Raw genomic sequence first — 288358 nt, forward strand, 5'->3', positions numbered from 1 at the left:
ATAACTTTTTAGAGGTTTTCATCATGTTGATTCCTTCAAAAATCTTCCAGCCAGACCTGTGGCCACGTAAGAGCAAAGTAATTAAAAGAAAGCCTCTGGAAACTGCTCAAAAGTATCTGTCAGGATACCAACTTGAAATGAAAGGCATATTTCCTCAAACTGCATCTAAATTCTCATGCTTTGCATCTTAATCTTATGATGTGTCTGGCAGCATGAAACTCATATTTTGTAATGGGTCTGAGTAAGACATTTGTAATGAGGACATTGTATAGAGGTGAATAAGCTGCATTGCAACTCTGCACAGCCTTCCCCTCACAGCGGCTTTTAAATTTCCTCAAGAAAATTGACTTATGGGACATAAATTATAGCACTGGCAAAAATGTGTCCTAACCCATAGGAACTGGAAAACATGTTAATTTTGAATTGTTTCCACTTTTTATCATCAGACATTTGCAGAAATTTTTGTGTGATTTATTCTTTTATTTTTAGTGAATTGTGAATAACATGTATGAAAGTGTATTAAATCTTCCCCTCTGCCATTAATCTGAAACTGGGGGACTCAGGGGGGTTAAGTGGCCTCTTTAGCACATTGCTCTGTGAAACTGCTGATTCTAGCAATGCCAGGCGAGAAATACATACTAATTTAAGAAACCCTGGCTGTAAGCAGCAAGTTCCTTGCTTTTGTAGAAAAGACTAACTGCTTTATTTTAACAAGGCTCTGAACGCCCCCAGACAACAGCAGGCATTGAGGGAATGGAACTGGGAGAACTCCATGGACTAGAAGCATCTTAACCCAACATTCCTCCCAAACACCAAACCCACGTATAGGCGGTCCCAGGCTGTCCTAATCCAGCCAAAGAGAGTCGCCTGCCATGTGCAAAGCACACACCACAGCATGAGCTTTTTAAGCTGTTCTGAATAAGCTCTCTGAAGTTCAATCCAAGCCTAAGTTCTAATATGACAGTGTTGTGGAAAAGACTAGGTTTCTGTTATGGCTTCAGTCAAGATTGTTTCTATCAGACGTATATGTGGGTCATTAGTTTAAAAAAAAATACTGCACAATACCAAATGAAATAAAGGGCTTCTTTAAAAAAAATTAATTGGATGAAAGCCACTGACCTTATTTTTGTGTGTGTGATGAGGGAAATGACCTAATAAGGAGTTCTTAGAGCAGGAACATTTCTGAGCCTCGTTGCACACAGAGCAAGATGGGAAAAGAGCCTGTGAATGCCTGTGCCTGTTCTCTCTCCCTCACTCCCTCCTGTGGTGGCCTGGCCTCCTAGGGACCTACCGACAACTTGTAATTAACTTCTCTGAGGCAGCATCCTTCCTGTACTTTTCTACCCTCCATTCACAGCTATTGGCAAGAATCTTTGTACCCAACACAATAACCTTTATTGCCACCATTTCTGATTGGTGTATTAACATTGATCAAATTACCAGAGGGGATTAGATCAATTATGATCTATCCGCCAATGGGATATTAGATAGCCATGACAATTCATGTTTGCGAAATATATCTAACTAGTGGCCCAGTGCATGAAATTCATGCACAGGAGGAGTGTCCCTCAGCCCGGCCTGCACTCTTTCCAATCTGGGAACCCTTGGGGGATGTCTGACTGCCGGTTTAGGCCCGATCCCACAGGCATCGGGCTTAAACCGGCAGTTGGACATCCCTCTCACAATCCGGGACCACTGGCTCCTAACTGCTCACTTGCCTGCCTGCCTGATTGCCCCTAACCGCTTCTGCCTGCCAACCTGATTGCCCCTAACTGCTCCCTTGCTGGCTTGATCACCCCTAACGACCTCTGCTTTGGCCCCACACCCGGGACCCAGGATTCCCTCCTCCAGACAGCCACAATTACCCAAGACCTGGGCTTTCCTCCTTCTGGCCAGCCACAGGCACCAGGACCCGGGCCGGCTTCACCTGGGTCAGCTGCAGCTGCAGAGGACGATGGGCAGGTGGCTTTGCCCAGGACCATGGGGCGGGCAGCTTCTCCGTCTCCCGGGCCTCAGCCAGCCGCAGGCGCTAGTGCCTGGGACCGATGGCAGGTGGCTTTGCCTGGACCCAGCTTTGTCAGGAAGGATGTGAGGATGGTCATAAGACATCTGGTCTAATTAGCATATTACCCATTTATTAGTATAGATAGCACAGGAAAATGCCAATTATACATAGTTGGGGGAAAACTGTATGTACCATTAAAATATGTATCTATTGCCGAAACCGGTTTGGCTCAGTGGATAGAGCGTCAGCCTGCGGACTGAGGGGTCCCGGGTTCGATTCCAGTCAAGGGCATGTACCTTGGTTGCGGGCACGTCCCCAGTGGGGGATGTGCAGGAGGCAGCTGATCGATGTTTCTCTCTCATCGATGTTTCTAACTCTCTGTCCCTCTCCCTTCCTCTCTGTAAAAAAATCAATAAAATATATAAAAAAATAAAATAAAAATATGTATCTATTTATAAAAGTTAACAGAGGTCATTTTTGGGTGGTTTTCCATAATAATTATTTAGGGAGAAAAAAAGCAGTTAAATCTGTTTTTTAAATAATGGATTACAAATTTATTCCCATCATTTCCATTAACTAACAGTGTGTCCCCAGGAGGAAGGATTTTCTCTCCTCTCTGTCTTAGAGGACTTAGCATGTGACTCTACTTAGGAGACACTAACAAATATTTATTTTAAAGTATTCATCTCATTTTCTGAGCATGAGAGCATAAGACACTACAACCAGTGGTGGTTTCTTATTTTCAAAAACGATAAAGATTTTCAGCACCATAGAGTCTGGCCTTCTCTCCCCATCAATCCACCGAAACCACTCTCAATAAAGCACCAGTTACCATCTTGTTGCCGATTCCAGCATACACGGTTGCAGACACTATTAGTCACTGATCAGTTGCAGAGAACAAAATCCACTCTAGCTAGTTTAAGTAGAAACAAATTTATTGCACCATATTAATGGGCTTACAGAGAACTAGCAAGGCTGAAGGAACAAATTCCCGGGTAAGCTTTCAGGAATCATTTCCCAAGCTACCTTACATAACCAGGCTACAGAGGAAGCTGCTGCTGCTCCATACAGGAAGCCACACAACAAGGCATACGTCAGGAGCCACTTGCCACAATCAGGAAGCCACCTTTGGTGCCACCAACCCCAAAGCTAGTGCTCCACCCCAGAAACTAGCAACGTTTGGTACATCTGCCAAAATGACTACAGGACAGCCAAGCATTCCTTTAGTCACTCCTGCCGGAATAACAGGGTGGTGTAGCTGCTGCCTCAATTCTATTTCCCAAATGGTATGGTCTAACTTAAATTATGCCCAGTACACTGATGGCAAGGGGATTCTGGGAGAGGTAGTCTTTATCTTTCTAGGTGCTCAATTCAGATTACACTCTTCAAGGATGGAGGGTTTGGTACAGCACGCCAACACGCCATATACATCAGAGACCTTGTCTTGCTGAAGAAGCTCTCGACTGCCTTTCACTGTGGACCATTCCCTCCTGCATGGAATTCTTTTCTCTTGATTTCTATGATAACACTCTTTCCTAGTCCTCATCCAGACCAACTACACTTTATCAACCTCCCTCCTGTGTTCAACTTTTTTTGGCCTGCCCCTTAAGTGATAGTTTTTCTAGGAGAATTATTGGTATTTTCTATTTTCGTTGCATGTATTTTCTTCTAGGGACCATTTATAGGCTAGATGGTTTCCAAGTTTACATCTCTAGACTAGACTTCTTTCTAAGTTGCAAACTTTATGCTCAATAATCTATCAGACATCTCCATCAGAAGTCCCAACTCAAGTTCAATATATCTAAGTATTGCCTTCAAAAATCTTCCGGCCAAACCTATAGCAAGGTAAGAACACTCAGGCCCCTACATTTGTTCTTCCTTTAGTTTATCATGGTGACAGTTACCAAACGCACCTAGTTGGGCATCATTCCACACACATCCTTCCCATTAATCCTATGTCAGTTTGATCGAACTTACCTCCTTAGCATCCTTATGTCACTCCCTTTTCTCCATCCTTTTGAATATCCCCTAGTTTAGGCCTTTATTATCTCTGGCTCAGACTGCTCTAGAACTCCACATTATGGTAAGAATAACCTCTCTAACCTATAGCTATGGCCTATTAGTTATCGTGTTGCACTTCTCAAAGGTTTCACTATCACCTAAATGTAAAATCAAGTTCCTTGTCATGGCATGTGCTCCTTTAAAATCTAGTCTAAGTCTGTATCTCCAGAGTTTGGACTCCGGGGACAGAAAGACCTGATCCTTCTCTCAGATATTCCATGTACTCACTGTATGACCTTAGGCAACTGCTGTTTTCTCATCTGCTAAATGGGGCAACCATTAAGTTATTCAGAGCATTGAATGGGCTAATGCAAAAAATAAATGAATAAACTTAGTCTTGTGTTTGACACTCAATAAGTGCCAAATAAATGTTACATTGTAATAATAGAAGATGAACTAAATAAATGGAGAAATAGTCCATGTTCTTGGATAAGAAGACTTATTATTGTCAAGGTGTCAGTTAGTCCTAACTTGTTCCACAGACTCAATGCAATCCCAGTCAAAATCCCAGCAAGTTATATTGTGGATCTATTCTAGACAAACTAATTGTAAAGTTTATGTGAAGAGGAAAAAGACCCAGAATAGCCAACACTATTGATAGAGAAGAACCATATTGGAGGACTGACACTACCCAACACAAGACTTCTATTAAGCTGCAATAATCAAGACTGTGTGCTGTTGGTGAAAGAATAGACAAAGAAATCAACGAAACAGAGTAGAGAATCCAGAAATAGACCCACATAAATATTACCAACTGATCTTTGACAAGGGAGCCAAGGCCACACAATAGAGCAAGGATAGTCTTTTCAACAAATGGTGCTGGAACAACTGGATATCCACATGCAAAAAAATAAAAAACAAAATTAATGTACACAAAGACCTATACCTTCCACAAAAGCAACTCAAAATGGATCACAGATCTCAATGTTGCCTGTGACTAACATCCTTTTCTTTGTAGTGTCTGTTTCTTCCTTAACCAAAATCTTGACATTCCCAGAAAAAAAACAGTGCTTTTTTTTTAAGCCTCCTTGTTGTTGCACTTTTTGTTCCTACTACTTAGAATGCTTTTTCCTGCTACTACTACACCCTTCTCTCCTAAAAACCTCCTCCTCGTTCATATTGAAGGCTTAGAGGAGGCTTCAGCACCCAGAGGAAGCTGTCTTCAACTCTCCCAGGTGGGCTCTGGTGTCTGGTCCTTCAGACCCCCGCTGCCTCCTTCCTCCAACTGACACACTAGCGGTAATCTCACTGTACCATAATCGTTCGCAGGCCTGTCTCCTCTGCATTGAAAGCAACGAGGAGAGCCAGCCTCTGCTCCTCACTTTGAACACAGTGCCTCGCGTGGCATTAGGATGCAGTAGGTGCTCAGTAATTCCTAATTGAATGATTGCCTTAAAGATGTTGTGATTTTAATAGAGAAGCACATTAAACATATACACAATTGATGAAGAACAATAATTTTTTGAAGTAAAGAATGGCATCCATCTTTTGAAGCCTAGCCCAGTGGTCGGCAAACTCATTAGTCAACAGAGCCAAATATCAACAGTACAACGATTGAAATTTCTTTTGAGAGCCGAAAACCGACTTCTGCGCATGGGCCACGAAGTTTCAATCGCACTGTACATGCGCACCCGCACGTGGTATTTTGTGGAAGAGCCACACTCAAGGGGCCAAAGAGCCACATGTGGCTCGCAAGCCGTTATTTGCCGACCACTGGCCTAGCCCACGTTCTGCTACTTTCATGATTTTTTTCCTAACATCTTCAGGTGTCATCTGTGCTACTTTTAGTAACATTCTGAATGGGCCTGGATTTTACAGGGGCCTACAGCATCCTTTAATTATTTCACTTCTGATGCTTGTTTTCCCAAAAAGATTGAAAGTTCCTTCAGGGTATGGATCATCCTGTGCTTTATAGGATCTAGTACGCTGGTAGCTCACCAGATGCCTGGGGAGTGGTGTGTGTGTGTGTGTGTGTGTTTGGGGGAGGAGGGGGTGACGCCTCCTGGAGACACCAGAATGCTGACAGTCATCATCAGGCCGGCCTGTTCTAGATATCTTTGCTCAAAGTATCAACTGGGAAGTTTGTGGCCCCAAGAAAAAGATTAGTTGTAAATGTCTACAGCCACACTAGGGATACATAAGCATAATCTTTTCCAACAATCACAATTAATCATCTCTAACATAGTTTTTGTATTTATGCTAATTCTTCCTCCATTAAAAAAAAATAGGTTGAAAACAAAAGAAACCTTAGTTGGGAGTGGCTGGCGACAACACTTCTATCCTTTGCTGCTTTTTCTGTGCCATTTACTTATCTCCTGTCTGTCCCACACCATCCTTGCCTCTGGCCTTTGTTAGAAAGGTCCAAGTTAAGCCCTCTCTCTGCAGTTCTTGTAAGTCCTAGGGAGCTCGCTGGGCTGGTGTCCCCTCAGATAAGTCCAGCCACTCCTGTTCCAGGTGTTGGTGAACTATGTAGTGGTTTTGTAGGATCCACTCTGAAGGGCCTCCTGTAATAAATCAACACCAGGAATATGTCTTTCCTTCTCTACATGAGTGTCTACATTTGCTTTGCTACACCTCCCCAACAAACCCTCCCTACACACATGGCCCCCACTGGGACGCTGGTTTTATAGAGAGCTAGGACATTGGATAGGAAGAAAATAACTTCCAGGTGCAGTACTACCTAGAAAAATTTCTCCTACTGACCTGGACACTGCCACTTCCTGTGTTTCATAGAAAACTCTCCCTTCCCCCCAAAATAACAGTCTAGGTCTTTATTTACCCCTTTCATGACCATTATGTGAGGGCGACCCAGCACAAGGGCAAGCACATGATTGGCCCACAAAGCCACATGAACAAGTGAGGAATTGGCCACTTAACAAGTACTTTTAGATTTTTTTTAATTAATATTTTTAGATAGAAAGAGAGAGAGAGAAACATCAATGTGAAAGTGAAACCGATAGGGCGGGAATCGAACTGGCAGCCTTTAGGTGCACAGGAAGACGGCCAATCAACTGAGCCACACTGGCCAGGGCAACAAGTACTTTGAAATCCCTGTAAGTGTCCATCCTGTTTTGAGTTAGCATAGTAGGTACAGAAGGACTATATAGAAAGTCTTTAGATTCATGGAAGCAACACACTTTATTGAGAAACTACTGGGACAGTTACTGCCCGTCAGAGTTTCAGAGGCTGAAGAGAGGTGAACACAGGAATACATGGGAAAGGAGGAAAAACAATAAAGACCAGCACTAGCTAGAAAACAGGCCATCGCCTCTCTTTGATTGCTCATAAGGGAGGGGACTAAGTGAGAGGGAAGAGGGCTTCATGGAAGCCGTGGAGTACACAGCTGGCTGTCACCAACACCTGCTGGTAGAGAAGGGTGTCATTGACAAGGTGCTTTGGAAAATACAGTCCTTGTCACAGCCAATAAGAGCCGAAGGAGACATGATGACTACATGTAATATGGGATCCTGGAACAGAAAAAGGCATTAGGTAGAATCTGAACAAGCTGTGGGCTGTAGTTAACGATAATGTATCAATACTGATTCATCAATTGTATTTTAATCTGACGCGTTAGTAACAGGGAAACTGGGTCTATGGGAACTCTCTGTACTACTCAATTTTTTTGGACATCTAAAGCTGTTATAAAAATGAAAGCCTGGTTTTCTTTTTTGCTTTTTAAAGTGTTCTTACAGCCTACAGGTTACCCCTGGCACAGTGACAGGAAGGAGTCAGCTCGACAATGACCCTTTTGGGAAGAAGTGGCTTTGTGGTTAAATGCTGTGCTTGTGGCGTGATCGTCAGTTCGCACAGTGACACTGAGCCCCTGCTGCTTTCCCAGGGTGGATTTTGGCAGGCGGCGGCAGCATTTGTGCACTGATTATAATTTTGAGATGCATTGTCAGTAACCGGGGTGTATAATGGATCTTCATCTCTAATTACTCTTCTCTCCACAGGTGTCTGGAAAGGGTCCAGATGGGACTGCGCACAACCTCCGCTTTGAAGGGATGGAGAGGCAGTACGCATCCTTACCCAGGTACCTCCCCGGCGGGTCTCTGTGACCCACTCCCCCACAAGTAAAGTCTGCATTTCAATCTGCACGAGCTAGAAGTCTGGCTCTGAGATAGGGAATATGTTGTAATTTTGCCTCGCTGCCATTTGCTGCAACCGCAGTGCCATCCTCACAACTGTGCTAATAATTGAAACACTTGTGGGTTACTTTTTAGGGGAAGAAAATAGTATATCATTGCAATGGAACATGTCAGCAAGAATATTGGATGCGGAATGGAAATCCTAAGCCATTGCTATAAAAATGGTATTGAACATCCTACACCAAGCTTAGAGACAATAAAATAGTAAATCCCCTGTGCTCGCAGGTACCCACAAGGAAGGGCAGGCCGACCTTCACCTCGGAGCTCCATGTGGGTGTTCAAAAGCAGGGGAGAAATGTGAACCTGGGAAGGCGCCCTTTGCTTGAGTTAGAATCTGACTGTGTCCTTTAGGCAATAAGCAAATACCTGTGAGAGGCAGGGGCACAGTGCGGGAATGGGAGCAAGAACTGCGTGGGAAAAGTTCGTCCAGCCACTCTGCCCTAACGCGATCCACTGATGCTGTAACTGGACACCCTGAAAATGAGATACAGTTCGCGAAGGTCGGTGCTCTTATCTGTGAGATGAGGAATAATTTTAGTCTGCTCTCGGCGCACATGACAAAGAGGAAACCTTTCCAAAGGTGCATCATAGTGCAGCCACTCTGGGAGTTCAGTGAGTCGAGCGTGTGAGAATGAGTGAGCTGGGGGCGGGGGGGGGGGGGGGGCGGGGAGGGGCGCCAGGAAAGGTCAGGGACAGCCAGAAAACTGACATGCTACAAAGTGTCTCCTGTAGCAAAGGACGGGAGGACCAGGTGGAACTGACCATCGGAGCCGAGCTGTGAAAGCGCTAACTCAGAACTGGAGGTGCCGTTTTGTTGCGCGTTGGTTAGACGTCCGTGTATAAATTCATAACGACTCATAACAAAAATAACCTCCTAAAAATTATACGAGGCATCTGCTCTTATACATAGTATGTTGATTGTCAAACGTAATAAAATCTCAAGTCATGCAGAGAACCAATTTTTAACACGGATTAGGCAGGATACCCCAAATACAAGATCTTAGAAGCTCCTGTACCACTAGATTTTTTTACTCCCTGCTTTGCTTTCCTTATATTTTGTCTCACAGTTTTTCCCATCCTTGGTTTCCTTCCTCTCCCTACTTTTCCCTGGCCACGTATCTTGTTTTCATTTAAAAACGATGGAAGTCGTCTCCAAAAGTTGTTTTAAATATAAAATTTCTGGCTTTCAGTGTTGAAGTGTATGGAAATTGTGGTGAAGGCAGATGGAAAGTAGTATGTTCTTGTGAGAGGGAAGAAAAAAGGGGAAAGTGGAAGCAGTTTAACATCTTCCTGGCCAACCTGAACTCAGACGGAGGCAGTGGAGTTTTGGTACAAATCAAAAACCGAAAGAACATTGAAAATTCTGTAAATTTTCAGTCACGCTTTCATTTCCCCTCTACCTGTAGCTCATCTATTCGGTATCAGCCCTGAGACTATGCAGACTGGAGACTCAGTGAGTCCATCCTCAGGACACTCCAGCCTAGGGCAGGAAGCAGCAAATCTCTTTTCATGACGGTGCTACCAATGCCTACGTTTCTCATGATGAACATGAAGTCCTCTGAATTTCCAACTTCTGTCTATTGTCACTAATAAGCCCTGAAGTACTCCATCATGGCTGAATCGACACACGTCTATTTCAGGATGGAACACTGCGGAGGGCGTTTTCTGACGAAGGCGATGCGTTCATGCTGTGTGTGGCTCTGGAGCCATCACACACGTAGGAATTGAGAAAGTCCCGCCAGCCCCGAGAGTATCACTGTGGCTGGACGCAAGCATCATAGGCGGCAAACAAATGGGGCCAACGGTCCACTCGCACACAAACTCCAGGGTGGGGCGATTAGCTGTCCGTGCAAGCAGACCTCTGTAGCTACCTGGCAACCAGGTTGCCACGATGGAGAATGAATACGGCTCAGACAAACGCACGAGATCCCTCTCACTGGTTTCTAAATGGGAGGAGGGCTCAAACTCAAGATTCTATCTCAATATGTAAAAGGAAGATGCTCTAATCCTTGGGGCCGGGGTGGAGGGGGGCTCCTTATTTACCCACAAACAGCAGAATGCAGAGGCAGTGGCTGCCCTGCCAGCTTCTGAGAAGGTGGAGATTCTGCTGAGTGCCCGCGACATTTCCCCTAGTTTCCTGGTCTCCTGGGCCCTGGAGATGTCACTGTCCACGTAATGGGGTCCCACCAGCCCCACTGCTCTCCCTTCTTCTGGCAGAGTTTGGAGAGCATCTCCTTGTAGCACCGGATCCCCTCTTTGTCACAGCAGCAGGAAGCTTTGACATATTTATGGAGTTAAATCTTTAAATAAAAGTAGGAATGATTCTATCAGTAGGAAGGCAGTGGCCAACCTTATAGGGGACTTAATATGCTACTGCTGAGTTTGGCTGCTGTGTTGTTTGTGGATGGTTTCCATGGGAGCTTTGAAGATAAACTCCATAATGTTGATTTATATGTCAAACGTGGAGCCACTGACACAGAGACAATGCTTCCCAGTGGACATGGCGAGGGTGGGGAGCCCAGGTGAAGGGGCGCCCCACTATGCTTCCATGGAGCTCTGACGTGTTAAAGGAGGCCCGTGCGGCCGCTGCCAGGCTAAATGGCACTTCACAAAAATTAAGCCAGAGCCCTAGCCAGTCCAGGAAAAAGACGATTCCTCGCATAGTAGTTATGAGGTTGCCTGAGGCGAAGGGCTAAGCGATGTTAAGTGTTATTGTTAAGCAATGTTAAGCCTTCTGCCTCGGAAGAAAAATGGCTTTATTTCTTTTCTCCTGCGGGTGTTGCTTTGGAAAGCAGAGCATGGTTGTAACACAGCCTCGTTAGCAAACGGGCTTTTACCAGGGCCCGTGTTTTACCATCCAGTCCACGCTCAGTTTCTGATGGAAGTAAACAGAATGAAGAAAGCATTCCCTTATCCTTGCCTGACACAAAGTATTACTCAGCGGGGTGAGTAGGGAAGGGCTGTTTCCCAGACTGCAATAGCAGGCGGGCATTAATATATGTATTTTTGCAAACAGCTTCTTCTTCATGGCAGCCTCCCAGCCCCTCTCAGATCTCCTGGCCCCATTCTGATTGCACAGGCTTCCTTGTGGCCAGTCCCTCGGCAGGGAACTCTACTCTCCCATCCCAAGCCTCCGTCATTCCCACCTGGCCCATCTCCGGCCCCACGGGACCCCATTATCCCTCCTCTGCAGGTGGCCCAGCGCATCAGCACGTGACACTGCACTTCTGGGCTTGTCATCGAGTGCTGAGCCCTAAGGAGTGAGCCAAAAGGCACCACATCTCTTCTGCGGTCCTATGCGCATGGGCGGTGAAAGGTTGCCGGAGAAACTCATAAAACTGTGTTCATGGACTTCACTACAAAATCCACATTCCCCAGCCCCAGCTGGGCCCCTGCTGCCGGCCAGGGCCTTTGAGCCGTGCTGTCGACTCCCCTGACTGTCCCACAGTGGCCGCTCCAACCCTTTTCTACTCCCGTTAACTCCTGTGGAGATGGCCAAGGCCCCCAAGCCCAATCTCTAGAGATGACCTCACTTCCTTTTCTTTATGACCTTGAGATAATGTTTCTGAGTCAACATTAGCTTCTCAACTGCTGCTTCCTGCACTGCAGATTCCCTGTGTCTTCATTAACACACAGGTCCCGACCGGAGACGATGACAACAGGACTTGGAGTCAGGCCATAATTACAGCCCCAGCCATCACTCTCACCTGTGTGACCTTGGCTCATGATCTAACTGCTCCAGGCTCAGTTATTCCATCTGTGAATTGGGGATGACATTAGGGCCTCTGTATAGTGCTGGTGTGAGTATTAGGTACAATAATGTAAGCAAAACTCTCAGTGAAGAGCCTGCCTGACATATTTTAAGGACTTGCTTTAATATTGTTAGCTCTCTTTAATTTTATCTCTGGGGAAAATGTGTTCCTTTCTTTAATGAGTCAAACCCATACAGCAGCGCTCATTCTCACTGGCTTCTCGGGGACCCTGTACCAACAACTGCCCCTCTTGCCTACATCTTCAAGCCCCTTGGACATTGCTTTACTTCCCCTGCCTACTACTGTGCATGCAGAGCCTCAGCCACACAGTTTGCTGAGAATCCCACCGCATGGAGAAGGAGAGAGCTAATAGCTGTGCGAGGTATAACTTAGGCTGAAGGATTAGCCAACTCTGAGAAAGGACCAGTAGTCCAGGTGGTCAGGGGCATGAGGACATGGCAAGCTGAGATGATCTGAACAAGCTGTGCTATGGACATGCTAGGAGACAGGACTTCTTTTAGATGAAAGTTCCTGTAATGGGTACAGGATGCTGACTCAGGTCTAGGCAAGATCCATGGCCTGTCCAACAAGACTTAGTTCAGGCTTAGAATGTCCCTGGTGTGGAGACCATATCCAGTGGGAGTTAGCCAGGAGGGCTGAACGGGACGTGCTAGTTCTCAGGACACATATGGTGTGGGAGCAGCACTCTGTTTACTGGTGGGAGGAAGTGCGGAGACACTTCTAAGATCCTCTTGTCGGCTCAGGAACGGGCAGCACCGAGCATGCTGTTCTAACGGCTCATAGCCACGCAGGGCTCAGGTGGCAGACTCACCCCATGAACTTGACTCTAGTCCCTCAGAGAACACCAAGACCCTCCCTCAACCTCACTTTCTCCTTCATCCCCACGTTTCCTCCTTTAGGAAAACGTGGTCTGTGCCTGTCGGCTCTATTTCCTCACTACCCACGGACACTCTATCCCTTGCCCCAGGCTTTTGACTGCCAGTGATGCGTCCTGCTGATCCTGCCTCCGGCCCTTTCCTTTACGTAGACTCTTTCCGAGCAGCCTCCTCCATTCCTACAGATTCCATTCTCATCACTATGACGCTGCAAAATGAACCTGGCTAACCTCTGTCTCACTCTTCTTGTGACTCCAGCTACAACTGTCTGCTTGGCCTATCCATCTCTCTCCTTCCAAGATACTTCAACGCCCCCATGCCAAAGCTGAGCCCCCCTTAGCTCTGCTTCATTTTAACTTCCATAGTATCTGTTGGCACCTTTCCTGTGTCACTGAAAATACCCTGAATTAGATTGTGATTCTTCACTGTCCCTTTCCACCCCGATTGGATTATAAATCCCCGGAAATAAGGATTGTCTTTTGTACCCATCATTTTTTACACCCAGCACCAGGACCTAAACTAGGACCATGGACATAATACCAATAGGTTTTTAATACATTGGTATACAGATGAGGATAGATTTGTCTTTATATAAGTAAGTTATAGGAAAGAATTCCTCCCAAGCTTTTTTGACTATTTCAGGGCACTGGTTTTCAATATTAGTATTGATTTTTCATGAGAAACATATTTTTCCCCTAGGATCAATAAAAGTTTTAGTGAGCACTCATTATATACCAGGCGCTGTTCTAAATGCTTTATGTCTACTGACTGACCTTATGCTCATAGAAACACTATGACTCAATAGCAACCCTATTATTATCCCCATTTCATATGCAAGAACACAGGCATAGGGAAAGGAAGTAAAATTGCTCAAGTTCAACAGCTAGAAGCAGCAGAGCTGGGATTTGAACCCAAGCAGTCTGGCTGCAGGTTTGTACATTTAACCTCTGAGACTAAGGTTATCCGGCTCTGAGTCAGATCCAAACTCTGCGATTATCACACTCCCTTCATTTCTTACTCCTCCTCTGTCTTTCTCACTAAACTGTAAGTGCTTTTGAGGACAGGGGCTGTGTCTTATTCATCTTTGTATATGACACAGACATTACTAATATACAGGTTAGGTAATGCCTTTCAGCCGTCTCTGTAATGCTGTCATAAAATCAATTCTTTCCCATTCCCTCGAGTCCTTCCCTTGAAATATGAACAGTTTAATGTGTAATTGCTAGATGAACATTAAGCAATATACTTTGCCTACCAAAAAGAGACTCCTGTTTTGTTAGAACACTCCCGAGAGATGAAAAAGCAGTATCTGCAAATTGGTACTTTGGTTCTTTAAGATTAGGAATAATCTCTACCAAGAAGAAATAAAGTGATGATAAATTTTCTGGTGGAAACCTTCATGACACCCCTGGGGTGAGAGACTCTCTCTCCCGAGATTGATGTGAGACGAAGACTGTGTAGCTTCCAGTCCTGACGTCGCTCTCACCCGTGTTCCGTAGTTGCATGAACTTCTGACGCAGCTTTAACTTGGCTGTATCATGAGAAACGGCATCCCAGAACTGAATTCTGGTAGAAAGAGCAACTTTAGAAGGAGCAGACAGCTTATGCTTGCTGCCTAAGAACCTAAAATACACTTGCTTTCTAAGTGTGTTCCCAGTGTTGTGATATTGGGTGGGATGGTGTTCAGACCCGAGGAACAAGCCGTAAGAACATGCTTCTGCTGCAACATTTCAGTTGGTTCGTGTTGTCGGTTTCAGCTTTCTTCCCTACATATGCTATTGCCCAGCCCCAGGAGGACTCCAGGCCCACGTGTGTGGCTGACTTTGAAGTTGGCAGCATGCACAGCACCTCCTCCTTGAGAACATCTTGTCTGGGCCCCCTCTGCATCTTTGGTTGTCATTACCCTGCTGCTCCAAGACACTCGCCCTCTCTCATTCATCACATTCTTTTCTCCATTTTGCCTCCACTCTGCTCATGGCTATTGCGTTTTCCATGGCCAACTTTGCATTGTTTTTATAACACTTGCTAAGCAGGTGGCAGTGACATTTGAGTTCTGCAAAGAAATCCACCAGTGCCCAGGACTGGTCTTGGCTGAAGCGAACCTAGACAGTGATAAAATGAGTTCAATGAGAACTTGAGCAGTCAGCACACTGGGCGTCTATGTGTGTGTCAGATGTGGGCGGGGGTTTGGCCATCTGGGCCTGGAGAAGCTGACAAAGTCCCCGCACTGCCTAATTGAGTGCTTCTCTCTGCCACAAGGCCAGTGTGACAAGTAAGGTGCTTCATGAGAACATGCGTACCGCTCCTTGCCGTCAAGGCTGGATTGGAGGTCATTGCAGCTAAAAGTAGTCCTTGTCCCAAAGTCTCCAGACAGGGGCCTGTCACCCTTCATCTGATACGGCGAATTGTGGCCAGTCTCTCTGACACCTTCCGGGTGGCACAACTTTATCTGAACGGCCCTTTCTTGCTGTGAAAAGCCACCTTTCAGAGCTCAGGGCTGCGGCTGCTGCTCTGACTTTGCAGGAACGTGAAGGCAGCTGAAGAGCTTGTCTAGATTGCATCTCCCGCATCCGCATGTGACAGAGTTTAATGCCTCTTGAAGTTCAATGACGCTCTTCACCCACCAGAGCCAGCTTCTCCTCCTTCCTCCTCGGGCTCCCGTTTTGGAAAGTTCGTCCCTGCTTCCCTGCCCTATGAAGTCAGCTGCCTGCACTGGCCCCTCCGACACCACCACCCTCTTAATGCGGAGGACACGCTGATGAATTAGCAGTGATTGAATTCTTTGTGAGATTAAGATGTCTCCATTGTCAACTCAAACTTCCTGAAAAATGCAAAAGCCCTCGCGTGTAATGGTGCCTTCAGATGCCAAACAGCTGAGATCAGGGGGTTAATGCTGCTGCCATATCGTTTTTATGTCACTTAGTTCCTCTGATAAAAGTCCATTTTAATAACACTTTTCATCATTTCCTTCTAGGCAATATATCCTTCATGCCAGTTAGAATATTTGATATTAATTATTCAATCGAAGGCCTCCATTATGAGTTTGGCTAGAATATTAGTGATTTAAAGCATGTTAAGACCCATTACAGGACTGATGTCCCCAAAATAATTTTAACTGAACTTTGATGGACCACATATGTTAAATTCCATACATTCTTAATTTTCCCTGATTTTCCATAGAAAATTCTAAACTGCTACATGTTTGCTTGTTAAGTACTCTTTTAGAGGAAGAGTGTGTGCCTGCTATTTTAAGAATGCCAGATCTGACACTACCTTGGACTTGAAACGTGTTACACTCGGTAGGCTGACTTCCATGCTTTCTCTCCTGCACACATTTCAGGAGCTTTAGCATTTATTTCCCACTTCTCCGGCCAAGAGGAAAGGCTGCTTTGTGCCTAGGCAACTGCTCAGGTTTGAGGGTTGCTCTGCACCTAATTTCTCCAGCTCTGTGGCTGTTCTAGAAGTATTCCTGGTGTATCCTCCTCCTGTCCTCTGCCTCCAAAAGCTCGTGCACGAGGGTCATTGCGGTGAGTTTCTGGAGGGGCTGCACTGTCTACACGGTCCACCCCTCTCACTGCACCCGCCTCCTCTGTCTCCACCTCCCCAGCCCTTTGTGCCTGTCCCGTGACCCACGTTCCTGGATTTGCTGTCCCCAGGTTTGTCCTAAGGCCAGCCAACTGCAGGCAAGGATGCTGAATAAACCGAGTGTGTTAGCTCATGATACTCTCTGGTGTGTATGTGTATATGAGGCCAGTGTTGTATGATTATTTAAAATGGCATTTCATCACTAAAACAGACAGGCATCTTGGATGAAAAGCGAGTGCACCCCCAAGTGCATGCACACACGCTGTTATTCAACAGGAGCATTGAAGAGTAAAATCACTGGGTTGGGTTTCCGTTTTTATGAACCCAAATCTGCATATAGATGGTTTCAAAGGCGTCATGTTTACTCCTAAACTGTCCAATTATATTTGAAGAGAAAATCAAGCTAAGAACATATAGGGCAAAGGAAGTAAGAGGAGTGTTGTAAATGCACTGAGTCGCTACCATGGGCTAGGTATTTTACATGCATCGCCTCATTATCCTCACCCTCTAACTGTGTAGTGGTCATTATGATGGCTGTCACTTCACAAAAGAAAAATATCCATCCTCAAAGTGGCATCCAAACAAGAATTCAAACTCAGTTCTCTAGGAGTTTTATTTCAGTGTGTGGTGCCACGAACACAGACAGTTTAGGGGGAGGTTGGATACATCAGCTTTTTCTCGAGTAGCATGAGTTCATGGGAAGAAAGACAGCTTAGACCATGTTAAAAACACATCGGTGTTCATTGTCTTTTAGAGCTCAAAGAACATAAAAAATGTTCCAACCTAGAGGTGGTGAAAAAGTAATAAAATACAGTGAGAAGAACAGTAGGGAGTTTATGGAGGAAAAGAAAAATACTTTTGAAGTATGCCATTTTTATTCTTATATCACTATGAGATGCTTTCCCTAAGTAAAAACAAGATGACCACATTTTCCTTATGACTCTCCTGTCCCTACCGGGAATGTAAAGAAGATGTACATGGCTCTGCCTAGGGCTTTGCAGGCATAACAGGTACACCCCCAAGTGCATGGCCCGGGTCCCCAGTCCCCAGGCTGCACTCCGCACTATCCTTCCACAGAAACACTTGCAATGGGGCATGCAGGTAACTACTAATACTTGTTTGGTGTCTAATTATGTTCCAAGAACTCCAGTGGGTCCTTTAAATATGTCACCTCATTTATTTCTAGTAACAATCTTGGGATATTATTATCCATATGTTATGGATGAAGAAACTGAGGCTGAGAGATGCAAAGTGGTATGGCCAAGGCCACACACAGAGTAATAAGGGGCGCTTTGAATACAGTCCAGCTCTTCCCAACCTGGAAACCTCCAGAATCTCCATGAATCAGGTTGGCTTGTGCTAGATTGGCTGTAATCAGGTAGAAGTACTCAGTGACCATCCTGTACTGAGGCAGCTCTCGCTATGTCCACCCCCTCCCCAACATGCGCGTGTATGCGTGCCCCTAACAGGCATTCAAAATTACTAAGAACCACAGAGCTCCCCTGAACACATGTATTACTAAACAGCCACTTCCTTCCAGCCGAAATATCTTTTAAACAGTGCTCTTTTTTAAAGACTGCCTCTTTGTTATGCTGGTGTTTAAAAAATATATAGCTGTCGGTTCCACTTCAGCAATTTTTGTAGCCAGGAAAGTATTGTTGCTCCGTTCACCATATAGTCCTGGCAGATCCTCGGGGGACGTGGCTGGGATGTACGTGCCAGAAAACTGTGGAGGGATGGCTTTTATAGACTCTGTTGCTTCAAGTCCAGAGAAGAGAGCTTTGGCAGTTAGTGACCATGGAGGTGCCACATGAGCCCATCTGTGCCCTGGATTTCATGTGACACGGGCCCCATGACCTCCGTCATTGTGCCAGGAAACACCTTGGTCCAGCTCCATTATTTCTCGCAAAGGCAAACATTTGTGGTACAAATGTGGGAAGGGGTGGGACAAATAGAGCCGAATCCAGAATGTGTTCCTGCTTATATTCCAAGTCTTCAATTAAGCCTGGATAGAAGTGGTTGGGTTTGTCCCAACAGAGGGTTGTGCCACTCCACAATTAGCAAGACTGACCCTCATGGCTGGACATGGAATGGCATGTTAAATAGGTGGGAACCTGGCAATTCTCATTGGCCACTCTCCACCAACAATACGCTGTGGGGCATCATTAGCAGCCTTTGAACTTGGCCATTGCTTGAAAGTGAAGACAGGGCGTTGACTGCTCAGATAAGGTTTCTGCCCACTAATTGCTTGCGTGTAGCCGAGGCAAATGCAGACCCATTTTCAGAAATGATAGTGTCTGGCAGCCTGGTTTGTACAGGGTACTGGGAAGAGCTTAATTGTTGCAGCAGAGGCTTAAGATGGAAAATAAGCACGCGGAGCTATTTTGAGAAGGAACTCGCCTCAATGAACTTTTCCTGCTGGAAACAGTCCTACAAAATCAGGATTAGAATTTGTGCTTGGCCACTTTCTACTGCTCTGTTGGTGCCTTTGACAATTTATACTAGATGGCCTACAATGTGCAATACCCTTTTACAGTTTTTCCCAACATAAAAATCAGGTGTCTATACAAGACAGAGCTTCTAGAGGATGTTTTGTGTGAGTAATTTCCAGATGCATTCATGTGTAATGTGGCCATGATAATGTGATGGCTGCCTTCTGCGGGTTACGTGTAGACAGGTCACTTATGTTATCACCTTATCAGTAGCTTGAATTCCTCAGTTTGTCCTTTTTCTGGTCAGTCCTTTCATATCTGATTTTTTTTTTTTAAATTCAGGTCAGTCCTGAATGGTTCCAAGTAAATTGTGTAACTTTATTAGCCTAAACAGATGAGCTAGAAAAGCCACATATCTTTTCTTCTTTCTTCATTCAGCAACTCTTCACTGACTGCCTACCAAGTTCAATGTACTCTGTAGGCCTTGAGGATATAATTATAAGCCCAGAAGACAGAACTCTCTACTGTGGATCTTATATGTAGTGGAAGATGTAGTCATTGTACAATCACAAAGTAAACATAAAATTGCAGCTCTGCCCATTATGAAAAAGGAGAGACATGTCATTCAAGAAAATATGGGAAATTGAACTAAATCAAGGCAGGGAGTGAGACTTGAGCTATGGTCTAAAGGAGGTTAGAATGAAGAAATAATTAATATTCCAAACAGAGAGAACACATGCACGGCCCTGTGGTGGCGAGAGCCTGGTGAACAGGGAGACTGAGAGAAGGCCGTGTGGCTGGGACAGAGACCGTGAGGGTAGAGCAAGGAGAGGGAGGTGGAAGGCAGATCATGGGTAGGAAAGTGAAGGATGTTTATATATATTCCAACACTAACTAGAAACCATATGGCTTTTAAGCAGAATAATGTCATGGTCAGATTTGTGTTTCAGTTATTTTTTCTAGCTGCCGGGTGGAGAATAGATTGGAGGGAGGCCGGAGTGGGTGCAAACCAGTGCAGAGATCATTGCTGTCGTTCTGGTGAGAGATGTTGGTAGGGTGTACAAGGGTGTCGGTGATGATAGTAGAGATGAAAAAGATGGTGGAGAGAACTGACAGACCATGATGATGGGTTGCATGTGGAGGTGTAGGGGATAAGTAAAGCCAGGTGTCAAGAATGAATGCACACACAACAGCTGGGTGGTGGTACCGTTCCCCAAGGAAGGCAATGCTGGCAGAGGACTAGGTTCGGAGAGAGGATCGTGAGTATGGTTTGAGAGGTGTTAGATTTGAGGTGCCCTTCAGACTTCCAGAAGGAGCCCTGAAAATGTGGAGTCTCTTACTCCAAAAGTATAGGAGGCAGGTGATCAGTGCAAATCGCACCAAAGACCTATCTGCCAGTCTGTGGTTGTGACATGTCTTCACTGCTTATGTGGACAGCAAAGTCTTATCTATCACTGTCTGTGTAATTTCATTCTGGAAATTACATTTTTCTTATGTAGGAAGAATTGGCGACTTAATGCCATCTGGCAGTCTGTGACTAAGCACAGCTGACCCCATGAAGCGTAAGCACTAGGGTGAGAAGAAATCATCTGAGGAACTCTGTTGTGCTTATAAAACAGAATATCCTTATTCTTCAGAAATATGCATGGAAATATTTAGAGGTAAATAGGTATAAATCTCCTAATTCTTTTCAAATGGTTCAGAAAATAATAATATGGATGTATATTAATATGTGTTTGTGTGTTCATGTTGCATATGGAGAGAAGGAGGGGTGGGGAAGGGAAGAAATTGGAGGGGGGTGAAGAGAATCAGTGATAAAGTAAATGGAGCATAGCATAAGGATTTGGTGTACCTGGCTAATGGATATATTGAGTTCCTTGTATTGTTGTGGCAATATCAACAACAACAAAAAACAAGGAACAGTGGAAGCTCTCATAATTTTCTAGTACAAACTCAAAAGTAAAAAAAAAAAAAAAAAAAATGCCCTCATTCTGGAGTCTTGGGCTAGGTTTGCCCCCAAAGCAGACCCTGAGATAAAGACTTCGGAGCAAGTGATTTTATTTGGGAAGCGTTCCAGGAAGCATTGGAAGCAGAGTGAGGGAGGAAGGCAAGAAAGCCGGTATGGAGCGCATTGGTAAGCAGGTCACCGCTGCAAGCAATGGGATCAGTTCTGCTGGGGCCCTCTGGACCTGGTGTGGTGGACTCACACGCTGCCCCTCGGAGGGGCGAGGATATTGCACTTGTGTCTTCCAAGTCCTATTCCCCATTGGCTAATAGTAGTTCCTAAAGGAGCCAACTCCCCAACTTCTACCCACCCAGTGCACTGGCGAGAGGAAGCTTCAGCCATGAAGCACAAATACTTGGAGTAGGTCCTCTAGTGGACCAGAAGCTATGGCAAGATGTGAGTGAGGCACGGCAGCAAGACTCCACTAGTGCGTGTGAAGTCTCAGGGGGCAGGTGGATCAGTCCTGGTTGCCTTTGCTGAGAGAAAATTAAGTAATTATTCGGTAGCCCCAGGCAGTCTTGATGCCTGCATTTTATTTTTGTGGAGGAGTTCTGTTAATTGGTTGTCTCATGTGGTACTCAATGAACAACTATAGCATGGACAGAGCAGCCCAAGAACATCACCCCAGAAGAAGAGACTCCTGGTTTCTCTTTGTTTCACTCAAATGTACAGTCCATCCGAATGCTGTAAAGTCGTTGACAAGTTCATTTTCTGCTGAGCCCATGCTCAGAATGTCACTGCAGTACAGTAGCACCTCTGGGAACACTCCTGGGATTGTGGAAAGCCTCAGCAAATGAAATCTGGCACTGAGGTGCCTAATGCCTGCATGCAATGAATGACTGACTTAGGATCGTGCTGTAAACACATACCAGGTCAAGTTCTGCATGGATTTCAACATGACACCTGTGCTCAAATTAAGAATAACAGAAATTTGCCCAAATGCAGGGATAGTCCTATAGGTCTGGTCATGCCACACCTGTGGTCTCTATAATCTCACCTTAGTGATGGACTTCATGCTAAGATACTAGTGTTGAATGTAGGAAACCTGTAAGACTGGATCAGTCACATCCAGTTTAATAAAGATGCTTAAGCTCATCTTCCTGAAAACAAAAAGTACTTGTCATAAGACACACAGACAATAGGATAAATTCCTAACGTGTGAATATTTTAAAACTTCTTGATATGTATTGCCTGACCAACCTCTATAAAAGCTATACCAAGTTGCACCCTCACCAGCATTATCAATTTAATAGGTTAAAAATAATAATTAGGACCACAAACTTTTTTTTCAATCCTCACCTGAGAAGTGAGGATATTTTTTCCATTGATTTTTAGAGAGAGTGGAAGAGAGGAAGGGGGGGAGGTAGGGGGGAGAGAGAGAGAGAGAGAGAGAGAGAGAGAGAGACATTGGCGTGAAAGAGACACTTCGATTGGTTGCCTCTTGCTGGTGCCACAACGGGGGACTGGGATGGAACTTGCAACCGAGATACATGCCCTTGACTGGAAATTGAACCAGAGACCCTTCAGTCCACTGGCCAACACTCTAACCACTGAGCTAAACCAGCCAGGGTGACCACAAACAGTTTCAATTTGTAGTTTCTTTACTCTTAGTAAGTTTGAACGTTTTTCATGTGTTTATTGGAATTTGCATTTTTTTTCACTCTGTTGTAATTTATTTGTATTCAGCTTTTACTTCTTGACTTACTGGATCTAGTCAGATAGTATTAAGGACATTCACATGTTGTCATATATTAACATTATCTTAACTTTAAATTTATAGTTCATAGGAATTGTCATTTTTATAAGTTAAATCTTTGATCTTTTGCCTTTTGGCTTATTCTTCTGCTTTTATTTACAAAACATTGTCTCCCATCATGAGGCCAGGTATTTGCCCATATTTTCTTCCAGTTATTTATTATCTTATTTATTTTTCATTTATTTGTTCTACTGTGGGAAATCTTTGGACACACATGTCATCCTAAGCAGCAATGTACTTTCATCACATAGGTTCAGGCAATAGCTTCTGAGATGTTGTTGTAATCATAAAAAATGCATGGCGGTCTAGGCGTGCGTGTCAGATAGCTTTGTACAAACATTGGGAAGATATCCATGCAGCCTATCCTCTCACAGCAGCCAGAGTCCATTTATACCTTGCTCTCACAGGCATGAGGCCCTGTGTCAGGACTCAGGAGCCCCCTGAGGCATCTGACGTGGACCCTCGCAATCTGACCTGACACCAGGTCTTCAGGGTCCTGGGGTAATTAGGACCAGGGCCACCCCGATGCGCTTCTTACTGGCACTTCCTCTTGCAAACATGAGCTCCTCTCCTTGAGCCTCTACCGTCTGTGACCCTCTGCAGTGCGAGCACGGTCACCTGTTGAACTGACACGTATGCTCCGCGTCTCCTAATCATGTGCCCTCGGTGTGCTCCGCAAGGAGAGTGTATTGTTGGAAGTTGCTCTTTTAACTTCTGTGACAAGAGATGCTGTTTTCCTGGAAGGAGACTCACTTTGAGATAGTCTGTGCGTCCTTCTGGCTCGTATATGTGCCCAGATCCCAGACAAACTGGGAGACAGGGAGAGGTCTGAACCCGGATCTTCATCTGGCAGATCTACACTGTCCTCTGATTGACATCAGAGGACCCTCGACATCCCCGTGATTACATGCCAAGTTTTCTATGAATGCTAATTTGTACACATTTCTGAAGGAAGGTGTGAGTGAGAAAATTTTGTGACTCAGTAAGATTTATGGAATTAGAAGAATTGACTGTAAACTCTTAAAGGGGTCGTTTATAAAAATCCTCATATTATGATTCCTATGTGGCTAGCAAGTGTTGGGTGTTTTTTTTTTTTTTGTTTTTTTTTCAATAAGATGATAATGGATTCACAGAGAAGATTTCATTTATAAAATTTATGAGAAAATACCCAAACACTAACTTACTGTGCTGACGTACCTTCAATATCAGAGTGGATGTGAGAGTTTTAGCGAGAAGCCTCATGTGGCATCCCATCTCTCAGTCCCACACATCATAGTATGCGTATGTCCTTCTGTTCCACACCTTGCCTCCCTGCCTGCTTCTAGAGAGAACAAAACCTTCCCAGCATATCAGTCCCAGAAAGCAAACTCCTGCCTCTGTGCCCTCACTTCCCTCCCCTCATCACATCCACCCGTGCTGGCCTACTTGAGTGTCAGAGGCCACTCTTGTGTGTTCACCACGGCTGCCTTCCCTGCATTTGAAACTAATATTCTGTTCCCACCCCCCAGAAAGTAAAGAGTGGGGGGAAGCTCTCAGGAGACTGAGTAGACCGCAACCTTTTTTGGAACAAAAAGGACTATGTCGATCCCACTTTAAATTATAGCAGCATAAAACCACAGGAAACCCGAAAAGAGTACAATATTAACAGTAAGCCATAGCCACCCTTGCCATATATAACTTATGTATGTAGGGTATGGTAATATAGCTGTTCACGTGCCCCTGGCAACAGTTGATATTTAAAAAGAATAGAGACATTAGCTGCTGGTAGATGGCAAATGTATTTTACTCAGTCTTCTTCTTAAAAGCTAAATGTCCTCAAGTACTGGTCAAGGGCTAAAAATTTAAGGACTGCTATATCTTTGTCTCATAATATGGATTTGTGGCTTCATCTAGCCTTTTCTTGACCTTTTTGCCTAATGACGGAATATTAATAAGAGAAAGATGGTTTCATAAAACATCCTCTAAATGTGAATTTTTTTTTACATAAGAATAATTTCAAGTGGCTAAAGATGGAATGAGCTAACCTGGAACTAACAAACTGCTCACTGTCTCAGCCAAATTAAGCTAAATGCTGAAAGGCATCCTTAAGATGTCAAGAAGGTGGGGGGTCAAGCCATCAGGCCATGGAGTACAGCTGTCGGACCACCTTTTGCAGTCTCCAAGGGACCGACCAAAGAAAATTCAGCAGAGAAAATATTTCAAGGAATCAACAGGGAGAGTAAAGCAAAAATAACCAGATGTCCCCGAAGACTCTCTTGGTATTAAGAAGAAGGCTAGCATAGACTAACAGGGTTTGGCTTTTATCAACCCTACTAATAAAAGTCACTTGGCTCTTCGTTGAGAAGCACAGTTGGTACAATATGGAAAGGTTTTAAAGACCATTAATTTCTTGAAATGAAACAGCTGGCCTTATTGGCTATTAAATAATGAGCCAGATTCTCCCCAGTGCCTAAGTGTCTCTCTAGTAGTAAATTAGTCATTTAGGGAGGCACATTAAGTCTTGAAGAAGATGAGAGTTTGACTTAGTACGCTTTATGTGTGGGAGGAAAGTGGTAGGGAATCTGGCTGAAGCTGAGCCCAGAAAAGATGGAGACAGACTGGCATCTGATAGAAGGAAGTAAACCTGTGACTTGTGTTTGTGTGACAGCTGAGAGGAGCATAGAAAACTTGAGAAGTTGGATTGTGAGGGACATTTAATCTAGTGTTGTATCATTGGATAAGATCATGATGGTATCGAGAGTTGACACTTTGTTGATTGATTCATTCATCCATTCAGTAAACTTTTAGTTGGACAGTCCTGTGTAGCTGTCACTGAGCTAGGCGATGAGAAAATATTCCTTACTGAAACACCGCCTTTGTCTCCACAGCTTTACAGTCTAGGCTGGTGGCTGGGGTAAGGAGTGAAAGAGATACAAATCAATAGAGATTGCAATACAGAATATCAAGTGCTAACATTTTATATGCACATGTTGAATTTGAGGTGAGGAAGAGGCAAGACATGTAGCTATGAAGCACCTGATGCAGCATGCCAAGAAGTTTGACTACTCAATAGCTCTCGGCCACTGGAGGTGTTTAAAACCAGGGGATGGTTTGATCAGGCTGGCATTCTGAAAAAAGCCCCCTGATAATTTTATGGAGAATAAGTTGTAAGGACGAGGCTGGAATCAGGAAAGACAATGGGAAGCTGTTGATGTAATTCCTGTGGAAAAGACTGAGGCCTGGCCTGAGGCTGTAACAGTGGGGAACGCCAGGAAGGGAAGAAAGGCGTGACTGTTAAGAAGATTCGCCTTGACATGTCTTGATGGCTGGTTAGATGTGTGGTCCATGAGGGAAAAAGTAATACGAATAAGTCTGGAGTCCAGAGCTTGGGCAACTGGGTGGATGTAGGTGTCCTTCTCTTTGATAGGTGATGAAGGAGGGGATGCAAGGTTTGATGGAAGGACCTGAGAAGCATGTTGGGAGGGCACATAGAGAACTAGAGTCACCCATGTGAATCACCTAATGAGAGCTGAGAAGTTTACACCAAGAGAAAACAGGTTTATGAAGCTGCCTAATTCCAAAAGTACAAATTGAATTCCTAAACAGTATTTTGTTTTGCTTAGCTTTTCTGCAGAGGAGGGGATTTCAAAGATACAGATGTCTCCAAACTGAGACTATATTATTGCTCACTATTACCAGTATTCAGGTGATGAGAAAGTATCAAATAAGAAAAAATCATCTGTGGGAAAGCCACTTCTTTTATCATCCAGCACATCAACAGTTAATAAAACATCAATATGACTATCAGGAAATTTACACTCTATGTAAGAAGTAGAAAATTGCACAGGTTGCAGACTAGGCAAATTAACAGTTCTTTCTCTGTCAGCACTTAAAATCTATACTGTGGTTTCTCTCTGTAGTATGGGGTGAAATGTGCCAACAAATTGGCTTAGATGATGTAAGTATCTGAAAATATGGAAGAAATTATATATTGGGGGAGAAAGAAGAAATTCTCATATATTAGAAGGTGTTGACAACTTCACCACAGAATAGCAAAAATGTCCTTAAAGATAAAATGCTTATTATTTCAGAATTTCAGAAACCACAGTTGCGATGTTATACTATGTGCATAAAAGTCATTTTTAGAAAGAAAATTGACATCAAAGTTTACTAAACCAGTAACCCTTGTGGCAACTGCATGATGAGAACCACATACTTCAGGAATGTGAAAAGCATCAAATTAAAAGGATGGAGAGTTCATGGGTTGCCTGAAGAGAACTTAGCAACGGCAGACAACAAACAGGACTAAACATGTCACTCAATGTTTTTTGCAAGGCAAGGTGTCATTGTGGTGCCAGTTGTGTTTTGGTTCCAGGAAGAGGCTTTCAGGTGGATGGCCATGAGGTATCCCAAAGTTCCATGTGAGTCTTGTCATTGTTAGTCACATGTTCCACTCCAGTAGACAGTTGTTCCTCTAGAATAATTCCAAAAACACCTACAGAAACAGTCATCTGTTCTTCTCAGAGAGACACGCTAGTCATTCTGGGTAGTAAAGACCCCACTTTCCAGTATAGACTGGAGTCAATACAGACTCATTGACTTAATGCTCTAACTTGGGGCCATGTCACATCAGTTTAACATGTTGCCTGAAACTTGAACAGGACACAAAGCCCTTCCTGTCACAATTACATTAATGAGTTTAAATATGGGAATTCCTGGGCTAAGGTGCATGGGATAATATCTTATTCTTTTCTGTGTGGACAAGGAGAGGGAGCTAGAAGCTAGGGAAGCATTGGGATCCAAAGGAGCTGTCAGTGGACAGAAACCACTGAGGAGTAAAACGCCGAGATGGCATACCAGAGTTAGCATTCACAGACTTAAAAATAGAGCTGTGGCTTCGTCTGTCCAAAAAGAAGGGCACATCTGTCTTTTGTCCGTGGCCCATATTATGGGAGAAGGGAAAGCCACAGGCTGCCTCTTTAACTGTTCGCAGGCTCTAAAGAGAGCAAGGCATGCTCTACATCAGGATACATGTTTGAGTGGCCTGTTTGCAAATGTCAGTCAAAGCCAAGAAAAATGATTCTTTGAAGAAAATGTTTTTCTGACTTTTAGGCTTGAGATGGGGCAAAGAAATAGGAAAAGAATGTAAGTAGGTACTAATTCAGAGGATTTAACGTAGTGTGGGTGATAGATAAATTTTTTAAGAACAAAGCAAACGTACCTGGATTTTATATTTTAATCCCATTGGGGCCAAATTGGAGAGAGAGAGAGAGAGAGAGAGAGAGAGAGAGAGAGAGAGAGAGAGAGAGAGAGAGAGAGAAAGAGAAAGAGAGAAAGGAAGGAAGGAAGGAAGGAAGGAAGGAAGGAAGGAAGGAAGGAAGAAAGAAAGAAAGAAAGAAAGAAAGAAAGAAAGAAAGAAAGAAAGAAAGAAAGAAAGAAAGAAAGAAAGAAAAAAGAAAGAAAAAGTATGAGGGAGAACAAAGTAAAGCAGGTAGCTTATATTTGAATATTTGACGAGGATAGCTTTAAGATAATGTTTGTGAAGGCTTTTGCTGCTGCTGTTGTTCCCCTGAGACCACAAACACAATGGAAATTAATATTCTTTTTCTAGGATCTTTACTATGTTAGCAGCATCTCCGAGTGCTCAGACTTCTCTATGCCGGGCAAATGCTTTAATGCACTTGGCTTTGCAGGTACCCAGGTAACTTCCTGGGTATCTGACCTATCTTGTGGGTTGGTTCAGAGCCACCATTGCTTTGGAAAAAAAAAAAAGAAAGATGATTATTTTTATGGGCTCTTCTTTGACATTCATTCTTAAACATTGATTAGAATAATTCTGATGGAAGCAGTCGGGCTGCAGGCAGATATCTAACCTTTCAGCTTTGATGGTGCGAATTCAGGGGCCGCCTCACTGGATTGTTCTTCCTCAATGACCACGTACTCACATGTTAGAGTTTCATTAGTACCATGTCATTCAAAGCAAGAGTTTTAACTTCCTTGTTGACTTGATAACAGTCTGCATTCCAAGAGCAAGATCCCCCCAAAAGCAAGACCATTCTCTTGCATGAGTTTGTGACATCCAAAAAATTAGGACAGGCACATCTACAATCTTTTATTCACCCTGGCACCTGTGCAGAAAGCTGCAGTTCAATTATTGGCAAAGTACATCCGCGGATGAAGATATGTCTACTATAAAACATAAGGCATATACCCCTGTAAGACAGACTGAATAATATAAACCAGAATCCCCGGAATGGATGATAAAAGCAGAATCACAAGAAAAACAGTATGACATGGTGGTGTCAAATGGAGTGGCCCAGAGTCCCAGAGCCCACCTTTCAAGGGGCCATGTTAACGCCCAGATTGTATTGTTATATAACAATTCAGTGATTTAACTTTGTAGTAAGTCCAAATCTGTATCATTTTTGCATGGATTCTTGCATTGACAAAGCCTCTCAAATTATTATTTGGGGGAGCGTTTTTAGCTCATCTGCCCAACTAGGAAGAATTAGCTTCTTGAAGATAAGGACTATGTCTTGAACTTTGCTGTATCCCCTACAGTAGCAGCTAGAGCATAGGTACTTGGTAAATACATGGTGGGGCAAACATAGGTTTACGGTTCTTCATATGGAAACGAATACAATAATTAATAAATAATAATGCAAGAATAAACTCTGTTTCACATACTCACAACTATAAGCCTACATTTGCCCCACTTGGTATTTGCGGTTTTCTTTTTCAAATTGATTATAATGAGCTATGTTATAATCATGTTTATCTGCTGTAAGTAACATGATCAACTAAATAAAATGTAAAACTGTAAATATTTCCACAAAACACTGAGATTTTTGAAGCTATAAGAAAATATAATCTCTTCCTAGCATTCTGATCATTTATTCTTGCAGGTCCTGAATTCTCTTTTCAAAACAGAAATGGAATTTGTTATTCTTATATCCAGTTGTTCAGAAACTACATTGGCGGGAGCGGGGGAGGGGGAGTGGTGGAGGAATGGGGAGGCAGAGAAAACGTTAAAGTGACCCATGTCAAAAAGTTGGTGGTCCATAGTTTTTCCTGGTACCTCTTGTCCCCTCCCCTCAGAGCAAGTCTCCCTGGTAACCCAAGGAACTTCCATGAGCAGTTGGAGAATTCTAGAAACAAGTGGAAGGGGCAGAGTCCCTAAAGGGGTGTCCTGGTGCCACAGGGAAGGCAGCCATGGTTGGGAACCAGCACACACCAGAGGCTGCCAAGTTGTCGGGGACTTTGTGTGGATGGATGACAGGTTTACCTTCACTCCCCAGCAGAGGTGGTACCTAGCCAGCACCACTTCAAGCCAATTTCACAGATCACGTTTTGTGGTGGAAAATTGGTTTACTGCGCCTAGCCCCTTGTGGAGGCCAACCTTCCCCGGTTTAGGTCGGTGCCTTTGCTGTGGGAGGACAGCTAAGGAATGATTCCTTTTCCTGTAATTGAAATGACAGCATATTCTTCCACAGATTAATTTCAAATTACCCATGTTTACATCCTTTCATCAAGATGATGACAACAGCACAGATAATTTTCTGCCCTGTTCTTTTGGGTTTTGGTTTTTGTGTGTGTTTTTAGACTATTAATAGCTGATGGGCTCTTGACATGTGTTGCCTCACATAGCAGAAGTTTTACTTAACATAAAACTTAGACTGTTTACCAATTGTATTCTTAATTATTTTTAACCTTGATTTGGTCTCATGATAAAATAAGTGGGGAATAAGATTTAAATTGTGGATTCCTCCTGTGAACTTGAAGATAACGCTTTCGTAAAGAGATGTGTCCCCTAGATTATAGCTCATCCTGAAATAAAGGCCTTCTTACTGGGAGAAATAGTCCTTAAACATGAGTACTTGCAAGACGTGTTCATCTGTGAACTTTTACCAATTAGAATTGGCTCCATACTTAAAAGTCTTTCATAATGTCTGTTAAGCAGCATTTTAGCTCATTTTTATAACATAGTTGGGTTTGGTGATTTATCTTCAACATTAAACGTAATAAACTTAGATCTTTTTTTCAAGTAGGAGGCGCAGCATCTCTGAATCACCCGTTTTATTGTAGCGCCCTGGAAGGCTCTGTCTCTCACTGTCACTCACGGCCGTAATAAAACAGGCTGCTCCCCTCTTTTCCTTGACGTCTGAGATAATGGGAAGGACACTGTTGCAGAGGGCGTGCTGATATTTGTTCCTGGCGGGGACTTCAGGTCTGTGACCAGAGGGTGGGCTGAGAACATGCATCAATGACTTCCGTCTCAGATTTGGTACCCAAAGCTATGCTAATGCCTATGTTTTAATTATCCATAAATTCAAGGAATACATTTCGGTGTCTAAAAAAGGGGACTTTAACTGTCTCACTCTACATGATCAGAGTTGGTGAAAGAATTAATCACAAAGAATGGAACTTAGAAGCATAAATGGTTCTACTAATGATGGTCATGTAAGAAAGATTAAAAACCTTCCTATTTTTCAACCATTCCAGATAGCTGCTTCATTCTTCATTTGTTGAATCGTGGGAAGGCAGAGGACAGTAAAATCTCTTGGGGGAAAAAAGTTACTCGGATTCAACAATAATTATAGTAGCCTTCTTTAGAATTATAAGTTCAACTCTATTCTATTTCATACTGAAAGTTACTTATAAGTAACTGATTGCAATCTATATATATAAAAGGCTAATATGCTAAGTGTCCCTCCACCCGTCCGACTGGTCGCTATGACTCACACTGACTACCAGGGGGCAGACGCTCAGTGCAGGAGCTGCGGAGCTACAGTGACTTGGCAGCAGTGGTTCTCGGGTGACGCACCCCAAAACCAGAGAGGAGGGAGCCCAATTCCTTGCAGGGCTGCACGATTCCACCTTCAGCCATGGGTTATGTTGTTGCTGGGGCACTGTGGGCCCCAGATCTGGTTTATTGCACACTTGCGTTTGTGTTCTATGCCCTGTACAATAGCAACTTTGCAGAGTGCCCTCTTGCACTCCGGATCCCCTCAGGGGATGTCAGAGAGCCAGTTTCGACCTGATCCCTGCAGGCCAGCCAAGGGACCCCACCTGCTGGAGGGACCCCCGCTCACTCCGCAGACATTGGGGAGGGACTTCAGGAGGTTGGCTCCAGAGCATGTCCAGCATGTGTCACCCAGTCTTGCCCTGCCGGCCACCTTCTAATTCATTTCCTTTCAATGTGCATGAATCCATGCACCAGGTCACTAGTCTGAGTATGAAATACCTGGATACTTTTGGAAATATGTATGTTAAATTGAGAAAATACTCATATTGCAAGCATTTGCACAGGGTTGAGAATTAACTAATACTTTCTATTAAAGACACTTGAACAGTCTAAAAATTTGATTTTTGTAGAATGAAAAGATGGTGGAAGAAGTCATAATTCCCTCTATCAGGCACATAAAAATTATCTATTGTGGACTGGGCTTGGAGCTTATCTACAGCCTGGCTGTGTCCCAGTCCCCAGATGTGGAACCTAGTCCTGCTGTCTTCATTTCTGGTTTCCACTTGGAAACAACTAAAGATGAAGACACGGGTGAACCCGCCCAAGTCCATCCCTCATACAGCCAGGCCCCAGTCTCAAGCAAGCTGTGTCCTGGAACCTGGAGTGCATTTCTCATACAAAGGATGTTCTGCCCCATGAGCAGGTTGCCAGGCTAGCAACTTCAAAGCCTGCTTATCCCATTACACAACTGAAGTGCCGTCCACATGAAAACTGTTTTTAAATATTGCTGCTATAGGGCATTTGACACATTCTCTGCTAACTCACACTACCTTGCCTTCTGGAGTAGCTAGCACACTGGAGTCTGAGCACAAAAATGAGAAGTCCTGGAGGAGAACAGAATAAAGAAACATTGCTTTGAAGAATACCATTACAGTGCTGGTAATTAAAGCAGAAACATATAAAATTGAATAAGAAGTCCTGTGTTGTCTATGTTAATAATTGTGCTTGAGAAAAAGCAGGTTCAATCAGAGGAAGATGAGGGCATAGCTGGAAGCTGTTGTTGAGGTTCTGAGAGAGGCAGCTGGTCTCTTTCCAGGTAGATGGCTTTGCTTCCTTTGGTATATTTTTTTGTCCTAAAAAATTCTGTAGAGTAGTCTAGATTAGTGCCTTTTCCTCAAGTATTTTTGGCAATGGAACAAAGAGAAAATACAGCTAAAAGAAACAAAGTCTGTTTTTCTTGAGGTGTCTAGGGAGGTGTGGGAGGGAGGAGGAAGAGGTAGGGGTCTATTAAAGAAAGTGGTGATGGCGTTGCCTCTGATGGAATTAACCGGGATGTTTAGTATTGACACCCAGAGGAACACTGAGCATGCTCAGTTCTCTTGCTGACTGACACAGGATAAAACAAAAGAGAAGGCCGGAGGAAGAAATATTGTAGCCAGCAGTTTCTTGTGACAACTGGTGCGGGAGGCACAGACCCAGGACAGCTGGATTGTCGAACTGACTATTTTCAGAGTAGTCAGGAAAGGAATAAAAAGTGGGCCACTGTTTATGGGGGCCAGGGGGTGGGCCGTGAGTGTAGGTGTGAAATATATAACCTAACTGTATAAAAATATACTTGTTACATAAAAGTGTGCGTGATTGGCTGTTCTTGATTCGGACAAAGGGCACGCTCCATGTTCTCCATGGATTCTTTCTGTGACATGACAGGTAGAGCATTACAACTGGCTTTGAGCCTTTGTTTAACCAGTTCTCAGGTAATGCCTGTGTCATGAGTTGGAAGTCTACTGGGAATGTTGGGGGAATCAGATATTCACATGAGATGGCTGCACTCAGAGAACTTCTCTGAGTGCATAGCAATGATGACGAAGGAATTAGGAGACATTGGAAACCATATGCAAAGAAGTTAGTCCTCTCCCTCCTCCAAAGCACTATGTGTATATATGTGTATGTATATATGTACATACATATGTACACACAAGTTTATGTATATGATAGATGCATACTATTCTGGCATGATTTGAAAATAAATATCATGATAAAAGTCATGATGATGGTGGGAGTGAGAAAGAGGATGGTAGCAACTGACATGCATTGACTGCTTGTTATGTGCTAGGCACTGTTCTAAGTGTTTTACATGCATTAACTCCATTTAATCCTCACCATAAGTGTATCACCTCGGCACTATTGTTTCTCTACTTTATAGTGAAATAAAAATAACTCATTGAATATCTTGCCAAATTTTAATTCAGTGATTCCCATATACAACCAAGATGAGTCATACTTTCTGTTAAAATTATCTTAAAGCCACAGTCATCTGGAATGAACACAGAGGTCTGCCACCATATTGCATCCACTCCCTTTTCCTGCCCTCATTGCCCCATTTCCACCTCCCCTCCAATGCTACCTACCCCTCTTCTAGCCCTGTCTATACACCTTGTGCCTGTCACTCCCAAACCTAGCCCAACACGCTCCTCATACACCATAACACAGAGTTAGGGGCAGATTTTCAACATTTTCTTTACTTCATTGGCAATTCTTATTATGAAGAATCGTGTTAACTGATAGCAACCCTGGGACACTAAATGGCATTTTTATATGTTTTTCTTTGAAATCTGATTTTGCAAATATTCAGGAAAGTGCTTAAAGGTTAGAAATTTCAGTAGAACCACAATGGAAAGCAATTCTTTATTGACCTATACTTTCCAATATGGTAGCTCCTACCACATGGTATTGTCAATCACTTAAAAAGTGACTGGCCCGAATGAGAATGTGCTTTAAGTGTAAAATACACAGTGGGCTTCAAAGACCTCTGAAAATGTAAAAAATCTCATTAGTTATTTTTATATTGCTAACATGTTAAACAGATATTTTATATATATATTAGATTAAATAATATAAATTATGTCTAGCCGGTGTTGCTCAGTGGTTGAGCATTGACCTATGAACCAAGATTCACTGGTTCGATTCCTGATCAGGTCACTTGCCCAGGTTGTGGGCTCAATCTCCAGTAGGGGGTGTGCAGGAGGCAGCTGGTCAATGATTCTCTCTTATCACTGATGTTTCTCTCCCTCTCCCTTCCTCTCTGAAATCAATGAGAACATATTTTAAAATAAATAAATAATGTAAGTTGTTAAATTCAGTTTCACCTATTCCATTTTACTTCTTAATGTGGCTACCAGAACAATTGCGATGAAATCGGTGACTTTCATTATTTTCTGAAATGAAGAGGCTGCACACACAGAGTGGTGGAAGCTTCTGCGGCACCACCCTGGTTAAGTCAAGGGCCTCGCGCTCAACCTGAGCCTTCTTTTTTGGAAAACGCTCTCTTTTTGTTGCCCCTTAAATTGTGCATAATACCAGGCACACCTGGATTTCTGGATAATTGCACCCACAAGTGGCTACATGCAGGCACAATTAGGTGCTTGCAACTTGTTTGAAGGCACAGGTGTCTAATTGCACCCACAAATGGCCATTTGGCAGGCACTACTCATTGTGCACACAGCTGATTATGGGCAGAAAATGGCAACAACCAAAAAGGAGGCCTGGAGAGCAGCGGCATGAAAATAGATCCCAGGTAAGCCCGCTGCCTTGGTGTGATCACGCCTTTCTTTCAGTCTCTTTGTGGAATGCCCACGTAGGTGTTTATGGCGAGAGGCATAGTTGGAATGCACAGGCTGGGAGATGAAAATGTGCGTGCCCCATTGCACACAGTGAATGCTGTCTTGGGCCTTTAAGTAAATTGGGGCTAACAAAACCCACATTGTCAACCTGAGTAGCCTTAAAGTGGATTCCGCCCTGCTGGGACCGCCAGTTTATAATGGCTAAAAATGATGGAGTGTGTGAGAATCCCCAGGGACCATTTGGTAAATAGTAGTGTTTAAAGGGTTAATCCAACCTAATGAATCATTTAGTGGGGATGCCAAGGCCAGAGTGGTAGCCTCAGGAAGACTCCCCAGGCATTTATTGAAATGGGGGGCAGGTGGGGGGGGAGCGAGGCCAGCCTCGAAGCCTGGAGCTGTCTGGCGGGTCAGCATCTGCAGGCGGGGAGTAATTGATAGCCCAGTTCTCCCAACAGCTGCAACAACAAGGCCGGACATGGAAACACGTTCCCTTACACAGATTCCAGTGTCCAAAAGAAAAGTGGGGAGACACGGGGGCCCTGCCTCTTCAACCTTTAGGGCAAGTGCCAGGAGTGAGAAGTCTGTGCTCTCCCTCCCCTGGTGTTTCAGGGGCGGCTCCGTACTAGGTATTCAGTAGTGTGGTGGTCTCTTGCAGAAAGCCAGCCTAATCAGCGCTGTTGATCAGAAGTATCAGCCTGCAGGCCACAGCAGAGTTGGCGCTCAAGGAAATCCATACCGTTTCTTCTTCATCAGAGGCCCATGTGGGTAAACAGAGGGCCCGGCCTTGGTTTCCGAGCTCTAGGAAGGCTCCTTGGACAAGGTGGGGGAATTCAAACTATAGAAGCAGGACTCAGTCTTTCCGGGACAGGAAGAAGGGTTCTCTCCAAACGAGTGATTGCTTTCGTAGTGTGTATTTATTTGCAATATAAGTGAGTTCATGATTTACCCACCTTGACAAATCCTCTGTCTTGGATCTTCACATCCCTTTGTGTCTACTCTTTATTTACGACGATAGCTGCCTATTCTTGAATGGCAATGCTATTGTAATAAATCTCCACAAAGAGCCAATTCCCAGTTCAAGTTACTGCAGCTGAACACGGGGAAGACGGTTGAAAAACACACATTGATTGTCCTCTTTTATAACCTCAGTGACGGGCTCAGCTCTGAGCTTCTTCCATCTTGACTAGACTGCAGCTCACCCTAATGTCAACTTACTAGAGTTCCTTTATGTAGAAGGCTATTATCATTATGCTTTTCTCTGCTGGTGCCTAATAGCCCAGGAGGGTTGATGAGAGATTACTGAAGAATTTTCTTCACCTATATAGTTCAGCTCATATGATTCCTCTTTCTTTCTTTCTTTCTTTCTTTCTTTCTTTCTTTCTTTCTTTCTTTCTTCTTGTTAAAGGCACAGTGGAAAATATTCTGTTTCCTATTATTAACCTTTATACATAGATTTGAGATAGTCATGAAAATATATTTCTTTAGGTGTTTGGTGTAAGGATATAAAATGATTTAGATTTTTACAATTTTATAAATTTTAAGTCAAAATTTCCCTCTCCTTGCCTCCTTGCCTGATGCTGGCTACCTGGCGTGGGAGTTTTCTGCTGTGTGGAGGGATTTGCAGGGTCTCAGTCTGGGCCAGGTGTAGCTGCACTTGATTTCTTTTTTAAATGTTTTTCACAAGTTGTGAACTTTGACACCAAATACATGGCAGAACTGAAACCGGTTTGGCTCAGTGGATAGAGCGTAGGCCTGCAGACTGAAGGGTCCCGGGTTCGATTCCGGTCAAGGGCATGTACCTTGGTTGCGGGCACATCCCCAGTGGGAGGTGTGCAGGAGGCAGCTGATCGATGTTTCTAGCTCTCTATCCCTCTCCCTTCCTCTCTGTAAAATATCAATAAAATATATTAAAAAAAACAAACAAACAAACAAAAACAAATACATGGCGGAGATTTCCAGTTTTCCATTGTGCATGGAAGGAGCTAACAAGTGAAATGCTGAACAGACGGAAAATCAGCAAGTCTTCTTGGTCCCATAGAGAGGTGAGGACACAGCAAGCCGCTGACCCCGAGACAGGAGAGCTGGTCACGGGGTCACCCGAGTAGAGACTATGGCAGAACCCCTGTGGGAACCCGCTCTAGTGGAGGAGACCCTGCGTGTAATCGATGGATTGCTGGAGGCTCAGTGGGGACAAAGCTGAGTTAAAGCTAGGAACTGAGTCATGGGCACTCCCACAGTCTTACGAGATTGACCTCCAGGAGCTCAAACAGATTCTCACAGTAAATACTGAGAAAATGCCTTAGAGCTTCCAGCGCTCGGGGTCGGGGGACCATCTTGACCTTGAACCAGAGCACTGTTCTTAGCAAGGCCTGCCCTCGGGGGAACTAGTTAACCAGCCTAACCTGCTGGGGGCTTTATCAGGGCCTAAATGGCCTGGGGAAGGGAAACACCAATTCCAGCTGGCTCTGGCCTTCCACACGGGAGAGGGAAGTACCAGACTCTAGCCCATTCTGCCATCCTGTCCCCTCTACATGGGGAGAGAAAACTGAGAAACACTGTGCGGCTCACATTTCAGAGGCATGGGCTCCCTGAAAGACTGAGACCTAGTCACAGGACTGTGCAATGCTTCCCCATCACGCCCCCCCAACACACACACACACACACACACACACACACACACACACACACACACACACCATGATCAAACGTCTATTTATAGCAGTTATTTACCCAGTACATTATGCCCACCTATCAAGAAAAAAACAAGAAAGCATATTAAAAGAAAAAAATTGGAAAGATAGAGCAAACATTAGAACCATGCAAGGCAGAGATGTTGGAATTATCAGACCAGGAATTTAAACAACTGTGATAGTATGCTAAGGGCTTCAGTGGATAAAGGAGAGAGTACACAAGAACAGATGGTCAATGTAAGCAGAGAGACGGAAATCCTAAGTAAGAACCAAGTACATGGTACCCGTTGTAAGGCTAAGCTCTTTGTCTATTTCAAATTTCTGAGTATGATCTGCATTGTAAATTTCTTAAGCCTTTCTTCCAAGAAGCCCAGAGCAGTGAGCTTCTATACCAACACATCTACTTCCATCCTGTGGTCTCAAGAAGGAAGTCCTACATTCACAACCACAGTTGACCATATTAGTATCTTGTGGGGTGGGATCTAAGATGCTAATATAGAAATCAGAGGTCTCTAAGAGTCAGTGGTGGTTTTTAAATGAGCCACTGCATCATGAAAAATCATAGAAGTCACTTGTCAAGAAGTAAATGTTTATTCTTTCTAATTGCTTTCATTTCTTTATAAACCACAGTTATATCTAGGGTATAGACTTTGTTTTATTTAGTGTTTTCATGAAAAAGGTATTGAAAAGAATTCACAATCAGCACTCGAATAGATCCGACTTATATTTGGTGGTGGACTATCACACTGTCTATATTTAGTCCAGTGTTCTGAATAATAAGACCACGGCCATCAGAAGTAGTTTATCTTCTTCTCCAAATTTCTGACATGTAAGAAATGGGAGCTCCTGGCACCTCCTTGTATTGGCATTGACTTTAATTTCTCTCTGTGGGTTTCTCTTTTTCTAATGTACTGTTGAGTGCCCCTTAACGATGGGGATACATGCTAGGCAATTAGGAATTTTGTCATTGTGCGAACATCGTAGAGTGCACTTACAGCAACCTAGATGGTGTACCCTACTATACGCCTAGGCTATGTGGTATAGTCTATTGCTCCTAGGCTACAAGCCTGTACAGCATGTTACTGCACAAAACAACACAAGATTCAATCAAGCACAAGAAAAAATTATGCTGTCCAGAGATGCAGTAACCAGGAGATGTATGAGGCTGCTGCCAGCATCCTATTTTATAACAAACATTTTTTTATATAAGTAGAAAGAACACACTCTGAAATTTTGATGAAAAGAATAGTATAGTAAATGCATAAGCCATAGTCATTTATTACCATTATCAAGTATTCTGTACTGTCCATAATTGTATGTGCTATACTTTTATAGGACTGGTAACACAGTAGGTTTGTTTATACCAACATTGTCACAGCACATGAATAATGTGTGTGCTACGGCATTGCAGTGGCTACAGTGTCACTAGGAGATAGGAATTTTTCAGCTGCATTCTAATCGTATGGGACCACTGTAGTATATATGTGATCTGCCGTTGACCGAACTGTCATTATATGGTTGGTGCATGGCTGTAGATGGAGCTGCTGAGGGAAACCTGTTTTAGATGAGCACTCAGGACTGGGCTATTCCTATTGGCTTTTTGTTTTTCATGGATTTGGATTGTTAGAATCTTTTTCTACCATAGACCCTGGCTAGGACAAATGGTGGGAAAATAAACAGAATTGCTAGTCTTCATCAAATGGGAAATATTTACTAACACTGTGCTATGTTTCTTTGCCCTGTTTCTGTTCCTCTCTCTCTTTTCCAGCTTCCCACTTCTAGCCATACTTTGCAAAGAGCAACAGACCCACTAGGAGTGGGATGAGAATGGAAGTGAACTTAAGAGATGGAAAGCAAAGGCCATAGGCTCCTTAAGAAGCAGGGTCTTGTCTTGCCACCACTGTATCCTTAGCCTTACATAGTACCTGGCACATAGTAGGCATTCAACTAAATTTTAAGGTGGAAAAAAAAGGAAGGCAAAATCCAGGAAGGAATATGCAGCTGAGGAAAGTGCAGACATTTCACGGTGCAGGTGCAGGAAGGACAGTTTTCTACACTCAATCAGATGGAGTTTGAGTGGAAATTTTTCATGTTAAATTTTGTTGGTTTTCCAATTAAATTGTGAGAATTCTTTCATTGAAAGCAAATTCTTTTTTGGTTCTATTCTTTTTTAGTTGTATTTCTATCATTTGAAAAAGGGATTTCTTTAACAGAAATGCATAAAGCATTTCTCAATGCACAATCGTTGAGATGACTTGGTATGTTTTTCCAAGTTTCAGTTTTGAATAGTTTGTCTATCTCGCCCAGAGAATTATTTCCAAAACTCAAATTTTTCATTTTTGTTATCCATCCAGACCTTATTTTTTAGATGCATTCAGCATTTTTTTTTCAAACATTAGTGATTGGAGTTCTTCCAGACAAGTAATGCATTTTGTAAGTGTGGGTTTTCTTTTGTGTCTTCTGTAAAGCCATGGAATGCTCAGTTTAAGAGCTGGTAAAGAAAAAGGAGAGTGGAACAAAGTAAAAAGAGTCATCCATAGCCTTGATTCTGGTGGTGGCTCAGATGTGTACATTTGTAAAACCTCATGGAACTAAGTACTTCCAATGGACACATTTCATGCATGTAAATTATGCCTTAGTAAATTTTGAATAAAGAGGAGGAGGAGGAAGAAAAGGAGGAAGAGGAGGAACAGAAGGAGGAAGGGTAGGGGGAGGGGGAAGAGGAGGAGGAGGAGCCTATTTTTATCTGGGCTTTACTTCCAGGCCATGTCCTGGCAGAGCTTTAATGCTCGAGAAATCTTCAATCCCTTCCTGGTCCCTGGTGAACTCCCACTCCCTGAGAGCCCTAGGATGCTCTGGCTCATGCTCACCACACTTTCAGAAGCGCAGGGGAGAACCCAAGCAAGTCTGGTGCCTTGTGCTGCTCCCGGAAAAACAGGTTTCCATGATCTTAGGCAATGGAATAGTCTGTTTGCCATTCAAATAAACATCATGAGCCTCATTACTCTTTTTATGAAATCAGTATGCCACAGGATGAGGTTACAGTCTCATAAAAGGCAGGCTCTCCAGACCTCCTTTCTCAAAGCAGCTCCAGACCCAGTCCCATCTCCACTGCGGTATGTGAACAGACACACAGGCAGAGATGAGGATAATAGAGGCTGCATGTGTCTGTGGCTGGAAGGGAGAGGCGGAGACTGAAAGAGACAGGAAGTCACTGGTGTCTTCTCTTTGATTTACGCCCTTGAGGTCTAAGCAGGCAGGAACTTTCCTGGCAGGCTTTATAGTTATACAACTAATTACTAATAATTGGCAAACTCTCATTGTTGTCACCTGTTGGATAATTGCTAGAGGACCAGGGTGTGGAATTATTCACTTTTTTGGAAATAGATTAACATAATTGCATATGTAGTTATGAAAGAGTTGTTGGCACAGGCAACTAGGCCTAAAGGAAGTTTCTCAAGGACTAAAAATCCATTGGGTACCCTCCCATGCTCCATGCCTCTTCTCTTTCCCCACCCAATGCCCTCCTATCTTGGTTCAAAGAGGGAATTATTCTTGGCCTTTTGCCTTTCACCTTCTCCGACCTGGAGATGTTGGAAACTGGGCCAAGCTGTGGCGACGTGAGCTGCCATGAAGCTCCTCTCTGCCCAGGTGGTTTCTAAAGTGGATGGCCATCTGTCCTTTCTGAGAATGTTATCCTATAGAACTTGTGTTTATACCATTAGGTTTGCTGCTCCACACACTAACAATAGGTAAGCATAATTGGTCTCCCTCTACATTATTCAGTTAGTGAATTATAGCCAAAACTGGGCAAAAATCTCCAGGCAAACATAACTGAAAAAAAGTCCCAAGGTAGACTTATCTTCAGGTTCAGCTACCTAGCAACGCCGAGAAGCCATCAGGAGTTGGCTCCCTTCTCCCCATCTCTTGACTCTGCTGTATTGGCTCCATTCTCAGGCGAACTCTCCCGCCCTGGGGTTGAGATGGGTGCCCACAGCACCAGGCCTTTCTCCTATCTTTTTAGCCCCTTGAGCAAAAGAGGCATTCTCGCATTTCCATGGGTCCAACAAAAGTCCTCGAATTGTCTCAGGTCACTGTGATTGGCTTGTGTACTTAGCCATAAGTAATCACTGTGCCTGGGGCGGGGGAGGTGGAAGGTTCTGAGGGGTAGGTCTGGGTCACATTCCACCTCTAGAGTCATGGGTAGAGTCACTTCAGCTGAACGACATGAACTGAGAGTGGAATAATTCCAACATGAAATGATTCCCCAAAGAATAGGATACTACACCAGGGAAAGGTGGGGCAAATGCTATGCAGAAAAAGCACCTTTCCCCTGTCCCAGCCCTGATGACAAGGCAAGAAGGAAAAAGATAGAATCAGGGATGAAGGGGAAAGTGAAGCTCTTGTTGAACACTCATGAAAAGCAGAATGAGTGCCAAACCCCTAAAAACTGATCTGTCAGACGATCAGACAAATGCAGCCAAACCCCTAAAAAATGATTCGTCAGACGAATGCTCCAAAACTGTTTTCTATTTCTGGGTCTGATTGTCATCTGACCCACAGGCTTCAAGAATGCTTCCTCCAGTAAATGCAGTGCAGTGCTTGATTCATCCAGATAGTTCCACATAAAAGGAAAAGACTAGAGATGGGGATAATATGTCTCTTTTGAGATCATCCTTCATGGTCTCTTGGCTGCTCCCCAACTTCCTATGGGTTTGGATGTATGCATCACGCTCCCTTCATAGCTGCACACACAGTTGTGTTTGTCTTTCTCTGAGAACGTGAGCAATCCTCCAGTGATTCCTCCACAATTCCCAGGAGGTGGCATCACAGTGGACATACTAATAAATAGCAATTAGTCTTAAAGAATGTAACTGAGACTGCACCAAAAACAGAGTGCACATTTTAGTATATTTTGTATATGTTTTTTTTAATAAACAAAGTCTATGAATATTGGGAAGTGGTGATATTTTGCCTCATACCCATCTGGAGGAAGCAGACTTTTAGAATAGAAAAGGGCCTCTGGACATACTTGAATATTTGTAAGATTGAGAAAAGCATGTAAGACATTATGGAATCAGGAATAAGCAATAAAAGTTTGGAGCAGGAAGAAAAACAATAACAATAATGATAGCCAATCTTTATCAAACACTTATCATCACCAGGCACTGGGCTAAGTTACAGATATACTAATTTAATCCAAACTACTCAGTGAGGCAGGTAACCATTACTATCCCAATTTTACAGATGAGGAAACTGAGTCTATATTATAGAGGACAGCAGCTTTCCCAAGTCACAGGTCCATTAAATGGAAGCCAAGAACGATTTGCGCCTAATTCCGCCGCTATTCCATCTCACTTCTTAATGTTTGTAGTGGGGTCTGTACTGATGGTTAAGATTGCTGCTCCGCTCAAAGTTGGCTGAGACCTAAACACAGGCACACCCAGAAGTAGAAAAGGGGAGCAGGAGAGGCCCCCGCAGAAACAGATAAGAGAAGAGGTCTGATGTTGAGGCCTTCAGAGACAAAAAAGTCCATCCAGTTTGAACAAAAACCCAGGATCCTAACAGGCAGAGAGGAACACAGCCTCTTATCAAAGACTAAAGACAAAGAGGTTCTATTAGCACCAGGAAGGTCCGGCAGCAAATGAAGACACCCAGCCTTGGGTATGAAGATTCAGGACTAGGACTTCATTTCCTTGAAGGAGTTTAATGGGTGGGGCAGAGCGCAGGCCTGGAGAAAGTGGAGGGTAATGCTAATACTACCTTATAACAGAGGAAGGTTTTGTCAGTTACCCAGTGCTTTTCCGCACAATCTTCTCCCAACAACCCTATGAGCTTGGCATGATACTCCCCACATTTGAGTGAAGAAAGTGAACGTGAAAATTTCTTACTCAAAGCCAATGGCAAAGCCAGAACTTAAACCCAGAAGTTTTGACCCTAAGCCTAGGACTCCTGTTTACCATAGTGCAGCTGAGCCAACCCTCACAACAGAAACTCATCTACTGGAGCTGGTGTCTGAGATGGGAGTGTGGTCACTAGGCAACAAGAAAGATGCCAGTTGGTGGGGGAGAAAGGTCCGTGGCTGAAGCTCAAATGAGAAGTTGCGTGTGTTTTTCTCAGTTGACAAGCGTAAGTCCCACTCAGTTTAAAGAAAAGAGGACTCGTGTTCCCACCAGGGGTCTAGCATTCATTTCATAAGTATGATTTCAAGTGCCTCCCATGTGCCAAGCCCTGGAAAGTCAGCAGTGAAGCAGTAACAGTCCTTCCATTATGAAGCTCATAGTTGATTGGGGGACACATAAGAAAACAGACAATTAAAGACAGTGGTCAGCAATTCCTCAGAGGCAGAGCTTGTCCCTAAGCAAGTATAAAGTCTGCACTGCATGAAAGATTTTCCATGATCTTACATAATTTTACATATAAATTTAAACCAATTATGACTTAATCTTCAAACGTTACTGACATTGCTCAATAGGTTCATAAGAGGGGCATCTGACTCAGAAATGGGCATCAGGAAGAATCTTTTCTCGGCCTCTGAGCTTTTCTACCCAGTACCCTGCAGTTTTTCAACTGCCTCATGTATAGGGTCATCATCTCTCACCGTCCCCTTCTCTCTGCTTGCCCATATCCAACTCTTCCTTCAACACTTCCTTACTGACCCCTCATCCAAACCCTTACCTCGAGCAGGAATCCATGGCACTTAGCATTGAGCATATGTGCCCTGGCTTGTTTTGCATCGCCTGTTTTGTCTACCAGGCTAGGTGGTAAGTCTTTGGGGTAGACATTGAGGTGCCTACCTTTTCCTAAGTGCTTAATATTCCGGGGATCACTTAGCACAGGCACCAACCAAGGGGTGAGATGGCCCTCTAGGCTAGGTTAACATTAGGAGTTGCATTCATCCAGATTTACCTGGTAAGCTACAGTACAGAGGAAAGATAAGAGGATTATTTTTAAGTAAGCATTTAGCTTCTTAAAGCAGTTCTGATTACCGATCCCCAACAAATGAATGGTTCCCTGAAGCCATTCCTTTCTACTGGAAACAGCACCCAGAGAACAAGTGCATCTAACTGTAGTTATGTTCCCCATCTTGATTCTCCTTGTTATTATTTTTCTAAGTGGTGGGGATAAAAAGTAATTAATTTAATCCATTTTTGTTGTTGTCACTTTTTGTAAACCTCAGCTCAGTGTATTGCACACTTACAAATGACTCTAAGATTGCTAAAACTCCAAGGAGTATTTTTCAGCTTCTGGTTTTGCCAAATTGTGCTTCACTAAACTTCACTTAATCAACTAACTAGAGAATTCCCCAATGGGATGTTAGGGGAGGATAAGTATGTTGTAAATAAAACGATTAAGGGGCTAGTTCACACCTCATCAAATTGCTTAACCACCTGATAACAGTTAACTACATACATTCCTCATAAAATGCTTGGGGCAAGGAGGCAAATTAGGATCCAGTTTTTCTGAAGTGGGACACATGTAGCCTTGAACTGAGGTCTGGCATTACTCTGCCACGGGCTGGATTAAACTTGTACAGTATCACCTTGTTGGTCAGGAAAATATCTACATAATGCCTCTCAGTGGGGAGAGCAAGGTCTGATCCAGAAATCCCATTAGGGAAGGCAAGTTTCTCTTCATAATTGCAACCTTGAGTCACGGGAGTAATATAAGATCTTAGGATCTTTTTACCCCAATTTTCCTCCAGTGCACTTTCACCCATATCATGGCCTTCTCTCTTATGAGAAGAAAAGCACATATTACTTTACAGATGGAGAAACCAAGGCACAGATAAGTAAAGAAGTCCAGCCAGGTGACCTTGCAGAGGTCAGGCTGAAATGCAGCAGTGTGACCTGAGGTCCATGCAGAACAGAGCCTGTGTGGTTTCCTGGACGTGAAATCGTAACCCTCACCCCAGTGACTCATTGGGGCAACCTATTCATTTTCCAGGGTTGAAGATAAGGCCTGAGACAGTGAAATGATTTGTCTGAAACCCCCTAGGATGGGGTCCCTTCTCCATTCTGCAACTCTCCCTAACACAGAGCCATTTATAGGGACTTCATTTTTTTAAGATGTAAAGGTGATCAGGGATGGTGATAGACATTTTAGTCTACTTCCCAGGGCACTTTCCCTCTTCAAAGTGAGCAGTTTGGATAGCATGCACCTAAATGTAGAGGATGTAAACGGAGTACAAGGATGCAGAAATCTAGAGGGTGACATTTATTCCCATGGGGCAGGGGCTGCACACCTAAGTGGCTATGGGGACAGGTGGGGACTGTCAGGAGAGAAGCAGGCAGAAGGACAACGTAAGGAGGGCTATGTCCCTGCCTCCAGCGGGGTGGGGGAGGGCAGCTCCCACTGTTACCACCTTAAAGGAAGGTAAGGCCTGCGTTTAAAGGAAAACAGGAAAGCTGCATTTTTATGTGAAAGCCCTCCATGTTTAAATGTCAGCAACTACCTGAAAAAAAATGTTAAACACCATGTAAGCCTGTATACTGTGACTCTATGTGTGTATATACAGATGGGTCTACACATTGCAACCTCTGTTGGAGGATGTGGAGTGTGACCCATACATAGGGTCCATGGCTCTCAGTCATAAATTTGGATTTGTTTAAAGATTTGTTTACTTGCTCATTCTAGGTCTTTGGACAATCACCTTAAACTCCATATAAAAGATACAGTATTATTTTTTTAAGTGATTGCGACTTCAAATTCAACAAGTATTGAGGACTTTGGTGTAGTTGGTCTTTTTGTTTGTTTATTGCTGTTTCTTAGTCAGTTCTCATCACAACCCTGCAAGGGGAGAAAAGGCAGGAGTAATATCCCAATTTTACAAATGAGGTTGCTGAGGCTCAGAAAGAGTTAGGTGTCCTGGACCATATGTCTATGAAGTGCCTTGCTCAGTTCAAGCCCAGTCTAGTGCCTATGAGCCCCACACTGCCCCCACTACGCAGAGGTGTACCCTGAGATCCCTCAGGACCGGAAACCCTAGAACACCTTGAGGTCCTCAGGGAGATCCTAGGCTGCATCTCTCCTGAAGTTCAAAGGCATGCTGGCATGGAGCAAATGGTAAATACATTTTATTTGGTAACTATGGGCCCAGTGCACAAATTTGTGCACTTTGAAAGGAACTGTGGGCCACAAGACTGCAGTGGGCACAGGGGCAGGTCTCGGCCCATCCTCCGCGGCCCCACCTGGCCCCTCCCACCATGGCCCCTGGTCCCTTGTCTGCCAGCAGCCCAGCTCTTGCTGCCACTGCTCCCAGGTGCTGACAGCGCCAGCCCCACTCCCACCGCTGATGTCGTGGAGCCAGCACCAGCAGTGAGTACAAGCTACAGCTGCTGCCCCGATCGCCCCTCAGGAGGAGGGAGGTGGAGAAGCCCTCAGGGGCGATCAGGGCCGACAGCCACCACTTGGATCCACTGATAGTGCCGAGCAATCAGAGCCAGCACCAGGCACTGGCAGTGGGTGCAAGCGGCTCCAGCGTCAGCAGCAGGTGCAAGCGCCAGGTGGGATTGCGGCATACGGGAGCAAAGAATTTTCAGTAACCACCAGAGGCTCACCCCAATGACAGCGACCAGCGCCCTGCCTTGGTCTGGTGTCCCTGCTCACCTGCTTCACCATCCTGCCACGGCCAATGCCCGCTGCTGCCAATGCCCACCATGTTCCATGCCTGCCCCCTGGTGGTCAGCACATGTCATAGCTACCGGTTGTTTGGTTGTTCAGTTCTGCTGTTCAGTCTATTTGCATATTAGGGTTTTATATATAAAGATGGCTCCTTCGTTTTAAATCACTTCAGCATTTACTTTTAATTAATTCCTTTAAATTAGATGCCTCCTGCTTATAAATATTTGCTTTTCTGTGATAAGCTTTTATTTAAATTATTAAAGCTTCAGCTACGTGACTGATTTTAAGAATCAAGATTCCGCCGTGCTGATAGTGGAATGCATGAATAAAACGGGAAAACCATCTCATTATTGGTACACATGCCAGCACCAAATACGACCAAGAGCAAGGCAATACTCCGAAGCAGAAGCAAGGGTGGCTGTGCAGTGTTCTTTGGATTGCTCAAGGAATAAATCAATAAATCAGTGAATTAGAGAAAAAATGGAGGATGGAATAACATCTGAAGGAGCTCACTCATAACAAAAGCTTGTCTTGCTCCATCTTTTTTAAAAGCACTTATCAGTGGCTCCGTACCCACACATTCGTTTGCTAAAGGGAGGGGAGATGGGGGCATAGGAGGGGGTAACTGTACAAGAACATTGGAGACAAAGAGAAGAAGAAGTAATGATGAGAGGCATTTCATAGTGCCAATCATTTTGAGCTATGACAAGCCTTGATTTGCTGACTGCTCAATTTTACCAGCATCAAAGGCAAGATGGAACCCGGGGAAGCTGGGCTGACAGTCAGGCTATATATTACAACAGAAGGAGAAAGGACAAAGAATTCTCTAGTTCCATAAAAGGAGATTGGAGAGTAACAGGTTTGTAATGATGTTAATAACCAGCCTTTGCCAGCTGTGTAATGAGCAGCCACAGGATGAAGAGACCAAGGCAGGACCGGGCAGCTCAGTACCCAAGACGCTCTTAATAACTTTTATTATTTGTTGAAAACCACTTTCACAATACAGTTCCGTCGCCTTAGTGCTATAACCCCATTTCATCTGCAGAGAATGAAAGCTGAATAGAAGGTGATGGTTTATAGAGTCAGTCTTGCTGATGCTGTCTCCAAAGGGTTCTGCCAAATAATGAGAGGGATTCTGGGTAGAAGGGCTGAGTGGGGCCAACAGCTGAGTCTCGTGTGCCCACCAGTGCCATCCTGGGCCTTTGGGACCTGCTTAGCACAGACAGGAGACGCGGTCCCAGAATTACTCTCCAGACTTCGGTGAACATTATCATGAGGTGCTTCAGTTCCACATCAAAAGTGATACAGAGCCCAGCCGGTGCGACTCAGTGGTTGAGCATCGACCTATGAACCAGGAGGTCACAGTTAGATTCCTGGTCAGGGCACATGCCTGAGTTGTGGGCTTGATCGCCAGTGTGGGACGTGCAGGATGCAGCCAATCAATGATTCTCCCTCATCATTGATGTTTCTCTCTCTCTCCCTCTCCCTTCTTGTATTATGTGGTGGAAATGGAGACTGAACCCATTGCCTTGGCGCTGGATATCAGGGAGGTTGTTAGAATAGAGACCTCCAAAATACACCCAACATGAGTGTGGCTGAATCAACTATCAGCAGACACTGTGTTGCCTTCCATGTGCCCCTCCCATTGAGGGCGGGACAAGGAAGCTCATGCCACTATTGAGAGAAGGATGAGGAAGGTTCTTTCCATAGCAAACCTGTGTGGAGATTAAATCAAGTCAGTATCTGAGGAGCTGGTGTCAAAACCCTTCCCACCCAAAAGTCTGGAAACCCAGCACCCATTTTCACATTGGTCCCCGTCCATTTGTCTCTTGGCCCCCTTATAAATGAAACACTAATACATGCTCACTTCTTAAGGCAGAAAGTAAACCCAGAGGTTTATGAAGTATGTTATTTTAATCTCACCTAGTCTTATAAGTTTGGGAGAAAAGGTTACCTGACGTTAATAAAAATAAAAAGGTTTATGGCAGATCTCATATTCAGACACAAGCAAAAAAACTTGCCAGTTGTCAGGATTTACATTCGAGAGTATCATATCAAAAAAAAAAAAAAAAGTAAATGCTCACACAGTCCCCAGAAGAAAACTGAGCTCACCTGGCTGTAAAACTGCACCACGTTTTCATTTGAGTGTGAGTGCAATGCGCTTGAAACTGCTTCTGAGTTGGCGGCCACGGCCTTGAAGGTTATAGAACTCAACTGCCTTCAGTCTCGCGTGCGCCTGCCTCTGGGTTGTTGAGTTGCTGTCTTGTGAAGCTGGCCCACCGCACTGCCTGCCTGTCCGCTAGCCCTGGTCTGCTATTGCCTGTCCAGTTGAAGAGGGATGTGAGGGCAGTCAGGCCACGGCAGTGAGGGTGGACAGCCAAGAATATTTAAGAGAGTGTTTTCTGGAACCCAGTTTCTGGCTGGAGTGGGGATGACAGAGGGAGCCTAGGTTGCTGGCCTGGCTGGCTGATGTGGAGTGTGTCATTCTGGAGGGGCAGCAGCTCTGGGGAGAGATGATGGTTTCATCTTGTTCCTGTGAGGTTTCAGGTGCTTGCAGAATCTCCGTGTGGAGCCATCCCCCCATGGAGGTCATTCACATCACTTTCTTGCTCCAGATCCTACTGCGCAAAAACCACACTCCTTACTCTCCTGCCAACAGTCACATTGCGAGCAGGTGACAAGCAAGAGAGATCAGAGGCTGCATGGCTAGCTTAGTGGCCATGCATGTGACCTCCCAATCGGTCGGCCTGGGCTTGATTCTGGGCCCTGCTACTTCCTGAGTGACCTTGGTCAACTTACTTCATCTCCCCGTCTTTCTAACCTGCAAACCTAGGCTGATCACAGTACCTATCCTGTACCGCTGTTGTGAGGACCAAGCATGTTAGCATGTTAGCATGGAGAAAATGCTTAGGATGGAACTGGCTGCTGTGGGCACTCGGGAAAGAGCCAGTGTGTGTGGCAGCCTTCGAACCTTGGCAAGTCGAAATCCAGCTTTCAATGTTTGTTCCTAAGCATGTCAGGCAGTGTAGCAGAACTCTTCCCAGCACAGATATTTCTGCTTCTGAATTACAGAGTAAGAGAATTGCCGTGGCAGCGTGCACTCGGGTCTTAATGAAATTATGGTGCAAAAGCCCTTCCCGACACACACACACACACACACACACACACACACACACACACGAAGGTGGACATATTTAAGACTCTTTCGCTGTGGTCCTTGCCCTCGGTGAAGAGGGGTTCTGATGATCTAATACTATAGGTATTTACATCAAAATCCTCCAGTTGCCCAGGCATAGAAATTAATAGCAGAGCAATGGGGGCAGGTAAAGATGTGGCAGCTCTATGATATCTGAATACCTTTGGATAAGACATAGGCATATCTTAGCCATCAATTGTATGTAGTACTCTAAAAATAAATAAAGCCTAAATTCATCAGGGAAAAACAGCCCTCACCAACAGTGTGTTTTCTCCTAGAATGTCCTGTCTGCAGGCAGTGACCTGGGGCAGGCAACTGTGCAGGGCTTCTCCTAAGGGGCAGGCAAACCGTCTTTAGAATTCAGGACTCTACGCTCTTGAACCTGTTGGTCCTCCAAGTCTGACCTTGAAGTTGAACTGTCATCTCTTGCATGACAATTTGATAAAATCTTCAACATTTAGAATTGACATTCCAGGACTGCTGGAGAGAGAGAGAGAGAGAGAGAGAGAGAGAGGGAGAGAGAGAGAGAGAGAGAGAGAGAGAGAGAGAGGATTTTCGTGGCCTAACAAATGATGATGATGTGTTACTTTGGCTGTCATTCTCTTTTTTTATTTTTGTTTTTTAATTCTCACCCGAGAGTATTTTTTCATTGATTTTTAGAGAAAGTGGAAGAGAGAGGGAAAGACAGAGAGAAATATCCATGTGAGAGAAACATCAATTGGCTGCCTCTTGCATACGCCCTGGCCAGGGTCAGGGCGGGGAGGAGCCTGCAACTGAGGTATGTGCCTTTGACCAAAATCAAACCTGGGACCCTTCAGTCCACAGCCTGACACTCTACCCACTGAGCCAAATTTGCTAGGGTGTTGCTATTCTCTTTAAATAGTCTCTTCTGAGGTTAAAGAGACCATGGGATAAGTATATGCAGGTATCACTCGATGGATTTCAGGACTTTTGAGGGGCCACTCACAGCAGTTTGAGCTTTCTAAGATTCCTTCTCTCTATACTATATTCTCATGTTACCTCTTTTAGTTGTCCTCAGCACCCACTTTAAAAATCTCACTCCCCCTCATAAAGAAAATTATTTTAGCAGGACCATTTTTAGGGAATACCTCCCACTGTCTGATAGGATGAAACATTCTTAAGGGTCATTTTCCAGATAATATCTGCTAACGGGTTATCTAGGGTCCCATACTAATTACACATGAATTCTGTTAATAATTGAATTCTTATTTGTGGTTACTGTTGTAAAACATAACAGAAGAAATTAAATGTGAGTGACCAAAATTCTAAAACTGTCTCAAACTGTTTCAGAAATGTCCTCTGAGCACTCAGTCACTCTCGTTCCTCTTTCATTTTCTTTGCAAACATTTCCTTGGTGTTAACAAGGGCCAAAGGCATCTGCTGATAAATCTCTTCCCACTCAGTTCTTAGCAAAGAGCGAGAGCCCGGTCCTCATAATGCCATGGGAAATGTGAGTGATGAAAGTGGCTTTTCTTTCTTTTCTTGAAATCATCTCTGTAACATAGGCCATCAAATGAACACTATATTTTACGATTCTGTAAAATCTGCAGAAATCATAGCTCTGTCGTGTACAGTGCGGAGGGCTCTGCTAATCCCGGCAGCCACCTTCACACCTGGTGGAGGAGGAAGGCCTGTAACTGGAAATCTGACACGGAAGGAATTTCCACACAGACTGAAAGCATCGCTGGCCACATAGCGCGGGGGACTCCAGCGCCTACACGAATACTGTGTGTGCTGATCTTTTTTTAGCTTTGCCACGTTTGTTGAAGAATCAGAGAGAAAGGCACCAACATCAGCTCCCCACTAAGTAACCTACACGTGGCGTACTTGAGAGTAACGTTGACTTTCTGCCTCTCAACACAAGGACCTCTCTTAACACCAGCAGTTTTACATCATGTTACTTCCTTTCCTTTGAACCCCAAATTTGCTCACAGTCAATTATTACCACAAAAGGAAACCCACAGAGGCTACCTTTGTTTTGCAGTGATTAGCATGGGTAGTATTTTACAGAAATTAAGAAGAACAGGATTCTGCCCTTCGGGAGCCTTTCCTCATGGCTTTCACACTTTTTACTGCGTATCTTATTTTCACACCTGCTAACCTCCGGCTCAACCCTAGATGTTTTTCCCCTGTCATTCAACTTCACCTGTCCTTCCTCCTAAAGGGAGCTCATTGGATGGATGGAGTGGCGGTTTTTAAACTCAGGCTTGATACACATACTGGTAGGTGAATTATGATCGGCTATTTATTGCAAAGATTTGTCACTTTTGATAATGTTGCCCCCACTCACTTGAATCTCCTGTGTTTTTGTTTCGTTTTGTTGCGTGGGAGGGAAGGGCATTCAGTTCCAGCAGGAGGTAGAGAAGTTTGCATAATCCTAGCCTCTGCCTCTCTTGTGGTTCATATGAAGGTCACCCATCATGTGTGTTCTGGTGGAGAAAAGGTTGGGAAGCTCTGTGACAGAGGGCAACTGGACATGACCTCTACCTCTGGAAGGTGTTTATCTATGCTCAAGCCCAGGTACTTGAAAGAGTGGTGATTGCACCTGGTTTTCACCTTTGACATTGTCTCCCTAAGACCTTTTATTTGAGATTAGAGGTCTGGTGCACGAATTCATGCACCAGTGGGGTCCCTTGGCCTGGCCTGCAGGATCAGGCTGAAACTGGCTCTCCGACATCCTCCAAGGGGTCCCGGATTGTGAGTGGGCACAGGCCAGGCAAGTTCCTATCAAGTTCCGTAGAGGGACCTCACAGGGGCTGGGGAGAGATGCAGGAGGTTGGCCAGTGGGGGAGGGACCACAGGAGGGCTCCAGGGTGTGTCCAGCCTATCTTGCTCAGTCCTGATAGGCCGGACCCCAGCAGCAAGCTAACCTACTGGTACAAGTGTCTGGCCCCTGGTGGTCAGTGCACATCATAATGAGCGGTTGAGCAGCCTTAGCATATCATTAGCATATTATGCTTTGATTGGTTGAATGGCCAACCGGTCGACTGGACACTTAGTATATTAGGCTTTTATTATATAGAATCATGAGTACTGTATTTTTTAAACTTTTACAGTAAGATGTTCCTAGATTATTATGTTCTGACAGAAATAAAGAAAATGTCTTTGCTAGACCATCATAGAAACAATCCTTAAATGATTCTTGAATCACCAATTAGTCACATTAAACTTACTGGTAAGTCAAGGCAATTAAATTCGAGTCCAAGCTTTATTAAGCACCTACTATGTTACAAGTACCATGTGAGACAACAGAGATAAGACAGTATACTTTTGTTCTTGGCAAAGAAGACAAACACAATAATCTATGCCCTGATCAAGTTCACAGTCATTCTGTGTTGGACACAATCCAACTCTTTTTTTTCAACCCACTGCCCTCCCGCCTTCATCCCTCCTTTTTGAAAAATTAGGGAGTAGTCTTACCTCAGCCATTGTAGTCGCTGGATCTCAATGGGAGTCCACTTTCTCTTTTTATTCCTCCACCCAGCTACCCACTTACAGCCCCTAAACACACCTGACCCTCTATGGTTACTGGGGATGTTAGTGGGTTTTCTCTTTATGTTAAACTCCTTTGAACACATTCAATAGACATTTATGGAACACTTACGATGTGCAAAGGCCAGTGCTAAGCTCTGAGGGAAATAATAGATGTATGAGGCTCAGTTCCTTCCTTCAGGAAGCTTGTGTTCCAGGCCAGTAGATAAACTAGCCACAAGGGAGGGGAAAGATGATGAGGTGGGAATGATTGGCTGTAGTAAGTTCCGAAGTAAGAGGTGTTCTCTGCATTTGAGGGGGGAAAGGAGGAGAAATGCAAGGAGAGATGGGACGATTCAAAATAGCTCATGCCCCTTCATCTATGCCAGTAAGTATAGTAAGTATGGCCATCTCATCCCTAACTAAAATGCTTTTCCAGTGACTCCGTTCATCCAATAATGAGCCCTTCCCCAATATAGGACTGTCTTACCAAACAGAGGAGCATACCTTCCATCCTTCCATAAATTGAAGACTGTTGGTACCCAGGGGCTGGCTCTCTGGCCCACGTAGCCTCTGATACTCAGCCCCTTCTTTGTTCAATGAAAAGTAGCGACATATCAAACTGGCAAAAGGAAGAAAACCTCATATAAAGAAAGTGATCCTTATTGTTTCTTCACATGTCTGTATCATATAGCTTTCTCACGTTTAGACTTAAAGGTCAACTTTCATTATTGCATGCATCTATGTGACTGGCAACCGTACGTCTGAGATAGTTCCTATGAGTTTTCAGAGCAAAATCTGAATCCTTTTGGCCTCAAAAATGAGCCTAATCAAAACTGAAATAAAAAAGTAAATAAATGTGAACATTTAAAAATATAGATATTTTCATGGCAACTTCCTCAAAGAGTTGTATTATAAAGAAAGCAAACATAGGCTTGTTTCTCTTCCCTTAAGTAAATATGATTCTTGGGTGATGTTTTCAGTGGGAAATGGATTTTAAGAAAAACAGTAACACCTACAGATGAAGCTCAGGAGGTCATGTGGAAAATGAGGGACCTGGAAGTTCTGATACATGTTCTGTTTGGACCCTTGTTTGCATCACCATCTTCAGAGGAAGCTGCTGCTGAGTTCCTCAGAGTCGATCAAAGCACTGGTCACTGCGATACGCGTTTCTTAGGCCTCAGAATGGATTGGTTTCTGTGCTTTCCGTCAAATGCGAAATTTCACCCAAATAAAGACACTGTGAAAAGGGAAACTCGAGGTTAACAAGGCTAAAATTTCAGCTCCCTTTTCTTCTCCCCTTTTCCTATCAAGTTCCTTAGTTAATGAGGAGGGCTTTTTTTTTCTGTTTAAAAATCATTCACACATATGCATGCATATGTGTGTGTGTGTGTGTGTGTGTGTGTGTGCACGCGCGCACACGGTGCACATGTGTGTGTGTGAACATTATTCAAAAGCACTTCTCTGTTGTTCTGGGGGAAGTCTGTAGAAAATGCTTACTTTTGAGCAAAAAGTTATTATAAACAACAGCAACTCCCCTCCCCCCCCCCAATAAAAAAAAGACAAATCTTCTGAGCACCCTTTGAACTTTAAACGGTGTTTTTATAGGCCGGTTTATTGTTTTCCTTCTCTATGAAAAATTTTAAACGATAACCATTGTGATGAGCTCTACAGAGTAAGACGATTTCCATTATTTCATTTCTTGACAAAGAACAGCTACCTTACTTGGTCTCTGCCACATGTAAGCACACTCCCAGGCATAGAGCCTCCCTCGGAGGAGCAGCATCTTGAGCTCTGCCCCTCTGCCCAGGGGGACCCCCGCCCCCACCCTGAGAGGTGGAGGAGTCGCAGGGGCGAGGTGTGTGGAAAGAGATAGCAACTGTCCCCATGGGCACTGTCCTGGTGGCTCTCGGGTGGCTTCTGCCCTGTCGCCACTTGATCTGGGTTTTCTCTCAAAAAGTAAAAAAAAAAAAAAATTAAAAAACAAGGCGTGCCTGTCTTTTATAATGTTCTGTTTTAAGAGAGAAGCCTCCAGGGAGAGAACAGGACCCTGAAAGTCCGAGGCCTGGAATTCCTCCTTTCTCTCTTTCCATTTTAAACAGGAAACATCCAGGCTAAGAGGGCCCGCAGGGAGCGCGGCTGTGTGTTCATTTTAAAGCAGATAATGTTTGTGTGTTGCAAATGTCAGTGATTTATCCCAAGGGCTTAAAATGAGTGCAGAAAAACCACATGTTTCACTTCATGCGGAGAAATATCTCCAGTAGATTTTGAGAGAAAGCACAGGTTAAGGGTGGTTTTTTTTAAGTTTTTTTTGGAAATCTCCAACATGAACCCAAGGAAATAGAAATGAGCGTGGGGAGTGGCGAGGGCCTTCAAAATATTTTATGATAAAAGATACAATGAATGCTGGAAGTTTCCTAAATCAAAAATAAAATTCTCCGGGAGAGGAGAGATGAAATCCTGATCCCTAATTTCCCCTGGCTGGGGTGACAGACGCGCATTCGTGTCCGATTTGTCACGGGCGATTTAAAATAGAGCGAAGCGCACTGCACTGAATCATAGCCGTTGACGTTATAATAACTTGTACGTAAACAATTTAATTTTTTTATCTGAAAACTCTCACGGACTAAATTACGCCGTGCTCGAAGGCCTATCTTTCATTATTATACATAGCCAAATTAAGACGCAAAGAAGTGGAGAGAGAACCCTATTGTTCATCTTTATAAATGCGCTCACGTGCTGCTTGGCACACACTCGGAGCTCGGCTCTTGTCAAACCTGCATTGATCTGAGGGGCTTACAGAGCTGTGTTCACATCAGCCTGCAGATGACAGGGTGATCCTGACCCTCATTGACGGTGTTTGATTAACCACAGACTCTGTTCTCACAGCACCACCATAGCTTTCAATGGTTCGACCAGTCTGTACACTGATGTCGGAGAGCTTTTCATTAATTATGAATGTTGCTGTTTTCCTTGATAAACATGGTAAGAGGGGGGAGGGTGAAAAGCGAGAAGGATCTGGGGCGATGGTGGTGTACATGCGCACAGAAGGTTTATGGGAGTTGAGAGCCGCAAACAGAAGGCATCTGTTCGGCCCGGGGCTGGATGAGATGTGGTCATGTGTTTGGAGACGGGTTGCTTCTGTGATGGCAAGTGAATCAGAAGAAGCTTGTTGTCTTAGCGGAGGATCCAGACAGGGTCGCTCTCTGTTAGTGTTGGTTGTCGCCCCGGACCCTCCTGGGTGCCTCCTGGTTACGCTGTGTAACCGACAGCTGGTTTGGCTTTTCCCACGCTGCTACTGGCCTGGCGCGTCTCGACTTCGCTGGAGAATTGCTTTCATCAGGGTTCGAGGGGAGCAGTTCCCAGCTCTGGGTTAGGACCTCTTCTAGGAATTGGAGAGAGGGGAGGGCACACTGGTCCCCACCGGGATGTGACAGAAGACCCAAGAGGTAGACCGAGACGGTGGCCCCTGTGAAGAGCACCAAAGACCTAGGAGAGAAGCGGTGTGAGCCACGGGAGCCTTATGGCTCCGAATAACCTGGATGTTCCTACCATCATACGTGGGACTGGCTTCAAGGAGGCGGAGAAGGAAAGGGTGGAATGTTCACAGCCTTTGAGAGCCCAGCTCTGCCTTGTTTAGGAAACTAGTTGGCTGCTAGGATAAAGGCTAGCCTAAGAGGATTTAAACGAGTAGAAGCCTATTTCTCTCTCATGTACCCATCTGAGTGTATACAGTCCTGGCTGATCTGATGGCTCCGAGGTGTCAGGGACCCAGGCCCCTGCCTTCCTCAGCCCATGGCTTTCTCCTTGTGGTCTACAGTGGCCACTCCACTGGCCACCAGGAAGAAGGCGGGGAAGAAGAAGGTTCCCTCTCTTCTGTTTAAGGGCACAGGTCACTTCTGCGCACCTCCCATTGCCACACCCACCTGTTCTCCTAAATCCTGGGCAAGTTCTCAGCCTCTCGGTGGTGACAGCGGAGGGCTGTACACAGGCTTGCCGAAAGCTTACATTCAAGGGGCTCTTAATTGCCGCTCGGCTTGGCGGGGCTTCTGTCGTACACACAATGGGGACTGTTTCTTCCGTGGGGCAGCCAGCCTAGTAACTACTGACATGTGTCTGCTTTCTCTTCCCAGGGGAGGACCCGCCGATCCCGCAGACTATCTGACAGCAGCACCCCGAGGGCTCTACAAGGAGCGGGAGCTCCCCTACTACCCAGGGCCTCATCCCATGCATCCGCCCAAAGGGAGCTACCCCCGCCCCCCGGACCTGAGGGTCGCAGATCTCCGGTATCCCCAGTACTACCCACCCCCACCCGCCCCCCAGCACAAAGGACCCTTCCGACAAGATGTCCCGCCCTCGCCCCCTCAGCACCACAGAGTGCCAGCCTACCAGGAAATGGGCAGGCCAGGGCCCCGAGGGGGCAGCCCAGACCAGTACCCCTACCGGACCCAGGACCCCCGGCAGAAGAACCCCATGACTGCAGCCGTGTAGCCAACACCACAGCCCAGAAAGGAAGACAGCTAGCATCGCCCTTCCTCGAGGCCTTCTTCCTGTTAAGACTTGTCCTGCGTACAGATTAGGTCTTTTGATTGAGAATGTAACATCCGACTGCTAATTAGAGAGAAAAAGAAGGAACAGGAGTTTTTGGAGGGGAAAAGTCAGGAGAAAGCGGAAGGATGGGCCATAAAAACAATACTGCCTGGTATTTGAAGTACTTTTAGAACGATTAACGCCCATGAGAGTTAATGGCATTTGAACAAGCAAATCACACAGGAGATACCCTCCTTGCTGCCTCCCTGCGTGCCCAGCCCACAGCGTTGGCAGCGTGGAGCAGCCGCTGCCCTGGATCGTCTTCATTCAGAAGCTAAGCTTCAACCACTGTATTAAGTCGGAGGAGTGGCTGCAAACATGGGCGTCTTAAGCGAGTAGTTTTTCAATGAGAAAGGAAACAGCAAGCTTGGCTTGTGATCTCCTTGGAACGTTTTCTACCCAGAGGAAGACTGCATCTCTTTACTTGTAGAATTTCTCAGGTTCCTGGTACCATTCATTTGGTATAAGTGTTTCACGTTTCCTCACTTTTGTATAAAAATAAGATGCGAATGCAGTATTAGTGTCCTGAGAGAATGTGCAAAGCTAGTCAGAACTTCCAGAAGGAATCTGTTCCAAGAACCACAGTGACCAGGTTGAGGGCTGAAATTGCCGTGGTCCTCACCTTCCTTCCTCCCATGTCCCAGGCACAATGGCATGGGGACACGTGGTCTCAGAGTCACCCGCAGGTCTCCTGCCTGAATTATTAGAACTGGGGCCTCTGCTTTAAGCCTCCCATTGGAGGACTAGAATGTACTTGAGAAAAAGAGGGCCCATGGACTAGGCCACAGGGGAAGCAATGCCCTGGAGGTGCCAATTCCAGACTCAGTGCCAAACAATGCCATCTGGACCCCGGGGACAGGGAGGGCTGACTGTGGCCATCAGAGATTGAGAACCAGCAGGTAGTGGATGGTGGTGGCTGACCCATGTGTGTGGATGTGTGTGCGTGTGTGTAAGTGTGTGATTAGCAGTATGGAGAATAAAAGATAAAAATGCTTTCTGGAAAATTTGATGAGGGAATAATAAAGGGAAAAAAAAAGAAAACAGAAGGGATGGGAAGGGAGAAGACACATAAAACGAGGTCAATCTGTATCTGCTAGATTTCATTCACAACAGTCAGGACAAGACCAAGGCCAGGATGGCCAATTGGGAAATGAAGATCTATGTTTTTGAAAAGCTGAACCCCACCTCCAAAACCCATCCCAATTGCTTTTGAGCTTTGCAGCTATTTTTCTTTTTTCTTTTTTTCAACAGAACATCTAAAACGTGTAACTTGACCCAAATGAGAATGCAAACAAAAGATTGAGCAACGGTCAAACCTGGGAGCAGCAGACATACTTTATGCATTTCCACATTCCTTCTTTATTCCCTCCCAAAAATAAAAATGTCTTGAGTTCAATTTAGAGGTATTTTGGTTGATATATTAGAATATCTCTGACTGATAGGATCTAATAAATTATAGTATTATTGAATATATAGAGTATCCATCTAGCCCAGTTTAGTCTTATTTTTTAAATTTAAAATAGAGATATGTTACCAAGAATGATGCGACTGCTGGTTTTAGACTTAAATTGTGTTACTGGACTTTAAGAGGTATCATTTTCTAAACTACAATTACTTATGGCCCTCTTGAGAATAGACGTTAAAAGGTTTTTTTTCACCCTCTCTTATCTCTCCTAAGCCTTTAGATCCTTTGCAATTTGTGCAAAGAGATTGAGGATCTCTAGCCCTGCTTACCTGGACTGCATGTGAGCTGTAGGGCTTCCCTGCCCACTTGCTGTATGCTGCCTTCCCCTCAATCTAAATAAACCTTCAAGAAGAAAGTGATAAGGTACAGATAATGCAACTTGGTTTGAAGCATTGAAAATCAGCTCTTCTGTATGTCCCATAGATTAACCAAATGTCTGTGGACTAAGGACATAGACCAGCCAGAAGGCTGCTTCTGGACTAAGGCCAAGGCTCACAAGAGGTGGCCCAGGGAAAGTAGTATGAAGACAAATTCTCTGTACATTGGAGGAGTAGCCCTTGTAGGAAGAAAGCCCATATTTTCACCACGTTGTCACCTTGTGAGCACAATACCCTCTGCAGGCAGGCTCAGGGTAAGTTGCTCCAAGCGTGGTTTTGTGTTGTATACACAGTAAAACAGCTGCTAATCCTGAGAGACAGCCAATGATGTGAAGGTACTATTAAGGTGGACCACAAAATGATTATAGCAGTTTTCTCTTCTTGCCTGAAGCATATCACATGCCCCATTGACCCTGCCTGAAAGAACCCAACATTATGTGTACGACAGAGGCCCCGTCAAGCCAAGCAACAATTAAGAGCAGCTTGAATGTAAGGTTTATAAATGCCTTTGTACCAACCCTCACCACCCAGAGGTTACAGAACTCTCCAGTATTTAAGAGAATAGGTTTTCAGAGTATTTAGAAGACCAGGCTATAATCAGTAGGTATCCAGTAGCAGAAAATAGTTCCCAGTTTATTTAGGGCCTTGGAAAAACTCAACCAGGTATCTCCTTGTAGCTCAGAACACTAATACCATCAAACACACACACACACACACACACACACACACACACACACACACACAGCGCTCCCGGGAATGATGTCACAGGGAGCTGCAAATCCATCGACATATACCCACCTGACTCGTGATCTGACTGCTGGGTCATTTATGCCTTGAAACGATGTTTTTGGCTTCAAGTCACTAGATATTTGAAAGGGCTCTGTTTTTGTCTCTCTTTACAGGAGTAGAGCGATGAAAGGGAGAAAACCACTGAAAAAAATTTTAGATGCAAGAGAATTTAGTCCTCTGTCAGGGAGAGAAACACAACATTTCATTAGCCTATCGTGTCATTGGCTGTGGTAGTATCACTCTTGGTACAATAATTGCTACCCCACTATATCAAATCAGTGGATGAAAGGCAAGCTCAATATTTACTTAAATCACAATTGAGTAACAAACAAAGATTGGAAAAAAAATTACTGTGAAGCTCATTATTCTTAGATTTTTTTGGTCTGTATGCATTAACCCCCCATCCCCCTCCCCCATAGGACATCATGGAGCAAAGATCCTATAATCGAGAGCATGGTGAAATCCACAGGCCCACAGTCACAACTGCCTGGTAGAAGAGATTTGAGACTTCACTGTAGCTTTATTTTTGCCACCAAACTCAATAAAATTAAAACATGGTTCATTATTTTTTCCAAAGATTCATGACCTTCTTGCAGTAAACCTATTTTTTGAAGGCAGTCTACCTAGCAACTTTTGGATTTGTCATGCCTAGGGTTCGTAGGCATAGAGATCAAGCCCTTAAGAGCATTTATCCCCCTAACCTGTAACCACCACATGTATTTTCTTCAGAGGAACATCTTAACATTTCAGGGGGATAAAGAGATCTGGAGAATTTGGTGTGGATAGGAATGTGTGTCTTTAAAATCCCTGTCAGCATTAAACTCTGAAATACACAATGAATGGCCTTCAAATTGATGCTAAATCAGGTGGACAGCTACTGCTTTCTGAATCCATGTACAACAGAAAGTCCAGATTTAGTACAATTAGGCAGGAGGGAGTTAGGTTCAGAAACAGCATACAGGACTATTTCTCTGTACTCCCAGTTCACACTGACTTAGGTAGAAATGATGCCACAATGAGACCACAAAGAGGATTCTCCATAAGATACCCCTACAAAGTCACCTTTCCGATGAAAGGAGAATAAAAGTTAGATATCTAAAATAAGCCTAGACTCTCACATGCAGCTACGACTTCTAAGTGAAACTCTTTCTCTCTCCTGTCCTTAAATAGTAATAGAATCACTCACCGCCTGACTTACAAAGATGGGCTTAACTACAAGCCTAGTGGAGAATGAACTAACCCCAGACTGTCCTGACTCAGCTCTTTGAGAGAGTTCTGTTCCATCTATGCTGACTGCAGTGCTGTTTACTACTGGAACATAAAAACAAAACCTGCTGTTGATGCAGTCACTTTTTCTAGTGTTTTCCTGTGCTTCTGTGATACCAAGTCTGTTCTGAATATAAAATATGTGAATCATATTTTGGCATATGGGGGTGGAGAATAAATTCTTTACAGACTTTTTAAAATGAATTCATTTGTACCACAGAAAAAAATTTTGGATGTTGTTATATATGAATATACAAAATTTTCTTGTTTTATTTTGCATTAAAATAAAGCTTTATTCAGTCAGTAAGATGTTAGAGTCTTGGTTTTCACCCATCACCGGTTTGTTTTAGGCTCTGATGAATGAATGGGTTGGTCTGCTTACCATTGAACAGCAATGTCATAGGGCAGAAGACACAAGGAGTAAGGTTCTGTCACATGCTGGGCTCCCCGAGAAACAGATGCTGAAATGAAGGTGAGTCAGCAGGATGTCTATTTGGGAGCACACTTAGGTTCAGTGTCTACAGAAGGCAGGGGAAGGAAGCTGGATGGGACAGAGGGAGAAGCTGAACTGCAATGCACTCCAACTTGGGTCTCAGGCAACTCCACAGGGAAATTTGGAGCTACGGTGGCCCTGCAGAGTTGTCCCAAGTGGGACAGAGAAGCTAGGCCTTTATCCCACTGTGTTGGTCAGTGGATACGGGCCACCCCTGGAAGGAGGAGAGACCCAGGACCAGATAGTGTTCTTCAGGTGAGGGAGTCCCCAAAGAGGGCCGACAGCAGGAGGTCATCTTTGAGAGGTATTCACAGCAATTGGTAGAATAGTAGTTTATTGCTGAAATGGGGTCAGGGAGTGCATCAAAGCATCCACGACAACGCCCAGCACTGTTGAACTCCCATGCTGGACACACTCATTCCTTGTCTACAGAAACATAATTCTGAGTTGATTCTCCTTGAGACCATCCCTTTATTGGCTTATTCTCAGACCTCCCCGCACTGTCTCTTGCATGTTCATCTATAGCCAAGGCTTCCACTACCATCTCTAGATTGATTTGGTCACCATCGCCAACTCAGGCCTGTCTCCTGAGCACATAGGTTTCCCCCTTCCTATTGGACATCCCCATCTGGACTTTCCACAGGCCCTTGAACTCAACATGCCCGCACTGGAACATAAGTTTGTAATGAAAACTGTGCCTTATGACCCTGTCCTGGCCATAAGCACCACCCTGTTCACAGTTACAAACCAGACCTGGAAATTATCCTTGCCTTCCATTTATAACTCTGCCCCTTCCCCCAGCCCCTCCTCTCTGATGTGATGCAAGGCGAGCAATTGCGTCCTGCAGCTCTGCCCAATGTGTCCATGCTTCCTGACACCTTACCACACTTGGCTCAGCCTCATCACCTCTCACTTAGCCTCTTCAGTGACCTTTATTTGGCTCCTCCCTCTGACTGTGCTTCCTTCCAACCCATCTCTATACTATACAGTCTTGTTGAAAGGACACCAGCTTTGAGAACTGGCAGACCTGGACCTAAAACAAGGTCCCACCATTAATTAGTTGCATAACCTAGGGTAAAATACTTATCTCTCTAGGCCTCAGTTTTACCATTTGTAAAATGGAACTATACATCTTATGGAACTATTTTGAGAATGTATCCTGTCACAAAAACAGGAGCTCTGGATCCAGTTTGAACCAGCTCCCAAGAACCTGCTGTCAATATCTCTTCCCAACCCCATGTTCAGTGATGTCACATTGGTAGCTTGAAAGAGACCATCCCTGTGTTGGAAGCACTTACAACACAGAAATTGGCATATGCTACAAATCAGGACTTCTTCCCTCTGGAGAGCCCAGTTGTTAAACATTTACCAACACACCACTGTATATAATCTCTCTCTCTCTCTCTCTCTCTCTCTCTCTCTCTCTCTCTCTCTCTCTCTCTCTCTCTCTCTCTCTCTTTTCCACACACACACATATACACCCACTCCTTTAAACCTTTCTGGATGTCCCTACTACTTTCAGCTTAAAGCCTAAAATCCAAAGTCCTGATAAATCAGTCCACTGTGACTCTCCCTCCTCATGTCTTGTTGCTCCTAGTTTTATATCTTGTGCTACTGTTATTTCAAATTACTTCTATTTCTTTGAACCGGGCATGCATTTCACAGCTCCATACCATGACAACACACAGTAGGCATAGCTGCTCCTGCTCCACTGCCCTGTGTCCTGTGGCCCCACTGCCCTGTGTCCTGTGGCCCCACTGCCCTGTGTCCTGTGGCTCCGCAATCATCCTGAAGGTCCCAGATAAAGTGGTTCTTTCCCCATGAAAGTCTTAAAGGCAGAAATGGGAGACTGGCTCCCTTGTATCCCGCCCACCCTCTTACAGCAAGAGTTACTACGGGCCAGAGGTGCTGAAGGTGGAGACCACACTTCCCAGAGTTCCTTGCAGTTTGAGTTCACCAGGCCCACCTCTACCAATCAGCCAAACACCTTGGGAGAGGGAAGTGAGGCCCAGGCGTGGCATCTGCTGGCAAACACAGTAGCCGAGGCATTTGGTTTTACTGCATAGTGTCCAGTCTCGCCTCCTGGGGATCCCTAGGCTGTGTGAGGGTTGTGTTAGCATGGATCACAGCTGAGGCAATGGATTCTGTTGCCCATAGTTGGGGCATTGGCTTCTGAGGGCCTGACTTTCTGATCTCTGAAGGGTACCAACATCAGTGAGCCGTATTGCTGTTCTGAGATTTATTCCTGGAAGCCCTGCCTAGAGCCTGCTCTTCCAGCCCTACGTTTTGCAAATGCCTAATTCACCACATTAAATCCCTCTCTGTTTAAACCAGTTAGAAAGGACTCGGTTATCTGCAACTGAACCCACCAGGACACCTTCCACAGCCCTCCTCCCGAAGCCCACGTGGTAATTCCATCCAGTATGTTACCAAGACACTTTCTGCAGGTCCTCCATAAAACTTTTATTACCTCGATTACAGTGATTAGTTCCCACGTCTGTGTGGCCTGCTCCAGAGTATCGGATTTGCAACACATTGCCTGGCTCTGACTCTGTGCTCAAGACATATTTGCTGAATTCATTTGAATGAAGAAATGAGGTGTGAGGATTCTTTTTCTGAATTGCTGCACTGCTGACGTTCCATCTCACAGCTCAAACCATAAATCTCAAAGCCCTGTTGTTAAAGATCGCCTGGTATTATTCTCGAGGTGAATGGTGTTAGCTCACGTGGGCAGGCCAGATTTCAATTTAAAACACGAAGCAGGCTGGGAGCTTGTAAATGCAATGGGTAATGCATTATTTAGAGAGTAAAGAGAGACTTAAGCAGAGAGAAAATGTATTACTTACAACCTACTAAGATGGAAATACTTTTAGTGACAGATGATTACTATTATTATTGTATAATTCCTTGGATTTGAGGCCAGTGCTTTGCAATCACTCTTATTACTTGCTCCTTTCAACAGCTGTCGGCGGTGAGCCGGTGGATGGCTCCCTGACTTTCCATAAGGAAACTGAGTCCTGCGGACGATGGTACTGAGATAAAGATTTAATGAACGCTCTTTAGGCATATCCAGAGAAAGCGGGGATGGTTTTGTAAGTGTCTTGACAATTGAGCTTTCTCTCCAGCAGCCATGTGTACCCTCACTAATCATTGTTTACAATACATGCTGACTCTTTCATGGTCCCAGCAATGCTTGATTGTCAAATAGTCAAAGAACACCAGGTTCATACTTATTTTACAGCTGAAGAAAACGAGGCACGAAGAAGCCAACCCGGTAATGCAGGGCCATCCAGCAGAAGAAAAAGCCAAACTTCCTTTATTTATTATGTATGTTTGGAGAATCTGCTATGTTCCTGGAATACTGTGCTAGCTGCCGAGAGGGCTCTCTGCAGGGTGGGTGGGCAGCTCACACTAGAAGTGCTACCCTCGGCACGTGGCCAGCATGCATCATCCCTGTACCTGCCTCGTCACTGGACTCTCAGAGGTCACCTGTCATGGTTAAGGGTGGCCACTCCCCCTGGAAGAGGTGGAGAAATGCTTCAGCTGTCAACATGTAACATTTCACTATCATCCCTTTGACTTGAACCTTCATCTGGCTGGTTGTTACTGACCCTCCCCACACAATCCCAAATACCGAGGTTGGCTGCATAAAAAACCGTATGCTTGGACCCTAACAACCCTTGACTTTGTGCTGCTTCTGCCTAGTCCAGCTAATAAGAAGTGCTAAAGTGAAATGAGATTCAGTGATAGCCCAACAGACACTTCCTGGCAGACAATGGTAAATGCTACAAAGGATCCCAAACATGGAAGAGCCTCGGATTCTGTCCTCAAACACTAGAGAGTCAAGTAGGCGTGACAAGCAAGTATACAAAGAACCAAGACTCAGTGCTGTACATGGTGAGTGCCTGGCGGTGGTGGACACTGGCCGGGAAGCCTGACTTTTGACTCTGGGTAGAGACAGGATCAGGGTAGGTCTTATGGAGGATGTGTCATCTGAAACACCCTTAAGGACGGGAAGGATGTAAGCAGGCCACACAAAGAAGGATATGGGCTTTCCAGAGAAAGAACAGAACACAAGCATCTGCACAGAGCACCTCCAAACACATGTGATCCGGGGCAGCAGCAGGGAGGACAGGATGTGTGATGGGAGAGGGAGGGTTGTGCTTAATAAGAATAACAGCTGATATTATTAAGTGCTTAGTAAGTGCCAGATACTGGCCTAAATATTTTTCATGATTTATCCCGTTGAATCCTCTAACTATGAGGAAACAGAGCTTTAAATGAACTAAGGAACTTGGCCTTGGAATTTCAGACCCGACAAGAATAAAAGTTATTTAAGCGCTCCAGGGACTGAAGTACTTGGGAGAATCACTCACACAAATGGGCATTTAAATAAATCAAGCTGGCCCAGGTGAAAGCATTGTGTGGGTTGCACTAGAAAAATTCATCAAATCATGCGCCCTTACGAAAGAGGGGAGGTCTAATATTTATTGAGTGGTCAGGAGCAATGCTAGTAGCTTCCCCCTGAATTTACCTCATTTTCTCTTCACATCACCTAAGGTGGGCATTATCCCCATTTTGCAGATGAGAAAACTGAGGCTCTAAGAAAATACAGAATAAGAACCAGCTGTAGCTATCCAGTGGCAGCTCTGTTTGGAGACCCAGCTCTGAGTCCACACTGCTGCTTACTTTATTGAAAGTAAATCTCAGTGCAATTTCTTTTAATTCTTCATAGCTTGCACTGCGATTACTATTTAGAGTGAGGGCAATGTTGAAGAAAATTTAGAACGTGTAAATGCAGATTTTGACATTTTAGACTCAAGAAGCAGGCAGCCTGTGTTAGTTGCACCATATATTACATTATAATCTATGTAGACAGCAGTTTTGAAAGGTATCCAAGCAAATAAGTTGTCCTTCTGGCTGAAGTCAGACAGGTAGATGAAACTTTGATGACTTAATTCCCCCAACTATTAAAGGTGGAAGCAGACCAGGCCCCTGAGTTGGAGAAAGGCTGCTGGAAAATTTATGAAGAGCGGTAAAGTGCAGGGTCATAATTTCAACAGGTTATCTTGCTTCTCTGCCTAATTGTTTTCCAAGGCTTCTCGGCTCAGAACCGTTCAGCATTCTTATCGCCCGGGGAATGTGTGTGCTCCCTGGAGCCGGTGCAGCCTGCAGCCACCTCTGTCCTCCAGTCACGGCTGTCGATGAGATTTAAGAGCCGCCCCAGCCCCACAACGAGTGGTCTTGCTGATCTTCAGAGAGAATGGCGATGTCGCCCTTTGATTTATGGAGAGTGCAGCTTAAACCCAGCCCTGTGCTTTATGAAAGCAGCTTTTAGTCATATTATACCTCCCCGGCCCCAGCTCCCAAGAGCTCCACCACCTAGGAGTCAGAATCCCTTTGATAAGCAGCACTCGGTGATTAGAAAGTGGGGCCTTTGCCTTGTACCCTCCGTCCGGATCCTGCCTCCTGACCCCCAGGTGGGGGTTGGGGGGACTGGGGCGGAGCCTGCTCTCCAGGTGGCCTTCCAATATCCGCTTTTCTCCTGACCCTCTCTTGACCTTCGCAGTGTGACAGGGTTGGCCTGGGGCTGTGCCTCTTCACGGTGATTTTTTCCACCCAGGCCTGAAAGGGGAAGCCTCAGAGAGGGGGGTCGGGCCCACTTTCAGAGGCCGTGCTCTCTGTGCTGTGCTCTACAAAATCAAGCAACAGGATGCAGGTGCCCTGCAGAGAATGCCGTAGAGTGATGGGCACATGGGAATCTGCAGGTGAGCTGACTGTCTTACAGGGGCCGTGTGTGTGTGTGTGTGTGTGTGTGTGTGTGTGTGTGTGTGTGTGTGTGTGAGAGAGAGAGAGAGAGAGAGAGAGAGAGAGAGAGAGAGAGAGAGAGAGAGAAATCAAGCTTTGTCCCAGAACATGAAATGTTGCCTCTACTAATGGATCACTCCACTCCCCCAACACACAAACCAGGCCTGTGCCCGTAAGGCTGGGGGTGGGCAAACTGGTGGATTCTCTGCGGTAGGTGCCAGCAGGCTCTGTTGAGAAGCAGTGAGGTCTTTCTGAGGGACCTGACATTAGGACACCTCCCTCCTTGCCTGGAGGTGTGCCCAGCTCCCTCTGGGACTTGTGCTCCACATTGCTGCTCTGCCACTGGGATCCCACCATCACCCTGCTCGAGCAAGCTCATTGGAGTGGCGGTGAGAAACAGTCATGCTGGGCCAAGGCTGAGGCCCAGTGAATGGCAGAGGCACTCTCCTCCTTCCCCCAGGTCTCCAGGAGAGTCAGGCGCTGGGTGGGTGGGTTATGAGTGGCTCTTGCACTGACAAGCTGGGTGGCTCATCTAGTTACTGACCACCTCTTAGCCTCAGCCGCCAGGCTCTAATGTGGTAATGCTCACGCTGACCTCGTGATGCTGTGAAGATTACAGGAAATGCTGTGCATGAAGCATCTATTACACCAGCTGATGGAAGCTCAGTGTCACTGACCAGTATTAGCGCTGATTTTCACAAAGCATCTCACTTTAGGTGGTACTCAGGTAGCACACAGTCACCACGAGAAAGCACTCTCTTTCCAATTCTCTGCCTCCTGCAGGGAGAAAGGCGCGGCCAGGTGCTAGTGTGTCCTCAACACACCTCCACAATTTGCTGATCTCTCACTAACAGAGAGCAGGCCTCAGGCTTCTGCAGGCACTAGCTTGAATGGAGGAACTTTGCTTTGCTTTCATTGTATTAACTGTATAATTGTCTTCTGTTTAATACAAAATGATCCTGGCTTTTTTTCATTTATGGTAGTGAAGTAAGTTATCATTAAAAATAAAAATATTTAACCCTGGCCAGTGTCACTCAGTGGTTAGAGCATCAGCCCGTGCATTGAAGGGTCATGTGTTCAATTCCCGGTCAAGGGCACATATCTGGGTTGCATGTTCCATCTTCAGTCCTGGTCTGGGTGCATACAGGAGGCAACCAATCAATGTGTCTCTCTCACATTGATGTCTCTCTCCCTCCTTCTCTCCCCGCTCCATTCTCTCTAAAAAATCAATGGAAAAAAATATCCTCAGGTGAAGATTAACAAATTCATATACATATATTTGTTATTTTAGTCACAGCACGGTAAAAAAAAAAAAAAAAAAAAAAAGTTTAGAAACACTGCACTAAGCCAGTTGGAAGGTGCCCCAGGTTGCTGGGGCCTCTGAAGGTAGGATAACTTCTGGAGGATGCACACTGTTTGGCTGAATCTTAGGACTCCACGGTAAGCTACAGAGGAATGAAATGAGGTCAGAGCATTCTGAGACAGAGATTGTGCTGACCAGGTTGGTTTTCCCCAACGGGACCTCACTTGACCCCCAGCCTCTCCTTGCTCTTGGCTGGGTCTTTTTCTCACTCTCACCTGCCCCGTCAGCAGCAATGACTGCAGGAGCACGTGGCTGATTCTCTTGCTAGAGCCAGAGACAAACCAGACTGCACCTGAGTATTAAAAGCACCAAGTAGAAGCTCTTCTTTTCCCTAAATTTTGGAATTCCATCTTTATTACAGCAGGCCTCAATCTCTCCCTCCGTGGTCACATGGAGTCTGAGCTGTGTGCCTTTGTATCCAAATTTTTCTCTTATAAAGATGCCAAGCGTTGGATTAGGGCCCACCCCCATCCTTAATGTTCTCATTTTAAATTGATTGTATCTGCAAAGACCCTATTTCCAAATAAGGTTCCGTCCACAGGTAGAGGAGTTTAGGACTTGGACATGTTTTGGGGGGAGGTACAATTCAACCCAAAACACTACCCTATGTCCAGAGGCTCTCCCCCACCTCCCACCATTCTCCCATCAAAATCTTTGCCCAGTGTGTGGCTAAGACTCACACACACTCAAGTACCAATGAATGACTGTGCATATCCTGTTAGTGCCTTCCCATGTTTCATGTTCTCCCCTTCTTTACTGACAAGGTCACCATTTTCTTGGGACTGCAGAAAAGTCAGTGAGATAGGGATGATGTATTTCTGCCCATCCAGAGTCTTCATGATATGAAAAACAAACAAATAGACAAAAAACTTGCTTTCCCAGACTCTCCTTCCACATAAGGAAGGTTATAGGTCACTGTTCTGCCAATGAAAAGCAAGCAGAAGTAGCTAGAGATTTCTGGGAAGTGTTTGACTTCCTGATACAAACAGCAAACCTGCCTCCTTCTCCCTTGCTTGTCCCTTCTCTTTCCTGCCTGGGACTTAGATGTGATCGCTAGAAGCCATTTTGTAACCGTGAGGTGATGAGCATGAAGATATGACATCAAAACCCAACATGCTAAGGATGGTGATTCAGGAATAATATTTAAAATAGCCAACAGTTATTGAGCATTTACTATGCACCAGGCATGCTTCTGGGTACATTCAATGTATTAACTCACTCCATCAACCCCATAGGCTGAGTATACTATCATCCTTACTTGCAGAGGATGAAACATGTACAAACCCACACAGCGGGCTGCAGGGCCCATGCTATTAACTGCTATAGTATTCTCCCTCTCAGAAATGACAGAGTCTGGAGGCTCTGATGGCATCACTGAGCTGCTATATAGTTCCTTTTATTGTATAAAATAAGAAAGCAGCGTTGGCTGAGCTTTATGTTACTTGCAGCTGATTGCATTCTAGGCTGACACGGATATCACCTCAGAGGGTCATCAAAGGGATTAAGTGAGAAAATACATGTCTGTGGATGGAGAAAACAATGACAATCAGTTAACGTTCCCTGAAACAGAATGCTCAATAAAGGTTCTCAATAAATAATTAGTTTTAACGCTTAACCATTCAAAGAGTTAAAATCATTGGATCAATAATGTCATAGGCAGAAGAAGGGCCTCCCAAGGACATCCTCACCTTAATCCCAGGAACCTGTGAGCATGTTATGGGACTCGGCAAAAGGGACTTTGCAGATGTGGGTAAGATGGGGCGATTATTTGGGATTATCCAGGTGGGTTCAACCCAATCACATGAGTCCTTAAAGCAGAGAACCTGAGGAAGGTTCTTCCGGAAGGCCAGAGTGGCCGTGTGCGAAGGACTCGATTCACTGCTGCTGCCCTGAAGTGCGAGTCTACATGCAAGGACCGGACAGAGGCCTCCAGGAGTGGACAGCCAGCGAGGAACCGGAGGTCTCAGTCCTGTAACCCCACGGAATTGGATGCGGCCAACACCTGAGTGAGCAAGGACACGGATTCTGCCCTAGAGCTGACGGAGGAACACAGTCTGCCAGCACCTAGATTTAGGCCTGGTAAGTCTCACTGTGGATTTCTGCTCTATGGGACTGTAAGATAAGTTTACACTATGCCATTAAATTTGTGATAATTTGTTATAGCAGCAATAGAAAACTAATACAAAACTAAGGGAATTCCAGGCAGCATCCAGAGGGTTAGCTTCAAGGCTAAAGAGAAGCTGATTGGCAGCTTCCCAGGCCAGTAAGAATGCTGCCCTGAAAAAATCACCAAAACTCAGGCTATGAAGTTCTCTGGCCTAATGATGTGATTGACTTCGTTTTCATGCAGCATGGAGGGCTACCCTGATATACAACTTGGGGTGGTACCCCTCCCATAGCCCCTGGGGAGTATAATGTAGACAGTGCCCCCTGGAGTTGTGCGGTGCAATGATCTGCTAGTGGGGGATCACAGTGAGAATGGGGTCAGAGCTTTGTGGGCCAGGGATAACGGGGCAATGTCTGTGCGAGATGCTGTGCAGCCGGCCAATCTGAAAAGCATTTGCTTGCAGTCCATGATGCTGGTATTTGATAATGAGTGCCAAATGCCACCTGGTAATGTCAAACACTCCATTTACAAAGAGAGCAGAAAGGGGCGCTTAGGGATTGCCTCATCTCCGCGCAGCCAGGTGAGCGGGTCAGTGCCGGCCTGTGTGGCCCAGTGGGCTCTCCGTCATGGCTAATGAGACACACACCTTGTTAGGAAGCCAGTCAGGTTGAAACCTGAAGGTTAAGTTGAGGACAAAGTTGACTCTCAGGTTCTCAGGGTCCGTGTTCTGAAGAAAACTCTGCTGAAGGAACTACTTAAGAGCTCGAGAAACACCTGTCGGTGTTCACCTTCTTCCTGGGCAAGGGATAGCCTCCTAATTAGAGATTCAGAAGCGCATGAGGACCCACTCCCTGCAGGGCACAGATTACAGGGCTCCCTTGTCAAACACAGTTACATCTGCTGACAAGAAACCAGCCATGTAAAGATGTGAGAAATGGAAATGCTGCACCAATTTTCCAGAACAAAATCTGCCTCTGAAAAGGTGTAACTTCATGCAAAATATGCTTCCTCATTTGAATAACAAAATAAGATATGCAAGAAAAATAAGACTGCTCAAAGCGAGTCTGCGCTCAGCTTACAGTGAGTACAGGCAATGCGATGGATAGTTCTTGTGCTATATTTAAAACGTTTTGTGAGAAAATAATGTGGCTTAGCAAAGGAGCTGAGATAATGCCAGAGATTTTGCATGAGGGACGATCAAACACGTTGCCAGGCAGGTTTTTCTGTTCCTTATGGATTCCTGGAGGTAATGGTGAAAGCTGCCATTAAAATTCATTAGATGAGAAGTAAACTGATATTGCAATTGATGACATTCTCCGGAATCCTTGGCCTGTGAGTGAGAAACCTCTTGTCTGCCAAACTCTCTCTCTGAGCAGCACTCTCGCCGTTTAATCTGAGGGATTCTCCGTCGGGGTTAAATTCCTCGCAGGAGCCACACATCACACAGGGCATCCCATGAACTATCCTGAGATGCTTCTCAGCCTTTAGCAGCAGAATGCTGAGGTTGCAAGGAAATTCTTCTCTTCCGGGCATCAAGGTTGGAAAAATTACTTAAGGATGACAGGAAGAGGTTTTATGTGCTCAGTTACCAAAGCCTGAAACAGCAATTCATTCAGCTGAGAAATATCCCCGCGAGCCTCCCCGACAGCTCGCTGAGGAGCCCTCTGCCAGGCCAGCCGGCTTCCCAGCATTCAGAGCAGCATTGGTAGGCGATGCTCCGCCCCTGCCTGCCTGCCTGATCCACAGCCCTGTTCCTTCAAAGCCAGACCCCTCCATGCCCTGTCTCCATGGGTCAGAGCAGAAAACAGGAAGCGCCCAGTCCTCATCTCACTGGGACAGTGACCCCTGTTGTAGACTGAATGTTTGTGCTCCCCCACCCTGCCCCCGCCCCCCGCCACACCACCCTCAGATTCACATGTGGAGCCCTAACGCCCAGCCTGGTGGTATTGGAGGTAAGGCCTGTGGGAGGTAATTAGGTTCAGATGAGGTCATGAAGGTAGGACCCTCATCATGGCATTAGTGTCCCTATAAGAAAGGGAAGACAGACCGGAGCTTGCTTGCTCTCACTGGCTCTCTCCGCCATGAGAGGACACGATGAGAAGGCAGCCATCTGCCAGCCAGGATGAGGGACCTCATCGGGAACCTAATCTGCCAGCACTTTGACCTTGGCTCCCAGCCTCAGAACTGTGAGGAATCAGTCTCTGTTGTCTCAGCCACCAGTCTGCGGCATTCTGTTCTAGCAGCCTGAGCTGACCAGGACGCCCCCTCACCCACAAAATGTGGCAGAATCATTTCTTCTTTGAGAAGTTACCCATCCGTGGTAACTTCTTTGAACACTTGTGCTATGGCCTTCTGCAGGATGCTTATCAAATCTGCAGAGCTCAGTTTGGTTAAAAAAAAAAAAAAAATTGCATGGGTCAAATCTGTCTCCCGAGCCCAGAGCCGGCTCACAAAGAGGCATCATCCCGCTTGGCGAGCTCCACAGTAACCTGCTTTCCTCGTGGAAAAGCCATTTTCAAGCTGCCCCGAGAGAGACAGCTGACTCGGAGCGCCTCCTGTGCTCCCCAAACCTGGCTGCACCCAGAGCTGTGGGCAGGAACATGGATCATGAAGACTCCTTTCGTTTCTCCCAGGCCTCCTGGCTTCCCCCCTCATCTCAATGGCTGGAGGGCATCCCCAGCAGCACCCACGGCTGGGGAAAGGCTGCACTTCTCGCTCGCACATGCCTGGGCTGGCACCTCTGTTCCACCACCAATTAATCGTGTGACCTCGAGTGCATTATCTAACCTCTGAGAGACACGGTGTCTGCATTTATGAGGGGGTGGTCATAACTGCTGCCTCCCAGGCTGGGGGAGACGATGAATAAGAAACCTGGGTAAACGGCGCCTAGACCTCGGCCCCTCCCTCCTGGCCTCTCTCAGAATGGACTAGCAGCTTCTAGAGATGGAGTGTCATCTCCTCCGTACTAATCCCTCACTCTCCCCCTGGCTGTGTCTGCACGGGCCTGAGTTGGAGGCTATTTTTCGAAGTTCATTGCAGACAGCATCCCTGAGGAAGAAACTAATGTGCATGGCGGGGCTTTCAAAGGGGAACTACTCGTCCCCATTGACCCGAGGAGAAAGTGGCATGAACCTATACTCTACCAGAGGGAACAAGAGTTGGTCAAACCAACTGACAACAACAAAACTCAGAAGCTCAGGTTTTTTTTTTTTCTATCTTCAAAACAAAGAAAGTCGAATATGAGTGAATCAGTCCTATAAATTAGAGCTTAAAGGTAGAACTTTGCTTTCTCCCCACTGAGGCTGTTGAGGAGAAGTTTGGGCCCTTGGTACCAACTTCATATTGGAAATGAACCTGATTTATAATCTATTCATAAGCCAGCCCCGAATCTCTTCCCCTCAGAACTTTCAGCAATAAAATAATAATAAAAAAACCAGGGAGGGAAGGGTGAAGCAATTCAACTTACTTCATTATCTTGGATTTTACACTTCTTGTTTTCTAGTTTGATAAGGGATGCTATAATCTTTTATGAGATCAACATCCTTTTTTATTGCACTAGATGTTAGGGGAATTGCCCCCAAATTAATAAAAACCATATGCTGGATTTTGATTAGAGATCACTTTGGAATAATGATTGATCTGGCTTGGGAATGAGAATAAGCTGCCCCTCCCCTTCTCTTTTTTAATCATACGTCTTTCAGAGTCCCTCTGGCCTCCTTTCCTCCCCCACCCTTGCCTTTATCTGCAAAACCAGGGTAATGAAAAGGTCTTATAAATCTCTGGTGTATATATTTGTTACCAAAAATTGCATTGTAATTTGAGTTATCCATCCATCCAATACCGACTCCATCACACTGGGAATAGTAATAACAGCATTTCATTCTTGTGTCTGAATCTGTTGGGATAACTGATATATGTGATGAGATTGGTCCTCTGAGCATGTGATATGTGGCATTGGCAGGGACCCATGCCTCCAGCCTCTAGGGAAAGTGGGAAATTCTCCTGCCTGAAGTACACACTTCCTTCATTAGCATAACCTATTCAAGCAATGGGAAGCCTCCCAACTCACTAGGAGGCCATGCTCAATATTTGACAATGCTTCTTTTCAACAACATGAATAATTGAAACCTACCAACAGCTAAGATCGTCCATCTTTGAAAGTACTTTCCTTTAGCCTAGCCGGCGTGGCTCAGTGGTTGAGCGTCAACCTATGAGCCAGGAGGTTAGGTCATGGAATGGGTTGAGGGCTTAATCCCCAGTGTGGGGCATGCAGGAGGCAGCTGGTCAATGAGTCTCTCTCCTCATTAATGTTTCTATCTCTCTCTGCCTCTCCCTTATCTCTGAAATCAATAAAAATATTTTTTTTAAAAAAGAAAAAAAAAAATAGCCCTAACCGGTTTGGCTCAGCGGATAGAGCGTCGGCCTGCGGACTCAAGGGTCCCGGGTTCGATTCCGGTCAAGGGCATGTACCTTGGTTGCGGGCACATCCCCAGTGGGGAGTGTGCAGGAGGCAGCTGATCGATGTTTCTCTCTCATCGATGTTTCTAACTCTCTATCCCTCTCCCTTCCTCTCTGTAAAAAATCAATAAAATATATTTAAAAAAAAAAAAAAAGAAGAAAAAAAATACTTTTCTTTACTCCCTCCATTAGGGTTGCTCCAACTACAGAATGCTAAAATAAATAAATAAATAAAAAGCTAAGAAATTTGTTAAAGGATCCTCGCCCTGTCTCTAAAGAAGCAGTTTCACTAGGTTTGGGGTTGGGCCCAGGGACCTGCCTTTTTAACATGTACGGAAGGTGATTCTAATATAGATGTCCACAGACTACCCTGGAAGAACCATTGCCCTTACAGGGACCTTCAAAATATCCTAGACAGAGTGTGAGTGGGGGGGAGGGGAGTGCAAATTCCACAACTCTTTCCAGGTGTATGATATTTGCATTGTGGTGGGTATAAGTCTGACTTATTGTCTTCATTTGGAGGTTAAATGTGGCTGAAGGAGATGTGCACGGGTGTCAAGTGGACAAGAAGTGGACTGTGATTGCTTTTTAATGTGTCACCTTGGCTAAGCTACAGCCCCCACTTATTTAATCAAACACCAATCCAGGTGCTGCAGTGAAGGGATTTGGCAAATATAAAGTCCCTAGTCAGTTGACCTTAAGTTAAAGAGATGATCCTAATCAGTTGGAAGGCCTTAAAAGCAGGCTGAGGAACGTCTTTAGAAAAAGTAGAGATTCCTGCCCGTGGACAACAGCTTCGGCCAGGGCCCGTGGAGTTCCAGCTGACTTGGATCTTCCCTTCCTGACAGTCTGCTCTGTAGACTTTAGACTTGGCTTAGTCATCCCCCATTCTGTAAGCCAGTCGCTTATACTAAACCTCTATATCTCTATATCTAGATACATGTATATACACACACACATACACTTCACACATCAACATGCATACATGTATATTCCATGTACATATATAATTTGTTGTCTGTCTACTAGCTACCATCCTACCTACCTGTCAGCCCCTACTGGCTTTGCTTATCTGGTGTACCTGACTGAGAAAGCTCTTTACCTGGTCCATGTTATAGAAACTGAATTCAAAGTAGAATCAAATTAAATGACTTGTAAATAGACGCTCCCCCCCACCCCCTCACCCCCGTCCGCTGCCCTATTGCAGCCAGTGTCATGTTAATGTACAACAGGAAAAATGAGAAATGTGTCTTTTGTAGAATAGAAGACAAAAGGATATTCTGTCTTTACCTTTAAAGTGGTTGGTTTGTTTTTAATGGTTTTACAGGCCAATAGCTGGGAATTCAATGATAAGTACTATAGAAATAACAATAGTGCCTTAGTTGTTGTTGTTGTTGGTAGTGGTGGTGGTGGTGTGTGTGTGTGTGTGTGTTTATCACTCTCTCACTCAAGATTCCAAAGAGATTTACACATTTTCTCTTAAGGTAACTCTGGATATATCTCATGAGTGGGACCCAGCAGAATCTGGAAAATCAATTCCCAAACTCTCACTCCTGGCTTATACCTGATTTGTAAAGGTAACCTTTAAAAAGAAAGGGAAGGAGGAAGAAAAAAATATATTTTCCTTTGTTCAGGGAAGCAATGTTGATAAAGAGATCACTTACAGACAATGGATTTTAAAGAGAGAAACCCAATAACATATCATTAAAATGTATACTGGAGAAATGTATTTGCCTGAAGAGAAGTTTCCAATATGTTATAGAGTTAAAAAAAAGTTGCCGGGCTAGCTGGTGTGGGGTAGTGGTTGAGCATCAACCCATAAACCAGGAGGTCACATTTTCGTTCTCGGTCAGGGCACATGCCGAGGTTGCAGGCTCGATCCCCGGTAGGGGGATTGTAGGAGGCAGTCAATCAATGATTATCTCTCATCATTGATGTGTCTAACTCTCTCTCTCTCTCTCTCTCTCTCTCTCTCTCTCCCTTCCTCTCTCTGGAATCAATTAAAAAATATTTAAACAAAAAAATTAAAGAATCCACAGTTCTCACAAGCTCTCAAAGTGACTCTACAGTAGGTCAGCCGATCCAGGGACAACACTTTGAGAAACCCTGTGCTATGCATTATTCCTTGTTGAGAAGAATTCTCTCCTAAGGTTACAAAATGCCCAAGGTATCAAGTATGGGTAAGTGTGGGGAAACCAAGTGCTACCTTGGCCTGCCTCCAAATAGCTAAACACATTTCTAACACTTCTGAGCAAAACTGGTCCTCATTGCTGTAGCCGCAGGCCCAACCCTTCCTCCCGTCCTCACCTCACATTTGTGCCCAGCACATTTGCTCTCCCAAGTGTGGTCCATGGCCAGCAACACCCTCGCTACCTGGAGCTTGTTAGAAATGCAGAATCTCAAACCACACTCCAGACTGACTGACTCAGAGCCTCCATTGAACAGGATTCAGAAGCACTGGACCAGAACCTACAGGCGCCAGAACAGAATGGCCCAGCCCCAGTTAGAAACTCCCCAGGCAGCCCCTTCTCAGCATCTCCTGTGGGCCAGTTCTCGGAGGGCACATCTAACACTGCTTGACCACCAGAAGGCAAGCCTGCAGGACCCTGTCCCTTGGTCTTAGATTTGGGGGCCAGGTCAAGGACATCCTTCCTGCGTTTGTTGTCTTTGTTTCAGGCCAGTTAACTTCCTCCAGGGGCCTCCCTCACCCAGCCAGCCAGGGACCCGGATCATAAGGACACTCTTCAAAGCATGGCCCTGTGACTAATCAAGAGGGAGGCTCAGACCATTCATTTCCTAAGCCCCCCTCCTTCTAGAAAAACTCAGTTTAAGTCATCCTTATCTTCATCTTAATAAATGTGACAGTGTGAGGGCAGAAACACAGGAAAAGACCAAGACAAAAAGAAAAAAACAACAACCAATACCACACACACAGACTTCAGTCTCGGCAAAGCCGGATATTTCTTTTTCTTGCCTAGCAGGATATGACATCTCCAGCATACTTCTCTCCCTCCTATTTGTGCTCTTTTCTCTTTTCCTTTTTAAATAGACACATTTCAAATGTCAGTGGGTGATAGTGGGGCCAAATCAAATTGGATTCAGAAGACCAAATAGCTCAAGGGTTTGATCTTTGCAGCTGCCTCTTCCAGGGGGGCCGCAGGAGGCTGGCCAGTGGGGGCCCGTTCCCGAAGAGCTCAAGTGGGCATTTAATGTGCTAACTCGACTCCCTCGCCGTTTAACCTTTATTTACAGACTTGAACCAAAATGGTTACGAGCTTCAAAAGAAAGTACTCTTTCCCCTTCCTCCCTCTCTCCCCTTCCCCGATCCCCAGAGGGGACAGAAAGAACAAGGAGGCAGAGGTTAAGTGAGGGGGGCAATAAAAGAAGAGCTTATCTGAAATCTGAGTGACCCACACTGAGTGGCAGGTCTGTGGCCAGTCTTTTTTTTTCCACCTTCCTCCAAAAATCCCAGGAGAGAGGCTCAGCCAAAATGGTCCCCACCTTTCCAAGCCAGCCACGTGGAATTTAGATTCCAAGCATCTCTGCCCCCAGAGGGCCCGAGGCTAACCAGGTATCCTCTCTGAGGGGCTGAGTATCCAGGGATGGCCCATATTTTAGCCAAGTAATTCAGACTTGCTTGCCTAATGCTTACTGAATCTTGTCATCATAGCAGCAAAGTAAAAATTATATCTACATGCCGTGTGGAGCCATAAATCCCGGGGCTGTATTCCCAGTCATTCCATATTTCAAGACAGAGAAGCTTATTTCTACAAGGCTGTTAATAACCAAAGCGACTGGACAAGTCAGAGGAAAGTCTGTGTCTACTATTGGCCCCTCGCAAATCCATCCTGGAGATGGGAGAGCTTGTTTTCCTGGGATTCACAGCCAGCCTGGGACTGGGCTCCATCAGCATGTCCATGAAAACAGGTCCCTGTGAAGTGTCGAATGCAAATATAAGGCACCTCTCTCTTTTCTAGCAGAGGCTGGATGGCCCTCCTGTTTGAAAACCACCCTGACGGCTAAGGAGCTTGGGGTGGAAGCAAGAGGAAGGGGGGAGGAGAGGAGAGCCAGGCTAGGGGGCTGAACACGAGACAAGGATGGAGGGAGATGTTCGGATTTGAGCGAAAGGCTGAGGCTTCTTGGGTTGAGGGGCGAGTAAGCCCAGGTGAGCCAAGCCAGACCTCTGGGCAAAAGAAATATCTGGTGTCACTCAAGCCAGCCTTCCCCAGATCCTGCCTGGAAACTAAGAGGGGCTGTCCCAAGCTGAGTCTCCCCTCCAATCCCTTTTCCCCCAGGGTTTCCCAAAGCCCAAGACTCCCAATGGCCTGATGCTAATTAAAGAGAGGGCAAGAAAGAAGAGAGGACAAAAGAATGAAATAAGGAAGGGAGGGAGGGAAAGAGAGGAGCAGAGGAGGAAAATAAAGAGAAAAAAAATCTGTTTAACCTTGCATAACCTGTGTTTTCCAGATTTATTAGACAACAAAATCATTTCCCCCAAACCCCATAGGATCTGTTATCATTGTATGGCATTGTGTGAGGTCCCAAGGAACACACTTCGGAAAATCCTGCATCACATTAACATAATTTTTTTCACATTTGTTCTAAAATTAATAATGGATTATATAGATTTTATTGTAAGGAGTGTGTACACACTTAGATGTCTACCTTTAGATTACTTAGCTCAAATTCTCACAACAGTGTGTTAAATTTTCCTATAACAACTACTCAATTAAACATCAACTGACCAGTTTACATTACAATGTGAACACGTAATTTACATTCAGGTACAAAACATATTAATTGACATTTCTTCATGCCCCATTTATTCTATGTACAGGCTATTTTCGAGGTTAATATTTAATTAAAGCCTTTGTATTAATCAGAGGTGTTCATTTTTAAAATGTTCGCTTGGCCTGGGATATAGCCCTTCGCAGCTCTGGTCTAGATTCTCCCACTCTCAAGCTGTGTGACCTTTGACAAATTCATTACCCTCTCTGGGCCTCCCTCCCTTCACTAGTAGGATGAGTGTTGAAGCAGAGAATCTCTGAGGCCTGTTCAGCATCAACATTTATATTTCAAAACCCCTGGCATAGCAAACCTCACTAGCCATTCCTAACTCTCTGTGATCTAAATATTAGACTTGTAAAATGTGAACACATTTAATTTACTAAAAGCCTCTAATCAAGACCAAAACCTTTTACTTAAACAATTAGAAAACAATTAGCTAGAGAAATAAAAACAATTTTAATTTGCTAAATGGGCTTCCTCCCTCCTAATAGATATGGACAAGACCCTGACTAATGCTTCTGACCACACGGAAACCACATGGGCATCGCTGAGTCTGTGGGCAGAGGCGTGGGCTGGCTCGATTTTCTATTAGGGAATTGAAAGGCGCTCACGTTAACCTCAGCCTTTTTGCAGTGATTCATGTTTAAACATATGCCCAATGTCTGCAATGCTTAGTGCTTCCTAGTCATTGATCTATCCTGACGCCTAAACACAGAGGGACCTCGCACAAGCCCAACGCCACGCACACCTTTGTCATTGTGCCTCTCAGACCGCCATGAATTTATGTGCCTCCCCTCAAACACATGTGAGATACCCCAAAAAAGCCTTTTTAATTAATGAAATGTGAGAGCATCTGGCCCCCAATTCTAGTCTATTCCAGCTAGCAAATGGCTTGCTTTTACATGATGCACAAAGGGATCAATAGGCATACCTTTCATTTTCGCCATTACTCAATAGAGGTATAAAGAGTACATTTAACATACTCCTCTTATTTAATAGGAAGTAATTTTTCTTTCCATTTATAACACAAAAAATGGAATAGTCTCCATTTTAGACATTCATTCAGGCTAGTTTCTCGCCTTTTTTTTTTGGTTCCCTTTTCCTTAGCCTCTTTGAGATACATATATTTTAATCTTGGGCAAGTCATTTCATCCCTCTGGGCCTTAATATTCCATTTATAAAGCCAAACAAAGATTTGCACCATCTCCATTTTAGAAGCCCTTTACATTTGTATTTTACTTTTTCTTATCCTCTCAAAATGAACACATTTTAATCTTGGGCAAGTTTCTCGCCGCTGTGGGCCTTAGCATTCTCTTTGATGAAATGAGGAGGGTGGATTCCCTTCAAGCTCTTTATAATATAGTGTGATGGAGTAATTTCTCATGCAACATTGGGAGCTGGTGCACCTGCTTATTTTTCTTTTTTCTCCCTTTTAATGACTTCTCTGCCTATCTCCAACTTTTCTTAAATTTTCCCTTCCTTTTTTCCTCCTCCATGGCCTACATCACAGATTCAGTCCTAGGGGGGGCTAAGAGGTTTGACCTTGAATCCAGACCACTCGTATCTAAAGAGCAGCTCTCTAACTGACCTGGTGTGTGACCTGGAGCAAATCTCCAAGGCCCTTTGAACAGTGTACATCTCCATAAAATGTAATAATAGAAGCATTATCTCACAGAGCTGTTGGGAGGCTTCTGTGGCTCAGTTCACATAAAGTGGTTAGAGCAGTGTCTGGTTCAATCGATGTTAGCTTTTGTTATTCAGTTTGTCTGGACAGGACAGTTGGATTGGCCATTGAAAAGTCAACTTGCTTGAATAGAGGTTCCTGAGAAATTTTGGTGGAGAGGGGAGTATTGAGGGAGCCTGGAGTGGGTGGGAAGGGAACCCTGGGATGGGGAGGACAGCCAAGTGTCCATACTAGTATTATAGCCCCTCAGTGGAATATTACAACTCCATGGAGGCCTGTAGAGTGAGAAGATGCACCAGTGATGGAATGTGAAGACACACACACACAGCTACTTTGGGGCTACACAGAGCTTGACCCAGAATGAGAGAAGAGTCTTCCTGACACTTCAGTACAGAACACAAAATTGTGCTTGCACAGTGAGGCTTAAAGAGAACCCAACTGACTTGGACATCACAAGGATGGAACTTGAGGAGCACCCTGAGAGAGCACCACCAGGACAGATACCAGCTTTCCCAGGGAGGACTCCCGCCCATGGGTGGCACTGAGAAACTATGCATGCAGGTACATCATCGGGTGGGCAGGAGCTGTATATACACGGGCCATGGGTGAGAGCGAGAGAGATGCCCCTGGAGGTCTCTCTGATTCTCAGGGAGGGGGATTTTGCCCAGGGCTAAAGTCCTCACCATACAGGAAAGGGAGCATGGGTCAGAAAAACTGGGTGACTAAATCCTGTGGCCCAAGGGTATACTCACTTCCATGAGGCCTGGGGAATCTTGGGTAGCAAGCACTTCAGGGTAAGAAGTTTGTTGATCCCAACCTAGATGCACATCAGCACATACGCTGGTACTAACTTTAGCCTTCACTATCTGAACCATAGCTCTCACCTGTTCTGAATCAAATATCAGGATACCTGATAGAAATGTCAGCTGATCACTGACAGACAATTGAAGAATGTGGCTTGAAACTGCAGTTAAGTTGGCTTGCTAACATTTAATCCCCGAATTAATCCAATGTGACCTCCTGGGGGGCAGGCAGTGATGGACAACCTCGATGGTCTTCCATAGAGAGAGCCCCCATCTCTGGATCAGAACACAGCTGTTAGAGATGTTCCTGCAGGCAGGCAAACCTGAGGCCTGCCTGGTCCTTCTCCCAAACTTGCCAAATCAGAGGAAGGAGAGAGGCCAGGAGTGTCACTCAAAACTGTCTCTACATAGAAACACCAAAGCGGGGAGATGAGGTTCTCCCTCATCAACCTCATCTGGGGCCACAAACTCAAATGCTTATGGGGTGGGTATGGGAGACACCGAAGTATGTATGGTCAAGAACAGCAGCAGGCAGGTGTAGGGTCTGGAAGAAGATGGGGTGGGGGCCGAGATCATGCCTAGGTCACAGGAGCATCCATGCCCCTTTCAAAGACTAAATAAAGCAGCCTCCATGGAGTTCCAGCCAATTGTAGGGCTAGTGCTGGAATTAGCATTGTTTTTGAACATCCTATGGTTCAGATGGTGAAGGCTACAGTTAGTACCATGTATTTTATAGAAACTATGTAATGGCCGGGGAGGGAAGGGTTTCAGGGATAATGGAAACCAAGCCCAAAGGCATTTGTCCTCTCAGGGAAGGGCAGAGGAGAGAGAGGGAGAGCTCCTCGACAATAAGAGGAGGGGCCCAGGGCCCCGGAAGTGGAAGACAGGATCTTACAGGGACCCCAAGGCCAGGGCATCTGAGAAATTGCTTGTGGCCCCAAATGGGGGTATGATAGCCCGTGGTCCGTAAATATAGGAGGATGAAAAGGCTCCCATCTAGAAAAGAGGGTGTTTCTGCCAGAATCTGCCTTGTTCTACAAGCTCACACCCTCTACTGTCCTCAGTCCATTCACATGCCCAAGGAGAGGCGAGCGGAGTGAGTCACCAGTCTGGGAGGTGTCCTTCCGTCCTTGCTTCCCCTCTGCTCTCCTCCCTCACTAATTGTTTCCAGGGCTAGCACTGGGGGCGAATGCTGTCCAAAGGCCTGCTCTGTTCCCATCTCCGCCTCCTGAACAGGCCCCCCAGGCCGCCCCGTGTGGCTAGTGCCCATTCATCCGGAACTAGCTGTTCATGGCCCCAGCTAAAGAGGCCTTTCATCCACTCATTAGCCCTCCACCAGGACCTCAATGGGGAAGAGACTTTAAAGTGCCACAGCCCAGCCTGATTTCCAGTCTGCCGCAGCGCAGCTCCCCAGAGAGGGCAGGGGAGGCAGCGAGGAAAAGGGGCGCCCCTGTCCTCAGGTTCTACCTCTGGGGCGGAGTCATCCTCTGTCCAGAGGAATGCCCATCTGCTGCAAAAGTTCCTGCTCTTTTTGGACCTTTCCATTCTTGTGTCTCCTGGAGAAACAAAGGCTTCAAAGGAAGGCTCGCTCGCTCACAGTTCTGAGCCCCCGTGCTCTGTTGAGGACCCCTGTTAGCAGCACCAGCTGAAACACTCTGTCTTGGAGCTCCCAGTGGGCTCGGTCTTGAAACCGAGAGGCCCCTGGCACAGCTCCTGGATTTCTCCCTCTAATCCTCTTCCTCTATGATTTCATTCCTGATTGGAACCATATTCCTAAAAGATTGCAAATGAGGCTCTGAGCAGCAAGCAGAATGGCAAAGTGGCCATTTCCCCATCCTGATCTTGGGAATCACGCTAAAGCCACCTGGTGCTTTTGCTTAAAATCTGGTTTTAAGTTGAGGTTGGGATAAAATTTCATAGTTTATGGACCTTTCAACTTTTGTGGTGTAGTCAGTCCTATCAGAACCCAATATGAACCAGAGTTTCTGCCTCCCTCCTCCTCACCATCTTGTTTTCCTGAGTGAGAGATGCTATCGCTGGGCAAAAACCTCTGCTTAGACCTTAGCCTGCATCTGCCTAGACCAAGAATTACTATAGTCTGGTGAAGCCTTGAGAATGACCCATACGAGCTGTCCACTGAATGACCTTAGGCCTGCTGGAATCTTAAACCACAGATTTCTAACCTGTTTGGCAAACTGAGACTTGAAGGTAGGTAGGTAATCACTAAGAGGAGTTTACCATTTGCCTCATGGGCCAACCAAAGACTGGAACACAGACTCTTGCCTTATTCCACCACCTCCCCGCTCCACCCTAAATCTAGCCCTTTCCACCTCTGCTTGGGAAAACCCACTGACTTTGAACTGAATGAGTGTCTCTCCCTTGCCTCACAACAGTGGCTACTTGCTTCTAATACAAACTAAGAAAACACCCCCAGTCCTATGGGGAGTCAGCACTATTGCTCTCTGCCCATGTCATCAACCACTGGTGGTTCTCCATCAAAGACAGCCAGTGGGTCCCCAAGAGGCCAGCCAGGCCTAAGGTAAAGGGAGGGTCCCAATGTCCCCATCTACTGCTATTGTCTCTTCCCTCACACCAGCTTGGATGATCTGACATGAGGGAACTCCAGAAGCAAGAGTAAGAACTCAGCCCTTAGCTCTAAGACTTAGATTGGCCCAGCAGGTGTGGCTCAGTGGTTGAGTGCTGACCTATGAGCCAAGAGGTCACATTCCGAGTCCCGGTAGTAGGGGGCATGCAGGAGGCAGCTGATGAATGATTCTCTCTCAGCATTAGTGTTTCTATCTCTCTCTCCCTCTCCCTTCCTCTCTGAAATCAATAAAAATGTTTTTTAATAAAACTTACATTGACAACATCACCTTGTACATTTCATGAATAGGCTTTAGGTCCCTTCCTGCTTCTCAGTGGAGTGTGTCCAAGCCAATCTAAACCATCATTTGATAAGTTTGGTGCTTAGACTTATGAGTGGGTGGGGCTAGAGTCTATGTTCCTAAATAGCTGTGGGAATTGAGTGTTCAGCTCAGAGATGGGTCTGGAGAAACTCAAAATCACCAGATACACATTGCACAATGTTCTGATCATTTTATTCAAAGATTCGTTTTATGGAAAAACAGTTCATTAACAAAGATTACTAGTTGAGAATGCAAAATGCTTCGATTATTTTTAAACTAGAACTTGAGATTTGAAAAGCATTTTCTTGTTTGAGGCAGGAGATTTAGGCAAAGTACTTGGACCTTCCCAGCCCCCCACCCCTCTACCCCCACCACCACCAGTTCAGCCATTTTGCTTTCCCCTCAAGGACAGAAGTTTTGGAAACATTGATAATCAGAATGATCACTAAAGTCTGTTCCAAACTCTTGGATTCAAAAGTACCTCCTCCCTGCTTTCCTGGAGCCCTCATTCATTATAGAGGTGAGATAAAGACATTCCATGAGGTAAAAACTACTTCTCCACATGTTCATGCTGTACCATCTAAACAAGGCCACCCTGAGGGACACTAAGAGAATGTGAATTTGAGGATACATGAAGCCATGGGTGGAGAATGCTCAAGGGGGCAGGAACCAGGGGTTCTGCTGTTCAAGATCATCTGATACCATCTCACAAGGAGCCACCACTTCCAGTTGTGTGACGTTGGGCCCTAACTTAACTTTGGATGTGTCTCCATCTCCTCATCTATAAAATGGGAATAATGCTAATAGAATGTACCTCATGGCGTTGTTAGAAGAATTGAATGACTGTTTATGAAGTGTTTAGAACAGTGCTGGCTTACATCAAATTCAATAAACGTGTTTTTGTTTGTATTGATTTCAGAGAGGAAGGGAGAGGGAGAGAGAGAAACATCAATGATGAGAGAGAATCATTGATCGGCTGCCACCTACACGCCCCCGACTGGGGATCTAGCCGCAACCCGGGCATGTGCCTTGACCTCTATGGGAATTGGAAATCGAACCTCAACCTCCTGGTTTATAGGTTGACACTCAATCACTGAGCCACACCAGCTGGGCTATAAAAGTGTTTTTGATGACTAAATAAGTTATATTTTGGATCTGCTCCTTTCTCAAAATATTTTAAAAATTTTAGTTCCAACAAAAGCCTTCCCTATCTTGCTGCCCCCACCAAAATTTTCATAGCAATTATTATATGGATAAGAGGTAGGACAAGGTTCTCACACTAGCTCACCATTGGCATTTTCCCCTTCTTACCCATGGTTGGGGGGCTAATTTGCATAATAGCTCATGTTAGTTATTCTAAGCAAGGCTGCCCATATTAGCAAGAGAAAGATGTGTTTGACTTCTAGACACTTGGGATAAGCTGAATAATGGCTCCTAAAAGTGTCCACATTCCAATCTCCAGAACCTGTGCCTGTGTTACCTTAGATGGCAGATGTGATTACATTAAGGAATTTGAGATGGAGAGATTATCCTGCTGGAACCAGGGTAATCACAAGGATCTTTATAAGAGGAGCAGGGGATCAGAAAGAGGAGAAGATGTTGCATTTCTGGTTTTGAAGATGGGGGAAGGAACCACAAGCCAAAGGAGGTAGGCAGACTTTAGGAGCTGGGAACAGATTCTCCCCTGAAATGTCTAAAAGGTATACCTGTTCATTTGAGACTTCTTACCTCCAGAACTGTAGGATAATATATATGTGTTACTTTTTTTTTTTTAAAGATATTTTATTGATATTTTTACAGAGAGGAAGCGAGAGGGATAGAAAGCTAGAAACATCGATGAGAGAGAAACATCGATCAGCTGCCTCCTGCACACCCCCCACTGGGGATGTGCCCGCAGCCAAGGTACATGCCCTTGACCGGAATCGAACCCGGGACCCTTCAGTCCGCAGGCCGACGCTCTATCCACTGAGCCAAACCGGTTTCGGCTATATGTGTTACTTTAAGCCAGCAATTTGATGCTTTGTTTTCATAACAACAGGAAAATAATACAATGCTCTGTACCAAAGACTTTCTTCAATGGAACCTGGAAAGTTCAGAGGTCTTGACCTTGCAGCAAGATGCCCACAGAGAATCATAGCACAAGTCAAAAAAAATCACAAGAAGACTATTTTTTTTTTAACAGAAATATTTGCATCATCTTCTGGACTCTGTTTCATGAGCAGCTAAGAATGAGATCACTTGCTGTCTGGTCACGAATTTTATCTGCAGGTGCTTCCAGACAGAGCAGAAAATTTATTCCTTAGAGCATATTTGAAAAGTTTCCATTTTTTCCTTTGTACCATGTCTTGCATTGTTTTTGTTGACTGTTACCCAAATCTTTTACTTACATTTTTACATAGTTGCATAATAGTACGGACAACTAACAGGAACTGTCCAAAGCATTTCATCTTCACAATAACCTTTGAAGTGTATACTACCAGGATGCCCACTCTACAGATGATGAAACTGAATCACTGAAGGATAAGTCACTTACCCAAAGTAACACAGCTAGGAAGAAGACCAGCTGGCCTTCAAACTCAGGTGGTGTGGCTCCAAAATCCATGAGCCTAATTGCTATGCTATCTTATCCCTCGTAACAACAAACTTCCTAAGAGCCAAAATGCACTCTTACTCTTGGTTTTATCCCCTCCCCCAAACTCCCACCCCTCCATGCCTAGCACTTTTACTAAGCACCTGTTATTGCTAGGGCTGTGGTAGACACTTCCACCTATATTACTTCATGCAATCTCTACTATAACCTCAAGTGCCTTGTTCAAGATCATACAAATATTAAAGTGGAGGAATCTCAACCCCATGCCCTTTCCAAACCACCATGCTGAATTACAGAAATGAGAGCATGGAGTTGGAGCCAAAAGCCCTGATTAAAGCCTTAGCTCTTCTACTTTCTACCAGCTATGCAACTTGCACCGATCTCCTCACCATTTGGACTTCTGTTACTTCACCTCTAAAATGGAGATGACAAAACCTACCCTGCAGTAATTTCTCCCCTGGTGGATGGGATTGGTGGAACACCACGATGGGGAGACGGCAAGAGCTGGCTTCCCCCAGCAGGTATCTGAGGCTGACTGTTGGAGCAGAGCTATGGGGGGCATGCTACCTTCTCCCTAAGAAGCCCAGTCCAGTCCTTTTCCTTGATCTCTCTAAGAGCCACTATCCTTGCAGGCACTGAAGATTACTTCCTTTCTGGAAGCAGCATTGATCCTGTCCCAACTACCCTCCCATTCATTAGGTGCCAACACTGTTCCTCCCTCCCTCCACCCCCAAACCATGGTCTCGTGGCCACAGGCATTGGCAGCAGCCTAGAGAACTTCACTGTCATGTGAGAACAGGGACAGGTACCAAGGTTGTACCTGGCCCTTTCCTTTGCCATAGTTCCAGACACCTATCCAGGCACTGAAGGAAATTTGAAGATCAAAGGGCTATGGGACCTTCTTGTTTGATGTGATAGAGAAAGTCTCAGTGCCTGGGAAATGGGCATACCACTGGGTTCTACTGCTTCCCCAACACAAGGATAAGGGGAACCGAAGCAGCCAGAGCAACCTCCAGACCCCATTCCAGGAAGCAGGAAATCTTCTCAGCCACCTACCAAATTATCTAGGACATAATTCAGGATTTTCCATTGTTTAGCTCTCTGGACATACTATATAACAAAGAGGTAATATGCAAATTGACCCTCACGCCCTCACATCACAAGATGGCCACCACAAGATGGCTGCTCCCACATCATCACAAGATGGCCACCCCCACGTCATTACAAGATGGCCACCTTTATATTATCACAAGATGGCCAGCAGGGGAGGGCAGTTGGGGGCAATCAGGCCTGCAGGGGAGGGCAGTTGGGGGGAACCAGGCCTGCAGGGGAGGGCAGTGGGGGCAACCAGGCCTGCAGGGAAGGGCAATTGGGGGTGATTGGGCTGGCAGTGGAGCAGTCAGGTGTCAATCATGCTGGCAGGGGAGCAATTAAGGGGCTATCAGGTTGGCAGGCAGAGTGGTTAGGGGCAATCAGGCAGCCGAATGGTTAGGAGCCAGCAGTCCCGGATTCTGAGAGGGTGCAGGCTGGGCTAAGGGACAATCCCCCCTCCCGCCCCCTTCCCGTGCACGAATTTCATGCACCAGGCCTCTAGTTATAATATGAAAGCCTATGACATTTTTGGACATTTTATTTTCAAACAAATTTTCAGTTCTCATTATATGGGAATGAAAATAGAACACTGCCTCTCCTACATCATGTCGGTGAATCTCAGCTACTCACTGACTTCTCAAGGGCAGACTACACTCCCTGGGTTACAACTGCCTCAGCAGAGGCAATGCTGTTTGGCTCGGTGTTTCTCAGTGCTGGCTGTACCTGAGAGACCCTTGGGGAGACTTAGGGGAATACCAAAGACTAGATCCCACCCTGACTAGTGAAGTCAGAATCTCTAGGGCCAGGCATAGGTATTTTTAAAAGCCCTCCTCTGGTATGAATGGGATGCCAGGACTGGGAACTCTTGGTGTCACGGGTAAGAGCCCAGCCTTTGGAATCAGCTAGTGAGTATATATAACAATGGGCAAGTCACTTGAGCATTCCTTGTCTCAATTCATTCATCTGTGGACCAATAAGTAGAGCAGCCCTCCCCAATTGTTTAATGCCATGGAGCATAGAGAAAAGTAAAATATTTGTCAAGCATCCCAGAGTAAACAAATAAGGGCAGGTGATTTCATCTTCAACAATCCCGGGGGCTGAGGAGATCAGCACCTATGCCCACTGTGTCCCTTTTAAGGCACACTGGTTGGGAGCTTTGTGGGAAGAGCAAGGGGATGTGGGGGGAGTTACCAAGTCATCCCATCATAGATTATGAGTGGTAAAGGGGGCTCTCGGAAAAATGGTCTGTTCTAATTCCTTCATTTCACAGAGAAAACAGATCCTGTGGAGGTGGGGTGACTCACTCAGAATGTGCCAGGTCCATATCTGGGTTGCTTTTGGACCAAATCAAATACCTGTCCAGGAGGTGCTTACTCTCCCTTTGATTAGATGCCTCTTGTCAGGGCATCTCCCTCCATCCCCCTGGATGGCATCTGATTCATCAGCCCCACCCTCTCCCTGCAGCCCAGGAGGCTGGCTGGAAGGCAACTGTCTAAAAGTGCGGGTGCCTGTGCGGAAGGCCAGCAAGCAAGTTCCTTTGCTCTGTTTCTTTTCCTCCTCCGTCGGGAACCCTGCAGTCAGTGACTGTGTGCAGAATGGAAGCCAGGAGTCAGGGAGCAGAGGTACAATCAGGGAGCCACTCAAGACCAAGTCAACCGCTCAGCATGTTGAAGTCATTTGTCTGGCTCGCGATTGCTTTCCCCCTTTAGGTTTATTTCAGTTGCGGGCTGGTTGGGGTTTGGGAGGCTGTTTGGGTCCTGACACTTGAGCTGCTTCTACACTGCTGATTTATACCAGACCCTTGATTCTGGAAACACTGGTCGCCCTGTCTACATGCCACTCAGAACTCCCTCCTCCACCAGCCCCTCAGCTCCATTTCCCCGTGCTGCGTGGAGATGAAAAACCAGAACGTGCAATACAAAATGCGCTAGTGACACAGAAAGGCCAGGAAGCCACCGTCGACATGGGTTTGAGAGTGGAAGCCAGGTGCATGCTCCGCAGCGTGGCTGCAGACCGTCTTTAAAACAGATGTCACCCGCTCCTCCGCCATCCTGTGCGTCAGGGCGGCGCAGGGCTCCACAGTGAGAAACAATAGGCATTAATATCCATTGGAATGACAGCTGTTTATGACTCGCTTTGCTCAGGACACATGTCCCCCCAGCAGAATGATTAGCGCTCCAGCAGAACCTGATATTCGTGGGTAATCAAAAGCGAATGGCAAATGGTTGAGACTAATGCGAAGCAGGGTAGGCATCAGCCTTTCTGGAAGTTCCCACCGAGAATAAATAATAAAGTGAGCTCCTAGCAGTACCCTCCCTCCTACTCAGAACACAGTGGGTTTGTTTAATGCATCCTGGGAAAACTTACCTGCCTCGCCAGGGTGTTATGAGGATTAATTAATGTGTGTGAAGGGCTTGGAATTCCACTGAAGAAATGTACCTTGTCGATGCAAATTATTCTCATTCTATAGTGCCTTTCGTCCCAGAATCTCCGAGTGCTTCCCTGACAATTAATTAAGCCTCGCTGCACCCCTGTGAGGGAGGAAAGCATCGCCCTGCCCTCGCTAATACAGCCAAGTTTCAACACCTGAGTCACCGGCTAATGTTCAAGTCGCCCTCCAGGAGGCAGAGAGGCCCCATTAGCGAGCATCCCTAAGTGCTTCATAATGCATGAGTTTCTAGCAATGCAGGTGCCTGATACCTATGGCCATAAGGACTTGTTTAATTTCGCTTGGCCCCTAATTACCTGGGCTGCTTGTTTTATTTTCCTTCCTCCCCTGTAATGTAATAATGTGCTTGTCAGAAAAGAGCCCAATTAGCCACTGTAAGGAGTTCGTGTTCTGACTCCGCCTTCTAGTCCTACGCCTGAGCTTCTGCAATTCCAGAAACAGGTTGCATCCCTCCGTCACCATGCACACCCCAAACTAAGTTGACTTACCTTTGGTAAACATTTTAATGGGGTTATTAGCAGGCTGGGCAGTTGGATGCCCTGTTAGCCATCTAGAAACTCCACGCTCGTCTAACATCTGAGCATCTCGAGCATGGATTGTAATTCTTTCTTCATTACAAGTGCAGTAATTCATAAGCACAAATCTCTTGTCTTGGCTCCCCTTGAAAGGAACCTGGAGATCAAGTGAGCATGTGTCGCATTCCAGTGTGTGCTGGAGACAAATCAGCCCCGCAGAGTCCTCACCAAATGCATTTTGAAACTGAACTTCTTGGCATCGGTTCTGAGCAGGTTTTAAGACAGGAATTTCCTTAGGAGGCCAGCATTCTAGTCATGAAAACCTGGAAGGAAAATCACGATTTTCTAACTTTAATCCTATCTCAGGGGTTGAGTCACTGTGTGACCTCAGAAACATTCCCGAAGCTCACACAAAGCTTCCAATTTCTCTTGTGCTCATCTGGGAGCTGGGAGGCCCGGGTTCCTAGTTGGGTTGACCACCTACCAGTCATGTTGCCTGGGACAAGCCGCTAACCTCCCTGAGACCCCATTTCCTCATCTATGAAGTGGGAATAATGACGGCTGCCCTAGTACTTTTCAAGTTGTTGGGTAGATGGGCTAAGATTGCTTCTGTGTGGGAGTGCTTGGTAAGCCATGAAAGCTACATGAGTGGAAGTGGCTGCTAATAGCAGGAGGCAAGTCATCATAAGAACCCTGCAGCTATAGGAAGACAGACTTATTCATGCCGTAAGTCATACTGAGGTAGCCACCGCTAGGTGTTATCCATGCTAAGTAGCACTAATAAGGGAAATTAAAGAGCTCTAAGACTTTGAAATTTTTAGGCCTTATCAGATGGATTGTAGCAGTTATGGTTCTGTTGCTCTAGCTTCTTTCCCACTCCCCAACCCCGTACCCCACCCCCATCTCCTAGACTCCTAAGATTTCCCTCCCCCCCACCCCACCTGTGGTCATGATGGGGCTTTCATGGATGGCATGTCATCCACATCCCCCTGTGAGGGCGGGCACATGACCAGGTTAACACCATCCTCTGGCCTAAGAGATGAGCATCAACTGAACCATGGCCTGTTGGAGTCTTCTCAGTGATTGATGTTCAGAGGTTGGGAGAGGGAAGTCCAATTTCCATTGATACTGCTAAAGCTGGGAGGATGTGGGTTCCCTGCTACTTGAACAAAGCCTGCTTGTGAATGTCACCAATCAGAGACTAACCGAGGCAAGAGAGAGAGATGACTGATCATTTGGGGCATGTGTGCACTATGGGACAATGACTTAATGACCTAACAACCTTGTTTGGGTATCTGGATCTAGCTGTGTCTAGATCCCTGATCTCCTGAGTATATGAGCCAATGAATCCCATTTTGCTTAAGCTAATTTGGGTTAAATATCTGTTCCTTGTCATGGTAAAAGGTTTGACTAATTCAGACATGAACTTACCAATGAAGAATAGACAAGATTGATCAATTCACCTTTGGGGGCAGGTGAGCCACATAAGTTCAACATCCATGATTGGAGGAAGCAGTTGCTTTGTGACTCTTTTCACAGTACCTATAAAGTAGATAGCAAAGATGATTTTAAATAACCCTGTTTTTTTAAAGAGAATAGAGTCGGCCTCCCCACCAGTCAGTTGGCTTCATTAGAAGTTTGAAGTCCATTCTCTCTGCCTGCTTCTTATAATTTAATCCATAGGGTCAACAGCAAATATTCTCCTGATATTCGTTTCTCTGTTGGGGCTTCCCCTTCTCTTCTGCCCCTACCCCATCAGAAGTCTTCATTTTCATCTCATTGCTCTGCCATTGGCATCATATTATTCTCAATAAGGTTAGATGCTATCCCATGAGTAAACTGAAATCTCTTTGGGAAAACGTTTGGAGCCCCTGAAACTTGAGCATACTGCCTGGTATATAGTGGGAGTTTGCGTTTACTAAAGTGGTATTGGCTGTGACATACTGCTCACTAGATTTAAAGGCAAAGCTAAGGCACAAAAGACTGAATTTCTTATTCTCAGATGAATCTGATTGGTTAGGCCAATCAAAACATTTATGAGAGAGAGAGAGAGAGAGAGAGAGAGAGAGAGAGAGAGAGTTTTAACTTACTTGTAGGCTTTTGTTAATTGGATCGGGATATGTTTATACTAGAGTTTATGGTTACAAGTTCCATCCCTGGTTCCAGATAGCCTTAGTTAAATCTTGACACATGTGTGACTTTGGGTTAATTATTGCATCTCTGCATCTCATTCTCCTCTGTAAAAGGGGGCAAAAAATAAACCTCTCACATTACTGTAAAAATTGCATTGATTTGTGCCAGTAGATCAGTGAGAACATTACCTGGATCATAGCAAACAATAAGTGTAAGGTAGTGTCTGAAGAGCGAGGCCTGGCCTGCAGTCTGATTCACCTGGGACGCGCCAGTTCCTCTCTACTGCACCAGGGCACTTTCGAGTTTGACTGTTTTGCTTGTGAAATCAGGCGCATGCTTCTCCACACTGGGTCACTGTCCTGCGGGGTCGGGCACAGGTGGCCTGTGCGGGAAAGGGGAAAGCCTTCAATGGCATGTCACCACCAGGGCAAGGCACAGATGGCGTCCTGAGAAAGTTATGGAAGCCAACGAGGGGGACTGAGGAAGCCCATCAAGCTTTAGTGAAAAGTCATGTAATTCGGTTAAGAATCTCCTTTTTGTGCCTGTCAGTGTTTTCTTTTTCCAGCTTGTTACCCTCACAAACAATGACTTTTCTTTATCACATCCCAGTGGTAGGTCTTCACTCTGTTCTGGGGCATAAACTTCTCCTTTCCCCCGTTTCCCTCCTCACTCGCCCTCATCTGCTCTGCATTTGCATCTCCGTGCTGGCGTGAGGAACGCAGTGGTCCCCGCCGGTCAGACAGATGAAATGATCCTCCTGCGAAGGCAAGCTCGTGAGTCCTCTGAGGCCTCCCACCAGGTACCTCCTGACCTGCCTGCGCTCTGATCACAGAGCTTTGAAATTTGTTCAACTTGCTAACAAGTTGGAGAGTCCTTGCCGAGCAGGATGAGTCAAACGGGGAACAGGAACAGATGGACAGGAGCCAGTTGTCATGCTTCAAGCGCATTTCCCATGTCGGAATGCATCAGAGCCTGGCGGTGTGCACTGCCTGCGAGTCACCCACATAGTATCACACTGATTTCACTTACTACCAAACGCTTTGTTTTGCCATTACATAATCACAAATGCGCCCCCCAAAAGCCCCCCCAGAATGCAAGCCATGGCAAGGCGCCAGCCAGCCGTGATCTCTCATCCTCTCTGGAAAACTCCTTCCACTTTCCTACAGATCCTCAGTGGCCACTCTGATCTGTGACAGGGACATACCTTGGAATACCATTACCTCTTGACTTCTCTTCTGTTTACCTCGCTGGTGAGGGTGCGGGCTTCCCAGTCAAATTCTAGAGTGGGCTGGCGACATAGAAGTCATCCCGCGAGTCAGCCATATAAGGATGGCTGGCCTGGTACTTTCGGATGCTCCGCTGCCCCATGTCCTGCCTGCTCCCTCCCTCGGAAATTGCTGCTCTGAAAGCAGAACTCAGCCCAGCCGGCGCAGGCCTGGGGAGGACAGCCCCAAGGCCTTGCTGTTCAATCTCCCACAGGCTCTGGGAGCAAATTGTCAGCCATCCACTTAGCCGGCCCTAAACACCTCCACTGCCTCTACTGGATGAGGGAAATTGCTTTCAGGGATATATGCATCTCAAGAAAGTTGGCTACAAAATGGATTTCTATAAAGAGAATTCCATTTTCTCTTGGCTTCCATTACAAAATTGGAAAATTTGTCACACTAGGGGGAAAATCCTCTCTGGAGACTCAAATGAACATTTGAGATGAAAAAGAAATTAACGTAAAGCCATAGCAATGGCACATGTCTCGTTGGAACGAGCCATGCCTGCTGGGAACCACCTAATGGTTCCCTTTTCCTTTGAATCACGTCCAGCCTTTTGTAGAAGTGTCGCAGCTCATGAACTTACACACCCTCAGTCCTTTTCCCTCCTCGCCCAAATTTATGAGACTTTTCCCTGCAACCCAAGGTTCCTTTTCTATGTTCTTCACCTCTCAGAACTTACCACGGCTCACTCCTATTAGTCTGAATACATTAGGCTGCAACATGGCATTTTATTCATCCATTCACTTATGTATACCCCACTTCATTCCTATAAATAAGTTGATGTGGCTTACAGGGATAAAGATGATAAAATTGTAGGTTTGCATTTTAGATGTAATTCTACTTGCCTGCCCTAATTAAGTCAATTTTGACATTTTAATGTCATAAATTATAGCCTTAAAATATAAATATTAATCTATTTGAGTTGAAAGAGTTTGACAGGTCATCTCATCCTACCTCCCACCCAGCACAGCTTCTACCACATCCTGTCTGGTGACATGAGAGATATTCCTACCTGGGCCCTGTAGCAGATACTAAGAAACTGCACAAACCCCTTCTCATGCAGTGGCACTTGGGAAGCCCGTGTTTATGACATGAAGCTTGGTGAGTTTCCCAGGGAGGGAAAAGAAATTTGAGTCTGCCTGGGAAGACTGTGTCACAAACAACCCAGGTCATTTCCTACTGCCTTTGTCTTATGATAGAATGTTTTCTCACAATAAGCAGTACCTGGGGCATTTCTAGCTTCCTTTTCAGTTTTTCTCCTTATTAAGGTCCCTGGAAAAGCAAGAGTCTTTGCTCTCTGAACCCAAGTTCTACCGCCTCCGACGCCCACTTCCAGATGAAAACTGCTCATCTCATTGTCACCCACACTCTGACTCAGCGGAATTTCCTGGACTCTCAGAATCTCCCTGTCCCAAACTTCCCCTTTACTGGGTCAGTTCCCCCCGTTATTTCTGCTTTGAAGACTTAGTAATTATGAATAATGCACTTGGTCTTGCTCTTGGCCCCGCTAGGGGGGCACTATAGCTCTCCTTCGGGGCTGGGAAAATGTGGGCAGTAACACTGACCTGGCAGTTTAGCTGGTCAGCTGGTTGCCAGAGATCTCTCCTGATCTCCCTACCCATGCTGTGGGTGCCAGGGACACCTTTTTCGGGCAAGGACACCTCTCCCTCAGAGCTGTAGTTTCATCCCACCTGCTCCCAGGATCACAGGGAGCATCCACCACTGTACAGTGGGTTTGCATATTCCATGTTCACTAGATTATGCTGTTGCACCCCAAGGTCTCAGGGACTCACAGTGCACATGTCTGCATCTCGCTCACGGCACCCATCAGCCTGGCTCACCTGCAGCCCGGGCCTGCTCCTGTGTCCTCTTCATGCTGGGATCCAGCTGACAGCAGCCTGGGCTGGCACATGCCATTCTCACAGCAGAGGCAATGGACAATGGCCAAACCCCATGATGGCTCTCTGAGTGGTTGCGGGCAGGTGACTTATGTCACTTCCACTCACATTCCAATGGCCAAAGCACGTTATACGGCCAAGACTGATGTCAAAGGAGTGCAGTGAATGAAGTGAAGAATTATATGATCTATTTCACTTGGTGACATGGAAGTTTGAGAAATGCTCCCACAGAGAAGCTAGCTTGTTTAGTCCAACTATAAAGTATCATGAAATTTTACTGTTTAGATTGGAGGCATCAGCTCACTGCGATTCTTCAACACTGAATGTCCTCCACGTAATTCCTTTCCCCCTTTTTACACCACACTCTTCACTCTTGACCTTCCTCTCAGCTCACACACACACACAGCCTGGGTCTTCTTTACTCTCCCGAATTCCCAGCTCCCCTTCATGCCCAGGCTGTAGTCCACCCCAAGCCTTGGCTTGTACCTGGCACACTTTACAGGTGCAAGGCACCGATGTTCTTGCCTGGTGCTATTTCCTGGGTGAGGTAAGAGGAAAGCCTCAAGTCCTTATGGTAAAAGAAGAAAAGAAATACATAGTGTGGGCTTGACTTGAGGAGTCAGCATGCTGCCATTCTCTCTCTCTCTCTCTCTCTCTCTCTCTCTCTCTCTCTCTCTCTCTCTCTCTCTCCTCCCTCTGTCTCTCTGAATTTCTTTCGTTATGGTCATATTTTAAATAAATCAGATGATTCATACTGCAAGAGTTTATCTCCTGCCCATGGCTTTCCCTGAGTTTACAGATGAGACTCGCATTCTCCCTGCCAGCAAAGCTTTTGTACTTTTTTGGGTTGAGAGGATATCTGTCTCCTTCACAACCTTTGGTTACAGACAAATTACTTTCCTGTCAACTTATCCTTGGGAGACGTAGTCGGTGCTCGCGCTTTTAACATTGCTCAGTGTGTGTGCGTGTGTGTGTTCCATTTTTTGTTTTTCTGTTCATTTGTTTTCAGTGGTGGGTGAAATCAGTCCTGCCACTCCACCAAATGGGAGCCCGCTGCGGGGTGCCACCCACACGTGTGGGACCGTGTCACCCCCACCCACCACATTGTCTCGTCTCTGCCGAAGATGCCACTGTTCCTTGATACTCTGCAGGACCCCCTCCTGCCCAGGTGCAGGTACAGATGAGCATTTTCAACGTCCTGCGTTCCACGTGTGCTCCTCCCAGCATCGCGCTGCCCTCATGATTGGCCTGTGACCTCACACCATTGCTGAAGCTCCCACATATTTTAGGGAAACAGCCTGACATTGTAGCTACACACACCAACACCTCTAAATCGTCTCCAAAACAACACACAGGTGCCAGGACTTGCCCTTTAAGTTTGCCAAATTGTCTTTCTATCATCACTTAAAGGACTGCAGCCTGAACTCTGTTTGCACCCTCCAGTCTGTGACTCCCATCATCCTCCAGTGGAGAGGGACCTTGAGGCCAGCCCAGATCACTCAGGTATGCAGTTGCCTTGGTTTCCATCCAGAAAGGCCATGACCTTTGACCCTCGTGGTGTTTGCATTCCACCCCTATGCCTAATCCCACTGCTTTGGGACAAAGGGTGCTAACCTATCAATTGCCAGGCTCTTTCTTGTCAAGTGTGGTGACCATTTGAAATCATGTAAAGCTAACCCACCTCCTGAAAAAACACACATTGAGAGAGGACTGCTGATAAAAATGGCCAGGGAGCTCCTGCTTCATAGACCCACGTAATCTTGGGGGGATCCCAGTCTATTCCAACCCCTACATTTTATAGAGGAAGAAACAGAAACCTAGCTTGTTGAGTATATCTTGCCTGCAAGGCTGGTAATGACAGAACGTAGACTTCTTATCTCTCACAGCAACGCTCTTTCTGCTTCACCATGCCCTTGGGCGAAGCAAAGTAATTTTTTCAGCAACAACAAACCAACAAGAAGATATGTGAGATATTTCTATTTCTGAGACTGTTACATGACAAGTAATGGCAACTTATCCCCATGTAGACAGGAGTGAGTTTATTTGACTCAGTTTCCATTGGAACGAGTAGAAATAGTCCTGTCTGCCTGTTCCTGGAGCTGACACACCAGCACTAGGGGGAGGGGGGTATCCCACTAGCCCTGCATGGCGTGCCTAAGCCTTTCCCTCTCTTGCTCACACACCATCTAACTCAGATGCTCTCACGGATCTGCTGAAGGAGGAGCTATCTCTTTGTGTGGTCCCAAACCGCTCCCCGGGAGCAATTAGGTGCTTAGGAAATGCTATTGTAGGGTGACATGTTTTTACTATAATGGTGATAACTGTTTTTTTTCAAGCATCAACATCTTGGTGACAGAGCTCAGTTTGGCCAGCTGATGCTGATTTGTGGTATGTTGCAAGATTTCTTTTGGAATCTCTTACCAAGTTCTTGGGTAGGCGTGTGAGTAAACAGACCATGTGGAGAGAGCTGAGGAGAGCTGGGGCTTGGAGTCCGAACATTGCCCTGTGGTGGAAGTTCAGAACTTGGTGTCAGAAGTTTAGAGTTTAATTTTCTGCTCAGCCAACAACTCTTTGGTGACACATACACTGACATCCCGGTGCCCGTAGGAGAGAGACTGTCTCCAGGACTCTGGAGCAGGGAGGTCTGCTTATTGTGCAATTAGCAGAAGGTAAAGGTGTCCTCGGAAGCATTTAGTGAGGACCCCAGGCCTGGCGCTCCTTCCATTGACTGTATGTGGTTCCCTCCTCTTTAAACAGCCCTTCCGCAACCACATTTTAGGAGAGTCTGAGAATTATTTTTTATTAAGTCATAAATACCGCAGCAGCGTTTGTTCAAATTGACTTTTTAAAATAGCTTTCACTGGATCTGGGGTTTCTCTGAACGGGTTAGCCTTGAACAGAAAAAAAAAAAAAAATCAAAATACCGAAAAGCTATTGTAACAATATTTCTGATGGAATTGCTCTGGTGAGCATTTTAAAAATAGCAGAAGGAAAGGCCTTGATTTCTTCTCATCACAATGTTGCAAAAGAGCCTAAATACAGCTTTGCATTTGTTTAACAGAAAGCTGCCATTTTTGTGACGGTCGGGTGTCATGTCTCAAAATGACGAGCACAGTTAACTTCAGCTCCCAGAAAAGAAATTATGAGTCTTAGCATATTTTCACCAGCATGTCATTGTCAAAATGATTCTATGAGATATCCTGCAAGAAGAAAATCCACAAAGACTGGAATTACTTAGAGAAATACATGGATGGGTATGCATTTGATATGACTTATATTTAGCAAAAAAAAAAATTTAAAGAAAGAAAAATGAATATATTGAATTTCTCTGACTGGGCAAATCATTAGTAAAGGCAGTGATAATAACAACCGTAACAATATAAATAGACCATAAAATGACGCAAAAGCCTTTCATGATTTTTACATATTTTACTACATTACTAAGCAGTAGTTTCAGAACTAATTCTAAGCAAATATGCTTTGGTTAGTTCCAGGTCAACCTGAACTTACTTGGCTGATCAACTCTGAGATCTTTATTTGCTTTAAAAATATGGACTTCCTTAAAACAGAGGCCCCTTTTGGATTATTTAGAATATACTTTGAATCGCAAAACTGTGATTTCCTATGTTAGAGCTTACGAGCACATTTTTGCATGAACCAAGGTGCCCCATAACAAAACACACCTGTGGCCATTGTGTTGGCCCCCACTGGGTAAGCAGTTGCAATGTGACTGGGATGCGGGGGAGCTGATGTTTCTTCTTGGTACCTACATGTGGTCTGCTCTGCTTTGGGGAAGGTAGGAGGGGATGGATACAGAAGGTTGGGCGTAGCAATCCTAACTCTGAGTCTATTTGCCTGGCCCTGGACTTTCTGGCAATTAAGGAAATGGACTTGAAAATTAACTCCTGGGCATGTGCATTAGGCCCTGAGCAGGGTCCGTTGACTCTTGCCTTTCTTAAGGATGATGTATCATTGATTCCTCAATGAGATGGCCTCGGTCTGGTACCCCCATCCCAATGGAAGTCAACAAGCGTTCCAGGCAAGGAAGGATGGAGGACTTGGGTCATCTATTTCTAATCAAATGCAAAATTTAACAGAATGATTCTGAGACTGAGAAGCCTACTTCTAAGCCATAACTAAGGAAAAAAAATATTTGTTAAAGTAAGATTATTGCTGCTTTGAAAAAAGTGACTTAACAAATGAAAACTCACAAGGCCAGTTTTTAAAAAGACAGAATTATCTGGATCCCCAAGGACAAGAAATAGAAAAATTTCCCCACTAATTCTTCCTTTTCTAAAACAGTCTAAAGGTTTATTGAGTTACTGTTATAAGTGTGAAGAAGGCAGTTTGCCCAACTTGGAAGAACATGTTAAGCTCTTTTGCTCTCTCTCTTTTTATAAATTCTGAGAAAATTTTAAGAATTCTAAGGAAAGTCAGTTCCTAGCATCATAAGGGCAATATAATTTTAAATTTGGTGTGTAAGGTTGGCGTTTGGGAAAATATAATACATTATTTTGATACTTTGGTAAGTCATTTGGCAATTTATTTAGGTGGCTCAATTTATTTTAAGACATAGTGCATAAATCTCATGTCTCCGTTAATTAAAATAACATTTATCAAGCACCAATAACGTGCCTGAAACTGGGTTAAACAGTGGGATTTTCTGATAAGCAATGCTATTATTTATTCAATAATAAGTAAATTTAAGCAAGAACCATGCTCTATTAGGCCCCTGCTATAAAAGCTTCATAGAATCTGAGAGCCTACAAATATTTTGAAGATCATCTGATCCACTGCAACCCACGGAACTATATTCTATATATGATCCAGAATATTTCTGTGTGTTTATGTGTATATAAAATACATATACATAAGTGAAAATAAATTTCATAAAGTAATATGCATTCCTTTTATTCTGTTCAACTGCATTTTTTAAAATATAGATCACAAACTTCTAAGTTGATTTAATAACCTACTAATGGATCTCCAACTGAACTTTGAAAAACACCAATGCAGCACAAACCCTTATCTTAAAGATGAGATATTGAGCCTGAGCGAGTTTACTTACTCAGTAGAGCCTTAGTTAATGGGAGAGCTAACCCAGATTTCCTATCTCCTGGTAAACTGATCTCTATCACATGATCTTATTTTGTTTTCTTCTTAAGAACTCACGATCACCGTCTGAAATGATCCTGCTCATTGTTGAGTTGGGTGTTATCTATCTCTTCCTCTAGGAAGTAAATCTTGAGAACAGCCGTTTTTACTGATGTAGGCACTATTATTCCACCCATGCAGAGCTTGGCATCTACCAGGTGCTCAACAAATATTTTTTGAATCAATAAGGGCTCTAAATGGGCCCAGCTTTATAACCAGTGTAGATTCACCTGAATCGTTTGGTAAGGCCATCGTGTTGGAATAACAATGTGCCTTTTAGGAGTGAGGAAACAGAATCAAAAAGAGATGAAAAGATTTGACACACAAGGCACACAGCGTCAAGGAAAAGGCTAGAACCAGAACCTCGGCCTCCTCACCCCGGTTGAGGGCCCTGAGTTCCCTCTGACATGTCTGTCGTCTTACATCGTTAACCTAATGACTGTTATTAGGCTGACTTAGCCCAGAACACTCTTCACCCCTACAGAGAAACTACTTGTCTATTGGAGGACCCCAGTGTTTAGGCAGCCACAGTCCATGTGACGCAGTCAACTGTTATGGCAACAGGAAGGGACACTTCCAGATGTGTTGAAATGGCAAAAATTACACTTGCTTCTTCTAAATGATGATCAAATCAAATGGGAAGTGTTTTCTCATCCTAGATCCTAGACGAATTCTAACCAACATGCTTTGTCATTTAACTCTAGGGGACTTGTTTACAGGGAAGCAAATTGCTTCTGGTCAGAGAGTTTTTTGTTTGGCCAAGTTTCCAGTATGACTTTTAAAATTTCTTAGAAACTAAATTCCAGGACTCTGAATCAAAGAAAAAGAGAACAAGAGAGAGGGAGAGAGGACTGAAGAGAACTTTTGACTTTGAGCTATAGGGAAAAGCCCAAATTCTGCAAAATGACCATTGTTTGAAATAGCTCTTATTGCAACTTACCCCAATTCCTCAAAACTCCAGTGCCCACTTGAGAAAGCCCAGCTGCATCTGATACAGGATTTAGGGGTACCCTACAGCAAGTACACCTCAACCTCTGTTTAATAACCTTACCCATCCTGGGTCTTCAGTAAATAACGAGTCTAACAACCTCAATGGGTGGCTGAGAACAAGTGCCTTTGAGCCTGAAGTGCAACTTTTCACTGGGTTTTGATGAATGACCTTGGGTACAGAGTTTGGGACAGCCTGGGCGTATTCCATCTTCTGAAACAGATTTACCGACTGATACATACAGGGTGCCCAGGCACTCCATGTTTTATCTAGTTACCTTAGACCATGGTCTCCTCAAGTTTTTGTTGTCTTTTTTAAAGTTGGGGAGGGGATGTTTGGAAGAGAAAGAGAAAAGAAGACCAAACTACAAGTGATCATATTTATCATGCCCTAGAAGCAATTTTCCATGTCCTCTTATCCAAGCGTAAATGTTGCCCCCACGTTCCATTCACAATGCCAAACATCAGGGTACAGAACTCCCAGGAGGGCTTGTTTCTGCCTAATGTACCCAGGGGGGGGAAGCCTAGAAAACATGAAAGCAGTAGCTCGGAGCTTTAATGAAGTTAACCTGCTGGAACCAGGGGAGGTTCGCCTGCACTACACCTGAAAGCACTCTGATTATGGCATCAGCTTCAAAAGAAGCCCGTTCCCTCATTGCTGAGCTCTGCTGCATTGAGAAACAGAATTGCACCTTTCTATTCAGGCTAATTTCGCCGCCTTGCTGAGGGCTGAAAGCATTCTTAAGCATGCTGAGGATGTAAGGAAGGGGGGCTGCTCCTCTCTCTCCCCACCCCCCCCCAACATACATCAAGTCCAAATGGACCTAGGACACTCTGAACCCTCAGTTTGGAACAGGTCCTCAGAATGTCAAGTCCAGCAGGATACATGCCTTCCAGTTCCGAAAAAGATAACCTCTCATCTCTGCTAACGTTGAGCCAATTGGGGTTCTACAGGTTTGCCTAAGACAAAACAAAAAGTAAAACCATCTCTGGCCTTTCTTTTGTAAATCCACCCCCCCCCCCCCTTTCTTAATAGATGCACTTCCTTTCGTTTTTTGATATTATTATTTCATTCTCTGTTTCCTCTTACTTTGTACTGCTTTGCATTTGTTTGCTTCTGCTTTCTCTTTCATTTTTCCCTTTTATTTTTCTGATCTTTGTCCTAGCATTCTTTTGATTTCCTGTGGCATCTCACCCTCTTGGATTTTAGTTCTGCATTTTCTCCTGCTGTTTCCTTTTCTGGTCCCAGCTGCCCCCTAATGGTTTTCAAGATCACTACTGCTTAGGGCGCCGAGGAGAGAGAAGGAGGGAGGGAGGGAGGGAAAGAGAGCTGGAGAGAGGGAGCTGGGGAAAACATAAAACGTATGTTTGCTTTTAACTTGAACATAGATCGTCTTGATATCTCTGGGAGGACACACCAATCCTGTATCAATGGATTAGTGACCTGGAGAGGTGAACTGGGAAACTGGGAGACAGGGTGGGAGGGAAGCATAAGTCTTCACTGAATACCTTTTATGTGTTTTTGAATTTTTTTAAACAATATCCATATACCACTTATTCTCCCTCTTTTTTAATGTAAAAAAATAAATAGAACCCGAGTCTGGAGTTGCAGAAGAAAACTGCCTCCACCCATCGTTTCGTGATCCCTGCGGAAAGCAGGCATCCTCCTGAGCCCCTCCCGGCCAGGCTCTCATCCAGATCCAGCCGGTTGATTGGCAGCTCAGTAAACTGTGGAGGAGTAAATATGAAGGGGGAGTGTGGGAACTAATGACTACGGTGGGTGTGAATTAACCCACCCTGGAGTATCCTCAATAGCAAAAGGTCAGCTCCCTGACTCTTGCCTTTCCATCACGACTTTCATGCTCAAATTAGCATCTATTGCCATCATAATGTAACAATCACTTGACATGTCGATGTCTAATTAAGGAACCATAAGTCACAAGTTACAAATTAGAAAATAGCAATAGCCAAAAAAAAAAAAAAGTCCCTTATTCCCTGATAAATCTGTGGGGCTTGCTGGGTATGTACGCATGCGAACGAAGGAAAAGCCAATGGGTCCTCGTGGATGGAAGATTCAAGTTTCCAAGAAAACTGATCTATGAGAGAAAACTGGTTTAGTGAGAGAGTGGGGATGTTCCGTTCAAAATAAGATTTTCCTGAATAGTAAATAATTCCAGACCATAATCCTAAAATTTCCAATCACATCTCCTATAAGAGCTGTGAGATTACAAATAAGTTCTTGGCCTTTGTGTGTGATTGTGAAGCGGAACATGTAAAAATTTTTGAGGGACTGGGGAAAAGCCTATGTTTGGAAATATCTCCTCTGAAAGCTCCGCCAAGATGCCTGCCATACGTTTTGAGAAAAGACACCTAATATAAATACTATGATAAGGGAACTTCCCATCCAGCCCCACCAGTGCATGAACATGCATGATTATTAATTCCAGTTACTTAGGGTAGCTATGAAATTAGGACTACATCCAGTTTTAAATTTATGAATGAGGATGGAGTCAGAAGAGACCCCAGCCAAACACACAAACCTGAAAAGGATCAGTTGTCATTCAACCAACCTCTTCCTTCTACAGGTGAGAAAGCTGGTCCCAAACTGGTTAATAGACTTTTCAAGGACCCCCAAGGGCAGTGGAGACCTAAGGTCTGTCTGTCTGCCCTGACCTCAGGTTTCGGCCACCCCAACCTGCTTCTCTCTCCTGAGGACTAAAGCTGAGGTCAAGAGTCTGGGAGCACTGTGGAGTCCCTGATTCCTGGTGAGCGCTCCGGAAAGTCATCCAAGAGCGCACAGAAGGGGCACAGGATGATGGACAATAGTATGAGCCAGCCCTTTTCTTCCGCACCAAATAGACACCAAACACTTTCAAACGATGCTTCGGCTAACATTGGCGCTCATTCTTTGGTGAATAAGTGAGGTAGCCTAAGAGACTCATAAGGGTCTGGATTTCTCTGGGCTTCTCTGGGAAATGTCATGCTCTGGTCTAGTGAGTATCGAAAGCTGAGTTGCCCAATATGGAGCTGTTAAACACATGTGGAATCTGTATATTTTTGAGAATCTAGGAAATTGTATTTTAGACAATGATAGTCAGTGACTCAGTCAGACCAGGCACATCTCAAATGCCCAATAGCCATTTAAGAATGCATATTTCTGCCCTGACAGGTTTGGCTCAGTGGATAGAGCATCGGCCTGCGGACTGAAAGGTCCCAGGTTCGATTCTGGCCAAGGGCATGTACCTAGGTTGCGGGCACATCCCCAGTAGGAGGTGTGCAGGAGGCAGCTGATCGATGTTTCTCTCTCATCGATGTTTCTAACTCTCTATTCCTCTCTCTTCCTCTCTGTAAAAAAAATCAATAAAATATATATTTAAAAAAAAAAAAGAATGTATATTTCTCCAACAGGGCAGGGAGCTGTACTGGAGAACGGGGAGGCATTGACTAGGTCCTTTCTGAAGCACCAATACCTCAAATGTATAAAAATTAGTGTGGCAGAGGGAGATGAGCTTCATGCTTACGACAAACAGAGTAGAGAGAGCAACGTGACTTGACTTTCCTTTGCAAGGATTCCAGGAATGTTTGAATGAATTTTGCACATTTCACTCCTTTTTTCCCCCTTATTTTCATTCATAAGGTTCGCTCCTACCTGGTCCAGTGTCTGTCTGAGAAAGAGATGAGACACACACACACACAGTTTAGAGTACAGGAGGTTTCCATACTTTTGGGAAATCTGTAAGAATTCTGGGAACCCACCACAGGTAATATCAGATAGAAACTACTAGGCAATGTTCAAATGTGTTGAAAAGAAAGAAAAATGTTTGCTTAAAGGGTGAGGGGGGGAAACCCCTATTGACCAGAAACCTGGACTTTAGCTTCAAACAAAAGAATACAAAATGAGGAGCTTTTACGTTTTAACTGAAGTTTCTGCCTCTGAGACAGATGCAGCTAAATATTAACTAAAGCAGTGTAGCAAATTACAGATTAAGATGCAATTAGGCTTCAGACCTCCCCCTTTCAGGGTGAGAGCTTGTCGATGTCAGGGCTGAGATAAGGGGGAGCGCCCTGTGACAGGTGCCATCTATTGTGGAAGCACGAAGCTTCTGGAGCTTTCAAATGCTGTGTTCCCAGGAGGCAAGACCCAAATGTCTTCCTCGCTCGTGTACCTCCTGCACAGTCACGCTTCCATGAGCATCTAATAAGTACATTGTGATGAACGCAGATGGAGAGCCACACCTGAAACAAACCTCTCGTAACAACCAGTGGTTGAGTGGGTTGGTGGTGAAAGGGCTGGATCCAGCTCCATAGCCCTGTCAGCAGGCACCTTGAACTTGTTCCTGCAAACCTCCCGCCCTAGAGCCAAGCTTTTCCTGTATTCAAATAGGTTCTTTGCTGTTGCTGCTAAATAAAGGTCATGAGGTAGAGCTGGTAACCTCCCCTTCCACCCTACCTGTCCCCCCTCTCCCCCCTCCCCCGGCCCGGCCCCCTGCCGGCATTTTAAGGACCATGTTTTTGGTGGCTTTCCTCAGAATCTTGAGACATGTGCCCCCATTTGAAAAGTGCCTGGAGAGGAAATGTGGAAAAAACAGGGATCCAGGTGTCCTTCAATGAAAGTGCCAATATCGAAGGCTGTGTGTAAATAAAGTACCCTCAGGACAGAGGCTGCCAATTGCTTGGCCTATTAAGCATCGCCTAAAATGTGCGTTAAAATTCAGATCTTGAGATCACCCCAGATCCAAGAAACCCAACCTGAATTGTTAACACTCACCCTAGGTCAGCGATTCTCAACCTGCTTCATCTCATGGCACACATAAACTAATTGCGAAAATTCTGTGGCACACAAAACAATATGTATTTTTTGCCAGTCTGCCAAAAAAAAAAAAATAGGTATAATTTTGATTCATTCGTACCGTGTGGCTACTGTTGTGTTAGCTGCTGTTTTTTTGTGGTTTCTCTGTGGGTTGTTTTTTTTGTTTTGTTTTGTTTTTTTGTTTTTTTTTTTGACAATTTAAGGGGAAAGAGGTCTGTGCCCCTGACTAAACAGTCAGGTACTGCATGTTTTAAACATTCGTGCGCACACATGTTGAACATCGCTGCCCTTGGTGAGTAGGATGAGCTCTCTTGGTTTGGGACTGCCGGGCTGGGAACGCCTGGGTTTCCACTGGGTGTGGCCAGGTTACAGCTTCCCTGAGCATCATTCACAAATCTTTTATGTTTCCCATATCCCTTCCTGTCAAAGGAATGGAATGTAGGGTGAGATTATCTATTATTATTTCACAATTAAGGATAATGATGTAAAACGTCCGAGGTGAGTCAGGGATGCTGCCAGTAACCTCAGCCTCTAGTCGGTTCGGTATTTCTGTTCACAAGCCCATTGTTTCTGTTGACGCAACCAGCCTTTTAGTAGGCAGGCGTCTGTCTCCACGGGTCAGGGACGTAAATTCACAAATAATGAAAAGTAAAAGTACGGTGCCTGGATCCTCGCCCCCGCACCTCTGGTGGTAACCAAACCAATTGCAGCCATCCCCCTGAGGTTCCAGTCTAGACAAAAGCTGGGGCTTGGCAGGTCTGAGCCAGCCCCAGTCTGGAGAATTCCCCTAAAGGTTCATTTTCCATTGGGCACATGTGGGATTTGTGTTTAGTTCCCAAGAGTCCTTGGAAGTCCTGGATTAAAGCAATTTTCCGTCCTCCCTGGGCCCGTGGAGTCTTGTTCAGAGAGGGCTGGAGGAGAACTGGTCTCACCCTGCCTCTCGCCTGTTCTGATAAAGGGCTTTGAGCTTCCAGAAAGAAAAGCACCAACAGAAGTGCTACCACAGGTAGTTACCAGTATTACCATTATTTATTGAGTGCTGCCCCCTAGAGGATTAAAAAAACGGAGTCCTGAGGGCTCTGAACCAGACTCACCAGACTCACCAGACCTCTACCCCACTCAGGATATCAGGCCTTCCCCTCAACCTGAGGCCCCAAGTTCAGAAGTCAGAACTGTCATTCTCATGGTTTCCCAATGGGCTTCAGCTTTTTACTTTTTTTCTCTCTGTCCTCTTTCTCCCGGCCCTGCCCCTAAACTCTGGCTACTATGTTCTCAGAAACAGGATTCCTTCAGGCTGGACACGTGTGAGAATGGTCTGGCCAGCCTGGTAAGTGGTCGGGGAGGTGGTACTAAATGACCCTCGATCACTGTAGATAGTGTTATTTGTCCCTAGGTTAGCATCTTGGCCATAGTAGAAGCCGGGATCTCTGTTTAAGATTCAAAATCCACACTGCCTCTTTACTCCATTAAATATTGGGGAGTGGCAGTCTTTCTTTATAACTGACATTTAAACAGGGAAAAAAGTAAATCTGGAGTTTTAATATTGTGGATGTGCTCTCAAGCCAAGGAAGGAAGAAGGGAAAGAAAGAAAGAAAGAAAATGGCAGGGGCGGGGGGAATGAAAGGTAGCCTTTAGTCCCCCCCCTGGAGGTATGCTTGCTGGGAAAAGCACCAGGCCTCTGCTAAATGCCCTTTCAAACCAGGCATCTAAGATCCACACTGCGATATGCAGCCTGTGGATTTACACAGCACCTTAAAACCCCTCCACGGCTTGGCTCCACTATTTGCAAATCACTTCTGATTCAATTTTGTTTTGGTTATCTCAGTGTAAATAACAGTTAAGTGGGAGTCGCAGATTTTTCAAACACTAAAAGTGATAAACAAAGCTAATGGCAAGTCCAGATAAGGAGGAAAACCACCCAGAAGAATCCACAAGTACAAGCAAAGAAATAAATGGGACAGTCAGATGTGTGTGTTTCTTGTCACCAAAACTTTATTTTTCTTAATCTGCAGAGTGGCAGGAAAGTATATGCAGGGTGTTATTTAGACTGCCCAGTGATACAAGTGCAGGGCACCACTTAATAGGTGCCCAGTGAAACAAGACCGTTTAGAATCCACAACGCCATCCTCAGAAACAAAGATAGCTTGCAGCTCCCTCTAAATAGTTTCATACCTCCATTTAAAAATAGCGAGTATAATGCAAATTTTTGCACCCCAAATTGTGGCCACATTTTCAAGGGGGGAAATGTGTATGTATATAAGTAGTTACGGCGGCATTTCGAGGAGAAACCTTCATGTACCTGTACATGTTGGGGGTGGGGAGCGCGGTTGGAGGAATCCAGTTCAATGGCCTGAACAAATTCTTTGAAGTCTTTCCTCTTCTGGCAGTTTCAAGTTAGGGGCGTAGGGAGAAGTGAATCATCACCCAGAGTGGAGAGGAGTGTGTTTGGGACACAACAAAGGATCTCAGTAGTAAACGCAGGGTGTTTGGGATTTTATTCAGCCGGGCCTGTGCGTGTGTGTGCGTGTGTGCGTGTGTGTGTGCGTGTGTGTGTGTGCGCGTGTGTCGCCGCCACGCACTGCTGCCTGTTCAAACGCATGGCTGAGCTGCCGCCTCGCTCCCTACTCCAAACACCGTGAGCCACCAACGCCATTGCGCGTGGCATTGTGTTGGGTTCTACGTGTGTGGCATCGCAGTCAGGGAATTGGGGGGAACAAGGATTTTCCCCGTTTCCCGCGGAGTCTCCCTCGGGCGGCGTCGACACGGCCAAGGACAGCACGCCCTGGAGGTGCCCGGGGGCGCTCCTTCTCCCGGGCATTGCGCACGGGCAGCTCGGCGAAGCCTGAAGCGGAGGAGCCCGGGGTGGGCGGGAGATGCCGGGTGGGAGAGGGGCGGCGGGGTGGGAGCTGCCTTAACTTTGATCCGGCCGCGGCCGGGGGGAAGCCGCCGCCACCGCCGCCCCGCCCGGGCTGGGTGCCGCGGCGCTCGCCTCTGCGCCGCGCGTTTCCGCGGCTGCCTCTTTAATCAGGAACACAGAAGGGGCGGGCCCTGAGCCGGCGCGTAATCGGATAGCTCTGCCGCGGCTCTGACATCCACATGCTGCTCTGCCTGAAAAGGCAGGGGGGAGCCCGAGGGGAAGCAGAGATCGCGAGCGAGGCAGCCGCCCGCAGCCCGCCCCCAGCACATCTTCAGACGCGCAGACACTCGGCGAGGCGCTGGGCGAGGTGGAGGTGAAGGCGGGCGCGAGCGAACTCGGAGAGGGGCTCGCTCGCTCCCAGGCGATCCTAGCCGCCTCCGCCGCACCGCCAGCAGCTACAGCAACGGCACCAGCACCGGCAGCTTCCTTCCTCAGACTCCCCTCGTGAGGCTGGCCGAGCGGGTGTAGCTGTTGGGGGAGGATCCCGCTAGGGGAACCCGGCGAGGGCTAGAGCCGGGCGGCCGCCTCCCACCCGGGCTGTCCGGCGGCGGGTGCCTCCGCCCTCTCGTGGGTCCCGGGTGCCGGGGGATGTGTGTCAGTTTACGCCTCTGAGATCACACAGCTGCCTGGGGCCGTGTGATGCCTAAGGCAAGTCTTGGCTTTTATTTTTATTACCATATTTTTTTTTTTACGTTTGGCTTTCGGGAAATATTCGTGATGTTGTAGGATAAAGGAAATGATACTTTGAGGAACTGGAGAGGACATAGATCCGTTTTGTGTTTAAGAGAGGAGAACCGTCCCCTCTTCCCGGCTGGCTCCCCCTTGGCTGATTTCAAGAGCGACCGACCCTCCTCCCGGTGAGGTGGGGATCCAGCAAGGATAAAGGTGAAGACGGGCCGCCGGGGCCCAGGAGGGAAACGCTGACCATTAGAAACCTCTGCAGAAGACACTGCGAGGAAGATCACAAGAGCGAGAAAAACACAAAGACTTAAAATTATACAAGAAACCCACACATCCAGCCCTGGAGAGAGCCTCTTTCTCCAAAATGGATATGTTTCCTCTCACCTGGGTTTTCTTAGCTCTCTACTTTTCAGGACGCGGAGTGAGAGGCCAACCAGGTAAGCCCCTGAAAGTTTTTTTTTCTCTCTCTATTCATCTCAGCACACTTTCCCTTGAAAAGTAACTGCTAAGGCGGGAAGGGGGGCACAAGGAATGGCATAGAAAGAGGCATCCTCAATACTGAATAATTTAAAGAGCCATCCCACTCGGCCCTCCCTACCTTACACCACCACCATCACTGCTAAAACCCAACTTTATTCTCCTGCGAGGAGTGTGTGTGTGTGTGTGTGTGTGTGTGTGTGTGTGTGTGTGTGTTGAAACATAGACAGAATTTGGCGGTGTTCAGATGTCACATATGGACTGAATCAAAGGTTTAAAAATACTACAAAGCCTTTCTGCATTTCAGTTTTTGGGATTTCTTCCCCTTTCTTGAAGCAGAGCACATCTCCCTGGAGTTTCTTCAACCTAGCCAGCGGAATATAAATCATGTGCATTCCCTCCACGGAGCCGCGTTGAGCAATGTTAACTGAAGGGCTTGGGAAAGGCAAGAATCGAGTTGTTTCCCAGTGCTGTGGGTTCTCTGCAGAATGTGCGGATCGGCCTCAAAATCGCAGGGCTCAGCCGATGGGGCTTTCCGCAGAGCCAGGGGCTTGGGGGTGCTGCTGGCCAACCCAGGTGGTCCATCGACCCTCCTTTCCTTCCTGCATCCACGTGTTTTCTGGGAAAGTCAATCGTGTTCTTTTAAAAAATATTATTAGATAAAACAAACTGCGTGGCCCTCCAAGGTCTCTCCTGTGAAGTGGTTAGAAACTTTTGAGTGGAATTTGTTCTCAACCACTGCCAAAAAGGGTGTGTAGACTGAGTGCAGAGATAAGCACCAAAGGCCCCGAGTGTCTGGGGCCAGTGTGTGTGTGTGTGTGTGTGTGTGTGTGTGTGTGTGTGTGGAGGGGGGGGGGCTGGGAAGGGGTACACTCCCTGAACAGGGATCTCTGGTGTCAGGGAATACGGTGGGGCTTGTTCTTCCTTCCTCACACCACCCTCCAGGGTGAGCCTCTCGCCCCGCTGAGAAGAGTGTCTGGGATCTGACTGAACTCTTGGAAGCTGCTACAGGTGATTGAGAATGAGGAAACATCTATGAGGAGAGAGGAAAAAGGAAAAGGAGGAAAAGCCTTCCTGGTGTGCCCTCACCCAGCGGCACTTCCAAGGCTGCGGCCGCAGTACCCGGCTAAGCCCTGGCAGCCTCCTGGGCACCGCCTCCCATCACCAGGGCTGGTGGGGCCAGCGGGGGCCTGCTTTGACCGGAGGCGAAGTTGGTTCTCCCCCTCCTAACACATGCACCCGCCCCACTTGAAGCTCGGGTGTATATGTGAGGGGAAGAAGATTCAGCATTGCCCTTCCTATCCAAATCCTCATGTTTGCTGCGCCTTCTCTGCCATGACTGATCTTCAGGGCAGCTGCAAACCCTATCCAAGAGATGAGTGCAGGTCCCACTTGGGGAGGTTTCCTGTGCCTCCCCATTCCTTCTTGCCTTGATTCCAAGTTCCCAGTTTGATGTGAAATGAAATTACCTCCCACAGACCTGAAGGCTGCATAAATTATGTATGTTTGTGTGATTCGCTGTGTGTGTGTGTGTGTGTGTGTGTGTGTGTGTGCGCACGCTCCCGCGTGCAGTGAGGATGCCCACGGTGTATTATGTATTCAGGCACGGTCTCTGGTAGACCCGGGTGTGCGAGTGCGCGGACACTGGTGCGCACACAGGCACACATTCACACGCGCGCGCACACACACAACTTCAGATTCCGTGTGCTGTGCAGAGCGGGAGGGGTCGTGAAGACTCAGGGGCCATCTTCTACCCCAGATGTTCACACATATGCCCCCCTCCCCCCCGAGCGCTGTGTGGATGGAGTGTGTACGTGTGTGCGACAGAGGTTGGGACCCACTCCCGCTCCGCCACCTGCCTCCGTGCTCTCCGCAGGCGCGCCCCCTCTCCCCGGCCCCTCTCCGCCCTGCGTCATTTCTAGAGAAGCCCAGAGGCGCAGAGCGCGGGCAGGTCGCCCTCCTGGTGGGTCGCGGAGCTGATCAGGATTTCCGTCCGAGCAGCCCACTGGCACCCTGGCAGCTGGCGGCGGTGGCAAAGGGCGAGGCCCAGCTAGACCTCTGACTCACCCGGTGCGCGCCGGCCTGGAGGGGACGGGTACAGCCGGCGGCGGCGGGAACCCATTCCGAGGAGTCGGTGGGAAAGGAGGGTGGAAGGTGAAAGCGGGAGGGCGATTGAGCAAATAACCCCTCGGCGGCGTGCAGCCTCGGCGCCCCCACTCCTCGGCACGCCGCTGGGCCGGATCGCAGCACCGCCGCCTTTCTGCCTCCCTTCCGCTCGGGCTTGGGGCTCAGGACCGCTCGGCGGGCCCTCCCCGAGCGCCCCCTCTGCCTCGCGCGTTCCACTATGCGCTGCATTACCCCTCTCACCCCTCACCCTCCACCCCCACCTCATCCCTGGAGAGCCGGCTTTGAGGCCGGGCCGGCGGGGCAGGGGGATCCGAGCGCGGGCCGAGCTGGGTGGCGGGAAGCCGGGGTGGGATTTCCGAGCCGAGGGCGGAGAGACGGACAGAAGCCAGCTGGACGGAGCCGCGGGAATGCGCGCCGCCGCTTGCACTGCCTCTAGCCGCGCTGCGCGCCGAGCGCTCGCCTTGCGCCAAGACAGGTGAAGAGCACGCGGCGCGGGCGCCCACGTGGTGGGGACGCCGTGGCCCCCGGCGCACCCCAACCCCCAGCGCCATCTCTCACGACGCATCGATTTGTTTGGGCTACGCAGCAGAAACAGAGCCCAGCGATCCATAAACATTCTATTAGGCAAAAATGCCCCCAGTGAAAGCAAAACCCAGGCTCAAGCCTGGGCAAAGTTGGCGGACTCCAACTCCCCCAGCCGTGCCCCTCCTCCTCCCTATTGAGGACAGCGCCGGGGAGAAGCTCCGGCTTTTCCTCCACCCTGTCCAGTGCCAGAAAGTCTCGGCTGCAGCTCCCTGCTCGGGAGAAACCTCTGCAGGGTTGGCGAGCCTCCCCGCCGCCGCCGCGCTCTTTGCTTTCCCACGTGAGAAAAAAGAAATAGTCACGGCCGATGCTTCATTTCCACTGATTGATTTCTTTTTAATATCAACACAAGTTAATGGAGGCGAGGGGAGCTGTGATTCAATGGCTGCCCCCACCCTTCGCCTGGGTCTGACTGTACCGCAGCTTTCCCCACCAGGTCTAGGGCTGGGGTGCGGGGCTGCTTGCGGCGGGGGGGGGGGGGGGGGGGGGCGCACAGGCCCGCAGAGCTAACGCCCTAGGGCTGGCGAGGGCTGGTGGCAGAAAGAACCTGGTGACCCCTGGGAATCAAGGAGGTGCTGCGGGGGTTGGGATCAGCTTTATAGGCCAAGCCTAGGGAATCCGGCTCCTCCGTGTCGCAGCTTCTGCGGCTCCGGTTGAATATGTCTGGAAGGAGAGGGAATGCGCGCTTAGTTTCTTGGCGTGTGCTCACTGCTTGCCTCCCTCCCCCCTCCACCGCCCTCCCTTCCTTCCTTTCGGTTTCAGACAGAGAGGAGAGCCCCCTGGCGCTAGCCATTCGCTGTCAGCGCCTGGCCACGAAACTCCCCTTTGCTAGAGTTAATCGTGGTCCGCAGGGGACTAGGTTACGCTCAGGAAACCATTCAGGCCCTGACAATGGGTTTCTTCAGATGGTGGCAACTCCCAGCCCCAGTGTCCACGGCGCTTCGGGCCAAAAGAACCCTCACCCTGTAATCGACTCCAAACACCCGCCTCCGCCTGGAGAGCTGTGACCGCGCTGGGGTTTTACCACCACTGCCACGGACAGGGGCAGACGCGGGCAATTCAACCTTCTGTCGGAAATGATCAGATAAGAGGTGTAAATTGGCGGTGGGGGACAGGCTTGGGTTCAAACTAATCCTGAAAGAGAAGCACTGAGGGTCTAGTCTAGGCTCTGGATAAGGGTCTGAGGAGGATTTCTCTTTTAGCCTGTCTCCCTCCAAATGCGGGATAATTATGAGCATAATAATGTGCAACAAAACGATGAACTCCTAGATTCTACACAGACAGCCTGCTCTAGGCTCCGGGGACTGGTCTCATGCCCGCATTCCATGGGTGCCCAGTAAACTTTACCCCATAAACTGCCGCTGGAGGTAGCGAAACTGCGGCCTGTTGCCAACAGGGCACACAGTGCAAAGCAGTGGGAAGAGGAGCACGGGGGGGGGGGGCGGGGGGGGGCGCTGGGCAAGCCCCTTCTTGTCCAAGATGTGCGGCACAACTGTGACTGCCCAGGCAGCACCGCAGGTTTGGACTTTCTGCCGTTCTGGGGAGCCCGCAGATTAGGCCACAGAGCTCCCAGCTGGCAAAATGGAAGGTTGGAAGGCTGGAAGGCTGGAAGGCTGCAGGGACTGGAACGCCAGGCTATGGAACAGGACTCCTGCTGTCTACCAAGTGGCTTCAGCCCCTGGTATTGAATGTAAAGCCCACACTGGGCCGGTTTCTACCTTCAGGGAATAAAAGAAGCCAGGACCCACATGCCAGTTCATATGCATTGAATTGAATGCAAATAACAGTGGGGAGGGGCCTAGGGTGGAGGTGGGGTCCTGGGGAGAGACACCTTGGACTAGATCAGGGGTCGGCAAACTGCGGCTCGCGAGCCACATGCGGCTCTTTGGCCCCTTGAGTGTGGCTCTTCCTCAAAATACCATGGCCTGGGCGAGTCTATTTTGAAGAAGTGGCATTAGAAGAAGTTTTAAATTTAAAAAATGTGGCTCTCAAAAGAAATTTCAGTCATTGTACTGTTGATGTTTGGCTCTGTTGACTAATGAGTTTGCCGACCACTGGACTAGATGACTCCTGAGTAACCTGCCTGGTGTTTTCACTCAGCGGCTCATTGAAGCAACCAAGGGAATGAGCTGACTTTGGGTAACCCAAGCGTGGGACAAGTCTGAGTTGACAGAATTCAGAGCTAGATTCATTGGTGAAGAGTTTTCAGAACGTATTCTGTGAAAGTGCAGTTTGGAAAGACTTTAGGAAATAGAGATGTGATTTTCCTTTTCTAAAAGGATGGAGCAGAAGCGTAATACCATCTTGACTTCTTACACTGACAGGAAAGGATGTGAAAAGTGACGTCTGGGAAGTAGTTTGTAATATCATTAACATACTTGATGTACTGGACCATCTGACCATCATTTGCCATTGGACCCTCTTGAAGGCACCCTCCTTGAGTAGCAGACATGTGTTTGATCCCAAAAGTTAGTCTTTGTTCTGTTTCTTCCAGGGAAGGAACTCACTTTTTAAAAAAAAAAAATTTTTTTTTAACCCATTCCTGGATGCTACTGTGGCAGCTCCTCCTGGAGAGCCTACAGCATTTTTCAGAGCCTTATCTGCCTTGATGAGAAGTGACTGAGGGGCCTTACGGTTTCCTCACTGAACAGGGTTCGTGGGTTGGATTCCTGGATACTGTGGCCTTGTAGTGTGGCTGGCCCTCCAGGAGAAGGCATCTTCTAAAGGTTTAGGAAGCTGTCAAGTTTAGATAAGGCTGAGCTCTGATCCTATGGGACCTTGGTTGTATTAATAAGGAGAAATTAATTTTTAACCACTGGGAAGGTTGCCAAATTATGTGACCTTTGGCAGACCAGCTGTGCTATAAAAATAAATCCCCCATTTCTGAAAATGCTGCTCCTATCCAGTAGAACAATAACAACGTGGCATTTAGCACAGATGAGGAGCAGGGTTGAGAAGAAAGGGGAAAGGAGGGGGGGAGTGTTGCCAACAAAAAACCTTCCGATGTTGTAATGCATAGTTTCAGGCCTGAGTATCCTACCTACTCCCCTGCCCCCCCCCCCCAACACATGCCCTGGTTTTCAGTACACAGGAAAGAGGGCCAGGAGGACAAGGAGTGGGGTGCCTGTGGGAGCAGGGAGTGGAGAAGGTGTTAAATGCTTCCAGCCCTCTCACACCCCAGTCCTGAACACATCTCCCATTGTCCACACAGACAGACTGCTGGCACAGGAAGAGAAAAAGGAGTTTCCAGGCAAAATGTTTGTCTTTCCCTTATGCCACACATGAGCTTGTCACATAGAAGTTTGGGGAAGACCTTCATTGGGCTTTTCAGCTTCTGAAGCTTTGGAGCCAGACAGCCTGGGTTTAAAATCCAGCCCAGCCCTGCAATCCAGAATCCGTAATCTCCCCGTGCCTCAGTTTCCCTCTGTGCCTCAGTTTCCTGGTCTGTCAGATGTGTTTGAGAATAATAATAGCCCACCTCATAGGTATCATTACCTGCCTATTCGGAAATCATTTCACCTTTAAAACAGCTTCAGTGGGGTTTACTGTATCACAGAAAGCACAGTGTAAACATTGTGGTCAATTTACATTATTTTATGAGCTGTTTAATAAGTAAATAATTATTCCTTCCCAGCTCTTACCCCACTAACCCTTCACCTGTGTGCTATAAGCATGGAATTATCTCTCCACACTCTGTCCTTTGGAGACAGGTATTCCCTGGTAGGTTCTCATCTTAGATATACTTCTCCGCTTTGCTTCTTTTTTTCTCCACTTCCAGTGTCCTCACCTCTACTGATTTTTTTAAATCTCTCTTTTCCTTTTCCTCTCTTCTGTCCTTCATCAGGAAAATGTGCTCTGCAGGGATCCCAGTGCTGAAGAGATCCTCCCTCCCCCCGAATGTGTAATAACTTCTACTCTGGCATCAAGGCCCCTCAGCAGCTGAACTCAAAAAAGTCATCATAAAGACAAAATAGCTTTTACCCAGCAAGACTCTTAATAATCCCATTTCCCTCTGGGTCTTCATAAAAGAGTCATGATCTAATCCAGAAGGAAAGGGAGGGGCCTGGGACACACAAAAGGAAAGCTCTCCCCGTGGTGTGCAGTGGACGAGGCTGCAGGCCAGCTTAATGCAACATCCAGTGTGACCCTCCAGAGATCCCGCGATAACCAGTGATCTGGCCAGTCTTTCAGAGAAAAAGATAAAGGGAATTGCAAATTATTGGGCTGAGTGGTAATAATAATTGTTTTGATAAAGAGGGAAAATAAAACAGATGTGCCCCAAAGGCATTTTGGGGTCTAGGGGAAGAAAGATGGGTAGAGAGAAATGAACTAAAACCCAGCAAGAGCCAATCCATTACCAGCACAGGTTTAGTGGTGAAGTAATAGTTTGCATCTTCCTGGTGCTACTGACAACAAATATCTAGAACTTGCCTTTGGGAGGGTGGGGGGCTGGAGGGAGGGGGCAAGAAAACATTCCAATAAATTCTTGTTGCCATTATTAGAATTAAAATACAAGTGTCATTTGAACGTCCTCATTATTATGTGAGGTTCCAGTGTCTTCAGAGACGTGGTTCACACTAACTCTACCTTGACTTATGACTAGGTGCTATTATCCCAAACAAATCATTTAAACACCCAGTTCACCACTAAATTTACCATTAGTATCAGCTGTGGGCTGGGAAGGAAGAGTTGGAGCTGGAGAAGCACAGCAATTTGTGATAAGGCTTTCTTAGCATCTGTAGTACCTACTGATACCTTTGGTGTTGCTATAGGCAACTAGCAATTTATTAATTTATCAAACCTCATTGACACTGACTCTTGGGAAAAGCTCTGGGTTTGATCCTATAAAGTTCTCCAAAGAGGAATCAGAAGGGGGCCATGCATACCCTCGAGTTGAAGTGGTCCAGCAGAAGGGATAAGGCTGTTCCGAGCTCTCACATACCTTAGAACAGCGATTGTCAACCACTGTGCTACAAGAATGTGTAAAACATGCAATACCTGACGTTTTAGTCAGTGGCGCTAACCTCTTTTCCCTTAGATTGTCAAATAATAAAATGACAACAGCCAACACAATAGCCATCAGTGTGAATGAATCAAAATTATACTTTTTTATTTGTCAGATGGGCAAAAACATCATATATTTTAGTAATTAGCTTATGTGCTCCGTGAGATAAAAAGGGTTGAAACTCGATGCCTTAGAAGATACTGAAGAGCTTCAGAGTCCCAGGTTTGGGTGGCCAGGGATGGGGGAGGGTGCAGCTGAGCCTGATTGAGAGAATAGATGGGATTTAGGAGTGGGAAAGGCATAAGGGAAGGGGGAGGTGGGAATAGAGAATTGGACACTGGGTTTGTTTGAGGTGACACTCAGAAGCTTCAGGGTGAAGGGAAATGATTGCAAATAAGGTTGGAAATAGTAGCTTGGGCTAAAGGCAAGGCCCGAATTGCTAGACCAAGGGGTTTAGATTTCATTTACTAACCAATGGGGAGCCATTGATGTTTCAACATAAGCCTCCAGTTAATCAAAATAAATGAAGAAAACTATTATATTACCTTGTTTTTTTCCTCCTTGGGTTTTTGGAGGGACCTCAAAATTATTCTTCTTCTATTTCCTTCCCCAAATGTCTGTTGAAATGGTCAGGAATTGTAATCCCAGATCTCTCATCAATGGCATCAAAATTACATTTGCAATGAAGGCTGGAAAAGAGTGGACATAAATATAAACTAATGCTATTATATCGGCTGCCCTATTGGAATTGCATTTGTTTATGATATAAGATGACAAATAACAAGTGGCATGATTCGAGGTCAGGGAGGTAATCACATCAAACTTACATTTTAATGATTAAACAGGGCTTCATTTTTAGAATCCAGATTGAGGGGAAGAGACTTTCCAAAGCCCTATTTCCAGACCCCGTTTCCAGTTCTCTCCATGGAACCTTTGGGGGTGTTCTAGAAGAGGGGGTTTGCCCTGTTCCCTTCCCCTCTTTCCACGCTGGCTTCCTCTCTCCCTCCTAGAGCCCCTCCCCCCTGCCTGGCCGAAGATTCTTTGATTGGGATTTTGAACTTTATCACTGCGAAAAGTTCACAGGGGTTTCCATTCCCCGTGCCTTGAGGAGTGCATCACTCACTGCCACCCGCCCCATAAATTGAATAGATTGCGTCCCTTCCCTGTTGCCTTAGGAAGTGGTCAAACAGCCGCATTCCTGGGCTGATGGATTGGCTCATTTCTTCCCCGCTTAAGCCAAGATACAGATTTTATGAGACTGTCTTGTGACAGGCTGAAGTCGCTTTGAATAAAACAAAATCCAGCCTCAGCTCACAGAAAAGAAAAACTCTTAAAAAGCAGCTTATCCAGGGTAAGCAAGCAAAATTTGGTTAAGACCTTGAGCAGAGGACTTTGGTGACTGGGGTCAGGGATTTTAAGAAACACTTTTTGGTCTTTCTTTTTATGCATCACTGTTGCCAACAGGCTCGAACACAGAACTGCATATCCATAATGTTTATAAATATGCAGCCACAGACCCAGTTAAGAAAGGAAACTCACGTCAGTAGAGCTAATGTGATTAAAAGAGACATTTGAACTCTCCATAATGCAAGACAGACATGCTCATCTGAAGGAAGAATCCTGGAGTTTTGTTTTAGGCTCACCTGGAGCAGATAACACAGGAGCAACACCTTGAATAACTAATCTGCTTATCTGGGAGGGGAGAGAACCTTTAATTCTTGGTTCCTCGGTGGGTTATAGGATCTTTCCCCCGCCTCATTGTACAGGCTTTGAATTTGAGAACTGGAACTGACCTTTAAATTCACTTCCCTTATTTTATGGAGGAGAAAACAAAGGCTCAGAGTGGTTTACTAACTTACCCAAGGTCACACAGCTTGTAAGTGGTAAGACCATACAAGACTTCTTACTGGCTAAGCGGCAAGGTGACCATGTTCTCTTTTTAAGTAGGAGAAAGAGCCTCATTGCCTTGCTACTGATAATTCAATGAAAACAATGCTGTGGAAAGAGGAACTGGACGGGATTATGCTGTGGATAAAGGGTGAATTATAAAGTAAATAAAGTGCTATTTTAATGGAAATGTGACTGAGTACTCTGAGTACTTTTCTCCACTAAGTGTCCCCAGGTGTGGAGAACAGATGTAGAAGTAGATGTATTCTCGCCTTCCTCTTTTCCGTGGCATTTAAAATAGCAAGGGCACTGCGATCTGGCTCCATGGGTCTTAAACCCTATTCCAGGAAGGCCTGATGTTCTTAACAGAGAAGGCCCCTCAGAGAAGAGGGAGGGACTTCGAGGCCTGGACACGACTCCGATTCTGCCACCCTCCATTCCCACACCTAAGAAGAGCTCCACTTTCAGCTGCTCTGCACATTGGAGCTCAGGGTAGAGTTTTGTTCAAGGGAAAAACAAACAAACACTTCTAACAAGAATTCTGAAAGCTACGCACTTAATTCAGTCCACTCATTGCAGCCCAGTTTAGGAAGCTGAGTCCGAGGCAGGTCACTGAGTTAAGAATCCAGGTGCCATGTCTTCTTGGTAATATCAGTACCACCCACCCCCCTTCCCAGTAACCTGTCCCCTTACCCCTGACCCTCCATCAATAACACCCTGACTCTCCAGTCCCACGTCCAACCCTAAATTCCCCTGTTTTTGCCAAGGACTTTTCCCCTCAGTTCAGCTAAATCGAGGGATCTGGTTGTTACTATGGGACTGTCTGCAGGCGGTTGCCTGGTGTCACCTGGTGTCACCCCCTGTGATTCTGATCATTTAAAAGTCTCACTATAGCCAGGCTTCAGCGTTGAACAACTATTATTGTCAAGTTCAGGCTCTACAGTGATCCTTTAAAACAGCTCCAGTTGAGTTCCCTTAGAAGGCAGACCAGGTTTTTAAAAAGATCTTCTTTTAGTCCTTCTTACTAAAACTCAGATCTTACTAGGAACCAGTGAGTTGTCTGAAATTGGGTTCTGTAGGAGGGTGAGTTCCCTCTGAAGCTGGCAGAGTACCTGAGAATTGTAGGTGGCCGGGTACAAGATTTCTTCACCTGATCCACGGCCTGGGAACCCCAGGGCAGCATCAGATAGTGCTTAGCCAGGGGTGGGCAAACTTTTTGACTCGAGGGCCACAATGGGTTCTTAAACTGGACCGGAGGGCCGGAACAAAAGCATGGATGGAGTGTTTGTGTGAACTAATATAAATTCAAAGTAAAGGAGCGGAGGGGAGAGCAAGAGAACCCTCCGCTCTTTCGGCTCCACGGGCCGGATAGAACAGCCAAACGGGCCGGATCCGGCCCAAGGGCCGTAGTTTGCCCACGGCTGGCTTAGGCCATCAGCAAAGCAAGGGCATGGGAGGGAGGGAGGGAGGGAGGGAGGGAGGGAGGGAGGGAGGGAGGGAGGGAGGGAGGGAGGAGGTAAGGGGAGAAAAATGTCAGAAATAATCTGACATTTTATATCAAATAAAAACACCTAAGTAGTCGTTATGGAGGGAGGGGAGTGTCAGACCTTTGGGACTTCAGAACATAGTATTCCCTTTATTTCAACTTATTTTTTAAATTAAATTTATTAGGGCACCATTGGTAAATAACATGATATAAGTTGCAGGTGTACAGTTCTATAATACATCATTTGTACATTGCACTGTGTGCCCACCACCCAAAGTCTAGTCTCCTTGTGTCACCATGTATTTGACCCCCTTTACCCTCTTCATCCTCCCCCCCCCCCCCCCCCCCCCGCCACTAATCTCCATACTGTTGCCTCGCCCTAGAGATATCACTTTAATCCTTTTATCCTGGGGCCTCTGAGGACCTGGTCCATCTCAGTTGCAGGAGAAAACTTCTCCGAGCAGATCGGGCCTGGGTTTGCCTGCTCCTCTTTGGGAAATTTGCCCCAGGTAAAAGGTAGTTACAAAATCAAGGGAGAAAGAAGTCCCTGGTCAACTCACCAAACAGGCTCAGTAGCTCAAACTTCAGTTGGGTCAACTTCTCTTCTGTATATGCATATTGGCCTAAAGGCATTTGCCCTTGAGTTCCCCTTTCTTTTGGCTGGATTGGACTCCTCTGGAGAGAGCATGTATGCTGTTCCACTTGGACACAGGAAAGGCCACCGGAGGAGTGGATAGTGTAGCTCTTCAGAAGAAAACCTGGGTCATTCCACTTGAGCTAATAAAAGAGTAATATGCAAATTGACCATCACGCCAACACACAAGATGGCTGCCCCCATGTGAACACAAGATGGCCGCCACCAGATGGCCAGCAGGGGAGGGCAGTTGTGGGCGATCAGGCCAGCAGGGGAGGTCAGTCAGGAGGGACCAGGCCTGCAAGGGAGGGCAGTTGGGGGCGATCAAGCCTGCAGGGGAGGGCAGTTAGGGGTGACTAGGCCAGCAGAGGAGGGAAGTTGGGGGCAACTGGGCCTGCAGGGAAGGGCAGTTGTGGGGGAGCCAGGCATGCAGGGGAGAGCAGTTGGGGGGTATCAGGCCTGCAGGGGAGGGCAGTTAGGGGCAAACAGGCTGGCAGGCAGAAGCGGTTAGGGGCAATCAAGAAAGCAGGAAGGCGAGCAATTGGGAGCCAGCATTCCTGGATTGTGAGAGGGATGTCTGACTGCCCGTTTAGGCCCGATCCTACCGGGATCGGGCCTAAACAGGCAATCGGACATCTCTCGAGGGGTTCCAGATTGGAGAGGGTGCAGGCTGGGCTGAGGGACACACCCCCCATGCACGAATTTCATGCATCGGGCTTCTAGTACATATAATATATATATATATATATATATATATATATATATATATATATATATATATATATATATATATTAGAAGCCCGGTGCATGAAATTCGTGCATGGGGGTGTGTGTGTGGGGGGAAATATATATATATGTGTGTGTGTGTGTGTGTGTGTGTGTGTGTGTGTGTATTTCAGAAAGGAAGGAAGAGGGAGAGAGAGATTGAAACATCAATGATGAGAATCGTTGATCGGCTGCCTCCTGCACTCCCCCTACTGTGGACCAAGCCGGCAACCCAGGCATGTGCTCTTGACAGGAATTAAACCCAGGACCCTTCAGTCCCCAAGCTGACACTCTATCCACTGAGCCAAACCAGCCAGGGCTAAAGTATCAATGTCTAACTAGAGCCCCGGTGCATGAAATTTGTGCACTCGGGGGGTGGGTTCCTCAGCCCGACCTGCGCCCTCTTGCAGTTTGGCAGCCCTCGGGGGATGTCCAACTGACGGCTTAGGCCGGGGGGAGTGGGCCTAAGCCGGCAGTCAGACAACCTTAGCGCTGCCACAGAGGCAGGAGAGGCTCCTGCCACCCCCGCTGTGCTCATCAGCTGTGAGCCCCGCTTCTGGCTGAGCAGCGCTCCCCCTGTGGGAGCGCACTGATCACTAGGGAGCAGCTCCTGCATTGAGCGTCTGTCCCCTGGTGGTCGGTGCACATCATAGTGAGCAGTTGAGCGGCCTTAGCATATCATTAGCATATTATGCTTTGATTGTTTGAACAGTCAACTGGACTACTGGACACTTAGCATATTAGGCTTTTATTATATAGGATGTGTATGTGTACCCGATGTATGTTTGGTATCCAAGTGTGTGTTTCTCAGTGTGAGTGCCATCCAGACAAGAATGTGAGCTTGTGCCCGGCCGGTGTTGCTCAGTGGTTGAGCATTGACCCATGAACCAAAGGTCCCCGGTTTGATTCCTGGTCAGGGCACACGCCTGGGTTGTGGGCTTGATCCCCAGTAGGTGGCGTTCAGGAGGCAGCCGACTCTCATCCATGTTTCTCTCTCTATCCTTCACCCTTCCTCTCTCTCTAAAATCAATAAAAACATTAAAAAATAAACATACATTTTTAAAAAAAGAATGTGAGTTTGTAAATGTTTGGATATTGCAACGGCTAACCACACAAGCAAAGCAGATGTTTCAATGAGTTCTCAAATATTTTAATGAGTGCCTCGATTTTTCCCGATAAAGAGAGGACAGAAAAAAAACAAAGAGTTACTTCTTTTCCTTTGAGTGAAGTAAGTTTTTACCAGGAGAACAGGCAGGCAGCTATGGGACATACACACGTAGTTTAACTTTTTTCTTCAGTGGGGAAGTGACGCCTCCTGGTGTGGCTCAGAAATGAAACCTTCCTCTGAGGAAGTTTCCCGTCTTTCCTGACGATCATGTGTGCCTGCTCTATTTACTCAAAGCGTAAACTGGGCGCCGTGGGGGCATTGAGGAAGTGAAGTTCTTCTTTCCATAGAAAAGTTCGTAGACAATTTCCTCTCTGAGCTGTAAGACAGCTGGTGATCTAAGTCCCCTCCCCCCTCCCCGCCCTTTCAGAGGGCCACTCGTGGTCCTATTTCACATGCATGAGCCAGGACCAAAGGGCTACAATCTGACTCGCTACAAGATGTTAGGTGCCCAGTTTGGGTGAGTGGTGTGGGCACCTGGCAAGCCTTCGGGGATCGGCTGCAGAGGAAGCGGTGGCACCAGGCCCGGCTGCTGGCTTTACCTTCATCTGGGCAGGAGGGCTGGGCCCATTGTCCTCCTGGCCTCGGGAGGGCGCAGGGTCATGAGTTAGAGGATGATGTGGTCTCTGCCAGAAGGAGGAAACGGCCTGCTTTTGTTTTCTACCCAGCAGGAAATGGAACCTGAATCCATTTGGTTCTGGGCAGTACAACAGGGCACAGTTTGAGCTCTTGGAGGCCCTGATGCCTAAAGGCCACTTGTGTGGATTTGTGTGTCCCCCACCACCACTGTGCCCATCTTTTATGCATTTGAAGCCTGCCCGCCCGGTAATCTAAAGCAGAGTTCCGGGAGACAGTCGTGCCATCAGGCGCGGGGAATAGGGAAGTGCACCTGTAGAGTTAAAAAATGCATGACCCTTTCCCTCAAAGAGTGAACGCAGGAGAGAGACCCGTCCTGGAGGGCGGCTGCTGAGCCCTAATGCATAATTCACGGGCCCACGCTGCTCCGTGCAGATGGCGATATTAAATCGTGATTGATGCTAAGAGCGGCACGGCTCTCAGGAAGGTCTCCCAGAGGCTTCTGGATATTTCCAAGTCTCATATGTCTTCTTGTCCTCTCTTCTAAGGTAGTCTTAAGCGAAACCCCCCATTTCCCAGGAACCCCTCCTGGGGATGGAAGATCTTCACTCCCAAATATGTGAGATTCTTCAAATGTCATCGCCCACCTTTTCTGCCTTTGAAGACGGCCCCATTCCCTCCTGGCACTTGTGTAGCTGTTGCCTCCAGCCGGGCACTGTGGGGAGGGCGGGGGATGCTCAGCCAGGCTCCGCCAGCCCCTTCCCGAGGGCTGCTGACCAGGGACAAAGCAGCAGCACACTCTGCTGGTGGTGACCAGGCAGGAGGGACAGTGGGCAGAAAGCTCCGGGGGGGGGGTGGGGGGGGGAGCCAGCCGTCCACTCAGCACAAAGCGCTCTTTGTCGAGACTCTGAGGTCAGAGTTGGTGGATTCTCCTATGCAGATTTTCCACTCCATGCATAATGAAATCATAAATCAAATTTGTGGTGGATGTGGAATTAAGTGTTTGGGAGTTTTGCTTTTGCTTTCTTTCAAAAAAAAAAAAAAAAAAAAAAAAAAAGCTGAAATCACCCTCCAGGGCCTGTTCTGGCCCAAAGCTGAAAACGCGTCTTCGCATCACATGTAATTGTTACCAGGCTTGTGGGTCGGCACCACAAAACCACTCTTGTCAGTTCCCGGAGCCGTTACTTCTGGCGGCCTGGGCTGGGCTGGGCTGGGCTGGGAGGCCCAAGAGCATGAAGGATTTATGAGGTAAAGATAGAGGAGAGGCTGAGCGAGCGCCGAAGAAGATGGGCCAAGGCCAGGAGACAGGAAAAGGCAGGGAGGCATGTTAACTTTGCAGCTTTCTTGTTCTTTTTTTTTTTTTTTTTTAATCCCAGAGCATGTGATTGGGAACATTGGCGACCACTTTCTGAAATATTTTCATTGGGGAGAGTGTGTGTGTGAGTGTGTGCGTGCTCAGCCGTGTGAGGAGGGGGAAGATGGGCTGAAATAACCTCTTCCACTGAATGAGTAAGTAGGTTAGCTTCCTGGACTGCCATAAAAGGTCTGTAAAACCCTTTCAGGCCACTGGTAGAGGAGAGAAACTGGGAGAGGGGGGGGGGAAATGCTGGAACATATTTGAAGTTCCTTGGGTTGTTTGCCTTCTCTTTCAGACCCACCCTGTGGCGGTCGTTTGAATTCCAAAGATGCTGGCTACATCACCTCACCAGGTTACCCCCAGGACTACCCGTCCCACCAGAACTGCGAGTGGATTGTTTACGCGCCCGAACCCAACCAGAAGATTGTCCTCAACTTCAACCCGCACTTTGAAATCGAGAAGCATGACTGCAAGTAAGCACCCTCCAGCCCACTGTGCATCCTTGAGACACTCTCCCTCCCTCCCGCCCTCCTTCCTTCCAGCCCGGCTCCGACCGCAGCGCCACCTAATGGCCACACCCGTAACACCAGGCCTGCGAAACACCTGGCCGCTAAACAGTGCCGCATCTGGGTCTCAGGGGGACCCGAGATGGCATGCTTTTTCAGGGGAAAATAAAGGCCAGTTGGTCCCATAGTATGGAGGAAAGAGCCTTCTTGAGTGCATTGTGTAAGGAATAGCATCCTATCTTCAAAAGCTGGCAGTGGGGGGAATTCCCTGTGGGGGCAGGGTGGGAGGTGGACTACAAAACAGCAGCTCTTGACTTTGGGACTTGCTACAAGATGTTAGGTCCACCTTGGAGGTCTCGCCGTTTCCACCGCTTCGACCACACGTAGGAACCCCACTGACTTCCTTGATAAAACAGTAGCCCAGTCCCCACGTGGAGACTCCCTCTCCATCCAGCCATGGACAATTGGGCTGTTGTCATGGGAAGTGGCAGCTGGTTTCCTTACAGTTAAAAATCAGAGTCTCCACGGGTAGATCTAGGATGTGCATTGCTTCTTGGTATCTGTGCTGCACAGGCTAGAGTCTCAAGGCTGGGTTTATCTAATAAGCACTCTGCTAATTGCTTTGTAAATATCAACCCACTCCACTCTCACAAGGGCCCTGGGAAATGGGGGTCCTTCCCACCTCCAGGTTGCCAATGAGAACAGCCAAAGCCCAGGGAACCTAAGTCAGTCACCTGCGGTGACTCGGCCGGTCTCACCACCTCGGTCCTGTCACTGTGGAGATGTGTGGCTCAGGAGACACCACGTGGACATGTAGACATCTGGGAGTGCTTCAGAAATGCCATGTTAACACGAAGGCCCTATAAATCAAGGTGCGGGAGCAGGCAGCATTGTCATGTCGAGAATGTGAATACAGTGTTTCCTCCCTGAAACAAAAGGGAAAGTTTTCTGTGCAGAAGGTCATGTCTGGCTCCAGAGGAGCACCTACAAGGTGCCACTGCTCCAGTGGGTGTCCAGTGCCCCCTTATGCTTGATAAATAGTCTGAGCCTGTCTTGTGACCAAGGCAATGCCAAGTAATGAAAAATTCATCAAGGGGCCAGCTGCTGGGAAAGGTACAGGACGCAGACCTGGATCCAGCCAGCGCTTCCTCATAGAGACAGGACCCTCTGTAACCAGGCAAAACGCTCTGGAAACACTGTAAGACAGAGCCCACTAGATGGTACAAAGCACATTCACATTCTTGGCATGACAATGCTGCCTGCTCCCGCACCTTGATTTATAGGGCCCTCGTCTTAACACGGCATTCACTGTGAACCCGTGCATCAATGTCATTGCTGCCCTCCGAGGACTGCTTTCCACCTACGCAATGGTTTTCTCCTAACGAGAGTTAGTCTTTGTTGAGAACCCAAGGGTTTCCTGGATAGATGCCTCATGTGACAAAGAATCATAAGGCCGAGTTTCTAATCGCAGATCGTCTCTTGACTCATTGAAGGACACAGGGTAGCTCCCCAGTTCCTCTTTGTCTAAGTTCAGGGCACGCCCTTGGACACGTTTGCACAGAATCGCAAGGCTGCCCATTCCCCGCCGGTGAACTTTACCAAGAATTTCTGTGAGAAGGGCTTCTTTATGAGGTGGTTTTGCTCTTGGAGCCTCTGGCTGGGCTGCAGGAGGTTGGCACAGGCTGAATCGTAATGCACCGAGAGCTTGGGTCTGAGCTCAGAGAAATTTGACTAAGCACCTCTCTCGACTGAGGGCCAAATTCTGTTATGCTTATGCCAGCAAATCTCCCAGGGAAATTGCTAAGAGGTCATCCTATGTATATTCATAGCGGCAGAGGGAGAAGGCACGGCTTTGGAAGGAAACACTCAGGAGCTGGTGAGCATGGCTTTAAACATGTTCTGAAGTGTGAAAGGCCAGGAAAACATGCTCCCGCCCTGTTTGGGGCTGCAGGGAGCCCCTTTCCCTTCCAAGACCCAGTTCCTGGGATGGGAGAACTCAGATTGCTGCAGCCCTTGGGGAAGAGGGCAGAGTCCTTTCATGCTGAGTTGGAGCAGGCCTGTGACAGGTTATCCTCCAGTTTATCATCTTCACTAAGTAGCTTCCTGTTTTCCTTCCCACTCCCCCATTCTATGCTGCTGGCTTGAACCAGAAAGGTCAGGAAGGTCAGAGAAAAACCTTTCTGGGGTCTCTCTCCCCCAGTGCCAAATTGTCAGAAAGGGTCTGTTGGGGTCAAGCCCCTGCTACTTAACCTTGTCCTTCATTCTCTCCCCCTCCCCCGTGTCCCCTCCACTCCCCATGTCTCTCTCACCCTGATTAATTTTTGTATTTAGAGAGACACATCCGGTCCTCTCAACCTCTCGCTCTGCAAGGTATTTTTGAGATTCTTCCCTGGCCATTTGCACTCAGAATCAATGGGCTTCTCCCCCACCGCCTCAGTTCACTTGCGAAAGGAACAATTAATCTAATTGAAGTCCTGGAAGTTCTGTCTGGTTCGTCCTCTCTTTCCCCCTCTCATTTCTGTTCCAAGGGAGCTCCTGGGTTTGGAAAGCACTTACCAGCAAAGGAACGTAGCCTCCTTTCTCCTCTGATTCCGGGTGCCTGTTTTCAAGTGGCTGTGGCTGTGGCTGTGGCTCTGGCAGCCCGTCGGGTGGGGGCTTACCAAGAGGCGCTGCCTGAACCATCCTTCTGATGAGAATGCTGCAGTGACACCTCCGAGAAAAGGGAGATGAGTAAGGAAGTCAGAAAGCAGCCAGCCCCTCCTGCTGCTCCTTCTGCTCCCCGCCCGCCCCCTCCCCCCCCCCCCTCCAGCTCCACTTCTTCCTCTGTGCAGGATGATCTGCAAAGACTGCCCCGGGACCCAGAAATGGGCCCTGATGAAGAGGCCTGGCCTGGCCTAGCAGTTGGCCCTCTGTGCCTTGAAATCAACCCAAAGGGCTAGGCCAGCAAGTTTCAACCTTTCCAGCTCCTGGCACACATAAATTAATCACTAAAAGCCTTCAGCAATCCAAAAAGTATATTTTTTGCCGATCTGACCCAAAAATATAGATATAATTTTGGTTCATTCGCCCTGGATGGCTATTGTGTTGGCTGTTGTCATTGCTTTATTTGACAGTCTAAGGGGAAAGAGGTCAGTACCCCTGCCTGAATAGTCAGGCATTGCCTGTTTTAGAAATACTGGTGGCAGCCCTGGCTGGTGCGGCACCGTTGGTTGGAGTGTCAACCCATACACCAAGATACTGAGGTTGCGATTCCCAGGTCAGGGCACATTACCCAGGTTTCGGGTTCCCAGTCGGGGTGCATGTGGAGGGCACCCAAGCAGCATTTCTCCCCCACATTGATGTTTCCCTTTCTCCCTCCCTCTCTCTCTCTCTCTCTCTCTCTCTCTCTCTCTCTCTCTTCCTCCTTCTTCTCTCTAAGATCAGTAAGAAATAAAAGTCTTGCAGCACACCAATTGAATATCACTGGTCTAAGCCCGTGGTTGGCAAACTGCGGCTCGCAAGCCACATGCGGCTCTTCGGCCCCTTGAGTGTGGCTCTTCCACAAAATACCACGGCCTGGGCGAGTCTATTTTGAAGAAGTGGCATTAGAAGAAGTTTAAGTTTAAAAAATTTGGCTCTCAAAAGAAATTTCCATCGTTGTACTGTTGATATTTGGCTCTGTTGACTAATGAGTTTGCCGACCACTGGTCTAAGCGATTACTGACTAATCTCCAGACAGAGACCTTTTCCCCTAACCTTTGCTTGTGAATTTTGTTCCGTCTGCTTGGAAACTTTCACTCACAGCCTCATCGCCTGGCCATTCTTAGGAATCCAGGCCCCCAGCACCCAAAGGCTGCTTTGGGGCCTAGTCACCGGCTGTGGGCAGCAACCAGAGGCCTTGGGGTCCTGCCAGGTTGGTGTGGCCCAGGGACAAAAGGGCAGGACTCGGGGCCACCTGAGCAAACAGGGAGAAGCCACTTCTGTGGTGAGGAGAGGCTACTGCTGGCTGCCTTCACCTGAGTCATCAGCCAACTGGCTGAACGCAAGGGTTTTAGAAGCAACAAAACTGAATCTTTCTCCGTTTCTGAAATCTAAAATCTGTGCCTTTTGAAAAACACCCACTGCATATGATACATGGCTTATTCACGAGTCGTCCCCACAGAGGCATGGCTGGCAGCCCAGCCCAGCCCAGCAGAGGCTCCACCCAATAAAACCAAATTCGAGAGCTGCGTTCTTTTAAGAATCGGTCATTTCCAGATGGGTATGGGGAGAAAACGACTTTTACAAAGTGCAGAAACCACTAAGAAGACCTGACAGAACATTTCTTCGGCCAAGAACCCACACAGAAGCCTGCACTGACGACTTTATGTGTGTGTGCAGCACGGCAGTATCTGATTCACCTTGGGGAGGGGGGGGGGCGGTATGCAGAATAGTGCTCCATCCAAGTGAAACCTCCTGAGACCTACCCCCTGCAAGTTCCAGAAGTTCTTTCTACAAAGGTTATCTGATGAAGGGCCTTCGGAGACCTGTGCCACACTTCCCTGTCTTCCGAAACAAAACAAAACCTAAGGCGAGTCAGCTTTTCCCCCTAAATGTCACTTTTTGTGACAGGCTGGCTGGGTAATGTCATATTTGGAGTTTTTGTTGACCTTTTAAAACTTCCCAGGCCTCAGTTTCCGCATCTGCAGAACTGTGATGATGATGATGATGATGACGACGACGACTACTTGTTAATGTAGATGCACAATACTAGTACATTAGCTCCTGTGTTAGCATCTTTGGGTTTGGTCACAGGGAAGTTTGGGACTTTTCTATCATTGCTCTTGCTGTCACTTCCTGTTCTGAGTAACCTGTCTCCGGAGCCTTCTTCTGACCTGTTTTGACCCTTTCCTACTGGGTATGGACTTTGCTTTAGGAGGTCTTGCTGTCTATGGCAGCGATTTTCAAGCGGTGTGCCATGGCACCCTCGTGTGCTGCATGAATGTTTAAAACATGCAATACCTGACTATTTAGGCAGGGTCACTGACCTCTTTTCCCTTAGATTGTCAAATAAAAAAGTGACTACAGCCAACACAACAACAGCCTTCTGGTATGAATGAATGGTATGAATGAATCAAAATTATACCGTGTTTTTTTGTTGTTGTTGTTTTTGTCAGATTAGCAAAAAAATATATTTTTTGGTGTGCTGCAGAATTTTAGTAATTTAGTTTATGTGATGAGATGATAAAAGTTGAAAACCCCTGCTTTCTTGGGAAGTTTTGGTCCTTAGGTCTAAGCTTTGCCCCAAGCCAGTGCAACCCCGTGCCTGCTCGTCCGCTTGCTCCAGGCAGCCAAGCTCACAGCAGAGTGAGGAAGGGAACACGGTCTCAGAGCATCAGTGCATGGAGTCCTTGGCATTGAGCTGCTCATGACCTTTCCTTCTGAAACCATCCCTCACCCCTGCCCCCACGTTCTGGATATTGGAGGTTCGGGATATTTAGCCTCTAGCTCAGTGTCCTGGATAAACAAGATGTTCCTGTGTTGATTTACAGCCAAAGGAACCCTAATCCACAAACCCAAAATGTGTCTCTTTCTCCCGAAGTAGGGAGTGATATCTTAGAAAGGTAGCAGTTGATAAATTGACTACAGTAAACAGAGGAAACAGACTAGATTTCAATAAACTGGCCCCTCCCCACCATTGATTTCCTGTGCTCAGTAAACACCCTTGATTTCACACAACCAAATGCAACCTTACGTCTGCATGAGACCCTGTGAGTGCCCAGTGTCACACTCCTCACCCTCCCCTCTGCAGGGTCCCCTGCACGCTCCCCTCTGCCTCCCCCCAGCTTGCTGGATTCCTCAAGGTCCCTCTTATGGACCCCCGACTCTGAACTCAGAGCTTTGCATATCACCTTGATTTGCTCGCATGCCTTTGGTTCATGTGTGGTCACCTTGTGTTCTGAGCATGTAAGTTCTCTAAGGGCATGGACCATATATGTATCTATCCCTGGGGCATCTAGTCCTGGAGAATGCTAAGCAGGTGGGTGCAGGTGGTTGTGTTGGTGATATTTTACATTTGAGATGCCAGGACATGCGTCAGCATGGCATGCACCTGCATTGGAAGGCTCACAGAGCTGTCTTCTGTACTTGTCCATCTTGTGATATGACAGGGTGACAGCAGGAGGATCAGACACAGGCTGTGGGTGTCTCTAAGCTCTCGGGGACTTGGTGTCTCACCCACAAAATGTCAATAGACTGCTCATGCATTCATCCAAAAATACTTAAGAACCTAGTATGTGCCAAGCATGATCATAGCATTGGGAACACGGTGATGACCACATTGTACTCTTTGCCCTCATGGAACTTAGAGTTTGGGAGGAGGAAGCAAGTAAAAACACATGGTAACTGATGATAAAGCTGCCACATGTGGAGCATCTCCAAAGCACTCTACAGACAGCATCTCGTTGATTCTTGCAACAAAAACCTGGGAGGCCAGCCCTAGCTGGTTTTGCACAGTGGATAGAGTGTCGGCCTGCAGACTGAAGGGTCCCAGGTTCGATTCTAGCCAAGGGTACATGCCCAGGTTGCTGGTTTGATCCCCAGTAGGGGGCATGCAAGAGGCAGTCCATCAATGATTCTCTCTCATCATTGATGTTTCTCTCTCTCTCTCTCTCCCTTCCTCTCTGAAATCAATCTATACTAATAATAGAGGAATATGCAAATTGGTCAGGATGCCCTCACGCAACGTTCGAACAGCAGGCTGCGTGGAGCAACCAGGCCGGCACAGGGGGCAGTGAGGGGCAACCAGGACATCAGGGGGAGCAGTTGGGGGCGATCAGGCCGGCGGCGGTGGGGGGGGGGGTTAAGTTGGGGGCAACCAGGCTGGCAGGGGGGACAGTGAGGGGCGACCAGGCTGGCAGGGGGGGCAGTTAGGGGCAATCAGGCCGGCAGGTAGAGGCAGTTAGGGGCGATCAGGCCAGCAGGTAGAGGCGGTTAGGGGCAATCAAGCCAGCAGGGGAGGCAGTTAGGGGCAACCAGGCTGGCAGGGGAGAGCAGTTATGGGCAATCAGGCCAGCAGGCAGAGGTGGTTAGGGGTGATCAGGCTGACGGGGGTGGGGCAGTTAGGGATGATCAGGCAGGCAAGCAGGTGAGCGGTTAGGAGCCAGCGGTCCCGGATTGTGAGAAGGATGTCCGACTGCCGGTTTAGGGATCGGGCCTAAACTGGCAGTTGGACATCCCCCAAGGGGTCCTGGATTGGAGAGGGTGCAGGCTGGGCTGAGGGGACACTCCCCCCTCCCCTGTGCACGAATTTTGTGCACCAGGCCTCTAGTAAAAATATATTTAAAAAACAAAACAAACAAACAAAAAACCTGGGAGGTCATTGCTACTCTTTCCATTGTGTAGATGGAGAAACGGGCTCAGAGAAGTGAAGTAACTGACCCAAGTGGCAGAGAAGGGTTTTAAAGCCAGAATACCCTACTTTGCAACCTGTGCTCTTTACTCATATATTCCACTGCCTCCCCCTACACTATGCATTCTGACTGGGGACATGTTATGTGAGCCCAGAGCACTGAGATCAGGCATAGGTTGGGGAGATCAGGGAAGACTCCCTGGAGGAGGTGAAGTCCATATTGATCCTGAATAAGTTAGCCAAGCAAAGCAGGGGAGGGGCATGTATGGCTGGTGGTCCAGGCTGAGAGCAACATGTCAAAGAAAAAGGGGAGAGAATTTAATAACTACAGGAACCACAGTAGTTAAAAGGCCATCCTTGTGACTTGATAATACAATCCCTCTTCTTGGTAAAGAGGTGCCTGCGTTTTGTTATTGAATCTTATTTCCTGGCCAGGTAACTTCCACCATCTCAGAGAGGGGCTGTGGTCAGGAAGCAGGAAAGACTAAGATTATGGAGGTTCTGTGCTTCTACCCCCACCCTCCCTGGCCAGGGTCTCTGGGTCTCATACCCTATGTCCAAGAACCCCCGTTTAATGCCTGGAAGTGGGGTTGCCTGGGAAAGTCCAGGTAACACTTTGGATTGGGTTCTGCTTGTCGGTTTCCTCCTACACAGGACCACCTCTGTCTCCTTCCCATATGAATAGATAGATGGTAGGAGGCCACACTGTCCGATTGGAGGTGTGGCTTCAGCTGGTACCCACCTGTGTTTCTAGAAACCAGAGCAGAGTGAGAGTTCTCTGTGGTTCAGGAGTTCTGTGGTTCATCTCAGGAGAGGCCCTCAGGTGGTTACTCCTGGCATCGTTCCAGATTTACTGCCTGCTCGACCACAGAAATATTCTGATTCCCCCAAGGGACCAATGAGCAGCAGGACTTCTCTGTATTGCAACAACCCTGCTAATGACAGAAACAGATCTCCCTCCAGGTATGTGGTGCAATAAACGAGAACAGCCCTGCTGACTCAAGCTCAGCTGGCCGCTGACCCCACGCTCACCACCCTTGACCAAGGACTCCACCCAGCACCGGAGCTCACCACAGGAGTGAGAAAAGGCACCGCAGATTGTTCTTCTCCTCCTACAAAGGTCAAAGGGCAGTTGGGTCACACCGCTATTTTGGGCAGTTTGTTTTTAAACAGGCGATGTTGCAATCACAACTCTTCAAGTGCAAGCTTCACTGTGGACGTCCTTCTTAACCATGCTCTTTATCTTCCAATTGAGAAAAATCACTTGAGGTTTTCTAATACACAATCCCACTTGTTCTGCCTGGCAGCCCGGCACCTCCTCTGAACCCAGAGGTCCCCGAAGGCCTGCATCTCACCCCATGTAACTCCGTGTAATTCTCCCATCTCATTACACCGGCGAGAGTGTCTGCAGTCATTCAGTGGGAGCTCTGGGTGGAGGGGATAAAGAGGAAAAGGAAATAGACCCAGTAAAAAAAAATTGGATTTTTCTAAAAAAGGGATTTGTGTGTTTTCCTGTAGTCATGAGTCCTACTTACGGGAAAAATAATTTTTTTTTCTTTTGTTTTGTTCTTTTTAATGGCAAGGGGGCTTGAAACCTTTGAGTTAAGAGAAACTCAACAGATAATTTAATTCCATTCTTCTGCTTCTGCCTGGATAAATCATCTCGGGAAAAATATATCGGCTGCCCTTTTCTTTCCTTCTAGAAAAGAGCCTCCATAATTGTCCTTCGTTAGGAGACCTAGTGCTTGGACTCATCTCAGGTGATTGCAGAGTAGATGGAGAAAAAGCCCTAAAACATGTTAGCTGGTCAAAATAAAACTTGAGAGGGAAAAAAAAAAAGAAAATAAGTGAGTTAGGCCTAGGTTTGGAGGGCAATAAAGCATGAGTAAGGAAAATCCACATGATTTTTTTATGCTGTTTTTTCCTAGCCTTATAGCCAAGCATCTTGACAGTCTATCGGTGTATATGTGTTTTTCTGCTCTGTCTCAACTGTATGTTTGTAGGTGGTTGGAGGGACTCGCAGACAAGAACAGCAAACATTTACTGCACTCTCTACAGGCATCAGATGCTACTACACCAAGAACTTTCCATGTTTTACTTCAACAACCAGCCTATGGGTCTGGTAATACTGCTATTCCCATTTAACAGATGGGGCTACTGAGGCCCTGAGAGATCGCACAGATAGTAATGGCAGGACTGGGGGTTTGAAGCCTGCCACCCAGAGCTGCCTTCGTACACCTGTGTCTGTGTACCTAGAGCTGTCATCTGCCATCCCAAAGCTTAGGTATTTGGGGCCTCTCTGATTTCCTTAGCTATTCCTTTTCTCTTTTTTATTCCTTTTCTTTGCCTCTTCCTGCCATGTGGTCACCTCCGGATGCCAGCAGGGCAGTCAAGGAGAGAGAGATCTTTCTGTCTTTAAAGACAAGCTGAGGGCCTGGCTCTCAGTCAACAATCTCTGTCTGCCCCTGTCATCCACCTCCTACTCCCCTGGTCTCCAGCCCCCCTCACCACCCTCTTCAAATTCCCTGCTATCCTCTCCCCCCACCCCACCTCCCCACTCCCCTACTCTCCATCTAGAATCTGGAGATGTGCCGGCTCATAATAGAGTGTCAGCGGAAGTAATTGATTCCTCACACAGAGAGAATTCTCCTGCCTTTAGTGTCAGCAGAGCCGAACCAGAGTGTTGGAGGGTGAGCGAGACGTGTAAACAGTCCATGGCTGAGCTGTCAGGGCGAAGCCAGGCGCACTGGAGTGAGCGAGAAGGAAAACGGTGGAACAAATCATTGTTTTATTGGGAGGGAAAGAGGAAATAATATTTCAGCCCAGGAATGGGCAGTGTGAAGGAGATGGTTGAGTGCTGGGAGCTGGAGGAATCTTGATGTGGGTTTCCATGGAAGAGTTTTTCTTTGTCTCAAGGCAGGAGGTTTCCTCCCCACCCCACCCCCTTCTCCCATTATCATCATTATTATCATTAAAATAATTACCGTAACAATTACAGTTGATGAGGCCTCAGGTTTATAGAGCACCTTTCATCTAAAAGTTCAAAGTGATTTGTCGATGTGTCATCCCTTTGAGAGTGGTAGGAGGGTAAGAAAGTATTCTTATTTTTTTCTTATCTGCTGGGAAACTGAGATGCAAGCAGACACTGGATCTAGACCAAGCCTCAGGGCAGGCTGCTGGGCTAAGTGTTGGGGTACTGACTCCTCTTGGAAGCGGGGGGGGGGGGGGGGGGGGGGGGGGGGGGGCGGGGGGACTGCTACCCACCAGGGCCCCTGATCTGTGGCTGGCCAGCCAGCAGTTCTGTGCACATAGCCAACAGCACACTGTGGCTGTGGGATAAAGAAAGGCCCTTCAGGGTCTGACTCACACGGTTCCTATCCTGTGAGGAGACTTCCTGCAATCTGGTTCCCTTTCTTGTAGAAGCTGGTGTCCGTTCTAGACATATTTCCTCCTGGTCTTATGGAGCCTCCAGCCAGGAGCATCCAACATTCAGAACATTCGCTGCTTCCACCCAGTTCTTTCTTTCCTCATCTTCCCCCCCCCCCCCGCCCCCGCCCCCCGCCAATGTTCTTATTGATTTGAGAGAGAGAGGAAGGAAGAGGGATAGAGAGAGAGAAAGATCAATGAGAGAGAGAAGCATTGATCAGCCACCTCCTGCAGGCCCCTACTGGGGACTGAGTCCGCAACTTGGGCATGTGCTCCAACCGGGAATTGAACTGTGACCTCAACCATTGAGCCACACTGGCTGGGTCCCACCCAGTTTTTTCATTGGCGGAGGCGAGTGCTTTAGCATGCACTGGGTGGACAGGGCTGCCTTTTGCTTTTGCTCCAAGCTCAGCCAGGTGCCTGCAGAACGCGGCCATTGAAGAAATCGCAGTGATCGAGTTGCTGTGTGAGAGGCGGAAGCAGTTCCAGCTGGCTGACCACTGAGTGCTGTATTCAGAATCTCCACCCTGGCGTGGCAGCAGCCCTTCCTGCTGGACATCACTGCGGGCCCATCACTTCCACACGCCACCCGTGGTGCCTTTTGCACCGTAATGACAACTTTGCCCCTGAAGCCAGGAGAGGCTCTGAGCTCTGTAACCTGAGCTCCGAGTGAATGAAATGCAAGGACAGGGCCCAGCACACCTGCCACCTCCTCCCAAATTGTCCCCTGTTTGGATTTCTGCTTGGATTTCTGCATGGCACGTCTTTCAGACAACTTTCATATTTTCCGTGCTTTGTCAGGGCGCCTGGATGCCAGCAATGGGGGAAAGACAAAAGATTGGGAGCCTAAAGCCCAGGAAAACCATAAAGGACTTCTCCGGTGCCATGGCCCAGCACACCGCGTTCCCCACAAGCTCCCACTTTTCCGACAGGTGGGCAGGTTCTGATTCACTCTCGCAATTAGACCCTCTGGGAGGAGGGTTAGTGAGCACCTGTCCCGGAGGGAACCATTCACCCGGCCAAGTGCGGGGGGCTGCCAGCATACCAGGCCGGGTGATGTGCTCCAGTTGGCCAAGTGCGGGGGGCTGCCAGCATACCAGGCCGGGTGATGTGCTCCGATTTCCCCTCCCTGGATGCCAATCACTTTCTGCCCTTTCCGTTCACCCCAAGGGGCACAGAGCCATGATCCCTGTTCCCATTTATGAGGTCAGGTAAACTGAGGCAGGTGAGCTTAATTGACCCAGGCCAGCTGGGGCAGTGTAGGGAGTCTCTGGCCCTGCTGCGTTTCACCTTCGAGTTGAGCGCCAGCTTGCTGGGGAATGAACATAAACTGGGCTGTTCTGACCTGCTTACCTCCCTGGTGTCATCACAGATTACTGGCCAGGGCTGCGCAGGCTCCCTGCAGAGGGCGAGGACTTTTTAGACATGCACAGCAGACAGAAAAAAGAGAGAGCCAGCAGCCACCCTGCAAACATTCTCCCCCAAAGCCTTAAACTTCCCATTGGCACCAGCTGCCTAGAAAACCATTTCTTATGTAAGCAAACACGTCCTGCCTGTGGCTTCCTGAGGGCCTGCTGCTGGTCCAGGAGCGGAGCAGGTTTGTGGCCACGTGGCCTCAGGGATGTCGTGCTGGGGAGCCAGGTCAGTGGGGGAAGCGGCCAGAGGGTCAGGGGAGCGGTGGGGGAGGCTTTGTTGTGTGGCCTTAGTTCCCTGCGAGTTCATCTGCAGTGACACTTATCAGACACCCTGTCTGGAGCGGCCTCCTTCCTCACGTTGTGAGGCGTTCTTGGCAGCGCGCTGCGTCAGGAACAATGAGATCGCCGGGGCCCTCCATCATCCCAGGGCCTCTGCAGAAAAACAACCCGCAATTATAAATAGATGTTATTTGTCGTTTCCATATTCTTGCCTTCAGGGTTTTTTGGAATAATTCCTTCAATTTGTTTTGGGTTATTCTCTTTGCACACTTCCTTTGCTGGGGGGTCAGATTTCCTCCCTTCCTCAGAGCCGTGGTGACCCTGGCTGGGAGGGGACTGTGAAAACCGCTCAAAATATCAGAGATGTGTGGTGGGGAGAAATGAAAGAAGAAAATGGAACTGCAAACGGCCACTGTTATAAAAGCAACTGGCACGAGTTCAAACCTACAAACGTAGAGTCTTGGCACTGAGTCCTTGGAGTTAGATAGCAAATGATCATAATAAGTTAGACAACTAATAATAATAATAATAATAATAATAATAATAGCAGGAGCAATTAACAACTGACATCGACTTATTGAGCACCTACTACGTGCCAGGCACTGTGCTGAGCTATCAATGTGCGTTAACTCTCCAGATTGAGGGAAGTTGAGTGCCTTGCTGTTCTGAACCCAGCAAATGGGGGAACGGGTGGCTTTGAACCCAGCCTTGCAGGCTGGTTCCAGAGCCTGGGCCCAGAACAGGAGGTTGAGATGAAATCTCAAAAACTCAAGTGACCGAAGCACCATTGACGGATTTATACAGGAGAAGGAATTTTAGGAGACCACCCTCCCAGCACCTAAGCTGTGGAGCACTGAGACTCTAGCTTTATGATTTTTCATTTCGTCATCACATGTCTGGTTTCCAAAGCATTGTGCGTACGTAATTCTGCGCTCCCCCGAGTCCATCGTCCTGCTGTGTAAAACGCCTGTGTGAAACATGGGTGATAATAAAAACAGTCAGTGTTTCCCCAGCACGTTCCGCAGACGTTCTCAAACTATGGCCCGCGGGCCAAATGCGGCCCGCCGAGGACATTTATCCAGCCTGCCGGGTGCTGCTGCCTGTCCTGCTTAGCAGCCGACTCGTCCTGGGCCCGCAGTGCGCATAGGAATTTGTTCAAAAAAATTTTTTTAAACTATAGTCCGGCCCTCCAACTGTCTGAGGGACAGTGAACTGGCACCCTGTTTAAAAAGTTTGAGGACCCCTATAAGGCATCTAGCATTGTGCTGGGCTTGTCTGTATCTTTGCAACCCTTCCAACAATTGAGGTGGGGACTGTTATTATTCCCATTGTATAGATGAAGAAATTGAGACTCAGGCAAAATAAATGCATTGCCTACCGTCCTGTCACTAATGGGAGCCAGAAACTGGATGGGTCTGTCTGTTGTAGGCGGTGGGTGATAAAGGCACCAGGTGTCTGACGGGTGGGGTCAGACCAAACCTGGGTTCAGCAACCTCGGTACTTGGGCTCTGGCTAGGAAAGAATTCAAGCCAAGACCCAAACTGTCAGAGAACATTTACTTGGTAAATCACAGAGGTGGAAGAAATGGGCTTAAGAAATTAGTTACATCATGGAGGTAAAGGAAGGGGCTCTTGGAGCTTGGGAGTAAGGAAGCTAACGTAACATGCCTGGGGCAGGGCGGGGAGGGGAGGGGAAAAGGCAGAGGCCCCGCTTGCTCCTGGGAGGGAGAGTACACTGGGTTCTCCATCCTAAGGGTTTTGAGGGCGGAGATTGTGGGGGAGGTCCCAGAGGAAGATCTTAATAGAATATTCAGTACTCTTCCAGGCATGTCCATGCAGGGTCCCTGGGTCTCCACTGATGGATTGGCTGGCACCAGGGCAGGGGGTCATTATTCAATGCATCTGGTCCTATCAGCTGTGGCTGGTTTTGTTGCTTTTCTGGGCCTGGATTTGAAATACAACTGAGGCCTAGATGTTATCTCTAGGGGGGAAAGGTCAGGGGGTCCAAACTGCAGGACCAGGGATATGCTAGGGGAGGGAGGGTCACCCTGGGGCGAGGTCCCATACTACAATGGATCGTCCATTGCTAGGCACCCAGGGCTTTCCACCCTGCTGACCTTCGGTACCTGGCCCATGTCCTTGCTCTGTCTAACTGCCTACCACACGTCTACAGACCCCATGTGCTTTACTTCCCAGGGTACACACAGCTTTGTGGACAGATATGTTTCCGTGAAGGAGTAATTTAATAATTTTTTTGGTCACAAATCCCTGTTCTATGAAAATGTGCATATACACAAACACACAAAATTTCTGCATATTTTAGGGGCTCCCAGTCTACGGAAACTCATCTGTGGACCCCACTGAAAATCCATGGGCTTCAGATTATGTGCTCTAGATCATACTTCAAGAGCTTATAAATACACAGGGTACTATCTGCTCACTCGATGGACCATATGTTCACATATGGGTGTATATGTGCATATAAAAAATACTTCACTTTCAAATATTAATATGTTATCCCATCTGAACGCTTACATGCTAGATTTCTACTGGGTTGAGTCTTGAAACCATGAATTGTAAAGCTGCTTGCTCACTGCCTCCATTGGTAATTTGTCTATTAATTTTGGCAAGTCCTATAGGCTTTGTTTAAACAAAACAGCTAAATAAAAAGAGCAAGATTCTGTTAAGTCTCTAACTGAGACCAAGCTGTTTCTTTACCCCTGGTGCCTCCTAATATTCTTGTGCTTTAGCAATCTGGCATTCCCTCTGCTCTTAGATATTCATTCAACAGCAAGGCAAAAGGATGCGGGTGGGGGGGGGGCGGGGGGTGAGGTCTGTGCCCTGGAGTGAGACTGCCTGGGTTCAAAGCCTGCCTCTGACCTTTCCTTGTCATGTGACTTTGGGCAGGTCACTTAACCTCTCTGAACCTCAGTGTCAGCATCTGCAAATGGATGGTAATTGGAACAGGGCATGGTTTGTATATTAAATGAGGTTCAAATGAAGAAGTACCTAAACGGAGGGCCTCGCCCACAGTAAGTGCTCAGTAAATGGGAGCTCTTCCCATCTCATGGGTGGGACCAATGAAAGCGAGACAGTCCAGGAAAGGAGATGTGCTTCCTTAAAAAACCCCACCTGATGGCAAGCTGATTTCTTCCTAAAGGCAGGATGTCCCTACTGATCCTGAGAAGCCGGCGCCTGGCTTTGGGCCTGCGGTAACCAGACTGCACACTGCGCAGACCTGCCCCGCAGCCTCTGCGTCTCGGCAGCTGCTTCTTTGTGAAGTTGTACAGGACAGTTGTTTTCTCCTCTTTTCCCTGAAGGCATATATACATATTTCAGAGAGGAAGGGAGAGGCAGAGAGTGATAGAAGCATCAATGATGAGAGAGAATCATTGATTGGCTGCCTCCTGCATGTCCCCTACTGGGGAATCAAGCATGCAACCTGGGCATGTGCCCTGACCGGGAATCGAACCTTGACCTCCTGGTTCATAGGCCAATGCTCAACTTCTGAGCGACACAGGCCAGACTTTCCTGCAGGATTTCAGGTAAGGATGAATAAGACCGTGCTGGTAGGTGTCTCTGAGCTTCCTGTAAGAGAGGCACTCCAGGAGGTGGCAAATCCTCTGGCCTGGATAATCTACTCATGAAATATGGAACTTTGAAAGCGTGAGAAAATCTCAAATCACTTTGACAGCATTTTAATTATAGCTGATTTGTTTGCCGCTAATAGTGAACGCGCTGTCAGCGTGATTTGAGGTGTTTCTTCCACTCAAAATGTTGTATTTCGTGTTTTTGAGTCACAAGGCAGCATTCTGGTCTCCAGATACAACCAGAATGGCTCAGGGATTGTGTCGGAACACAAAGGAGAGAGGGTAAGATGGACCAAACATACTAAGTTCCTCGGAAGGTGTCATCAAAGTGCATTCTTCTGAACATGGAGTGCCAATCTCAAGCCCCTCATTTATTCACTCAGCAGTAGGTTAGGGAGCCCTCCTGTGTGCAATGCACCAAACGAGTATCACAAATGCAGCAGCGAAAAGGCGAGGCCCTTGCCCTCGGGGTGCAAACTGCCTGGTGCAGGACATGGATTCTAAACAAACAAATATATGGACAAGACCTTTACCACTCCCACAGCATTTGGGGGAGATGAGCCCCTCTCCTCTCCTGTAGCAATGATAGCTGTACAGGCAATAAGAGGGTGGAGAGGTAGAGAATGAATAAGGGCATGTCCTCTGAAACAGGGTGGTCGCATGTCCTCTGAAACAGGGTGGTCAGGGCAGGCTTCCCTGAAGAGGTGACTACCAGCCAATAGAGAAAGGTAATGGTGTTGCAGGCAGAGGGAAGAACAAGTGCAAAGGCCCGAAGCTGGAACAAGCATGTCCCGTACCATACAAGTGTGATGTCTTAAACGTTTGATGATACAAGTAGCGTGAAAGAGGAGGCATTGCCTGGGAAGCAAAGGTTATGGCTTCAGGACTTGGGTGGGCACAGGTATGCCGATGTGTAGACCTAAATCTCAGAGGATGGGCACAGCATTTTCCTCAGAGCCCACAGGTACTCACTGTGATATAGAAATCCCCTCACAAAGGCAGACTCCGGAAGGGGCTGGACGTCATCCTGCTACCCAGCCCTAGGTGGCCTGCCGGGAAGTGGGGAGCGTGGACAGGGTTGTGGAGACTAGAGAGCCTTCCTCATGTTGGCCAAGTGAGGTGAGGAAGAGACGAGACTGTTGCTTTTCCATGTCTCTCCTGTGGACTCTTAAATTAATTCCACTGTCACCCTGGCCAGTTTGGCTCCTGGATAGAGTGTCTGCTTGTAGACTGCAGGGTTTTGGGTTCAATTCGGTCAAGGTCACGTACCTCAGTTGTAGGTGCAATCCCTGGCCCCGGTTGGGGCGCCTGTGGGAGGCAACCGATCAATGTGTCTCTCTCACATCAATGTTTCTCTCTCTGTGTGTCTCTCTCCCTCCTTTCCACTCTCTCTAAAAATCAATGGAAAAATATCTTTGGGTGAGGATTAACAAAAAAAAATTTAATTCCATTGTCAAGATTCCCACGCCCTCACTGGACTGTTTGGGGGTTGGGGGTTGAGCCCCACGCTGTACCCCCGATTCCTTCACCAAACAAACACTGGATCCTAGATGCTGGACACCGAGTCAAATTTATTCCAAGGCCACAGACGTCCTCAGCTTCTGGGAGCTTTCTCACACGAACCTGACAACACGAAATTTCTGAGATTTACTCCAGCTGTGGCAAATCCCTAATAAAAAATTTCCCCAAATGAGTCAGTCCCACAGGAGGCAACTGAGACATTCTGTGTGGTGTCAGCGTGTCATTTGGAGTGGGTCTTGTCTACAAAAAGCCCAGCCACATCCCCGGTGGTTGACTGAGGCTTGTCCGCAGGGCAGAACCCGGACACTGGAGGGAGGGAGAGTCCACCACAAAGTACAACGCTAGGTAGCTTTTCCCTCAAGCAAACCTGATGGGAAAATACAGCTTTTCCCAGAAGTTCCAGTAAGGGCGGATTATTTGCTTCACAAAAGGATTCAGCAGAGGGCTCCTTTAAATAACCAGCTCAAGAGAGAAAATGTATAATGCGATGGAGTGATAGGAAAACTTTTTCCCAAAGTGTATCTCTTCACTCTGTGTGCATGTGGGAATGGAAGGATGTATTTGTAGCTGTCGGCGTTACACAGAAGGGTTCGGGGCCGTATATCCATTGAGGACATTGAGGCCAGCATGTAGCTGTGGCATTTGTTGGCAGCCCTGCTTCACCCCTGATTCTGCTTCACCCCTAAATCTCAGAGGATGGACACAGCATTTTCCTCAGAGCCCGAAGGTACTCATTGTGATCCCTTCAGTTGATCCAGGGGTGATCAGGCAACCAGATAAAACGCTCCCCCTTCTGACAGAGGAGCTGGTGGGTGTCAGGGCCTCTCTTTGTCCTTCCTGGAGGAAGTGGCACCACAGCCACTAGAGCTATCCTGTGGTCTTCACGGAAATGTTAAGTATTTGTTGAGTGGGGGCCCTGTTCCTGGCTCTATGGTAGGTGCCCCCACAGCTGTGTCTTAGTTCGTCTTCACAGTGAGTCTGTGAGTTGGATGGTGATGGTGACGATGATGGTGATATTTATTTTTTATCTGCTAAATTGTGAAAGCTGGGTTATGTTTCCCAGCTCTTCTACTTGGAAAACAACTCTTAATGGAAGTAGTTTTATTTTATATCTTTGTGGCTTATTAGAGAAATGTAGGCTTATTGGAGAACTGTAGACTTACTGTAAACAATTCAGATAATAGAAGAGAACAAAGAAGAAATTCAAAATTACCAATTATCCCACCACTCATCTATCTCCCCACTGTTAATATTTTAGTATGCACTCTTTTAGGCTTTTTTTTCTGTATGTGTATGCAAGGAAATACATATGTACATGTAAACACATGCATACATGTTTTAAAACATACTTGTAAAAATATCTATGTTTTTCAACTGAACAATATATCATGAACATTTTTTTTCCATAAACAAAGCATATAGGCCTGCAGCACTATCTTCTAGAGCAGCGGAATATTCGATTTTATCGTATGCCAACACGGATGGACCTGTGATGTGAGCATTCCGACATGATGCTGTTATAAACATAGCAACTTCCCACTTCTTATGTGCTGCTGCTTATATGTCCACCCACACAGATTCATATACATCTTTGCACAGTTGTCTGGTTATTTTCTTAGGAAAAATTCCCAGCCGTGGGATTGCTGGAGTAAAGGGTATGTACATATTACCTTTCATCACATTTTTGCCAAGATGCCCTCCAAAATGTTTGAACAGGTGTGCCTTCCTGCTTCTACTACCCTGTCCTTCCTCACTCTGTCTCTCAGGGAAAGTTGCTGCCGCTCCAGCCTCGGCCTCTTCACCTGTCAAGTGGGCGTGAGTTCAGCAGGTCACAGTTAGCATTTATTAAGCACATACTGACTGCCAGGCTGTGTACTGACACTGTGTATACATCATGCTGGCCATTGAAATCTCACAGCAACCCTAGGAGAAAGGGTCTAATGTCCCTATTTTACTTTTATTTTCTCTGTTTCTGAGGCTCAGAGGGTTAAGTGACTTGCCTGAGAGCACCCAGTTAATTAGGCTGAGTTGTGTAACTTCTGGGGTGAAGGGAGGGCTCTTTCTCCCCGGGAGCCACACTTTTGCTAGTCCAGGTGGCCAGGTAATGTCTGCTTAAGGAGTCCGCGTGGCTTCTCCACCACCGTGCGTGCTGGCGGGCATCCCCATTACTCACTGGGCGTGACTGGCCCTCAGCACTTCTCTCGGCATGGAAACAGTAAGGAGGGATTTTCCAGAAGGTTTGGGGAATTTCCTCTGAGAACCAACTAAGTGTCTTTTCACTTTTGTTTAGGAAGAGAGGAAGCATGTTTTCAAAGTCATCACCATCTCCCCAGTGAAATCACAGACCTACACAATTCCCCACCCCCGCTGCCTTCCCTGACTGTGGCCAAGCTCCACAGCTCCTGGTGGAGACCCCAGACTCTAACCTGCTTCTGTGAGTCTTTTCACTGCGGGATTCCAGGTCTCTGGGATCAGCAAATGAAGGAATCCTGATCCACACCTTCCACTTCCTTCTCGGGCCTATTGATTTGGAAGTGTCCGAGCAACCTGAATATGTGAGCAACCTGAAATGCGGCTCTCAGGGGCTGGAGTGGGGCCTCAGGCCACTCTGGCTCCAAGAAGCTACTTCTGCAGGCAGCCAGCTCCCACAGACCCTGGGTGTGTGGCAGGCACATCCAGGGAGGGTAGCCTTCCCAAACCCTCTTTTTTTAAAAAAATAAATTTTTATTGACTTTTAGAGAAAGAGGAAGAGAGAGGGATCCAGGGATCGAGCCCACGACACAAGCATGTGCCCTGACTGGGAATCAAACCTCTTAGTTCCTGTGTCAACGCTCAACCACTGAGCCACACTGGCCAGGCCAGACCCTCTTTTTTTTTTTTTTTTTAAATATATTTTATTGGTTTTTTACAGAGAGGAAGGGATAGGGATAGAGAGTTAGAAACATCGATGAGAGAGAAACATCGATCAGCTGCCTCCTGCACACCTCCTACTGGGGATGTGCCCGCAACCAAGGTACATGCCCTTGACCGGAATCGAACCTGGGACCTTTCAGTCCACAGGCCGACGCTCTATCCACTGAGCCAAACCGGTCAGGGCAGGCCAGACCCTCTTTTGAACGGAAAGAGATTTCTCCCGTGTTGGTTTAGCAGGTTGATGCCAAGTAAATACAGAGGGATGGAGAGGGAGATGATGGTTTTCAGTAAATAATGGTGCCGTGACCAGCAGTTGGAAGGGAGCTGGGAGGGAAATGTCCCACCTCGGCATGGGGACCCCAGAGAAGGAACCCAGTCAGGGCACAGTGATTGCCAGAGCACACAGCAAGGCCGAGGGTGTGTGTCTGTGCAGATAACGTGTCACGTGTCACAGGATGTGAGCGCCGCCGCACGCCCAGCCAAGGATGGCTTTGAGGTGTCTTTCCCCGCCGGGCGGTTGGATCGTCTGAAATGAGCTCAGGCCTTGGTGGTAGGAGGAGGGCAGCCCCTCTGCCTCTTGCTGAGGCTAGGAGTTACATGCTCAGAGATGCTGGTCCCTGGGGACTCACCCCCTGCATTGGGAGAAAGGTTTTATTGCCCTATCTAACGTGATGCTGATTCCTTTTAAAAACATGTTGTTGGCCAGACGTTGCTGATGTGAACTTTGCAGAGTCATCTCAGGGAGGGAGGCGGCCCATGTTTGGGGAGTCTTTGTCATGAATAAGTAAAGAGAAGAGAAGAGGGAGGACCCAGGAGAAAACCTAAATGTGGGGGAGGGAGCAGGAAAATAAAAATATCTGAAACATCCCCGTGTGCCTGGCTCGGTGCCTGGCACCTCGCATATGATTTTTTTCATTCCATCTCTATCCCAACCCCCTGAGGTAGGTGTTTTTATCCCCATCTTCCAGATGAAGAAATGGGTGCTCAAATGGGTTAAGCAACTCGCCGTGATACAGAGCTAAGAGGCAATGACCAAGAGGCAGGAAGATCCTAATGGAAATAAAAATGGTTCTACGGAAGGAAGAAAAAAATATTTTTTTGAGATAGCTGATAGACTGATGCTACTGCTTATATGTGGGCAAGAGATAAGGCCTTAAAATCTAGCCATCGGCTGAGGTGCTCATTCTCTGTGGCTTTAATAAAGCAAGGCAACTTCCTATGTGTGTGTTGGACACTCTGCAAGCAAACGTAAGTGACCTTGTTTGAGCAATCCAAAACTCCTAAGTGTCTGGAAACGAATGGAGAGAGAGCACATGAGCTGGAGTGAGACAAGGGGTCCTTTTCATCTCCTTCAAGTGGTCTTTTCTCACCTGTGCCCCTTCGCGCCCTCCTCACCTAGGTATGACTTCATCGAGATCCGGGATGGGGACAGTGAGACGGCAGACCTCCTGGGGAAGCACTGTGGGAACATCGCCCCGCCCACCATCATCTCCTCGGGCTCCGTTCTCTACATCAAGTTCACCTCCGACTACGCCCGGCAGGGTGCCGGCTTCTCCCTGCGCTACGAGATCTTCAAGACAGGTCAGTGTGGTCCTGGGTGGAAAGCCAGGACCTGGGCAGCTAAGAGAAGATGGGGCACCACCCTCTGTGTCTGGCTGTGGGGCACTGCCTACGGGAACTGTGTCATAGTCGTGTACGCATAGACAGGTTGATGGAGGGGAGAGAGGTTCAGGCAGACCTGGAGACAGACCAAGATGGAAGGCCAGTTATAGTTATCATCCAACTTGCGAGGGCGATGTGCTGGGTGATGCCCGATGGGCCGACAAGCTTTGTTTGTGTCACCGAAAGAGAAGGGGCACCAATTAAATAGAAAACCACTGTTGGGACGAATCTGATTCTTGTGTTTTTTAAAAATCACATTAATCTTCATGGGAAAAAGCGAAACTTGGTTGACCTTCCTCCTAATTACTTCACGGTTTAATGTTGCCTTTATTTGGAATTACACGGGGCAGGAGGACATAATCTTTGTATTGTGCAGAGTCTCTAAAGATCTCAGTGTGGCCTACGCCCTCCCACTGAGGTCAGACAGGAGCTTTGAAATTCAACTATGGCTCCTAGAAATTCCCCTCGCTGATCCACTTTACCACTTCTACCCATTGAACCCCCACTTCCTAAATGCCCATGAAGCTGACCCCGAAAAAGCAATAATAATAAAAAAAAGAGACAGAGATCATGCACATCGAGCAGACTGCTTGCGTTCGACTAGCTCCCCCTTAGATTGCTGAGAGCATGGGCCAGTGCTTATGCCCATACCTGCATAGATCCAACTGTCATTCACAAGACGCTGGTTCAGCATCTCCATTCTGCTCTCCCAGCAGCGTGCCCTGCCCTCCGATATGTGAGCTCATGATCTTGAGGCCGAGTGAAGCTCATCCCCCAATTCTCCTCTGTCCCCCGGCCGCTCTGCCACCTAAGAGGCTCTCGCCCCATCGAAGGAGCGTGTTCCCCTCACCAGCCTAAGTTTTGCAGCTCATGGATGGAGCTGGTGAAAGGGGAGGCCTTGTCATCAAGAGGCCCAAGTCAGGCGCCTGTTGAGTTCAGTGTAAGGGGAGCTATTCATATATATTTTCTTTTTCACTAAACAGTTCTTGAAAGGAAGTGGTAGCTGCTGAAAGCACTTTTTATATCCCCTCTGTCTAAATATTTGTTAAATTTGTCTGCCTGAGAACAAGAACGTAGAGTGTGATGAAGGGGTGGGGCCGAGGGAACTGTGTCAAAGCCAGAGTGGGAGCCCAGACTCTCTCAGGCACAAGTCCCGAGAAGGGCCATCTGCTGTGGGTCATCACCCGCCTGACTCCACAAGGTCACGGGGACTGACAGTCTGTGTGCAGTGGCTCCAGGCTGGTGGGCAGCTCCTGAATCGCTTGATCCACAGTCCCCGAGTCCTGTGCAAGCTCCGATCACTGATGAAACGCTCATTGTAGCATTTCTGCTGGGAGCAGTGGGGAGAGAGGGCAGACAAGGGAATAAAAGAGTGTTCGCCCTCCTCTAGTGAGGGAGACAGGTGTGCTGACCCTCAGCACACAACAGAGACACAATAGACGTTGTTGGATGAGTGTATGTAAATAGACATGTCAGTGGAAGAACTATAATATGAGGCAGAATGAGTAGGCGCTCAGGTAAGGTGTGACTGACACACTGTGGTTGTGAAAATGAGGGCTCCATCGGGTGACTTGGCAAGTGGAGAATCTGGGAAGTCTATTCGATAGCAAGGTCCCCAGGGTTCAGCTGTCACTCGGCTCCACTATGCTGGCCATGAGAGGGAAACAGCTCCAAGCAGGATCTCCAGGGAGCTGGCCACGGGGCTGTCGCAACAAAATGAGCAGGACCGTTCAAGCTCACCTCTGTGTCATGCCTCCTGACTCAGTAGTTCACAACGACGCTGCCACATTCTCCAGAAAGCCCCAGGAAAGTGGATGTTAACTCTATTGAGATTTAAGGGGACGATGTTAAAAGTTAAAAACACAGGAGGGTATTATAACTCAGCTTTGCCATTTTGAGGACAGCTGAGGTAGGATTTTTGAATGAGGCAGCGAGTCTGCATACTTCTTAGAAACAAGAGTGCCAGCCGAGAGAGGTGGCTTGGGCGTGGAGACATGGGCAGCCTGCTTTCAGGACTGCCGTTGTCTGTACAAGGAGGAAGGATGTGACTACAGTGGGGGGTATCTATCCCCGCCAACAACAGCCATGTTTCTGGGGAATGTAAGAAAGAAGACGAGAGCCCAGTGGTTTCTCGGGCCCACTGCAACCTGCCATCATGTCCATTCCAAAGAGCAGCTCTGGGCACGAACGACAACTTGGTATAAAGCACATACTAGTACATGTGTGGGGGGTGCAACGTCAACATTCTTCCAGGCGCCGTGCCCTGCACCCTCCGTGGGAGTCTTGAGAGAAAATACACCATTTACATCATCTGCAGAACATGAAAGAAGCACATGCACATTCTGAAGAAATCTAAACACACACAACTGTGTTTGCTGGTCAGATTCGTAGAGAAAGAAGGGGGAACCGTAAACACAGACACACATACCCACAGAGAGGGCTCTGGAAGCCTTCGCCAGCACATCGCCCTGGCTAGACGGCTGCAAAATGAAACTGACAGATACACACCCACCCCTTGGGTACAGGCAGGGGCCATGCGGCTGGAGTGGGAGTGCATGTCTGCCCTGAATGAAGTGGTTTATAAAGGAGTCTGTACATTACCAGACTAGCCACATGTAAAGGGGTAAACCAAAACAACTCGTAAACTCCCAGGCTCTCCAGTCCCCAAATCCTGGGCCGAACAGAGAAAGGAATTTTAAAATAACTTAAAATACAGCATTGGAGACTTGAATCACTGGAAAATGTGGCTTTTCTGTTTGTTTTCTGGTGCTCCTTGGACCAACGTTCAAGATCAAGTTTTCGTTCCTGGTGCCTGGGGACATTTTGGGAACTGAAATCTCTGGGGTCACTCACAGACAGAGAAAACCTGGAGTGCCCCCTCCCCCCACTCCCCGAACTGAAGAACTGGATTCACCTTCTGTAGTCAGGCCAAGCTTAGCTTCGGATAAAGACCACATGTTGTAAATAGCTTTGTGCCTGCAGATTCTTCTTCCGCTGGCAGGGTGACGGTAAACTTTGCAGTGAGAAACCACGGAGCGGGCATTTTTCATAGCGGAGTCCTTTGGTCTGAAATCATGCCCTGCAGCTGAAATCCCCCGGCTCCTATGGACAATCTCAGCACTGAGGGGACTTGAGTATCTGTTGCCGGAGATATTTTTCTTTCACCTCTAACCCTGGAACACATCACAGAAACAGGATCTTGGGTTAGGTAGTTATCTGCAAGGCTCAACTTTTGTGTCAAGGATCGTCACCCTGTTCTGAGATCTCTTCTCCACATTTGATACTCAGCCGCCCGCTTTCCAACACTGTGACCACCGTTTAAATAACGAGATGGCACTATAACAAAGTCACAATTATAATGGATAAGTTTGATTTTTCTGCATAAAAAGGATAAAACCGTTTGTCTACCTCATTCCAAATAAGGCAGGGGATATACCCATATATAGCCACATGTCAGAGATAGATACACTTTTTTCTTTTTTCTTTTTTTTAAAGAATGTCAGATTGAAAAATTCTGTGCCGTCCAATGCAGGCCTCAGAACCTGGAAACCGTGGGGGCTTTAGAAGCTCACATCCCCCCGGCCACCCCCAGACTAATTGGGTGTCCTTTGTGGAAGCCTCCCCCACGGTTGGGAGGAACCAAAGAAAGATCCCACCATGAATTCTCCGCTCCTGGGGGTGGGGACTCCCTTCGCCTTGGAAGGGAGAGAGATAGAGCCACCTCTGGAGAGATGATGGAGCCACCTCTGGAGAGATGGCAGAGCCACCTCTGGAAGGAAGGTCGATGCCCTTCCCAGCTCTGGGTGCGTGCTGTGAAGAAGAGCTCCTTTCCCCTGGCTGAGGGGCCCGCGTGAAGCAGGCCGCACCGCGCTAACCTTCTCAAAGTTCCCTTCGGCCCCAAGACCTGCCGGCTGGCCTGGCCTCGCCCAGCTGCCTCATCTGGCCATTGAGGAGGCCTAGGAGCTGAGGGCTAGAGGGTAACCAATGCCAGGGACTCGCTAGGAAACTGGGGTGCCATCCAGCTCCTCCTGCTGGCCCTGGCCGCCCACTGGGCTGCCCTGCCCCGGAATGATGGGATGCGGAGCTGCTGGGATGTGGCCCGCAGAGAGCCCCCAACAAGTCCTGAAGAGGCTGGCTCTCGCCCCAGGTGTTGGGTCCACCTGCCAAAGCTCAGTGCTGGGTAGGTGGCGATGTTGGAATTTCCTGCTCATCTGCATGATACCTTTTCCAAGTCAGACTTTGCTGCTTTCCAGACAGTCACCATCAATAAAGAGGCTCACGGAGGGGCCTCTGCAGGAGCTGCGGATAAAGACATAGCCCCAGGCCGGGATCCGCATATTGACATCGCATAGCTGTATTTCTGGGGGCGCCCAGGAGACACTTCCTGCCAGTAAACACCTGCTTTATTGAGGATTTGGGTGTGTTTTTTCTTCATGCTTAGCGGGCCTATTTATCCTCCTCATAAATCCTGCTTCCTTTTTTTTTTTTATTTTAAAATCAGAATGTCGTGAAATCAATTCTCCTGGTCCGGCAGTACCCACGCTGCATGAACTTGTCTCAGAGGGCGCCCTGTGCAGCTCCCGTCCTGCGGGCTGGGCCGCAGCGTCCTGGGCCGCCTCTGGGCCTCTCCTGGCAGATGGAGGCTGCGTCTCAGTACTCTGGGAATGTGACTCCACCTAGAGGCTTTAGGGGTAGGGTGGCTGTAATCCTGTCACAGCCTCCCGCGGCCTGCCAAGCCCGCACCCCGGGGTGCCACTGTGTGCCACATGTAATAAGGACGCCTCCCTGAGTCCCGAGAAAGCAGACGCGAGCGCTTAGCAGCACAGCAAGGCCACCCCACCGAAAGGAGCCAGAAGCCTCCCCGGTGGCAGCACAGGGCCGCACTTTGCGAGACTTGCTGCCGAGCGGCCTTTCACAGCCCCAGCACCCCGCTGTGATCCACCGGCTACAAACGTCGATTGTTCATTGTCTGGCCACTACAGAGCAGCTCGTTTTAATATAGTCATGACATGAATGAGACCCGAGCTCCCCTTTGCCCCTCCCCTGGGGCACCTTGGATCTTGGAGGGAGAAGGGGGCACTCGGTTGGCGCTGGTACAATAGGGGCTGTGTTGAGGTCAGCAATAAATAAGGGGTAACATTGTTTGCCCTGCTGGCAATCAGCAAGCCTTCCTTAAGGATTGAAATAACTTACATTTCTGGAGCAAGCAGCTGAGTAATTGAGAAAGAAGTCTCTGTTCCTCTTTTCAAGAGAATCTCTTGCTCCCTCTCTCTCTCTCTCTCTCTTTTTCTCCACACACACACACTTCTCCCTCCCCGCCCCCCAATTCCTCAATTACTATTCTTACTCTTACATGTAGAGCAAACCATCTCGCCTCCTTAATTTCTCTCTTAAAGAGGGTCCCGTTCATGGGCTTGACACGTGAATGGGAAGAGCATGTTGCTTCAAGGGCCACTCCAGTGGAAACAAACACCCCGTGAGTAGGGATTCGGGCCCAGGCATTTAAATAACTCATGCAACAGAGGCAGCTCAGAAAGGCGTCTTCTTCTCCTTTCTTAATGCTACGGTTCTCTTTGACGTACAGGCTCCGAAGATTGTTCGAAAAACTTCACAAGCCCCAACGGGACCATCGAGTCCCCCGGGTTCCCCGAGAAGTACCCACACAACTTGGACTGCACCTTCACCATCCTGGCCAAACCCAAGATGGAGATCGTCCTGCAATTTCTGACCTTTGACCTGGAGCATGACCCCTTGCAGGTGGGAGAGGGAGACTGCAAATACGACTGGCTGGACATCTGGGATGGCATCCCGCATGGTGAGTGCTGTCGCTGTCACCAGGCACTCCTCGGAGCCTCTCCTGGGCCTGCTAATTGCTTTAGGAACAATAGAAATAGAGAGCGAGACTTCAAACCTCCTGAGGGTTTGTGTTGGACCCACCATGACTTGCTTGTCTTAGATTGCAGGAGGGCAATCCTTTCTTGGAGAAGGATAGGAGGAGACGGAGTAGATACTTGGGTGAGGATGAGAAAAACTATCGGCGATGCTCTTTTCTCCTTCACGTTGTCAGGGTCTCCATAGAAAATGACTCAGTGGCCACCCTCTGTGCCCGGATATGACTCTCAAGCCCATTGATGAGGTGTAAATCCTGCTCTGCTTATCAGTGGCTCTGCAGCCTTGCGCAAGCCGCTAACCTATCTGTCGTATCTGTATAAATAACCTGCTGTTGTCATCATTATTACTATAATTCCATTAGTATTAATATAGTCATAGATGTCGAAAGGGCACATTACCCAAGGCCAAGAGGAACCCGGAACCTGTACTTCTTGGCAAGAGACCAGCATAAGACTTGGGAATAGTCTGTATCAGCGAGGAAACCAACCCTTCGCTTTGGTAGTCATTCTAAGTGTTTTGCCCCATAATGGAGACCCGACAGCTAAGCAGTTTCATTTCCTGAGAAAAACACAAGATTTAGTCATAAAACTAGTGTTGGAGCTCTGTTATTTCCTTGCTGTCTGAATAACGAAAAGTCACGTGACCTCTGGGAGCCTCAATCCTTTCTTCTGTAGAGCAGGCATTATAATGATACCTTTCCTGCCCATCTCCCAGGCTGTGAGAACAGGATGGGGCGGGTCAGTGAAGGGACTCTTTACTGTGCAGGCAAAATACTAGACATTGTTCTTAAAACATATCTTTGGTTGTTCTCTTACACCAAGGCATACAAAGTGAGGCCCCATTGAATGACTTGGGCTTGTGGGGAAGGAGGACATACTGAAAATGGAGTTTGACATTTCCATCTGTTGCCCTCTCTTTGTTCTGCATGTCCAGTTGGTCCCCTCATCGGCAAATACTGCGGGACAAAAACACCCTCTGAACTACGTTCGTCGACAGGGATCCTCTCTCTGACCTTTCACACGGACATGGCGGTGGCCAAGGATGGCTTCTCTGCCCGCTACTACCTGGTTCACCAAGAACCACTAGAGAGTGAGTTGGCCGGTTGGGAACCTCTGTCCTGTCCCTTCCTCAGAGGAGGGAGGGCGTGCTGACCTCTCCAAGACCAGGGGCCTGGCGGGCATTCTACAGAACCTGCATTGGCATCTGAGTTCAGAGAATGGGAGCTGTTAGGCAAAGATGAATAAAAACAGAACAAATGTCCATCTGGGTGCTCATTTCTTTAAAGGAAACAAATAGTATGTGTACCAAGAATTAGTTATTCCCAGGCAAAGTTACAGGAGCATCTCAAGTTTTCTCGTCTATAAATAAAAGGGAGGTTAGTTAAAATATCTATATAAAACTCCCCCTGTGCTAACATTGAATCTGGGACCCTTTTTTTTCCCCTCCCCTCAGTGACCATTGTCAGAAGCAGCAGTTTTAAATCTCTCTATATGTATTTTGATGTTAAACATCTCTGGCCCCGGTAGAGCTTATCCCACACTTCCCTTCACACTCCCAGGACACACAGCATTCTGAGCTCCTGCTACGTGCCAGGCACTGTGCACAGCACAACGTGCAGCTGAGCCCAGTGTCCTGGACTTGCTATCTGGGCCATCAGTCTCCTGCCCTGAGCTCCATCTTCATATCCGCTCCTCCTGAGCATGTGCTTCAACTGTGCTCCCACTTCCCATTAGAAACCCAAATGATAGCCTAGCAGGGGTCCTCAAACTTTTTAAACAGGGGGCCAGTTCACTGTCCCTCAGATCGTTGGAGGGCCGGACTGTAGTTTAAAAAAAAAACTATGAACAAATTCCTATGCACACTGCGGGCCCGGGACGAGTCGGCTGCTAAGCAGGACAGGCAGCAGCAACCGGCGGGCCGGATACATGTCCTCGGCGGGCCGCATGTGGCCCGCGGGCCGTAGTTTGAGTACCACTGGCCTAAGGACTACAGGAGCACTTGAAGGATGGTTAGAGCAGGGGAAGTCCGCCATGGTTGTAGACAGCATGCCTCATGCTTACGTATAGGCATGGCAGCCTGGCCTGCTGAAAAGTCGATGCGTTTTATTCCGGGATTTTTTTTTTTTTCTTCAAAGAGCTCATGAATATTGAGTGACAAGAAAATAATATTGCAGATTGCACCAAATTCTGCAAATGGCCAGAGCAGTCATAAAACTAAATAGGCCTGAAACCTGAAAAGCTTGCTGGTCCTTATCAGACACATGCACACACAAATTTTGACCATTGTCTGCAGTATCCATGAGAAGGACAGCAATTGAACTGATGGCGCAAGGTCAGAGTAAGGGAGTTCCGGGTCTATTTGCCCAGACAGGTGGTTCGGGGGAAGGGAGACTGACATGCACATGCTTATAGAGAAGTCTTCTGAAGACAGGTACTTACTGCTTTGTAATGTCTGTCTTCTGTGCTAGAACTCATGAGACACTGGAGTGAAAGAAAAGAAGAAGCAAAAGATGCCTTCTGGGTGTTTATTAATGAAGCAGGCTTCCCACGATGTATCAGCCCACCCAAATTGCCACAGTCTATCACACATGTACCTGTATTTCAGTAATGGTGCATCTGGTATCTGTGAGCATCTGTAGCCCGCAGCACTAACAGTTCTTGTGCTTTGGATTGTATTTTTAATTTGTATGATGATTCTTATTTATACACAGCCTGATTTCTTTTAGGTCCAATTTAGTTTCCTTCAGACCCAGAGGGGTTGTCGAGCTCTAGGACTTGGTGTAGCTTTTTTTTTTTTTTTTTTAACATGGGAGTGTATAATTAGGTCTTCAAGATGAGAGAGTGCCTGCAAGGACTTGTCCCAAGAAGGGAGGTGTGTTTTGCGAGTCCCGAGGGTATGAGATGGAGATACCTAACTCTGTGCTTGACCATCTCCGCTCCCCAGACTTTCAGTGCAATGTCCCTCTGGGAATGGAGTCTGGCAGGATTGCCAACGAGCAGATCAGTGCCTCCTCTACCTACTCTGACGGGAGGTGGAGACCTCAGCAAAGCCGGCTCCATGGGGATGACAACGGCTGGACACCCAACTTGGATTCCAACAAGGAGTATCTCCAGGTACTTGCTCAGCTATCAGAGGGTACACAGGGTGTGCGTGTATTGGCGGGCAAGGGGGGTGGCTCCTCGTCTAGATTGGACAAAGGACACAAAGAAAATAAACACAGCATCCTTGAGAACACCATTCACTCATCCATCCATTCGAACAGACACATGTGCCCGGCACGAATAGGCTGTGCAGGCACCGTGCTGAGTGCTGGGCTAAATGACGAGTAAGATGGACACTGCCCTGCTCTTGTGAAGATTGCCAGGCCTTGGGGATGCTGTTTGGCCGAGATGCTGTTTGCCCTACCGCTATAGACTTCCAAGGAACCGTCTATGAACAGTTCCAGGTCTTCCTCATCCTTGGCACAGGGAGGCATCAGAAATGTGATGGGGTGGTAGGCGTCTTCCTAAGGGCAGGCTTGTGAGTTGCTAGCTGAGCAGGGCAGCGTCCCATGATCCTTGCTGTTTGGAGGAGCCCCGCCAGGCAGGGTTTGCACATAGCTCTCAGAAGAGCACCTGGGGAAATGTCCGCACCAGGAATGGCTCTCCAATTGCCCAGCTGCTCTGCAGCATCTTCTCAGACTGCTGTTTGCTTCCCTTCCGAATAAGACTTACTGTCATGTTAAGTAATCCTCCCTTGCATGACAGACGTGTCCAGTTCTCATCCCCAGGGAAGAGCAAGCTGCTAGTTCCCTGCTTAAGCAAGGCCTTGTGACTCACAGCAGACAGTCTTGTGACCCATTGACAAGCCTGTCTTCGCTCAGATGCCACACGGTGACCTCTGCTCTGAGAAGGACATTGCAGAGCGCACAATGGGGGAGGGAGAAAGACCACTTAGAAACTTCCAGGGAGGCACTCACAGCACAACCCTAAGGCCATTTGTCACTGTCTGCCCTCCAAAAATCTTTCTCATCCAAGCTTTCCGCAAAGCTTCCAGAAAGTTCTCCCTTATAATGGGCATCCCATTGATTATACCTTGAGTTTTGGTCCTTAATCACATACTTTCTCTTACTGCTATCCACCTGTTTATCATGCACAGATACCACACTGGGTACTTCTGTTGAATGCTTAATAGTGCTGAGCACATGTTAAGTAGCCAGTAAAGGTTTGCTGGGTCAAATTTTCCCAGTATGTGCTGGCTAAATTTTGATCACTTGGAGATTACCATTAAGAAACGCTGTAGCCCTAGCTGGGATGGCTCAGTGGGTACAATATCGGCCCGTGGACTGAAGGTTCAATTCTGGTCAAGGGCACATACCTTGGTTGCAGGCTCAATCCCCAGCCATGGTTGGGACATGTGTGGGAGGCAACCAATCAATGTGTCTCTCACATCGATGTTTCTTTCTCTGTCTCTCCCCATCCCTTCCATCCTCTCTAAAAATCAATGAAAAAATATCCTCGGGTGGGGATTAACAAACAAACAAATGAAAAGAAGCACTGTGGCAGCAAAAGAATGACATCCAGCAATTTCCAAATGGGTTTGGTGTTCTAGGAGGGGAGGTGCCTCAAAATGTTGGCCATCCTCCTCATCGAGCAAAGGTCAGGTCTTGGTGCATAAGCCTAATTGCTTGGGCAGACTCTGCATGCCCTTTGGCCCCTTACTGACCTGAGCAACTAAATACACAATGGAGTGAGGGACTGAGGGGAGGGGAGACAGACCTGAGCTGAGATTTTGCAACTAGGGCATCGTAAGTGAATTGGATTGAATTGCACTGGATTGGAGTGGATTGGATTGGATTGGATTTTGCCATTGTTCCTTTAAAGCAGAATCTGCATTGGCTATCCAAGGCAGGCTGCTGTTTAGTAAGAAGGGGTCAGGCTTCTAGACATTCAATGATTCCCTTAAGATTAAACTTAATACTGTCCATTCAGATTTGCAAAGAGAGAGAGAGAGAGAGAGAGAGAGAGAGAGAGAGAGAGAGAATCATTACATTTTCAAAGGTGTCCAATTTAGTGTCAAATAAGTTGAGTTTCACTGTCTAGTGCAATTGCAAATTGGCCCTTAATCACGGTTACCTGAGAGATCACAGACACCGGTGAGCTGAGTATGACAATTGTGCCCTTCAAAGAAAAAGTAAGACCCTGCCTTGTGTCGGGAGTCACAGCCCCCTTACTTCCCCTCCTCTCTTCCTCAGGTGGACCTGCGCTTTCTAACCATGCTCACGGCCATTGCAACGCAGGGGGCGATTTCCAGGGAGACCCAGAATGGCTATTACGTCAAATCCTACAAGCTGGAAGTCAGTACTAATGGTGAAGACTGGATGGTGTACCGGCATGGCAAAAACCACAAGGTAAACCCATTTCCCCACCTCACGGGCATGCTGGGACGGTGCAGGACAGATGGGGTGAGAGGAGCTTCCAGGCAGCTCCACACGGGGAAGGAGTCTTGTTCAGTGAGGCTCGAATAACTGATGGAGGCATGGGAGATGCTGGCCCGGAAAATACTCTTCCTTATGCTAAAGTGATTGGAAAATACCATTTCTCCAACAACCTGGCTGCTGTTGCGTCCTGCAGAGCAGGGAGAGAGAGAGAGAGAGAGAGCAAGAGAGAGAGAGCGCGAGCTTGCAGAGTGCTCTCTGACTGCAAATGAAGGAGAAAATCTGTTCCCAATCCTAGTCTCCCCACACAGGATTCATTGAGCATTTATGGCCGGAGTCCCTTCCACACGCTGGGTTAACAATCACGAAACCACAGGAACCGGCAGTTCAGGAGTTACCAAGGTCTGGCAATGAAAGAGCACAAATCCTGAGAGGGAATCACAATGTCCCAAGGAAGAAAGAGGATAATAAATAGCGAGGAGAAATCCATGTGTCAGGGGTGGCATCTGAACGGGCAGTCCTGCTTGGCACAGAGCAGTGAATTCTCTCTCTTGGCTGGGCCTTCAGCATCGAGGGCTCCGGGAGGTGTGGCCGGGTGGGTGATGTGGGGCTTTTTTTGTACATATGGATGGATGTCTGGCGCTCCGATTTCTTAAGACACGTGGCATTCTGGCGCTGGCAATGTGGCTGTGCGCTCAGGGTCTGGAGGTTGAATGGCTGGTGGGCTCACCTGGGTGGGGGAGCTCTGGTATCACTGACTGGCTCGAGGCCTGGAAGGAGCATGCACACCCTTCTCTGAAGGGGACTGGGGACAGAGGAAAGGGGTCCCCTCTCTAGTGCTATAGTTCCACCCGAGCCCTGGTCCTTAGGGTTGTGAAGGATCGAAATGGGACACAGACCTAGAGAAGCCAAAGGCCTTTCCCAGCAGTCCCCTCCGCTCATCACTGACCCCAGGCAGCTGGCTCTTGCCATGCAGCTGGAAACCTCCGGCCCAGAAAACCCTGAGCTATAATGTTGGTGGCACCGTTTCACTCGGGAAACGGGAGTTTTTAAAGGAGTGGATTTTTTTTTTTTTTTACATCAAAATTGCCATAGTAACATGGCACCATTCATCTGAAAAGCATGGCTTCTCGATATTACTAGGCATCAGTGCACACAGACACAGGAATTCCCCACTTCACAGATAAAGGGGGCGCGTGAAAGACTTCCTCGCCCTGACACATGGGGCCAGGTCTAGTTTCTCATTGACTTCATCTGTTGCAGAAAGAGTTGTCAAATATCACTTGGAAATGGCAAGCCTGGGTGGGCACTGGGGGCTGGGAGCGCTGTGCACGGAGTCTTCCCCCCACCCCACTCATTTTCATGCCTTCTTTCTCCACCCACCCTTTTCAGTAAGAAACTGGTAGAGCCCAGAGCTTGGCCAGGTAGGCGAGGGCCGGCAGCTGGGTAGCGGCGGGTCCCAGGGCAGGACGAGGAGGCTCACCTGACTGCCGCCTGTCCAGGCTCAGTGACTAAGCAGCACAGGCCAGAGGGATCCTGTAGCATAAGCTGATTTTAAGAGCATGCAGATGGACCGGATGCTATTTAAAACACCATTTGTAGGGACTCTGCTTTTGGAAATACCTTAGCGCTGCACATTTTGATAGAACGCTGTCCTCCCTGGCTTTATCCCCGGTATTCGTGCTGCAGGGGAGATGTTCCTGAGAATTGAATTTTGCTTTCTGGGCGCCTTTAGAACCATTTTCCTCAACTTTTTCATATTGGATCTCTCTCTCTCTCTCCTCTCTCTCTCTCTCTCTCTCTCTCTCTCTCTCTCTCCCCTCCTCTTCCCACCCTTGGCTAAAATTTCCCCCCAGTAGCCAAGGGATCATTTGTTTTTGTTTTGTTATTGTCTGGTTTTTAGTGAGTCAGTCCTACCCACTTAAAGGCATTGGGGCAGAGGAGTAGCATGTCTGCCCCCCTTAGAAATTCATCCCCTTGGTACCTACAAGGAGCTGGGAGGATGCAAAGCCTGCCAATTGGACATTGCCCCCTCCCTCACTCCCCCTCGCCCCCTGCGGTGTGGCAGGCCACAGGGGAGACCTGCTGGGTCCTCCCCTCCAAGGGTGATCTCCCTGCACCGTCATTAGCAGGCCTGCCTCCCAGACGTCTGTATTTAAGGTGCAGATTCCATACCGTTCAGGAGCCTCACGCTCTCTGGGCTGTTGGGGGGCGGGGAGGGGATCGCTGAGTGGACCTTGCCAAATAGATTTGTCAAGTCTGCTGCAGTCTGATTTGATGCCACAAAGGGGAGGCGGGGTGAGGGGGGGACTTGGGGGCAGTGGAGGGAGCGGCTTCGTCTATGCCGGGCGCGACCGCTGAGCCTTTCTTTGTAGCTGCTGGATGGTGGGCGCCGTGCCAAGCTCACTGGTGCTAAGTAGTAGCTGGAAAGCCAGATTCAGACAGCAGGACCTGTGAGCAAAGCATCGCCGAGATGGAGGCAGCAGCCGGCTCTGCTCTGTGGGCAGGGGGAGGGTGCGCAGATGCAGACCAGGGCACAGGGTGTGAAGGGGGAGGCGGGGTGGTGTTTGGGGCAGAAATGTGGGAACCTGATTTTATCCCCTGCACACCCATACAATGGACCAAAGACCAGGGAATTGGGGAAATTGGAGAAAAACAAGATGAATGAGCGCTCAAGGTGATGGGGGATGGCCGTGCCATTTCCCTGCAAAACGCTGTTTAAAATTTAGACCCAGGCTGGGCTGAGGCAAGGACTGGACCTGTGGGGGAAGGAAGTGAGGAAAACGCAGAGACTCTTTCCCAGCCTCCCCCAGCCCAGAGCAGCCTCTTCTTAGTGGCTTTCCATCCAACAGGTAGTGGTGAGGCCGCCTGAGAGAAAGGCATTACACTGTCGCCGGGGGTAGGGCGAGCATCCCCCTCCAATACGTGGCACAGTTATGCAGGCCATATGCACAGCACAGAAACACGGAACCTATGCTTTTCCTACAGGGCGGGTCCTCCTTCTGCGCATTTATGGTGTAACCACAAGGCGCGGAGCTCGGCCGCCTGCTGGAGCCCATACCCAGCCCATGTGCTCCCTTAGATTACACAAATTGCTTCCCATAGATTTCCTCAGAAACCACAAGCAGAAAGCGGCTGCTTTTGGTTTCCCCAGCTGTATTAATAACACCCCAAACATAGACAGAGTGTTGTAAATACAATAGTAGATGGTTCGCGGGCGTGTCTATAATTGTAGGCACACACACCGCCACAGAGAGGCGTGGAGAGAGAGGGAGGCGCTGGAAGGCAGGAAGCCTTGGCCAAGTTCCTGCTTACCTTGGGGATGCCGGTTCTGTGAGTCTGCACTGGAGGGGATGAGGCCAGGACCGGTGTCAGGACAGGGGGACAGAGGCCGTTGCCCGTATGTGTCTAAGCAAAAGCCCTGGCCTCCAGGCCTCCCTTATTTGGTAAATGTGGGCAACTCCCCTGTTGACACAGCTCTGGGTACCTTCCTCTGAGTCACAGCACTGCTGGGCTGTTCTGAGGGATTTAGAAGAAATTCTAGCTAAAAGAGAAAGTCTAGCGGGGGCTACAGAGATCCTGATGACCACACTGAGGATGGGAGGGTGAGACTGGGATGAGGAAAGATTTGCGTCCAAGAGTTTTTAGAATCACCCCCTGGTGAGTGGCAGAAACGCCCTAAGCTCGACATATTAATGTCACGATGACCTCCAAGGGGCTCGGAGAACCCTCAGGCACTGACTTTCTCGCTTCGGAATTGAACAGGGTTTCAAAGACTGTGGACTTGAAACCCTGAGACGAGTCCTTTGCCCCTGCGATGTGGGGAACTGTGCAGTCCCTGCAGAAGGCACCTGGTCCCCAGGCTCTGATCCCCAGGCAGGTGTTCTCACGGTCTGGCCCACGCCTTGCTCACCGTCTTGCGTGCAGTGGGAAACTGGCTGGCTGGCTGTTTCGTCTAGAGGTCAGGAGGGGTGCCTTTTCCTGGAGAGCCTGTGAGAGAGATCTGAAGGCAGGTCGCATGTGGACAGCATGGCGCATAGTGCCGGGCTCAGCGCTGCGGAGTTTGGGCCCCGTCCTAGAATCCTGAGGATGGAGAGTTGAAAGAAGTTGCTTTGCGTTTGATTTGGCCACATCCCTTGAAAACAAACAAACACCGCCACTTCAAAACTCCTCTGTCCTAGATTTGTTTTCTAAATTAAACCAAATCGCTTGGAAAGCCGTTGGGGAATTTGAAAACCTCTGCGAAACGACCAGAGACTGGGGAGGAGAGAAGGGTGTTGGGAAACCAGACTCCCCAAATCAGTCAGCTCACAGTTGGAACCACAGTTGGAACCTCTATTCTGAGATGATGCGCCGGGTGACCTTGATGCCCCGGGTGACCTTGCAGATCTCCCTGAGCAGCTCTGTGCCTCAGTGTTTCCATCCACCCAGATGGAACAGTGCCGCAGCTACTGCTGGCCGAGCACCTTGGGATCCGCAGATGGAAGGCTCTCTGCCGACATAATTAATGTATTAGACCCACAAAGCTCTTCGTGAGCAGAAGCAAGTTATCCATTTAAAAAGTAACAAGGCCCCATGGGACATTTATCTGCCTCTTTTAAAATCCGAGGTCTGGGCGGGGCCTGATAAGTCATCCAGACCTCTCCCTGCATCCGATGGGGCCTGAGATGATGGTACCCCGCTTAGCCTCATTCTCCTCTTAGGGTGCAATCCATTCCTCCAATTAATAACTTTGAATTCTCCAAAAACACCTTTTCGTTAAGCCTCCTGGTGGATGACTGGCTTCCCCTTATCCTTTCAGTGTTGTAATTGTGTTTGTTGTGTATAAGATTAGGGCAGTGACTCCAACCGTCAGCCAGCCATGGCATCAGCCTTCAGAGTCAAGGCTCTGATTGCATCGTCTCACTAGGGCTATGCGTGTTCAGAAGAGGGCTGGTGCCCTTTCCAAATTCAAGTCCCCCCATGTCTCTGCCCCCCTCAATGACAACGGAGAAGAATCCAGGGCCCTGGGTAATTAAGTTTGTCCCTTATCCATTCGCCCTGGGATGAGCTCAGACCTTTAGCCTCTCCACTTAGGAAGCTCAAGGGAAAATGTCATTATACACAAGCTTGGAACCTTTTCTCTCTCAGGCTGGCTTCACCCAGCTCCCACGGGTGCAGAATTGTCTCTGGGAGCTGAGACCAGCCTCCCTGGCGCTTGCAGTCCTGATGCTAAATCCCCCACATTTCCCAGGCCACTGCTGTGCACATAGCCAGAGGGACAGAGCACATAAGCAAAGGGGTGTGGATGGGCATCATGATTTGGCTTGGGGTCCCCTAACCCTGGTAATGAGCATCAGAGCCAACACCTCCTCTGGTGGATTGTCGGGTTCTTTGCTCTCAGCATTTTCCTTCTCCAGTTTGCTGAGATCCCCCTGGAAGAGGAATGCAGGAGTCAGGCTCAGGGCCTCGCTCCCTGTACCCTTTGCTTTCTCGTCTGCCCACCTGCAAGTTAAAAAAAGTGGCAATGCCCAGCTGGTGTGCTCAGTGGTTGAGTGTCAACCTATGAACCAGGAGGTCACGATTCGATTCCCTGTCAGGGCACATGCCTGGGTTGCGGGCTCGATCCCCAGTGTGGGGCGTGCAGGAGGCAGCCAATCAGTGATTCTCTCTCATCACTGATGTTCCTATCTCTCTCTCCCTCTCCCTTCCTCTCTCTGAAGTAATAAAAATATTTTAAAATGGGCAATGTCTGTTTTAGGAGGTTTTCCGTGTGGAGGGCCCTTCGCAGTTAGAAGGTCAGTTTCTGCCCCCGCCCCCCACCTTTACAGGAGGATGTTTGCCATTGCCCCCAGCCCTGCATTGCTCTGATGCTCCGTCTCCCCCGCCCCATCTCCTCCAGCCCCAAATCCCTGAGCGGCCCTCCACTCCTCTCCTCCTGATGCTTTGCTGTCTCAAATCCTGAAACCCTAATCCTGTTAGTATATATGTTCCAGGGCTCAGCGTCTCCATGGGGGTAACATAATCCTGCAGTAAATCTAGCGGCCCCACCAGGCACACACAGATGGGGATGCACACATCCCCCTCACCGCCCCCCCCCCATCCTCAGACAGAAACCCCCTGGCGGCCCCACGCCACACCCCGTGACACACTCCTGCCTCTCTGTCTCCTCTCCAGCAAAACCACTTGATGACAAAAACAGCTCTAAAGTGAAGGAGGAGGAGACAGGAGGGCATCGTGGTCATAAGTGAGCATTTGGTGGTGAGGGAGCATCATCGCCCCACCCCCATCCTTATTACCCTCACTGACGTCCCTTCTGCGTCTGGCTGGTTTCCCACATCCACTAGAACGAAAGCAGGTTAAACAAAATTTTATAGTCTTTAAGGAAAAGTTTTAAGAGAGAAATGTCAGGACTGTGATTTACAAAAAAAGGGGGCAAATGTCCATTATCTTAACATCATTTTTTCTGAGTGCAACAGCCGCCCCTCCTCCCACGCACACACACCACCCCTTGCCCGTTTGGTGCAACAAATTAATTAAACAAGATGGCATTCATTGATTAACAATTTATTTATTTATTTATTTATTTATTTATTTAAATATATATTTATTAATTTCAGAGAGGAAGGGAGAGATAGAAACATCAATGATGTGAGAGAATCATGGATCAGCTGCCTCCTGCTTGCCCCACACTGGAGATCGAGCCCGCAACCTGGGCATGTGCCCTGACCGGGAATGGAACCATGATCTCCTGGTTCATAAGTCAACGCTCAACCACTGAGCCACGTTGGCCTGGCTAACTATTTTTACATGGGGATCCGATAGCTGGTTTTAAAGGAAATGCAGGGGAAGAGGGTGGAGAGTGAAGACAGGCCCTGAGTGGAGTGAGGATGCGTCGGTACAGTTGTTTCTGAGGTGAATTTTTAACGGGTGCTGCTCCTGGTTTCCCCCGTTTCTGCCCTTCATTCCCACCTCCCCTCTTTTCTGCCTGCTTTGTCCTCCTCCTCCTTCGGCGTCTGTGCCAAGTAGATTGAAAAGGAGAAGTTTGGGGGCAATGAAACATTTATTAGTGGAGGGAAGTCTTTTTTATTTTGTTAAAGAAAAAAGTAGAAGAATGTCTCCTGCACACTTTCTACCTCAGGGCTCCAGCGCTGTGCTGGCTTTGAAAAATTTCCTGCTTTCTCTGCAGTCCCTGGAGCGGGCTGCGTTCAGATATTTACAGCAAAGTAGAAACAAACAGTAGGTCGCACCATAGGTAATGAAGAGACAGGTGCATGCAGACTGAGTACCGAAGCCCTGTGCAAAGGGGAGGCAGTGGCCACACCCAGAGCCTGCATCTTCCACCAGGGCCTGCTCGCGGAGCAAGGTGAACAGCCAGGTAACACCGGGAGCCTTTACTCCAAGGCCTTGATGGATGGGGCATCTCCACCGTCCTGGGCACCTGGATGTTGATGGCAGACACTAATGGCTATAAGACAGGGACTGAGGCCCTAGCCAGTTTGGCTCAGTGGATAGAGCGTCAGCCTGCAGACTGAAGGGTCCCGGGTTAGATTCCAGTCAAGGGCACATGTCTGGGTTGTGGGCTCGATCCCCAGTAGGGAGTGTACAGGAGGCAGCAAATCAATGATTCTCTCTCATCATTGATGTTTCTATCTCTCTCTCTCTCCTCCCTTCCTCTCTGAAATGAATAAAAATATATTTTTAAAAAGAAAAAGAAAGGGACTGAGGCCTGGCAGGAAATCCCCCAGCCCAGAGGCCTCCGGGGTAGGCAGGCCAAAATGCTCACTGTTCTCAGCCAAAGTCACTACAGCAGCGTGATGCTTTCTGGGGAGCTATTTCTATATAGATAATGCCCTTTGTTTTACGTAGTATTACAGTCCATGCCTATGAGCTCTCAGGCATGGTCAAACACGTGATTTTCTTTTCCTGGTTTGGACGGGGCACAGTATAGATAATAATACAACTGGGATGTTGGATAGCAGCCAACGTAATTGGCAGGTGCCCCCTCCCCCAGAGGTGCAAATCAGAAAATTCATGAGGTGCTGCTGGTTTCAGATTCTCTCTCACAGAAAATAAACCAAAGGTCTCAAGAATCAATTGGAAAGTGTTGGATTATGTTCAGCATTCAGCGAGGCACCAAATGGATTATCCAAACCACTTTGTGCCCTGAATTGTTTTTCAGACTTGGTTTTACAGAGATACATTTGAAGAAATCTTTATGCTCAACAGAGCTTTTATAGGTATGTTTTTTTCTATTCCCACTTCTTCAGGAAGCGAGGGTCACCTTGAGCATATTTCTGGTTTTCCTTTGGGTAGTAAGGCAACCATACTAGCATTTTTCTTATAAAATTGACAAAAGTGTGTACCATCTGTGACATCCAGCTTTTAAAGCAGATGTTATCATTTGATCATCGCATTTGATACAGGCCTCACTGGGTGTACCGCATGCTGACAATCCACAGAGTTTCCTCAGCCCTAGGGACATCTCACTGTGACGTGATGGTTTGAAAATTTCTAGCCTCAAGGTTCCACTTGGGAGTCAATGGCTTTCAGAACTGGAACTCTTCCGATTTCACAAAGACCCACTTGCTATTTGTGACCTAGCTTCCACTCTGACATCTGCCCTGGGTGTTGTGCAGGCATGGAGCCGGCAGGAGGGCTGGTAGACTTTACAGCATCTATCCGCAAGCCTGTTAGTGACTTCATTTTCCTGAAGGAGAAACCAAGGTATCTAAGGTTTATTGATTTGCCTATAGTGATTCAGTGAGTCGGCAGGGAATAGGGAATAAAACCAATTTCCTGGCACCATTTCCGGTGCACACAACTCCTTACCTTGCGATGCCTAGACTGGAAGCCAAGAATCCATCTCAGAGAATTTGATCAGAAAACAGATGATGGGTGATTCGGAAACCACAGAAGCATAGAGAAAGTCATAAAGATGTATAATATATGATAGCATTTACCAGCTATAAATAGGGAGAGGCAGGGGGGAAAATAGAGACCTTGTAAATCCATTGGGTCAGGAGGAAGAGAAAGTGCTTAATATTTCATTAAAAATGGATTTTCATAAATGGCACTTGAACATCTTTGGGCAAAAGACAATATGTAAGGACCAAGGTGTGGTTATTTATTACTCTTCGTTACTAATAGTTCGAACTGTTATTGAACCAAAACATCAGCGAGGTGGACTCTCTCTGTGAGTCGGGTGCCCACCATGTGTGTTCTGGCACCACTGTAAGTGCATGAAAACCCACAGCACTTGTCCACAAAAGCTCTGAGCCTCCAGGGGGCACAGGGTAACTAGGGGGCCCTGATGCAAAGTGGACACTGCCAAGGCAGTGCTGGACTGGGAAACTCTTGTGAAGAAAGACAGAATCGGGGGGCCAGAAAGGACCTTACACATCAACTCACACAATCCCCTCATTTAATAGAGGAGGACGCTGGGACCCACACTTTTGAGCTAATTAGCAGTAGAATCTGTCTCCTGAATCCCAGTTCAGTGGTGGTTGAGTTTTTTGGGGTTTTCCCCCTACTATGCCACATTCAGAGTGGAAAGTGTATCAATAGTTTCATAAAATAATTTGGTATTCCTTCAGCAAAGGGTCCAAATTGCAGGGGGCAAATATAAGCCCAAAGTCAAGAGCAAACAAAAATCCAAGAAACGTGAAGGGTCACGTTTGGGCTCAGAAACGTGAAGGGTCATTTGAGGCCACGTGGAAAGAGCCTCATTTGGTCCTGGGGAGGGAGATGCTGAGCAAATGGGGCGGCAGAGGGAAGTTCAATGTGAGCAGCCAGGTGGATGGCCTGGGGCAGATAAACCAAGTGTGTGCCTCCCTCTGGCTGTTGCCACTGTAAGCAGAGACCTGGCGGTGCTCCCTCCAAGCCTGTGAGCACATACGTCATGGGAAAACCAACCTTCTCCCTGGACATGTACACACGCGAGTGCGCACACATGTGGCCACATTCACGCACACGCCAGCCTCCCAAAGGCAGTCCAGAGACACAGTCATTCCTAACTGAAGTGGAGGGAAGAAAGCTTCCTTGGTATTATCTGCCCAAGCTGAGCAATGAACGGGTCAGATATTAAGAACATATGCGACATGCTGTGTTTCTAAACAAGACCAGCATGTGGGTGCCGTGGATTGCAGCTTGCTTAAAGTTTGAATACATGCCACACCCCAATTATGCATTCACATGGCCATCAAGGCCCGCCCCTCCAACTCTATAGCATCTCCTGACAGAGGCCACACACAGTCATTGTCACCGCCCTCAGGGAGTTGGCCAGTGGTGGCCCCCACTGCCCACAGCACCCACCGAAATCAGCAGAGTGCTGCGCTCACTTCTCCTTGCCAAACAACACAAAAGGCAAACAGCCTCTGCCACCCTCGGAAGCCTAGGAGAACTGATGAATCTTCCCTGAATGTGGTCTGTTCGCCTGTCCCTTTCCTCGGAGCCATGGAGCACCTTATCAGCACCCATGAGGCCAAGGAAAGGGCCTGGGGAGGCGGGGCCTTCCTGGGCCCTGTTCCCTCCTTCCCGCCATCCCTCTCTGAGATTTAAGAGCCTCAGCCTCCCTCTCTCCCTCTCTCTATACTTCTCCCAGCTGCCTGGCTCTTCCCCTCTTTCCCTGGGTTTCCTTGGCCCTTGTCTTTCTCCCCCCCCTCCACCCCCCACTTTATCCTCAGTCACTAAGCATCAAGCAGCCAGAGTGAACCTGGGCTATGTGAGTGGTCCAGAAGTCCTGCTTCTGGGCTTCCTGTGACCCGCAAGGCAGTTGAGGTGGAGACTAGCCACCTTAGGACCAGGACTGGAGGGAGGCTCCCAGGATTCCGTGGGCTCAGCACCCAGAACAAGAGATTTAAACAGAATGTGTTGGGCTGGTGAAACTTCATGTTTCCTCTCCTTCCCACTGTTTGTGTTAAGCAAGCCACTTCTCATTTGGTTGCAAAAGGTGTGATGTCTCTTAGCCCTTCACCCTCGCCGTCAGTGGGGAGCTGTGTTAATACATCAGTGGGGAGCTGTGTAAATGGCTCTCACTTTGGACCTGAGCAAGCAGGAAATATGGCAGGGTCAAGGGTGCCTGATGGCAGAGCTCCTACGCACACTTCCTGGGGAAGAAAGGACCACTCTGTTCATTAGCTCTGAGCTTCTGGCCGCTCTTTGCTGTTACCCAGAGCCTTCTCAGTTGGGATTACAAACACATGGGAACAGCCGCTCCACCTCATCAAATCCGTGCTTGGAGACCTTAAGGCTCCAGGACTCCTGGCCACCAACATAAACATGCGTTCAAAGAGATGCGAGTCCACCTAAGAAACCGCAGCCTAAAAACATGGCAAGGCCTTTGGATCCAGACAGACATCTCTGAGCCTCAGTTTCCTCATCAATAAAGTGGGACTAGTAATACCTGACCTTGTGGGTATTATGGATGTAATTATCTTTACAGAGTGTCTGGCTCAAAGGTATTCATGTTCAAATGTACCAGTGCCCCGGCCCTGTCAATGACCCCCTGGCACGGCCCAGATATCACAAGTTGGAGCATCTATCCCCCACCCCCACCCAGGAGAAATTGCTCGCTGCTGCAGAGTCGGCTGTGAGTAGATTTACAGACACTTGGTTTTTACAGCCATGACAGGTGTGATTTAAAAGCGGTGGTTGGTTAGTTGGTCTTTCTCTCCACCCTTGTCCAGGAAACCAAGAGAAACTCTCATATACTTGCTCCAGCTACTTTGTTTTTTATGGAGCGCACGCCCACAAAAGCATAAGGTCCATATGGCCGTTATTGATTCGGGCCATCTGCTAAGCCAGGACTTGCTCCCACCATGTTGGGTTAGAAGCTACTTCGAAAAGCCTTTCCTCCCATAAGAGATGCCTTGGTCAGATGGGGACGGGGATGGATTTCATTACAGGGCGGGGACCACAGTGAGAGGAAGCCGGGGCAGGACTCCAAGGGGACCGTCTGCAACCCTGACCCCACAACAAAGGCCAGAGAGACCCAGAACATGCTGACTGACACAGGGGCACAGGGGGGAGGGGGGTAGATGCCCCCCCCGCCATGCTTTCACTTGTTCGTGGCACAAGGAGGCCTCTAAGTAGCTAAGGAAAACAGCACATCATCATTAAACACCTTGCAAATAGCGCTAGACGCCTGCAACACGAGGAAAGGGGAGAGTCAAGTTCAAGCTAGTGGGTGAGGTCCATTGGCCCTACATTTCTGCTCCATTTTTAAAGGGAATCCTACTCTTTTCCCTCTCCCTCAGCTTCTGAAGCGTTTTCCTTTCCCAGGCACCTTCCTCTGCTTACTCTCAGCCCAGGGGCAACATTTTCTTTCCCTCCCAAGTGTGTGTGAAGACCACTGATTGTTTTTAAGTCAGAGCTCTGTGAGAAATTAACACTGTTCTTCATGGAGCTGCTCAAAAAGCCCCAAACAACAAACCCACTGATTATTTGTAAACTGGAGGGAAATAAAGTTCCACGGAACTTTCCCACCCCCTTCAAGGGCTGCTTGGGGGGCCTCGCTACACGTGGGGCTGTGACTCACGTAGTTCCGTGTACTCCGTCACAGGTGTTCCAGGGCAACAGCGATGCCACGGAGGTGGTTTTGAACAGGCTGCACACGCCCCTGCTCACGAGGTTCGTCAGGGTCCGCCCTCAGACCTGGCACGCGGGCATCGCCCTCCGGCTGGAGCTCTTTGGCTGCCGGGTCACAGGTGAGGTGGCGCTCCAGGGAGGTTGGGAGCTGATTGCGTCTTGGCTCTGCTGTCTCTCAGCCCACGATTGCACCACGTGACCTTCCGGGAAGGATTGGCTTGAGGTCTCAGGTCCTAGCAGAATCCTTCTCTTCATTCAGTGTGTGTTTATTAAACATGTCCTATTCCTACTTCAATAGGTCCTAGCAGAATCCTTCTCTTCATTCAGTGTGTGTTTATTAAACATGTCCTATTCCTACTTCAATAGGTCCTAGCAGAATCCTTTTCTTCATTCAGTGTGTGTTTATTAAATATCTCCTATTCCTACTAGCTAACACCTATTGAAGGCTGATGGGCCAGGCTCCATGCCAAGCACTTGGGTGTGTTATCTTCTGTCATCTTCATAAGCGCTCTGTGAGGCAGGGCTCCTAGTCTCTCCACTTTACAGATGAGGAGACTGGGACTTGGAGATTTAGGTCCCCCAGCACTATGTGGTAGAGCCAGGATTTGAAACTAGGCAGTTTGAATTCAGAGCCCGGCTCTCAAATAACACTTTCTGGTCCTAGCTGGTTTGGCTCAGTAGATAGAGTGTCGGCCTACGGACCAAAGGGTCCTGGGTTCTATTCTGGTCAAGGGCACATACCTTGGTTACAGGCTCCTCCACGGCCCAGGCCCTGGTCAGGCCTTGTGCAGAAGGCAACCAATGGATGTGTTTCTCTCACATCAATGTTTCTCTCTGTCTTTCCTTCTCTCTTCCACTCTCCTTAAAAATCAATGGAAAAATATCCTCGAGTGAGGATTAACAAAAAACAAACAAATGAAACAAATAACACTTTTTGCTGCCTCAACTGGGGGCCAAGAGCTATGCAAGGCATTATGGGTACAGAGATGAGCACAACAGACCCAGGTCTGGGGGGACAGCTAGACAAGTTGGGAATACATAGTCATAAACCAACAAACCCACAAATACAGGTAAATCAAAACCATGATAAGGAACACTGTCGGAGACTTGCTCCAGTCTTGGAGGTCAGGGAGGAGGAGGACTTCCTTGAGGAAGTGGTGGCTGAGCTGAGGGCAACAGGCACACAGGCCTCCCATCCGAGTACTAGCCAGGCCCGACCCTGCTTAGCTTCCGAGATCAGACAAGATGTGGGGGGGGGGGGGGGGTTGTATTCAGGGTGGTATGGCTGTGAACCACACAGGCCTTAAAGACTGGAGGGAAACTCCACAGGGAATGGTCAGTTTGCTCAACTGCACAGGGGCCAGAGGGACCAAGAGAGAAAGTGAGAGGACGGGCATGGAATGTGGGCTGAGAGAGACCCCAGGGGTACAATTTGGAGGCTGGATTAGAAGGACCAGCGTGGAGCTGGGAGAGCATTGGAGGCTGGGCAGGGGTGTGCATGAGAGAGGATGGTGGCTGGACCAGCCCTCGCCTTTTATGAACAGTCTGAACCCTTCACCTTGTAGACTGAGCCCAGAGCAAGTTTGTTGCTTCTTTGGCCTAAAAAGGTCTTCAGTGTACACCTGCCCCCGTCCTGTGCCCTAGCCATTCCAGCTCTGGGAGCGAGTGCTCCATGGTGGGGCCCTGTTTCGGCTTCTAGTCAAAATACCTCACATTTATACAGTCTGCATTTTTCACGTGCCTTCTTTGCACACCATCTCGTTACTGTCCCTAACAGCCCTATGAGGTGAGTGGGGGAGCAAACCAAGACTCAAAGAGATAAACAGCTCGCCCAAGGTCACCCACCAAGGAGGTGGCAGAGCCAGGCACTGGACCCACATTTTCTCACTACAAATGCTTGGCTCTTGTCACCTTTGCACAAAGACTCGGCTTCCCTCTGATGGGAGTGTGCATCCGAACCCACCTAAGGGACGGTTTTCTGTCCCTTCACATTGCACAGGGTGTCCAGCAAGGACTCAGTGAAAACTCATTTTCTGGAAAATTGAGGAGTTGGGACCACCTGGAGGGTCTGTAATTCAGTGTCCAAGTACCTAAGTGCACTGACAGAGGACCCTGCCTTCTCCATTCACTCATGTGCTCCACAAATGTTTATCGAAGGCCTGCCGTGTGCCAGGCCCCATGCTGGGAGCTGGGGCCAGAGCAGGGAACTAAGCAGATGGGATCTCTGACATCATGGAGCTTTCAGGCTGGTGGGCAAGATAGATAATTAGCAAAGACAAGTGCTGGACCATTCTAAACGAAGATGTGTGTCTGGACAAAAAGAACAGGGGCTCCGAGCAAGAGTGACTAAAAGGACCTCATTAACTTGGTTGAAAGTTTGGGGACAGCCTTTCTGAGGGTGTGACATGTAAGTTTAGGGGGTGAGGAAAGGTTAGCCTGGTGGCGACTGAGGGGAAGAGCCTGTGGGGCAAGCAGGAGCTGGTGTCACCAACAAAGATCTGAGAGTCCTTGGCAAACAGCCTTAGAGGCTTCGGCATGTCGGGCTCTGGGCGGTGAGCTTTGGTAGAGTAACTAATGGAACCCTCGCAACAACCCTCAAGAGGTAAGTACTGCTATTAGTCCTCCTTTAAACCTGGGGAAACTGAGGCATGGAACAATTCAGGCTAGTTAGTGGCAGAGCAAACATGAACCCCTGCAGCCTGGCTCCCAGTCTCGGCTCTCGGCACTATTCTGCCTCGAAATGCAAAGAAATCAGTGCTGACTTCAAGTGTTTGATACCAGTTGGTTTTTTTCACAGCTCCCTACTAATGGGGTGTCCCCAGTTACTATGCTGTAGCCCTGACCTCCTTCATCTTCCTCCCCGCCCCACAGACGTCCCCTGCTCCAACATGCTGGGCATGCTCTCGGGCCTTATCACTGACTCGCAGATCTCTGCCTCCTCCACCCGCGAGTACCTCTGGAGCCCCAGCGCCGCCCGCCTGGTCAGCAGCCGCTCGGGCTGGTTCCCCCGGATCCCTCAGGCCCAGCCGGGTGAGGAGTGGCTGCAGGTGGACCTGGGAGCGCCCAAGACGGTGAAAGGCGTCATCGTCCAGGGGGCGCGCGGAGGAGACAGCATCACTGCCGTGGAGGCCAGGGCGTTTGTGCGCAAGTTCAAAGTCTCTTACAGCCTGAACGGCAAGGACTGGGAATACATCCCGGACCCCAGGACCCAGCAGCCGAAGGTAGGGGTTCCAGGAGGACTCTAACCTTAAGTCGGGGGTGCTGGTTTCCCATCCAGACAGTCATCACCAAACACCTACAATCGAGTGTGAGGAATATTCATGAAGAGATTACTTTGTGCCACGCACTGTGCTAACTGCCTTATTTTAATCCTTATTATAATTTCAAGTCTTCCAACATGTTTAGAAGGTAGACCCTTTGTCAGTCCCATTTCAGAGATGACAAACTGAGGCTTGATGGCATGCCCAGGGTCCCACAGTGTCCCTGTGGTGGTGGTTCCATGGTTCAGACCCCATGAGCCTGACTCCAGAGCCCAAAACGCCTTTCGGTCAAGTTCGACGCCTTTTGTACGCTCTCTCAGATAAAGTTTCCTTCCAGTTGGCCAGACATCCAAAGGAGATGTGGTTTTTGGAGGCTAAACTATAGAAACGGGGGATTTACTTCCAAAAACAACTATGTTTTCCTGAATGTGGCTGCCCTCCTTTGTAGTTCCCTAGTCTGGACTCTTAGATCTTTCCTGCCTGGTACTGCGGCCGGGCGAGGCAGGAGAAACCTGCTCCAGGCCTGAGGCACAGCCCCTGCCGTCAGGGGCGCGAAGGCCCACCTTCCAGGCCGGGAGGAGCCCCAGGAGGGGGAAGACATTGTTTCTCTTCTCCAGGTCAGTTTCCTGGTTAGCCAGGCCTTCCCAACCCCATTTCTAAGTTTCCCCTCGTTTTCCTCCAAAGAGCAGGGCCCCTAACCAGGAAGGGGTAGCCCATGTCCCCGTTCAGCCCCTTTTCTAAGCACTTGTGTTCATTCTTGACACTGAGGCAAGGGCTGGGTTGGAGGTTTGCAATTCTGATGTCAGCTCCCAGCTCTCAATTCCAGGGGCTGGAAAGGCTCAGGGCTCGGTAACCGGAACCTTCGGTGGATGGAGAAGTTGGATCTTGGCTCTACTTAACCACTGGGTGTGGGGAAGCCTGGGAAAGGAGAGGATCTTCACCAGGGGCAGAGCCGGCCCTCCCCATGACAGCCCCCCTTTGGGGCTGCGGACCCGGGCATCCTGCAGCACTCCCCGTTCGGATCAGCCACAGCCCCTGCCTGTCCCCACACCAGCCTTGCCCTAAGCCAGGGGCTCCCAGGTGTGCTGTGGGGCGGGTCCCCCACCTGACTTCCAGCAGGGCGGCCCCACTGTCCTCAGTTTTATGTACTGGGGCTCCAGGAGAGTTTTCTTTTGATAGAATTGCCTCCACTAAGCAAAGGTTTGGGGAACAGTCTCTGACTATCAGTGTGTGACCAGGAGGTGTCGAGAAGGTCACTTTCCCTTCTGCCTCTCCGTGAACTTGGACCATCAGTGAACTGGGACTTTCTACATCTAGACGTTCAAGCGCTAGAAAAAGAACTAGGTTAGAACGTCTGCTTTCTAATAAACTGGAAAGTTCAGAACAGGCAAGGCAGCCTGAGCTCCCTTCTCTTCTCTCTGGGGCTAAGTCCAGCATGAGACGCATTTGGAGCCGAATTCTTTTCTGAGGGCTCAGTTTCAGTCCCAGGATAGAAGGCAATGGACACTCAGACCTGCTCCCGCTTTCCATGGTCTGGGTCTCTCACCATCTTCCAAGTGAACATGAACCTTGTCTGAGAATGGAGCTCCCAGGGACCGTCATGTCCAGCGACCACAAAGCAACTAGGACGCTGCCTTCTGTTGGATGCGAAGGCTGGGGAGAAGCGGGGAGGAAAGGGAAGATGGGATGATGGAGGAGGGGTCCCCCATAAGAAGGGCTGAGCAGCCTGTCTCCCCTGCAGCTGTTTGAAGGGAACATGCACTACGATACCCCTGACATCCGAAGGTTCGACCCCGTCCCTGCGCAATACGTGCGGGTGTACCCCGAGAGGTGGTCGCCAGCGGGAATCGGGATGCGGCTGGAGGTGCTTGGCTGTGACTGGACAGGTAAGACCCTGGCTCCTCAGGATGCCCTGGGCAGGGGAGAGGGGGAGGGTCAGATCGTGATGTGGATGGGGCAGAAGGGCGTTGAATCCCCCTCCACTGAAATGCTACATCCCTGCCCACCCTGGGCCCTGCCATGTTCTCCTGCCTCAGACCATGGGCACTGAGCCTCTGGTCTTGGGAGTTTCTCAAGGGAGGTACTTTGTCATTTTTAAAGGATTGTTTCAGCTCTCCAGCCCGAGTCTCTCAAAAACAAATCACAACCACACACCACCCACCCAAATTCAATTAGATCCTGACTTCTCAGGCCAGGGAGCTTGGCTGTTGTTTTAGGGAAGGGAGAAAAAACAACCCCTCATGATAATCAAGTAATCGGTTTATGCATGAGTCTGGCCTCCAGATGTCAGCGGCTAAGAGACTTCATTTTCATTTCGAAGCCACATCTGTAAAAGGCATTCATTTGCTCAGGAGGGACCCGGTTGCTGGGACTTCTTCCCAGTGTGTGGCAGGAGATGGCTCATTCCCGCCCTCGCCAGGCAGCCGGTCCAAGGAGCGCCTCTTAATTCTCCTTGACAAGGAGGGGGTCCCTTGGGCATGCCCACCCTTTGCTGGGAAGCACCCTGCTCTTCTGAGTCAGACCCCACCTGTCCTCTGGGCACCAGCCCTCCTCCCCCCACAGAGTTGGCACTGGGTCCCCCAGAGCGCGCTTACTGCTGCCAAAGAGCTGGGGTGGCCGCCGAGCCCCACGCCAGCACCAGCACCAGCAGAAACGGAGCGGCAGGCGGGCTGAGCCTCCAAGTCCCACTCCACCAGGGCCCAGGTATCTCCATTCTCCTGTCTGCTGTGCCTGTCACCAGCAGGGGTTCTCGAAGGATTGATAAGGGCATGTCGGAGGAGTGCTTTCGGCTCCCAGGGAGAAAAGTGCCTCCGGCGTGCCCGCTGCGATGGCGATGGCGCAGAGGAGGAGGCCCGTGGAGGCATGCAGGTGGAAATCAGGCCCAGACCGGCCTCCCTCCCCCTCGGAGTGCAGGCAGCCCTCATGAGCACATCTAGCGGGAAGACACTTACTCCCCATTAGGTAGGACTTAAGGCCAGGTCTCCACCGAATGTGGGTCACCTGCCCATTTGAGGCGCTGAAAACGGGGGCTTCTAGGCCAGTGGCTTTCAAATGTCTTAACCACCATCCACAACTTAAAATAAATGTATAAAACTACCCACCAGACTTACAAGCGCACATATGCGTGCACACACACACACAAGCACACACGTGTGTGCCTATGGGGAACTGTGTGCCACTGAGTGCCTGGACTCTGGCCACAGATTGCCATGTGTAAGTCAGACACGTTACTTAGCCCTCAACATCTCAGGTATCTTAGCTGAAAAATGGGGGTGATCACGGTATAGCTACACCCCCTCGGGTTATTATGAGGATTCCACAAAATAATGGCTATCAATTACTTAGAATGCTGCCCAGCATCTAATAAACCTGTTAGGATAAGTAAGTAAGACTGAAACAAAAGGTTCCCCGAGAAGTGCTCATCCTTACCACATGCGTGCACACTGAAATATTATCGTTGCTATATTTAAAATGCTGGTCACGACCCATTAAATTGATTCCACAACATACTAATGCATGTGACATAGTGTAGAAAAAAATCACAAATCGCAGCCAGCACCTCTCTCACAGATAAAGAAACTGAGTCCCCGAGAGAGGAAGCCACACGGCAGAGGTCGCTCAGCCCGCTGGGGGTTTGCTCACAGTTGCGTCCTCTCCTCGGGCCCTCTGGGCCCAGCCACTCCCGGCTGGCCCTGCTCTCTGACCGGCCGGACAGTGGCAAATGGCTTTTTCCACGTATTGCACCCTCACCCCAACCTGGCCCAAATGACACTGGTGATGGTCAGCAACAGGTTTCTCATTTCAAAGCCCTGCCTGGCCATTCCTCAGAAGAGCAGAGTTGGGGCTCGTTACCCTCTGCCCAGCCTCCCTCCCTTTGAAGTCTCAGACATCTGGTTTCAATTGCAGTTTAACGGGCAGTTACCTCGGAGCGCCCAGGACAAACACTGTGGACGCAGAGGCCGGCTGCCGTTGCCTCGCTGTCAGCCGCACGCCCTGCCCTCTGTGGCCTCGCCAGCCCCTGTGCCCCTGCACTGAGCGTCATCTCCACCCATCAGCTTTCCCATCTTGCTACCTCACATTTCCAGAAACTGCTCTCCCAGGGCACGTGGCTCTCTGGCTTGTCACATGTCCATCCGTTTGTGCGACTCATCCTTGGTGCATGTCTTTCATTCCTACCCCAGAAGGATCCCAGGGAAAAGAATGGGCCGGGCCGAGTCCCTGCCGCTACGTAATGTGACGGGGCTGCTTCACCTGTTAGTCGGTGTGTGTTTCAAATGGTTACTTCTTGCCTTGCTGCCTGGAGTTTGCTGTACAATTGAGTTTGAGATTCGTGACACAGTGACAAATTCGAACTCACAAATTAGGAAGCTTCGAGGTTATTTGCTGTTGACTGTGAGCAAGAGGCAGACACGGCAAAGGGAAGTCTGAAAGGTTAGGTGCGTGGTACTTAATAGCAGAAAGACGGGAAATCGACCGTGAAAAAGCGATTCAGCGTATTTAGTGAGTTCCTGCAGCTCCTGGCTTTATTAAACGGTATCCTGAAGGGGACCTGACAAAGACGCCTAATCACACACAATAGCGCCAAGGAACAGGTATAGAAATGGGAGGGACCACGCCTGGGCGGATTCCGGGAGTCTCGTGGGAGCACAGCTCTGGGACGAAGACCCCGCCCCACGACACATGGATTTGAACACCAGTTACCAGCTCTCCTTTTTGCCCCACCAAGGGCCTGACTCACAGTTTAATTCATTTCACAAATGGTTGCTGAATGAATGACTGGGGTGAGCAAATAAACAAGTGAATGGATAGGTGAATGAATCACCAAGTCAGAACCGACTGCCTGCGGCCAGGTTGGGCCCAGCCCGGTTTTGTTGCATTCTAGTTATTATAATATTTTGAATAAGTTGCCAACATTGATAAGTCTGGAGGTTTTCCATGGGGATTTTTGGATTTGGTAGGGGGGTTTGCAAGATCTGGCCATACTTGGCCACCTCCCCACTCTTCCTCACCCCCATCCCTCAGGGTCTCAATCTGCTGGAGCCAGTCCTGGTGGCCCCTTAAATCAGGCAGGCAAGGTCCCCTCTGCCACCTTCTGTCCCATTCTTGACTCTCCCCAACCCCCAGCCTGCCTTGCAGGAGCTATTTGCATTTAGGAAGCTTTTGAATCTGCCACGCCTTATTATGTATTACATGGTATCCTGAAGGCGGCCTGACAAAGACGCCTAATCACACACAGTGGCGCCAGGGAACAGGTATAGCTCTAAAGGCACAGCCCCAAATGATTCCCACCCAGCGGAGTCTGGGTCCCTTTGAATCCGCAGCCCTTTCCATTGCTTTTGTGCAAACGTGAACAGCAGTGTCGGGATCACATCTCCCAGGCACCGGCTTTGTTTACGGCTTTGGTGATTGGGCCGCCCAGGTGGGGTGAGCTTTGGTTCCAAAAGTTCTGTATTCACACAAAACTAGGGGTGAGGCGGGAAGGCATGTCGGCTGCCACCCAAGGGGAGGGGCACAGGTAGGCCCTCGGTTTCCTCTGAACGGAAGCTCACGTCGTTTAGCAGCAAGACGCATGCAAACTGGTTTTGATGAGCATCATTCATTTTGTGTGTTTGCTCACCCACACTTCTGTCTTCACGGACCACCCAGAGTGTGGCCCTGTCTCGCGTGGCCTTCATGCCGGCCTCAGGGCCTCTGCTGGGTAGTGAGGAGCAGGAGTTTGTATCGGGGCCTTTGTCTGGGCTGTTTCTGCAGCGTGAGCCCATTTTCGTTCAGCTCGGACAACGCTCCGACATCACTGCCGGCACACAGGGGTGACCTCAGATGCATGTGTCCAGCCTTGCTTTCTCTTTCTCTGATGGCCCACACTCAGACAGGAAACCGAATTTGGGGCACCTTCCTCCCGCTGTGTTTCAGTGCGGGCCGCTGTATGCAGCATTCACGCCCTTCCTTTGCCTTCACGCAGATGCAAAGCCCACCGTGGAGACACTGGGACCCACCGTGAGGAGCGAAGAGACCACCACCCCATATCCCATTGACGAGGAGGCCACGGAGTGTGGGGAGAACTGCAGCTTTGAGGACGGTGAGGGTCGGGGTCAGAGTTGCATTCATCCTGGATGGCATGGGTGCCAACCAGTGGGGATGGAGGCTGACCTGCGGCTGGGCAGGGACCTGGGGGTCGCTGGGTCAGAGGTCATGGAGGAGCGGGTACTCAGGGGCTTGGGGCAGTGGCCATTTCCAACCAATCAGTAGGGCATGAACCCACTGATCATCAGCTGAGATAAGGGTCCATTTTTTAAAATATATATATATATTTAGTGATTTCAGAGAGGAAGGGAGGGAGAGACAGAGAGAGAGAGAGAGAGAGAGAAACATCAATGATGAGAGAGAATCATTGATCAACTGCTTCTTGCAAGCCCCACACTGGGGATCAAGCACACAACCTGGGCATGTGCCCTGACCGGGAATCAAACTGTGACCTCCTGGTTCATAGGTCGACGCTCAACCACTGAGCCACCACAGCCAGGCAGAAGGGTCCATTTAAAGAAGACTCCTCCTCCGAGAAGTCCTCTTCTCTAGCCCTCACTTCACGTGGTTAGAATCCACATCTGTGATCCTTTCTCCTGCTAAGCCGTGTCTTCACAATATAGTCAGGTGAAAACCTGGAGGTGACGTGGTTCAGGGAGCCCAATAGTCACGGTTAACTCAGCAGTTAACCTTCCTTCATTGTATTTCCCCGTCTCTCACCACCACCGATTGAGAAAGTGTCATAATTTTCTGACTCCATGGGGTCGCGCGTCCTCCTTGGGGCGAGTGCAGGTCAGTGACAAAGGCGGACTTGTCAAAAGGCACCTCAGTTCCTTCCAGGCACAGGGCCCCTCCTCTTCACGTGGGAGATCTGGACTCCTCTCATTCCGCCTCCTAAACATACCCACGTTCGATGGAAACAATTGGCAGAGACCAAAAGTGCGACAGGTTTTAAATCATACCGCTAAGGAACGGAGTCTGAGGACATTCCTAACAAACCACAAATTTTGGAACACCTGGCATTTTTGGCTAGAAGTTCATGCCTGACAGCCTCCATTTACAGTAAATTACTGACCATTATTAAATGTTCATTAAACAAAATTAGGGAAAATTGAAGAGACTTGGGAAGTGATGGAGACATAGAGACGCATCGCCGACTTCATAGGTGGGTGGACAATGGAGTCTGCCGGCCCCGCACGCACACTCAGCGGCCTGACAATCGGAGGGACTGCGCTGATTGAGTGGCCAACTCAAAAAAAAAAAAAAAAAGGCTGCGAAGAAGAATGGGAGGGAAGCCAAAAATAAATGCTGAAGTTGTGTGACTGAAAAATGATAATTTAATGCATATGCTTTTAGGAATGTGCTTTTGTGTATTGTGTGGGTGGAGGGACACTATTGGTCAGGGTTAGTGGAATACAGAATCCTGACATTTTAATGAACTTGTTTTTGTTTTATCAAGAGGAGAAGGAGACTTGGAGAATCTTCCAAGACATGTTTAAGATAGTTTGAGGGCCAAAAGTAGAATGCATAGGGAGTGGATATATGGTGTCGGGTTAGCAGGGCTGGCTGGGCGGAGGGCGGGGGTGGAGGTTCTATCTAAATGACAGCCCAAAGGAAAAAGTAAGCGTTCTGCAAACGTTCAGAAGTTTCATATAATTTTCCCATTTGTAGTGGTTTGTTTCCTTTGAGGTTTCTTTGGTGGTTCCTCCCTTCCCTCTTTTTTTTTTGCAAAAGATCCCTTTGTGGAATTTGGTTCCTGAGATACAGTATTCATGTAAACATGAGAGGGGAATTACGGTATATTGAATTACTCCATATTTTTTGAACGGAAAAATAGAAATTCAGAAATGGCTGGGAGAATGGGATGGTGAGGGCTAAGAGCTGACTTTTCCAAGCCACAGGTTGATGCTGTAATAGATTCCATGTGTTTCTTCTCTACTCGAGCTGACTTTGGCCCATGGTGGGCAAACATTCCACGTTCCCTCTTGGGAAGGAGAGGCATGAAGAGGGCCCGGTGGCACACAGTGGCCCTCTGCGCTGAGGCCAGCCCTGCCCTTGCCCTCCGCGGCGTGCCCTCTTCACCTCCGTGGTGGGAGCAACCTGTTTCCAGTCTGTTGCTCACTTCAGACTTCCTAACCCACGTCTGAGGCCTTCCCCCAGAAATTCCTCCCTGGGAACCCTGAGAACGGAAGTGAGAAGGCCAGAGACCCCACTTCCTCTCTGCTGCCAGCACTGGCCAACACCTTCCTGCCGTCTGCACAGGCCCTTCTGGCAAGCACAAGCGTCCAGACTTGTCCCATTTCCTCTTTCCTCCCACCTCCACCCATCCCCACTTCATCACCCATTTAGCACCAGCTCAGTCTTGGTTTTTAGAGCCGAGTGGACCCTCAAAGGAACACCTCAGGTTCAGACTTCTAGCTCAGGTCTGAGAACAACTGAGCATCCAGGGCAAGCCACCGGTGGCCACTCCTGAGACGCCCATGAGGACGCACCCTCTGCTGACCTTGGACCCAGCCTTCCTGTGCAATTCCTTTTCCTCCGGGTCAGCGCTGAGCGGGGCGGCCGGCTGGTCTGGTTCCCTCACTTTGCCCTCACACGCCACCTGGCAGTGCCTCCCCCGGGGATGTTGAAATGGCCCAGTCTTCCGAAACAAGAGACCTACCGCAGGAGGTGAAGGGGAGCAAACAAGCCTGCCTTGTTTCGGGGCCCACTTTCTCCTTGCTGGCCTGCATTCCCGCCTCTCTGGATGCTAACGGCTGCCCATCACTCCCAAGAGCCAGGTGGGCAGGAGCCAGCCTTCCACCGAGGCGCTGGGGAGACATTCTTCTCTGGCGTTTAGGGAGCAGCGATTTTCACATTGGTCTGCTCTCCGAGGTGGACAGAGAGGCCAGGGAGAGCCCGAAGCCACTCGGTGGCCTCCTTTGTGATCGCTTACTATGGGAACCGCGGGCAGACTTGGCTTTCGTGCCTGGGAAGGATGAGACCAAAGGCTGACCCAAAAGCCAGCGACCGCCAAGAGGAGTTACATGAATGAGCCAGAGGGAGCCTTCTTTCTCAGCTCTGCACTCAGGCCTTGCCAGCCATTGAAATAGCACCACGGTGGCTGTTCTCTGAACCCATTTCATTGGCGTTCCTTTGGCTTATTTTCTTCTCTCTCCTTTTAGACAAAGATTTGCAGCTCCCTTCAGGATTCAACTGCAACTTCGATTTCCCCGAGGAGGCCTGCGGCTGGATGTACGACCACGCCAAGTGGCTCCGGAGCACCTGGGCCAGCAGCACCAGCCCCAACGACCGCACGTTCCCAGGTAAGCCGGCTGCGAGTCCAGAGATAAGCGCGTTCCTGCTCGCCTTCCCCATGCTCTCCAGCAGGCTCCCTCACTTCCCAGCACAGAGCAACCCTCTGCCCTTTGCCCGCAAACCACCACAGTCTTTGCTCACGACGTCACCCCACAGAACAGCGGGTTGGTGGTTCCTGCCCTCGCCTGTGATTACAGGACGGCCTGGAAGCTGGGCGGGCGGGAGAGAGGCCAAGATAAAAGAAGAGGAAGGAAGGAAGGGCCGTGGGGAGGTCTAGGAGATGCCATGAGTCAATGTCCCCTTGTTCCCGTGGCCGGTCCTCACTGGCAGCATCACAGAGCCTCTTGTCAGCTTCGGGCTGGGTATTGTTCCTAAAGGGGCCATCAGGAAGCCACGGGCCTTGAGTCGGCCTTACCTTCTCCCAGGGTGGCATGGCTTCTGTAGCGAGCTACGTCGAGGGCCTGAACACTGCCATGCCCAAGGGTGTCTAGCAGAGCCGCCTGGCACTGTCCTTCAGAGTCAGAGTCCAGAAGCCTCTAGCCCAGGAGTGGGCAAACTTTTTGACTCGAGGGCCACAATGGGTTCTTAAACTGGGCCGGAGGGCCGGAACAAAAGCATGGATGGAGTGTTTGTGGGAACTAATATAAATTCAAAGTAAAGGAGCAGAGGGGAGAGCAAGAGAACCGGATAGAACAGCCGGATCCGGCCCGCGGGCCGTCGTTTGCCCACGGCTGCTCTAGCCCCTGGAGGTGAGAACTTGCCTGGGCCTTTCGATCGGTAGAAGCAGGCCACCCACCATGTCCACGGCTGCACGTGGTTACAGGCATGTTTTGGTAGGTGCTTAACAGCAGCTCTCCGAGGATGAGAAGCCCCGCTCTGCACTGAGGGCCACCGTCCGGGTTGTAGATCCTCCTGCTGTGGTTGAACTCAGGCCACCAGCCAGCAGTGGAGGTGGGAGAAGTGCAACAACACAGCACCCCGCAGTTTCCCCCGCAGGCAGATGTGATACATGCAAATAACTTGGGGAGCAGAAGTACTGGTAAATGGTATTAAAATAATTAGGAAGTGCTGAGTTTCAAAGAACTTATTATCTTGAGTTTGTAGTATCATTTATTTACTTGTAACTTTCTATCATTTAATTTTTAATAGTGCTTGCGTTTAACAACTGGCTTGCAAAATCCCAGATAATTTAACAACAGGTCATCGCAAACACCGGCTCTGGCACTCCAGGCATTCGCTTTCAAATTCCCACACCCCTGGCCTGGGCTGTAGGCCCCTGTGAGCATTGGAGAGGAAATGGGTTCACTCTGGAAATTAGCAGATTAAATGTCGCCTGACTAGAGAATAAAGGGGAGAGGGACCGCCCCTTCTGCAGGGTCCCCCAGAGCTGCCCCCTGCCCCTCACTGCAAGAACTGGCAGTGTCCCTTGTCCCCAGGGGAGGCAGTAGGACAGATGTGGGGAGGGCGCTGCGGCCGCCTCCCGACACGGCCTACACTTGCTTTCCCAGAGGGTCACGGCGTCTGCTCTGGAGAAAAACATTTTCATATTTCAAGTGTTTATCTCTTCAGCGTTCGAGTGCTCAGAGAGATTAATATCTGAGGATCGGCGCAGCCGCGGGCAACGGGAGAGAGCACTTACCCCGTCCCAGCCTTAATCACCCTCCCTCCTCTCCTTCACTGCAATAATGTTTAATTAATATAATGAGCCTCCTGCACGCTGGAAAAAAAATACTTATTTTTATAACCCAGCCTGGATTTTTCATTTTATTTCCTCTCCTTTGAGACTTGGCCCAATTAATTGGTTGTTCTCCCAACCCCCACTTTTTATCTTAAAGATTTGTAGGGTATGTGCCTGTGTGTGTGTGTATGCCTCGTATTTACATGTGTGTATTTGTAGGTACATGTGTGTATGTATGTTTCTTTCTCAAGGTGTTTTGTGTGTATGTGTACGTGCATATATCATGTGTTTTTATGTGTAGATGTAGATATATTGATAAATATGTATATGTCTGTGCGTGTGTTTTGTGCATGAATCTCTGTGCATGTGTCTATAGATTTGTGTGTGTGTTTGTAGTTTATATGCACTCATGTGTGTGTAAGAAGGAAGCTTGGCAGAGGCAGTTTGAATAAAGGGATGTGGATGATAAAGCATGGAGACCTTTACTGGCTCTTATCCAGCATTCATCTTCAGGTCCTGTCTAATAATTCAGCCTCTTCCCTTGCACTCCTCTGAGCAGATGTTCTCTAAGAATGTCTGAGGCCTTCCCAGGCCAGGCCACAAGGCCACCAATTAGCAAGGGACACTTCAGTGACTCTCCCTTTGACCCTGGCCTTTACCCCTGCCCATTGCTTGCTCACCTCTGCCTCCCCCTCACCCAGCCCTTGCCCTCACCTGAGTGCCCCGTCCCCGACCCTGGCTACTGGATGGGAATTCTAGTCCTTATCCTCATTCAGCTGATTCATTGCAGCCTGCGGTGGGTAGGGCTCTTCGGAGCAAGCTCACAAAGCGGGCGGAATTCCAACCTGTGGCTGGATGGATCCGGACAGAAGGAAAATTGGGGCCATAAGGAACTACTCGATCTAGTGGTGTTTTTCCCCTAAGATATTGAGAAAGAAAGTAATTATTTTCCTCCTCCAGAGGGATCCCTGAAGTTTGGGAAAGTGGCACTTGTAACTTGCCTCCAGAAAACAGAATCATAATATTGTCTTCAGAGCCCTTCCTTCTGCCCCCTGATGACTTACAAAAGCCTGTGCTGTATTTCCCATGTTCCTTCTCCTGACAAAAGTGGATCGCGGGCTTTCAGGAGGAGAGGAGAGAAAGCCCTTTCTGTTCAGGGTGGTCCTTCCTTTCTTCTTCTTCTTCAAAAAAAAACGGGCCCCCGAGGGGAGCAGTTGGGAGAGAGGAAACAGCTGTGCTTGGTTAGGGGCAGGGTAAATGCTAATGGGATCAGAGGGGCTGGACCTTCCAAGTCAGACCTGAGAGTCGCTGTGTCCCCCACAGGTCACCATTGTACAGAGAGGAGCCCACCCTCACGCTTAAGAGAAGTGCGCCGTATGTTTTAGCCCCTCATTTGATACATTTAAGAAAGGAGGTGTCTCCGTCGAGTCAGGAGAAAAAAGAAGGCAGGAAAGAAAATAGCCATGTTGAAAGAGCATGCACAGGCCATTTGGTTAGAAGTGTCTGTGGAAAAGACTTACATTCCGTAGATATTTTCTGATTTAGTTCTTTTCTCGTGTTTTGTTTTGTTTTGTTTTGTTCTTGTTTTGTTTTTTTTCTTTTCCTTTTAAGTAAGCAATTAGTTCTGTTCTTTTGGCCAGCGCTGGTGGTTGCTTAAGGCTGACAGGACACCCACTGGTTCCATTCCACTGTTTTTGTTTTTCAAGATAGTCTTTCAAGACTCTTGGAATTTCTTTTTTTAGCTCTTTGCTTGTGCTCAGAAGCCCGGAGTGTGTTCACACCCATTCCTGGGAAGCCTGTCCCGGGGGACCCTGTTCCCAATTCACTGACCCCTGCTGGTTACAGAGGAGCCGTCCCATGCTCTCCCAAAGCCACTCTGCCTTTTCTCTGTAGTTACGAGGACACAGAAAGTGTCCCCTAGTGGGAGTTTTGAGGAAGATCAGATTTAGGTCTTTAAAGAACAAGGCCAAAAAGTCCTTGAGATGGCCCTTTGTCAATAGGGCAGTCACTAGCCACGTGTGGCTATTTTAATTTAATTAAAATTAAATACAGCTAAAACTTTGGTTCCTTCTTCACCCAGCCACGTTTCAAGGGCACGAGACCCATGCTGCCTGGGACAGTGCAGGTATAGGGCATGCTCGTTGTCACATTGCCCTGGCGACCACTGCTCCAGCGCCATCAGGCATTGACCTGAGGGTGACCTCTGGGACCCTCGCTGCTGCTGCTGCTCCTTGGTTTGGTGCAAAGCAAGAAGCAAGTGATTAGGGGGACGTGCCGTCTATACTATCCCTTGATGGGAGTGGTCCATGGCTGGTATTTGGCTCATTGTTTCGTTTTACCTCAGTGTGCAACCTTAATAAAGTGAGCAAGTAACATAGCATTGGATAGGGTAGGAACTATTCATTCAATCAAAAAGGGCATCCTAAATAAATACTAAGCGATACCAATAATAGTAGGAATGCTAATTGTTTTTGCTGTTATTATTATTGTTGTCAGTGAGACAGAAAAACTGGAGACACAGGTACTTACGCCAGGTCAGCTTCAGGACCCTCAGGTGTGTGTGGTCTCCCTCACGTGTGTGCTCTTGTACACACTTGTTGACCTCATGAAGGGTGGGTACAGTGTGACTCCATTTTAGTAAGTTCAAATCGTGGGCGTGATATAAAGAAAACAGGCAAAGCCTACACGGAATAGTCTACCAGTAGGAAAGGACAGTTTTGGTGTCTTGCATTCATGTGTATTGGACTGAGAGAACAGAACCTTTCCTCTGGGTTCAAAAACCATCTCAAGTGGGAGCAAATCAAGGATACAATGTTCGGCAATGTTTGAATTTTCCACCTGGTGACTATCCCACCAAATGTGCGTGGCAGACGTGGGCTGTTGGATGCAGACTGGGCCATTGTGTGAACTCCATTAGAATGGAGGACCACAGCTGTGGGGCACCCACGAGAAGATTAAGAGTGGGCCAGGATGCTGGACGATGGTGGCAGAGAAATCACAGGAAATAACTGATGGGTGAACTTGCTTGGGATGGACTTGATTTTTGTCAGAAAACTACTGGTGACTCCATGAATTAAAAAGCAACTCTCTGAACTCTAAAGACCTTCCCCATAGATGGGGCCAACAGCAGCAACCACGGGATTGGCTTTAGCTTGAGTTGCCCTGAGAAAGAGGTTGCTGTGGCTTGGCTGGGGCTTTGTAGCCACTGCAGATACTGAGACAGGAACTTCTCGGGCTTCAATCATGACAGATAATTAAAGACCAGGAACAGCTTGGCAAAAAGAAAGCCAACAGTCAAGCAATAACTTCAACTGGAAAAAAGAAGCATAGAGGTCCTTCATTAAGGAGGTAGAAACACTTCTTTGGCTTTGTGGAAAAGATAGCAGTAGAGAGGAGAAGCAATTACTCCTTTTTTTTTTTTTTTCTTAAGGCATCATTGCTTGAGTCCCCAGCAGTGTGTGGATAAACAACAAAGGGGTGGGATGATAGCAAGATCGCCTCCATTGCAAAGCGTTTCTGAACGCTGACATCCCAAAACAGCTTCAGGGAGACTCTTGCAAAGACCAGGCCTGACATCCCAAACTGTCCACAAAGCGGTCAGCTGTAAACCTGGAGAACATCCTGCTGAGTTCATCCAAAGTCAGTGTTTCCTTTCGCTGGTTGTTAATTTGAGGACCTCAGCGAGACAGATTGACCTTGGGAGGCCAGCCGAGGGGCTGACTCATGTTTTAAGCATGACCTGTACAAAGAGACTGCATCTCCTGCAGCACTAAATATTCCTTCAGATGGTGGCTCTAGCAGGAGGGCGCAAAGCTGGCCAGGAGAGGCACGCACTGGACAGATGGCGTGCCTGGCTTTGTGATAGCCAGGAGGACCCGCCTGGTGATTTATTTCAGGGTTTGGTAAGGTGGGGATGCCGAGGTTCCGTGGCTGTTGGGCCAGATGCTGTCACGTGCTCACAAAGCACTCGCACAGCTGAAGCCAGATGTGGCGGTAAATCGCCAGGTGAAGTATCAGGAGGCCCTTGTAGAGGCGGCCGCAGGTTAAGACGCCTGAGGACCCTGTCCTCTGCGCTTCGTCCCTGCCCTTTTGAACTCCCGTTGTTCATTCCCACGTGGGGGTTTTCCCTGCATTGAGGGCAACAACAGATGTTTGGAGTCAGGGACCCTCCCCAAACACCTCCCAAGCGTGTCAGGTCTGGGAGATGAGGAAGTGTATCTCTGGGACATTACTTCTTCATTCTCTTTCAACAACTGGACCTATTTCCTTCCCATTGTCTTTCTGTTGGAAGCTATCCATTGCCGGCATCACTGCCACCAGGTAGGAGAACAAGAAGACAGCCACCAGCCAGGGGTGGTTCTCAGCTAGTCCATTGTAGCTCTTCAAAGGGCTCGTCCTTAAAGTCCAAGTAAATCACTAAGGTAGCCCCTCCCCCCATGCCATCCCATGCCAACCCTTTGCTCTATCTGGTCACCAGCAGCCAGTGTGTGCCTAGCAGTCGCTCTGTGTTCGGCCGTACACTGGGATGTTCCAGAAGAACAAACTTCACTTTCACACGTGTGCTTCATTGTAGCACGGAAGTGGGTGCCCCGACTTAAAGGAACAGAGGCACTTCACTTAGAGAAGGGTCCGTGCAGACCCACCCCTGTACCTAAAGGCCTGCAAAGTGGATGTTTAAAGGAGCAAGGGTTGTGTTTCCAGGAAGCAAAGACGAAGGGTCTCCCATTCTTCATGAGTGACAGTGTTTCTAAGTCAGAAGACAGATATTGGGCTGTGCTCCATCAGGGATGGAAGGAGAACATGTGTCTAAAGTGACAGCAGGAAAATATAAAACTGAATGGAAGAAGTTCCTGACAGTGAGGGTCGTGACCCAGGAAACACATTGGCCACATGGCCTGTGGAAACTCCTTCCCTGGGAAGTTTAAAGCAAAGGGTGGACAGCTGTTCTGGATGTTTCGGCCTCGTTCCTCTGGACGGCAGGACTGGCCTGCTGTAAGCCGTCTCATGAGCCCCCTCGCGTTCCAGGATCACGTATTACTTTATTCCATCTAGCACAGGTTCACACACAGATACGTGGTAAATTGTGCATGATGCACAATTTGGGGCTGCCCAGTTTTGGGGATTAGGATGATGGATCTGGAAACCGTCTTATTCCTAAAAACATTTTTACTGTCCTCAGGCCAAACCATCCTTGCCTTTGAGTCTTGGATTGGTCTTCCCAAGTTATTGGTGCTCTTCCAACCCTTTTTCTTTCTAAAAAAAACCAAAAAAACAAAAAGGCAAGCACAGGAGGCAGTGTGGATAGCCATAGTAGTAGTGATAAAAGGCTATAATTTATATCGAGCTCTTACCGTGTCCCTGTTCCTGTGCAAAGCATTGTGCACGGCTTGTTCCATTTCCTCCTCACAACCCTATGCAGTAATGACGTTATTATACCCATTGTACAGATGGGAAGACTGAGGCTTTAACAGATTAATGAGGATTAGGCTGGGGTTCCAGCCCAGGCTCAGGTGATTTTACTCAGACTGATCAGGACTCATAGCTTACTTCCATCACTCTGTAGCTGGGGTCTCAGACACATCACTTCAGTTCTCTGAGCCTCACTTTCTTTTGTTGGTAAAAATGAAGAAAATGATAATTACTTCACAGGGAAGATTACATAAGATAGGCAGATAAAGCCTCCAGTGTAATATCTGGCACATAGTAGGTGCTCAGTTAACATCGGTTCCCTTCCCCCTGCTTCTCCTCTCCCCCTCCCTGGATTTTCCTGGTCTCGGCCATTCCTCCGTGATGTCCTGCTTCTAATCAGGTCTCTCAGTGACAGGCAGGCAGGGACATTTTGCAGCTCAGCGTCCCTCTGACTGATGTCTACTGCTAATTCCCTAAATTTACATATCATCTTTCTTCCCTCGAGCTCACAGCACTTAACAGACAAGTGGGGCACAAATGATTTAACTAAGTGAAATTCAGAGGCCTGCTTGTCTCGAGATTCTGCAAGCTAGTGGCTTAGCTCAGATGTCAGCACTGAATTATGATCCCTCAGCTGCTCGTGCTTAGCACGCCACCAGGATTAACTCCCTGGTCTTCCAGTGGCCCTTTAAATCATGCATAGCGATTATCATCTTATTGTGGGGGGCGGGGGGAGGGGAAGGGAAGCGGCTGAGCTCGGGCCGTGGGAGAGGCAGTCTGTAAAACCTTTGGCCTCATTGTGCCAAAGTTTTAGCCACAGGATGGGTAAGTACAAAACAGACCCAGATAACACCCAGCCAGCCCCTCTCTTTACACCTCCACACACATTTTCCTTCCTAAATCCTACCCATTATGCCACGATTCCCCTGCCGCTTAATGTAAATTCACACAAGTGACAGTATCTCTGCCAAGCAATTTTCAGGCGGCGAGGGGGTCTTATTTGTGAAACTGTGAAGGAGGAAGGCTGAATAATAAGTCTCGGAAATCTGGCGGCCTTTGTATCAGGTGGAGACAGTCAGGGCTTGGAAAGGGCTGCAGCGGGGGAGCATTTGAGGGGTTCTCACCTGTGGCTCCGGGGCTGGGACAATCCACAGGTCCCCCAGCTCTTGTTAGTTCACCTCACTTTTGAAAAGGGCTGTTGGCTCGGGGTGGGGAGGATGGTGAAGATATTTCATGAGTCTGAGAGATTGCCAGAAGCTAGCTGATTCTCTCTCTGTTCTTAGTTCCAATACATCGACTCCTATCATTCTTTACCCATGTGTTTGTCATTCAGTCATTCATGGCACAACATTTATTTTTAATAGTGGCATAGATATGTCACCATTTAGGGGCCGGTGCGAAGAAGCCCTATTAAGCCTTATGTGTGGGATACCGGGACCTGTTTATCTAACTGGGGACATAATAAAAACACACAAGAAACTGTTAAATTTTAGTATAAGGCAGGCGGTGTTTATGTGCTGAAATGCATGAAAAAAATGGCCTCCAGTCTTTTCAAACACAAGGTAAACGGAGTGGTACAGTCTCTAAATGCTCGAGTTGTTCAGAGAAGGCAGGTATTAATGTTGAAATGTGCCAGAAGGGTGAGGAGAAAGACGAGAAAAACAGGCGGGCTCTGCGGCTTGGTCAGGGAGGGAGGCATTACAGGTGAGAGGAGGAAAAGGAGCAGGCCCAGGGGGAAGTGCCTTGAAGAGAGTGTGATGGATTGCCTGGGCGGGGGGCAGGGTGCCTGGGCGGGGGGCAGGGTGCCTGGGCGGGGGGCAGGGTCCCTGGGCTGGGGGCAGGGTCCCTGGGCGGGGGGCAGGGTCCCTGGGCGGGGGGCAGGATCCCTGGGCGGGGGGCAGGATCCCTGGGCGGGGGGCAGGGTCCCTGGGCGGGGGGCAGGGTCCCTGGGCGCCGCTGAAGTGGAGCACGTGCTGTGTGAAGCTGGGAACACCTTCCGGCTCTACTACTTAGTGGCCTCTCGGCCTTGGACAAGTCACTGGCATCTTTCTGAGCCTCTGTTTTTTCATCCCGTGCAAAGTAAGATGAAGAAAACCGAGCTCGTGCGCATATAGCCAGGATTAAATGGAATAACGCATACAAACATGCTTTGTAACCTGTACAGCCTTATGCAGATGTGACATAATTATTATCATTAACAGCGGCGGTAATGAGATCTGATGGGAGAAGCATAGGTTAGAAGCGCAGAGTGTCTGGTTGTGGCACCGGCGTCTCCTCCCTCCACAGATCACCGTCATTAACAATCTCAGCTGCAGGCAGCTGCCGGGGTCTGTGCTGACTTTGGCCTTGGAGAGGTCTCATGTTGTGAGGTGCTAGCTAGGCAGATATGGCTTTCACTGGTTAAGGAGACACAAAGTGGAATCCCAACTATGCATCCTAAGCCGCTCTCATTTGATTCAGGGTGGGGGAGCTTCTAGAGCAATAATCCGGAGGCTCTACCCAGAGGGCCTTAGAGAAGAGAAGAGAGGTGCCTGGAGGAGGCGAGGCAGGGCCTCTATTTGATGGTGGGACTGTCGCAGGCTCAGCTCTCACGGGAAACATGACGTCAGCAGGAGTAACAACAGCAAACCAGTGGTTTCTGAGCTCTGGAGTCCTGGCCTGTCCTTCCCCAACAAGCCCCAGGTGTTCACAGACCCTGCTGAGTGAGAAAGTCTGTGCCCATCTCCCATTAGCATGACCCCGAGGTGGCTGACATGTGGGGTGCATGCAGCAAGGGTCCCTGCCCTCCTGCAGAAGTGACCAGCCCGAGAGGTTTCAGGGCCAGCAAGAGCCAGTGAGGGTTCTCCTCAGAGGCCACCTCGCTCTCTGTACGCGTGGCCAGAACTCCCTGCCCGAGCTGGATTTGCAGGGGCAGGTCCCACACCTGTGTCTGCAAACAGGGAGAGGAACTCGGTCTCTCACATAGTGTCCGATGTATTTGAAAACTCATCAGCTAAAAGGCCCCTCCTCTGAACATTTGGATGGGAGAAACCTTAATTTTCCAACATGTGTGTGTCCTCTGCTAAACACACAGCCTTCGTCGGTGATGATGACAGCGCCTGTGTTCCCTGGAGCTGTGTTGGCCTCGTGTGAGAGAAAGGCCAAGTGCAGGCCTCCCCAGGCCGGGCAGGGAAGGGGGTGGAGCCCGAGAATCTCCCCTACTCAGCCATCATCCCCCGTTCGCTCAAAACTGACACTAGGCTTCTGATTTACGGTCGCCCAGCACCGTCGAGTAACGCTGGCAGAGACAGAAGGTTTTAAATGTTTTCCTTTTGGATAGTGCCCAGCCAAGATGACAAAGGCTCAGAGCATAAACCACCTGGCCAGCGCCAGCCTCTAGTCCAGCAGCCTCCTCACCCCCGTACAGTGCGGCTCAGTGGACTGCGTTGGCCCTTTGAGTAAGCCAGTGATGAGGAAGATGAGGGTCTGGCTTCTTAGGATCCAAGGAGAGAAGACAAGTAGACACAACCAGCCGAGACATCGGGCCAACCCTGCCAGGCGCCCGCCGTAAAAGTGGCTCAAAGGCAGTGATGCTGAGGAATAGGCAGGAGGGACTAGCTAGACAGAAAGACTCAAGGGCCTCAGAGGACTCAGTATTTGAATCAAGGCTCTGAAGGAGCCATAAGAAAGGGATGTGGGGCCTGGAGAACCAGGACTTGAAATAAACAAGACACTCAAACTCGGGCCCCAGCTGTTCCCGGGAGGGGCAACAGCTGCCAACAGGTGTCTTTCCCAGGCGTTTACCAGGAACCCCTGTTTGGTTTGTTCCCCCCAGATGACAGGAACTTCTTGCGGCTGCAGAGCGACGGGCGGAGAGAGGGCCAGTACGCGCGGCTCATCAGCCCGCCGGTGCACCTGCCCCAAAGCCCCGTGTGCATGGAGTTCCAGTACCAAGCCACGGGCGGCCGCGGGGTGGCGCTGCAGGTGGTGCGCGAAGCCAGCCAGGAGAGCAAGCTCCTCTGGGTCATCCGCGAGGACCAGGGCAGCGAGTGGAAGCACGGGCGCATCATCCTGCCCAGCTACGACATGGAGTATCAGGTGGGGTGGTGGCGGGAGCCGGTGCGGGGATCCGCGGGTGTCCTTGTGATCTGTATTTCAATATTTCAAAGGGCCGTCTGCGCCCATTCATCATTAGGGAACGTGGTTAAGCTGCTGTTTTCATTGTGTTTCTCACGTTGCCGTGGCAACTAAATGACACTCTTATTTGTTATTCAGAGTGTGCCTATCTCTACACCCAGACTTGGTTCTTTGTTCCTCCTATTGCCTTTTATATTGCTGAAATCTTCTCCAGCAAATGTTTCTTCTCTCCATTTTAGTTTAGATTGCTATCCGGTAGGCTGACAAAGGGACACAGAAGCCAGGGAAATAAACAAACAAACGCTCCACACCCAGGGAAGAGGCCTGTGGAGCCGCTTGGACTCCAGGAGGGGGGTGGGGGGCGAGGGGAACAACCTCCCAGGCCTGTCCCAGCCCTCGTGGGAGCACAGGAAGGGGAAGGGTTGCTGTGTGTGCTTCGTGGCCAGCACACCAGAGAGACCTGGCTCTAAACGAGTGGCTTCTCTCCCCGAGGCTCCAAGAGTTGAGTTCCATTATCTCGGCCCCACAGAGCGAGAGACTGAGGCACAGATGGGTATGCGCAGCTGCGGCTGAAACTTGGGTAGAGGAGACACACTGTGGAAGAGGTGACTAAGAACCAGCCAAAGCATTAACCTGCTCCTCCCCAGATGAGAAGCAGCAACAGATGGCTGGTGAGGCAGCCAACTGCTCGCTTAGCTTGCCAGAGGACATGTGCTAGTGTGCGGAGAGAACCTGGGGAGGGTGAGGATGAGGGGTGGGGGGAGGCCCGGGAGCAGAGGGGCTTCTGTGTGCAGCCTGCGGTCACTCTCCGGGTTGTAAGGGGTCCCTGTAAGGGGTCCCTGTAAGGGGTCCCGAGTTTCTCCCTACCCCCAACCACATTCCTGCTGATAAACCTCAATGCAGTGCATTGTCAGTAGCTGTTTGCATTTTTGTCTCACCCGCGAGATGGTGAGATTCTCACAGGGTCTTGTCTCTTAGGTTTTGTAACTACCCTTGTGCCTGGCACATAGTAGCTGCTCAGTAAACTATTTCCCTCCTAGTGTAATAATGGAGCTGTAAGAGAGTGCTATCCCCACGGCAATCCAAACCTGTATACTAGGTATTTCTCACCTTACCCCCACCTGCGCATGTCTCCTGAGTTCCCAGCTACCTCTGGGTTGGGCATGTGAAAGATTTGTGAGAAAGGAACCTCAAAAATGCTAGGGAACACTTAACCCTTCTTTAAACAGACTCTGAACATGTTTCTTTTCATCAATACATTCGAGTTATAGACAACAGTGTCCATCACCTTGTAATACATATTTGAATCCCTTCAAATATGCATTTTATTTGAACCAATAACAGAAAGCTGGGAATCCTGGCACTGTTTGGCCCAGGAAGCTCAGTTAACCGTGCCTCTGTTCTTCTGGCTTCTAGATTGTGTTCGAGGGCGTTATAGGGAAAGGACGTTCCGGAGAAATTGCCATCGATGACATCCGGATAAGCACCGACGTCCCGCTGGAGAACTGCATGGGTACGTGGCGATCTGTCTCTTTGTGGTTCTTCCAAACGAGGCGCCAAGAGCTGGGATATACAAGAGGAGGCAGCACGCCATCTCAGACACAGTTGTCCCCCAGTGGGTGAGGCAGCGGCAGCCTTGCCAGAGGGAAGGTGTGAGTGTAGCTGTGTCTTAGGAGGGGTGTCTGATGAGGGGACCTCTTTGAGCCCCGTTCCCATTCAGAAATAGACATGCGCTGAGTATATGGAGATTGGGGGGTGCCGGGACCCCATCATCAGACTCCCGCTTTCAGCAAAGAAAATGCTGGAGGACGAGAACAACTGCCAGTCAGAATTACATGCTGGAGAGGTTTGATGGATTTAATGGGAGCCTTCGGTGGTGAGCAAAAATAGTACCTGTGCTATATCAGAGTGATAGCATAATTACCAGGCAGTTCTTTTGCATGAATGAATTGCAGGGCAAACTATGGCTTGTGAAGTAGCATTTTAGATTTTGCTTTGAAGCTAATGCCTCTAATGGCCAAGATCCCAGAATTATTGTAAGATTAAGCATGGCACACCAGGTGGCCAGTGTGGGAAGGGACCATGACAGTCCCCTTAAGCAGAAGTACAGAGCAGCCAGCCCATCTCCAATGTGCACCCCAGGGCACCCTGGTCATCGTCCTCCAGCCGCAGATATTCCTAAAAGCAAGAGGGAACCCCGAGAAGGAAGGGAACCCGCTTTCAGTCGGCAGGGTGACTGTAGTAACTCACCAAGTGCTTTTCTTGGCACGTGGCCCCGGGTGTGTGCGTGTGATGATGTCAGGAGCACCTGGGACCCCCCACCCCACCCCCCACTGTCCCTTCAGGCAGCTCTCAGGCCCGGGCATCTCAAAGTCATCCAGACTCTGAGAAAGTAATCAGCGGTAAGTGGCTGATTACAATGCTCCTGGGACCCGTTACTCCATAAAGGACTTTTTGTTCCAAAGCAACTTTGCGAAGCTCTCCCACCCACCCGGCCCCCATGATGATGGTGTGTGAGACAGAGTCTGGGGCATGCGGAGGACTTGGGACACTCTCCGAGGGGCATTATAAACAAACTCAGTGGAAGTCACCTACGCGATGCCCTGTGTTTGCCGATTCTTCCTTCCCCTTATCTAACTCAAAATGTTTTCTGTTTGTTTGTTTTTCCAGAACCCATCTCAGCTTTTGCAGGTGAGAATTTTAAAGGTAAAAAAACAATTTTTTTTTTTGCATGCCTTTTCCTTCCCCTCATGTGATGTGAATTGGATGGAGAGAATAAACCTCCAAGTGTAACAAGTCTCTAAGAGAACATTAGACGCCACACCTTCCCGCCGCTAGATGGCACCAACAACGCCTGGAGAGGCTGGGAAAGGGGGATTGAGATCCTCACTGTCTCCTGTTTAATTAAAGTTTAGGAACCTATAATAGAGACAAATAGGTTACAGATAAACCTTTCAGCCTCGCATTGTCCGACGGGGAGCAATGAGGCAGAAAAGGCGTGAGTGGTGAGAAAGGAGAAGCTGTGAGCAGACTGAACAACAACAAAAAAATCGGGAGTGAATTAACAGTGAAATGATGTGGCAATGATTTATTTTAGCCCGAAGACAGGTTCTTCCCAGTCCCAACTCCAGGGTACCCAGGCAGCGGTCTTAATTAACCCCCGGTGAGCGACACTGGCAGGCAGTGTGGTGCGGGCGGACAGTTCAAGGAGGGGCACCAGGAGAGACTATCCATCCTAAAGAGGAGAAGTTGCAGAATTCAGGAGCTGGCGTCTAATGAGGGGAATCGAAGGCACATTTGATGGCTGGAATTTGAGCACTTAAAGTAGAGGACTGGAACACAGAAACAAACATTTTCTCCCTAATAAAGGACTTAATCGGGGATCAAAGAGAGAAGAATTTGGGATGTTTGCCGCATGGGGGAGGGGGGGGACGTCCAAGCTGGGGAGGACTGACTAGGAGACAGCAGCATTTTCATTCTTTACGCCTGGGCTTTTCTAACGAGGAGGGCCTCACATGCTGGGCTCGTTGCAATCCAGTTGGCTGGTGCTGCTGAGGTTCCCACCCAGGTCCCAGTGCTAAGCATTTAGAAGCCTCTCGAAGCACTCCAGTTCGGGGCCTGGTGTAGAAGCCCACTCAGAGGCCCTCGCCCACACCTCGGGACGGGTCTTTCAGAACCTGCTCCGTGCAGACAGCCGTGAGGGTTGCCGGGCCCTGTTTGTACTGGCTGGCCCTCACCCTGTAGGTGACAGCACTTCAGAGATAAGGGAAGTCAGTTTTCTATCTGAGTCTAGACTCATTATCTTCACTCCCATTAATCTGTCCAGCTCGTGGCTGCAAAGAGATGAATTCCCGGTTTGTCACCTAGATACGCTCTCTGGCTCGAAATCAGCTCTCCTAATTTGCCACTCATCCCACCCCCCCCCCCCCCCGCCCCAGCCTTAAGACGGGGGAGGGGGGTGGGCGAACAGGGAATGACAGACCCACACATACTGTCTTCTCTTTCTTTCTCACCTCCGTTGCCCCCCTGAGCCCTATCCCCACCCCACCCCCCATTGCACATTTTGAAGTTATTGAGGGTATTCCCGTGCCCGTGTTGGTGCTTTTGGGATGTGAGATGGGAATCGAAGTGTGGGAATGAATTCACTCCCGATGGGCTTGGGTACGGTTGAATTCAAGGTCTAACCTTCAGGACCCAAGGAAAAGTTGGTGCTGGGCGTGGAACCTGCTTCTGTTGTTTCCCTGGACTCTCGTTGGTTGTTGAGTCTGGAAGCTCCCAGGGAGGCTGGGGAGAGGCATCCAGCCACTGCCGGGGACAGTGCTCTGTGCGCACGCGCGGGCCCGGGTCCGCGTCTGACAGGCCCATGGCGCAGTGCTTGGCTTCCGTAGGAGAATAAACAAACCAGGCACATGTGGGCTTCTTGAGGCTGTGTTTACCAGGGAGCTTCACGGTCCAGTCATGTTCCCATGTAAAAAAATAGATAAATAAAACCTCACCAGAGCCACGGAGCTCAATGAGCCAAGATATACACAGATCTTAGTGACTTGGAGGTAAGCATTTCCAGCGCTCCCGACCGGCTGGTTTAGGGGTTGAGCAAAGGCAGCCGTGGGTGGCATGGCCTGGCCCATGGCTGCTGTCTTGGGAGATAAAGAGCATCTTTGGAGGGAAGAAACGACGCCTCGGGGAGCAGAGACTCTTTTCCTCTGGCCGAGAGCAGGACCAGAATTGAGAATGGGTAGTGACGATCCCATTGACAAGTTGGACTCGGAGCTCTGCATTGGTAGCCAGTGAACCCAGGGCCAGAGCCTTCTTTGGGGCGGAGGCCCAGGGGACCTTGGTATGCAACTCGGATTCAAGCAAAGCTTTCCCTTTGGGAGAGGAAAGGGGGCCGTTTGCCCTGTGGAACCTAGCGACCGGCATTCGGCTCCTCTCCTGGTCCAGGCAAAGGCAGACCCAGGCCGGGGGGGGGGGGGGGGGGGGCGGGGGTGCCTGGGAATGAAATCAGCCTTCGCACTGAGAGAGAGAACCCGGGTTTGGGCAGGCAGGATACGGAAAGTGGATGCGAAAGCACCGCTGACGGCAGGCACATTTACATTGTTAGTAGGTTTTCTTGAATGTAAGTTGTTTTTCTTTTCCATTCTAAATTAACCAGGAGACAGCCGCATTCTCATTCTTTAGGGGAGAGACCAATGTACTGGGTAGATCTTGAAGGAAATGCAATGAAAGTGGCCTCTGGCCCTGGGCTTATTAGCTATTCTTGATCTTTCCTATTTTGAAGTCTGTTTTCATTTTCCGCCTCTTACTCGTTTCTTGCCATGAAACATGTTCTTTTTCTATAAATCGCCTTGTGCTTTCTGCTTAGTGTGTACGCTGTCATTGTGCAGCAGGGTGTGAGTCAGTAATGAGGAGGGACACGCCATGGGAAGAAAGAGAAACGTGTGGAAAAGGGACAAGGAGAGAGAAGGAACAAGCCGAGCTGTCACGTGATTTTTAGAAAGACTTTTCTGCTGTTGTTATGAGTCACGTTTTAAACAATGTAGCTGGGTGTGCGTGTTTGTTTTTTTTTTTTTTTCTTTTCTCTCTTTCCTTTTTTAACCACTGGCTATAAACATACTACCGTCGTGTATCTTTTTCTAGAATTTGAGCTTTAACAAATGAAAAACTGTGTAAAGAAGGGGGGGGGGAGGCAAGTGGTGTAATTAAGGTGATGGATTGTTTCCTCTTCACCAATCCTTTCTTTTTTCAATAAAAGAAAAAAGAATAATAAAGAAGCAGTAAAAATATATAAAGCCCACAATCAGCGTTCTGCGGTTGTTGCCCAGGTGGCTGTTTTTAGCAGCTCACAGTGGAGGCGGGAGTCCTGGTTCATGTTGGAGGCTGTGGGCTTTGAAGAACGCGGGACCCCGGGGCCTGGGTCTGGTACCCTGCCCGAGAGAGACCCCTGGAACTCCCAGGCTGGGTGCACTTGTGAGCGGTGGTCGTTGTGGGAAGAATGCCCACCACTGATGGATGCTAAAAGGAACATCAGTATCTTCTGTTAATGACAGCAAATGTGGGTTGCGTGTCTCGGACCAGGTCTGAGGGTCCTGGGGCCCATCTCTTGGGTTTCACCTTCTGCAGTCCTCACCAGTTTTCTCCCGGTAAAACCAGCAGAAAGTGAACATCAGGGGCATCTCTCATGGACAGGGAGGGGAGCAGTCAGGGGAGAGAGCTGTTGGGGGTAGAGACAGAGCTGGGGGGGGGGGGGGGAGGTTGACTCTGTGTGTCAGGTTTTAAGGCCCATCTCTCCCTTCCCATCCCCACTCTCCTTCCCTGTTGGCTGCCTTCCAGAGACCTTGCCCACTTGGCGACACGGCCCCCATCCCAGGGCACGGGACCCGGGGCTGGCCTCAACTTCCCGCTCTCCTGGACTTCTTTTCTCCCACTGCTCTCTCTGCGGGGAGCACTTCGGAGACGCAGGGAGGGTTAAATGGTGTTCATGCACGTAATCCTCCGATGAAAGGCAGAGAAGTAAGTGTTCCCAAGCCCTGCCAGGGCTGCAGATAGGCAGCTGTGCTGTGCGGCTCCTTACCGGCTCCCCCGCCCTCCGTCTCAGCGGCCAGATGCAGCCTAGGTGTTGCTGAGCCAGGGAGCCTGGAGATCAGATGTGTGCACTGGGGGACTGCCTGCTGCCGCACCTGCCTGAGGGGACACCGAGGCGTTCTCTGTGGGTCGCTTGTGCATGTCGCCTCTCCTGGCACGAGGCTGGCGCACCCCCTCCTGCAGGTTCACCTTCCGTCTAAGCAGGGGCCAGCGGCCGCCTCTCTCAGGGGAGAACATTCTTTCTTGGACTTTTCCTCTCTCCACGTACAGAAAAGACACGCTGTGGCTTCCAGACAGTCACATGAGTGCCCCCGAAGGGGTAAGAAGTGCCCGAGACTTCAGCCGGCCAACCACAGATCTGAACTGAGAGGCATTGTACTTAGTTATTTTTTTAATATATTTTATTGATATTTTACAGAGAGGAAGGGAGAGGGATAGAGAGCTAGAAACATCGATGAGAGAGAAACATCGATCAGCTGCCTCCTGCATACCTCCCACTGGGGATGTGCCCGCAACCAAGGTACATGCCCTTGACCAGAATCGAACCTGGGACCCTTCAGTCCACAGGCCGACGCTCTATCCACTGAGCCAAACCGGTTTCGGCTTAGTTATTTTTTTATGCAATTAATACAACTTTTATTCAAACAACTCTAGTATAGGGTACAGTTCAGGTGGTTTTGCTAAAAGAGGGAAGGGAACAAAAATATTTTTAGCACTTTACATCTTTATGCAAATTTTGCAGGGTTTTTTTTATTTATTTATTTTTTTTTTTTGTCTACATTCACCCATTGAGCATGGGATCCCCCTGGATTTTAAATTTTTAAGCAAAATTAGAACAGCTACATAGAAGGTTCTTTTTATATAAGTCCATAGCCTATGTAAAAACAAAAACATTTTCGATAGATTGGGGTCCGCATGGTGTCTGTCAGCTCAGCACAAACCCTCGGCTGACCCTCCATGCCCTGCTCAAGAGGCAAATCCAAAAAGCCATTTCTCAGGGATATTTCATACTTCTACTTTCTTTTTCCAAACACACCACATTCTTCCACTATCTTCTGTAAACTTTTCTAGAGGAGCCAACTTTTTTTTTTTTTTGCGGGAGGGGGGGGGGGCTTGTTTAATCTCCCAAATTAAATAAGCCTTTTATCTGAAATGCCCCTTCACCAACACCTCACTAGTGTTTTCAGCCTATCCGAAAAGGACTGCCCAGACAGGCCAGACCCAAACAGTTCTTACTTGCATCGAGCCTTTTTTTTTTCCGTTCTGAGACGATTCACCATTGTTGTCTTTCAAAACATTGCTTTAGGAGACCCGGGCTCCCCAGGTCCGGGAGGACGACCATAAACTTCGCTGTGACTCAGTGAGGACCCGCCGCCTGGTGGGGACGGTCCTCAGACAGGTCCCGACAGAGGCAGGCGGCAGGGAGGGCGGGGCCGCGTCCTGTCCAAGAACAGGGTCTGCGCACTTTCCGTGCAGGGCAGGACAGTGACGGTGGGGCTCTAGGAGACTCGCGAGTGCTCGGCCCCGCCCTGTAACACAGGGAGCAGTGTGGGCACGAACGAGGGGATCCTGTCCTAAGTGCAGTGTCAGCATCGGGGCTGGGCCAGGTGCCACCAGAACACACTCTGATCCTGGCCCTGCCTCTGGCCGGTGGCATCTCTAGGGTTTCACTGTGCTGCTCTGCCCTCCTCCTCCGTTTTCCTCCAGGAAAAGCAGGAGGACATCACTTACACTCTCACATGCTCAGGTCTCCTATCTGAGAGTCATGAGAAGTCAACAGGATAATTTACATGAAGCCCATAGCCCAGGGCCCACCACACACGAAACGCCCACTCAGCGTTGCTGCTGTTCTGGCCACATTTCCCAGTTAAATATCAACCTATTTGCATGGCAGGGGCACTACACACTATGAAACCATTCTCCTTATTTTCCTCCCACGCGTGGCTTCTTTGCATTTATTGTTTCTCCAAATTCAAGTGCTATGCGTTCATGTCACCCCCTCTCCCGGCGGCTCAGCCTGTACCGATGAAGGCCTATTCAGCCTGTCAAATACATTTGCAATTACTGCCTCTTTAAATATGTTTCTCATTATCTCACAGAAGGAGACAACTCTATGGAGAATTGGGGGGTCCGGTGGGGGGTTAATAAAACATAGTTCAGGAGTTGATTTTCCAATTGGGGAAAAAGACGCACGTGAGTACGCGGTAGAAGTGGGAGCAACCAAAGGGGGCGTTCAGGTCAGCAGCTGGCCGGCTCTAGGCGAGGCTGAAGCCGTACCTGTGCTCTTTCCTCCCACGCTGGACCAAGCCCAGGCGTCTTTATTGTAAAGCAACGGCCCAGCCACTCACCAACCTTGGCACCTGGTGCAGGTAGAGTCTGCCTGAAGCGGGCACCTTTATTGCAATTGTGCAGAGGCACTGTGTGAGCTCGCAGACTCTCCATCACTCCCCAAGAATAACTGTTAGATGAAGTGCCAGTGGGTCATTATCATGTTCCAGGGCATCTGCATTTTAGTCCAGAGCACATTCCCCCATCCATGCATCCATCCACCACTCTGATGTGTGTTGGATTTGCTGCTGTTGTCTGGGAAGGCGCTTTAACCCTATTGATCTTTTCTGGCAAACCGCAGCCTCGGCAGCATAGGGCCCTGAAGGCTGCCACAGAGCCAGACTCGAAACCAGCCATCCACCCGCCTGGGGGAGTTGAGTCCCTTTAGCTGGAGAACGTTCTGAGCAACTCTGGCCCCCAACTGCAAGTCACCCCAACATTGCCTGTGGAAGATGAGGGGCGGGTTATAAAGTGTATCTTCTCTTTTCTAACTCCCTTAACATGAAAAGCACAAAGGCAGGTAGCATGTTTCCTCATTTCTCCTAACCAATGTTTAAGGAAAATGTTTAGCCAATTCAGTGTCCCCCACATGGCTTTGGTCACCCAAACGTTCTACATGTTGATCATTTGGGGGAGGAGAATCTTACTTGCAAAGGGAAGAGGGTCTTAGACCCAAAGTGGAGATTGTCTTCCTAAGCAGAGAACGTGGAGGCCAGGGGTCTATCTCTGATTCTGACTGGGTAAACCACGTGTTGTAATTCTACCTTCCTCCAGGAGGTGCCCTAGATCTGCCCCTGGGTACCTGACTTGGTCTCTACCATCAGAAACACTTCAGGCGTAGCACCAAGGCCACACCCCTCCTCAGCCCCAGCACTCTGACCCTGGGTGGTACATTTAATGTTGAAAACCAGGATCTTGGCGGGAGGAAAGCGAAACCTTTGAACTGAGACTAGGTGGTGATGGAGGGAATGTGGGCAGTTGTGACCCTTTTCCGCTTGACAAAAATTTGTACTCCTGCCTTTGTGGTCTGGTCAGGTGCTCCCCAGGGGGAGTTAATCCCTGCAGATGTATCGCCTGCCTTTCCTCTCACAGGTGAGCTGCAGCCTCATTAGATAACGGCCCTCACTGTGCAGCAAAATCGAAATCAGAGGCAAACCCAAGGACGCCCTTTGGGCACCGAGGAACTTGGGGCCGTCCCTGCACACTTTGTTGTTTCTCGTGCATTCTTCTGAGCCCACAGGAAAATCCAGCGGCAGGATGGTTGCCAGGCAGCAGAAACTCTGGTGTCCTGAATAATGAGTTGACACCAGTCCGATGTGACTCGAGAGCTGGCCGTTTCAAGGCGCTCTTTTCAGCGCCTTGCTTTCCTTTGCTGTTTCTATGCCTAATTTTTAAGATGGTCAAAGCGGGGGGTGGGGGGGGGGGCACCTTCTCAGCTACAGTGAAGAAATTATTAAAAGATAAAATGGTGAGAAAAGCAGACCAGGTGGTGGTGAAGATGACCGTGTAGGCAGGGGCATGGAGAGGGCATCCTGGGATTCTGGGACCCTTTCCAGCCCCAGGGCTGTGTGTGGATGCGGCTGCCAGGGCATGTGCTGTGTGATGCATCCTTGTCAGAGCTCCCCCAGTCCTGTGGCACTTGTGACAGCCTGAGGGGCATCGAGGAGCCCTGCACCGTAGCAGAAGGGATCCTAGGACTAGAGGGAGCAACGTGAAGATCTGGGGAGGTGGGCAGGCTCTGAAATCTTGTCCAAGAAAAATGTTCTCATTTTTCTGCCACTTCTGAGCAGACATCAGACGGTCTGGCCCGCCCCTCGGCGATCCCCCAATCAAAGAGAGTTCTGGTGTTTGGGCTGCAGGCGTGGGCGAACACGGGCTCGGCCATAGAAGCCCTTGCCTCTGTTCAGTCTTTTAACCACAAGCATTTACTGGGTCCTTCTCCGTGCAGACCCGGGTAGATACCAAGATGAGAGCTCATTCCTCGCCTGCTTGAGGAGCTCTGGGTCTCACGGGGGAAGTCTGAAACTACACATGAGGTCTGTCTGTGTCTTGGGCAGAGAAACACCCACAGGGTAGGACCAGCGAGGTACGGAGAAGGCCCCAGCACGGCCACGGCCCCCCACTGGGTAGCCCATGGATAGAGAAGAGACCTCCTTCTAACCACCGGCATCTGATGCAAGCAGCTAGGGAGGCATTTTCATAGGTTAAGCATATATCATTTTTCAGAAGTAAAGATCATGTCTGGTTTTGGCAAGCTCAGAAGCTCCTAGTCCCATCCCGGGCCAGATTCTCATCTGATGTAAATCTCTGGGAGAAACACGTTGTAGTTCTGTTTTGCATCAAGTGGGACTCCAGCCAGTCATTCCCCAGAGTTACCCTGGGCTTAAATCTACTACATCATCTCCATGGCAACCAGAGGCCGGCCAGCAAATGCAGTTGCCTTCTAAATCCTCTGCTAGCTTCTCTTCCCTCCCCTGTCTTCTCCGTGGTTAAGAAGGATCTCCCTCCCTTTGCCCTCACTCACTCTCACCCTCACACACCCAGTATCATTTTGTGGCCACATTTTTTTTGTTGCAACATCCTTCCAATCAGATTTTAAAATCCTCTATACAACTTTTTTTTTTTTAGAAAAAGGAATCATTAGTCATTGCTTGACAGTGGTAATTGACCTGTTTAGACAAGACCAGGCTGATTTCAGTGGGCATGGAAGCCTTGGCAAGCCAAAGTGGAATTTACCTTCAAGTCGAGCCAGCCTAATTAATACATTGTTTGAAAATGCTAGCCAGCCAGACCAGATACTGTATTTCCACCCATTCAGGGAACCAGCCTTACGGAATCCCAGAAGTCATTTCAACATCATTTATTTGTGTGTGTGTGTGTGTGTGTGTGTGTGTGTGTGTGTGTGTCTGTAAATTATACCGCTTCTATGTATTATAGCGTAATTGTGATGGAACAGAAGGAAGAGAAGAGCTTTCTAACTGTACAGATCGTGGTTGAATCCCATACTTACTACCTACTTGCTGCATAACCACTATTGGTTTAACCTCTCTGAGCCTCTATTTCCTCATCTGTAAAATGGGTCTGACAGGACGTACCTCAAAGGTTGTGAATAGAAGTACTTGTTACGAACTAGATACTTGGTGTCATCTTATTCCCCTGTCCCCTTCCCTATCCACTCCAAAGCATGTGTGTGTCCTTTTTTTTTAATTAATTTTTTATTAGTCTGCATGCTCTCAGCCTAGCAACACTCTTCTGTGTCTCTCCACCAGGGGGCACCCTCCTACCAGGGACCGAGCCCACAGTGGACACGGTGCCCGTGCAGCCCATCCCAGCCTACTGGTATTACGTTATGGCCGCCGGGGGTGCCGTGCTGGTGCTGGTCTCCGTCGCGCTGGCCCTGGTGCTCCACTACCACCGGTTCCGCTATGCGGCCAAGAAGACCGATCACTCCATCACCTACAAAACCTCCCACTACACCAACGGGGCCCCTCTGGCGGTGGAGCCCACCCTAACCATTAAGCTAGAGCAAGACCGCCCCTCGCACTGCTGAGGCCGAAGCAAGGACAGCACCCAAAACAAACAAGAAAGACTGCAGACATGTTGCCTCGATTTTGCACTTTTTTCTCCTCGCCTAGTCTCTGTGTGAACCCTCAGACATCTCTCTCTTGGGGCCCAAACCCTGTGCACTCTTATCCATCCTGACCATTATTCTTCAGTTCTTTTTTTTTTGGTCCTTTTGTTGATTCCAATCCAACCCACCAACCAACCCCAACTCTAATGTTGCATCTTGGACTGGAGAAGAGATACGCCCCTAAGCACTTCACAGCTCAAGGCTCAGCTGGTTTTCTTCCAGAGACTGGTCCCCTGATGTCCCCTTGCCTTACCCCCGCCCCCTCCCGGTGGACCGGAGGGGAGCCCTGGACCTGTGTTTGTACATAGTATACATTCTGCGCGTGTGAGTAGCTCTGTGTGTGTGTGGATGTGAGAGAGACCGGTTCATTGTCGGGGTGGGGTGGGGAGTGTGTGGGTGTGTTCAGAGAGGCCCCCCTTTTACTATTGTGTTACTTCTCCGGGGGTACATTTGATGAGAAAATAATATACTGTCCTAGTTTTGTTTACTTGGAGAAGAGGTTGAAGCTTTTTGTTGCCTTATCTAGCTCTGGCTGGCTTTCTGTTGGCTACCATTGTCATCTCCGGGCACCTAAAAACCTTGAGGCCACATGGACCGAAATGTGGCCCTTCCCATCCCCATCCCAAAACCCCATTCCCCACCCCCTGCCCCGAGAGGAAGGTTCCCTGTGCACTCAGACATGACCCCTGTCATGTCTTCTGGTGTCTTTGAAGTAACAAGATAACAGCCATTGGGTGCGAGTGGAACCACCTCTGCTTCCAGCCCTGAAGCAAATCTGTCTCATGTTGCCTTACAAAGAGAAGCTCATAATGAATGTTTAGCTGTTATCAGTTAAGTCCAATCTTGGAGTAAGTCATAGAGAATGACGTACCTGAGACTGATGTAGGGAAAGCAGTAGCTTGTTGAGAGCAGGAGGAGATGGGGGAGAGAAGGCAGAAGGAGGAGGGACTGAAATGTTCTCTTTAAGTCTCCTCGCCGGAGAGGAATCCTTGTGCCCAACCTTAAAGGGAGTTGAGTAAGACGGTTACGAACCATATCCCTTGGTATTATATCGGCCACTGTAATAGCGTTTGTAAAATACGGGGGAAAGGGATCATTTGCTTTCTTTCATGGTGTTGATCTGTGCCTGAACCTATAGCCACTAATATATAAGGCTGTCCACCTGACTTATGTGAATATGATGAGAGAATAAAGAGTAATCATTTTTTAAACGTACCAATGTGCTACCCCTTAAAGCATTTGTAGCATCTGGCAAGTCCACCCTCCTAGGCTGGCTTGGCATTTCCAGATGTTGCCTCATGGTCAGGAGAAGGTGTAATGAAGATAAATCCGTTGCTGCCCGTTTGTCCTCTAAGCAACAGGGAAAGGGATGTTGGATATAAACAGCCTAATGATAGTGTACAAAGGATAGATTCAATAATGAAGTCAATTTCATTGATAGAAAAGGCGTATTTTAACGAGATTCACAGTGTACTGGGGCTCCGCCTTGGGGGTGTTTATTTCTCTCCTTCCTGCTAGGAATCCCCGGGGAAGTATAGCATCCTCTCCAAAGAAGGTTGCCTGGACTCAAAGCTTCAGGTACCTTCTGAGAACAAAATACTAATGATAGATTTTTATTTTTATTTTTGGCTGCTTGGGAGAGAGAGACTTTTCGACATTCTTTCAGAATATCCACATCACTCCCTCTAGCACACACTCATTTTAGCATCTGGTTTGTTTCATCCTTCTGGAAGAATGGTGCTCTCCCACTCTTATTCTATTTCAAAGAGCGACTCTGTCTCAGCCACAGCAGCCCTGCCAAGAAAAGGAAAGATGAAAGGCTGGAGTATGAGCCACCTTGAGATTTCAAGAAGAATCCTAGCCCAGCTGAAGATTTCAGAGAGAAGCAGGGAGAGGGAGGAGGGGCAGGAGCCCAGGGTACCCTGTGATGACTTCCATGTCAGTCACTAAGGGCTTGTATCGCAGGTGTCCACATCCAGTCTGCACTGGGGGCCAGGCATTCCCTGAAAATGATTGGCATCCCTGTTGGAGCCCCCTGGAGCTGTGTCAGGAAATTACACCTGGAAAATCCAGCCAGTGTAGCAATTGTCTTGAGTTACCATATACCCTTGAGGATTTCCCTTCTTTAAAAGAAGACAACAACCTTTGTGAACTTGCTGTATCTTTATCTGATGCCCCTTGTGGCATCATCATTATGTACATGCCATAGTTAAGGATATGAGGCTGCTCAAATCTTTGTGAGTCCCATGATGCACTTCAGCTGGGGTTGTCATTCCATCCTCTCTCTCTCTCTCTCCTCTCTCAGCCCCAGCAACTTTCATAGTATTACCCAGGTACTATGCTAAAGGGCAGCTCTTCTACAAAATCATGCCTTGCAGCTTTAAAAAGCAAAATTCTGTATTTCATAGAGGGAGGGAGGGTCGCTCTCGCCTAAGAAAAATAGATTGGACAGGTGACTGCATGCGTGCATGTGTTTAGAGTTGCTTCAAAGAAGACAAAAAGGTAATAGCAACTAAGGAAATATAAATGAGTGAATGAATGAATTGAAGGTCTCGCTCGGGCTGCTAAAGTTTTTGCCTTAGTAGAGGTTTCATATCAACAGACCCAGGAAGGAAGCCCTGATCGCTGGGTGAAAATCCCTTCCTTGACATTGTACTGCCAATTGCTGTCCCCTAATTGCTGGCAAAGGCAGGAAAAAAAAAATCATATCATTGCCATTAACCAAACAGGATGCTTAAAATAAAGTAAAATTGTCCTTTCCGTTGTCCTACCATTTAGGGATTAAAGCCAGATTAGGATAGGAAATTAAGTCATGTTTCTGAGGTTGATACCCCATCTTTAAAAGGACCCTGTCTGGAAAAATGAAACTAGCAGGCAAGCAAACACCTAAATAATCGAAAATTACCAAAGAACAACAAGAAAACAAAACAACAAGAAAACATAAACATTTTAACTTCCTGTTCTGATCCCCTCTCCCTATAGCTGTGACAACTCTTGCATTGCTCAGTTGCCTGTGTGTCAAAATCACTTGTGGACATTGGAAACTATTTGAAAATGTATTGTTGTGGAATGTAATAAAATGATAATATTTTTATACAAACATCTGGGGTTTTTTTTCTTCCCTTTTGCCTGTGAGAACAAAGTGGAAATGTAGGCTTTGAACAAATTGATGTTTTCAGAGCCTACAGGTTGTCTGTCTTCTGAGCTACAGGGCATTTCTGTGGGCGGTGGGTGGGTTTGCTCCTTGGGGCTGAATGCCAGCTTCCCTTCCCTTTAGTTTTATTACTGCTTGTTAGGAATTTATCCAATTTGTGCAGCTGAGCCAACTTGTATGATTGGTGTGGGATTTTGCAAAAGTTGCTAAGTGCTAAATCATTCAATGTGATTTCCACAAAATTTCTCTTGATGGAAACCCCCTGGAGACTGGACTCTTATTTTCAAAGGGCCATGGGAATAATGGGACCAATGAGGCCAAAAGGTGTGCTCGACTCTATGAAAAGGTGGCGTCTTGGGCCTTGCCTACCTAATTATTACTTCTAGAGCAAGGGGGAGTTCCCATTTCTGAGCACTTTCACAGACAAAATGGAAACTTGTAGCATATTCGAGGCTCAGAGATATTCCTGACTTCATTTTGGAGCAAGTCATGAAGATAATGATAAATTACTGTGATCCTGAACTCTTATGAAAGGGACATTCCTTTAAAACTTTGAGGAGAGGGATTGGGGGAACTTATTCCAAAAGCCATGTCTTGTTGACAGGCATTTTTCTTTGGTTCTCCTCTTTGGGTTGTCAGTGATTAGTTATATAAAACTAGAGGCCTGGTGCACGAAATTCATGCCCAGCCTGCACCCTCTCGAAATCCACGGGATTGGGCCTAAACCAACAGTCGGACATCCCTCGTAATCCGGGACTGCTGGCCCCTAACTGCTTCCCTGCCTGCCTGATCGCCCCTAACCTCTCACCTGCCTGACTGATTGCCTCTAACCGCCTCTGCATGCCTCCCTGATTGCCCCTAACCTCCTCTGCCTGCCTGATCGCCCCTAACCACTCTGCCTGCCTCCCTGATCGCCCCTAACTGCTCATTGGGGGGCTGCCGGCCGGGGTGAGGGGCCGTGGTCTTCTGATCTCTGGTTGTTCTGGTCATTCCTCTGTTTTGGTCGCTGAGCTTTTATTATATTGGATATTTCAATCATGGTGGGATTCGGAGAAAAAAAAAATCTAGGAATTGCAACCTCCCCGTTGTTGAATGTTTCTAGAATGTAGTCAAAAAGAAGTTGTGGAAGAATTTTTCCACCACCCCCTATTGGTGGAGCATTTCATCAACCCAGGAGCCTTCCTCAGGGGTCTGAGAACCGTGATTCAAGGTCTTAAAGGGACATATCCAAGAGGCCCAATTTCCGCCCGAGTCCTTCTTTTTCCCTCTTTAAACCTAGGTCCAGGAAAAGATGCTCTTACAGCTATAAAACCTCCCAGTGGTGCTCAGAGGAAACGGGCTCCTGGTTTTCAGGTCTCAGAGGCAGCTCTGACAGTACAGATGGCTCCACAGATGTCCCCGTCTGTCCCGGGCAGGGAGCAGAGGAGACTGTCCATGGCGAGAGGCTCGTTTGCTCCTCTAATGACAAGCATGATTGCCCATTTTGTCTGAGTAACATTTGGCTTTCCTTTTTAAAGCCATTTGTTCCCATTAGTAAAGTATTTCTTTCAGGCAAAGACCCAGGCTCAGTCACCATTTTCCTGAGCTAGCCTGGGACCAAATTTGCCAGACTAAATTAAATGAGCCATCGTGTATGCTCCGTTAGCATTGCTGTTTTTGGAGCCCCCTTGGAGAATTCCATCCTTGCACTTCCTGCCTTGGTTCTAGCCCCAGAGCTCATTCTAGAGGAACTTTCTCTGCCCCAAAAGGAGAAAGGCTGTTAGGACTCTGATCTTAGGTGTCCACACAGCACTATAATCAGTGTGGTATTTCAGACCAAGCTCCTGCATAAATGTTGCAGAAATTGTGTTTCCATGGATCATAAATACCAGATGCCAAGGCCCCGTATGGCCTGTTTGAGCTCCTACCTGGCCCTTTATGATGCTTTAAATGAGTGTTCTTGCTGTGGAAGCGAGACCTGCCCTCCTGCCCAGGTAACTGAAGCCCCGCTGGCCTGCCGCGGCCCGTTTACTGCCCCTCCTCCCTGACTCTGCAGTGGTTTTGCACCAACATCATGGCCTTTCTGTAATCGTTGATGGAGAGGGCTTCATTGTTGAGCTTTGATTTGTCTGCGTGGTGGGCTGCACACCTGAGCCAGTCTTCAGGCCTGTCCACGCGGCTCATTTTCTCTCTAATTGTGCACATCGCTGGGCTTCTCACAGCTGTAGTTTGCCTTTCATCCACTTTAGTAACAGCCCAAAGAAAACACACAACAAATCCAACCAGCGAACACGAAGGGGAGGGGACGCCAGCTGATGGCCTTATAGTCGGCAGGGAGAGGCATCGCCTTATATAAATAAATTAAAAGCTGGAAGGGTGTAGGAATTAATGAAGCCTGACAGCTTCCACCCACTGGGGTGCGTCTAGAGGTTAGATATAAGCAGAAGCCTGCACCCTTAGAAGGCGTCAGGCCACAGGCCTCAGCCAGAGCACATTTGTACTAACTGTGGGGAGCTCTGCTTGGCCCCAAACCTTAGCAGTGAAGAGAGGCGAGGTTTGGGGGATTGCCAAAGAGCAAAACCCCTTTTAGCAAGGAATGCTGTTTTTGGAGAATAGGTACCTCAGGCAAACCAGCAAAAACCATTCTTTCCCCAAGGCTAGTGGGTGGGCAGGAAACCCAGAACCCTTCTCCTCTCTTCTGGGTGAAGTAACATTTCATGGGAGTTTGTGGGTTGTTTTTTTTTTTTTTTTGGTCACTGACCTTCAAGAGTTCAAAAAACCTTCATGCCCAATTCTGTGGTTTGGTTTGGTTGGGGTTTGTTTTTGTTCTGCATAAATGGTATCATAGCATTTTCTTTCTTTGTTGGACAACTTGCTTGTTTTCACTTGATGAAGTGTCAAGGTTACATCAGTTCACATGGACAAATTTACCCCGCCCTTTAGCTGCTGTAGAACAGTCCGTATCATGTGAAGTACCTTAGTTTATTAAGTGCTCCCCTACTGGTGAACATTCAGGTTGTGCCCAGTTTTCTTCTTGTTTAGTTTTTACTATTATAAGCAATACTAGAGGCCCGGTGCACGAAATTCATGCACAGGGGTGTGTGTCCCTCAGCCCAGCCTACACTCTCTCCAATCTGGGACCCCTCGAGGAATGTCTGACTGCTCGTTTAGGCCCGATCCCAGTGGGCAGTCGGACATCCCTCACAATCCAGGACTGCCGGCTCCCAACCGCTCACCTGCCTGCCTGATTGCCCCTAACCGTTTCTGCCTGCCAGCCTGATCACCCCCTAACCACTCCCCTGCCAGCCTGATCAATGGCTAACTGCTCCCCTGCCAGCTCGATTGCCCCTAACTGCCCTCCCCTGCTGGCCTGGTCACCCCTAACTGCCCTCCCATGCCAGCCTGGTCTCCCCTAACTGTCCTCCCCTGCAGGCCTGGTCGCCCCCAACTGCCCTCCTTTGCCAGCCCGGTCACCCCTAACTGCCCTCCCCTGAAGGCCCGGTCACCTCTAACTGTCCTCCCCTGCAGGCCTGGACACCCCCAACTGTCCTCCCCTGCAGGCCTGGTCACCCCCAACTGCCCTCCCATGCCAGCCAGGTCACCCCTAACTGTCCTCCCCTGCAGGCCTGGTTGACCCCAACTGCTCTCCCTTTCAGGCCTGGTCCCTCCTAACTGCCCTCCTCTGCTGGCCTGATTGCCCACAACTGCCCTCTCCTGTCGGCCATCTTGTGGCTGCCATCTTGTGTCCACCTGGGGTGGCCATCTTTGACCACATGGGGGCGGCCATCTTGTGTGTTGGAATGATGGTCAATTTGCATATTACCTCTTTATTACATAGGATTGCAGTGAACATCCTTAAAGTCAACTCTGTACACGTGTTTGTCTCTGATAGCATGTCTGGGTCACATGGTGTGCCTGATTTCATTTTCATACATGCTTCAGATGGCTACGGGTTTCCTTTTAAATAGACCTGTCCCCATTTGAGAGGGCAACAAGGTCGTGGACAACGGAGAGCATCCCAGGTCACACTTGCACGAGCCACATAATCTCTGTGACAGTCTCCCTTTCTCTAAAGTGGGCGGAGTGCTTACAAGAGAAGACTTTGGGTAGCTTTAGCCAAAGGGAATTTTAATCCCAGGGACTTTTAAAAAAAACACTTCCAATATGCAGAGAATGTGGGCCTGGCTGTACATGGCAGCTCACCGGAGCCGTGGCAACTGTGGCCCAGGAGTGAATTCTGTCCCTGGGTTCAGCAGGCAGAGCCCTGTTCTTCGTGATTAATGAGTTCCACTTGGTTTACTCAAAGAGTGGCTGTGCTATGCCTTGCTGTTATTTATTTATGTTTTCTACTAAAAAATTCATGTAAAACCATCCTTTAAGGTCAGTGCACAGTACTATGCTGCAGACTAAAATGTTCCAGCTGCCACAAGTAGGTCTACATGCCAACCGAGATTCTCCAGTCCTTGGGCTGAAAGGTGGTGTCCAACTTCCTTCAGAGGAGGTTCGGGCTGGTGGGACCCGAGGAAAGACAGCAGGCGATGAGGCTGTTTTCTAGTGGGAGGTTTATATGTGCAGGCAAAGCCACTAGCCCCAAATGGCTCCAGGCAGGAGTGGCAAATGGGAGAGAACACAAGGGACCTGTTAGTTCCAAACACCGTTTCTTCCAAGAGCACTACCCTGTTTCTACCAAGCACTAAGACAAAGGGGTCATGAAAATGGGACTCTGACTCTGAGCATAATGGATCGTTTCTACAGCCGTATATGGGCTATGTGGTCTTCTAGGACCTGCCAAAAATCCGGGATTGCTGGTTCTTGGATCTGGGGCTTGAGTAGATACTCCGGATGGCTCAGGGGGGAAAGCAGCATAAGCTCCAGGGGTGGGTGAGCTAGAGACGTCACCACGCACACAAGCCTTGTGTTGCCTTCTGTGTATACTTGTGCAAAATTGAACCCTTTTAATATCATTAACTAACATACCCACAAGCAAAGGCTCTGATCCGGAGCTGGAACGACAGTATGCCGTGTCTTGGCCTTTGACCACAGCAATTTTTCTCGGGCAGCAGGACTCATTAGCAGGACACGTGGACTAGAGTTCTCTGTGCCTTGTTAGAGAGCAGCCAGCTCCGGTAATGATGGGAGTGCAGGGAAAGCTTTGAGCCGGAGGTGGCCTTGACCAGAGTCCTGTTCTCAGCCGGCCTGCTGGTTTGAGACTCTATTTTAGCACAGACTGTTAAAGAACTGTTTTGTCCCTCAGCAACTCCCTACTGCCACCAAGGAGCTGGTAAAGGGGACATAAAGACCTCAGGGGCCCATGTAAGCTTCCTCATTGCTTCTCTAGGACAGTTCTGACAGCTGGTACTAAAATAGGAAGATAGTCATTAGGACCTAGATGGGCGTGAGATGAGAGCATCAAAGGAGACCTGGGGTGCCTCATAGGCCTTGGCCAAATGCAGACAAGAATGTGAGCTCACTAGTAGTCTCACAAGAAGCCCTGGGCCCACACCATAATCACCATCTGCTTCACAACTCCTGAGAGGGCCATCGTCCCCTCCTCTTTCCCCAAGGAGGTCTCTCTCCACCCCTGCGTTTGCACCAGGTGTTCATCTCCAGCCTGCACCTTCCTCCCTCTTGGTGGCCCCCGTCCCTCTCCTCTGACATCCTTACACTTGCCCTGCCATCCCCCCACCAAAACCTTCTCCCAGAAAAGCATGGATCAGATTCCTTCACACAAAGGCTTAATTGCTTAGTTCCTCCAACTGGTTGCATTCTCTGAGGAAACCAAACCTAGAGTCGGAGGAATTTATTATTCTATTATTCTCTAATTACACAATTGCATTGGTCGCCAGCAAGCTTCTGTGGAGATCACCTCTTGAACAGGTAAAGAGAGGTACCTTTCTGGAACACCTAACATCTTATCTCAGAATCATTCATTCATTCTTGTGTTCAGAAGAGCTGTCCAGCTTCTTAGTAACCAGCTCTCTTGGTGAGGTGTATGTGTAAGAGACTTCTTTCAAGAACCTGTGGAATCATATGGAGCAATCTTTTTTTTTTTAATATATTTTATTGATTTTTTACAGAGAAGAAGGGAGAGGGATAGAGAGTTAGAAACATCGATGAGAGAGAAACATCGATCAGCTGTTGTATGTGCCCACACTGGGTTATGTGCCCGCAACCAAGGTACATGCCCTTGACCGGAATCAAACCTGGGACCCTTGAGTCCACAGGCCGACGCTCTATCCACTGAGCCAAACCGGTTAGGGCCATATGGAGCAATCTTTAAGAAGACATCCTTTTTGACATGTCTTCTTACAGAAATGGAGAATGTCTCGAATTTTTCAAAGACCTAGAGCGTTATTCAGCAAACTCATTAATCAACAGAGCCAAATATCAACAATACAACGATTGAAATTTCTTTTGAGAGCCAAATTTTTTAAACTTAAACTTTTTCTAATGCCACTTCTTCAAAATAGACTTGCCCAGGCCGTGGTATTTTGTGGAAGAGCCACACTCAAGGGGCCAAAGAGCCGCATGTGGCTCGCGAGCCACAGTTTGCTGACCACTGACCTAGAGTAAAGAAGAGGCTCCAGAATTGCCCTCTGTCCTCATGGCTGGGTTTTCCCAGCCCACGCAGTTGTGAAGCCCATCTTTATAGCTAACCATTTCTCTGACTGTATTTTTCTTATTTCCACGCCATTGTTGGGGCTCGGTGGAGCCATTCTGGCCTCAGCTGCTCATCTGCCTCCACACTCAAAAGCATTATTAGGTCATTTTACAGCCTTCTCATTGCAGTTGCTATTTCCAATCCTTTTTAGTGTTTCCTCCTAGTTATTCAACTAAAAATAATAAAAAATAATGGCTAAATTCAGGTTCAGACTCTTCCAATATCTCAAACCAAGCCCCCTTTTCCTTTCCAGCTTGAAACTATTTGAAAACTCCAAAAAACATTTCTTTTCCATGATTTTCATTAGATTTGGCTCTAGCCTACGAGATAATAACCCAGGATGAAGGATCTTTTGGTGGTATTTCTAAACGCAAGCCAAACCCAGCAAGGGGTGAATGGCTCGCAAGTAGCCTGACTCTGGAGCAGCTTTGGCAAAGTTTAGATTAGCATCTGAACCTTTGGCTTCTTGTAGCAACTGGGATGAGCAAACCAAATTAGGGAAATTGAGTACGTAGTGAGGAGGGGGGTGCACCTTTAGCCAATGCTAAATTAAACACTTTGGAGGGCCAAGAAATATCTCCTAGTCCCTCATTATTTCCCATTTATTTTGGTCTGAGTGTTGTATCTCCTGCTGGGATCAAAACAGAGTGGCTGAGAGAATTTTTTAAGGCTACTCCCATCTAAACAATCCAGTGATTTAGCTGGCTCAGGGGGGTTGGGAACGTGGAATCAAATTCAACAAGAGCTCGAAGTGGCCAAGAGCTTATCCCAAACAAATCATAGGCCCCAAACAAGGTGTTGACAGTGTGGCTTGCTCTCAGTTCCACTGCTGATTGGTTCAACGATTTATTGCATTTTTCTACCCTCCTTCCTCAATTTCTTCCTCTTTAACATAGAAGCGATGACACCTGGTACCTGTGAAAATGAATGGTTTCAGTGATTTTCGGTGTAGAAGAGCCTCTTGGATCTTTGCTTTAAAGCTGCCTGCAGTTTGGTGGGTTAAGTGGAGGGGTTAAGGCTGGCTTCCTGGGACATTTTATCAGCCCTGCCTCAGTCAAGGTGGAGGCCTGAAAATTGGGGCACACTTACCCACGTCGTCAGTTCCCGGATTGCCAGTTGGCAGGACTGGTTCCTAAGCCTAATGAGCAAGTATTGAAAACATAGAAGCCCATGGCTCCCATTTGTCTGTCCTTTCATGGTCCTCTCTCTCCACGCACACCTTAAGATTGATGCCTTCGGGGAGCAGCCACGTAAGGAGAGGACCGGTTGGGTGAAGGTGGGGGCAGAGCAGTGTGCGGCCATGGAGCCCTTTTCTGTAGAAGCCGCCTTGTCTCCTTCAGCCAGCAGCCCTGTTCAGAAAGCATGCAGCAGAAGGGCCCTCAGAGCTCTCTTATTTTTTGTCCAGAAAGATGATAGAGTTGTAGAGTAGGAAAGGTCCGTGGTTACTCTACAGAGGAGCAGACAGAGATTCGGGGAGGTCAGTGCCTTGTCCAGGTGCTCACACCTGGGGCAGTAGCAGAACTCAGGCATGAAGCAAGCCATCTGGCCCGGCCTGTGTGACTCAGTGGTTGAGCATCAACCTATGAACCAGTAGGTCACGGTTCAGTTCCTGGTCAGGGCATATGCCCTGGTTTCAGTCTCGATCCCCAGTAGAGGACATGCAGGAGGCAACTGATCAATGGTTCTCTCATCATTGATGTTTCTCTCTCTCTCTCCCTCTCTTTTCCTCTCTGAAATCAATAAAAATAGTTTTTTGAAAGAAGCAGGCAGTCTGTTCCTAGGCTGTCCCCAGTCCACTACTCTTCCATATTCCCTTCAGGTACAGAGTGGATGGCCCTTGGGGTGTCTCTGCTACACATTCTGGATGGCAAACCTGTCCTAGGCTTCAACCAAGCCTCTCAATCCACTGCTCAGAGTAGGCATGGAAGGGACACTCTGGAGAACCCGTGTAGTCAGTGTCCTGAAATGATCTGTGCACAAGTGACCCTGGGATGGACTATCTGACATCATTTATATAAAAGTAGACAGTGGTTTGGCGACTAACTCTCTCCGCAACCCTGTGAAGCTCCCTGTACCACACAGAATGTACACAGAACAATGTCAATGCCAGTACACTCACAGTAGACCACAGCAGAGCGGAAGTGGTGAAAGTGAAGGTCACAATTTTTCTATAACAGAAAAAGAAACTAACTCCAAAGGATCTTCGTTTAAGAAAGAAAGAAAATGAGGGAGAAGAGAGCAGGGAGCGAGGGAGAGAGAGAGAGAGAGAGAAGGAAGAACTGTGAGAGAAAGCATTCTTGTTTGAGGCCTAAATCATGCTCCGTGGGGAATTTCCCGGTGCAGGTTGGAGTGTCTGGGGTGTTTCCTCTGCACAGCATGTGTGGTCTTATGCCACCAGGCAGTGTTCCAGACCCCTTGGGGCAAACATCTCTTAGACTGGGTTCGATTCTTAACTAGGTATGGCTGTTCACCCTTCCTGCCATCGTATTGCGATCTACTGATAAGGACACTGGAGAATATTTGACTTTTCTAGGGGGAAAGGAGTTCCTGAAACAGTCCAGTGGATGTTTAATGACTCTTGCTCTGAAAAATCAGGAAAATGGGAGATAGATGAGACCTTGAATCACTCATCACTGTGTACCTAATCCACCTCTTAGTGATGCTAAAGAAAGAACTCCTGGGGGAGCAAGAGGACTTTCAGCCTGAGGTTCAAGGTCCATATAAAAATGGCCATGGTTAGTTGGATTGCGGTTTTGTTTTAAGAAGGCTCACTGGATTGCTCCAACTCTACTAAAATCCCTTCTGGTCAACATGAGCCCTTCTCCCTCTCACTGTGCTGGTCTGCAGCAGCGGGTGCAGGGAGAGGGGACAGACCTGGCTCTCGGGTAGGGAAGTACAGGGTGGAGGATTTGTGGCAGGGCAAGGCAATCTCTTTGAATTCCTCAAAGAGACTCTGATAAAAATGAATTTGAGCCCCAAACCAGGAACTCAGTGTATGAGTAAAAAGCTTCAAGTGCCATGTTTGAAACCATCCCTACAACCTCCAGCCCCCATTTTGCAGCTTAATTCTGAAGCGTCCTCCTCCTCACTCCCGGGTTTCTTTCCTGGCCCTGGCCCAGCCTCCTTTGCCCAATCCCCACCCTGTGCTCCAGTAGCAGTAGGCGTCCCCTGCACAATGCCCCCCTTTCTTGTACACTATTTTGTCATGGGTGAGTCTTTGCTTCCCAACCACACAGGCCTTGATTACAGACACCTGGTCCCATACATCTTCATTTCCTGAAGTCCTCAATATGGTTCCTGGGCACCTAGTAAACCCTCTTAATAAGTGTTTTGATTGGTTAGTTAGCCAATTAATGAAGAACAATTTAAATCTGCCTTTCCTCTTTGAGTAATGCCTATTAGAGAAAATGTGAAGCCCCAAGTTTCAGATTGCCACATCTTCTCGTTCATGAGAGATCTTCATTAGTTCCCATCAAGGTGGTGAGCCATTGATGCACGTAAACCTCGGGAGGGTGTGTATCCAGGCGACTAGGATCCAAGACCTTTATTTCTGTAAGGATGGGGTAATGATGATGTGGAGGCAATTGTAGTGTCCTGCCCAAACCCAGAGAACTTGAGAGCGGACGAGGGGAGGAGGGCTCTCCTCTGGCCCTGATGCAGTACTGAACGTCAGAATTTAGGCTTTGCAGTCGGATTGGCCTGAGATTGAACCCCTACAGGGGCCCAAAAGGAAATAGGGTCATGTAAGCACAAAGGTTAAAAGTGCAAGTCATGTGGGTGGTAAGATCCATCCCTGACCTGTGTTCTCCTAAATGTGTGGCCATTCTGCTTTTCCTCATCCATCTGACACTCATAACCACTCCCTACAACAGAGTCCTGGCAGGTTCTCTTCAAGTTTTTCCTCATTTAAAAAAATCCAAAAACAAAATTCCAGGTCCCTAGACCCCATGTTTTTTTGTGTTGTTTTTGTTGTTGTTGTTGTTGTTGTTGTTATCTTCCTCACTTCTCAAGCTAGGTCTCCTTCCCAGGGATGTGCTGCCTCCACTCTCTGGCTTGAGTTCCTCACTCATTACTTCCTCCTCCAAACCCTTGCCTTTTCTTTGCTAGAACTACAGGAACCTGGTGGAACCATACTCCTTGCTGCCAACGGGCTGAGGTTTACCTACTAGACTCAACATAAAAGGAAGGTGGCATGTGAAGGTCAAAGAGGATTTTGAGAAAGAAAGCTCTTAATCAAACCCAGATATCAAGAATATTAGCAAAGGGACTAGAGAAAATTGCTATCAAATTGAATTGTTTTTGTACAAATGTTCCCTTTATTTGGGTTTTCCCCAGTGGGCCATTCTTTCTTTAGGGCTTGGTGAACAGATGCATGTTTGAAAATGTTGATTAACTTATCCTCTTTTCAACCCCTTCCCACTCACCCAAACTGCTGGAAGCAGTCAAAAGCCAAGTCAAGCCTATGTGTTCTTCACCTTAAGTAGCCTTTAATTATCCAGGTTCAGAACTATCAGCCACATCTAGGCAATCAATTTCACAGACCAATCTCATTGGTCCAATTTCTTAGAAATGGAACAATTCTTAGGAGGTCATCTCATCCAGTCCTCTGCCTCCAGAGACAAGAGGCTGTGATCTCCTGGGACAAAATGTTATAGTTATCACCACCCTCTTACCCTTTTTTCTTTAAGATTCAGGCAACCTCCACCACTTTCCAGACCATCATCAATAGTGTCCTCAGAGTTCTTCTCTGAGGGTGTGAGATGGAGCAAGATGGCAGTCTAGCCTCCAAGAACTCATCACATCCTTTGTGAAGGCCAAGTACCTAAAAGCAAGAACAGGATTTGGCCCAAATCTCACAGATAGGAGCCCCACAATTTTTGTTCTAGGCTCATTTATAGTCTCATCCAATGTTCTGCATCTTTTAACCGTGAAGGTATTAAGACCTCTGAGCATCAAAACCATTAATGGTTGGAAATGTGATGGCTTTCTCCCTTTCTCCCTTTCTCCCTTTCTTCCATGTTTGTTTTATTTTTCATAAGGTTAAGAAAAATCTCCAGGTTGACTTTCACAAGTTTGATTTGATCCCTATGACAGACACCACCTGCCTCTTATTGATTCGTGTCCACGTCTTCCTTCCAGGGAAACAGTCTGCATTGTAGAGGCCTGGAGAATAATGCAGGGGATGGGCACCGAGGCAGGGAGGCTGGCACAGCCTGCAGGTGCCAGTTGCTGTGCTATAAACATGCCAGGAGCAGGCTGGATTTATGGAGGATTGGTGCCAATGGCATCGATCCTTTCAAGTGGGGTCTTGGCACCTTGTTTTGTGCATCTCTTCTGGGCGACCAAGGGGATGAGAATGCGCTTTAGCACTTTTGCCAGAGATGAGGTTGTAACGTGATTACAACTAGCACCTCCAAGACAAGTCTGAATTTTATGTGTGGCCGTGATAGCTGGATCTTCAGTTCAGGTCATGGTCAAGTAGACCTTCCCTGAGATGTTGTGCTGATCAAGGAGAAGTTCAGACTGGTCTGAAGCTCTTTTTATTCCTTTTGTTTGATACTTTAGCTATTTAGTGTTTGGGTTTTGTGGTAAGCCTTGATTTCTGCATATCAATTTACAGTGCTGACTTCAAGGTTGTCCTCCTGACTTTGGGCTGAATAGAACTCTCAAAGGGCCACATACATTCACTTGGTGCCATTTGCTGACAGCTGGAACAAGCATAATTAACTTGTGAGATTGGAAGAAGTGATAAGACCCTGTTCTTCACAACATATTTGATTCTCTTTTTTAATGTTTTTCCATTTTAGACAGGTAATTTTATTGGCTCTGATTTCTATAAGATGGACAGCATAGTGAATAGAAAAACCTGTATTACCCCCTTCCCCAAAATATTATCATAAAAAAAGAAAAAGATAGTGATAATACTGGAGAAAATTCAGAGTAAATTAACTCAGCTGTATTCAAGACTGGGCTAGTCAGATTGGATGCCCATGTTTGACATGTTTGATCTATTCTAAACTGAAGAAAGCCAATAGAAAAATAGACGGGAAAGGAAAGATGGGAGATATTAGCACAGATATGTGAAGGAGAATAGGCATGACATTCTTTCCAATTCTACATCTACATTGAAGCATATAATGATGGAACATGACTTCCTTAAATTACCATACATTTATTTATTTGAAATCCAGAGGAGAAAGACTCTTGTACTTTGTGTCCACTTAGATGCATCATCGTATAAGGAGGGTCAGCATGTTATACTAGATGAACAACACAGTCATGACAACCGAGGATGGACATGCAATGTCGTTGAAGTTGCCTTAGACAAAAGTCAGACCTATATTGCTAATGAATAACAATCATTATAAAGACACAAATGAGGATTTACCTGGCACTAAAGACCTTTCCTGTTGTTTCTGTTCTTCTGGTTACTGGATGTAAAGATAGATCCTTTGAGGGGAAATGCTCCGTTAATATGCCTTTTACATGATCTAGAAGCAGATGGGATGCTTGAGCTGCCAACATATCGAGGAGTCGTTCTCAGAAAGGTCGAGTCTCTGCCTTGTAGCCATGGTGATAGAACTGGTTATAACTTGATTTGTTTGTTTCCTTTTTCATTACAGTGGACATCCCAGAAATACATGGGAGAGAGGGCTATGAAGATGAAATTGTTGGTGAGTATTACTATGATTTAGCAGATAATCATGAAATTCAAGTTTGGCTATAAAGATGTACTAAAGAGGGCCAGAAACCACCAATTGCTCTGTCAAGGTCAAATTTAAAGTTTAGAAAGTATATCGAGTCCCTTCTGCCTAATCTGAAACAGGTCCCCTACTTCGGGCAACTTTCAACATTGATGGACTTCAAATCTGGAGAAACTCTTGAAAAGTGAAGGCCAGGGTCCTCTACAGGAATCACTGCTTGAACCCATTAACCTCCTTCCAAAAAGTGCCTAAGTAAATGAGCGTCAGCGTGAATACCCTCCCAGGCCTGCTGTGGTTGCCAATTCCTTGGCATGTAGGGACCCTTCTCACACTCTCCAAAACTCCAAGTTGGGACTTACTGCAAGATCTCTGTTTCTTTCTCACACTGCCCAACCCGTGTTTTCATTTTATTTCAAGCTCTGTTTTCCCACTTCAAGCACATACTTCAAGAGGCTGAAGTGAGAATCCCGACTAAAGGGCCACTGAGTAAACATGTAGATGTCATTTCTTCCCTGGGCTCAGAGCAGCACAGGTCTATCCGGACTTCTCTGAGTGCCAGAGCTGATCTCCAAGAGAGATCACAAAGGTTCCCCTCGGAGAACAGCTTTTAGACCTAGATTGATGCATTTAAGAAGAGCAGTTTATAGAGCAGCTGCTTTTTTCACCCGACCTTAATCAAACACTTCAAGTGTAGTTATAGAAACAGAGTGACTAATCCAAACAGCACCTTGTTAACTGAACGCAGACTCTGCCTGCAAATCCAGTGTAAGGCTCCTTTTATGGGCAAAGCTGCGCAACGGGCCTCCACGGAGAGGCTGCAGTGGATCAAGCAACGAGCACTGACGGGGAGAAGGAGGAGGGCAGGAGGGTGCAGGAAGCCTGCGAGGCCCAGTGCAACTGCTTGCAGACTCTGGAACCCTGAGTGAGTTACCTAGTCACCTAATTTCTTAAAACCTCAGTCTCATCATCTATATCTATAATAATAAAAGCGTAATATGTTAATTAGACCAGACAGCTGAACGACCTTCTGGATGACCTTCTGGACGAAGCCGGGGCTGAGGCCGAGCCCCTATATATACATATACATATACATATACATATACATATACATATACGTATACGTATACGTATACGTATACATATATCTCACCCTGCTTTCTTCATGGAATTATCAGGAAATCCCACAAAATAAGCCATGGGTGTCGTCATGCCTTGACCACACTGGGTGGCTTAAACAACAGAAGTGTATTTCTCATCATTCTGGAGACTGGAAGTCCAAGATCAAGGTGTCAGCCGTGTGGGTTCCTTCTGAGGGCTGTGAGGGGGAATCCGTTGCAAGCCTTTCTCTTTGGCTTGTGGATGGCCATCCCTATACCCACATGGCAGTCTGCCATCTCGGGCTGTCTCAAGTTTCTCCTTTTTATAAGAATACCAGTCACACTGAGTTAGGGCCCACCCTATTTCAGCTTGATTACCTCTGTAAAGCTCGTATCTCCAAATAAGGTCACACTCGGAGGTTCTGGGATTTAAGACTTCAACATATGAGTCTGGGGAAGGGACATAATTCAACCCATTAGTAAGGTAAGACGGATGTCGAGTGAAGTCTGGTGGCTTGGAAAACATCTGCTGCTTGGATGGCCAGGAATGCTAGACAGACACTCTTCCTGTGAGAAGTCTCAGCCCGTCCTTCGATTTAACTTGAAGCCCTTGGAAGTCAGGGATGAGGAGGCAAAGAAGGAAGGGTGCGCAGACACAGGGCCATCCCAGGGGCTCCAAAGGCGCCCTGAAAGTTCTGTTATAATATGTATTTACTCAGCATGAGTGAACTTATTTAAGTCCCAAATACTTAGACTATACTCACTATGTGCTGGACACTAACCACTTTATAAATATTCATGTAGTTCACCTAGCAACCAAGTGAGGTAGACTTTATTAATATCCCCATTTTACAGATGGGAGAACTGAGGCAAAGCGAGGTTAAATAACTTTCCCAAAGTTACACAGCGAGGCTGTAGCGGGGCTGGGCTTTGAAGCCAAGCAGTGTAAGTCCCGGCTTCCTACCCACGCTCTGAAGAACCTCTGGGCTGGGCTGGGGAGGCTCAGGTATTTCGCCCCCAAAGAAGCATTGCCTGCAATCTGTCCTGTGCTTCCTGTCCTAGATGAGTACGAAGTGGACTGGAGCAACTCTTCTTCCTCGACCTCAGGGTCCGGCACCCCTTCGGCCGACAAAGAGAAGAGCTGGCTCTTCACGCTGGATCCCATCCTCATCACCATCATCGCCATGAGCTCGCTCGGCGTCCTCCTGGGGGCCACGTGCGCCGGGCTCCTGCTCTACTGCACCTGTTCCTACTCGGGCCTGAGCTCCCGCAGCTGCACCACGCTCGAGAACTACAACTTCGAGCTCTATGACGGCCTCAAGCACAAGGTCAAGATGAACCACCAGAAGTGCTGCTCCGAGGCATGACGGATTGCACCCAAATCACATCTGACGTTTCATTCCAGCGAGAGGGGCTAGGGAAGATTACAATTTTTTTTTCCCTTTGGAAACTGAATGCCATAATCTCGATCAAACCGATCCAGAATTACCGAAGGTGTGGACAGGACAGGCGGGCAAGTCGAGGAAGGAGGGAGATGCAGCTGCATTGGGGCGGGGGGTGGGGGGGTGGTCACGACCCACCTAGCACCGCGGGGGGGCCAAGTCATTGCTGGGACAAAGACGGTAGCTCATCTCTTTGGGGTCACAGTTCTCTTTTGTTTGTGAGTTTGTTGTTGTTATTATTATTATTATTATTATATTTTATTTCTTTGGTCTGTGAGCAACTCGAAGAGGCAGGAGAGAATGACTTCTCTAGCATAGAAGCAGATGGGGATCACTATTCTCTGCTCTCTGTTTCTAATCAACACTTGAAAAGCAAAGGGTCTCTTCACACTTTCCACCTTTAGGGGGAAAATCTCAAAAAACAAGCCGCGCAGCTCATCCCGTCTTCTGATCTTCTCATGACTTATGGGATCTGCTGTGGCGAAGGCCCTGCCGCCGACCCTGCGCGCTGCCGTGCCCAGTCCTAGCATTTACAGAGGATTTCGTTGCCTTTAACTTTTTTATCCAGGGGAAAATTGCCATTTTAGGGTCAGCACGAACAGCTCTTTCCTACATGCGATTTAAAACAAACCAGAAAGGAAACTTCACACGTCAAAATCCGCGGAAGCACCTCCATGTTAGACGTGGACGAGCCTTAACAAGCTTTGTGAATAGGAGCCATTCAGACCAGGATGTATGGCTGTGGGGCTCCTTACGGGGCCTCTGGGGGTGGTTCTGCTTTTTCTTTCCCCTCCTCCTTGTTCTCCTAAGACATGGACACACACACACACTCATGCACGCACCCCCCACAGTTGTCTCTAAGCCCCAGGAAAGGCCTCGTTTGATAGTCTCAGAGGTGGGGTGGGGAGACACAGGCTCTGTTTTCTGTCGGTGCGATGTGCCTGGTGCGCCCCGGGTGGAAAGGAGGTAGTGGAGAGGGAAAAGAAGTCCAGCCCCTGATCGTGTGATGGCAAAGGCTGAGCAGACCGTACACAGAATCTTGATGAGTCAGCCTCTCCAGGAGTAAACGTTGATCTCTTCTTGGGGTTACGGCCACCACCTCCACCTTTCAGGAAAGTCGGGCCAGGATGTAAGGGTGTCTCGCCGGAAGTCTGCAAGCACTGTGAACCAAAATGCTGGCCACCCTGTCTGAACCCCAGAGAGACCGATGTTCTCTCACACACATACACGCACCAATTCATGTGTTTTTTTAATTAAGTGCCTTGAAAAAGTGAAGAAAAATGTATTTTCCCTCTATGTCAAAATCAGTGAATATCACAAGTTAAGGCATTCCTTCTTCCCTAACCCCAGTGGCTCCCCGCCCAGCCCCCCCACCTCACCGCTGACCTACAAATGGAATGAGCCCTGCTGCCCAAGTGGTAGTCAATGCCCAGATGACTCTCAGCTGCTCCAGAAGGGGCCGCATCAGGAATGGATGAACCTGTGCGAAGGATAGGATTGTCCGCGTCAAGATCCAAATCTGATTTTGTAGTAACGCCTAAGGTTTACTTACCTGTGTGCTGGTTGAAACTCAACCAGTGTGCCCAGCCTGTCGCAGAAACTGTCAGACCATTTTTGCTGCTATGGTCACCCCCAGTCTCATGTGTCTCATACCCAGGTGAAAGGGGAAGGGTGAATGGGGCCGGCAGGTCCTGTCAATGTTAACTCATGGAAATGCTGGTTCAAATAGGAACGTCACCATGTTTTGTGTGCAGAGAGGGAGACTCATGCCGACAGCTATTTATTCCTACGTGTGTGTGTCTGTGCCACCTTTGAGTTCTCTGTATCTACTGTGTATGTGAATGGTCACGTGGGACTAAGTGGTGTTGTTGTGACTTTGACTCTGACCGAGTGCCTGAGTTAACTGCTGATCTCAGCACTCGCTGGCACAGTGGTAGTTAGAGGTGAAAAGTAAAGCCGTCAAGCCCGAGGGCTTAGCTTGAGGCCCACCCGGAGCTGGGCGTCCAGCAGAAGCAAGTGTTTAAGTAGCCTACCCTCCTCTTCGCCTTCCCGTGTAGCTCCGTGTTCAGGAAGCTAGCAAGTCCTGGGGATTTCCAGGAGCAGCCTGCAGAAGAAGTTCAAATGTCTACTCTGGGGGGCTGGCTGTCTCATGCCCAATGGACCATGTTATAGCTCCCCAAAGACCAGCCCTGTCTCCAGCCTGCAGTTCACCTTTAAGTTACGTACAACTCAGCCTGCATCCCTCTGTATCCATGTTCTCCGTGAAGCCCCAGGTGGGCCCTGAATGCTGAACAAAAGCAGGCTCCCCAGGGCTGCGTGTAGATACCTCACCAATGATGGAGGCTGGTCTCTGGCGAGACAGAAAGAAAGGGGGGCCCGATTATAACTTGGCCAGCGGGCACTCTGGTGCATTTGTCGTCTCCATCTGCAGGTGGGCTGGCTGATCCGTCTCCTTAAGTCATTCCCTTTGGGAAACCCAACTCACAGTATTGATCTCCTTTTTTTGCCTTGTACTGAATGACACATTACCTCCACGCTCTCCCGGACTAGACGGTCCACAGGGCCACAGGGTTGCTTTCTCTCTTAGGTGGGAATGAGGAGTTGATAGGGATGAGGGTCCAAGGAATGAGCATGAATGGCAAGAAAAAAAGGGGAGAAGTTAAACCATCACACAGGTTAACTTTTCCAAGGTTTGCAGTTAAAGGTATTCGACCATTCGCTGGCTGACTCTCAACTGCTGAGAGCCAGATCACGGGAACTTGAGAGCTTTTACTGTGATTCTTCAATGTAAAAATTAAACAACAATGTCAAACTGTGTTTATATGATTTGTATAAAGCCTTTTTAAGATTACTATTTAAATAAACATTATACCAGAGATATTTTGTTGAGTGTTTCTTACTGGAGATGAAGAGATTTGGGGTGACCAAATCATCCCAGCTTGCCCATGACTTTCCTGAAAGTCCCGTGTCCCCAAAACCCCTCAACCTCAGCCAAACCAGGATGCTTGGTCACTCTCCTGGGACATTTCTCAACAACATTTTCATAGGGAGTTAATAGGTTGATTGTCTGGTTGGCTTTTTATAAAATAAAAATATGATGGAGATGGGTAATGGGCTACCTGTCCCATAGGGCTATTTTATCTCAAAGACTTGCCTGGTCGATTTCCAAGACTATGATCCCTACAAACACACCTCTCAATGGTAGACCAGGGAAGGCCTTGCTATGCAGGTGATAGTTAAGCTAAAACCGGAAGAGATGAGGAGCCAGCTAAGCAAAGTGCCTGGGGAAAGCTTTCACATGGAATGAACAGCATATAGAGATGCTGCTGTGGGGACGTCTGCTGTGCTCCTGGAACACAGAGGCGGGAGCCAGATACGCTCCTTCAAGGCACAGGGAGAAGGCTCTGTTTGCTCTGCATCACCCCTGGCCTTCCTTAAGGTATGCAAAGAACAGCTCCCCACTTCCCATCCCCGTTCCTCACTGGCCCGGAAGGTCACCAGAGTCAGATTTCTGCAACTCCCCTCTCTGCCCTCGTTGTGATCTTTGTAATATCACGCGTCTCCTGAGATCCTTGCTTCTTTTGTATTCCTGACCCCTCGCAACCATAACAGAGGGTAAAATGAAAAGCAAATTCTACTTTCCTTGAGTTGAGCTTTGGGGTATTTTTAAAGCCCTAGTAAACTAATAATATCTCCTGGTCTCTAGGCATCAGTGTTTACATAAGATCTTTTTTTCTTTCTTTCTTTCTTTCTTATCTGTATCCTTCTGGAAATGTTTATTCAATGCTCAGGGGAGGCAGTGCAATGAAGTTGGAACAGGCCACTCCTTGAGGGAAACGGGGTCCATCTGGATGCCACGGTGCCTTTGCCCCCCGCAACGCTGGTGGCGGTGGTGGAGCCCGGGAGGGGAGCGTGAAGAGGAAATGGAAAGATGAGTGTGTTCCCGTTCTCCCAAGCTTCAGGCTCTAACCCCAGGCTGAGCTAAACAAAACTCCTGGGGAAAATATTTCCCCCAGGGGATGGGGTGTGAGATGAGGGGGTGATGATCAAAATATGAAATGCTACCTATGTAGGTTCTCAGAGCTCCCTTCTGTCCGCCTCTGGGCTTCACGGCAACTTTTTTTATTTAATGGGGTGTGTGTGCATTTAAGCACTACACAATTTATACAATTTTTTAAATCCTCACCGGAGGATATTTTTTACATTGATTTCTAGGGAGTGTGGAAGGGAGGGGAAGGAGGAGAGAGAGAGAAACATCAATTAGTTGCCTCTCCCACATGCCCCCTACCCGGGCCAGGAATCAAACCTGCAACCCAGGCTTGTGCCCTTGACTGGGAACAGAACTCATGACCCTTCAGTGCTCAGGCCAGTGTTCCAACTACTGAGCTACACCTGCCAGGGCCGTCATGATAACTTTAATGCCCATTGCCATCAGCAAAACAGGAAGGGTCCTAAGAAGCTTAAGGACTGAGGCAACTTGAATTCCCACCTCTCAGAATTCCCAAGCCCCAAAGCCTGCTCCCTACCGGCCAAGGCTGGTCCTCCTCCGTCCTTCATTTTCTTGGTGACCTTGAGAGGAGCTCTTGGAGGAAGGACATGCCTTCCATGTTCTCCCTGAACACCAGGGCGAGAGACCACTAGGGAGCCCTGAGCCAGGTTATTCCTGCAGCCTATCCAGCCAATGACGCCTGATCTTCTCTCCCCTGCCAGCAAACCCCAAAGGACAACTGCGTGCAGGCTCGCTGTTCGAGTGCTGTGAGAGAAAGACCTTCAGCTGCTCTGAGCCTGTCCTCAACACTCCACCTGCCTGGTGGCCCCAGGTGAGCGGGGCCCTCTCTCCACAGAGGATCCAGCCTGAGAAGGCCCACACGGATGCAAAGCCCTGACCTGAGGGTCAGTCCTTGTACACACAGAGGCACCCAGCACAGTCCTTGACCAGCAGAGAAGTAAAGCCCGGGCCAGGGACTTGGGGTCTAAGGACTTGGGGTGCTCCGTTCTGGGCTCCTCACCAAAACAGCAGGCCTGAGAGCTGTGGTCAGGTATGAACCCTCCTCTAGCCCAGTTCAAACGACCTCAAGAGCCTCCCTCCCCGCCACCCCGCTCCCTCCACCCCATGCCTCTGGGAATCAGCAGCAGAGCCAGGTTGCCGTGGCTTGGAGCACAGCTCCGCTAATAAATCTCCATCCTGCAGCCCAGACTGCCTCTGCTGGGACCTGAGCGCCTGCTGGCTGCCCAACTGCACTGCCAAGCCCCGCACATAAACCACCCTGCGGGCTTGACTCCAGAGCCAGGCAGGCGGCCTTTCTGGACTGGCTTTCTCTCATCCCTGCTTTTCTCCTCCAGCCCCCTCATCTCACCTCTTCTTGAGCAGTTACGTTTCTATTCCCAGCCAACTGCTTTTAAATCTTGTGGAAGTTCAAAGAAAGCTTGAGAGGGTTTTGAAACCCACCAATGCTCCTTTGCCCTTGAACTTGGACATGCTGAGGAGGTGGGAGAGTGCTAGTCCCAGAGCTTGGGGGAACCAGGGTTCTCAGTTCTGCCTCTTGTTCTGTGACCTTGGAAAGGTCATGCACATCATGGGTTTCCCATCTCTAAAGTGGGCATTGGGCTAAATTAATGTTGAGCCCTGAGCTTGGACAGCCCAGCTGATGCAGTAGTTCTGCTTGGTTGTCTGAATCTGTGTCAGACACTCAGGGAGGGGAAGCTCCCAGGCCTGAGTTCTCTCAGGCTCCCTTCTGCAGAGAGGCCGGGAGCACACCCTTGGGCTTGATTCTATGGGGGAGCTGGCCCAAATCCAAGCTCTCTCTCAGCAAAGTTGCTCTGTTTCCCAGAGCCCACCACTCGTAGCTATTTACATAGATATTGATGTGCTTATTTGTCTATCTTCTACTAGTTCTTGAGGGAAGAATTTATGCATGATTTCATTCATATCCTCAACATATTTTATATTAAATGCCTTCTATATGCCTTGCTAGATACTAGGAGACAATATGTGTAACAGATGTGGTCCCTGCCTTCAGGGAGCTTACAATCTAGAGAGAAGAGACTTTGGTGAGTCCAATAACCATACAACATTGTCATAACCATCACAGCAGGAGCCATAAGTGAAGAGTAGAGAGCTGTGAGTGTGGGAACGGATTGGGCAAGCCACCCCTAAGCATCATGTCCAATGGAGCTGAAACCTCAGGGTGAGTCAGATGACTGGGACAGGCAGGAGGGAGAGCATGGTGGACAGAAGGAGCAGCACGTGCAAAGATCGGAGGTAGAGGGAAACCTGGCAGCTGCAAAGGTGGGGGTTAAGGACAAGCACCTCATTCACTATTGTATAGGAGCCCCCAACGCATACCTGGCATGTACTGGGCAAGCACAATAAACATTTGTTGAATGAATGAATGACATCTAAATTCCCCTTCCTGATAGCATCAAGCTGCCCAGTTTGTACAAACTAAAAGGTAAGTGTTTTAGTTCTTCCTAATCACTACCTGTGCTTCCCTATAGTGGAACATGTGGAAGTCTCCTAGAGTCTGAACTGAGGAAGTATGCCCACAAGTTCCAACATGGAGATGGGTATTATTTGTTTCTGTGTAAAATTATAATTTTATGATAAACTAGAGGCCCGGTGCATGAAATTCGTACACAGGAGGGGGTGGGTTCCTCAGCCCAGCCTGCACCCTCTCGCAATCCGGGACCTTTCGGGGGATGTCCGACTGCCAATTTAGGCCCGGTTCCCACAGACATCCCTCTCTCAATCCGGGACTCCTGGCTCCTAACCACTCACCTGCTTGCCTGATTTTGCCCCTAAAACTCAAGCTTTTTATTTTTTTATTTTTAATATTTATATTTTTTCTTTTAAAAATTCAAGCTTCTTGAGAACATGAGGCGTTTAACATTATTCCATATTCCTTACAGAGAGCTAAGCATGGTAAACACAGCAAATACTTAATACTTATGGGCTTCTATACAAACACTTTCCAATCAGGAATGTTTTAATAGGCAGTCTCCAAAAACTTGAACTAGAAAACCTAAAAGTAGAGTGCTCAAATTTCAGGCATCAGGTGCTATTAGCAGGATTCCTATTCCAATTAAACTCTAATTCTGAGCTCTCAACAGTCTGGACAAACTGCCCTTCACTATCTCCAAAGTTTGTTTGTTTGTTTGTTTTTTGTCTGGAAAAAGACAGTAGGAAAGAGCAGGGTCTATACCAGGGGTGGGCAAACTTTTTGACTCGAGGGCCACAATGGGTTCTTAAACTGGACCGGAGGGCCAGAACAAAAGCATGGATGGAGTGTTTGTGTGAACTAATATAAATTCAAAGTAAAGGAGCGGAGGGGAGAACAAGAGAACCGGATAGAACAGCCGGATCTGGCCCGCAGGCCGTAGTTTGCCCAAGGCTGGTCTATACTGACAGCGCTGTGACACTGGGCTGTGCAACCACAGGAGAGCACACAGCAGTCTGCTTTAAAAAAAAAATCCTGTATAATTTCAAATCAGACTCCTCATGGTCCATACGTGACCTGAAACATCACTGCAACAGATCTTCATTTTTAAAATGAGGTGTATGACAGGGCTCCCCCAAGGTCATGCACCATATGGGGGGACGGAGACAGAAAACGCTAGGACTTGACTTATTAGCAACATTAACTGATTTTTATCACACTGAAATGAAGGCAGTTGGTCTGTGCTGCCGTGAAATTAAAGGTGATTCAGAAGTAGGGTGGTTATTTATTGCTTTGTTAGGATAGACCCCAAAAATGACTTCTCAGAAACCAGGGCTGTCCCCTGCAACACCAGCTCTGGGCCGCTCTGTGGCACGCAGGCCAAGGCAGCCTGCCAGCTTGCTTCACAGTGATTCTGGCTTATCTGTTCCTGGGAGTGCCGGCCGCTGGGCATGCCTACACCTTATAGTTGAGCTCGGCGTTCATCTTGGTATGCATCTCGTAGATGACGTCAATGGTGTTCGTGTAGTTAACCAGGAACAGGCAGACCTTCTCCAGGCACTCCTCTTCCGTCATGTTCTGGCCCTTGCAGAGCGCTTTCAGGAAGTCGGACTTTCAGGGCGTGGCATACAGTGCTGCCTGGAAGATCTTCTGCATGATCCAGCCATGGTACTTCTTGAGCGCCATCTCATAGGCCTTGGGGGCATTGACACAGATGAGGTTGGGGTGGCTCTCATCCCGCTCCCCATCACAGATGGTCTGCAGGAAGACCTAGATGAAGCAGAGGCTCCTTTTCAGACACATCAGCTCCAGCGTGGCCCCCACTTTGGGCCACTCTGCTCCATACATTTCCTTCTCCACCTCCAGGATGTTCTGCAGGGTCCGGAACTTGGCTGGGTCGGTGTTGTACACAGCTTTGATTTTCGTGATGTTACCACTTATGCCTGCCTTGATGGGCGTAAACACTGGGGACCCAAGGCAATCAAAGAAGGGTGGAAGGTGGGACACTGCCTCCAGGAAGGGCCCTGTCTTGATCTGCTTGTCCACGGGCAGCGGCTTCAGCAGGTGCTCAGCCAGCAGCGCCATTTCAGGGTTGAGGCCAGCGGTGATGCCGTTTTCTAATCAGATCTTCTTCTTCCTTCCCCAGAACACTCCAAACCTACTCCAGACGGACCACCCCAACCCTGCAGACCCATAAAACCTTCCCCCCTATTTCTTTGACTTTCCCCCATCAAACTTGCACCCTATCTTGTTGCCTAGGGGCACCCCAACCACTTCCTGGGGGGCGGGGCCAGCCCAGTGAGGGGCCATGGTGGTTCTGGTCTAACGGTCATTATGGTTGTGATGCTGTTACAGTAGCTGGCTTTATATATATATAGATGATATATGATCATTTAGGTCAAATATATTCAGATCTAAAAGCTGTTGAAAAGTTGGAGGGTTGCTGGAATTAGCAAATAAAAATATCCCATGCAGCCACTGTGGAAAAATTTCTGGAAATTGATAGTGGTAATGGTTGCACAGCATTGTGAAAGAACTTAGATCCACTGAATTGTACACTTAAAAATGGTTAAAATGGTATATTTTATGTTATGTATCTTTTACCACAATTTTAAAAAGCATTTTCATAGAAAAAAAATGTTAAGCATCTTGCCTTAAAAATAAACTCCTGTGTAATACTTAGGACATACCTAAACTTAAAGTTTATTTATTGTTTATCTGAAATTGTATCCTGTATTTTATCTGGCAACCCTAAATGAGGGGCTTTCTCTTTATCCTAGGACCTTCCCAGGACCATCCTTTTAAAGCCAAAAATCAGTGTTTGTGGTCTGATAAGAATGAGTATATAAGACAGACGCAGAAAATCAGGGGGTGCCTCTCTAATTATAGACTCAACCCTAGACAGAGACCACACCGTGATCCCTCAGCCCTCGCTCTCTCCATCAGTGAAGAGGTAGAGATTAGAAATCTTGGTTGGGTTTCCCATCTGTTGTTTAATCATCACGATCCACAAATGCAGTAAAAGCTGGTTATAAACCCCTTCTTACAATTGACCACGTGGCTAGAATTACAGTTGCAGATGGCGACGCTCATGCGTGTGACTCAGACGATAGCCTCGTCCCCCGCCATCAATGCATCTTCACACCAGAGTTGGTAAGAACCCATGGGGTGCCCAGATGCCTAATTGTACCACCATGTGCACCCATGTCTTCTCCAGGAAAGAAACTGCCTGCACAGCTCATCATACAGCAAGAAACAACAGGTGCAAAAGGCAAAGGCCACTTTGGAACCATTTGGACCAAAGAACATGGCTCCGTGTAACAAGAGCGCCCACAGACTTGGCACGCCTGCGTCCATCTGCCTGCGCGATGGGCCTGGAATTGGACCACAGCCGAGGAGTCTGTGGCTGCCGTTCCAGGTGGTCCCACCTACTCCTTCTCTCAACTGAGACGAAAGGCAGCTGGGGAGGGCATCACGAGAAGAGATGGGTCGTGTCCAATTCATTTTTACTGGGTGCTGACAAGTCACGGCGAAAGTCTGGAAATGAGTAGCACAGCAAAAACACGCAGGTCACAATGCGCTGGTGAATGATTACCAGAGGAGAAATTCATTACTGGCGCGCTCAGCTCCCATCACATAAGGAAGTGTTACATTAACAAGATGGAAGGTCCCTGCGGTCCCCTCCCCAGCACAGCCCCCACTGCCACCGCCTGCCACCCCAGTATTTCAATTTGTGTTGCATGTGGGAGCAAAGCCCAAAGGTGGGGGGAGGGAGAGTTAATTCAACTATACTCATCAAAAAGAGGGTCACGGTGGCAGCCAGCACCCACTGAAGCAGATGCGACCTGCCTGCCACATGAAATGCTTTCTGCCCAGCTTGCACCAGCCATGGCCCCTGGAGTCCGGCACCTATTGATGGCATTGAACCAGAGCGAGTCTTTCTAAGCCACCTCTATCATTTGCCTTCCATCCTGGGTGCGTGTGTTTCCTTGTAGATGTGTGTGGCCCTCATCCCTGTTGGTCCCCAGGTTAACCTTGGACTTCTAAACTTTCCTGACATTGACACTGACACGAAGGTAGGAGGTGCCCGCAGAACACATGAGCTGGAGACTGCGGAGCGACTAGGATGAGTCACACACGCTGGATTTGGTGCTGCTCTGGACCAATCCCTGGGAGGCTGGGAACAGAAAGTCTCATTTTGTGGTGGCCAGGAGATGGTATAGACCAGGGGTGGGCAAACTTTTTGACTCGAGGGCCACAATGGGTTCTTAAACTGGACAGGAGGGCTGGAACAAAAGCATGGATGGAGTGTTTGTGTGAACTAATATAAATTCAAAGTAAAGGAGCGGAGGGGAGAGCAAGAGAACCCTCCGCTCTTTCGGCTCCGCGGGCCGGATAGAACAGCCGAACAGGCCGGATCCGGCCCGCGGGCCGTAGTTTGCCCACGGCTGGTATAGACCAAGTGGCCTTCAAATCCTTGCTATTCAGTGTCACAAGCAGCCATTGTCTCATTCCTCTTTATAATCTCTCTTCTCCAATTACCACTCCCCACATTAAAGAATCACAGACCACAAATGGAAGGTTAGCAGAGTCAACAGGACGCAGTCCGATGGGTCAATAGTTCTTCCTTAATGAGATTCCTGCTCCTTCAAGCTGCCATGCGCATGCAGAGGGGCCGGCCAGCCAAATCTGCTTTTAAAGTCAGGTGCACAGCCAGGCCCAGGGCAGGAGGGCTCTGCCCGGAAGGGGCTCTCCACAGGTGCCGTCCCCTGGAAACTGGAAAGCTCGGTACTTTGGCCTCGCCCCTGTGCCCAGCATCTCACCACTGAGAGGCCGTGGTCCACTTCCTGTTGCGAATGTCAGCCTAAAGTGGATGAGCAAACCCCAGCTCGATGGAAGCCAACAGGGTGTTAAATGTGAAACCTCCCAGCAGCCGGCTGGGCTGAGAGCTGCCGTCTCATTATGCAGCTTTCTCTCGGCTTCTCGGGAAGAGAGAGGGTGGCTCCCGCAGAAGCACACCGTGGAGACGTGCCCTCGGCCTTCCCAGCACTGGGAAAACCTTCAAAACTGCGATTTGTCTAAGCCCCATCCATCTTAATGTCAGTGTCTACATTTTCTCCTCTCCTTTTTCAAAGCAGCCAAAAAAGAAAATGTCATTGCGTTTGGGGCCGATTCAAAAGCCGGGCTTAGGCGGCTGTTCTATCCCGGCTCCCAGCCCCGGCGTGCTTATCTCCCGTGGAGTCTTCAGGGGCTGCCCCTCCACCACCCCCATTCCTGTGTTCATTGGCATCTTTATGTCTCCTCTCTGCCGTACGTATGGTCCTCACTTGCCTTCTCCTAAAGCAAGAGTGGGGAATCATTTGGTCTGGCCCTGCCAAGGCATTAGGGGTGAGTTAATTAAATGTTGGACCAAATAGAGCAGGCTAGTTTTTAAGTTGATAATTTTGTATGGCCCCGAAGGATGTTATGAATATCCAATGGCCCTTGGCAGAAAAAAGGTTCCCCACCCCTTCTCTAAAGCATCGGCCTTAGAAACTCAGAAAGTTTAGCAGCCCCTGCTAAGACATCTGGGGGACTTTCACTGGAGGGAAGAGAGGTTGCCAGGTGTGGCTGTCAGGACCCCCAGGGGCTGAACAGCTGATGCAAGTTAATGTCTCTTGTGCTGCCTTTAGAAACCATATCCCCCAAATTTGCCCAAAACACATGGAATCATCCCCAAGCTACGGCAGGTTGGCTGGGAATGGTGTAAGACCTCCTCTCCCCTGGACGCCTTAAAACGACCTTTTAAGCCGCGAGGGGCAAGTGGCAGTTCAGATGAAGGTGACAGTCAGAACGCATCCCTGCCGGCCCCGGGCTCACCCAGGAGTGGGGAGCGGATGCGCTGATAGATACCTGGAGGGAGGCTGTCGGCCAGAACACAGAGGGAGATAAGGGGCTCCGTCAGGGTCAGACCCGCCCTGACACGCACGCTGTACAGCACTTGGGGAAAGATTCTCAGCGGCGGAGAACGGCGAGTAGGTAATAGGAAAACGGGGTGAGTCACCGCGGTGTGGGCCACCAGCTCTGCGATGGGCCTGGATGATCAGGCACAGAACTCCTCATAGAACTCGGTGCGTCCCTCCTCCGCCCAGCGGGTACAGCCCTTTCCTGGGTTAAAATATAATCCAGGTTGAAAAATAGATACATAATCCTGGGTGAACTGTAGAGTGTGTGATTTATGTCTCAATAACGCTGTTTTATGTATTCCAACCCACAGCCCAGGACGGCTGCCATGGGAATCCTGCTCCCGCACTCCCACCCTCTGCAGGGAGACAAGGAGATCATTGTTGTAAGTCTGGTCCTGTCCTTGCCCACTGTGGTGACTGTGAGGAAGACAGGCCTCCAAGGCTTAGCATTTGGATGAGGAAGATTTCTCCCATTCCAGAAAGCCCCCGGCCGCCCTTCGGCAGCTCCCAGCCACTTCGCCGACAGGATGAGCTCCGGCCAAACCTATTTTAGAGAACGTCTTTCAGTGTGTATTAATTAGACATTTAAAAAATAATCACCTTTTTTTTTTTTTTGTCCAGGGGACATAGATTCATAAGTTGGAAATAATAAACGGATTAGTGATTAATTAATTGCTGGCAGGTGTGGGGAGAAGCCGTCTCTGGCTTCTTAGCATTATTTCCCTTTTCTCTTAAGATCGTTCTTTCTTATTTTAATGTTTTGCCACCCCAGCACTTCTCTTATCAAATAGTCAAATAAACTAAACAAATAGAGTGCACTGAGACCAAGCTACTCAATATGGAGTTTAATTGAACCGTAGCCTTGCCGTCTCCCCGTGGAGTCTCGGGGTACCTGGGAGCTCTCCCTGGCAGTGGGAATGGACGCCCAGCTCGAGCTCTCAGCATCTAGTTAACCTTCCTTGCAGGTGCCAAGGGCGCGGCTTGATTGAAAGAAGGAGCAGTGAGCCATCGGGTGGTTTGTGGTTTCTCCCACCTGGTAAGGAGCAGCGGCGGTAACACATAAGGCTGTGGACGTCCTCCCATCCACCTGCTGCACCAGTCACTTCCGTGTCTACACAGCACGCTCACATGCCAGCAGGTGCACCGTCCAGTCGCTGGGCCGGCCAAGGCCAAGTGGCAGCCACATGCCTCTGGCTGCCAGCACCTCTGGGCTTGGCTGGAGGGCTGCCATCTCAGTCGCCATGTATTTACACCGGAGCAAGTCAGTCTAACCAGGGGTCCTCAAACTTTTTAAACAGGGGCCAGTTCACTGTCCCCCAGACCGTTGGAGGGCCGGAGTATAGTTTAAAAAAAAAACTATGAACAAATTCCTATGCGCACTGCGGGCCCGGGACGAATCGGCTGCTAAGCAGGACAGGCAGCGGCACCCGGCGGGCCGGATAAATGTCCTCGGCGGGCCGCATGTGGCCCATGGGCCGTAGTTTGAGGACCCCTGGAACCTAACGATCCACGTCCATGTCCTCAAGCCGTGGCCAGAGGAGGGGTGACAGGCAGGACATGTGCTCATGGACAAGCCCCCAGCACCAGCCTCTCAGGGAATGTGGGCTTCATGTGAAGCTCTGTCCTTTCCAAGGTCAGAACAGCCATGGTACAGTGCACTGTGCAGTGCCATGCAGGCCTGTCCCTGATTGAGTGAGGGGTCGGATCTAACTCCAAGAGGGGGCTTTGGGGACATAAGTCTGTAATGGAGTTAGAGCTATTGGCTGCTTCAAAATGAGTTATGGGCTTTAGGACCTTGGGAGATCCCGGAGGAGGGAGGACCTAGGCTATCTTCTCAAAAGCACATAAACTGTTGTGCCACGACCATAGATTTATCCAGAAATGATGATTGGTGGGACTACAGAAGCAATGGAAGGGGAGGTTTAAAAGTGGGTCTCTGGTGGCCACTATGACCTTCAGCCCAAAGTATTTGTCTCCACATGGAGGCAAAGACAAAATTAGTTTGCCCTGTGACTGATGGAGCCCTGATGATTCCTTGTCAAGCATTTCAGTAGCGGGGAGTTGAAAGGTGAAGCAGGGTGGGGTGGCGGAAATGAGCCATGGGGAGTGGGGACATTGTAAGTCAGGAAGCAACAAGAGTTGCTTCTAAAACCAGGCGGGTGGAAGGAGGGATTCAGCTACAGAGAGGATTTTCTGCTGCTTCTCTCTCTATCTTCTTTTCTCTCCCAAGTTTGGAAGCTTTGAAGGACTAGGAAATTGGGACAGGGATCCCTAAGGGGGTTCCTAAATAGCCATATATAGATTTTTAAATCCTCAAGGATAAACTATGGAGCAGCTGTAAAAAATATAACGAGAAAGTTCTTTATGTATATACTACAGGCCCGGTGCACGAATTCCTGCACAGGTGGGGTCCCTCCACCTGCCTGGCAATCGGGGCCGATCAGCATGATCTCACTCATTCCCAATTGGGGCCATTTGGGGCTGGTGGCCAGGGAGGGATCACAGGAGGGACTGCAGAAGGGCTCTAGGGCGTGTCTGGCCCCGTCTCGCCCAGTCCTGATTGGCCAGACCCCAGCAGTAAGCTAACCTACCGGTTGGAGCATCTGCCCTCTGGTAGTCAGTGCACGTCATAGCAACTGGTCGGTCAACTGCTCGGTTGGACACTTAGCACATTAAGTTTTTATATATATAAACTAGTGGCCCGGTGCACAAAATTCGTGCACAGGAGTGTCCCTCAGCCCAGACTGCACCCTCTCCAATCTGGGACCCCTTGGGGGCTGTCCAACTGCTGGTCGGACATCCCTCTTGCAATCTGGGACCACTGGCTCCTAACCACTCACCTGCCTGCCTGCCTGATTGCCCCTCTGCCTGCCAGCCAGATCATCCCTAACTACCCACCCCTGCCAGCCTGCCTTGGCCACGCCACCATGGCTTTGTCCAGAGGATGTCCGGAAGGTCTCCCAGTCTAATTAGCATATTACCCTTTTATTAGTATAGATAAGCGGCCTGGTGCATGGGTGGGACTGGCCTGGGCAAGGGGCCTGGGGTGGTTTGCAGGCTAGCCATGCCCCCATCTGGGTGAGGGTCCCCACTAGGGGATGCCAGCCTGGGTGAGGGGCTGGGGCAGTTTGCAGGCTGGCCACGCCCCCATCTGGGTGAAGGTCCCCGCTGGGGGGCCTGGCTGGCCTGGGTAAGGGGCTGAGGGCCGTTTGGGGCAGTTTGAAGGCCGGCCAAGCTCCTGGTTTTGTCCAGAAGGACATCTGGAAGGTCTTCTGGTCTAATTAGCATATTACTCTTTTATTAGTATAGACTGTAACTCACAGCACGGAATGCTTAGCATCCACTTTCCCTCCAGCCCCTGGTCTTAGAGACCTCATGTCCTTCTAAGGCCCTGCTCACCCTCTTCAGCTGCCACACGAAGTAAATTGCATCGTGTGTGTGGAAACCATTTGCAGGCTCCATGGGTGTGTCTTTACTTCACTGCAGTTCCGATTATCCCAACATAAGGAGAGACACCCTTATTATCAGGTAATATCATCGTGGTAAGACCCCTGCTCAGCCTAATGCAGGGGTTTTAAATAGGCCATGGGTCACCCTAGATGGTTTGGCTCAGTGGATAGAGCCAGGGCATACAGACTGAAGGGTCCTGGGTTCGATTCTGGTCAAGGGCACATTCCTGGGTTGCAGGAGGCAGCAGATCAATTCTCTCTCATCATGGATGTTTCTATCTATATCTCTCCCTCTGCCTTCCTCTCTGAAATCAATAAAAATATATTAACAATAATAAAAATAAATAGGCCATGAATCAAACGTCGCTGCTCTCCATCCATCCAGTTCCCTCAAACCTTCTTTTGTCTTCACCCCACCACACACACTGCTGGGGTCTGTAAAATGGGGTCAGGATTTCTACTTCAACCAAGGGCAACACTTCCACAGGGCCCTTCTTCCCCACCCATCTCTGTCCCAAGTCCTGTGGGGTCTCTCCCTCCCTCCCCTCCATCTAACTTAGTGGGCCCTGCTCTGCCCCCTCCTCCTGAGACCTCCGGTCTGCAGCCTCTCCCTTTCTCCTCCAGAGGCGGAGCTCCCCAAAGACTGTGCTGGGGGTGGTGTTATGCTGTGCGGGGTGGGGCTGTGTGGGGTGCAGTGGGGCTGTGTAGGCGAGCCCAGGCAAGGCCTCAGAGGAGAGCTGGGGTGATGGCTCACGGGAGGAGGAGAGAGGGACATGGAGCCTGTCCCATGGGAGAGGCACAGGGCTCCTTGGCTGCCCCCACCCAGCAGCTTTTCTAGGCCCCTGTGCAGCTGTCAGCCTCTGCCCCCCCACTGACTCCCGCTTCCTTTCAAGTTTTGGACTTGGTTTCCCTGACTCAGCCTCGCCCCCCTCTCTGCTGTGTCCCTGGGAGCCCGAGGCTGCCCCTGGCCTTGGGCAGGCGCGCCTGGCCTATCCCCCCTGTGATAGTGCTAGCCACTCTCCTGGAGTAACTGGTGAAACTTAACAAATAAAAAGAACAGCTCTGAAGATTATAAATTGCAACACTGGGAACACCACAGGCTGCAGTGAGCTGTGCAGTCCATGGCTCTCAGATCACATGTAGCAGCCTCCCACGCAACCCGGTCCCTCCAGGCATCTGCCCCCGCCTGCCTCCGCCAGGGGCTTGGGCCAAACCCTGGGAGCTTCCTAACGGCTCTCACTTCACACATCACTTTCCAGTCCAGCCCACCTGTGCCCACAGCAAGCTAACCTACCAGTGGGAGCATCTGCCCCTGGTGGTGAGTGCACATCATAGTGACTGGTCGAGCGGTCGAACTCCCAGCGGAACTCCCGGTAGAGGGGACAATTTGCATATTAGGCTTTTATTATATAGGATATGGAAAGATCTTTAAGATGTAGAACTAAGCAAAGAAGCCAAGTGAGGAGCCGTGTCTGGCATGCATGGCAAGCTGTGTAAGTTGCGGGGTCCAGTATAGAATAAAATTGATTGGGGGCAGGGGGCAAAGTTATTAAGAATTTCACAACAGCAATGGCAGAGCATCAAGGCAAGTGCATGGCCCTCCTGAACATGGGTCCTGTGTGACTGTACTTCCACACCCACAAAGCCAGTCCTGCTAGTTTGCTGCCATGCAGTAAACCTGAAATGTTAAATAGGAAATAAATAGTCAGGTTTACCTATTTGAGGTAGGGTGAGAACTAAGAGGAAGAAGGAGGGGAGGGAGAAGAATGTCCACTCTACATCTATTTATACTTTTTCATGTTTGAGCCATGAGGGTAATTACCTAATTAAAAAAATGAAATGATTAAGAAAAAATCCTCAGGGCTCTAGAAAACCCCATGTTGACCCTAAGCAATACATGGGCTCCCATTCCCACTTCTCAGTGATTACCTGTCACCATATGGAGGTCCTGGTGGCGGGAAGAAGCTCAGAGAACAGACTGTAACAACTAAAGCCACAAATGTCCTCTTTCTTACACTCGCTCACTCACTCGCTTGCCACTGGACTTAGATTTCTAGGAAGCCCAATAAAACTGAAAATGTCACCTTGTTGTGATCTCTGGAAGGTTCTCCTCAGCCTCTGGGACTTTGCCAAGTTTCTGGCACAGGGGCCGGTGCCTACTTTCATGGCTGTTCTGTAGATTAATAAGTGCTACACTTGTGAACAAGGGGACTCCAAATCTTATTACATGTGTAGGTTGGGTGAATGTATCTGTAATAACAGTAATAATCAGCCATAACAGGAAGTTTCAAGTTTAACTACAAAGACACATTCATTTGTCTCCAGGAGGGTGCATCCTGGAGAAATGGGAGCAGAACATGAGATGCTCCTAATGACAAATCCTATATAATAAAGAGGTAATATGCAAATTGACCCTCACACCCTCACAAGATGGCTGCCCATGACCAGGCTGGCAGGGGGGTTAGTGAGGGATGACCAAACGACTGAAGAAGCAGGCTGCATGGATTGACCAGGCCGGCAGGGGGGTTAGTGAGGGACAAGCAAACGACTGAACAGCAGGCTGCATGGGGCAACCAGGCTGGCAGGGGGGCCATGAGGAGCAACCAGCCTGGCAGGGAGGGGCAGTTGGGGGCAACCAGGCCGGCGGGGGGGGGGGAAGTTGGGGGCAACCAGGCCGGCAGGGGGGGGGGGAGTTGGGGGCAACCAGCCCAGCAGGGAGGGGCAGTTGGGGGCAACCAGGCCAGCAGTAAAAGGTGACCAGGCTGGTGGGGGGGGGGTCAGTTAGGGGCAACCAGGCCAGCGGGGGGGGGGGGAGGTTGCAGTTGGGGGCGATTAGGCTGGCAGGGGGGGCAGTGAGGGGCGACTAGGCCGGCGGGGGCGGCAGTTGGGGGTGACCAGGCCAGCAGGGGGGGTGCATTTAGGGGTGACCAGACCTGCAGAGGGGGACAGTTGGGGGCAACCAGGCTGGCAGGGGGGGCAATAAGGGGTGACCAGGCAGGCAGGCAGGTAAGCGATTAGGAGCCAGCGGTCCAGGATTGTGAGAAGGATGTCTGACTGCCGGTTTAGGCCCGATCCCCGGGATCAGGCCTAAACCGGCAGTTGGACATCCCCCAAGGGGTCCAGATTGGAGAGGGTGCAGGCTGAGCTGAGGGCACCCCGCCCGTGCACAAATTTTGTGCACCAGGCCTCTAGTAATCATAATAATTTGCATCTATTGGGTATCTACAATGCGCTAATTGGATTATTCATTTAATCCTCATGATTCCAACAAAGCAGGTTCTACTATTTTTCTCATTCTAGAGTTAAGGAACCTAAAGTCCAGAGGAAAAGTAACTTTCCAGACAAGGATCAAGCCGGATTGGAACAAAGACATCCTGGCTCCAAAGCTCATGCTCTGAACCATTAACCACAGAGGAGGGAGGTCCTGATTTTAATGTAAACTATCTACATAATATCAAACTAAAATGTAATCATTCATCTCAGCTGTTCCACTCAACAGATTCTTCTTCTGTCCAGAACACAATAGGGCTCATTGGGAAGTCAAGGCTGCCTACTTTTTTTCAGGTAGATGTGGCTATGAATTCTTTTACTCCATCAAGTCAGATGAACGCTCGGGTCACCATTGTCTGAGGCCAACATTAAGTTCAGCCTGGACCCACACCCTCTTTCCTTGGAAACATTTCTTAAATCTGACAACTTGACAGCTCTTGTGGGCAACTCTCAAGACTTACCCACAAGCCTCCACAAGAGGTTGAGGCAGTTGAGAAAGTGATGAGGAATGACTTCCAAGAGTAAAAGTAAATCAATAAAATAATCCAGTCACAGAAGGTCGAGATCAGCGATAGATGGTGGCATTGCTTACCTGAGGAAAAGAAGACTCCAGGACTCTATTCAAAGTGGCTGCAGAAATGCTATGAAGGTTGAACCAAACCCCAATGTTCCCTTGGGAAATTCCCCCCTCTGAATTGCCTAAGACACTAGGCACATGTATCTATGTAAGAGAACTGTATATATATTTGTACCATCTATATTGTCTTGCATTTATCCTCTACTAAACTGTGGTGACTTTGATGTAAAAGCCAATCTCAGGTATTTTTTTTTTCCCAGCACTTTAAATATGACAAAGCATAAGATAGGTGTTTGGTATATGTTTGTTGCAATAATGAATGAATGAATGACTCATCAGTCAATTGACTACTGTCATAATCCTTAATAGGCATGTTATACAAGTAATATCTCATTATGACAATCTAACCCCTCCCTGCAGTCACCCAATAAAATATTCAAATGTTTCTTAATCTATTGACACTTTGAGATAATGGCTAAAAACTCTATTCCCAGTAGGCAGAGACTGGAGATGAAAAAAAAACAATATCCAATTTCCTCAGTAAGAATTTAAAAGTGAAAACAAAATGTCTTGAACATAAAGAGGAACATTTTGCAGATCAGCATAACATATTGCCCTTGAATCCCTGAAAGTATTTGTGTGATGCCGTCAAGTAACTACTCAATAAATGCTTTAAAGCTCGTTTGGCTTGTTCAAATTTAAAACATTAGGAAAGAGAAAAGAGGTTTGGCTGATTTTTATAAATTCAATACCCAAAGTAGTGTGGAAGGAAATAAAAACAGCTGGGGTTTATGTAACTGCTAATCTAGTTGAATAATCATCCATCTAAGCAAAAAGAATCCCTCTGCCACATCTGGAGGAGGCAGTTGTAGAGGGGAGTGGCTTGGTTGTCAAAAGGACATTTTCCTTATTGGAAAAAAAAATTTTAATTTTTGCAAATTGCCATGCAGGCTTATCCCTTTTATTTTATTTTATTTTCTGACTCAGACTTAGGATACACAAGGAAGCCAGAAGGTGGTTTGGGGACGTTTATAAGACTAATAAAGGCAGGCTTTCTTGGGAAAAAGATTAGCTGACCTTGGCCAGGCGATGAGACAGTACAAGGAGGTCAAAGTACCACAGGTTTCCAGTGAAAACTACAGAATGAGAAAGACAGCCAGTAGTTTGTGAGGAGAGACCAAGGGGGTGGGTCTAACATGCTAAGAGTAATTGAAAATCAGGAAGTTTTGCTTTAAGGATAAAAAGGAATTTATAAAAGTATTATAGATAAACAATGATTGATAATAACCAAAGCCTAGTGGAACAAAGAAATTAACCTGAACATCAATTTTTGTACAGTAGGTCTTTGTATGTTGTTCTAAGTTAGGTATCACTTTCTATACTGTCTTTAAAACTTTGAGTTATATTTAGATTTTATGATTCTCATTTCTCTTTTTCTCAAAATGAGTGATTCTCAACATTCATCTGCATCAGAATCACCAAAGAGTCTAATTAGGTGGATGTAGGGTTGTGGCACAGGAATCTGTTTGAACAAGGGGAAGGTAATAGATCCTGGGTAATTTGATGCAAGAAATTCACATCTCACTCTTGAGAAGCTACTCTTATGATTTATGTACCAGGTAATGTCCTGGATCCAGGCAGCTGGAGCAAGGAATTACCACCAGATGGAAATTTATCAAAATTACAGGCATAATGAGAAGGAGAACTCTGAGAGGTCAGAGGGTAGCAATTTTGTCATGTAAATGTGATGTCGTCAAATAACTACTCCATAAATGTTTCAAAGCTTACGTGGTTTATTCAAGTTTACAACATTAAGCGAATGAAAAGAGGTTTGAATGATTTTTACAAATTCAATACCAAAAATATTGGGGGGGCGGGGGAGAAGCAGTGTATTTGTAAAATGGCTAATTTATTGCAAAGTTCAGAGTCCAGGACCCATGGAAACAGGACTCAGGAGGGAGGTTGAAGAGCTCCAGAAACCTGTTTTACCTACTTTTCATGAGCTGATAATAAACTTCACACGAATTTGTTGATGGATGCCTGCATTAAGAAGTCACTGTTTGGTTGCAAATCTCCGTTTTGCCCAACTCACTTACCTCTCCAGGTAAGGCATGTCCACGTCTGCCTCACCAGTTCAAAGCATGTTCTTCTGATTTAATTGCAAGCCCTCCCTCAATTAGAGGACCTGGGAAGAAAATGGGATTGAATGAAAAGGAACCCTGCACCGGACCCCCTCCCACATACGCACACGCCTCCTTCTCTCTGTCTCTTGTCCATATGAGAGATCCGTGTAGCAGTGGGGCCCTTATACCAGGAACCTTTGTACTTTCCCTTTGTGACATTCCTGTGCTAACGGAGGTCAGTAGAAAACTAGGAAGAATGGCTTCTAACCTGGGTTCTGCAGAAGAAGGTCTATATATAACTAACCCATCAAGGCGCTCACTCACTCAGAGAAGTAATCCGAGCCGAGATAGCCTAAGACATATCCTTTCTTACGGACATTCAGCCCTCATCAAGGTCCCAACCTCAGTTTCCCATCAAGGAGTACAAGCTTTGGGCAATGCAACTTCCTCCAGTGGGGATGTGTTTGACTCAGAAAGTCAGTCCTCATACCCATCTCTCATCTTCCCATTTTTCAGGAACAGCAGGTGGCACAGGCATCAAACCCTTGCAGGAAGCCTCTGCCCTATGGCACGGTATGAGAACGCACGGAGCATCTGGCTTCAGACACTAATTTGCATGACCAACAGCAAATTACTTTTGCTATCTAGGCATCATTTTCCTCCTCTATTAATGGGGCATTTCTACCTTCTGGGTTTGTGAGAATCCGAAATAAGGTGTTCAAAACACCTGGGACATAATAGGTGTTCAATAAATGGGAGTTATTATTTTATGGATGAGCCTTAGGCTAATGTATGTGTGAACATTTAGTTATTAATTAGAAGGTAAATGAAAGCTGGCTGGAGGGAATTGCATTTGACCTTTAGCAAATTATTTCATTTAAATGTGCTGATGCAAAACTATCACATCTTATGAAGGAAGACGAAAATAAATCTGGCCAACGAAAGATATTTTAATAAATAATCTCCCTCCGACATCCGCTCAGTGTATGGCCACCTCGCTGTGATCTGTATGCCGCTCCGGAGGCTTTTGTGCCCTTTCCTCTGTTGCCACAGTCAATCACTGACTGATTCAGGGCCAGATTCAGCTCAAAAAACCTTTTCAGCACCTGCATCAGGGACTGCTCCAAGAAAGGAACTCTCACGCTTTTTCCCTCCAAATGAACTTGACACCAAGCAAGCTCGGGTGTCCTGGGGTGAGTAGAATCTCTCTAACTCCTTCAGAGGCTGAGATCAGCTCTGCTGGGGTGACGTGATGCAGGAGCCTTAGGCCTGCCCTTCCAGGCGCCCATTTTATTGACAGGCAACGAGAGCCTGCCACCGTCCACGTAAAGCCCCTCATGGCGGCCGCACGGTGAGATCGAGTTTGCCGGCAGAACCATGGTCTCCTACAGAGGAAACAGCACTCCTGTTCCAGCTGATGAGAGAAAGGGAGAAAGAGAAAATGACCAGGGTTGGCTGCAGACCAGAAAGAGAAGAGACATGGAGACGCCTCGTATCCTTGTCTTGGAAATTGGTGGGTAGATATGGATGGGGAAAGAAGGAAGAGGGCTAAGAATGAGGATCGGTGAAGGCATTTCTGGGGTGGAGGACTATGCACCAAAGAAGACGTAGGCTGCCAGAGAATAAGAGGGATTAAAAAGACAAAAAGAGGCTACGGTTGCCATTCTTTGTAGAAGAATCAGTGATAGAACCGACTGGCAGGCTTAGGGAAGAAAGGAGCTAAGGCTACCAAGCTTAAAAATATATAAAACTAGAAAAGAAGAGAAGGGGCCCTGACCGGTTTGGCTCAGTGGATAGAGCGTCAGCCTGCGGACTGAAAGGTCCCGGGTTCGATTCCGGGCAAGGGCATGTACCTTGGTTGCGGGCACATCCCCAGTGGGGAGTGTGCAGCAGGCAGCTGATCGATGTTTCTTTCCCATCGATGTTTCTAGCTCTCTGTCCCTCTCCCTTCCTCTCTGTAAAAAATCAATAAAATATATTTTTTAAAAAAAGTAAAGAAAAGAAAAGAAGGGAAGGGAAGGGAAGGGAAGGGAAGGGAAGGGAAGGGAAGGGAAGGGAAGGGAAGGGAAGGGAAGGGAAGGGAAGGGAAGGGAAGGGAAGGGAAGGGAAAAGAAGAGACTGTAAGAGGAAATCTATTGCTGATATGACCCTGTTGGAAAAGATCGCAGATCCCACGACTCAAAAGAGAAAAGAGATTTGTGTCTTTAACGTGCGATTCTCTCACAATGAATCACACGTGGGTAAATGGTGCGCCCAGGGGCCTCCTCAGGAGTTTCTCTGCCTCTCAGCCTACCTGGGAGGAGGATGGATTAGAAAGTCCAACCCAAGGAACTTCGCAAAAGGGCTGTGATTAGCTTCAGAAGGCTCCCACTGTGCAAGCAGCCAGTGTAATAAGCTCACACGTTGTGACTGATTACACCCATTACCACTCCTGCATATTTCTGCCTTCTAATGCCCACAGAGGAGTGAGAAAGAGAGGTAGGCAAACATCTTCGGGACTGGTTTATTAAGCTAATATACCAGGCATTGCCCATTTTGCATCCTGAGAAGCCATCAAGCCCTTTGAACTTAGCATTTTTATTAGAAATCGTCTATTTTAAATAATGATACAGCAAATCTTTGCAGTGCTTTTTATCCAAGGATTTTAAAACACATTACTATTACTGCTGATTCTCGGCGTTTGGTAGCTAGCATTACATTAATTTCCTAGATGGTTAAGCTAAAGCATCTAACGGTGAAATGCAACATCAGCAGCCAAGGTAGGAAAGGAGTTTAGAGGGCTCTGAGTCCAGCTCTTACCATTTATCTACATAACTATGCTTATGGGTATATGCTAATATCTAGATGCACAATTATGAGCTAGGAGCACATGAAGACTTTACAAATGGCTGTCCATGTGCAGAGACATCCGTCATGTTGGTGGCTGCCTGACATCTTTTAGCTATGTGTCTTATGCATCTCCCTTGCACCTGCAATGCAGACATGTGACCTGGGCGCTGCCAATCAGATGCACTGGTGGGAGCAGCAAGTCTAGTTCCTCTGATGCAGAAGTTGCAGCAGAGCAAATTCTAGTGTCAAGTTTCTGGTGGTGGCAGCAGGGCTTCCCATCAAACCAGTTTGACAGCATAGTTGTGGCATGCTGCTAAAAGCTTAGTCTCTAGCCTGGTTCTTGGCCCTCTCAATGACCTCATGAGCTCCTCTATTCCCTTTTAACAAGCTCCTTCTCTGCACCATCAGCAGGATTCAGCTGTGGCACAGAGCAAAGCCAGGTCCTGTCGCTTGCAGGTAAAAATCCTGGCAGGTATTGCTCCATTTTCCATGAAAAATAGAGGTTTACAGACTTCCTTTTGTACTTTATGATAGGTTGATAACGTATTATCAATCCATTTTCAAAATTAAATGTCAATGTACTCAATTGGCATGTAGTATTTAAAAATATGTCATTTTTATTGAGCACTGGCTAAGTACAAAACTCTGTGCAATTATTGGAAGTATTTTCTGATTGCCTACTCTGTGCTACATATCACACTGAGAGCTGTAGGTGTGAGAAAAATAAGTAAAAACAGACAGAGCCTCTATCCCCACCCCCTCCAAGAGCTGACAGTCTACAGGGAAAGGCAGACAGCAATTGAAGAACCGCACTCAGAACTGTGAAATTGCCACCATGGTAAGTGGTGTGAAGGGCAGAGAAAGCATCCCCAAAGGAAAAATACGTTAGCATGAGATATGCCTTTGAAAAGAGCACACTAGAGTGCATTGGAAAATGAACTTGAGGGAAGTCAAAATAGATGCAGACATATCAGTTACAAGGCAATTTTGATAATTCAGGAGGGGATTGATGGTAGCTTAGACTAGAGTGATAAGGGTAGAGATAGAGAAAAAAGACAGATTCAAGAGATATTTAGGAGGTCAAATCAGGAGGGCTTGGCAATGAATTGGATATAAGTACATGACAGAGGGTCATAGATGACTTCCAGCTTTCTGACTTGAGCCCCTGAACAGATAGTAGTGTCCATCCCTGGAAGCAGATAAGATTTTGTAGGGACATCATGAGCTCAGTCTCACCTGTGTTAAATGGGATCTCTTTGAGGCATCCATGAGGCCTGGAACTCAAGATAGAAGACTGGGCTGGAGGCATGAAGTAGTTCTTGTGTAATTGAAATCATTGTGTGATGGGATGTCTTAGGGAAGATTATGGCCTGAGAATAATAGAGGACCTTGGGCCTGTTCTTATGGAGTGTAAAGTATAGGTCTAAAAATTCAGGGAGCCACCCATCAGTGGTTACCAAAAAAGTAATGAGAGTCTGCCTATAAAACATCAACAAGGTGAAATGCTTTCAACCAAGAGACATGTCTTGATTCTCTTGGTACAACCTCCTCTACAATAGAGATCACACTCAGGAGCCTGGCAAGTCTCATAATCAGTCAATGTGCCAAGCAGGAGCTGTGGCACAGAGCAGAGCCAGATCCTGTCTGAAGGGGTCAAGTGATTCGAAGCCCAGGCAAGTCATTCCCAGACACAGTACCTGAACCCATGTCCCTCTATTAAATGCCCCACCATCTGAAATAACTACTGTGGTTTATATTAACCTAATGGACCATGACTGAAACAGCATTTAACTGAGATTTCTAGAGTCAGAACCAGTTCTCTGCTTCTGACTTGGAAACAGTCTTCAGGTACTATTAATTCCTTTTCCTATTAAAATCCTCTATTTTTCTCTTTCCAAATAACATTGACACCCCCAAAAGACTTTCTTTTACTCCAAACACTTTACCTACCTTTAATACTGTCCCTAAATCCATTTTCAAATGTCTAACACTCTAACCACCCCGAAACCCCCTCCATTATTCAAGTTCATGCCCACACCACTGGTATTATGTGGTGTAAGAATAACTAGCAGAGGAACAAGGCTGACCACTTTCTAGCACTGTAACATAGCATGGGGTCAGGAACCAGGGAGGTGGGCCAGCTGAGGCGAAGGGATGGGGTCAGGAACCAGGGAGGTGGGCCAGCTGAGGCAAAGAGACAGCTTTTGGGGGTCAGTGGCAGGAGTGAAGACAGCAGAGCTCACTGCTGTAAGCATGAAGATGACCTAGGGCAGAAAAAAAGAAAGTGAGAAAAACTAGAAAATAATGGGAGGCACTGGCTCTCAGTGTTGTGGGTTTATTTTTGCCACTCAGCACCAGTATACTGGTATTTGCCTGCAGGTCTGGAAAATAGTTTCCATTTATATGCAGTCATATTTTTTTTCCTTCTCAGTATTCCTCTGCAGAAATACATTCCATGTACTAATAATAACTGCCAGTTATTGATTACATCTAATATGTAGTTGAAGTGATTTGTTTCTTAGTTTAGTATTACAACACACACACACACACACACACACACACACACACACACACACACACAATCAAATTCTTCCTCCTTTCCAACTCCTCCAAGACCGAACTGTAATCTTTTTTTTAATATATTTTATTGATTTTTTTACAGAGAGGAGGGGAGAGGGATATAGACTTAGAAACATCGATGAGAGAGAAACATCAATCAGCTGCCTCCTGCACACTCCCTACTGGGGATGTGCCCACAACCAAGGTACATGCCCTTGACCAGAATCGAACCTGGGGCCCTTCAGTCTGCAGGTCGATGCTCTATCCATTGAACCAAACTGGTTAGGGCCCGAACTGTAATCTTAAGTGGAGACCTGGACCAAAGCAGAGCATCAGTGCACGTGTGTAGTAAAGCAACAATTGGGGTGTTTGGCTCACGGCACGTGAGCCAGCCACACACTTTGCCTCCTGTCACAGCTTCCAAGGCAAACATCCTTCAGGAGACATTACATAGCACCTGAAACAGGATCGCTGTGTCTGTTCTATAGAATCTTGGTTGGTACAGGAGCTTGTCCCCAAAACTCCCTCTCTGTTGACATTTGGCAGGACCTCTGTCAACAAAAATTACATTAGCCGACACTTGCAGAGTGTCTGACACTTAGTAAATACTCAATACTTATTTTTTAAAAAAGAAAGAAAGAAAAGAAAATCAAGTTAAAGGAGCCATGTGTGATCTGAGTGAATATGATAAAGCACTTAGTGCAAACACATATAAATATTAGCTGTTAGTATTATTATCTAGAGTCACTGTTGCTTCTTATTCATACTCTGGGAACCAAGAAAGGCCTCTCTCAAGGTAAATATCACATGATCTCACTCATATGTGGGATATAATGATCAACATAATTTGATGAACAAGAATAGATCCAGAGACAAATGGTAGGGGTGAAGGGGACGGGGGTTTAGAGAGCAACCAAAGGACTTGTATGCATGCATATGAGCATAACCAATGGACACAGACACTGGGGTGGTGGGGACTTATCTGGGGTGGGAATGGCTATAAACACAAATGCCTGTCAACCCAACAGGTCACACTGGAGAATTTATCCTGCAGATTAACTCTCGCCCATGAGCTATGCAACAGGTATAAGGCATTTCATTTCAGATGTTTAAAAGGAGAAAATAAAAACAAACCCAGTGTCCATCAATAGGGAGCCCCTCAAATAAACCTTGATACAGTGTTGAATTTGAATACTATACAGCAATGAATAAATTTTGTATGAGGAAGATTTCTGGGTACTTTAACAATAAGATCTCCAAGATATATTGCTAAGCTTTGAAAAACATAAGGCACAGAAAAACAGTGTGAGAGGCTTTTAAAATTTTGTATACAAGTGGTGGGAGATGAGGATAGGTACTTGCATTTGTTTTACATTAAGAAACTCTGGAAGAATATGGAGGAAACTAAGAGGAATGATTGCCAAGGCAAAAAACAGAGAACTAGGCAGATGAAGGAAGAAAGGCAAAGACTGAAAACATCCTATCTAATAAAGATTGAATATGCAAATTGACCGTAACTCTGCGACAAAGATAGTAGCGCCCAGAGCCAATAAGGAGGGAATATGCAAATTGACGCGACAAGGTGAGAGGCAGAAGGCGGCTCCGGGCCAGAGCGAAGGTGGAAAGGCAGCTCCAGGCCAGAGCAAAGGCAGAAAGGCAGCTCTGGGCCGGAGCGAAGGTGGTGCTGGCAGCCAGGGGAAGGAAGGCCTATTCTTGCATGAATCTTCGTGCGTCGGGCCTCTAGTCTATAATAATAAAAGCATAATATGCTAATTAGACCAGCCATCCTTCTGGATGAAGCCAGGGCTGCGAGGGAAGCCTGGGTCCCGGGTGCCAGAGGGAAGCTGGCGCCGGCAGCTGGGGGAAGGAAGGCCTACTCTTGCACCGGGCCTCTATTTTACTATAAAACTTGTAATTGTGTATTCAAGGGAGGGAGATAGAGAGAAAGACCCACCTTTCTTTCACGTTAAAAGAAAACCTGGTCTTATGACTATCTAAGGAGCATATTCACCTGCCGGTGTTCTGTAGGTGAAGTTAGTACCCTGGAAATTCAGCATCTTGTACATCTGTTCCCTAGCCTTCAGGCTTCTTCACCAACCCACTGTGGGAGGACGCAACCTTTGACGTGGGTAACTGCCTAGGAAGCTGGACACCTGTACTGGCTTGCTCAATGAACAAATGGGTATGGCCCTGTTCTTACATCTATGTATTCTTTTTGAGACACGAGAATATAAATTAAGAAAAATCCCTTAGGTCACAAACTCAATATTATAACTCTTCATTTCTTTGCTTTCATTGGTTTAAATTCAGACTTTTAATGTGATTTGCAAATAGCTTTGTGTGATAGGATATAAGAGGTCAGAGAACTTTCCAATCCATCTAAAGGTACCTAAACACTGCAACAAAAATCCATTAAACTTAGAAAGTACAATAGTTAATCCTTTACCTGGGAAAATAAATAATTCACCTCCAGGCTCGCCCTCCATAAATTAGCTGGCAAAGTGCCATTGTCATGTGCCAACACTGAATAGGAAAGCAAAGCTGCTGTATTAAACTTTGACAAATTTTTTATTGATTTGAGAGAGAGGGAGGGAGGGAGGGAGAGAAAGAGAGAGAGAGATCAGCTGTCTCCTACATGCACTCTGACCAGGAATCAAACCCAAGACGCTTTCGTGAATGGGACAGCACCCCAACCAACTGAGCCACACCGGCCAGGGCTAAACTTTGACAATTTTTTAAAAGTGAGTGGAAAACGTGGGGATGAACCATTCGTTGTTTTTTTTTTTTTCTTCCTTCCATGTAATTCTCTAAACAGACTACCTAATGGATGAGCTGGGAGAAACTAAGACCCACAGAGAGGAACCTACCACCTTGACTCTGTCAAGCTCACCTGGAGGAGAAAGAAGAGACTCGGGGACAAAATAACACAAGACCCGCTCTGCAGCACAGAAGGGCCACCAGGAAAAGACGGGCTCCCACACCTCCTGGAGCTGGGAAGCCTCGGGAAGGCTCGGAAAGAAGCTCTAGAGCGAAGAGGACCTGTCAGCAAGCAAGGCTGAGTCAAGCCAGCCACCTCCATACCGTGGACCCCTTAAGCAAGACTTTCAAAAACTCAGGTAACAAACATTTACCTGGGGTTTGCTCTGCGCCAGGCCCTGTTCTAAGTGCTTCAAATATCAGCTCCTTAAGTCCTCACAACATCCCATTCTACTGGTGAGGAGACGGGGGTGCAGAATGAGTAAGAAACGTGCCTGGTTTTATTCAGCTGTGCATGCAGACGCCCAGGGATGCTTCCACCGGTCCCCACCTTCAAGGAGGGGCCGCCGCCACCACCTTCTGTTCTGTTCTGGGCCCTAAGAAAGCTGCACGTGGGAAGGAAGAGAAGACAAGCAGCCAGAGATATGCTGCCAACTGAGCTTAAAGGTGAACAGAGTGAGGGCTTCAGACAAATGCAGGTCTCCCCGCTTTGCCGAAGCTCACATAGCACCACTTGGCTTTTACCAAAGACCTACATTAGCACTACATGTTTTCACTAATCATATGAAATCCAAAGAGTGTTTTCACTTTTACAACAACAAAAAGATAGCCCCCCTCTCCCCCACAAAAATGGTGTTCAGCATTTATTTTGCAGCGCACACCCAAAAAGCAGGCAGGGGTCCTCAAACTACGGCCCGCGGGCCACATGCGGCCCGCCGAGGACTTTTATCCGGCCCGCCGGGTGCCGCTGCCTGTCCTGCTTAACAGCCAACTCGTCCGGGGCCCGCAGTGCGCATAGGAATTTGTCCATAGTTTTTTTTTAAACTATAGTCCGGCCCTCCAACGGTCTGAGGGACAGTGAACTGGCCTACCCTGTTTAAAAAGTTTGAGGACCCCTGAGGAGTGTCGCTGCTTTTGCCATGTGTTGGTGTTCCTGCCAATTGTAGGTGTTATTTGGGATGGCGGGAGACAGGTTACTTTTGGGTCTGGAGCACTCGAAAATGTTTCCATCTCCCTCAATGGCAATCGCGTCTTCACTTTGCACCATTTCAGCTTACAAAAGGAGGGGCACGCTCTACTTTCAGATTGTGGGGGACCCTGAACCCGCAAATGACGAAAGCCTGGACTGCACTCAAGTCTGGCCTGGGGAAGCCAGACTTCCCTGGATGTGACCTATCCCACCGTCCCATTCATGCTTGCTCCCTAGACTTTTACCATCAGCCTGAATAAACGTAAGACTAAATAGCAATGTCATCAAAGTGATTGGGACACAGACGTCTTTCTTCTCCTTCTCTCCCTCTCCTTCGCCAGCCTGTCCCTCATTACCGCCGCCCCGAGCGGGAGGGCGGAAAGGCGAGCTGGGCGAAGATGCTGGTCACACCTCCGAAACCGAAATGAGTTCAAACAGCATCCTTCCGAAGGACTCACCACGAGTAGCTGGGCGGGCAGGCTCTCTCTCCCTCCGCAAGGACCTCGTCTTCTCCCCTGAAATTGCAAGCCGGTTTCCATTTCCACCTCTCTCGGCTGGGGGCTTTATTATCTTAAGGTGAGAAAAGTTTCCTCTGCAGAAGTCTGCCTGGGAGAAAAACCAGAGTGATTTAAGCGGTGCCATGTGCGAAGGAGATGGAGGAGAGTCCCCAGCTGATACATCAGAGAGGAAAGTGTAAGCTCAGATGCATTTGTCAGGAAGGTTGGATATCTGTTCAGCCAACCCTCTTTTTTTCTTTTTTTTTTTTTTCCTCTCAGATACTATTTTAATGAAAAGCCACAAGTCCTCAGCTTTGAAGGAAAATGTCAATCCCTATCAAACCCCAAAGAATTGTTCGAGTTGATGGAAATCTAAATTTATCCGTTCGTTTCCCCATGTCCCCCTCCTCTGGCTCCAACTGGCCCCTTCCTCCTCCAGCTCACCCTGGAGTTCAGGAACGGGCTGCAAATCAAAGCCTGGGGGACATCCCATCAGACAATGGGAAGGTCTACGGAAAGGTTAAAGCAGAAAGGAAGCGAAATTTATGGACTTAGCATTAAAATCTTAAAGGACCTTAGGAACGGCAATGAATCTGATGTTGGGAGAGGCAGGGGCTGTCAGGGGCCAGGCGAGAAGGCCTGACAAGGGCCATAAATCTAATGGTAGCAGCAAAAAGAAAATAGGCACCTTTTCAGGCGAAGGCAGTGTGATGAAAAGATTCCAACTTGGGCTTGAAAGGGAGGCGAGGCCGCAGAGGCCTGTGGGGAAGAATTGGACTGGGGACTGCAACTAACAAACGAAAAGAGCAGCAGATTGTGGGGGTGGAGAGGGGAGCGGGCTGGGGTGGCAAAGGCCAACAACAAACACACTAGCAACACACGTTTGGCCATGGGGGGCACCTTGAAATGGATTCCCAGAGAAAGGAAACAGAAGAGACGCCGTTGCTCCTTGCTGTGGCTTATCTGAGATGGAAGGCAGAGGAACTGTGTAAGCGGCCAGAGTCCAGGAGGACCGCCAGGCAGCCCGGGGCAAAGAAAGGCTGTGAAGTGGGCGGGAAGGTTAGGGGGGGGGAGCGGGGGGGGGGGGGCGGGGGCGGGCTTGAGAAAGGCAGCAGCAGCCAATGGTCACAACACAAGCCAGGAACTCCCAGGAGCTGTCTTCCATGTTCATTCACGCAATTCTGTGCATTTCTGGTTTGGGGTGTTTGTTTCTCTCAATCATGTTCTCTGGGGCACAAGTGAAATATGTGAAAACACTAATTAAAACACATAAAGCCATTGCAACTGAAAATAACATACCATGGATTATTATTAAAATGCCAAGTACATGTGACCTTCCTCTCGGATTGGGACAGACCCGATTGGAAAAGCAGGTTGGCACCATTTCGAAGGCCAGGGCTCATGCCAGCTTCACCCATGTCCTAAGTGAGGCCTTATTCCTTCTGCCTCAGTTTCCCCCAGTGGACAGAAATTGGCAGATTTGTTTCACAGTTGCAGGAAGGAATTAATTGAATTAGTATCTTCATGGTATATTTTAAACCTTTGCAGTTAAGTTTAATTATTAATGTAATGAAAACGGCATGTACATACACGTATATACATATATCCATCCACTCACATATGAAATGCAACTTCTTCAGTGTTCTGAAATGCGAAAATCAATATACCTCCTCCGTGTCTTGCATTTCTCTCCATTCTATTTGCTTTCTACACTTCACATTGCTTCTCTTTTTCCTGCTTGCTTTTTCCCTCTTGCCAAATTCCTGTCCACTTTTCATTCCTAGCTTCCCTCTCCTCTCTTCTCTGCCATTTTGACTCTCCTCGGTTTCTCACTTCTCTGATTTGCCTTGGGAACTGGAATGCATCTCATATGCAATGTTATTCCATAGGTGAGTACATATGGTCATTAATATTCATTAGTTTCCTTAATCTCTAGTAAAAATAGAAAAAAAACTGCTACCTTTTCATGTGTCAGACTGGTTGATAAGCAGACTATACGTTTGAAGTATAAAACTCTCCTTCTAAAAATGAAAAAGAGCTCTCAGTCTATAGAGAACCTGGAGGTGGGACCGCTCTGGGGTGGTTGATAATTGCCTTGGACCAACCCAGGAGAGGGGTAATCAACAAAGCTGAGAAGTGATCTTAGGGGAGACAGTGAAAGCCTCAAAGTGATAAGCATAATTATAACCTTCACAGGTGAATTCACCTAAATGTATCTTGCAAAGAGGGTGATCATCTCTTCACATCCTAGACTCACCAGCAGATCTAAGATAGTTAAGTATCTTAGACTCTAGAACCTAAGAAATGCCTTAAGTGTTTTCTGTGGCCTATAAAAACATCAAGGTGGATCAGAAAAAAAGCTGGCTACTGTGACTCAGACAGCATGTGTTATCTTAAACCACAAAAAGAAGCCAAAAGTGTCTGTGTGGAAGGTAAAAGATGTGGAAAGAGTACAAAAATAAGTGAAATTAAATAAAAAGATGGAAAAGTAAACACCACATCAGATGCAAGGAAATTCTCATATTTTAGGACCTCCTATAAGAAATATATATACTTTTTCCCCATTAATTCAATGGATCCATAAATAAATGAACTTAATCTGGCTTCTAACTAACTCGCTTGGTGAAAAGCTAGTGGACTAGAAGTTTATTTGCAGAGCTGGAGTCTTTCAGCAACTCAATAACCGGCTTCCTGTTTGACTTTGGACAAGTTATTTAACTACTTGATATCTAAAGTTACTCATCTGTAACATGAGTAAAACAATATGAGAGCCCTGTTATTTTTGGCTCTTGGCTGCTCCCAACTTTGAATGTGTAACAGAATCTCACAGAGAATTTCACAGAATTAATGCAAAGGGCCCAGGTTGAATGTTGACTTCAGGGTATTATCGTTACAGAGAAGCTGTTAATAGCCCCGGCACCCTTACCCACTCTCCTGAGCCATCACTCTCTTCTGTCTGGTCTGTCCTCTCTGTGTTTAAGAACACATGCATCCCTCTGCTCCTAGAAGGCCTTCTCTCTATCCACCACCCAGTAGAGCTCCTACCACATCTTTCCTCTCCAACACATAGGAAATCTTGTTGACTTTGACTTGTCTCTTCTTCCTACCTTCTTAATACCTTGTAATCTGGTTCTGTCCATCACCCTATATGGTTTTGGGTCAAACTTAATATTTCCTCTATAGCCCTGGCTGGTTTGGCTCAGTGGATAGAGCGTCAGCTTATGGACCAAAGGGTTCCAGGTTCGATTCCGGTCAAGAGCAGGTACCTTGGTTTCAGGTTCCTCCCCAGCCCAGTTCCTGGTTGGGGCTTGTGCAGGAGGCAACCAATCGATGTGTCTCTCTCACATCGATGTTTCTGTCTTTCCCTCTCTCTCCTAAAAATAAATGGAAAAATATCCTCCAGTGAGTATTTAAAAAAAACAATTCCCCTATACACAAATCCTTTTACAAATGTGTGTCCTTCTCACCACTTTCTCTAGTGCTGTGAGAGTTTATGTCTACACTTCAAAGATGCATCCATATAGTATATCACCTGCAGCCTTTTGAATAACTCCTTGACAGGTTCTTCTTTTCCTGTCCAATAACCATTCCTTCTCATTCTTCTCCATACAGCATTTCCAATAAGTGGTTTCTCTAATGATGTGTTTTCCTATCAACTGTATGTATGACCTCCAGCACAAATTCTGTCCTAGATATAAGTGTCAGTTATCCATTGTCACAATAAAATTGCATAACAAACCACCTTAAAACTTCATGGATTAAAGCACTCACCAATTTTTATTGCTTGTGAGTGTATGAGTGCACTGGGGAGTTTTATGATGTGGGCCTGACTTGATTGATCTCAGCTGGGTGTGTTTATGCATCTGCCATTTTCCCAGTCAGTCTATCACAACACTTTGGCATAAATGTCCTGCCATCATCTAAGGCCAAGCAAAGAAAAAGCTAATCATTTTTGTTGGCCTTGTTGGCAGTACTATCTATATTTCAAGATACTAAGTTTCCTAAGCTTAGAACTTTAAAACCATCACCCTACTTCAAAATTTCAGCAGTACCTGAATCTTCTTCCTCCATATCACATCCTGCCTAGGCTCTTGAAATTATTCACTTACAAACTTCCACATTGCTAGGAACCCATCACTTTCTACAAGTCATTTTGAATGGAGACCTAAATTCCCCTTCTGGAGTGTCACTTAGACTCTCTTGTGCCAACCATCCAGATATCATTGCTGACATGTACACTTAAGGAACTGTTTGACATTGAAATGGGGACTCAGAACTGTTGGACATGGAAATTGGGCCTCAAACATTTTTTGTTATTATATGTTTATTTCTAGTCTGCAGAGGCAAGATTTTTTAAAGGAATGAAATGGGGAAAAAAATAGATACAGAGGCAAAGAAGCATTGAACAGACTGTCAAACTACAGCGGGAAGGCAGAAGAGGTTGCGGGGGGGGGGAGGGGAGCTATAAGAGATCAACCGAAGGACATGTACGCATGCATATAAGCATAACCAATGGATAAAAAACACTGGGGGGGGGGGGGCAGGTAAAGGCATGTACTGGGGGGAAGGGGAGGCTGGGGAAGGTCAATGGGAAGAAAAAAAAAGGAGACATATGTACTACTATTTGTAATACTTCAAACAATTAAAAAAAAATTAAAAAAAAAAAACTCTGCTCCTGATCATGTCCTTCCACAAACATCCTATATAATAAAAGAGTAATATGCAAATTAACCATCACTCCACTACACCCACCAGCCACGCCCACAAGCCACGCCCACCAGCCAATCAGGAGCGAATATGCAAATAAACCCAACCAAGATGGCTATAGCCACAGAGAGCAGGAGGGAGGCTTGGGTTTCCCCAGCAATGGAGGAAGCCAAGCTTCCTGCCTGCCCTTGCTGGCCTATGCCTCCACTCAAGGCTACAAAGTTTCAATAATAGAAGATACATAAACCCAAACAGAAATGGCGGCAGCCACAGAGCTGGAAAGAGCAGGAGGCTAGAGTTGCCCCCGGCGATGGAGGAAGCCAAGCTTTCCGCACACCCTGGCCAGCCCAGGCCTCCACTTAAGGCTACAAAGTTTCAATTATAGAAGATACATAAATCCCCCCAAAAAATGGCTGCCCGCCATGGAGCAAGCAGAAGGCTTGGCTCCGCTCCAGGCTACAAAGTTTCAATTGTAGAAGATAAATAAACCCCAGATACCAGGGCCTCTGCTTGGGTCGCCAGGGGGCGTGGCCAGCCTGCAAACCACCACAGGCCCCTCGCCCAGGCCACCCCATGCCCCAAGGGAACCCCCATCCTGATCCAGGACACCCTTCAGGGCAAACCAGCTGGCCCTCACCCGTGCACCAGGCCTCTATCCTATCTAATAAAAGAGTAATATGCAGATTGACCATCACTCCAACACACAAGATGGCTGCCCCCATGTGGTCAAAGATGGCTGCCCTCATGTGGACACAAGATGGCCACCACAAGATGGTCAGCAAGGGAGGGCAGTTGTGGGCGATCAGGCCAGCAGGGGAGGGCAGTTGGGAGGGACCAGGCCTACAAGGGAGGGCAGTTGTGGGCAATCAGGCCAGCAGGGGAAGGCAGTTAGGGGTGACCAAGCCGGCAGAGGAGGGAAGTTGGGGGCGATCAGGCCTGCAGGGAAAGGCAGTTGGGAGGGACCCAGGCCTGCAGGGGAGGGAAGTTAGGGGTGACCAGGCCTGCAGGGGAGGGCAGTTAGGGGTGACCAGGCCTGCCGGGGAGGGCAGTTAGGGGCAAACAGGCTGTCAGGGGAGCAGTTAGGCATCAATCAGGCTGGCAGGGGAGTGGTTAGGGGGTGATCAGGCTGGCAGGCAGAAGCAGTTAGGGGCAATCAGGAAGGCAGGCAGGCGAGCAGTTGGGAGCCAGCAGTCCTGGATTATGAGAGGAATGTCCGACTGCCCGTTTAGGCCCAATCCCAGTGGGATCGGGCCTAAACGGGCAGTCAGACATCCCTCGAGGGGTCCCAGATTGGAGAAGGTGCAGGCTGGGCTAAGGGACACCCCCCTCCCCCGTGCACGAATTTCGTGCACTGGGCCTCTAGTCTATATATATCAAGAGCCACAGTCATAACATCCACAATGACCAGAGGCTCAACTGATCACCAGGCTGCACGCACAGCAGGCAAGCGGGCTGAACTCCTGACCTCTCAGAGAGAGAGAGAGGCAGGCTGATCAGCAGCAGCAGTAGCTGCTGGCGAGGCCTGGATAGAGAAGCAGAGTGATCAGACCCTGCTTCTCTCTCCCAGCCTCACCAGCAGACAAGCCTCTCTCTCTCTCCCAGAGGTCAGGAGTTCAGCCACTTGCCAACAGCCTGGGGCAGCTGCTGATCAGCCCCACCTCTATGATCAGGACTGGAGATAGGCCCAGAGATGCTGATTGGCATAGAAACTGACCAATCAGAACCAAATCTGGGTGAATTGTGAGGAGCCAATGGCTGCCTAGGAGGTGGGGCTTTTAACACTGACTGGCATAGAAACTGTCCAATCAGAACCAAATCTGGGTGAACTATGAAGGCAGAACCTAAGGTGGGGGCTGAGGAGGGGTTTTAAGGGCAACAGCTATTTGGTGTAAGGTGTAAGAAAGTGATCTAATTTTTTAATGACTGGTTTTGCAGTATAGTGCATATGGCTGGCTATCAGTCCAGATATAGGGATTATGTATTTTTGTCTGCCAAGAGCATCTCCTCCTGCTGAAAAAGGCTTTCCCCTCATTTAAACCATCTTACCCTATATAATCTATCTATACTAATAAAAGGGTAATATGCTAATTAGACCGGGTCAACCGGCCATCTTCCAGACATCCGACTTCCTTCCAGACAAAGCCATGGTAGTGGGGGCCAAGGCAGAGGCAGTTAGGGGTGATCAGGCCAGCAGTGGAGAGCAGTTGGGGGTGAGATCAGGCCAGCAGAGGAGGGCAGTTGTGGGCAAGATCAGGCAGGCAGGGGAGGGCAGTTAGGGGCGATCAGGCAGGCAGGCAGAGAGGTTAAGGGCGATCAGGCAGGCAGGGGGGCAAGGTAGGGGTGATCAGGCCAGCAGGCAGGCAGAGGGGTTAGGGGCAATCAGGCAGGCAGGCAGGCAAGTGGTTAGGAGCCAGTTGTCCCAGATTGTGAGAGGGTTCCCAGATTGGAGAGGGTGCAGGTCAGGCTGAGGAACTCCCCCCCTCTGTGCACAAATTTCATGCACCAGGCCTCTATTATATATATGTATTTATATATATACACACACACATATACATACAGGTTGGTGTACCCCATCTTAAACATTAAAAGTAGAGGAGAATTAATAGCAGAATGTTTTTAGATGGAAAAGAAAGGAAAAACAAAATTAAATGACATAATAGTTGAAATCCAGTTTATCTATTTCTTTTAATTGAGTCAAATCCTAGAAAACTCTGAAAATGACATATTAACATCTTTAATCCATTCACTCATTTTGTATATGCATCTATGACTACTTATAATAAACATACATAATTGTTGAAAATTTATTAATCCTGATTTTCTTGATATAGCTACTGACAAAATTAATCATCTCTCCTCAAGCAAGGTAGTTTTCCCTATGTTAAATTCATTGGAGCTCATGAGTAAAATAAAATGTATGTAGATTTTCAAAAGTAGGTTTGAAAATTACAACAAGATCCAAACTCAGTCAATAATTTGTAGAACTAAAACTTATAGTTGATGTATGATGTCCTATTTGGGCTAAAAATTGAACCATTTTTAATGAATTTGCCATTTTTATTTTCAACCTTTGCTTGCTGTTCTGCCAAAAACATCCTATCTCTTCTTAAGTCCATTTCCAGAGGGCAAAGGCTTGGTCCCCACCACTCTTCTCTTCGCCAAGTTTCCCCACATTGATTGGCACATGTTGGAACTTAAGTACTTACTCTTTATGGTGGTATGGGACCCATTTCAAATGGATTACCCCTTTGTCAGTGGACTTCACAAAAGCACACATTTATAATGGAAAAGTACAGTCTTTTGAACATCTGGAATAAATGCTAAGACTCTGAACACTTTGCCCTGGGGATCTCAGAGTTTGGGTTTGTATGAGTAGTTTGTATGAGTTAGTTATAGCTATTGTTCTTGAAAAACCAATGTCTGGTGCCTTTTCTTTGAATTTGTTTAGACTCATAGCCTTAAACTAACTTTAATACATTAACAGTTGTCTTTGTTCTTTTTTTTTTTTTTTTTTTTTGAACTTTGGTTCCCTTTACACTTTTCTCATCTTTTAGAGCCTCAATGTCCAGACCTTGGGGCCAAAAATGACGATCCCTAAAGAGAGGACCCCTCACACCACTGATTTTGTTCAGCCTAAGGCTAGCCCTCTGCCCTCTCTGCTTTGCATGGCTCAGCCACTATTAACAACGAACACTCCTTCCATCTGTATACTTTCAGGTATCCAGTGTCCAGTCTTGGGGTCCACTTGATCCTCCTATGTTTTTTCAATTACTAAATCCGGTCATTAATTCCTAGTTTTCCCACCCCTGTCTTCAGACCAGAGAATCATATTAACTAAACAAGATAGTAGAACGAGGGTAGAAAGGACTAAAATTCCCAGGGTGTTTTCCTTTTCCATCTCCCCATTTGCAAGGGACTGTTCCTTATAAGGTGACTTCAGCCTCATATTTTAGAAATCTCCCTCTGACAGAGTTCACCTAAGCCCTCTCCTCTTCTCTTTCCCACAAACTCTTGAAGCCCTAAAAAGTCTCTTTTCAATCCATATAGACAAGCAGTTCCACTTACTAGTTTGATTCAATGCCAAGTTACTTTTCTGAAACGCTTTCAGTCTGCATTATAAGCCAACACTCCCACGAGAGCTGGCCTGCTTCCTTCCCACACTGATGGTGTGAGAGGGGGGAAAACACCCCACACATCAAAGAACAGTCCCTCTCGGGTCTGTGATTGGTTGAGAGACAATGCAGGGTGTGGTTCTGGGTTAGCTGTTCAGCTCTTCTACCCATCCTCTTTAACCTACAAAATGGAATAAATGATGAAGAGGAAAATTAAGCAAATCAAACAAGATGAATTAAATGAGCTTGTCTTTTCACATGCTAATCTGCATGGCGATGGGGAGCAATTTCAAATCAAGATGTGAGCAGTAGCCAGAACTATTAGTAGGTTGGGAAATGGGGTGCATCGAGGGTCAGATTTATAAACCAACACTCTCTCGCCAAACCTCTGAAATTCTAAACAAAAACAACACTCAGACGCATTGAAAAGACCAACCCAAGCATCTGGTTTCCTTAGCTGGTGCACATAGCAGGAGAAATGTTGGCAGAACATTTGATTACCAAAAAGAGAGAGCTCTGCAGAAACCACATTAGAGTAAAGTCAACCAAAACAAAGTAAAATGTTTGAACTGTTTTTAAATAGATTATGGTAGAGACTTGCAACAGGGTCTAGCCTGGAATCATGAGAAATGCAAATGAACTAGCTCAGAAGCAAGCTGCCTTCCCCTGTGATGTGACCCTGTGCTGCCCAGATTTGGGGGTAAAGTAAATACCTGTCATCTACAGAACTGCTCAGAGGCACGTCACATTCACATGATGGGTGGTGTGAGCCAGGCATGTTAACCATTTCCAGAGAAGTGGTGAGCCAGCCTGATGCTGAAGTGTGCCTGCAGATTCTCCTGAACCACTAGCTCCACCCGCTATTCCTTCCAGTGAAGAACTGCACGGAGCAGCTGGTTTTGATCATTTCATCCATGGCAAAGACTGTGAGAAACACATTTATTTTAGTAACACACAGCAACATATATACATTTACACATATATATTTGCACATACTCTTTCTCTGGGTTGTATATATGTCTATTGTCGAAGGTTGGCAATGACCTTCAATCAGTCTTTCAGAGTGTCCTCTTATGAGCTGTCAACAAAACCTTCCCTAATTTGGGTTCTTGGCAGCTGAATCCAACCGCCATTGGAAACCAAACGGCTGGGCTTTGGAAAGCCAGCTCATCCATCTGGGCAGCCCATTTTCTAAGGGACTCTGACCTCCCCTAGAGACCCTCCCCTCTAAGCCCCTCTTAGCATTATTGTGCTAAAAGAGACTGTTTTGAAAATACATGAGTGGTTCTCATCACACTCTCTAGATCCTGTCTAGAGTGGGAGCAAAGACGCAATGATTTGTGAGCTTGGAGATTCGATGAATCAGGAAAATTTCCCCCAAACTAATGTTAATGAAAAGAATAGAGGGAAAGTATGAAATGAGGTTGACAAGATGACTGGGAGTCTTGGTTGTAGCTCTGCTTTGCTGTCATGGGAACGAGCTCTGAGTAACAAGCTTGCTGAGAGTGAGTTATTTTCATGAGGGCACTTTAAGTGAGCTGCTCCCTCTCCCCAGAGAGCCAGGCTGCCTCATGCCAGGGAGCCAGCACCGCCCCCGCTACTTCTGCTGCCCAGTGCCTGGGGTTGAAAAATGTGAGGCAGCTGTGGGAGACCACAGTTAGGCAGCCTTCTATTTATTTATTTCACTACTCTGTTGGCCTGGGTGCAAACACACAGTGTTCCACTTACATGATCTGCTAACTGGGCATCCGTGCCTGCCCAGCCTTGGTCCATGCTTAGAGGTCCTAGACACTGGCCCCGGCTATTACATTTCAAATATGCCCTGGATGCCAAGAAGGGCCAGGAAAAACACTTGAAAGCAGCCTTCTCAGTCTTTAGCATGCATAATGATCATCTGGTAAGCTTGATAAAAGCACACATTGTCAGGCCCACCCCGGAAGGTTCTGATTCAATAAGTCTGGGGTGAAATTTGGGAATCTGCACTTCTAAAAAGAAGTTGTATTTTTTACTACCAAGTCATGCTGATGCTGTTGGTCTTCAGATCACATTTTGAGTAAGGCACTGCCTTTGAGAGTTGCTTTCTCTTCAATCAAATCAACAATGAATGTTAGTTGGAAATTAATTTCCTCAAGTAAGAAGAATCTGTGGTCCTTAAGGTGTAGATATTTATCCCTCTCTCTCCCTGCTGATCTATTCCAACTCATCCTTCAAGGCCTGGTTTGAGTTCCTCTGAAGCCTCAACCAGATCTTCCAACCTACACTAACCTCTCTCTTAACTGAACTTCTACTGTACTTCAACACAGGGTTGCCTACTTTTGTTCTTTTTTAAAAATATATTTTTTTTTTATTTCAGAGAGGAAGGGAGAGGGAGAGGGAGAAAGAGATAGAAACATCAATGATGAGAGAGATGCACTCATTGACTGTCTCCTGAATGCCCTGTACTGGGAATCAAGCCCACAACCCAGGCATGTGCCCTGACCAGGAATTAAACCGCGACCTCCTGGTTCATAGGTTGATGCTCAAAGGCTGAGCCACAATGGCTGGGAGCCTACTTTTGTTCTTAATTGTTCACTGATTGTTCCTTGCATGTGAATTTTGCCATGGATCTAAACTCTAACGCAATTGGGCTTTCTAAACACTGTAAGGAGTGGACACAGAATGTTCTTTAAAATGAATTTCAAAGATCAAAGCAGAACCGAATTAGTGTGCCTCTCAATGTAAGCACAGGTACCACTGGAGAGCTGTGATCATAAAGGAGTCATCAGATCCATCCATCACCATGTCATTTTGGCCGTAGTTCTAAACTTTTGTTTGAAGTGGCTGGCACAAGATAAAGAGAGACTCAGCTGTGTGCAACAATAAATGACTTAACTTTTCTGGTATTTTCCTAGACATGAATTAGTTCAAATTGTACCCAAGATGTTCCCAGCTTGGATGTTGCTGCATGAAACAGATTTTAAAAGTAATGTGGACTGAATATGGCATGGCAATGTGAGGCGTACTAAAGACCCTCTCTCCAGGTGAATACAATTTAAACTACTGAAAACTATAAAAGAACAACCTTTTCAAGTCTTGGAAATTTTTCCTAAGGACATGCATCAAATGGATAAACATTTATTTAAGAAAATTTACTAAATCTTAATATAAGATAATATACATGGTGGGGCAAAAGTAGGTTCATAGCTATTCATAGGGAAAATAATACAATAATTAATAAATAAAAGTATAAGAATGAGGTCCGTGTTTCGCATACTTGCCACCATAAATCTACTTTTGCCCCACCTTCTATATCTTGTAAGCCCTAGAACAACCATCAACAAAATAATTCAAAAAACATGTAGTTTAAAAATAATTAAAGTAATTAAAATGTTACTCTAGAAAATATTCAATTAATGTAAAAGCAAGCAGCAACGAAGGAACAGAGGAAGAAAAAGATATGTGATTATAAGGGGAAACACGTTAAACATAAATCTAACCATATCAATAGAAACACTATGAATGGACTAAACAATCTATTCAAAAGGCAGAGTTTTGTTTGTTTGTTTGTTTAAGTGAGATTGTCAGACTGGAAAAGAAACAAGATTCAACTATATTGTGTCAACTATATGGTTTACCTAGCTAGGAAGTAGGCTGTGTATACTGTTTGCTATAAAAGGCTAAAATTTTCTTTAGTGTCCTGGTTTTTATTCCCCTTTTATCTTTGGGTTTTTCTATATACTCCTTATTAAATAGAGTCTGAACCTTGCAGTTCTTTTACCTATAATCCAATGTTATTACACAGGAGCCTGATTGATATAGAGGTGGTGTATAGGGAAGCATCTTACAGCCCTATGATTAGTGAGCCTGTGCCCCGGTCTGTGATCTTCACAAGAGCATCTCAGATTCCCCCCACCCCCCATAGGTGACATGCAGTCTAGTGGGGGCTGCAGTTAGCTATTTCCCTTTCCCAACATCAAGGGCTAGAGGGAGTTGAGCTTTTCCTCCTTTCCCAGGTTTGCTAGACTCTGGGGGAGAGGAAGGCAGAACGTTTCTTTGGCCCTGGCTGGGTGGCTCAGTTGGTTGGAGCATCATACACCAAAAAGGTTGTGAGTTTGATCCCCAATTGGGGCACTTACAGGAGGCAACCAATCGATGTTTCGCTCTCACATCGATGTTTCTCTCTTTCTCTCTCTCTCCCTTCCTTTGTCTCTGAAAATCAATAAAAACATATCCTCGGGCGAAGATTTAAAAAATAAAATAAAAAGTTTCTTTGTAAGGCAGTCTTTTGTTGAGGAGAAAAGAATAGAATGCTCTGAGCATATTTCAAAATGGTTACTCCACCACCTTACCTCTCCGCACATCCCCCATCCCAGCTAGAAGCACAAGGAGATGCTCCAATATTCACCTTGAGAAACTAGTAAGGTTCCTATCAGTGAAAGTGTGGGAATCTCCCTACGATGGGGCCTCAGAGTTTTTAACTCTCAAACCAGTCCACAGAAAGCCTACAGCAATTCATCAGACAGTCTAGGTTTTCCTACCAGCACTGGCTCCAGTGGCTAACTTCTGCTTCAGGGCTTCTTCTGCTGGTTGCTGCCTCTCTCTCCAGTTTGGGGAGGCAGTGGTTTCCCCTATGACTTCAATTCTCTAATGGATGTAAGAGGAGTTGTTGTTCAGTTTGTTCAGCTTGTTTGCTTTTGTGAGGATGTCAGTGATGACTTCCAAGCTCTTTACATGTCAGACCAGAAGATCCTATATAAGAAAAGGGTAATATGCAAATTGACCCTAACAGTGGACCGACAGGAACAACCGGTTGCTATGATGTGCACTGACCACCAGGGGGAAGACGCTCAATGCAGGAGCTGCCCCCTGGTGATCAGTGTGCTTCCATAGGGGGAGCACCGCTCTGCCAGAAGCCAGCTCATGGCTGGCCAGCACAGTGGTGGTGGCAGGAGCCTCTCCCACCTCCACAGCAGCACTAAGGATGTCTAACTAAGCCAGCAGATGGACATCCCCCAAGGGCTCCTGGGATGCCAGAGGGATGTCTGACTGCCAGCTTAGGCCCAATCCCCCAAGGAGCAGGCCTAAGCCATCTGTCAGACATCCCCCATGGGGTCCCAGACTGCAAGAGGGCACAGGCCAGGCTGAGGGACCATCCCCCAAGTGCACGAATTTTCATGCACCAGGCCTCTAGTAGATATCATAAGAAAATATTATGATCACTTGTATGCCAAAAAAATAAGTTGGACAAAATGGAAAAATTCCTATAAAACTCAAACTACCAAAACTGACTCCAAAAGAAATAGATCATCTGAATAGAATTCTTCCCTATAAAAATGAATTAGTAATTTTAAAACATATTCACCAATGATACATCAGATAAGGGGTTAACATCTAAAGTTTATAAAGAGCTTCTACAACTCAACACCAAAAAAACAAACAATCAAATTTAAAAATAGGCATAGGACCTGAATAAACACTTCTCCAAAGAGAACATACAGATGGCCAACAGACATATGAAAAGATGCTCAATGTTGAGAAACCAAGATGGCAGCATAGGTAAACGCCTAAACTGCTGCCTCACACAACAATTTCAAAACTACAACTAGCCAAAACCCGTTTGGCTCAGTGGATAGAGCGTCGGCCTGCGGACTGGGGGGTCCCAGGTTCGATTCCGGTCAAGGGCACGTGACTTGGTTGCGGGCACATCCCCAGTGGGAGGTGTGCAGGAGGCAGCTGATCGATGTTTCTCTCTCATCGATGTTTCTGACTCTCTATCCCTCTTCCTTCCTCTCTGTAAAATATCAATAAAATATAAAAAAAAAAAAAACTACAACTAAAAGACAAAATGGACATCATCCAGAATCACAGGAAGGCTGGCTAAGTGGAAATTCTACAACTAGAAGGAAAGAGAAAAGAACACTGAGACTCAGAGGAGCTGCAGGAGGCAGAGGTACTGAGATGCGTGCGGAGAGGACTGGCAACTGAGTGCGCGGCTGGCTTTCTCAAGCAGGAGGGAGACAAAAGCTCCCGGCTGTGCTGAACTCCAGTTCCGGGCAAGACTCTGGGGACCCAGACTCATTCGTGGAGAAACTGGACTGTCTGGCAGTGGGCAGAACTCGAGGGTGGCTTTCTCTCAGAGGTGCTTGTAGCAATTACCATGGGACACTGAGACACAGAGGCCTCATAGGGCAGGGCTGACTGGAAACCAATGCTGTCTGCTCCGCCCTGAGACTCCACCCCATCCAAGCTGAGCACAGAGGCTTTTGAAAGTCTTGTCTCATAAGGGTGTCTCCAGCACAGAGGTTCTCCCAATGTAGACACAGCTGATCCTCATAGCTAATTGGCCTGGAGGTCAATTCCTTCCAGTGATACCAACAACAATCAAGGCTTAACTACAACAAGACTGTGCACACAGCCCACAAAGGGGTGCACCAAGAGTGTCCACCTCCGGACACTCTGTGGAGGCTGAGCCACTAGGCCCTATAGGACACCTACCACACAAAGCCCCTCTATCAACTCAGGGAAGCAGCCAAAATGCAGAGACAAAGAAACAGATCACAAATGAAAGAAATGGAGGAAAGCAAACTACTGGATATAGAGTTCAAAACGACGGTTATAAGGTTTTTCAAGAATTTTCTAGAAAAGGCCAATAAATTTAGTGAGACCCTCGAGGATATGAAAAAGGACCAACTAGAAATTAAGCATACACTGACTGAAATAAAAAAATATTATACAGAGATCCAACAGCAGACTAGAGGATTGCAAGAATCAAGTCAAAGATTTGAAATACAAAGAAGCAAAAAACACTCAACTGGAAAAGCAAAAAGAAAAAAGAATCCAAAAATATGAAGATAGTGTAAGGAGCCTCTGGGACAACTTCAAGCGTACCAACATCCGAATTATTGCGGTGCCAGAAGAAGAGAGAGAGCAAGATACTGAAAAACTATCTGAAGAAATAATGACTGAAAACTTCTCTTACCTGGTGAAAGAAATAGACTTACAAGTCCAGGAAGCACAGAGAACCCCAAACAAAAGGAATCCAAAGAGGACCACACCAAGACACATCATAATTAAAATGCCAAGAGCAAAAGACAAAGAGAGAATATTAAAAGCAGCAAGAGAAAAACTGTTAGTTACCTACAAGGGAGCCCCCATATGATTGTCAGCTGATTTCTCAACAGAAACTATGCAGGCCAGATGGGAGTGGCAAGAATTATTCAAATGATGAGTAGCAAGAACCTACAACCAAGATTGAAGGGCAGATAAAGAGCTTCACAGATAAGAAAAAGCTAAAGGAGTTCATCACTGCCAAACCAGTATTATATGAAATGCTGAAAGGTATTCTTTAAGAAGAGGAAGAAGAAGAAAAAGGTAAAGATAAAAATTATGAACAACAAATACATATCTATCAACAAGTGAATCTAAAAATCAAGTGAATAAAAAATCTGATGAACAGAAAAAACTGGTGAATATAATAGATTCAGGGGCATAGAAAGGGAGTGGACTGACAATCCTCGGGGGGAAAAGGGGTGTGGGGGTGCGGGAAGAGACTGGACAAAAATCGTACACCTATGGATGAGGACAGTGCAGGGGGGTAAGGGCAGAGGGTGGGGTGGGAACCCAGTGGAGGGGAGCTATGGGAGAAAAAAGAGGAACAATTGTAATAATCTGAACAATAGAGATTTATTAAATTTTTTTTAAAAAGTTGCTCAATGTCACTAATCATCAGAGAGATTCAAGTTAATACCACAATGAGATATCCTCACACCTGTCAGAAGGGCTATCATCAATAAATCATCAAACAACAAATGTTGATGAGGGTGTGGAGAAAAGGGAACCCTTGTGCACTGTTGGTGGGAATGCAGATTGGTGCCAGCTACTGTAGAAAACAGTATAGAACTTCCTCAAAAAATTAAAAATGGAACTGCCTCATGACCCAGTGATTCCACTTCTGAGGATATATCTGAAGAAACTCAAACTACTGATTCGAAAGAATCTATGTTCCATACAGTATTATTTACAATAGTGAAGATTTGGAAGCAGCCCAAGTTCCCATCAGTAGATGGGTACATTTACACAGTGGAATACTACTTGGCCATAAAAAAGAAAGAAATCTTATCCTTTGTGACAGCATGGATGGACCTGGAAAGCATTTTGCTAAGTGAAATATGCCAGTTAGAGAAAAACAAATACTATATAATTTCACTTATATGTGGAATCTAATAAATAAAAACAAACAAACAAAATAGAAACAGATTTATAGATACAGAAAATAGACTGATAGCTGTTAAAGGGGAAGCGGACTTGGGGGTTGGGTGAAATAGGGGAAGGATTAACCAAAAAAAATCCACAAAACTCTTAGACACAGATAACAGTATGGTGATTACCAAAGGGAAAGGGGAATGGGGGGAGGTAGAAGAAGGTAAAGATGGGATAAATAGTAACAGAAGGAGACTTGATTTGGGTGGTGAGCACACAATACAATCACAGATGATGTACTATAGAATTGTGCACCTAAAATCTATATAATTGTATTAACCAATGTCACCCCAATAAAATCAATAATCTATAATAATAAAAGCATAATATGCTAATTAGACCAGACAGCTGAATGACCTTCTGGACGTCCTTCCGGACAAAGCTGCGGCGGCAGGGGCCAAGGCAGAGGTGGTTAGGAGTGATCAGGCAGGCAGGCAGGCCGTTAGGGGTGATCAGGCAGGCAGGCAGGTGAGCGGTTAGGAGCCAGCGGTCCCGGGTTGAGAGAGGGATGTCCCAGATTATGAGAGGGTGCAGGCTGGGCTGAAGGACCCCCCCCCTCCCCCATGCACGAATTTTGTGTACTGGGCCTCTAGTAAGAAAATAAAACTGTCCACAAAGGAAAGCCCAGGCTAGATGGCTTTACTAGTGAATTCTACCAAACATTTAAAGAATTAATACAATTCTTCACAAACTCTTCCAAAAAATATCAAAGTAGGGAACTCTTTCCAACTCATTCTATGAGGCCAGTATTAACCTGATATCAAAACCAGACAAAAATATCACACAAAAAATAAAACTACAAACCAATATCCCTTATAATTATAGATGCAAAATTCCTTACCAAGATACTAGAAAAGCAAATCCAGCAACATATACTAGTAAAAATAATTATATACCATGACCAACTGGAATTTAACATCTGAAAGTCAGTCAATGTGATATACCACATTAATAGAATAAAAAACAAAATCCACACAATCATCTCAATAGATGCAGAAAAATCATTTGACAAACCCAAGATCCTTTCATGCTAAAAACACACAGCAGATTAGGACTAGAAGGGAACTTCTGGAACCTGATGAAAGTATCTATGAACAACTACAACTAACCTCATACTCAATGATAAAAGATTGAATGCTTTTCCATTCGGATTAGGAACAAGACAAGAATATCCACTCTTGCCATGTCTATTCAACAACAGACTGGAGGTTCTAGCTAAGTAATTAGGCATGAAATTAAAGGTATTAAAGGCATCCAGGTTGGAATGGAAGAAGTAAAACTCTAATTACAGCTGGTATGGTCTTGTATATTGAAAAGCCCAGAGAATCCATTTAAAACTATTCGGACTAATAACAAGTTCAGCAAGGTTGCCGAATGGAAGATGCTGACAGCAGAAGTGGTTATGGGTATTAGGACCCCCTGCTGTGACAGAAAGTATAGCTTAGAAGCAGGTTGTTGCTAAACCTTCTGAGTTTAGGAAAGGAAAGATCTGTTATGAGATGGAAATGATTTTAAACCAATCTGAAGAAAAAGGGTACGCCCAAGGTTGAATAATAAACTTTGATTAAATATGCAGCCACACAGATGGGGCCTCTTAAAAATCTCTAAAATGATAGCACATGGCTGAAGCTCTTTATGGTTTTGATGAATCTAGTCCTTATGATTATATAGCTGAACTTGGCACAATTCTGACACATAGTTCCTCTGGCAAGCTTTCCATTTCGTCCTAGTATACACACAATACTGGCTTCTAAAGGAAGGGCCAGGGAGGTAGAACAGTCCAATCTGTGCCTTAAATAAAATAGGGGGGCGGGAGAGTGGGAGGGGGGAAGGGCTGCAAATACAAGAGTTTTTAAGGATATTATTTTGCAATGTTTCCGGTATGTAATCCATGGAACAAAGCAGGCTCATCTTTACCTGCTTTCCACTGAAAACATGAAAACGTTGCATCTCAGGCCCAGTCCCAAAGCCCTTTCCAGGGCGGCTGAATTGCAGTCTGACTTCTATGACCTTAGCATCTGTAACCTTTACCATATTGGTGTAAGGTTTCCAGGAGTGTTTTTTTAATTAATATTTTATTTTAAAAATACCATAGGTCCTTATACAGCCTACTACTGAGCAATTATTTGGGACTTTTCCACAGTTTAGCATTTTACATGTATTAAATTTCCTTTGCAAATAGAGGCCAGATGCCATCTTGTGTTTTTATTTATTTTTTTTTTTATTTTTTGTAGCTTTGATGGAAACTCTGCAGAATAGATATAAAAGAAAATGAAAAATAATACCAGTTTGATTATTAAGAATGTTACTTTGCAATCCCTGATGCAAGAGAACTTTCCTCATCTTCCAGGGCCGGATTCAAAGAAGGCTCCAGTGCTTGGGGCAGAGCCACAGAAGTGGCCTGCCAGTCTTCGTCATGAAGAGACGGAAGAGAAGGCATGAGAAACAGAGAGGGCGCTGGTAGAAGAGAGACAGTTCCCTCTCCAGGCCAAGAAGTGGGTGTCCTCAGACTCGCTCATCACCTTCAGGGGTGTCTGTGAGAAAGGGTGGCTGGTGTTTCTGTTGTTCAGCTTCTTAGCCCAGGTGGCAAGAACTGAGGCCAGAAGGCCAGAAAGTGCCAGTTTCCAGAAGAACTAAAGATGAATCTACCTCTACCTGTAAGCCCAGCAATGAGGCCATGGAGTGTAGAGACTCACTGCACACTCAGCCAACACCACGGAGGCCGGGGCCAAACTGGGGAGACCTCAGGGGAATGTGGCACCGGGCTACCAGCTGCTGAAAAATGTGGTCCAGGCTCACAACACTCAGCAGCTGCCATGTTTCCTTCAACAGGCCCTGGGGGAGGGGGGTGGGGGTTGCTGGCATTCCCACTTTTCCATACCAAACCCAGGTCAAGCAGCTGTGCTGTGTAATGACCTCCTGAGAGAAAACAAGCAAGCTCCTGGCTGGCAGTTGAGTAGGAAGAGACTTTGCTCTCCCCTTCAGCCCTACTTCTCACCACGGAGGGAAGAGCACAGGGAAGGGAGGGTGTACAAGCCAGCCACAGCTTCACCACCTCTCCAAGCCACTGGGGCCATCAACACACCCAGTGCGGGGAGGACGCACAGAGCTTTGGATGGAATCTGAGGTTGAAGTTGAAACTGCAAAATGAATAAGAGCAAATGCCAGCAACCAGAATGAGAGTGTTCTAATAAGTATAAATGTGTGGAAAATTGTGGAATCCCGCTAAGAAGTCGCTGCCCCGGCTGGAATGTCAGGGCTCGTGGTTGGAATTTATTGGGAAGACAACGCCGATTGCTTTTATTCACTGGAAGGATGAAACCTCCAATACAAGCTCTAATGCACCTCCATTCTCACCCGCTGGGCCAAGAGTCAAGAATTCAAGGGTAGTGATTGCATGTAGAGAGAGCTGTGGAGCCATGAGAAGCAGGTATGAGACCTGCTTACTAGTTGTGTGGCCTTGGGCAAGTCCAACTCCTCTGTGCCTCCATTTCCTCATTTATAAATGAGGGTATTACAGAGTTCTTGTTAAGATTCACTAAGAGAACTATGTAAAGTACATATCCCCAATCCACTCACTTCCCTCCTGTGTCCACTCCAAGTCCAGGCAACCCTTCGTCTCACAAAGCAATAGATTACACAGGGGTCTCCTTCTATCGCTATTTTTTATCTACTTTGTGGTAGAGGACCTATAACATAGCTCACCATTTTAACCATGGTTAAGTGGACAATGTAGTACATTCACAATGTTATGCATCCATCACCACTCTCCGGTTCCAGAACACTTTCATCGCCCCAAAAGGAAACCTTATATCCATTAAGCAGTCACTCTCATCCTCCCTTCCCCAAGTCCCAGGCCACCCCGAATCTGCTTTCTGTCTACAGATTTACCTCTTCTGGACATTTCATGTAAATGAAATCATACAACATGTGTCCCTTTGTTTAGCTAATGTCTTCGTGGTTCATCCACGTTGCCACATATATCTGTGCCTCACTCATTGTTATTCCTTGCTTTTACTCTTGCCCCCTATTGCTTTTCACAAAGATGCCAAAGAGATCTTTTAAAAACGTAGTATTCTCTTGTTTAAAACTTCTTAGTGCCTGTCCATTGTACTCAGGACAAAGCACAAAATTTTTTAACACGACCTTCGAGGGGCTGGATCACCCGCCTTTGCTATTGCTTCACCACCATCTTGCTCCACATCTCCTCCTTGCTCTCTTTTTCTAGTTCCATTGATCTTCCTGGTGACCTTGAAGCTTTTTCCTGTGCACGTTTCACTGCCTGGGATGCTCCTCCCTCCCCTCTTTGCCTTCCTCAGAGGAACCTTCCCTGACCCCTCAATCTAAATTACATTGCCCCATATTCTCTCAGCAGATCTGGTTATGTTGCTTTATCGCACACATCGCGATTTGTGATTAAGCAGTTGAGTGTTCATCTGTTTAAAATATACCTCCTCCCTGATAGACTGTAAGCTCCATGAAGTCAGGGGACAAATTTCTTCCCTTTACTGGTGTTAGCTCAGCGTCTAGCACTATGCTTACCATCTGATAGTTGCTCCAAAAACATTGATGCCTGAGGAATAAATGTGTGTATTTTCCAGAGCAGAAAGAGTGGGAAGCAGTAACTCAGCCACTACTGCTATTAGCCTAATCTCCAATTGCTCAGATGGGCCTAAGCATTCATTTACCCTTATCATCACCATTATCATCAACAGCGACTTCCTGCTGACCTAATGCTGGCTGCAGTGTAGCAACCTCAGAAAAAATACACTTTCTGGGTAATTCCATTTCCCCGCCTCCAATTTTCACCCCAGGCAGCTCGAAGCTGGGGACTAGCAGCTGCCCGGCAGAGAATGACTGCAGGGCAGCCAGGAGACCTGGCTTCTGTTCTCTTGCTGTCTAAGGCACCTTTAGAGCCACAGTTCTCCAATTCCCCACTCACAGTACGCTTCAGTGGACAAAGACACATCCCAGCAGCACCTGCTCACTGTCCTGAAAAACACACACACACAGAATCCAGGAGAAGGATGGCCCCTCCTTTAACTGAGGCATCGAGTGAGGACCAACATGAGTAATGACTAATTCACGCCAGCAACAAAGGCTTAACATTAGCATCCCCCCTGCAGGAGAGCAGCTTTGGAACCACAGGGGAACCTGGACCACACTCCAAGAACATCTCTCTAAGAGGATTAGGGAACTTCCGCCTAACCTCTCTGGCTCTATTATTGTGGTCCCAGATGAGACCCACCCCAGTTAAGTTAGAACCATTTTTAACCAAAAGCAGAGCCTGCCCTGCTCTGGGCAGCTCACCCCTCTGCACTGCCACCTACCCTCCTGCCTTTGTGCCTCCGTCAGCTGGCACCATCTGCCTCCCATTCTGACGGAGTTCCCCATGTGCACATGTCTTGGTCTGGGCACATCTGGAGCTAACCATCGAGGTCCATTAATTCCAGTGCTCTAGGGCTTAAAAACAATCAGTGCCCACAAGTGGGCTTTAAAAATAATAAGAGACCACAAATAGAGCTCTTCACATTCTTCTCCCTGGCTCATCCCTGCAAAGGAGTCCCAAGTCCCATAGAACATTGGGTAATATATTCAGCTAGTCCATCAGCAAGTGTTTGCTGAACATTACCGCGTGCCAGGCACTGGGGTTGGGGAACAAGGATACTACGGTGAACAAGACAAATATGGTCTTTGTCCTGATTGAGTTTACAGTCTAGTTGGGAATAAATCACTATATGATTTAGTAACTGTTATGATGAGGGAGATAAAGAATCCTTGGTAGCTCATAGGAGGGACCATTCATCAAAATTTGGGGAGGGAAATCAGAGAAGGCTGCCTGGCTACATTAAATAAATATAGCCCTAGCTGGGTGACTCAGTTGGTTGGAGTGTCATCCCATACACCAAAAAGGTTGTGAGTTCGATTCCCAGTCAGGACACATACCTAGGTTGTAGGTTCGATCCCTGGTCGGGGCGTGTACAGGAGACAGCCAATCAATGTCTTTTTCTCTTTTTCTCTGCTTTCCTCTCTCTCTGAAAATCAATAAAAACGTATCCTTGGGCAAGGATTAAAAACAAAAATAATTAATAAATACAGTTGGATGGATGGCCATGCATGGATCAATGAAGGATTCGGAATACTATAATTACATGAACCTATGGTGAGAGAAAGAAGGACACATAATTTCTTTCTAAAGGAAGTGCTCTTGAAGTCGCATCATCACTTTAACTTACCTCCCATTGATTCAAACGTAGTCCCCTGGCCGCATCTAATTGCAACGAAGGCTGGTGAATGTCTTTAGCTGGGCAGGCCACGTTATCTGGATGAACTTCAAGGTATCTAAGGGAAAGAGAAAGACAAGGCCTACTACAGAAAATACACGGGCTCCGGCCCAGGTGAGGACAGTAAAAACAAGAGATGTATGGGGCATGTTGAAAATAAATTAGTAAGCTCTACAATAAACACAGATGTCAAAATGCACTCCATAAACCCATGTATGAAATCAAGAGGTCAGTGGGTTAGTGTCGTGGATATTTGTTTTGAAGTCTCCCCTAAGACACCTTCCTAAAGGCACCAAAATTCTTTTGGGACAATCATTTCCTTCCCGTTGGATATGGTCTCACAGGACTGTTATCAGGTACCATTTTTTTCCTAGCGGTGGTACTAGCAAGAATCCAATTGTATGTCTTAATTTAGGTCTCCCAAATGTAGACCATGAAGCATTTGGGAAGAAGCATTTTATTTGGAAGGTGATTCCCAGGAAGCAATGTGAAGAAGGGGAAGTGAGAGAGAAAAGGAGAAAATATAGACTTGTGGCCTCATGACTGCTGTGGGAAACTGAGGCTCCATCCCATTGGGACCCTCTGAGGGACTGTGTGGGACACCCCTCAGGTTGTCTCCGCCCGGGGAGCGGAAGCTGGGGTATTTATACATCAGCTCCTGTTCCTCGTTGTTGAGGATCACTTTTGGGGAGTAGAGTCCCCAGCACTTCTGGCTGCCTGGCCGGAGGCTGAACAAAACCCCAGGGATAGAGAATGCCCTCAGGCAGGAAAAGACGGGACGCCCAGAACATGTAAACAACTGTCTTTAGGTGACCTCCAAGGGAGCATGGTTGGTGCAGAGATAGCATCTGTTCCATGGCCAAGTAAGCCCAGTGAATGCTCGTTCCCAGAGACGGAAAGAGTGGCGGCCCATCACTGCCCTGCCCAGACTGCTCCTTCCACAGACCCTCCTTCGGTGGCCCCTTCCAGAGATGCCTTGGTTCCGCTAGTGCATTTCCAGGTCTGGTTCTACAGGTCCTCTGCCATTTCTAGAAGCTTCCAGTATTCTTCCAAAACTTCCAATAAACCTTTGGTAATGTTTCTGTCATTTGTAACCAGAAAGCATCACTGGTGTTCACCTAGAGAGTTGGTACACCTGAAGACTTCATCCTCCTGGACACCTGGTACACCTGAGATCTCTGCCTCTGATCTGGGCCTTTAAGAATGTAAGTCATCTTTCTGCACTTCCGTTTCCTCATCTATAAAATGAAAGGATGGAAATAGATTATTTCCAAGTTTCCACTCAGAGGTAAGATTCTATGATTTGATTAAAGCCAAACTGATGGTCAAACAAGAGAAACCACAAGACTCATTCCTATAGTCAGACTCCCAGACTCCACTCTCAGCCGGTGTTGCCGCCTCCTGTAAAGGGTAATGGGCTCCGGGATCTTGCAGGCTGACTCTGTCCTAAAACCAGAAAAATGACAACAAAGGCCAGCCCCCAGATTTTACCCCTGCCCTGCTCAGAGACTGACCAAAAAAGACTGCTTCAGGGGCGGGGGAAACAAAGTGTTTTGCTTTTATGCAAAGGAATTCTGGGCAGATAAAGCCAGGCTGCCCACAGAATTCCTATGAGGCCGAATTCCCAGTGCATACGTAATTGGATTTCTCTTTCTCACTCCCATCGCTCCTGCTCTGGAAGGAGGGACTATGGGGCACAGAGAGAGTGACATGCGTTGTTCTCCTACCTGGATTCCATGAGCAAATGCCCAAGTTGGGAAAGGGATGAAGCTGTGGTCTGTTATCACCTCCGGGCTAATGATACGGTTAA

At 47.6% G+C, this 288358-nt stretch overlaps 2 protein-coding genes and 1 pseudogene across 7 annotated transcripts in view; 2 read left to right on the forward strand and 1 right to left on the reverse strand.

Annotated features, from left to right (window-relative positions):
• Positions 1–60190, forward strand: part of PARD3B (par-3 family cell polarity regulator beta) — a 925380-nt gene extending 865190 nt beyond the window's left edge. Inside the window, exons 22-23 of the mRNA XM_080668084.1 lie at positions 8020–8099; positions 58340–60190. Of these exons, the coding sequence (XP_080524210.1) occupies positions 8020–8099; positions 58340–58697 (438 nt within the window). The 3' untranslated portion in view covers positions 58698–60190. The remainder of the gene's footprint in view (positions 1–8019; positions 8100–58339) is intronic.
• A 52949-nt stretch (positions 60191–113139) lies between these two features.
• On the forward strand, positions 113140–231632 carry NRP2 (neuropilin 2). 5 transcript variants are annotated; one of them, XM_080671073.1, is made up of 17 exons: positions 113140–114034; positions 129954–130131; positions 152076–152257; positions 157923–158153; positions 159164–159319; positions 161174–161343; positions 163464–163619; positions 176188–176332; positions 179085–179434; positions 181215–181359; positions 185436–185552; positions 188662–188802; positions 199696–199958; positions 201414–201510; positions 202668–202703; positions 228956–229006; positions 231196–231632. In XM_080671073.1, exons 1-17 carry the CDS (start codon positions 113962–113964, stop codon positions 231498–231500), a joined length of 2796 nt encoding a protein of 931 aa, XP_080527199.1. In that variant the 5' UTR covers positions 113140–113961; the 3' UTR covers positions 231501–231632. The 5 variants fall into 5 exon arrangements, with proteins under 5 accessions (XP_080527199.1, XP_080527200.1, XP_080527201.1 ...); XM_080671074.1 differs by having other exon boundaries at positions 202668–202688; XM_080671075.1 differs by lacking the exons at positions 228956–229006; positions 231196–231632 and adding an exon at positions 212177–215630.
• A 7835-nt stretch (positions 231633–239467) lies between these two features.
• On the reverse strand, positions 239468–240097 carry LOC308248764 (glycolipid transfer protein-like; annotated as a pseudogene). The gene has a single exon. The product of its transcript is annotated as a glycolipid transfer protein-like (transcript).
• Positions 240098–288358: the final 48261 nt, after the last annotated feature.

Source organism: Plecotus auritus (genome assembly GCF_963455305.1).
Source record: "Plecotus auritus genome assembly, chromosome: 5".
Lineage (NCBI taxonomy): Eukaryota > Metazoa > Chordata > Mammalia > Chiroptera > Vespertilionidae > Plecotus > Plecotus auritus.

What these genes read in the sequence shown, in the direction of transcription:
- NRP2 (XM_080671073.1), top strand. Translation starts at nt 113,962, where the DNA reads ATGGATATGTTTCCTCTCACCTGGGTTTTCTTAGCTCTCTACTTTTCA. An exon ending in CGGAGTGAGAGGCCAACCAG is followed by an intron (nt 114,035 to 129,953) that starts GTAAGCCCCTGA and finishes CTTCTCTTTCAG; the next exon opens with ACCCACCCTGTGGCGGTCGT. An exon ending in CTGGGATGGCATCCCGCATG is followed by an intron (nt 158,154 to 159,163) that starts GTGAGTGCTGTC and finishes CTGCATGTCCAG; the next exon opens with TTGGTCCCCTCATCGGCAAA.